The sequence below is a fragment of the Melopsittacus undulatus genome, chromosome 4 (genome assembly GCF_012275295.1).
Source record: "Melopsittacus undulatus isolate bMelUnd1 chromosome 4, bMelUnd1.mat.Z, whole genome shotgun sequence".
Classification (NCBI taxonomy): Eukaryota; Metazoa; Chordata; class Aves; order Psittaciformes; family Psittaculidae; genus Melopsittacus; species Melopsittacus undulatus.
Window position 1 is genome coordinate 98,504,744 of NC_047530.1, and position 209,020 is coordinate 98,713,763.

The window sequence follows — 209,020 nt, forward strand, 5'->3', positions numbered from 1 at the left end:
GCACAGTGAATGTCAGCAGCCCCCAGCCCTGTGATGCTCATGCACTGGGCCTGGGGTGGGAGGGGGTTCCAGGTGCTCCTGGGTGTCCCCAAGCAATGGGAGCCCCACTTTTGCCTGGAGCTGGTGCTGCCTGCATCTCCCCTTGATGACTCACACACAGGACAGGGTCAGACAGCCCTGCAGCCCTGCAAGTTGCTTGTGTCCTGCCTGCAAGGGGCTGCATGCATGCAGGTGTACATGTGTGCATGCAAGCACATACATACATGTGTATGTAAGCATATCCAGGCATAAATGTATCCTTGTGCTTTTTTGTGCATAGACATGTGTGTGCAGGCACATGTGTGCATATGCCCACGTGTGCTGGCAGCAATGGGTGCACATGTGTACTGAGGGAGAGGAAGCCACGTGAGAGCCAAAATTGAAGGAATCTCTGAGCTGTTTCTCTCTTTTTCCCTGCAAGGAGCAACCAGTGGTCCCAGTGGCAGGGGCCCAGTGTCCTGGGATGGGGCTGGGGAACTCTCTCTGCCCCATGGCAGACTCAGCTCCCAGCCCACATCATGTTCATTCTCCCTGTTCCTAGTGGGGAAACTGAGGCAGGGTCCAGCCATGGTCACAACCTGGGCATCCAAAGTGCCCACTGCTCACATCCCCCCTTACCTGGCTGGGGTGGGCCCTTCTGCCCCTGGTTGTGTTGGAGGAGTGGTCCCCATGGCTCTGTGTTGACTCTGGACAGGCTCCCACCCCACATCCCTGGGAGGGGTGAAGGGGCTGTTGGTGCTGGCAGCCTCACAGAGGTGCTTTGGCTTCCCAGCTCAGCCTAATGCTCACAGCAAGCTGTGGGGTCACCATACCTCTCATGCACCCTCCTACCTCCCTTTGCCCTCCATGGCCAGCCCAAGAAACACCGGGAGCAACACTGCTTTGGGAACAGCTTTATTTGGACAAGCCTGCACCCATGGGCAGGTAGGGCATGGCTCATTCTGCCCCATCCCAGCCCACCACTGCTGGGGTCCAGGGCTGGTTCCCATCACGAGGCCACTCGCCATGCATCCCGCAGCCTGGCCTTCACCCGAAACTTCTGCACCTGCAGCACGACACCGAACTTGCCCTCCAGCGAGGGCAGGGGCTGGTCCTGGGGGCACTCGAGTGTGAAGCGCTGCAGCACCCAGGCCAGGAAGAGGAACAGCTCCATCTTGGCCAGGACTTTGCCCAGGCAGACACGGATCCCAGCCCCAAAGGGCAGGTAGCTGGGCGAGGGCGAGTGGATGTGCTGGCCCTGCTCATCCAGGAAGCGACCTGCGATGGAAGGGGCACCATTGGCATCAACAAGGATCAATCCCTGAGACCTGCCTTAGTTCATTACCTGTGTGTCCCTCCCCTGAGCTGCAACAGCAGAGACAGTGCAAGTGCCCCAGCCAGGGGGGAACAGCATCCAACATCCCACCACCAAGTCACCCCAGGCTCAGCCTCTCCTGCTGTACCCTCCCCACCATCCCCTGCCCCCTGGGAGCACTGAACCCACCAGGGTTGAACTCCTCAGGCTTGTCCCACTCCTTCTCATCATGGTGCACGGACCAGAGGTTGATGACGACCCTGGCGCCCTTGGGGATGGAGTATTCCCCGATGCTGCAAGGCAAACACAGAGGGAGATAGTTGCTCCCTCCCACAGTCTCTGCCTGCATCCTGACAGTACCATGGGGCTCTGACCTGGTGTCGGCAAGGGATACGTGTGGGATGAGGAGGGGGGACACGGGCCGGATGCGCAGCACTTCACTGATGGTGGCCTCCAGGTAGGGCAGCAGCGGACGGTCGCTGAGGAGGGGATGACGCACCAGCCCGATCTTCTGGTCCATCTCCTCCTGGATCTTCCTCTGGACCTGGGATGGGAGGAGGGGCTGGGATGGGAGCCCAGGGATGTGGGGGCCCTGTGTGTATGGGCTTCCCATGGCAGTTGTTCTGGAAAGTCGTGCAGGGCAGAAGTAAAATGCCCACAGCCTGATCCTGCTTATTGGCAAAGCCTGACATTTCTCTTGGCACCTGCCTTCCCCAAAGCCCTCCATGATGTCCCTGGTGGCCCTGACACAGAATTCAGACCCTACCTCGGGGTAGTGGAGCAGGTAGAGCACAGCCCATTTGAGCACAGTTGTGGTGGTCTCCACACCAGCCCCAAAGATGTCCCCCACCGTCATGAGGAGGTGGTCGTCAGTCAGCTCCAGTCCTGGTGCCAGGGCGCTGCTGCTCTCGGCACTGAGCCTCACTTGCAGGAGGGCATCCATGAGGTCCTTCACGGCATCCCCGCAGAAGGCTTCCTGCCAGGGGCATGTGTGAGCTGGGCTGTGCTGGGCACAGACCCCTGCAGCTCCAGCACCCCACAGCTCCTGAGCATCGCCCGTGTCCTGGCCCTGTTGGCACCTTGTGTTCGGTGAACTTCTGCTGGAGCAGCTGGTCCCGAACCTTAAGGCATCTCTTCAGCAGGGCCAGGTCCTTGTTGGGGAAGATCTGCAGGGAGAAAAGCCCCATTACAGTGAGGGGCTCCAGTTCAGCCCAGCCTCTGCAGTCCATCTATGCCCACCAGGGTACTGGCTCTTGTGGGACACCAGGGCAGGGACCCTCCTAAACCCTGGGGTGCTCAGGTAGCCTCTTCCTGCACAACACCTCCCAACTCTTTCCTCTGATCTAAGGTGAGAGGAACTGGCAGTCCCTGTGTCCTTGCTTACCTGGAGCCAGGGGAAGATGTCCACCAAGCTCTCCTTGGCCACGGTGTCCACAATACCCTGGCTGTACTCCAGCATGGCCTCGAACTCGGGGTCCCCGCGCCGGTACGAGGAGTTGAAGCAGAGGGAGCAGACCACATTGGTGACTGCCCGTGTGAGCTCAGGGCCCATGTCCAGGGCCATGTCCTGTGCAGCGCTCAGCGTCTCGCACAGGGATGCAGCTTCCCGACAGACTGGGGTGGAGAGGAGGAGCAGGTAAAGGGGGGGTGGAGCTGAGGGGGTACAGGGGGCATCTGGGGGATGGAAGGAGGGGTCCCCCACTCAGTCAGGGTGTGCAGCCTGCAGAGAGCCCTGCCAGGGCTGACCCTCAAGGGGCTGGGATGCCCAGAAGGGGTGACACTGGGTGTGGGAGGAGCAGAGGGGATGGAGACACACAGCAAAGTCTGTGTGCAGCTGGATGCACCTCCCGGCTGGAGTGGGGAGCCTGGTGGGCTGGGAGCTGGCTCCATGCCTCAGTTTCCCCAGCTGAGTGACAAGAGATGAAGCTCGGGGGAAAACATATGGGGAGAGGTGTTGGCAAAGTAGCAGGGATGGAAGGAGAGGGACCGAGCTCCTGGCAGGCAAACTAAGTGCATGCTGGGGGGGTTTGGGCTGAGCCAATGAGTCCCCATTGGTTCCCAGGGGATCAGGGCACATGGAAAGGGAAAGCCGAGCTCAGATCAAAGTATGGGAGGAGGTGGAGCTGGGGGGGAGCTGGGGGGGAGCACTTACTGATCCTCTCGAGGGTGAGCGAGCCCTCCCCAAACATGGAGAGCGCAGCATGCACCAGCTTGCGCTGGAACTTCCAGAGGGGCCCATAGCTGGCAAAGGCGATGTCCTTGCCCCCCCGGGACAGCAGGTCCGTGGTCACCTGTGGGACACGCAGTCCCAGGGTCACCCTGCTGCAGGGCAGCCCTGAGAGGGGTGATGCTGCGGGGTTGGATGAGCATCTCATCCCAGGGATGGTCCAGGGGGGTGGTGGTTAGTGCTGGTGGGCAAAGCCAGGGCCATGAGCTTTGCTTTCCCACCCCAAAGACTGATGGAGAGGTCTGGGGACCAGGGCTAGGGACAGGGGTGCCCAGGAAACGTGGAGGGTGCAGGGGGCCTCGTGGTACCTGAACCCATGCCCCAAAATGCAGCCAGCCCAGGGGATAAACGGCCCCCCTTGGGATGGAGGATGCGCAGGGCTCGCCCTGGGGCACAGGGCAGAGAGGGCTGCCCCTGCCCCTGCTGCAGGCAGAATGGGAAAAGGAGAAGGACCCTGCCGGGTGCAGCCCCTTTCTTGTGCGCATCCCCCTCCTCACCCCTGCCGCAGCAGGAGGGGCTCCCCCAGACCCCGCTGCCCACTCACGGTGCGGGGCCGTCCAGCGAAAGCCTTCCCTTTCTTCAGCAGCACCTCCCTGGCGTGCCGGTAGCTGTTCACCACCACCACGTAGTGGGAGCCCATCCACAGCGCATAGAGGCTGCCGTAGCGGCCCTGCAGGCGCCAGAGCCGCAGGTGGAGCTGCGGGTGCCCGGCCAGCTGCAGCAGGCTGCCCACCAGCGGCAGGGCAGGCAGGCTCCGCGGCCGCCCCGGCCCCGCCGTGCCCCTCCGGTGTGCCAGCCCCCAGGAGCACAGCAGGGCCAGAGCCAGGGCCAGCAGCAGGGCACCCAGCAGCAGCATGGTGTGGGGCCGGCTGTGGGGCTGCAGCGGCGCGGGGGGCTTTATACAGGCTGCGGGGCCGTCGCCTTGACCCCAAGGCGGGCTCGGCTCCTTATCAGGGGGACGGGAAGGGGGGAACGGGCGCTGGGCCTGGAGCCAGCTCTGCAGCTGGGTACCTGACGGGGGCGAGGGCGGCGGGGCCATGGCCGTACCGGGTGGGGGAGCTGCATCCAGCGGGCTGTGGGCCAGGGGACAGGCAGGGATGGGTCTGTTCTCAGGCTCCATCACGGTGGGTGAGGGGTGCAGGGGCAGCCCTGGGTGCCATGAGCACAGCTGGGGAGCGGTGGGACACGGGGGTCTGTCCCAGCCTGGGCACCCTTCAACATGCCTGGGAGGGGGGAACAGCACAGGGCTGGGGGCACTGGGGAGTGCTGGGCAGCAATGGGCAGTGCTGAGATGCCCCAGACAGCTCTGATCAGTACTGGCCAAGCACTGGAAGTCCTGAGGAGCCGTGGGCGGTGCCGAGCAAACACTGGTCAGTGCTGAGAAGATCGGGTCAGCTCTGGTGAGTGCTGGGCAGCAATGGGTCAGCCCTGTTCAGTGCTGGGAAACCCTGGGCAGCTCTACTCAGTACTGGGCAGCAATAGGCAGTACCAGGCAAGTCCTGGTCCGTGTTAAGAAGGCATGATCAACACTGCTCAGTGCTGAGAAGCCCTGGACAGCCCTGGGAAGCAATGGGCAGTACTGGGCGAGACCTTGTCACTGCTATGAAGCCCTGATCAGCACTGGTCAGTGCTGGACAGCTCTGGTCAGTGCTGAGAAGCCCTGGTCAGTACTGGGCAGCAATGGGCAGTACCAGACAAGCCCTGGTCACTGCTAACAAGCCCTGGTCAGTGCTGAGCAGCCTCCGGGTGTCCGTGCCCGAGGTGATGACCGGGTCTGAGGTGTCTTGAGTTGGGCGGTGGCGGTACCCGAGGGGCCCGGCCCCAGCCCGAAGCTGTCCCTGCGCCCCACCTGCCACGGACCCTGCGCCTTCCCCACTCTTCAGTCCCTCGGCACTCGCCGTAGCGGCTCCGGCGGTGCGGGGCGGTGCGCCGCAGGGTAAGATGGCGGCGGCGGGCGCGGCGGACGCTCAGGCGCGCTTTGGTCACTCGGTGAAGGGGCTGCTGACCGAGAAGGTGACGAGCTGCGGCACCGACGTGATCGCCCTCACCAAGCAGGTGCTGAAGGGCTCCCGCAGCGCCGAGGTGAGCGCCGGGCAACACCGGATTTAGGACTCCAGAGCGCGGCCGAGGAGTGCGGGCCGGCCAGGCCGCGCGGGGCACGCTGGGAGCTGTAGTCCTGGAGGGGCCGCCCGCCAGCGCTGTGGCCGTAGGGCTCTCGGGTGCCCTGAGGTGCGCTGGGGGGTGGGAGGCGGGGCCTGCGCCTGCCCCATGGCATCTGCGCAGGGATAGGCTGGAGCGGGGCTCTCGTCAAGGCTGTCTGCTCTGAGGGGTGGGCACCGCACCCCCAAGCCTTGCACCGGTTCAGGCGGACCCCCAGGCTGTCAGCCGTGCGCACAGGTTTCGGATACAGAGCTGCGTCCTCTCAGTCTGGTGGTTTTGTCTCCTAGCTCCTGGGTCAAGCTGCTAAGAACATGGTGACGCAAGAAGATGCCATCCTGCACTCGGAAGATGTAAGCTGTGTTTTACTGCTAGAACAAGTGTTTTTAGCGGATGGGAGGAGAGGAGGATTATACGAACAGATATGCAGACATGTTATCTCCGATAACGTGGTATTTTTCTACCCTGAAGCTATAGAATCATAGAATGGTTTGGGTTGGAAGGAAGCTTTAAGGGTCATCTAGCCCAAGGTCCCTGACATACTCACTAGATTGGGTTGCTCAGAGCCCTGTCCAGCCTGGCTTTGAATGTTGCCAGGAATGGGGCATTTACTACATCTCATGAGTTCAGGCAGCAGGGCTGGTGGCCAGAATAGTTTAATGCTTCAAACCCATGTGTGCTGCTGGTCTTTGAGCATCCTGCAGCCCAAGTCAGCCCTTAAGCTGTGCCATCTCTACCAGAAAGCTCGAGGGACCGTAGCTTGAAACAAAGCACGTACTGTCAGTGCCTGTCTCCCTGGGAAAGAAGAGGGGAGCATGCCACTGCTGACAGATACTGGTGGAGATGTTTCAGTGTCAGCGCAGTGCTACAGTGGTGGCCAGGCTGGAGGAGCTCCCCAGAGCATAGGGACAGCCTGCCTTGTGATTCTGCTGAACTGCTCCTAGCCGACATTCATTCTTTGTCTTGTTCTCCACAGAGTTTAAGGAAAATGGCCATAATAACGACTCATCTGCAGTACCAGTAAGTAGAGGACACTGTGTTCTCTCTGGGGAGCTAAGTGATTCCCTCGATTCCTTTCCATTCTACTTAGACTTTGCATGAAGCCCACACAGACAAACCCCTCTTGCCTGGCTCCTCATAGCTGAGCAGACTCTGAAGCTGGGATCTTCCAGGCCTCTTCAGCTCCACTGCTACAGCTCAGACTGTTTTAGGGTGGGATGGCCGGGATTTTTGCCTCCTGTTTGCCATGCACAGTGTCTCCTGTGAGAGTGTGTGACATATCTCAGGCTAAGGGGGAAAAGCTAGTGCTGTTTCTGTCCTCTAGGACTTAGAAACACACTGGGGTTTTGGCCTCCTGAGCCTGTAATCAAGTCCCTTCAACATAACATGAACCCTGTTGCTAAGATTTTGTTTTTCTAATGCTCTTTTTGTCTCCTTTTCTCTTCTAGGCAAGAAGCAATTCAGAAGAAGTGAGTCCTCAGCTGAAGAAACAGTAGCAGGACCTGGGGGACACATGTGGGGGTTGATGGAAAGGGAAAAAGGATGGAGGAAGGGTGGTGGGAAACAGAAAAAAGGTTTATGCAGCTGCCTTTGAAGCAGATGCTGGCCCAGTGGGATAGTGTCTCAGGATTGTGAAGAGATGTGAATTTGAGTGAAGGGATGATTTATACCAGAACTTCCACTTGTTTCATCGACATGGTAGAGCCTTGCGAGGTTGGTTGTGATAGGAGAGGAGGGTGGTGTAGAGCAGAGCTGCTTATGCGTGCGCAAAATGAGGTTTGCCTTGTGGGGATACAGAGGTGGTTGGGGAGCCCAGGGTTCTCTTTGCTGTAGCATCAGTGCTGGAGCCTTTCTGGTCAGCACAGCCTGGGGAGCAGATTTCATTGTGAACCTCTTCTTGCTTCACCTCCAGCGTGGAGCAGTCGTCAAACCTGCAGGACCAGCTGAGCCACTTGCTGAAATGAAGTGTAGAGAAGGCATGAGGACATCTTGACTGGCACTGAGGACAGTGAAGCGTCCTTTCCCTTCCAGACCCGGGGGTTCAAGCCTGTGTTTGGATGATGCTGGATGTCAGCTGGGAGATGTGCAGAATCTCTTTCTAGGCATGTGGGTCTCTCTTGTGTGTCTCCATCCCTGTCTCTGCTCCAGAACACTCACCTGCTAGCCAGAGCAAACTGAAACAAACTCACCTGAAACTTTGCTCCCCCCAGCAATTCTTGTGTCTGCTTACATCCCACGTAGCGTGAGGTGCTCAGCCCACACCAGCACCCCTGGCAAGAAATGCATAAAACTGAGTGTGGGTTTTAAATACAGGTGCCAGCAGTGTGACACTGATCTGAATTTAGACACAGAAGTGGCACAGAGTGTGTTTTATTTAGGGCATGTTAATCAGTGGGAGCTGTAAGTGGGTGGGAGAGGTGCTTCAGTGTTAACTGAGGTGCCGGTCCCAGGACAGCAATTCTGAAGGTGGGAATGTGGGCACACACCTCTGTCACTGGTCAGCTGGACATGGTTTGGCCAGCATCCTGCTCAGAGGTTATCTTACTTTCCACCTTGCCAGAGTTCAGAACATCATCCCCTTGCCAGCCCATCTGCACTGCTTTCAGCCTTCAACTGCATTCCTCTTCCTGGGCTGCGGCTCCAGCTTTTGATGAAGCAGCCTTGGCTGTGGTGCATGTATCTGCTTGGGAAGGTATCCAAAGTCCTAGCCTGGAAGTGGGCAGGAGAGCATGAGGGGCTGGTGTGCTCAGTTCTGCACTGCTCTGTGCTGGAGGAGTAACAGCCAGGCTCCTGTTCATATCCTGGGTAGCAACATCAGGCCCAGGCTATAAATACTGTGTGTTGGTTTTGGTAGGTCACTTATCTGGAGCACTTGGAGTGCACGGGAAGCACTTGTTTGCCCGAGTGTGCTTTTCATCAGCTGATAGGAGAAGGCAGGCTGAGAGCAGGCATCAGCCTGACACGTTCCTGTTGGAGTGATGCTGGGCTTTGGCTCCTGAGAGCCACCTCCTGGGCTGTATTTCACCATCCCCTCCAGTGGCACTGACTGACCTGGTGGCACTAGTGCTCCTGCGTTTGCAGGTGGTGCTACTGTTACCCGGGGTCTGTATAGTGTGTGTACGTGTGTGTGTGTGTTTGTGCCTTGGGAGGGGTCCTGATCCCTAGCTTTGGGAATGAGGGGTTTCCCTGAGCTGTGACTCGCTGAGAATAAAAGCTCCCTGAATACCACCAAGCCTCACCAGTCTGTGCTGGATGCCACCGCAGCTAGTCTCTGTGCAGAGGCAAGACAGTGGGTCTCTGCTCTCCAATGTCCCTCATTGTGCTTCAGTTCTGGGGGGTTCTTTGCAGTGTGTCCTTGCTGCAGGTGGCTCACCTCCAAGCTTCCATCCTCTGGAGAGGCCAGAGCAGCCCTGCAGTATTAAGCTCGTGTCCCCCTGCACTTGGGGTGAGCACGGGCAGAGCTGCACCCACGTGGGTGCAGAGATGGGGGGGGCAGCAGGAAGGGGTTTTGGGGGTGCGGGTGCAGGCATGGCCCATGGGCGATGGCAGCGGGACCCGCTCCTCCCTCGGGGCCGTATCCCCGGGCTCTGGTCGGGCGGAAGCCGCGGCCGGGGCGGTGCAAGGGTCGGGGCGGAGCGTGGCAAGCGGAGCTGCCGCAGGGAGTAAGGGCGGCCCGGAGCACCCCTGCAGCTGGGGGCTCTCGGCAGAGCCGGGCGGGGTGGTGTTGGGGGAGGTGGTTAGGGGCTCGTGTCTCCAGGGCAGCTGAGATGAGGGTTGGGGGAGAGAGGAGGCCCAGGAGCATCCCGCTGGGATGAAAGTTTGGGGGGGTGTCTCCCTGAGTGCTGCTTTCAGGGGGGCAAGAAGTGCTCCTGTATGTGGGGGAAGAGGGAGGTTTGGGGCCTCTGGGGGGGCCTGGCGTGGTGCCCATCGCAGTGGCGTCAGGCACCAGCCCCATGTTCCCACTGCAGTGGCAGCAACCTGTGGAGAGCAGATCCACCGGGAGGTGCAGGTGAGGGGTACGGGTGGGAGGTGGAAAGGGGATGGGGTGGCCGGGCTGGGGGAGCACAGAGGGTGGAGAGGGGAGACAGGTTGACTGGGCAAGGGCAGCTAAGCACAGTCTGTGCTGTCGTGCCTGTTGCAGTCCAAGGGCAAAGGTGGTTTCGGGCCCCATATAACAGTATTAGATGTGGCCAGCTCCTTTGCTCTAATTTCCATAGGGATGGGTGCTGAGTAACCCCATGTTTCCCTGCCCTCGTTCCCTGTCCCCCTCTTGGCTGGGGAAATGGGGGCTGCAGCCTGCAGAGTTATTGCAAATGGGAATTAAATCTCCCACTGCACAAAGATGCTGTGCATGCAAGCAAGGGGAGATGGGCAGGATGGGAGCAAAGGGGTGCTTGATGTTAGCCTAATTTTCAGCTGAGTACAAATGGGAGCACCACTGTCAGAGGACATTGGGTGCATGTACAGGCCGAGCACAGGCATGGCCCGTGTGTTTTGGTGCATGGGGAGCTCCCAGGACACAGCTTGCTGTAGTTTGGTGTCCTCTGTCCCTCCCATCTCAGGATTACTATGGCAAAGAGCTGCAGAAGACAGAGGACCTGAAAACCAACGCATGCATCACCTCGAGCAAGCCCCTTCCCAAGGTGGTAAGAGATGCTTTGGAGCGTGTCCACGAGGAGGTGGTGGCCAAGTAAATCCTGGGGTTCCCCCTCTGCTGTTGTGTCCCTGTGGGTTGCAGCCCCTCAACCACCATGGCCAGGGGACACCTCTGCCTGGCTCAGCTCAGCATCCCCTCAGGTACTATGGCTGCGGTCTGGTGGTGCCCGAGTGCCTGGCATCCTGTCGGATCCTGGACCTGGGCAGCGGCAGCGGCAGGGACTGCTACCTGCTGAGTCAGCTGGTTGGGGAGCAGGGCCATGTCACCGGCATAGACATGACCGAGGGCCAGGTACGTCACGGAGCCAGGGCTTCTCCTTGTTTCCCCCCCCAGCATCTTCCCACCGTCATCCCCTTCCTCCTCCCAGGTTGAGGTGGCGAAGAAGCACATTGCCTACCATATGGAGAAGTTTGGCTACCAAAAGCCAAATGTGGAGTTCCTCCAGGGCTACATGGAGAAGCTGGGTGATGCCGGGCTGGCTGACAACAGCTATGATATTGTCATGTAGGTACCACACAGGCATGCAGCCAACTGCCACCCCTGGTGCTGCTGCTGCCTGGGGCTATGGGCTGGGGTCCACGACTGCATCACACTGGGTCACCTGCTTCAGGAGCAGGTGTTAGGAAAGGGAAAATTCCAACTGTGCCTGGGAGAGAGCCTGGGAATATACAAACTGCCCATTTCATGGTTGAATTGGCATCTCCAAATGCTGCATGAAGCCATGGGACATGCAGCAGGCAGTGGATGCACAGCGGCTGGTGGTGCTGAGTGCATGAGAGGGTGCAAATGAGCTCTGGTTTCCTCCCCAGCTCCAACTGTGTGATCAACCTCGCCCCTGACAAGAGGGCTGTGCTGCAGGAGGCCTACCGTGTGCTGAAGGTAATTATGGGGCCGGTGCCCATAGTGGGAGCGAAGCAGGGTTGGGGTGTACCTCCTGTTGGGATGCCACTGGGATGCAGCAAGTGGGCTGCAGCGTGGGGGAGATGTGGCATGGGGCAGGGGAGGGCACCTCTGCATAGGGATCTGAGCAAGGTAGCATTGAGGGGTGCCCAGTTCTCCCTGCCCCTTTTGTCCTGTTGCTTCCTGGGACCTCCCTTCACTCCTTGCTGCCTTCCAGCCTGGAGGAGAGATGTACTTCAGTGATGTCTATGCCAGCCAGCGCCTGAGTGAGACTGTCCGGAAGCACAGGGTGCTGTGGGGTGCGTAGGGCTCTGGGATGGGGGTGCCTGGGATGGGGAGACCAGACCTTTGCCTCCATCACCTTTGTCTGTGGTCTCGTGCTAGGAGAGTGCCTGGCAGGAGCCCTGTACTGGAAAGACCTGTACAGCATTGCTGAGGAGGTGGGGTTCAGCCCCCCGTGCCTGGTCACTGCCAGCCCCATTGCCATTGGTGACAAGGAGCTGGAGAGCATTGTTGGTGAGGGCCTGAGCAGAGAGCCTCAGCTCTGGGCAGCCATGGGGGCTGTGCTGGGACCTGGGGCTGGTTCCCAACTCCCCAACCTCTCCTTTGCAGGTGACTGCCGCTTTGTCTCTGCGACTTTCCGCCTGTTCAAGGTGCCGGGTAGCAGCCGGGCTGGGCCGGGCCAGGTCACCTACAATGGTGGGATTGTGGGGCACGAGCGAGAGCTGGTGTTTGATGCCAACTTCACCTTCAAGGTGCATGTGGGGGCATGCTTGGGCTGCCAGGATGGCAGTCCTGGTCTGTGGGGATGGGGTAAAGCAGTGCTGCTCAGTAGTGTCCTCTGTGATTTTGGAGGTAGAGGGAGTAGTAGATGGGAACAGAGGGCTGTATAAATCATGGAAAGTGCAAACAGAGAGCTAGACCCATGCATTCCATTGTGGTGAAGGTAGGAGCAGGACATTCAGGGTGGCTTCACAGGAGAGTTCGAAGCCTGCTGCTTGGTGGTATGGACGTCCTCAAAGTTTTGGGGTCAGGCTGTGCTCCTGCTTTTGCTCCGCACCCTCATCTGGGTGACAGGGGTCCCCTGCACCACATGACCCAGACCCCAGCCCTGTAACCATCCCTCTGCCCCTAGGAAGGAGAGCTGGTGGACGTGGATGCTGAGATGGCTGCGATCTTGAGGAGCTCCAGGTTTGCAGAGAGGTTCCTGATCCAACCTGGTGCTGCACCACAGGGCTGCAGTTGCAAGGGGGTCAAGGTTGGTAGCAGGCAGCTCCACAGCTGGGTTCAGGGATGAGGATATGGATGTCCGTGCCATCAGAGTTGCCCTGGGTTATCAGAGGGGTTATGACATGACACCAAGAGACATGAGTCCATCTGTGCCCATGGGATGCCTGGATTTGGGCAACTGCACCCTGCACAGGTTGGAGCCCTCCAAAGGGGGGATCTGCTTTAACCAGCTGAGATGACAGCCCCAGGCCCCCCAGCATGTCTGTGAGGGCTGCTGTGGCTGACAGCTGGAGCTGCCTGAGATCTCCCAAGGGGAGACATCCTTCTCCCTGGGGGATGGCTGGAGACAGCCTGTCCAGGGAGGTGATGGCCAATCCCTGTGGCTTGTTCCTGCCCATTGCCCTCACAGCTGCTGTTGTGAGCTTGTCCCTGGCTGCCAGCCCTGACCCCACAGCACAAAGCATCTCTATCAGCTGGAAGCCTCTCCTCTCTTTGATGGTCCCTCCAGCCCGTAGATGGGCCAGAAGAGGCAAGGGAGATAACACCCTGCAGCTGCATGTCCCTGAAACACAACCTTGTACTTGGGGAGGGGGAGATGTTCTCGGTCCCTGTCCAGGCAGGAGGCATTTCTCAGATGAAAGCAGAGCCGAGGTCCCAGAGAAGCTCTTGGCTTCCTCCTCGTGGCAGGGAGGAGCAGCTGAGTGACCTGGGGACTGCCCCTGTGTTAGCTATAGAAGGTCTGCTTGGGCTGCACTGCTGGCAGGGAGTGAGTTGGGGGGAATGCAGCTTTCCTGGGTGCCTTCTGCTTCCCTCTGGCCTGATCCTGCCCTGCGTGTTCTGTGCCCTTTAGAAGAAGATCTGTGATCCCTTCCAGCTGCTGGAGCAGCTGTCAACCCCGCATCCTGCCTGCTGTCCTGGTGGCTCCTGTGGTCCTTCCTGCTGAGTGCCGAGTGATGCTCCTGCACCGGAGGGTGCCAATAGGGCAGGAGGATGCAGTCCCAGTGGCATGAGGCTTACACTGGAGAGCAAATAAATGGCCAAGCTTGAAAGCTGTGTGCTTGTGGCTGGGATCACAGGGCCTGAGGGGTGCTGGGCTTCCCTGCTGGGGTTGGTGGGGCAGGTTGTGCCTGTTTGTGGTGAGGGTGGGAAGCCATCCTATATGTCCCCTTGCTATGGGCCTGGCAGTGACTGCATGGCTTGGACATGCAGGCAGGGATGTCCCTGTATGAATGGGATTGTTGGTCCCTGCATGTAGGATGGCAGGGCTGGTGTGGGTTTGGCAGCAGGTGTGTGCTGATGTTAAGCCCATGGAGAAGAGCAGAGACAATTGCAGAAGGAAGCTGGGCAGAGCAGGGTGCCAGAAGAGGCCCTGGAGCCATGTAGGGCTTGGCCCTGCAGCATGCACCCCTCTGCATGAGCATGGCTCCAATTTGTGGTATGGGAGAGCCTGCAACTGGGACGCAAACACTTCTGAGAAGCACAAGGCACAGCAAGAAGCAGCCCAGTTGCTTTTTTCCTTCTTTTGAACTCCCTGTGCTAACCCACCACACATGGGGATCTGCAGGCACCCATCTGCTAGGCAGAGCTTGTGCCAGCTCCCAGCAGTGGGGTGAGAAGCTCAGTAAATGGGTACAAATGAGCATCTCCCCAGGGCAGTGGGTGAGAAGGGTTGGTCACCTCCTGGGGGTTTGGCCAGCCTCGTTTCTCCATGGAAAGCTCACTGTGGCACACAGGGTGCTAAGGGATATCCCTGTTACTTGCATGCAGGATGGGGGATGCCCCAAGCACAGCTCCTTGTGCTTTGTCTTGCAGCCCCATAGCCCATTCCAGGAGAAGGGAATTTCTCTACCTTTCCCTGTGCAGCACTGCTGAGATTTCTATTTCCCTCTGGACTCCATCTAGCAGGAAAGGCCCGAGTCCTCTGCAGCCATCACACCTGCAGAGTTTTGCAGGGAAACGCAGGGATTCTGGAAAAGCAGAAACCTGGTTGACTGCATCCTGCATTAGGCAAGTAGTGAGGGCTTCGGTGGTGGGAGATGAATCCCATGTGCCCTGGCCCACAGGCTGTTTGGGGAAGGTGGGGAGCTGCTGAACAACAGCCCTTGGGTGAGTAGCTGAGTTTAGAAATGTGGAACTGCGTCCACCCCTCCTCATGCACTGGTTTTCCAGGAGGGACTGAATTTCCTCTCTCTGCATTTTGCTGTGACATGGAGGAGGATAAGAAGCAAACAAAAGATACCTGGGTTTAAAAAGAAAGATGGGCAAGTGCCAGTGATGCTCTGCAGCAGCAGTAGCGGTGGCTGAGGAGAGTCTCTATGGCAAGGAGGATTTCCAGAGCATCTGGCATGAAAAGTGAGTAAAACCCACAGGGTCGCACAGTGATGGGAAATCCAAACCCAGGCCTGACAGCCCAGACCACCTCACCTGCCCTCTGCCATCAGCAAGGTGAGGGAGCAATTAACTTACCATGTAGAGATTTAAACATATAAACAACACCTGTAAGTACAGCTTCCTGGAAAGCTGCCTTGCCAGCCTGTCCTTTTGGTGTGGACAAGACTACGAGTCTGACCTGCTGGGGGCACAAGAATTCATAAGTTGTTGTGTTCAGAGCTATATGATGAATAAAGAAAATAATCCTTGGTGTTATCTGCAGTCAAGAGGGCACGAATTAGCTGGCTTCAGGTGGGGCACCCTGGCAGACCAGCCTCCAGTGGCGGATGTGACCTGGCAGGTAGAAGAGCTCTGGAACTGCATGTACTGATGTGACCTTGGGAAGGACCTGCTGAAAACGCCGCCAAGATGCTGTTTAATCCCCCCCCGTGTAGCCCTCTTCCACGATTGCTTCAAAGACTTTCCCAAAGTCCCTGCAGACCCCATCCCGGGAGGCTGGCAGCAATTAGTTCCTGCTATCAGAGAGCCTCCCTGGTGCAAACGGAAGAGCAGATGGGGCAGGCGGCCCTACCTGTAAGCCCTGTCATTAAAAAGGCATGAGTCCCTGCCACGGCCTTTCAGCTTCCCTGGGGACAGAGGCCCCCACAGTGAGGTCCCCCTCTTCTGTGCATACAGAAAAAGGCCACAGCTAAATGCCACCCCATTTACATAATGCTGGGTTGTTTTCCAAATCCTTGGCATTTCTGTGAGGAAGCAGCAGAAAGGACTTGACTTTGAGCTTTCAGTAGGGGTCCTCACCAGGCTGTGGATGTGGGGGTGTCTTGTCTGCCTGGCTTTGCTTGTGCATGCAAAGCCTTAGGGTTTTGCCCCCCACCCCAAGCTGTGAGGAGGTCCTGCAGCCCCATCTGTGAGGAACCCCAGAACAATCTGTCCAACACTCCGCTCTTGGTGTTTTGGTGGTTGCAGAGCTGAGCCAACTCCCCTTCTCCCAGTGTGAAACTCCAAAGCATTCTGCCGGCAGGGAGGGTGCAGTGAGGACAGGAGCCCTAAGTGGTGGTGCTCTGATTCACCCCGAGGTGAAAGGGAAGTGGCTTTGAAGTCCCTCCTCACTGTGGTTAGCACGGAGTTGCTGTGGCTCAGCAGCATCCGTCACCTCCCTGAGGGAGCAGATCTGCAGGACTCCCTTGTGATGAGCTGAATGAGGTGTGGCACCATGGAAGATCTGTGGCTACGGCCCCATGAGCACTATGCTCTTCTCCCTGTGTTGGGTTGGCCTGTGAAATCTTCTACTTTTCTATTTTCCAAGAGCTTAAATGGAGGGGGGGGGTGTTGGTTTACTTCCTCTAAAAGACCTCTCTGAACCCAAAATATGGACTCAAACACCGCAAACCATACTGGATGCTCCCACAGCTGCTCTTCTAAACTGCTAAACTGCATCCTGCGCTCTATGTGTGTTGCTCATCACTAGTGGAAAGAGGAGTGATAAGCCTGGTCCTTGGGGTGCTTATTGCCCCAGTGGGGTTTGGGGCATGGAGCTAAGGCCTCAAAAGCAGCCTGGCTCTCAGGATGGTGGGTTGTAAGCACACACTAAATTACAGATCTTTTCCCAAATCAGCTCTGTGCATGCAGTTATAAGGCCAAGTGGAGCAAGGTACAGCTCCTTGGGAAGTGTTGAACGGCCCCAGCGGGAGCTCCAAAGCCCCTGCCTCAATCATGCCTGGCCTGGGCGAGGGTTTGTTGAATTCGGGGAAGCTGGAGGTGCTGCGGGCGGCTGAGGGGAGCCGGGGATGGGAGCGGGGATGTGCGGCCCGGCCGGGTTAGCGGTTAACTGAAATTAAGCAGTTAATGCTTAATTCCGCTCGCAGGAACGACACAGCCGAGGAAACGCCGCGGCACCGGGCGGAGGGTACCCGGGAACGGCGAGAGACGGCTGAATCGCTGCCCTTTACCGCACCGACCGCGGCTGGGAGCAGAGCGGGACCGGACACCGGACGGTGCCGGGAGAGGCGCTGCCCCGGTCGGCAGCACACCCCGTGCCGAGGACACGTCCCCGAGCACGGGGCGGTCCCGAAGAGCATCTCCGGCCCGCAGGAGGCAGCAGGGCAACGGCATGCTCCGGCCGGGCCGAGCGGGGCCGCCAGAGGGCGCTGCATGACCACCGACCGGCGCGGCGGGGCACGCGGCGCGGCGCAGCTGGGCCGCGGCTGGGGGCGAGCGACGCGGCTGTTCCGGGGTCGCGGCAGCTGCAGCGGGGCCGGGCAGGGTGCAGGAGGACGGGCTCCGTCCCGTTCCGTCTCACCTCCTCCGTGCGAGCCCGAGAGCCCCGTCCTGCGGCGGCGGAGCTCGCTCACCGCCCCGCCGAGCGCCGCACGCGCCGTGCCGGGCCCGCCGGCCGCACCGCTCCCCCATTGGTCGCGCCCCTTTGAGGCTCCGCCCCTCCGGCCCCAGAGCTCCGTCGCCATTGGCGGAGGCAGCTCGGCAGGCCCCGCCCCCTCCCGGCTGGCGTACACACCGGAGTCACGCGCCCCTCGGGCTGGACGGGAGGTGGTGAGCGGCGGGGCGGGGCCGGGCCGCCATTGGCGGGGGGGGGCGGGCGTTGATTGGCGGAGCGCGGCCGCGGCCCCGCCCCCGCTGAGGCGGGCGGGGAGGGGCGGGGAGCGCAGCGGGTTGAGGCGGCGCTCGGAGCGGCCCGGCCCGGCAGTTGCCGCCTGTCAGGTCCCGCGGGCAGCCGTGCCCGCCGCCTCGCCCGCCGCCGCTCCTCGCCTGCCGCCGCCACCGCCGCCGCCGCCGGGAAGCCGGGGCACGCCGCAGGCGCCGCGCGGCGATGCGGGGCCGCGGTGGCGCCGAGCCCTGACCAAAGATGGCCGCGCTGCCCGGTGGGAACATGGCGGGGGGCGGCCGGGGGGCGCGGGTGCCGCCGCTGCTGCTGCTGCTGCTGCTGCTGCTCGGTGGCTGCCTGGACCGGCGGCCCCCGGCTGCCGCCGCCGCCGCGCCGCCTGCTGCCGTCGTCCCGCCCTCGGCGGCGGAGGAGACGGTCATCATCGGCCTGCGGTTGGAGGACACGGACGACGTCTCCTTCATGGAGGGGGGCGCGCTGCGGGTGAGCGAGCGGACGCGGGTGAAGCTGCGGGTCTACGGGCAGAACATCAACAACGAGACCTGGTCGCGCATCGCCTTCACGGAGCACGAGCGGCGGCGGGGCGGGCGGGCGGTGGCGGGGCCGGCGGGGCGCGGCGGCGGAGGGGGTGGTGGCGGGGTGGGGGGCGGTGGCGGCGGCGCCCCGCAGCGCTGCGGCATCCGCACCTCGGACATCATCATCCTGCCGCACATCGTGCTCAACCGCCGCACCTCGGGCATCATCGAGATCGAGATCAAGCCCCTGCGCAAGACGGAGAAGAGCAAGTCCTACTACCTGTGCACCTCCGTCTCGGCCCCCGCCGCCGCCGCCCTGGGGCCCGGCTCCCCCGGAGGGCTGGCGGGTGCTGAGGGGCCGGCCGGGCCCCCCCCATGGGGTGAGACCACCTGGATCTACCATGATGGTGAGGATACCAAGATGATCGTGGGTGAGGAGAAGAAGTTCCTGCTGCCCTTCTGGCTGCAAGTCATCTTCATCTCACTCCTCCTCTGCCTCTCGGGCATGTTCAGCGGCCTCAACCTGGGTCTCATGGCTCTGGACCCCATGGAGCTGCGCATCGTGCAGAACTGTGGCACAGACAAAGAGAAGAACTATGCCAAGCGCATCGAGCCTGTGCGGCGCCAGGGCAACTATCTGCTCTGCTCCCTCCTGCTGGGCAATGTACTGGTCAACACCACACTTACCATCCTCCTGGATGACATTGCTGGCTCTGGGCTGGTGGCCGTGGTGGTCTCCACTATCGGTATCGTCATCTTCGGCGAGATCGTGCCGCAGGCCATTTGCTCTCGGCACGGCCTGGCCGTGGGCGCCAACACCATCTTCCTCACTAAGTTTTTCATGATGATGACCTTCCCGGCCTCCTACCCTGTTAGCAAGCTGCTGGACTGTGTCCTGGGCCAGGAGATCGGCACGGTCTATAACCGTGAGAAGTTGTTGGAGATGCTGCGGGTCACCGACCCTTATAATGATCTAGTCAAGGAGGAGCTCAACATTATACAAGGAGCCCTGGAGCTGCGCACAAAGACTGTGGAGGATGTGATGACTCCCCTCCGAGACTGCTTCATGATTGCTGCCGAGGCTGTGCTCGACTTCAACACCATGTCTGAGATCATGGAGAGCGGCTATACCCGCATCCCTGTTTTCGAGGGTGACCGCTCCAACATCGTGGACCTGCTCTTTGTGAAGGACCTGGCTTTTGTGGACCCCGATGACTGCACTCCACTCAAGACCATCACCCGCTTCTACAACCATCCGCTGCACTTTGTTTTCAATGACACCAAGCTTGATGCTATGCTGGAGGAGTTCAAAAAAGGTGGGCTCGTACCTGTGGCGAGGATGGCGGGGGGGGGGAGGGAAAGTGCTGCCTGGTAGTGGTCGGTGATATCTTCCTGAGGTGAGGGCATGCTGCAGTGAGAGGCCTCCTGGGTTCATGCTCATGGAGGGGATTGGGAAGGTGCATTCAGGACAGAGAGTGACCAATATTTAGGCATCTGCCTGTCCCCTGGGCCAGAAAGCTGATACATGGCTGGTATGTGCCCCTGGCCAATTTTCCTCCCTGCACTGGGATGTGTGTGTGGGCACAGTGCCAAGCAAAGGTTGTTTTCTTTCTTGCTTTTTCCACTCATCTGTCCATTATAGCGAGAGCTGCTGACGGGAATCTGCGCCCGTTCCTTGGCTGTGTCTTCTCCCTGCTTTTTCAGCTGGGCTGACAGTGAGGAGCGGGTGGGCTGCCCGGGTGTCTTTTCAGGCTCTGTGCACGCACACGTGCTGAGATAAACACGGCGCTTCAGCTCCATTCATAGGCTCAGCCTCCCGATCTCAGCTCTGTGCTCGTGTTCCAGTCATTTTGATTGATGCTTTGATCTTGTAACTCATAAATAGTTTCAGGGTCTTAAAATACATTTGAAAGCACCTGTTGGTGCTGTACTTAAGGCCTTTTTCCCTCTGCACTCAGGATCATCAGGCTCAGCAAAGATGTGACCCTTTCTGCCTCTCTGGTGTACAATGTGTATTAGTTCCATGAGAAGGGGACTGAGACTTTCTGGTCCCCTCTTACTTGTAGGAGGTGTTGACCTGACAAATGCATCTTAATTCCTGTTAGAAGCCTTTGCTTAGAGAAAGGAAAAACCTTTTTTTTTTTTTTTTTCCTTTTAAAATGTATTCCTCTCTGTGCACCAAGTAACATCTCTATATGGCCTGTGCAGGATAGTGCTTTCAAATAAAATTAAGGAAAATTTCCAACACATCGGATGTGTAGACTCCTGTCCTGGAAAGCTGAAGGCCATTGGAGTGCCATGGAACTGTTTGTACCTGGGGAGATCTGATCAGTGTACCCCTGAGCAGCTCAGTCCTTGGGAGATGAGATCTTTACAGCTGCACCGACTCCACAGTTAGATTGACAGGAATATCTGAATTCACCTTTTGTCAACTGCAAAAGTTACCTTGAAAAAAATTGGTGGATGGTCTTCCTAGGTAATAAATTTAAATTGCCACTTAAATTTCAGGAGCTGGGTTTTTCCACATGCTGAGCTTTGACAGCATGGCATTTGGTCTTTTTTTTTTTCCTGCTTAACTCAGCTTTGGGTATTTGGAGGGTTACCCCACTGGTTTTCTCATCTTTATTTCATTTTCACAGGTAGATGGTGAACATTATTCTACTTTTATTGAGTGGTTTTCTCCATCTCTTTCTGTCTTGATGTAGTGATGGGGTTATATTACTTGGGTTCAGAGCTGTTGAAGGAGAAATGAAGGAGAGCCTCCCTTGGCTGTGATTTCTGCGCTGTGGGATCTGCAGCTTGGATCTGGGAAAATCAGTGATGTCATTTAACTGTTGGCTGGTTATGATGGGATTTTGCCGCATGTGTGGGCATAGGGTGGTTCTTCTCAACCCCCTGTCCTGTTACTTGGACTCAAGGAAGCATAATGTGATTCTTAATCTGTAGCAAGATTTATGTTTTTTTCCTAGTTTTCTTTGTAACAGATTCTCTGATGAATATCACGTTGGTTGCTTTATTACCCCTGTCAGGAAAGAGATGCAATGCATTCCTCTGTGTTAGTCCTTTTAGTTAATAGCTGGGAGAATTACATGCACATTTTAATCCTGCAAGTGTGGCTAAGCCAAATATGCCTCCTTTACAGTTGCTGAAACTTGTGCTTAAAATAGGCTTCTTAAAACTTCTCCTGGGTGGCTACAAAGGTGCAGGCCAGAGATTGCTTTCCCTGGTAGCTAGAGGACTTCCCTTATCTGCCCTAGGAGACATCCCAGTAGCTCCTAATATGTGTATTCCCTCCTGACATCATTGTGTCCTGGAGTAGGCTCTGTAGTTGTGAATAAATTCAGTCTAGTTTGATCATACTTAAATGTGTACTCCAGAATAGTTATGCTGGTTGGTCTGTATGGGCAAGCCCTGTGTTAGGACCAGCTCTGTCCAAACTGGTTTCTCTTTAAAAAGTGCAGATACGGTGGAAATAAATGGCTTCCTTTGTCCTTTGAAATGAATGTAAATAACTGATAGCTTGCTTGATCTGGCATAGCGCAGTGTCTTTTGCAAGAGTGCTTCAAACTTTATTCTTCAGAGCAACCTTGCCAAATTCCCGTGAGAATGTACAAATTAAGGGTGAGAATCAAATTGCATGTTACTCTCTGGTAGTGTTGAAAATAAATAAGCCTACAGTTTTAATCATTCCCTTCCCATCACATTGACCTTTCCCGAAGCAGGCTTGCTTCAAAACTCACGTGTATGTCTGTTTTCCTTCCACCCAGGTCCTTGCTAGCACAGTTTGGTGCAAGAGGTAGCTTGTGTGATAGTGCTGTCAGTTGAATGCTTTAACTGGTTTTAAGGAGAGAAGTCTGTATTTTAAAGCAGTTTGGTAGTTAACTGGGTAGGTGGGGTTTGAAGCTCACTGTTTGGGCAGGAGCAAAACATTCTTAACCTAAGCATGGAACTGAAGGCTTATAAGGAGGGGATTAAAAGCCAAGCACGGCAGGATATATGTCCATCCATGGCTGCGGAAGATGAAATGAGTAGTTCTGTACTTGTTCTGGTGCTTAGGCTGAGCAGCTGGAGGATTTGGTGGTGGGCCCGTTATTAATGTTCTTCACCCACAATTGCAAAATTGGTATCTGTTTCACTTCTGTGCTGCCAGGCAAGAAACTTAATTTTAAGAGAGAGCTGTAACACGTTCTCAGTCGCTATTGCTCTAATCTCTTAAAGTGCGACTGAACGTGATTTCTGAAGCAGTCTGCAGAAAAGCTTCCCCTCTAAAAACCATTGTTTACTTAAAAATAAGTAGCTTTTAAAAGAGGGGCAATTTTCTGTTCTCATTGACAGACGTTATACCTATCTCTATGTGCACTGTCAAATCCATTTGTCTACAAGTTGAGCAGGCTGAGTGTTTAACTTGAGTTCAATCATTCAAATTTAATGCAAGGAAGCATAAGGTACCCTTTATACTGGCTTAAGGAATGACCTGCCCGACTTTGCTTAGTGCAGAGGGATACTTCATTTGAAATAAGTCTACTACCAGCAGATCTGATGTTGGCCACTGCTGTAAAAGGAAGCAAGGTGTTGTTACCTGTTCCAGGATTGATTTGTGTCCTGCCTTGTAAGCTGCAGCAGGGAGTGAATGAGAGACAAAGTAATTTTTGGAAAGAAGCTAGTGAACTGTCTCCACTGATCTGCTTTCTCTTGTTGACAAGTGTGTGGGCTTGCTTCTCCCCCCACTTCCCTTTATGACAGTTTTCCTAAGTCTCTTCTCAAATGCTCTCTGGCACTTGCTCTCAGTTGTTTTCATAGGTAGATCTCCGCATGTGTGATCCTAAATCCAAAGCGTTCTATTTCTAGCTCCCTGCCTGCCAAAGCAACAAGGATACAGCTTGAAAAGCCTTATGTTGTAATACTAATATTTCAAGACTGGCCCACTTTCTACCAGCCATTGTACTGCTGCTTTCCTGGTGGCCTGGACCTCCGCTTTGGAAGAGCCCTCCTTGCCTGGAGACTTTGAGTCATACGTTTGATCTTACTTACATCTGTATCCACTGTTATGTTATACAGAAGATTAGAGTTAATAACCTATTATGAAGAAGTCACAGTAACTGTGTGCAGCATTTCTGAGCTCTGCTTGCCTGAATCACATGGCAGTGTTGGGAAAATTCCTAGATTCCTTATTAAAATCATCTCCAACTGGACCCTAAAAGGTTTTTCTTTCCTAAAAAACAATGTCAGATGTAATTTGATGGTTGTCTCTTCAGGTTCTGTTGGGCTTGGATTGTCTGTTTTTAATAGTGTGTGTGTTTGGTGGTTACATTGAGTGTGGACATAAGACCTGGAGAAAAACTTTGTCTGTTTCTTTTCTAGCTCATCTTCCCCCTCCAAAGAAAACCAAGCCCCAGCAACTTAAAACATAAACCCCTTACTTTTGAGGGAGCCAAGAAGAATACCTAGACCTATTTACTCCTTGTCTGAGCACAAAGATCCTCTTTTTGGATGCAGGTAGGGCAGCAAGTGGTTGGTAGCCCAGGAATCCAGATTTCTGTATGATAGTTGTTGGTCTGAGTTTTTTTTTCTGATATTAAGTCATGTACCTTTCTGGTACAGCTGTAACCCAGGTGTGTAGGTGGCTTCTTACCTGGTCTCTTTCAGGTTTTATGGAATACCATCCAGAGTCCAGACTCCCCATAAATAACTCTTATTTAATGGGTCTGTATGCTCACTTTCTAGTTTATCTGACAGGCTGTCTGTCTCCTGAGCCATTTTTCTGTGTATGCCTGTGGCTGCAGCATTACAAGAAACTGGAAGAAACTCCATAAATCCCCCTGGGATTATGAAAGGCATGTAAAACTCCTTGGAAAACAATATAATTTTCAAGGCTACTTGGCTAATAAAAGGCATCTCTGATCCTTTTGGGGAAATTCATATAAAGGGAAAGGTGTTGAGAAGGACCAGTGTAGAGTCTTTTTGTGTGAAAGAGAGTAGGGGAGTGGTAGGTAGGAGGGAATTTGCCACCAAGATACAGAAGACTTCTCATGATATGCCTGCAGATTTGTTCCCTGAACACAAATTGCATGTGGGGGTGGGGGTTGCCTCGTGACACTGTTTCTTGGCTGTCTGACAGCGTAGCACCCGCAGGTACTGCACTGCCAAGAGCTTTGCTGGCCTTGCAGAGCTGCTGGGGGATGAGCACTTCTTCCATTGAAGAGGAGCGGATGTGGGTTACTGCAGGCAGCCCTTCTGCTGGTATGCTGAGGGGGAGGCGTCAAGGGGAATTCATTGGAGAACAGCTCCAGTTCTTCCTGGGCTCCCTACTGGGAAGGGTTTTTAGGGACCAGGAGAAGCAGAGATGCTGCTGGAGAGCTGCAGTGCTTCTTCATCCTGGCCTAGGTGAGAGGCCCAGCTGGAGGCTCTGGTCTGCTGTTGACAGTGGAAAGAAACGTGGGTCAGGTAGCTGGCAAGGAGAGGGGTAAGTGGATTAAATGGCTTGAGCAGTAGAGGTTTGAATCTGATGCTCATGTTGTGTATGATTCTTTGATTGCTTTTTAAGCAATTGTTAGCAACTGTTGTCGTTCAACTAACACAAGAAGTTACCTTTTCCTCCCCTCAACTGTTTGCTAAGTTAGCAAATGCTTTCCTGCACTGAGGCTGATAGGAGTGAATTCCACCACAGGTGAACCATGTTCCTATCTGCTTTCTCTGTGTCTGTAAAGGTTATCTGTAACAGGCAGAGATGTAAACTTCAGGTCAGTCTGTGCAACCAGCAGCATTTCATGGCCAGTTTTGGAGTAGAATGAAGAGAAGAGGAAGAATGTCAACTTTTGAGCAAAGGTAGTAGTGCAGGAAGATGATTCGGTAGTTTAACCACTGCAGTATTCTTCCAGGGCTATTTTCGTTTCAGGATTTCTGTGCCAACATGAGATTCTGAGCAGCAGAATGCTTCCTTGGTGGACTTCAGTTGACTCTAAGGGGTAAGAGCAATGGCGGTGAATCCTGTGCAGTAGTATTTCTGTCAATGGGTATGGGTGCTTAGAGGAAGTATTTGAGTAAATTTATTTAGTTCCCTACAGAAGCTAGGTGGTTTCATCAGGCTGCAATTGAAACATTTCTGGAACTAAAGATACTGTCTTTGTTAAATAGCCTAGATGTTTATTTCTGTTGGTGAGTGTGTCTAATCAACACTGGACCTTTGTTGGTTCTTGCACAGCAAAAATGGGGTATCTCCTGTCAGTAGTTTTGCAGTGCTAGTGGCAGAAAGAGATGGATCTAAAGGTTGCATTTCTGATTATGATTTCTGTATGAAGCCATTCAAAGGTAGGTTTTGTTTTGGCAGGCTGTGATATCGCTCTAGCTGGTAACTGAGGACATGAGAGAGTTAGCCACCTCACACTTCATGTGTGTTATGAGCCCCGGTTCTCTTGTTTCTTTATTGAAGGAATCATTATAGAGAGTGGGAGTATTAGGGGGCTTTACTAGGTCACTTAGCTTGGAGCATCAGTGCCATTAAACTGTGGACAAGACCTCCTCATCTTCCTGGGGTTGACAAGTGTCTAATTTTGTCTTGCTCTCTTGAAGGGCAGATGTTCTAGTGCACAGGAATTAAGACGTTGAGAATTTGAACTCTCACTGCTTCACCTCTTCTAAACACTTTGCAATGCATGCTTATTATGAAGTAATAAGTGAGTTTTACAGCTGCTTGGTCACCATCAAGTAGGACTAGAATGAAAGTAGTGGCCTAAGCAGTATGCTGAATGAGTCTTGTATCATCCTTCTGTGCTTTTTTTTCCTATTAATACTTAACAAGAGCTAACTGTAGCTTATGTGCCTCCACAGGGCTGTGTTGCAATTGCTGGTCTAGGTAGACCAATTGCACTTCTTAGTGTTGAGTCCCTCCCAATTTCACTAATGGAGCTTGTAAAACAAGCCCTCAGCACAGAGTACTCTAGGGCTCTGAACCATACCCTGGTAAGCATGACCTGGCACTCTTGTTGATTTGACAAGGCCCTGAAATACAGCCTACCAGCTACAAACAGGAGTGTAAATACTTGGTGGTAATGAGCTACAGCCAACAGCACATGGTTAACAGTCCCAGATCAGGTGGTTGATCCAGCTTGGCTCCTGCCAAGGTCACAGAGTCATTTCAGGACTGTCTAGTTGAAGGGGTTTTGTTTCACTTTTCAACAATACATAGTAATAGAAAAAGAGATGATAAATTTGTCATTAACCTTTTGGTGGAGTCCACCTTTTCCCTTGGCCTAGAAATCAGCTGGTGGCAGAAGCAGCTTTGCTGGGCGTAAACTGGGGCTAAGTGTGATGGTGTACCAAGCATTTGTGAGAAGCGTATGAAAAGCAAAGCTGGTTAAGGAACTATAAAGGGAAGAGATGACCTATTCATGTCAGTGCAGGTCTTCTTACAGACAGGTAGGTGTAAAGAAGAGAAAGGGATGGCCAGGAATAGGTAAGCTGAGAAGTGCCTTGGTCTAAATGGCTCTTTGTATAACACTGAATAACAAAGTTCTCTTTCTTAAAAATACATTGTTATGAGTTGAGGCACGGAAACTGAAGTCTTTTAAAAGGTATAAAAGGTATCCCATGGCTTCTTTAAAAAAAACCCTAAAACAAAAAACACAGAAAACTGACACTAATGTTGTGACTCCAGGACATGGAACTGTTCTGCATCTTTCACAAAGTGCACCTGGGAGAACTAGGTTCCCATTTGTGATCCATGAAGTTGCAGATAGATGGCAGAAAGATCCATCATGTTTGGAGTGAAACTGAACGTTCTTTTGACTTGTCACTGGCATCGCGTGGACTGGATGGATGTGCTTGACACAGTGGTTGGCTCAGGTTAATTTGCCATTCCTGGTCCCCAGTAACAAAGAGGCTTTGCTTCTTTTCTAACTTATCTGCACCCTTTCCTTTTTTGTCCTATTTTACTCAAAAATGCTCTCTCTGTAGTAGCTTTCCACTCTGGAGACTCATCATTAGGGGCCCTTGGAAACCTTTGAGCCATTGTTCTCATCTTTTGTATAAAAACTGCCTGGGAGCCTTCCAGAATTTTGGTAGATAGGCAGTTTTCACTGAGGAGAAGAATGACTTTCAGGATTTGCTGCACTTACTTGCTGTCTATGGGACATCATATGGGCTATGTGTCCTTGACTGTGGTGGTCTAGTCCACAACTTGTAAATGCAGGAGATGTTTCTTTGTCTGGGTTGGCTGGCATGTTGGAAATTAAGATTCCTACATGGGTGTTTGTGGTTATTTTTGTGACATAAGTCAGGCTTGCTCTTTTCTGGTGATGAGACCTGCTTGAAAAGACTAGTGAAAGAATTCTAGAAAAGCAACTTGTCATGTAAGCAACTTGCCCTAGATGGAACAGGAACATGAATGCTATGACAGCTTGTGTGAATGGGATTTGGTTTTTGTATTGAAGCATTTTGCTTGTAAATTGGTATAATAATTTAAGTACTTGAATGTGAAGTAACAGCCCTTCTCATTTAAGAATTCAGTTTGGAAGGGCAGAGTAAGTGTGATGCCTGTCAATCTGGGAACTGAAACCTGATGATTATTGAGGATTCAAGAGTTAAAAGTTAACATGATTGTGCTGCAGTTACTAATTAACCATGCAACAGCTTTGCTCCAGCCAAAGGAGCTGGGGCCAGAAGATGAGCACATACATTTAGTACAAAAGATCTATATAGGTTTGTTTTCTGTAATGCTTTCCGTTGGGATTACACCATTCTTTTGCTGGCAGCCCTAAAAGAATCCGCTTTTCAAATGAGAGTGGTGTTGTAACCTTGTTTCTGCAGGGTGTACTGCGCTATCAAAACCGAGTGCCTCCTTGCTTAAGGTTCTCTCCTGCAGCATGAATGAAAGCTGGTGGTATAATCCCTTGGAGTTATATGAAGGAGCCATCCGTGACTGTTGATCTTTGTGGAGGTGAAGAAGGCTTTATTTTCCATACTTGTCCATGGGTAATGAGGGCAACAAAACGCTGACTCTGCCTTAGTTGGATACTCTGCTGCCAGCAAGGAGTTTTAAGAAGGATCTTGCTATTTCTGGTTTCTTTCCAGTACTCCACCTCTGGTATTCCGAAGATTGTCCTGCCTGCCCTTTGCACTGCGGGGTTCAAAGTGCAGCCTTGGCCAAAGTGAGCCTGCAGGACCCCTTTCCATGCAACGGTTATGTGAGGACAAGGATGAGCAACTGTTCGCTTTTATTGCCTGTGAATTGCTTGTCAGCAATTTCTAGACTCCTACAAAAAGGGAAGAGAATCTGCTGGTGTGAACTTGTTCTTGATAAAAATTTACAATCTGGCATCAAAAATAGGTGTGGCAGTGGGGTTTAGGCAAGCTGCAGGCTTAGTTCTTCCTATCAAACCTGGGACATCTTTCCTTTGGAAGCCAGTGCAGCTCTTATTGTTAGAATTCCCATACACAGCAAGTGCAGACAGGGGATCTCAGTTGATGATACAGGGCATCTAGTAAGAGGTTTCAGTTGAATTTTAGGCTGGTTATTGTAGGCCTAAATTATGAATTAGAGTTATTTAGCAGCTCTAACTTTTGCTCCAAGGGACATCACTACGTTTTTGCTTAGGTGCATGAATTAGTGTGGCATGTTTTGCTGTGTGAATTTGTGTGGGTTTTTTTCCCCTGCTGTGTAACTGAGGTATGTGTACAGATAGAGCTTTTTGACCTTCAGCTTTTATTTTAGTGTCTTGATGTAGTATGTGTGGAGGAGGAAGGAAGCATCTCTCAAGGTACCATTTATACGATGAAAACTTGCTGCCTGTGTCTTGCTTTTTCTTCAGCACAGGAGAAGAGTAAGGGATGCTTCACTGGAGGCTGGGGCAGTGGTCCTGCAAGTAGCTCACTGTATGGACTATGGTATAGCTATATGGACTGGAAGTATGGGATTTATGCTGTTTCTCAGATGTGATCTGGTCTTTGCATGCTGGTTCCCTGCCTCCATGGGGAATAACTTTTATCTTCCTGTTGATACTCTAGTTTGAGTGGTTACGCTTGAAAACACTGATAACTGCAGCTAAATTCAAGAACTTCACACTGCTCCCAGGGAGTATTTTATTTTATTCTTAGTGTTGAAGAATTGCTTGTGCTGTGTGAATGGGATTTTTCCCAGAGAAATCAAAATCCCTCTCAAAATCATTGTCTATTTCTCTGTTAGTGAAAATCCTGTACAGTGTACTTTAGATTCAACATCAATTACTAAAAGTTTGAGTGCAAGAGGAATGAGAGACTTTCTTGTATCACATGCAGAGGAAAGCCTGCTTCTGTTCCTTCTGTACCAGCATATTTGTGTCTTCCTGTGACCCTTACAGAGATCACAATACATTTAAAGCTCTATTTCCTTTCCATATGATGGAGCTTGCCTCTGTCACAATCAGGACTGACAGTTTTGTAGGTCTTTCTGTTCAGTTGACAAGGCCCAGAGGGTATTACGAGCACTAATGTGGAGTTGCTTTGCCAGTAGTTTACTGGTTTAATCCAGCTTGTGTTGCATGGTCTGAAGACTCCCAAGGAGAACCTGGAGAGGGAGAAGTTGCACAGCTCACCCTGTAGGCAGTCTCAGTGGGGGGTGAAGCTTCCCAACGTGGGAATCCCCTGAGGTTAGAGCTTGAGGAAGGCAGCTGGGGCAGTGAACACGCTTAATTACCTGCATAATAGATGCAGTCTCCAAGAACTACAGCAGTCTGTTGCTGGATGCCAGTTGAGGGTTGAACCTGTGAATGCAGTTGTAGTGTGCACAGCCAATGTGCAAGCAAATACAGGAGCTTTGTTTTTTCCTGCTTTCTCCAATGCCCTTAGGGTTAAGGGTGGGGGTGAAGGTTTCCCTCTACTGTGTGATGCACCACAGACGGGAATCCCAGTCTCTCCTCCTCCTCTTTGCAGGGCACACCTGCTGTGCATAGGATGACTGGTCTACCAGGAGAGCTCTGATGTCAATGGCTCTATTCTGTTAATGGTCTTATTTTGCTTTCCAGAGCAGATGTTTTGAATTTTTCAGGTTTTGCTGTAATCTTTGAACAAGCTTTCTTTTTATGAGAGACAGACTGGGAAAGGGTGTGGGGTGAAGACACATGCACTTGAGTGTCAAGGACATTTTCATTTCTGATTTCTGGTCAGCAAACTGGGTTTAAACTTGTTCTTTGCCTGGTATTTGAGCATGGTCCAATGGTAAGAGGCTTTAATACATTTCTTCTTTGCAAATCATCAACCTCACATCTTCCAGTAAAGGAAAGAATTTGGGAGCATAGCTTCCAAGAGTAATAGCCTTCTCCACCCCATGCAATGCACAGGCTCTAACCAAAAAGTTCCAAGGAAAATATTCAGGAAGGGGGAAGTTGTCTAGCTATATTCCTGATGGTTTTGCATTTAAACTATTGGGTTTTGTGAAGGGATCTTTTTCAGATAGGCATGCGTCCATCCTGGAACTAGTAGCTAAGCTCTAATATCTTAATTCCAGCTTAAAGTAGAGAAGTTAAAAAAAAAGATTCTTATTTCCCAAGTTTAATATTGATAATGCTCTGTAGTTTGCTGTTTCTCCCTGCTATCCAGTTCCTCTTTAGCTGAAAACACACTTGGAAGGTATTGGGGACTGCATCTTGGTACCTTGTGTTCTACTTGCATCTACCTCCTGCTCAGCAGAAAGAGCTGAGTGCCTTGAGAAGTGCTTTGAAAGGCTTATGGGAGGATGCTGACTAAAGAGCTACCATAAGGAAGCTAGTAGGCTTGGGGACTTGGGTGACTTTTATGTTGAGTGTGGGTCTACATCTATTTCCTCTGAAAAGCACTAAAACAGCAGTGTCCTGACGGTTTTTAGAGGGAGCTTCTTCTCTTAGGAGAGAGCAAAGTGCTTTAAGCTCAAGAGGCAAATTTTAACAAATGATGTTATCTTAACCATCCTCTCCAGTAGTGCCTATAGTAGTTGTGACAAGGAATGAGTGTGTGCTGTGCTTAAACGTGTCCTCCCACAGCTAGAGGCAACATGCAGATCCTGAGAGCAAAAGCTCTTCCTGTGGTAATGCTTGTGAGCAGTTATCCTAACAAAGGGAATTACCATCTCTCAGTATTTTCTATGGCTTTAAGGATGATCAGGACATATTCCTTTGTGTTCGTTTCCTCCAAAATGGGAAATTGATCCAAGGAGTTAAGGGCATAACTGCTTCAAGTGAATTGAGAATTGGGCAAGGATAATGTGGAGGGTTTGATCTTTTGAATTCACTAGTGCTGTCCACAGCTGCATGTTGACTGTGATGCCTTCTCCTTGTGCTTCAGTTACTTTGCTCTAAAATGAGGACTATTTTTTGGATCCCTTTCATTGTATTGACTGAATGGTTTCAGCTTTTCTCCTGTAATTTAAGTTATATAACAAATTTGGTTTAATCTTCATGTAATAGCTCCTTGCCTGAGGATTGAAAATTTCCTTCCAGTGACTCAGATTTTGTTTCTCTTGCTGTGAGGTTCTTGGCTATCAATGTCTTTATTTAGTGTTTCACTCCATTCTGCAGATCAATATGTAGTTCTTCTTCTGGCACAGTTTGTTGGCAGAAAGGGAGGAAAATCAGGAAGAGATGAGCAGAAAAGTAGGGAGAGATGAGGCCATCTACTAGGCTGTGTGGAGACATAATTAAGGTGAATGCCCCAATGGTTAATGCTTCGTTCTCTGTAGCTTTATGGGTACTGAAATTGCTGCTGTAAAGTTAATTGTTGGGTGCTTTCTAACCTCTTACTGACACAGGGGATTTTAACCTGTTACTTTTTCCTAACTGTTAGAGGTGCCATTCATCCTTTTATCCTGTGCTGCTTGCCTTTTGTTTTCAGGCAGTTTGAAAGTAATGCCCAGTTTAGGATTGGTTATGATTTACATACTTTTCTGGTTTGCTGGGTTGAAAACCTAGTAGGCAGGTCTTCAAGTACATGTCTGTTACTGCTTAAATGCCCTATCTTGACGGGGAGTATGCAAGTAGCTGTCCTTTTTTCTTGTCAGTGGCAAGGTGGTAACCAAAGTATGATTAAAAACCTGGGCTCCCTCTTGAGCCAGGAAGTCTCAAGCTCTATTACTGGTATGGCTGGAAAATCGTTCTTGCACCATGGACAGATTAGTTATACCAGAGTCTAACACAAGAGCATTCCTCATTGCCATCTGTTCCAAGGAGTCTGGAGCAAGCTGGGTAAGAGGAATGCAGTGATATAAATCCAAGTCTGTTTTCACTGCTGGTGAATTTTGGAATTGGTAGCTTAGCTGGGCTTTACTCTGTTATTCTATGTGTGATGGTGTGATAAGGGGGAATAGCAGCCCACCAACCTGCGATTTGTCACCAGCCCTGCTCTTGGATGATCCAGGCTGCCTCCCTGGTATGTCATAGAATCATAGAATAGTTAGGGTTGGAAAGGACCCCAAGATCATCCAATTCCAACCCACTGCCACAGGCAGGGATACCTCACACTAAACCATATCGCCCAAGGCTCTGTCCAACCTGGCCTTGAACACCACCAGGGATGGAGCATTCACAGCTTCCCTGGGCAACCCGTTCCAGTGCCTCACTACCCTCACAGTAAAAAACTTCCTCCTTATATCCAATCTAAACTTCCCCTGTTTAAGTTTGAGCCCGTTACCTCTTGTCCTGCTCTGTCCTGCTTTTTATGAGTATACTGGCAGAGACTGGGTTCTGCCACTGCTCTGATGGCTTTGTTGGGCCCTTGTGCATGTCAGGGACTAGGCTGAACTTGGCTCCATGGCATGGAATTGAAAGAACCTGTGTCCTATTGATACAATTATCACTGTGTCTCTTCATGCTTGTGTTTATGACTGATGTCTGATTGAAGTGTCTGTTACTGAAGGAGCTCAGTGTTGGACTGTCAATCAAGGACACCATTGTGTTATGATAGCTGAAGAGTTTTGCTGCAGTTGTGTTCATATTGATCTGTCTAGCTCCATCCTCGTTCTTTATTGTTTTCTTTGCTATAGGAGGTAGGAATACGATGGAGGAGCTGAGAATTTTGCTGCTTGTCCATGCACAAAATGGATGTGACAGGAACAGTGCAGACACAGTCAATTTTCTTATCCTTCTCCTGGGGTTAGGCTTGTGCAGGGAAGTGGTGGACAGAGATTAGTTCATCCTTCTTCCCTTAGCTGACTAAAAGAAGAGGTGAGTGAACGTTGTCCTCCAGTGAAGTGTGAATTCAGAAATCCCATTGGAAAAGTTATTACCAGAAGTGACAGAAATAGACTTCTAGTACCAGAGAGAATTAATTTTCTTTATTTTTTTATAATTTTTTGTTGGAGCAGGGAGACGAGGGAAGGATGGTAGGACTAGGTAGGATGCAAGGAAGAGATGGGAGTGTCAACAACCTTTGAGTTGTTAACCTTTTGAAGTGGCATGGGGTAGATGTCTCATTACCCTTAGCCTAATGCATGCACATTTTTATCTGTGACATACCAAGCAAATTGCTTCTGCCTCAGAGATGGTGAAGGGCTGTTAAACCTGTTTGGCTTCAAGGCAGTCATTCTGCAGATTCTCTTCATGTGCACGTGTGGGGGTCAGGAGGCCTGCGGAAGCCACCTTCTTCCCATTGTCTGATGTCCACCCTGCAGGACCAGTGCTTAAGGCAAAAGCTCTTGTGTTGGCCAAGGGGAAACTGTTTACAAAAAAGGTGATAGATCATCCCTCCAGGGTCAGGTAAGGAGTTGAAATGCTTGTGGGGAAGTCTGCAGCCACAATTGAACAAGCCAGTGGCTTCTTATAGTAGGCACAGTACTTGAGTAGTGTTTGAAGATCTTGCTAGAGAAACTGAATGTTAAACTAGGTTTGCGGTTTGATTTAGAAACTTGATACTAAACTCTTGAAGCCAATGGTCACATGCTTCTTATTTCCCCTGTCAGAATAAGGTGGTTTTAATGAAACTGGCTGACTATATTAGTGTCCATCAAGGTGCTGACTTCAGCATGAAGAAACAGTTTCTATCTGCATCATGTAAACTTAGATGCATCTTGGCAGTGATCATGGTTCTTGGTATATAGCAGGTTTGTAGCAAGTGACAGTAAAAGTGAAGAAAGATATGAGCATTTCTGATTGCTTCTGGGTTTTTTCTCTTTCTTTCTTCCAGCTTCTTCAAACTCCTACAAGACAAGCATGGGTATGGGGGTGGTGTAGGAGAATCCAGAAGCTCTGGAAAGATAGGGAAAGTGAGGGAACTGCAGTTGTTCAGTGCATGGTAGAGGGTCACAGAATAAAATACGGAAAATTAAAAGTATCCTAGAAAAACAGGGAAAAAAACCAAACCAACCAGAGTAAAACCTACTGATGAGAAAAATCTCTGAAGTATCTGACCTCCCTCTGTTGCTCCTGTCACAGTTAATATGCTCCTGACTTGCTGTTTGTGTTTGCCTGTGGTTTTGGAGTGTCTTGGTGATCCATTTAGTGGTAGTAAAACAGGTGCCGCATAGACACGGGCAAATGAGCTTTCTTCTTACTGTTCCACCAAAGGATATGAGTCATTGCTGAAGTGATGGTTCATTTAGCAGAGCAGTTAAACTAAAAGTATGGATATCATCAGCATTTCCAGTGATAACTCTTTCCTTTAGACATTTTTTGTGTTATGGGCACAGCAAAGAAGCTTTTGGCTGTGGACGTTGGTCTATTAGGAGTTGACCTGTAGTCGTAAGTTTAATTTATGTGAGCCTCATAATGGAGGTAACTGCTTGGTAGTGGAAGTTGAGCTAAATTTGACTCTATAGAAGATTATTGACTTAATCCTTTAATCTGTCAGCTCATTCTTCATTCCTGTTTTCTGTTTGGATGTTGTAGTTTTGGGATGTTTTTGGAAAGGGTACTGGGAAAACTTGCAAGCATTTTTCAAACAAAAGATGGTTTGTCTTCATGGCTGGGAGGGTTCATTTGGACACTTGCTCTGATTTTTTTGTTGTTGTTTGGAAAACTGAAGTTCTTAGAAGTTAGATGGCCTTGGCTTGCTTTGTTCTTTCTTCTGTCTCAGACATCTGTATCAGCTCTCTCACGGAGCTCTTTATCTTACTTGGCTTTTCTGTGGATGCCTGGAGGCCTTGGCTCACATTCTCAAGAGTGTCCACTGGTTCAAGAAGCCATTGCTGCTATCAAATTACCTTGACAGCTGTTGTCCCATTTCATATTTGCCATCCCCTCCCCCTGGCTCCCTTGTGATTTTTGGCAGAAGCTGTGGCTATTGAGCAATAAAACTTGGATCTGAGAATCCTGTTGCTGGTGGGAAAATGAGATGAGAGCAGCTTGCAACTTGAGTTCTGGCTGATGCATAATCAGTAGCATCTTTATCTGAAACAAAACCTACCACTAGCTACTCTGTTTGTGGATTGAGCGGGTGGTTCATTTACTGTTCATCTGGAGTTGTGTGATAGTTGTCAGTGTCCTAAAATAGCACACTCTATACCAAGATGTGTATGACCAGAGAAGTTCTTGGAGTCCTTTTCAAATGCCTCTATGTAAGGACTGCAAACACCCAGGATGCTCGTGTTAATGAAACTAATCCATAAGGGCACAGTTGACTTTGTCTTCATGTTTTTTGTTGATGATCCTGTCTCTGTGTAACCTGGAATAGAGCTCCTGTAGTACTATTTACTGGAAATTAAAGGTGACCCTATAAGAAGCAATTGGTCTTGCTTGGATTTGAATTAACAAAATGTAGAGATAGCATTTGGGGACTCTTCTTCGTGTGTTTGGGGATTTCACTGTCATTCTTCTATGTGCAACCATAAAACACTTGTGACAACTGACAGAAATATTGATGATCTTGGGACCAGTAACCATACAAGAGCTGCCATCTATATGAACCTCTCCTTTTAAGAAGTTTTGTGTTTCCTTTGTCAGTTGTTTGAGAAGTTGGCTGGTGCATGGCATTCCTTAATCTCTACTGATTGTTCCTCTTGTCCCTGTTCGAACATGTCAGCAACTATATTTTGTGTAACATACTGAAAAAATTAGGAAGGAAGGAAGGAGCAGATCTTAATTGGAGAGATGATTGACAGAAAACAATTAATGTATCCAGAGCAGTCAGTTCAGAGGAATGCATAGAGGAAAAGCATATAAAAAATTCTTTTGCTTGCAGTGTGTATGATTTACTAGCTGATAACATCAGTGTGAAATGCAAAGCTTGTAAAAGTCTGGATCAGACCAGCCTTAATGCATGTCTTACAACTCCTAAATGACTGTGCCAAAGCGGGAAGACCAGGCTCCCACTGAAACATGTGCTGCAACTGTTACATGTGTGTCTACGGAGAGGGGTATTTTAAGCAGTTGGTGGATGATTCTGGTGTGTGTGGACTTCAGTGGCTGTAAAATTGAGGGCTGGTGCCTTGGGGCTCCATCCTGTCAGGAGCCAGTGGATTGTGGGGTACTATTTGGTCTCAGCATCTCAGGTGCTGTGAAGTCCTCAGTGTTGTGCTGAAGAGCTGAGGATGTAGTGCAATGAGCTGTGAATTCAGAGGCAGAAAACTCAAAGCATAGGGTCAAGGATGATGTCCTCTGACTTTGGAAAATCATAACTACATCAACATTACCCCCTGAAAAGCGAATAGAAGTAAAATAGAGAATGGATTACACCTAGGTGAAAAATGCACGAAGCATCCCTCCCTCAGCTGTAATGCTTGAGCTGCAGGCTGGGATGTATGGGGTTTCTGTTGACAAGTGGGGAAATAACTTTTTAGTGACCTTTCTTCCTCCCTCCCCGCCCCCAAAGGAGAGCAGAAACCACTCATAAAGCCTCAATTTAGTGTACAACTTGATTGAAGTTTTGGGGTTTGTTTAAGGAAAAAAGCAATGATTTATCCTCCGTGCTCTGCATCCCTTGCTCTCTTGGCATTTAACACAGGTTTAAACAAGGTGCTCCTTGGTCCGGTCTCTCCATGGAGATCGCAGAAAGCGCTGGAAGGCTTGAGCTTCCTGTGATCCCTGGCATGTCTTCCGTTACGCAGCTACGGTTATTGTAGCAGTAGGGGACTTGTTAGTTTTCCAACTGCAGTTCCCAGCGAACTGTCCGCTCTGCAGTGTAGACTCCTGCATGTTCGGTGTTAAAATAGTTCTATAGCTTTCAGGCATCTTGCATTTCAAATATAGGTGGAGAAACAAGTGCTGGCCTTTAAGGCAGGGGTTTCAAAGCTTTGTGATATCAAAGGCCATGTTGACAACTTGGCAAGCGCTTGTGGGCTCAAGTGTGTTAGATCTTTAGGATAGGAGCTGGCTTGCTGCGGGCGTTGGAAAAGATGTTTTGCATTGTTTAAGTGTATTGTCAGGTGTGTTACTTCCTTCTCTGCAATGGGGCTGTTGAAATGTCTCCTCCTTCTGCGCTAGGCTTGGCTCACTTTCCTGTCAGCCAGAGAAGGGTTAATTTGCAGTTACAGTCTGCTCCAGTTTGTGTCTTGCTGTCCGGTCTCTTCTGCTTAAACCCGCTCCCGTGGGGCATCCCATCTGCTCACACTGTGGAGGATTAAAGGGAGCTTTTGGGGAACACATTAAGCTCTGCGGCAGGTTACAGGGTGGGAGGAAGGATTTCAGCTGGGAGCTCTTCGTAGCCTTCTCCCGGGTGTGGGGAGCAGGTAGGGTTCTGCAAACTCAGGAAAGCAGCCGGTTCTGGCAGGGCAGAGCTTGTCTATCCTGGTCAAGGTCTCAGAGGTCTTACCAGGTTACTTGCTTGTTGACTGTTTGAAATACCAGCATGTGTCGCTTCCGCTCTGCTCTTGCACTTTCCAGCCTTGCTGAACTGCTGCTCTGCTTTCTCACATTGAGTGCACTGACTTCATTGGTTTGCTGTGGTGTTTGAGCATCTTTGGATGACAGACAAACATCTTACTAGTTCTTAATGAACTATGCTCACATCTATATGGAGGTTTATTTTCATTCCCTATGTAAGGCAAGTGAAGTGCAGAGGACAGTGCTAGAACACAGTGCAGAAGGATAAATGCAGTACACAGAGTTGTACCAAAACTCTTCTTAACATGAGCCCTGTTGCAATCAGTGCAGCTATGACAGTGTGGAGTGCAACCAGGCTAATTGTTTAGATCCTCATCCAGCTCATATTGGCTTGTGGATCCTTGTGGCTTGCACTGAGCTCTGGCAGCGTGGCTGGCTTGCTTGCCGAAAGGAGTAAAGCTGGCACGGATGTTTCAGCTTGTAAATGCAGTCACAGGTTTTGGTCTGAGATGGAAGGGTACTTTAAGAGCTACATTGTTTTGCATGAAAGACTAAACAAATCTGTAGCAGTGTGGAGGAGAAGCCAGTTTTCCTAACTCCTGGTCATGTGCTTTCACCACAAAGACCCTGTTTCTTCTTTTACTTAACTGAAGAATTCCATTAGATCAAAAGCTAGTTAAGGAAAATAGAGCCCCATGTGGTCTTGTGTGGTTACTTAGGCAAGTGCTATTTTTAGGAATCCCAATTGAGTAAGCCCTGGCTCTTGCTGCTGTTAAAATCCATGGAAGCAAAATTAAAACTTCTGCCTTCATCTCAACTGCATGTAGGCTACTTGGCTCCAGTCATTTGGGTTTGTTGTTTTTTTTTCCCCTCATTTGTGCCTCCCCCAGCCCATTCCCTGCCCTGTGGGGATTTTGCCTTTCCAAGGCAGTTAATCAGTTTCTTGGGCTTGGGAGATTTGGAATAAGACAGGTAGGAAGTAATGAGTTGTTCACGTTTTGCACCTCTGAGGATTGTTATCGGAGTGGTTAATGAGCTCTTGCCCTCCAGTCCTAGGGTTCTGCCTAACTGCTCAACGACTTCTGTGGCCCAGTTCCATTGATCTGTAGAAGATGCTCCTGCCTGCTTCTCCCCCTCCCCAGAGCAGGGACCCCAGGTTTGCAAAATGTGGTTTGTTCGTAGCTCTTTGTCCTTGGTGCTGTTGAAGAAAGCTTGATCACAAAGCTTTGTATACAGACCTGCTTGACCTGCCTTGTTATCAGCAGTTGGAAGGGTAGAGGGGGATGAAATGATGGAAGTAAGACAGTTTGGTCTTAAAATACAGGAATCCGGTTCTTTTTCTGGAAACAGTTGCCTGACGGTGACCGGATTCCTCTCCACAACTTCATGCCCCAGCTTGCAGTATGTAGAAGTTGTGTTGGTTATTTTTGTGAGGATTTTTTTGAGCAGAAAAGCAGCAGTTGGGTAAAGTGGAGGGCACAGCAGGAGAAAAGGCTAATGCCTGAGAAAGCTTTGGGAGGGTGGCTTCAGGGAAGGCTTGCTGAACCTTTCTGGGCTGGCTGCAAAGGCTGAGAGCTGCAGGCAGACCTTGTTCAATTCTTACCGTTTGTGCAAATTTCCATATTTTTTAATTAAAAAATACTACTGTAAGGAAATCACTACTGTAAGTCACACAATTCTAGGAGAACAGATTTGTAAAGGTCTGGAGATGTAGCCGAAGGACTTGGTTCAGAAATGAGGGAGAACAGTTAGCTCATTTTCTTCAGGTTGCATGATCTCTGCTTGAAGAATCCTTATCTAAAAACAGCAGCAGCAACAACAAAAAACCCCTCCTGCTTCTGAAATCTTGGGTCAGGGCTAACATTTGCTGCGTTACGGGGCTGTGTGGAGAAGGCATAGCAATATGCCATGAAATATTTGTGGTCCTTTTAAATGCAGAGCAAGTAGCTAGTGACATTTTAAGTTTGGTTGCAATTAGCTGCTTACTAGTGTTTCATGTCAGGCTGAAGTGGTAGATTATTAGTCAGGGATGATATTTATCTGTGCTAGTGTAAATGCAGTTGGATGGACAAGGTTTTCATCATGCTTTAGTCTTCTCCGTCTAGAGATGTGGCTCAGGTTTGGCCAGCAAAAGAGATCTTACTGATACCAATTGCATGTCCCCATAGACTTTTGTGAGCCCTAGGTAAGCTAGGAGTGACATGTAGATAAGCCACAGGTGACTTGAACTGAATCAGTGCCTAAAACAACATTAGGAAAATATTAGACTCAGGATATTTGTGGATCAGTATATCCTTGATTGTGCTTGGAGCATGGCACGCATGGTGGTTACAGCACTGCATCTTTGATAGTATGGGTGGGATAGTGTTAATAGACAAGGCTCAGGGATATTTAACAGATATTTAAGGACCTGTTGGCTACATGGTTCCTCTTCTATATATGTGTGTAGTCAGCTCTTCTCTCCCTTCCCATAGCTGCTATAGCTGTGACAATCAATCACTTGTGTAGAGCAAGGTCTGCAGATCAGAATGTGAAACCCTCACCTATAGAGGAGTTGTTTGTGTAGCTACTGGGGATTGCAGTTGAACCCCCTGCTCTGTGCTGGTACCCTGCAGTCTGTCCCAGGATGTTGACTTCCCACAGTTTTACTTTGTGTCCTGTAATGCTTATTGCACACTTGGGATTTTGTTTGGAGCCCTTATGTCTATAAACTGTTCTACCTGAACTCAGCATTCTGCTGAGTGTTTGTCCACAGACCTCCAAAAAGGAGGGACAGTAAGTTCCTCAGTGCTAGAATCATTCTGTCTGAATGCTGTGGAGGGTTCTGGCTTCCCATCATAGAATGGAAGCCCAAGTAAATAATCCCAAATTCTTTGAATGTGGAATAGATAACACTTAGCTGCCCTTACATAGACTGAGGATCAGAGACAGCATCAGAAGTGAACTGCTGTAAAGACCAACTGTACAAAGCTGACTGGGAGCAAGGAATTTTCATCATAAAGTATTGATCACTATCCTTGCTGAGAAGGAAACGGAGGTAATGTCTTGTTACTGCAGAGTCTCCCTGCTGCAGCTTAGCTGAAGAACAGGCCACTGCCAAGCCACAGGGTAGAATTAGGAGGTAACGTCCAACGGTGACAACCACTGAGCTGACTGGTGAGATGTGACATTGAGTAAACTGTACAACTGTAACACTTCTCGCTTGTGTCCTTGTAACTGGAGAAGAAAACATGCATTGTGATGTTTGCAGCCTGTCAAACTAGTTCTATAAATGTGCCACCCTCCACTTTCTGGGTGGCACTGCAATGAGTGACTTTGCTAGCTAGCCTACAAGTCAGCTTTTCCCATTGTTTTGGGGTTGGTTTGTGTTTCCCACCCACCCCAAAAATGTTTCCCTAATGGTATTTTCCAGTGATATTTTAAAACAAATTATTCTTTGAATATCCCCTAACTGTGTTTTGTGTGTTAGCCTTGGATGTGGTTTGCACCTTAAAGTCCTATCGGGGTATGGGATGATCTAGGTATTAGCTGTAGGGTGTCTTTACTTCTAAGAAAGTTCCTATTTTTAAGGTAGATGTTATTCAAGAGACAAATGAAAAGGTTATTTTCAGAGCAGTTAAATCTCAGTGGTGTTTTAAATTGTCTTCTGGCAGAAGGTTTTTTGAAGGAGTTGTGTAAGTATCACCCTGTTGTGTTTCAGAGTGTTCAGAACAGGATGCAGAAAGTGTGAATTCAGGTGCCCAAGAGCAGTGGTGTTCATTCAGTGTCATATTTGATTTCAACCAAAGTAAGTGGTGAGGGTTAGTCCCTAAAGAGTTGCCTTTACTTAGGTAATAGCATGGCGGTTCTTACTTTGCTGTGGTCCCATTTTTTCCCTTTGCGTGAAGGGAGTGACTGTGATGCTTTTGAGAGTTACAGAGGCTGTGAGGAAGTGTGCAGAAGGGCACTGCAAGCAGCTGACAAAGAACAGTTCAGTAGCAGGGTTTTGACTCTTGCATAGATACATATTGAGTAAAGCACCTGCAGCTCTTATTCCTCACTAGAGGAAATAGTGAATATTAAGCAGGAAAGACCGTGTTGGGAATTCTAACATTAAAAAGAGATCACCTTGTTTTGCTTCCTCTATTAGCTGAGCTGTGCGGAGGTAGAAGCTGACTCACACCAACTTGTGTTACAGGCTGCTTTGGGTAGAGCAGTCGGAAAACTGTGTCACTTCAGCCCAAGAGAGCTGTAGGAACACAAGTGTGGTAATATATTAAAATTACATCAAAGTCTCTGGGAGATTTTAATGAGATCAGCCCCATATTTATTTTCATGGTTAAGAGCAGAAATAACTGAATAATGTCATGGAAATATTCTGGAATGAGGAGATGTAACAGCCAAGACCATCTCTAAGCTGGTCAAAGGCTCTGTTAACTCTAGGCAGGCTGCTTCAGTTTTGGGTATTGAAAGCTTGCCAATAAAGGGTTTGGGCAGAGCAGAGACCTCGTGAAGGTCCCAAAATGTGAAAATTGTCTCAGCATGGCAGAATGCTCCTTGCCTTTGCTCTCTGCATCAGCAGCAGGGCCAAGTCAGCACTGCTTTAGGCTACACTCTTCCTTTTTACACTTATAACTCCCTATTAGTCTAGACAGTCAATTTAAATGGGCTGGAGCTGCTTCTGAGGGTGGTTGGGCCCCAGCTCACCTCAGCAGGACCCCATTGCTCCCCAGGGCAATTCTCAGCTCAGGTTTTCCATTGCAGGTAGCAGAGTCCTGCAGTGGGGTAAGACTGCCAGTTGTTTAAAGGCTTAACATTTTTAAGGGTGCCCTATATTGCAGGGCATTTGGTGCTTTCTTCATAGCCCCAGAGGGTATCAAGGACCAGCACCAGCTTGCCATCCTCTCCTGTCTTCCTTCCTCCCCCTGAGCTCTTTCCAGCTGTCTGCAAAGCTCTGAGCCTCATCATACACGTGTCTGTGGTATGTTCAGGGTGCTACAGGAGGTCTGTCGCTGAGCTGATGGTGTGGAGTTGTATGTGCCAGTGTCAGCAAACACTTCCCAACAGTTGGGTTTGAGAAGGTTTCTGTGAATTCTCTTGCATTTCTGTGCTCTCATGGGGGCATGTTCTCATTGGTTGATGAGAAAATGAGCATGAGCCGGCTGCAGTGTGCGCTTGCAGCCCAGAAAGCCAACCGTATCCTGGGCTGCATCAAAGGGAATGTGACCAGCACGTCGAAGGAGGTGATCCTGCCCCTCTACTCTGCTCTCATGAGACCTCACTTGGAGTATTGTGTGCAGTTCTGGTGTCCTCAACATAAAAAGGACATGGAACTGTTAGAACAAGTCCAGAGGAGGCCACGAGGATGATCAGAGGACTGGAGCACCTCCCATATGAAGACAGGCTGAGAAAGTTGGGGCTGTTCAGCCTGGAGAAGAGAAGGCTGCGTGGAGACCTCATAGCAGCCTTCCAGTATCTGAAGAGGGCCTACAGGGTTGCTGTGGAGGAACTCTTCTTTAGGGACTGTGTAGTGATAAGACAAGGGTTAATGGGTTAAAACTTAAAGAGGGGAAGTTTAAATTGGATATAAGGAAGAAATTCTTTACTGTTAGGGTGGTGAGGCACTGGAATGGGTTGCACAGGGAGGTTGTGAATGCTCTATCTCTGGTGGTTTTCAAGGTCAGGTTGGACAGAGCCTTGGGTGATATGGTTTAGTGTGAGGTGTCCCTGCCCATGGCAGGGGGTTGGAACTGAATGATCTTAAGGTCCTTTCCAACCCTAACTATTCTATGATTCTATGTATCCCATTGCTAGCGCTGCATGCGCTGAGCAAGCAAGAGCCTAAATATTTCCCCAGGCTTTGCTGAAGGAAAGAGATATTTTTAAGTGGCATGCATTTGTTTTGTTTGCTTTGCCTAAAACAAAGGGAAACATTACTCTGCTGGTCAGAGGTTTGTTGGAAGCAGGGCTGCTTCTTGTACGTGTGTGTGGCAGTGATGGATGAATGTATCTGATCCGGCAATCGGCATGATGCAACTGCTGGGTTATTTTGCGGCTTGTGCAAATTATCTTTGTACAGCATTTCAGCAGCAATGAAGGCTTTAGACGCTGGAGCTTGGGTTCTGCTCCTGTAGTTTGGTGAAATCCCATTGGGCAGGGTGGTGGATACATCCAGAAGGAGCAGGAAAGCTGAATAAGCAATGAATGCATTTGACAGTATGTTTGCACCTCCCAAATTAGCACTGGAACAGTGGTGCCTTGCAAAGTTGGAGATGTTAGGCTGGAGCAGCATAGTCTGTTCCCATTTGGAAGCAAGGTCAGTGATATGAGAAATAGACACCTTGTTCCAAGTGGGAGCCACTTCTCTTTTCCAGGTGACCAAGCCAGGAAATCTTCAGTAAGATTATTTCTTAAGAAGAATTTTTAAGCTCCTGTTTAGAGGGGGAAAACCCCATAAGTTCATTACTTTCTCTAGCATCTTACTACTGGCAGTAGAACTGTGGTCCTGGTCTTCCAGTTATCCTGCCACCAAATTTCATTGCAGGGTTTGACTTCCCTAGGAGAAATCCCTATTCTGTGAAAGATGAGGGCATAGTCCAGTGTGGTCAGTGTGTTCTGAGAGTTGGGCTCTGGGAGGGGTGAGATGGGGATGCCTCACAGTGGAACCTCAATTGTTTGCATTATCTATAAGTCATATGAGAGAGAACTTGTAACTTAAGGTTTCATCAACCTTAAGGTCTCAGTGGACTTAATCATGTGTGTCTGATGCAGGTCCTTTGTGCATATTGCATGTTAGGAAGGCATGAGACAATTCCTTGATCTTTTCCTCATGCAAAAAGTGATACCTGATCTTGCCCCTGTTATGTTTTACAATGGGTAACTTACTCTAAATTACACTCTGCTGGGTCTTACTGAGCTGCATCACTGTATTGCCTAGTGGAGGGCCTGTGATACCTGTCTGCTGCCTGTGGTGAAGCACCAAGGTTGATGTAGAAAGAATAAACAGCAGAAAGAGAATGAGTAAAAATGGGGAGGGAGGAAGCCCTCTAAATGCTACTTGGATCCAAATGCTCAGAATCTTTAGGTACCTGATTCCCATGGATTTTTAAGGAAGCAGTGCATCCTAAAGTGAGTTTGCAATCAAGATATTTTTTGTGGTGTGGTGTTGTGTTAGCCCAGATCCCTGTCTTGTATATAGACACAGAAGAAAATTCCCTCTGAGGACTGAATTATCCTTACTTTGTCCTCCTCAAATGCAAACACTGTTAGACATCATAGTGTGAACCTGAAATGTTATGTTTATCTTATATCAGAGAGGGGATGCTTTTTGATTCCCAAAATGTCTTAATTGCCTTCCATATTGTCCTTCATGGCTTAAATTGAGCACTTAAGCCCATGACTACCAAAGACCGAGTCTATGGGCTCTTTAAAGCAGAGTATGAAGGTTTTCTTCATGCTGAAAATGCAGTGTTACACTTTGATACAGGATAATGATATGTGACTGCCTGAGATGAGCAGTTGCTTCATTGTGCATGACAGAGCAAATCAGTTTTCCTCCCATTGCTTTCCCTCTTTGGAGAGAACATGCCAAAATAGTCAGTACCCTGCACTATGAAGGTTCAGGGTTAGACAAATTGTGCACTGAGGTTAGTGGGGGTTTTCTTTCCTTTTTCCTTTCTTTTCTTCCCTCCACCAGTGGCTTAAATAATTTTGCCTTTGTAAGTCCTAACATAGGATTTCAGATGTCTTAAAAATGTTGTGAGTTTACTGCTTCGCTTAAAGAGTTCCAGCAGGTTTACTCCTGCCATCCTGGATACTTCCTTGAATTTGGCAAACAAGAAATGTGGCTGTCTTAAAAGGTTTAAGGTGTTTGTGGAGATGGTTTGGCTCTGCTGTGTGTGTTCAGTTCATAGAGAATCTCTTCTGGAGAACACAAACCTTTCTTTTGTTTTCTAGCATTAACAGCACAGGATTATACTGTTAGATGAATCATTAAAGCTGTTGTGCTTAACTGGCAAGCATACCATCCCTCAAGAAGAGGGAAGTGAGAAACAAATCATTTTAATCTGTCAGATTTTGTGTAGAATTTTTAATCTGTCAAATTCTTTGTAGAAAGAGTAATGCAACTTAGCAAGCGTTGCTGTGACGTGTAAACAGGAGTAATACCAGTATGGGAGCAATCAGTGCACATTTAAGAATCCAGCAAATGTACTGAGTTTTAGGAGTGTGTAACACTGTAGAGACCAGCGTTTTGACAAATGATGCTTTTTGGATGTCTCTGGTAGTCCGACACACCAGTAAAGGTCCTAGGTTTTCAGGAAGTGCTAAGTGCTTAGTACTTGGAAGGCTAAAGAGTAATAGCTTTAAACTGGAGATTTAGATTAGATATTGGGAAGAGTTCTTTACTGTAAGGGTGGTGAGACATTGGAGCAGGTTGCCCAGAGAATTTGTGGATCTCCGATCTCCAGCAGTGTTCAAGGCCAGGTTGGACAGGGCTTTGAGCAACCTGGTGTAGTGAAAGAGGTTGGAATTGGATGATCTTGAAGGTCCTTTCCAACCCAAACCATACTATGATTCTATGACTGGCTCCCTGTGAGGGGTCAGTTTGAGCATTCAGGATAGCATCTGAAAAATATGAGCCACAGTCAAAGAAAGGACTGTTGAAATCTGAGAAACTGACTTGGCCAGTGGTAGAGCTACTGCCTGGGTAACTCTGGGTAGTTGGTTGTTTTTGTAGGGGAGGTTTTGGTTATTTCCCCCCTCCCTCCCCCCCCCAAAATAGTCCTGCTACTACTGCTTAAAAAGGATAAAATAGGAAATCCTCTTCGCAAACAAACTTTTGCTTTACCTGTGGTGGACAATGGTTTGACTGCAGCAAAAAGTAAAAGAAATGTCCTGAAGTTCTCAGGGAAAGAAACCCAAACCATGATCAAGAATATTATTGCATAAACCTTTGGGTTATGAGAAGGTAGGAGCTAAAACCAGTTTGGGTAACTGTCATATAGCTACTCATAAAAGCTCCTAATGAGCACTAGCTTCTGTAGGTGGCCAGAATGCCACTGTTTATGCCTGCAGGTGTCTGATTTGTAATAAAGAAATTACAACAAAACGTGTCACAGATGTTAGTACCTTAAAGTAACACATATAAGCCATTGTCTTGGATTCCTCTCAAAGATGTTTTACACAACACAGAGGGTGATTTATGAAACTGAAAATGGTGTATAGGGGAGGATGGACAAAAGGTTCTTTCTTATTGTGTCAATCACTCCTGGTCTTGATGTATGTTTATAACCAGGTCTCCAGGTGAAGGCAGACCCACTACTGAGCAGCAGGCATAAAACAGACTTGTGGTGAAGCTACATTTAAGTCATGCTGACTCTTTGAACCTGGTTGGTTCTCGGATGAAGCTGAATTTCAGAGAAGGCTGGAAAGTTCTGTGGAGGCTTCAGAAATTCTGGAACGAGACAAAATTAATCATCCAGGAATCAGAATTAATTTTATCTTAGAATCCATCTCTTGAGGACTGCATTGTTGCTGTTTAGATGGTAGACTTGCTAAATATGTTAGGTGGAAGATTTCAGCTGATAGTCACACAGCTTTCTTCCTAGACTGAGGTAAGAAGACAGGCCTTGCCTGTGGTTTTGGTGGATCAGGTTTCATACAGACTTTTCAGATGAAAATGAAAACATGCCTAAACATGAGATGGAAAGATGTTAAAGAATTTGACAACTATTTAGTTACCTCCTTGTGGTCTAAAGAGCAACAGCCAGTGGTGTAGCGAAGGACATGCTCCACTACTGCCAGTGGCTCGGCAAGTGACTTGGCTCAATATAAAGGCTCTTTAAAAGAGCTTCCACTTTCCCAGATTATTGCTATGTCTGTTTTGAAACATCCACAACCAGTATAACTGCTGAAATGGGCTGTGGACTCATTAGTCCATGACCAGAAGACAGTATGTGTGGTGTGTGCTGTCTGTTAGGCTGATGATGTTCTTGCCCACTTTAGTGGTGCTTGATCCTACTAATCCAGTTGGAAGGCTGCTGGTGGAAGGAGATCTAGTATAACTCCCAAGCTTATCAAAGTAATTTTTTACTATTGCCTTCATGAGAGGGGGACCAGCACAGCATGAAGATAAAAGCTGCTCTCCATCTGTTTTATGTGTAGTTATTAATTAGAAACTGATGAAAGAAACAGACTTTGGTTCAACACTGATTCAGGATGCCTGAATTATGAAGAAGACTTAATATAGAAACACTACTACTGTATAGCCAAGTAGAGCACACAGCTGAAACTAAGATAGCTGGGTTTGTTCACATGGTGATGGGGGATTTATACAAATTATTTAGATGCCATGAGCCTTTCTGGTGCTTAAGGAAGGAATTGAGCATGTGTCTTTCTGTAGTGGTATGCTTTTTCTAAGTAGAGTAGTCAGTCTTTGTGCTGAAGGTCTACTTTGTGTCTCCACAGACCAGTCATGGTGGAGATAACTCCATCACATGCTCTCTAATTACAGTGGTGTGTTCAATATTTTCCATCCCTTCATAGCCACGTAGGAGGGGAAAGTAGACAGTCTGTCTGGATGATAAAGGAAACTCAGGCTTGCTAGGCAGACATGGCGTGATGTTCCTCTGTGGCACATGTCCTTTCAGCCCTGACTTCTCTCTCACTATGTGTCTTCTATCCTTGTACTCTGGATTGAGTTGATGAAAACAATTTACAGTGGAATAAGGCAAAAGCATGGGATTACATTCTGTGTCCCCACCGATGCCACTGAATTTGTGGCCTGTATTGCCTTCCTGCAGCCTCTCTGGTTTACAGAGGCATTTTTCTGTTTCTTTGGGTAGTTAGCAAAGTGAGGTCTCAGGCCTCCTGAGTTGAACCAGTCAGGAAACATGCATTTTACTATTGTGTGTCAGAATTTTTCTGGAGAAGGTAGATTGGGAGAGATCTGGGGATATCCTGTGAGGATACAGACACAATCTAGTTTGATAAACCATTATCTAAACCAGACAGAACTTGTTATTCTGGGGAACCTGTCTGTTTTTACAGCCTAGAGAATGAATGCAGCTACTGAAAATGTGGGTTTTGAAGATAAATAACTAGACTTGATACTTGCATGGGTTATGTATTGTTTCTATTTCAGTGCCTGCACAGAGATACTCTCAACCTGGTATTTCTTCCAATTCTGATACCTAGGGTACTTCATAGCAATTCTTCATGTCTATAAAGAATATAAAAGTAAAGCCAGGAATTACCTGGTTTCTTTGAACTGAAGATAGTTCCTCAAGAACAAAACTATTACTCTCAGCAGTCATGAGCTTGCTGCTGCTTCTTGACCAGAGTAGAAGTAAATATTTATCTATGTTGCTGTAGCATGCCATGTGTACAGCACTCAGCAGCTCTCAATACACCTTTGTATGGTGCCTGCTCTGGCAGGATTGTGTGACCTCCACCTCCAGGTGATGCATGGATTGTCAGATGGGAAAAGTGTTTTAATGTGTCCAGATCTCTTTTGGGAGAGCTCGATGTCCACTTGTGCAGAAGCTCTGTGCATCTCCTAGTATTGCCAAAGGAGCATTTGTGTTTGTGGCTTGCTGTGACTTACCAGACCACAGCTTTGAGAAAGTCAATGAAAATACATAAGAAAAGCTTATGCATGCTGGGCTGTTCTTTTCTACCTGGTTTTAATGTCTGGGAATGCTCTATGGATTGTAATGCCAAATTGAACATGGCATTTAACCTAGGAAATCTAATCTATTGCCTCTCACAGTTCTGCCAAACCCTTTCAAAAGTTCAATGAGATCAGTCTGGTTGGGTAATTCATACTAGAAGAGTTTGAGTCAGATAGGGGTTCCTCAACATGTCTGAAAGTATCTCTGCTTATGTTTCCTCCAGTATTTGAAAGCACCATTAAGAGGCTCTTGGAATTAGACTCTCACCTCTCACTTCTCTGCCTCTTTCTAAGACTAGGTAAGAAGAGAACACAGAAACTGTTATACTGTCTCCACCTTTGTTGTTTAGCTGTGTTGATACCTTTAAAAGCATGCATTTTGTACTTTCATTTACTTTTAATGGCCATTCAGGCTGTCCTTTCTAAGGGCTGCCAGTGTCCGGTGGGGTACCTGGTGCTCACAGTCTGCTCTCTGCTGCTCTTCTTAGTGCAGAGGCATAGCCTGCAGGGACCACGGCCTGCAGAAGCACTTGCTGATTCAGGCAGGAACCAAATGAATTTGTTGTCCTTTTGGATACTTTCATAAAGGTGCTTTGCTGGGTAAGCAAAACATTCTTCTGAATAGGCACATACCCAGTAAGCACCCAAATTATGGTGCTTACTGGATGTGTAAGCACTAGTGCGAAGCACACTGTGCTGTGGCAAACAATCCTGGAGGTCAAGGGTGTCCTTCAGGTGGCCACATTTACAACTCTGAGCCTGCAGTTACTGACTGCAGTGAATTCAGGTGGTTACCATAATATGGCAGGAAAATTAAGTGTAAAACCCAGACAAGACTCTTCTTGGGCCAGTATAGAAGAGCAGTGTGATTTGAAGTGAAATAAGCTGCCTTTTCCTGTCCTTTTAGTCTGTGCTGTTACTTTATCTGAGTGGTATCAGTTGTGCAAGAGGACTGAGAAGGAACTAAGTTTTTCTAGGGTTGCTGGGCCAAGTTGCAGCACTGTGAAGAGGGTGTCCTCTTATTTCGTGTTGGTGGCTAGCACAAGTTTAGCTCACCTGAGCTGTCATGAGGTGTCACCTCATGTATCTTTTTGGCTTTTGGGTTGAGAACCCCATTGGAACTGGGGCTTGTTACAGTGGAGGAAGAGTAGTGGGAAGCTTCATTTAATGCTATTGGTGTCACCTAGAGGGCAGGGTCCATTGCTTGGCAAGAAGCTTGTGTTTGACCTTTCACAAAGCTATGGTCTTCATCCTGGTGGCCATTAATTCCATTCCTTTTAAGGCAGTGGTGAGATTATCTTGGTGTGTGAACCTGCCTTGACTCCTGCCAGATAGCACTGACCTGGGTGTAGTCTACAGTCTGTTCATCTGCATGTAACTATCATCGTCTGGCAGTCTGTGGAGATCCGGTGTCTGTTCTTGTATCGTTTGTTCTTGTCAGTTGTCTCTGTAGTTGTCGGGTTGTGTTGACACACCTTTCCTCTTTGCTATGGATAGATCTAAGCAGCTCTGGCTTTGCACAGCTTCATTCTTCTCCTTGGTGATTCCCACAGGCTAGTGTTGAGTAACTTTTCTGCTCTGAGACTGCCTGACGCCTTTGCCATGGTACTGTTGTACCATTGAGAGGTGCATGAACTAGACTTCTCATTAAACTGCTCCCTCTCCTCTATTTTGAACAGGTGTGCTCTGGAATTCATTCCTCTTAAACTCTGTTGAAAGTTCCTTCTGTGTTAGATGTGTTGTATTCCTTGGTTTACTTGGCTAGCTGGCCATCTAGGGATGCTTAGCTGAAATTACCCCTTGGAGTGTGCTTCTCCTGTCCTGTGTTGGAACGAATCTTATTTGGAAACAGATCAAGCAAGATGTGCATGTAGAGAAGATGGAAGTTGGTTTAAAGTCTGTTGTCAGGGATAACTATTTCAGCTTTTCTTCCAAGCCACTGGCATTCAGCTGTCCCTTTCCCAGCAGCAGTCCCTGCACAGCTCTGATGTGGTCCCTTGTTCCAGCTTGTGGATCAGAATGGTGGGAGGTCAGGCTTTTGGTTGGTGGAGGTGGCAAAAACGGGCACCAAGACAGCCTATTGTGTTTAAATTCATGCTGTCCATTGAAATGGTTGTGGTACTGCAGTGCCTGTTGCTGCAAGGGACATCTGCCTTTGGTTTTTTACTATTTGCAAGGGTATCTCTTGGTATTTGGAATTTTTCCAGAGCTTCAGATTATTGTGTTCTGTGTAATTATGTGATAATGGTACCGGTTAACACTGCTTCCTTAGAAACTGACCTCGGCAGGGTCTAAGTGAGGATGAAAGTACATTTTGCATGTTTGCATCCTGTACCAGTGCAAGTAGTTTCTGATACGACTTGAACAATGGAGTGCTGAAGTGAAGGCTTAGAGTACAGATTGCCTCTTTCTCAGCAATTGGTGCATGTGGGAAGTGTTGAGAAATTACTTTGAACTTGAGTGAAAAGCTGCTGATGTGGAAAAAGGCACTTGCTCCTCAGTAATAGAAAATACTTGGAATTCTGTTCCTTTGGGGCTGGTGATTGCTAGAAATTGTTTGGTGGCTATAAAATGGTGTAATGTTGTAAAAGTTAAGAAGAAGCACACCTATCAAATTGCCACCACACTAGAAAATGAGCATCTTGGCAATCTGCTTTGCGAGTGCTGACCCTACTGACTCAGCTGTCCTTATTTTGCAAGTTCAAAGCTGATAACACAGATGCTGACTCTTGAGTTCCACAGAGATGACTCAGATATGATTTCTATAAATCATCAGATAAAATTGATAATAGTGCCTATAAATACACATGAGTATATTACATTTAAGAGGAATTCAGAGTTTGAATCCAGTTGCTTATCTTGAATCTTTGCCACTGTCCTAGGTAAGCTTAGTTAGAAATGTTAATAAATATTGTAGGTTTAAATTCACCTTTAATCCCGAGTACCCGATGGAATACTGGGGGGTGGCAGAAGAAAGCAAGCTGCAGAAGTTTGGGCTTACTTGGAGGAGATTTGCTTATTAGGGAGGTGGAAAATTACTAAGAATCACAGAATGGTTGAGGCTGGAAGAGACCTCTGGAGGCCATCTAGCCCAACTTCCCTGCTCAAGCAGGGCTGCCTAAAGCACACTACTCAGCCTTGAGTCCAGATGGCCCTTCCCTTGAATATCTGAAGGGAAGGAGACCCCGCAGCCTCTCTGGGCAGCCTATTCTAATTCTCACTCACCTTCACAGTAAAGATGTTTTTCCTCATGTTCAGGTGGAACCTCCTGTGTTTATGCCCACTGCCTCTTGTCCTGTCCCCTGGCACCACTGAGAAGGGTCTTCTTACAGACACCTGCACACCTTGGTCACATTCCCCCTGAGCCTTCTATGCTCTAGGCTGAACAGGCCCAGCTGAGCTTCTCCAGGGCTGAGGAGAAAGGGAGGGTTACCTGACCTGCTGGCAATGCTCTTCCCAAAACAGTCCATTGTCCTTCTTGGCCACAAGGGCACATTGCTGGCTCATGGACAACTTGTTGTCCACCAGGACCCCCAGGTCCTTCTCCACAGAACTGCTTTGCAGTGGGTCGGCCCCCAGCCTGTACCTAGTACATGGGGTTATTCCTCCCTAGGTGCAGGACTCTGCACTTGCCTTTGTTGAATTTCACGAGGTTCCTCTCTGCCCATCTGTCCAGCCAATGTAGATCCTTCTGAATGACAGCACAGCACTCTGGGGTATGGCCACTCCTTCCAGTTTTGCACTGTCAGAAAACATCAGCTTCTGTGCTGTAAACTCCGTGCATTGATTCTAGTGGTGAAGGCAGGCACTGAATTCAGGGCGGGGTAGGAGGCCACCATCATATGCTCAAGGGTTTTTTTGTGAAATGGCATGTGTAAATAGTTCATCCATGGAAATCTGGGGCTTAATCTGTCCCCCAGACTTGCACATCCAGTCAGATCTCCCACAGGAACAAAGAAGGTGCTCTTGCTTTGCAGATTTCTTTATTGTCTTCAATTAGAGGTGTCTGAAGTATCTTTCCGCTGTAGGTTTCATAGCCAGTCAACTCCCTTTTCATCCTAAAAATAATGTAAAGAAAGAACTCACTTTTTCTCTTTTTTCTGGAAATAAAGTATAAATGAATAGGGCATGTAAATTCAGTCTTTTGGTTTGGTTTTTTCTTGGTGGTGGTGTTCAAATCAGGCCTCTGCCAAGCAGTGTCCAAACTTTTTTCTTGCCCAAACCGCTGAGCTCCATAGGCAGCCTTTAAGTAGCTCATCAACCACTAACTGTTCCTTATTATAAAAAATGCTGACTGGTGAAGCTAAGCTGAGGGGAAAAAATAAACTCAAACTGGAATTGAATGTACTTAAGAATAATGAGGGGGTTTTGTTGATTTGCCTTATCTGCATTGTGTTATACGAGAATAGTACCAAATCCATAGCAATGCCACCAATTTGTCAGACTATTGATCGTCTACTTCACGTGATTTCCTGCAAGCAGAGCAAGAAGTGACTGCAAGGTCACTAAAAGGCAAAGCAGTCTTACGTGATGACTTCTGTGTAGTATCTATGATGTTCAGGGATAGGTTCATGTCATAATTACACTAGAATTCAGAATGGAAAAGGTCTAGCAGTCAACTCTGCAAGTTAAGGATGCATCTCCTTAACTTACAGCTTGACTATTGATAAGGGATAAGCAGGGAAAACTGACCCTCTTTAACTATTTATTCCTTTATCCTATAAGTTTTCTTTGTGGCTTCACTCTGGCACCTCGTACAGTGAAACACTGCCTGCAAGCTGTAGGGTGGGAAGGTGGGGGAGGGTAAAACCTTGTGTGCTTTAGTCAGTGGCATGTTCTTCAAGCGATGTAGTAGCTTGTCTCCAGTAGCCCTTCCAAATTGCTCTGATGCTTCAATGGAAAGATCAGTTCTGAAGAGGGGAAAAGTTCTGAAGAACATATTAAGACTTGCATCTATTCACAGTACTTTGGAATAAGGGAAGCTTCTCTCTGCTTTCAGTTTTCTGTTCATTCAAACCACTGGAGGGAGTTATGTCAGCCATGTGCATGTGCTCCCGTTTAGGAGTGGGCTGGGGTAATAATGATCATGGTCATGTTCTGTTGGTTCAACTTGCAGATTTGATATCCCATATCAAGTATCTAAGCATATTTCATGCCTTTCTGGGCACAAGTACAGCAAATCTCACCTTTTTCAACAGTGCTGAAAATCTGTTATGACAGAAGCCTATTTCATAGCAAGGTAGCTCTATTTCTAGCAGTTAGGAGACTGGCTCTTTTGGCCTCTCTTGCATAGGAGGCCGGCATGGTCTGAAGTTTTCTCTGAAGTGAAGGCAAAATCAATACCCATCTTATTTTAAGATTGTGCACAATAAAAGGGAGGTGATGAATCTCCCTGGTCCAGTTTCACTTTTGATGTAGGTTCTAAATGCAATTGGTGTGGGAGCTGTACCAAAATGCTCTGTTGTTGCCTTCTGCTGTGGACATCCTCATTGGCTGAAAAGTGATTGTTAATTTTACACTTGTGAAATTCCTGTGCTCTTGAGAAATAAAAACAGCACTGGATAATGAGCAGCAAACTTGTGTTGAGCCTTCTTCAGATAGGAACGCAGCAATGCCATGTCTTGGGCAAGAGGCTCCACCTGCTCTTTTCCATTTCCACAAATTCCTCCTCTGGTAGAGAACTAGATCTGCTCACAGTTGTAGCCTGTTGTACTAGGGGGCCTTTTGGTCACGACTGACTTTGCTGCAGTTAAAATTTCTGTCATGATTGTCTATATTTATGCCATTTTGACAACCCAGCTCGTAAAACACTCTTACATGTGCATGTGCTGAAATGCTTAGAGCAGCTCATTATTGATTAGAAGAAAAAAAAGTCCGAAGGTTTTAGTGGACAAAATTAACTTCCTAAATGTCAGAAATGCTTAATCTTCCAAAGGGAGGGATTTATCAAAGTGACTCAATCTATGCTGTGCCTAAGGGCCTGTTTTTAAACAGAAATAACTTCATGAATGTTCACTGCTCACATCTGGTCTGTTGTCCGTGTTTGTGTCCAAGCACAGCCGCTTGTTCTTGTGAATAGTTTGAGTTTTGCAAAGAGTTATGGTTGATGTTACTTCCTGTCTCCTTTTCTTCATCCACCAAACTCTCAGGAGGGGCACTGAAGTACAAATCTGACCCCTTAGAAGCCCTGTTGCTTTCCAGCTTGGCCATGGTCATGCAGAAGGCAGCAGGGAAATAAAGATGTCCTTGGAGATTTGATGCTAATAGACCATTGTCCTAACCTTGTAATTCCACATTTTGGAACAAATATCTCTAGTCAGCCTCATTGCTGATTGACACAATTGCTGTTGGTATGATCTAGCAGTAATAATGTTCTCATGGGTTGGAAAATCTTGGCTAACCGAAGTGCTCATTGGTACTTGGTTAAGCAGAGAGCTGCAGCAGGGATGTGTGCTCAGTGCAGTGTGTCCTGACACTGTCAGCTGTTTGTGGTTGATAACAAACTTTGGTATCCCTGTACATGAGTGTGTGCTCCCATTTACTTCCCTTGGTACCAAAATTGCTTAAAAGGGGAGTCCAAGTGGGAGATGATCTTGATGCTGTTGTATTTTCTCTATGCAAATTGACTGCACAATAACATAAAGGCAGCAGACATTAATCTCTGCAAACACCGCATTGAAACTCTTACTCATGATCTTTTTAACCTGAATTATGTTTAAATTTCAGTTATGTGTGCTGAGCTTCCAACGGGGCATGCCACAGAGCTGATTGGCTTAATAGCCCCAGTCACACAGCCTGAAAGGAACAGAATTCCTTAGTGTACAGGCAGCAGCTAAACTTGTGCCACATACTTGGGAAGTAAAGTTTCTAACTGTCACATCTCTTAAGGAGAAGTAATTAAACAAAGTTCTAGCTGGTTGCTGATGTAAGAGCCTTATTGATAGTTCTTTTTTAAACCTAAAAGGCTATTCAAGCAAGGTTTTATTGCAGGCAACTTACTGTACTGTCTGCTTGCACTGTGAGCAACTTGAAGTGAGTGCAGGAAATGAGTAAAGGTATTCTGGAGGTCTTTGCTACACTTGTGGTGCTACTAGGAAGGACTTTCTGTCCCTGGAAAATGGACTTTAACAGCCCTTAAAAATAAATAATTCTGTAGCTCTCAAACCAGCTTGTCAGTTCTTTCTCAAAAAAGCAGTATTTAGCTCAAGCATGTACTCTGCAGAGCACATCTTGATGTGTCCTGCCTGATGCATCATGGAGAGAGAAGCATTTCTGATGTGCCTTCTGTGCTCAGTGGCAGCGCTTGCTCAGCTCAATGCTGCTGTGAGCAAGTGCAGGTGATGCTCACAGCAGGTGATGCTACACTGAAGCTCCCCAAGGTCCTGGGGAGGAACCTGGTTTGTTCCGTGTTTTGTTTTGTTTTGTTTTATTTCCCTGCTTAGGCTGTCTTTTTGTCTTCCTTCTCATGTGTTATGTTGTGGGGCAAAGTATTTTTGTGGGCAAAGGAAAGGGGAAGAGGCAGAACTGTAGCTCATTTATCAAAAGGTACCCTGAGTGTTTAAGCTTTGCCCACCATTGCACTATTTGCTGTGCCTGGATACATTCCCAGAGCTTAAATGAGACTGTAGAGCTTTTATTAGTAATTAGCTTGTTGTGTCTTTAGGGCTTCCAGACACAACTAGTTGTTTTCACTGGGGGTATTAATTATGAATCACAAACCTGTAAACAGCTATAGCCAAGAATGTGCACGTTTGCAGATATGACTGTTTTGCTGTACAGCCCCGGGTTAGCTCTGCACTGCCCTCATTGTTGTTACAGAGAAGTGTATGGAAAACATGTTTTTAACCTCCTAGATGCTATTGAGTTCCTGTATAGCAATCTGTGAAACTGTGGGAAAAATGGCCCTTTCATTTGCTTTCTAAACAATCTGGTTTAAATATGATGGTTTGAACAGGTGAAGCAAGGCTTTTGAGAGCTCACTGTTCAAGAGGCCCTGCTTTTAAGATCGTTTTATAAATACACTTAAAAATTACTTGACTTGAATGTTCTGGGGGGAGGAAAGAGGGTGTTTATTCAGGACAGTCTGACCAGCTCAGCGTCACTGAGGCTGGTTTTATTTCTATTGTTGTTTTCCTGAGTTTTCTGCAAAGAGCAGTACCTGGCTAAGGAATCAAATTAAATACTCTTCCTATCACAGTTGATAGCAAGTCTTCCTTTTAATTCAGTGGAGCTGAGTTTTTCCTCTTTAATGTAGCACAAGCTTGCTCGCTGCTCAAATAAACAGGATACTTACATAGCAGGGGTCGTAGAAGGCTCCTAACAGGCGCTTGTGCCATTTGAGGTTGATAAGATAGAGAAGCTAGCAGGGGCTTGGGTTAGGGAGCTAGTAGAGATGATGGGATATCTGGATTTCTGATCTGGTCTCTGACCATGTGGCATTGAATAGCTCTTGACCACTGTATTCATCAATGAAAAGAAGTAAAAAAAACCTGAAAGAACCCAAACTAGGATATCTGCTTTTATAATTCTTTGGTCATTGGTTGTGAGAAAGCAAGAGCAATTTTAATGCATTTGTTAAGTTGTTGGTGTCTGACAAAAATAGCTGCTGTTTGGGGAAGAATAGGTAGTACCCTTTGCTAGCTGTCCTTTCATCATGCAAGATGTTGTATCTTCCTCTCTTAGACCCTGCAGGCCATGAGAAATTCTGTTTGTGCCAGATGTGGGTTTTGAGGGACACAGGAAGACTCTTGGGAGGTGCTAGGTTTGCTTTTTCTCCCAACACCTTCCCCCTTTCCCTCCACTTTTGATTTTAACTAAGAACTCTTCTAGTACATGTCCACCCACAAAAAAAACTCCAAACCAAACCCCAACAAATCAACCCTGACAGACTAATTTTGCAGAGGTAATAAAAACTGAATCACAAGTTGGCTTTTGAGAAGTAATTTTCTTAGGAAAATTCTTGAGGCACTTACATTATTGCTCATTTCCTTTCTTCAAAAGTGTTTTGTAGTGAGATGGAGGAGGAAACACAGAAGGTATGTGCTAGATAATTTGTTTTTTATTGCAAGGTCTTTCATCTGCTTTAGATTTATGTAAAAGGGTAGGGGATGGTGTTTTTATGCAGTTTTTCCTCCTCCCCTTCCAAGTTAAGAAACAGATGGTCTGACCTGTGTAAGGCTGGAAGTGTTGGAATTGGCATCAGTGTCTTGAGGATTATTCTTAGAGAAAACAAAACCCAGGAAGCATGGTGTCTTTGCTCAGTGTGAAACCTGGTCTGTTCAAAAATAGCAGGCTCACAATATGTGACTGAGACGCTGCCCCTGACCTAAATAAGGAAAGCGATAACCTGATATTGGGAACGTGGCTTTACTTCTAGCGTTTCCTCCTGCCTCCAGGCACTACTCCTACTTCCTTTCCCTTCCCCCTGTCAGCATGCACTTCACAGGAGAGTTGTAGCTTCATGTATGTCATAATCTAAACTCATCTAAGTCCTGACTATTACTTGAATGGCAGCTTGCAAGGTGATTGCTTGAAATGGGGCTGGTTTGATAGTTACACATCTAGCAGGAAGGAAACTGATGAAGAGCTGTTGATGGTGAAAGGTGTCTGCCACATCTAATCTAGGTATAGATGTCCGACCCTCATTTTAAATTGAGCCTAGATTTGTTTCCTTTTAAAGTTAATGTTTCCTGAAAATACAGTTAAGTTTATTGCTATTCTTGATCACAGGCAGCTAAATTAATAGTTCTTAACAATGTGGTGGAGCCAAAACCCAGCAGAGAATAAGGTTTTTATTGTTTTCTCTAATGTGTGTATTGATTTCAGAGAGCAATATTGTTGATGAGAAAGAAATAGTCAAACCTGGAATGTGTTTAACACCTATTAGGTTTTACTGGTGTTGTCTTTTCAGTTAATGAGATTCTGGTTTGGATCTCAGAAGCAGATTAAGCCTTCTCAGTACAATGTAGCTAAGGAGTATTTCTGTTGTAAAAGTTGTGCATAGTTACTGTGGTTAAGAGAAAGAAGTCCCTTGAAAAGAGTGTACTTGAAAGAAGAAGATGTAAGCCCTGCTGAGCAAATCCTGGGGGTATATCTTTGGAGTGGTCCTTGTTTGCATTTGTCATAGTGCTTCTTGGTGCTTCTTTACGGATGTTATTGTTTTCACTGAACGAAATTATTGCAAGTCTTGCATTTAGTTTTTTTGCTAATCAGTTTTAACCTTGTTTTACCATTGCAGTCTGCATGGAGATGTTTGACTTGTGTTGCCAGTGCAACATACATTTTGAACCTGCATTTGTTCCCGCTACTTACAGTACACTACAAAAAGGGACAGGATATATTTTGTGGGCTGGATTGTTCTGTTAATAGGTAGCCATAACTTTGGCCTATGGGCTGAGCTGTTAGGGGCTGGAGGAGCATCCTTAGGAAGGCTGCTGCATGCTCAATATTTCCTCTTGTTCCCTGGTCATCTGCTGTGGCCTTGAGGAGAGAAGAGGCTCTCAGTTGGGGGATCTTTGATCTCATCTGTTAGAGCAGTTTCTACTCAGCTCTACTTAAGCTGAAGCTGTAGGCATAACTCTGCCCTGTTATTACAGTTTAGAAGTGGTGTTATGTGCTTGTTACATAAGGCTGTGATGGCAGAGCAGGTGGAGAAGAGGGCTGGTTTGCTCTTCATTGCTGTCTTTCTAGATGAGAACATACAGGTATTAAATGATAATCCACAACTTGGAGCAGCCATAGTTGCCTCCCATACTCTCTGATGCATCTTTAACCTACCTTAATCCCCATGCTCCATTCTGACTAAAGTTTGTGGTGTCATTTCTTACGACCTTCTCTGTGCATGCCATCTGTGGACAATTAACTTGCCTGCAACCGTTTCATCTGTTGGCATTTCCTTAAACAAGAAAGTCTATGGCAAAGTATTCATTTTGTTGCTGCCCCCTTTAAAACAGGAGTATCTGGCACATCTCTAACTGAAGCCAAACAGTTGTTGAACAGGATGAAAACTGTTTGATCTTGCTTATGTTATAATATTTGCTACCCTGAGCTGTGACGCTACGAGCAACATTGGCTTTTGTTTCCCCATGGCAGGCCTACACAGGTAGCTAGTGTAGTGGATAAATAACATGCTAATTGCAACAGAGCTTGACCCTTCAGCAGAAGTGGAGCTGGCTGCCGTGTGTGTGCTGCAAAGTAAGAGTTTCCATATAGGCAGTTACCACAGAGGAGTTAATGAGCTGTGAACGCACACCTCCCTTGCTTGTAGTTCACTGCTTGTGTCACCCCAGCTCTGTTGGTGCAGCATGCATCTTAACTTTCTCAACTCTTGGATCTTTGGGGTCACATCTGTGCAGTATTCCACTTAAGTGACTGCCTGTATGATCATACTTGTCTGCAAGAAACACAAATGTTTGGTGTGACTTAAAGCCAGTCCTAATAATTTTTGGTTTATATATGAGAAGTCCTTCTTAACCCCCCTTTGTCAAACAAGGAAACCCTCTTACCTGAATGTCAGTTGTAGGTTTAATTTTGTTTTGATCACCTTAGGATAATAAGTTTTACTGAAACCAAAAATAACTTCCCTGAAGACATTTAATGCAGATGTTTATCTGCTGCTCCAGTTCAGTCCTGGTGGCAAAAACTGAAATTCTTGCTCCTACCAGTTCATCTGATTCTGGTTCCTAGTTGTAGAGAGACATCCACAACCATAATATATTAACTTTGAAAGGAGTACAATTTAATGCAATATGTTTTCATCAAGAAACACCTAGGATTGCTGGGGTGTGTGTGATGTTCATCCACAGTGATGTCTGGTTGCATGTGTGGAGGCTTTCAAGTTATTGTCATATCTGTGTGGTATTTTGAAAGCTGACTTGTCCAGCTTTACAGACTGCTCCTCTGTTTTGCTGGGGATTTGTATCTTCAAGGGCATGGGATTTGTGCATAGGTTTTTGTGGTTTTTGCAAGTGGGTTTGTAATAAGAAGATGCTTATGGGACTAGAGAATTACTTTCCTAATGGAGCTAGTATTTTCCAATGAATATTCTTCATGGAGTATTCTTTAATCTCATGAGGCACAGCTAGCAGGTCTGGCTTGGCAAAATTAATTATGCCAACAGAGTTTTGAAGTTACTAATGCTTCCCCCCCGCCTTAAATAACCCCATTACACTATCTGTAGTCTGATCCTCCATTTGGTCCCACAGCAGTATAAATCTGAACAGGCAAGTAGCTGAGCCATTGAAGAAGAGCGGGATCCAGAGTCATTTAGAATCAGGAAAGGCACTAAGTATTGAAACCGAGAATGCTTAGGTGGAGTTGAAGGGTTTAGAAGCAGGTCCTCTGTGAAAGGCTCACAAGGAGATAGAGCCTTTTGGGTCTTGTGTCCTGAATTAAACATATGACAATAACTTTCAGGGGATGATGAAAATGAGATGAAATTGGGAGTTTTTTTAATTTTACAGTTAATGTGAGCTTTTCATTGAGTCTTTTGGAGGTGAGTCAGGGAGGAACTGTAAATTTTTTCAGCAGGGCAGGCTCAGCTATTTCTTCTGTTTTGATGGAGAAACGGTTCTTGTGCAAAACTTCTACTGTGGTAGTTCACAGAGCTTCCCTGTTGGAAAAGAGTTAAGAGTGTCCCCTTCTAATCAGCTGAAACACTTTAACCCTCCTGCTAGACTGTCTGCAGATACACCTTCAAGCAAGGTAAGTGTTGAATTTCGGCTAGAAGTAGGTGATTGGGAAAATTAAGAAGATAAAGCAAGTCTGATAGATTGCCCTAATATCATGCAATTATAGGATGCTTTGGGTTGGAAGGCACCTTAAAGATTATCTAGTTCCAGCCCCCTGCCATCAGCAGGGACATCTTCCACTAAACCCAGTTGCTCCAGGCCTGTCCAACCTGGCCTTGAACACTTCCAGGAATGGGGTATCCTCAATTTCTCTGGGCAACCAGTGCCTGTGCCTCATCACCCTTGCAGTAAATAACTTTTTCCTAATATCTAAATCTCCCCCTGCCAGTTTAAAACCATTCCCCCTTGTCCTACTGCTACATGTCCTTATAAAAAGTCCTCACCAGCTTTCTTGTGGTCTCCTTTAGGTGCTGGAAGGCTGCTCTAAGGTCTCCCCTGAGCCTTCTCTTCTCCAGGATGAGCAAGCCCAACTCAGCCTGTCTTAACAGGAGAGGTGCTCCAGCTGTCTTTGTGGCCCTTCTCTAACATACAGAAACAGAGTCCCTTCCAGGCCTTCCACTCCAGACCTTCAGTTTGACTCTCACTTATTGTTTAAATCATGGAATGGTCTTACAGAATTACTAATTAATTTCTCCTGCTGAATTTACACCACTGTGACCAAAAGTGCTTTAATGGGAGCTGCTGCTGACTCACCTCTGCAACAGAGGAAAAGTCCCCCCCGCAAATATTCAGTTTCTTTTTGGAGGGCATCACAACAACTGCTCAGATTTCAGTGGGAAGCTACAGTGCTACAATAGCTTCTACTTAACTTCCATAGGAGCTACTTTCTAATGCTAATTTCACGCTTGATAACTACAGTCCCTTGTTGCCTAGACAACAAGTTACTGCACGAATGTTCATTATTGCACTACTGGTTAATGAGTCTCCAGTGTTCTGAAAATATTACAGCCAGAATTAAGTGGGTTTATTCACTTTAGTCTGAAGTTACCCCCAACCTAAGAGACCAGTTTGCAGAATGTTTCCAGTTAGAAGTGGTACCCAAGTGCAATAGTGACGGACTAACCAGAACACACAGAAGCATTTGATATAGCACTGCCATGGTAAAATGCACACATCTGTTTTGATTGTTCTTTTAAAGGTCTCCTGTTTTATGAGGATTTTGTTATCAACAGCAGAACATTTAAAAGTTTACAATCAAGATATCTAGAAATACCCTTCTTGTCAACATTCATGATCTTCTGTAGCATTGTCTTACTTGGCCAAGCAACCATTAGAGGCTCTGAGCAATTTCAGAGTCAAATTTTTGTGTGCTTTGCATCCTGTTGTTCCCAAATTTATTGTAAAACAAATGAGGGGGCACATTTGATTTGATGTCTTGAGGCAACAGTAACATTTTCCCATATGAACATGTCAGGGGACCTCTTGCCAGTGGCTGGTTTTGCACCAAGTTCTCAGTTTCCTTTTTTTTTTTGGTAGAAGGTCTCATTTGTAAAGATTTGTTCAACTTGATTCAGTTCGCATGTAATTAAGGCAAGAATTCCTTGGTGCTCAGTTGGTTGAGAGGGGGCTCTGCTTGTTGACCTTTTCTTTGGTGACTCAGCATGGAGAACTCAACACTTCCCTGCCGGGCAGAGACCATTGTTAACTTCTATTCCATTATTATTTTTCATTTAAAAGCTAATTTACTCTTTTTGCCTTCAATCCCTGTCATTCGCATTATTCCAGCTGTTAAGTAATATGAAAGTTTGTCTTTGGCAGGCTGCACATGTCATCTTGCCTTGGGAAATCAAAAGGGAATATTACATAACAGCTGACAGTAAATTTGGCTCTGGAATGTCATTAAACTAATGAACATTGAGTTTTCTTTCCTGGTCACAATATTCTTGAGTTTGAAACTAAGAACTCTTTTTATGTGAAACCTAGAGTGCATGTAGGTAAATAACAGAACTTCAGGAGCTTTCTGATCCTACACTGTTAACAGAATACACGCCTTGGTTTAAAAACTGGAGATGCAATCCAGACATCCAGAAGTCATTGAGCCTAAGTGAATTTAGAATAATTTCATTCTTTAATTTTGACTGTCTGTAAAGTTACTATTACAGTTCCCTATATTTGACTTGGGTTGGTATTCGCCTTCTGAAGGAATCCCAGGCTGCCTGTTGGAATGCAAATAAGCATTGGCTGTGTTCATTTGTAAAAAGTTTTTACAAAACACCAAAAAGGATTTGATTTTTTTTTGATTTTGCATTTGATTTTTTTTTAAAAACCCAATAAAATGGTTATTGTTGCAGTCTAAAGAATTCTAGGACATAGAATACCTAAGAAGAAAAAAGGCCAATTGCCTGTATAACTGCTTATTTATAACATACTTCTAAAAACTCAAAAAGGCCTTAGAATGAAATTCAGCTCCTGGTGTATGTGTTTTAACTGAAACATAAAGCTTTGGGCTAGAATTGCTAAATTTGCCTTTTTATCATTGCAACTCCTTAAGGGCTTCTGTAAGGTGATGGAAGGGGAAGTGATCACTTTAATTTAGAAACATGGTTTTGTGTGAAGAAGCAGTTTACCACCTCTCAGAACTCCCTCTTCCTTTGATACTCCCTCTTCCTTTGATATTTACTTTAAGAATAGATTTGGTGGCACAGAGTGCTGCTGGCTTTGTGCTACGGCTACAATAGCATAGCTATGTTACATGTTTGCTGTGAGGGAAGCTATGTTGTAAGTGCTGTAATACCAATACAAGTCAGTACACATGCTTGTACACTAAAAATAACTTTACGGTACTATAGTAATTCTATACATGTATGTAAATCTGCGATGAGCAGGGGTTTGGGCTTTCATTGTATGGAGTTTCTTAACTTTGTTTTGTTGTTTGTCAAAAAATCTCTAGAGAGGCCTTTATTGGACTAATGAGAAAACAGCTTTCCAGATCAGAGGAGGATATAGTAGTTTGTATGGGTGTGGTCTGCTCTTCAGGATGCTGTTTATTATAATACGTAATATACTTAATATTATAAAACTTAATTACTCCTTAATAGAAGAAACTTATTCAATTCATAAGCCATGTTGTAATTTTTGTTGCAGTCTATTACAAAAAACAGAATACTAAACACATTTAGGGACACTTTCCTTTTTTTGTATATATTGAATCAAAATTGTGATTCTGGTGCTTAAAATGAATAAACCACATGCATGATGTGAATAATGATGCTGCTACACAGGTAGCCCATTAAACTATCAGTTTGAGCTAGTGTTTAGCGTAGGTGATTTGGATCTTCATGTCTGTGCATTTTAACAACCCTCATATGAACAGAGTAGCTTTTGAAGTACGGCCCTTACTTCTTAGCTTAAGACTTTAGGCTTTTCTTCCACAGTGGGGAAGTGTATTTTGCAAAACTAATCAGGATCCCAGGGCGGGTGAGATGCTTGAAACTCTGTTATGTACTTACGTGTGTATTGGTTAACGTAGGCCAGATAGCAAGGGCAGATGTTGTAAAATGTAGATGTGAAAGCAGAGAGTAAAAATGTGAAATCAAGGACAGGTGGATTTGTTAATAATAAATGGCCATATTCATGGACTGGTTAGCTTAATAAGCCTGATGCAGAAGTGGAGCCTATATGAGTCACAGCCATCCTAAGAAGCAGTGTATTGCTTTTTCAATTATAGGGTAATTTTCTTAAGAGCATACTATTTTTTCTCTAAAAGCTGTGGCAAGCTCTTCAGGGTTCCTGAGGCAGTACCTCCTTGTTGATCTAAAGGCACCTTCACATTTGAATTGAGTCTCTTTCAACTGAACTTGCCCTTTTCCTGTTTTTCCATCAAGAAACTGCTGCTTTGTGCAGGATCAAGGCAAGTGACTAATGTTCTCTCAAAATATATTCAGACTATGCTTAAAATTAAGAGCAAAATAAGCTCCTTTTGGATAACTTGGTGCTTGCAATCTTGTGCTAGTGCTGCAAGTGGTACAGGCAGAGAGGCTCAACCTGGGAACTGGAATTACAAGTGAAAAATATATGGTTCTGTTTACTCAATATTTAAACCAGTAGACAGTTTTGATTTACTAATTCTGCTTGCTTTGTATGCATAACCTGCCCTGCTCATTATTCAGAGGCAAAAAGTGTATTAACACTCATATAAAATACTTCAGTCTGGACATAGTGTTCAATGTGCTAGCCAGTTGTACAAAATGTTTTGTTAAATGATCAGCCCACTGCCTTGGGGCAAGCTATTTAAAGTGTACTAGAGCAAGATGGTACCCTGTGATGAGGGTACATTGCCTAAGGGCTGGCACAAAGAAGGCTAGGACAAGACCTTCAGTTGCAGAGCCTTCTGAAGGAGCAGATAGTACCCACTTCACAATGTCACCTTTTCCCAGGAAAGTCCCTAAATTGCAGATACGATCTGGGGGATATCAGTTAAGAGGTAAAACAAACCAATTCCTCAGTCTTACCTCTTGACCATTGCTTGGAAGTGTGTGCTGGGCTAGGTGGACCTCTTTTGGTTTGAGCTTGCATGGCTCTTCTGCTAGGAAGCTCTTAGTGGAGTGTCAGGACTCGGGTCATGGTTCCATGATCAAAATTGTAAGGCAAGGTGAGACAATCCTTCCAGAGCTCCACCTTGTCCCTGTAGGATCCCACATTGTTCATTCTCACCCTCCACAAGTAAACAGAGAGTAGCTATGCACTTCTTTCTGGGTTAGCTTTCTGCATATCAGGTGTCCTGAGTCAGGAGAGGGGCTAGAAAATAACCAGAAGGGGCAACTTAAAGACAGAGATGTCAGTGACTTAGTGCCAACAGTGTCTGATAAGCATGGGAAGGGCCAGTGCTGTGCTGCTACTTTGCACAGTAGCCCACAGCCTTTCTGCTGAGGTGTACATTAGCCTTTCTGATAGACTTACTAGAATGATGTTGTAAGTAGTTTGTATCAAGTCTGAAGCACTACCAGTCTCCCCGCAAGACAGCATTATGTTAGCCTTTTTAAAAACCCTGTTCCAGCCAGATGTCTTGAACATCTGCTGCCACCTATACAATTCTTGGTGTGTCTTACTGGTGGGCGTTTTGGCACGGTGAGTTAACGTGTGCTGTCACACATGCTTCACAAGAGGAAGCTACCACAACTTCTAACCCTGAAGTTCAGCTGCATACTGTCTCTCAGGGAAGCTGTTACTGCACTTTACACTAGATTTTGGATGACACGGGAGCACCCTAACATGACATGGCTCATGCTGGTATAGTTATTGATGCCAGTTTCTTAACTGTAATCTTCAGCAATTGATATATCTTCCTTCTCCTCTCTCATTCATTTATACACCATCAAAAATAAAAGCTGCTTTCAGCCATTTTCAACTTGCTAATTAAGTTTCAGCTGGCAGAAAACCTGTTTTTTCGGGCAGAGGTGGCTTTGCTGTAGTTGCTGCAGTTGGAATGGTCATACCCTGCATAAGGAGCTCTTGATTTGCATCTGAACAGGCTGAGAGCACAGAGTTCAGTCTTGCTGATGAGATAAGCCCCTCTGCTGGTGTTAAACTGTTCCTGTTGGTTGTTTGTAGTGAACTGCTGACAGCTCTAAGTGTGTAACTTCACCAGGAGAGCTGTATTCTGTTGCAGTCAGAACAGTTTTTCTCAAAACCAGTTGATATAAAGATGGAAAGACTTCCACACATATTTGTCTTCTGTCAGCAAGCAAGATCATATTATATGCTGTTGCTATTTAATAAGCAGTGAATCCTCAACTTATTCAAAGGTGTTTTCCTATCTTAACTAGCACTGTTCTGTCTCCAAAGCTTTACACACCTGTTTCTAGGAAAGATGATGTATTTCCAGTACCTGCCTGATTTAAGAACATGCTCATCATTTTCATGTGGGCCTGCAGACTGTTTCTTGAGCCTGGTTAGGTATCACTAACTCTGCATTCTGCTGGGGGTGACAGATGAGATTGGATCCAGTCAAAGACCCATCTTAATGTTTGTCCTGCTGTGATGTTTCTGTATCCTGGCATGTGGTACAGCCATCCTGAATCAAACCAGGAGCCCAGCCCAAGTCCCATATCTAATAGTGGCAGAGAACAGAAGTCTTGGAGAACAAAAGATCAGGGTGTGTGTATAGTAGTATATCCCCACTGCACCTTCTCTACCTCCAGGCACCGGTGGCTGCAGACTTTCCTGAAGCAGAAGCAGCATTCTTATATTTAGCAAACTTCAGCTGACTTACTTTCCTTAAATCCATCCAGTTTATTCTTTTAACTCATTTATTTTTATCATCCACAGTTTCCTGTGCCAAGCCGTTCTCATTCATAGCTTCAGTGCTACTAACCTCCTTTATTGTTTTGACCTAGCTATCATACTTTATTTTAAAAACACCAAAGAAATTGGACTGCTTTTAGAGAAGCGTTTGGGAAGGCAGGATTTGGAGGTAATCTAAAGTGACAGAGGTATCTTGGTTTAAGATAGTTCCAACCTGCACCTTGTATAGTGCCTGCTTCTTTACACATTTGAACTGGACAGCTACTCTTGTTAATCTGTGAATGTGAGGAGAAAAATGTTATTTTAGATCTAATTTTAAGCTGTGCTTTAAACAAATACCCAAAATTAAGTAGTTTTAGTATCTTAGGTAAACAGTACTCATTGTTGTATTGATTCAGTCTGCCTATAGTTAGACCACCAGCCTGGCGTTGTCTGGCTGAGTTCCTCACTTCCTTAATTTCCTAAATTGATGCTACTTTTCTGAAAAGAAGATAAGAATTATCTCAATTTTTACACATTTTCTTCCTTTTTTTCATGCCTTTTAATATCAGTGTTAGTTAATGGTGTGCATTAATTTATAACTACTTTTCCCTGCTTAGTCGTGTCTTTTCATTGTTTTCCTGGAGCACTACATTACTTGTCTTAAAACATGTAGACCATGGACATAAGACCCCAGTTGAAGGGAGTATGACACGACGTATGACAACATTTAGCTAAGTATTCTTTGACAGAAGATGGGTTGTTTTTATGCCAGCATTTACAGAGGGAGCTGAGCTGACTTTCCTTTGGCTAATCTTAAAAACCCAAAATACAGGAGAGCCCAGCACAGAGATTTTCATTATTGCCTTGGGCCTGAATCTAGCACATCCAATCTACTTGTGTTAATCTGCTGCTGTATTTATGCTAATAAGATGCAGGGTTTTTCAGATCTGTCATGGGTTATCTCTGTGCTGTAGCCCATTTTCTGCTCTTTGCATGTGCCTGGTGGATACTTCCAGTCTGCACATGGGATCTGGGAGTGGGAGTACGGTGTTGTCTTTGTGTCTCTATGTGGTTTTCTGATGAACTTCAAAGTGAGGGTGAAGTTGTGACAAGTTAAAAAGATTATGAAAGTTTCTCCAGAGGACCCTCCTCTACTTTGTCTTGAAGAATTGGGAATAAACCTTGTGGGTGTTATCAGGTGTGTTTGGCTCTTGGTGTCAGGCAAAGCATCCTGTGTTTTTGAGGGTGATGGCTGGTAGCCTTGAAATCAAAGCAAGCTCTTGCTGATTGTTTCTGCTGTGTATTTTACCCAAGGTACATTATAGTCAGGGCAACCCAAATGATGTCTCCTCTTACTATCTGGAAATATAGTTCTGGTGAAAGTTGACACTGGCTGTTTTATCTAGGTTTGGTGAAGAAACACTACCCCATTCCTGTCCCTTCTGGATTTCTGCATACATTTTTTAACTCATACTAGGCTCTTTGTGTTTTTATTGCTCACCTTTTCTAGCATTGCCCCTGAATGACATGCATGATCCTGGGGTACTTTGACCTCTGTTGAGCAACCTTTGCTTTCTCTGTGGATTTTGAATGTGTTCTTTGTAGTAATTCCACTGTTGGTATGTTATTTCATCCTCTGGAAGCTACTGCAACATTAACTATGTAATTTCTTTGTGTTGGAGGAACATGGGCACTGGGAGCAGAATGAAGAGGTCTCAAATGCTTGCAAGGGAAAGGTGATGCTTGGCCTCTGCACAAGCCAGGTTATGTTTCAGTGGGAAAACTTGCCTTACACCAGATAAATTTTGCTATCTCTTGAGCCTTTCCTGAGGGAGCATCAGACCGTTATTTGAAGTTGCATGTTGTTCTTGGGCAATTGAGAACTCCCCTGAACCAATGTGTGCGTTTGTGCTGCTGCTGGGTTCACTACCTGGTATCTGAGAGCCATACTGGAGGGACTGATGAAGTCAAGAGCCCAAGCCACCTTTGTGTGTTCATTACAGCAACATATGTTGGTTACCCTAGAATAAAATCTCATGCTGTAAAGGTACAGCACGTGGGGTAATGTCATGCCCTGGCTCCCCAAGGTACAATCTCAGTGTTCAAGGGAAAGGGCAGTTATATTTGACACCATAACAGTGAGGAAGCTTTTTGGAATAAATGGTTTCAATATTAGGGATGGTGGAGGACAAAGAGATTGATGAGAGGAGAGAGCAGACAAGCAAAGATGAGGACACAGTGAGGACACTGCATTCAATGCAAGCAGGAGCAAAACTGCGAAGCTCTCTGAATTGCTACTGCCCTCTGCCTCGCTCTGCTCAGCTGCCCTCTGGCACTGCTTAGCTCCTCAAGCTCCTCACTGTGTTCTCTCGTGGCTGGGAGGAGGAAAGGTGCCAGGGCAGCCTGATGTCTTGTATGGAGCCAGTAGGTTGTTTCACTTGTCCCAGTCAAATCTTGATGATAGCTGGAGTAAGATGCATACCAAGCTTCCTTCCCTCTCCTACACATCAGTGCAGGGTGCCTGTGCATATGGCCTGTGTGGGCTGAATGTGCAGTGCAAATGATACCTTTCAGTGTCAGCAAGCATCTCTGCTCCCCTCATTTGAATGCAGGGTCATGTATATATAACCAGGCTACCCTCTGAACTTGAGGTGTCATGTAAGTTGACCTCACTGTGCATCATATCTTGCATGCATGATGTTTTGATGAGAATACCAAGCTTGAAAGATGTTTAGAGCACACTGGCTTTAGTGACCAGCTTCGCAAAAAAAATAGAGATTGGACTATGACCAAACTCCTCATTCTGGTCATTCCATTTCCAGGAGAAGTAGGTTAGAAGTAGGTTGGGATGAATGCATGCCTTGTCTGGTTCCTCCCCTCCTCTGCAGAGAGGAACTCTGAGGGGGAGGACATGGGACTGCTGCAGCTTGTTAACTTTATGGGGGAAAGATCTGACCTCAATGCTAGCTCATCATGGGGAAAGAAAAATACCTATACCAAATTTAGTGGCCCTCTGGAAGGAGCTCAGATTTGCTTTGCTGTCTAGAACTGTGCTGGTGTTGTATGTTTGCATCGCTTCTGCCAAATAAACTCAGGTTAAGTAATGAACTCTGGAGCAGAAGCCTGCCTGGAGGAGCTGCAGCAGCACTTCTTGAATTTTACTGTTAATAACAGATTGCTTTTTGTAGCCTTTCCCTTCCAGGGATCTTGTTCCTATCTCTGTCCTGCCTTCCTTCTCCTACACCTTTCATTTTTCCTTGTATTTTCCATTCTCTAACCCTTCCTTTAATATACTCCTACTTGGTGTTTCCCTGTTGGCCATCACCTTGCTTCCATCTTTTTAATTTACTCCTTTCTGCATCTTGCCTGTAGCTCTGTGCCTTTGTGCTGTGCAGTACTGATAACACTGTGACAGGCAGAAGAACACGTGCTCTGGAGCTGTGACTGTGGTGGTGAAAAGCTGAGACCTCATATATTTTAGCAATCAATGAATTTGAAATGTCCACAACTGACACAAAGCTACAGGTTGGGCAGAGAAGAGATTCAGAGCAGCCCTGCAGAGAAGGACTTGGGGGTGTTGGTCAGTCAGAAAATGAACATGAGCCAGCAGTGTGCACTCACAGCCCAGAAAGCCAACCATATCCTGGGCTGCATCAAAAGGAGCGTGACCAGCAGGCCGAAGGAGGTGATCCTGCCCCTCTACTCTGCTCTCATGAGATCTCACCTGGAGCATTGTGTGCAGTTCTGGTGTCCTCAACACAAAAAGGACATGGAACTGTTGGAACAAGTGCAGAGGTTTGTGGCTGCCTCGCCTGGACCCCCAAGCCCCTGAATGCAAATGTTCCCAATCTGCTGAAACCCTTCTGGTGGGGAGCAGAAGAGGAGACAGCTTCTTTCCATGGTGAATTGGGTACCCGTGGCTTGGGAGTGCTTGCTGTCGTGTCCCAGAGGGTGCAAACCTGAGTCTGGCTTTCCTGCCTGCTGCCTGTTCAGGGGAAGGCTGGTCTGTGAGTTGCATTAGATTCACTTTATTGAAAAGAAGGGTTTGGCTTTTTCCTTTTTTTTTTTTTTCTTTTAAAATGCTGTCTGTTAATTTCCAGTTAATTGTTTTCTGTAGTGTTGTGTGTTAGCTGAGGAAGGCTGGAACGGACTCCCGAGTCCTCTAAGAATACTGGCTTAGAATTAGTCACCTGGTTTCTGTGCTACAGTTCCAAAATTGCAAATTAGGATTTATCCTCGCTGTCAAGTGACCTCTGTTCATTGAGTGACATTTGGTTTTGTCATGTGAAAAAGGAATCAGTGTGCAGTCTGAATGAGATACAGGAGATAAACAGCACAGAGAGTGACATAAATCAGGTCTTGAACTAGCTGAAAAGAAATGTTAGATGTTGCAGAGATGCAGTTTGAAAAGTCTTCTGAATCAGTAAGGAAATAAAATCCCACTCACCATTGACTTAGTGTTTCCGACCTGATTAGAGTGTGCTCTGAGTGTGATCAGCAGTCAGCTCTGCTGATCAGAGTGTGAAAACACTGGGGATCTGAAGGACCTCCTGAAGTCATAGAATCGTGGAATAGTTGGAGTTGAAAGGGACCTTCAGAGATCATCTAATCCAAATCCCCTTGAAGATGTTTATTATACTTAGATACAGCTTAAGAAGAATGACAAGGAAATCATTTCACAATGGTAGTACCTGATATGGGATATAGTGATCCAGGCTGGCTGCTCTGTGATCCTCTTAAGTTCAGGCGTATTGGGTGCCCAGTCTGGACCACTTGTCCTGGATGGGAGACATTGCTTTCTCTGGAGTGACAAATTCCTGGTGCTGAGATTTTGCTTGTAGGGAAAGATGGGTTGGAAGGATATGTCAGGGTTTGTGTGTCTGACTGGCATTCTACCTTCACAATATGCATTTGAATGTGAGATTAAAAGTGTCTTGAAAAGGCATGGAGAGCTGTCAATGGCAACTCTGTGGGGTGTGGAGAGCTTTGTGCTTAGGGCTTGATCTGGTGAATATCCAAAGGAAACTGCCATCATGAACCTCCCTGGAATAAATAATTGATGTGAACAGCACCTTATACTTTAAGGTTAGCACTTTCCATCTCTCTGTGGTGTTGAGTAGCTGTCCTGTGACAGTCTCTGTAACTGTACAACATGATAATGTGTCATATTTTGAATTTCTACCTCATTAGGCTTGCTGCGTGCAAAAGTGTGATTTTTTTTTTTAGTGGTCCGTGCCCTTCCCTGGATGCGGTGGGCTCTGTGCTTGTGCTCAGGACCAGATTTGGCTGGCCTCTGGAGTAGCAGCACATCTATGTGTTTACTCCCCTGTTATGGGAATAGGAGCATGTGCTGCAGGAGGATGTGCTGATGCAGATATTTCAACTTCAGTTCTGCAGTTCTCATGCTCTATCAGCCTTGTCCCTAATTATATGCTGAAAACCATAATGTGAAAAGGCTGTCTAATCCAGCCATTTTGTCCTAGTCTGTGCCTTATAGACTGAAGTTAAGGCACTGGTTCATGGGAAATACCCAGAAAGTGGGAGGCAGTCTCTGCAGTTGGGTTCTGACCCTGTCTTACATGTGACCCTGTTTTATATGGCTGTGAGGAAGATGCTTATACTTAATGTCTCTGGTTCTTTCTCTGAACTTTCAGTAAGTGCAATATTGGAGGCATCTTTAACACTTCAAATATACACTTGACTTAAGGGAAGAAGCCTGCATGCTAACTGAATTTTCTGGTAGTGTCTCAACAGTAATTTCATTAGAGGCTCTGTTCTCTCAGTCTTCAGAGCACAGCGCAGCCCTAAACTGCCTCCTTCAGCCACAGGGACTCATGCAGAGGCAACGGCTCTGGCAGTTCCTGAAACTTCAAACTCTGTTGATGTCTTTAGAAAGGCCCTTAGGTCAGTGGTCACCTACTCAACCCACCAGCCAAATGAAAGTTATTGCGTTGAAAAAGATTTTTGTTGTTGAAACATCAACAAGCAGGCCAAGAGGGTTTCTTGGAAATGTTTCATACCTGTTCTGTTAGTACCCTATCTTCTTAGCCTTCCCAGGACTCTGCAATTCCAGCCAAAAAAAAAGGAAAAAAAAGGGAACTTGGGCAATGCAGAATGCTGGTATATGCAGCTGTCCCTCTGGAGATCTTTTGGATCATGTTAGAGAGGTAGGATATTATTTTAATCAGCTTTATTTCTCTGTGAATAGTCAGACATTTTATTTTCTGCCAGTTTGGTTAAATAACAACTATTCTGAGGTTTCCTGCATGACTCTTCTGCTCCAGGTTGTCCAAGAAGCTCTGATATATTGAAAATACAATGAGTATTTATAATTGGAGAATTTAAGAAAATCCAGTACATTAAATGACCATGAAAATGAGTCTATACTCTGATAACTAGTGGCTTATTAGAGAGGGAATAGAGAGCAGGCGATTGCCTACAGGAAATATGTGCTTGGATGGCATCACAAAAGATGCTAAACCTTTCCTGTCCAGGAAAGGGGTGGTCACAGGGGTGTAATAAATGTTGGCATAAATAGTTCAGTGAATTAACGAAGGGATTTTGGTAAGGGCTAGAGGAACAGCCTGAGGGTGTTCTTGGTAGCTATTTTAGCTCACCACTTTTTGCTGGTTCAGTGATCATGTAACCATTCACTCTTCTTCCCTATCTCACAAACAAGTTCTTACATTGTAAAATATTTTTACATCCCTACATAGATGCCTTCCTACTGGCTCTTCAGGTTTTTGTATCTGCCTTATCCACCTACTACCATGCTGTAATATAGAGTTATTTTGGATAGCTTGCTACTCTAGATGGTACATTTTCACCTCTTTCTTCAGCAACTGCAGCAAATTTTTCTGGATGCTTCCCTGTTTCTCTGCTTTTTATCTTCATCTTTCAAGGAATCTTTAAACGTGTAGGCCAAAAAAATCACACAAGAATAAATACCCATGACCTGTTCCTGACAACTTTTGTAATTGTCTTGTTTGGACAGCTTCCCTTCTCAATAACAGCCTGTTCTGCTTATTTTTGAGAGGTCAGAAGCAAAAAATCCCTGTTCTTCAGGACAGTCACCTGATAGGATGGGGTTGTTCACTCTTCATCAGCCCACCTGGGCCACTGAACTGTGACATGCTCAGCAGGCAGGAATCAGTGGTGTTCATTTACTGGTGATAAAGATTGCTTTTCTTTACTGAGCATCTCATACTGCTTCTGACTGTTGCATCTTTCAGGAGGATGAAGCCCATTCTGATCTGAAGGGCTAATGCATTTGAGCTGTGAGTAGTAAATTCTGGGGATTAATGGATGGGTTTAATCCCACTACTCAGACCAATCACCTCTAATCTTATTATAGTTCTCAGCTGATTAAAATCAGTGGTGATTCCAGTGGGGATATAGGATTCTCTAACCCATATGCAGGTCTTGTAACCTGCCCTTAGATCCTGTGAGATCCTGAGCGATTCACTCTGTTGCTCTGTATCTTGCACAGTTGAATTTTTCAAGAACTTAGTGTGTATTGCTAATAATAGTATGTAATTGACTGAAGCAGTGCTTGAATGTAAGCTTCCTACTTTCCTACAGTAAAATCCTTGTTAACTTGATTATGTTTCCATGGTCTGTCTTGTATGTTTAAAGTCTTTAAAAAAGGAAAGAGGAAGCAAGTGCATTTATCATGGGGGAGAAGCTCACTGGCCTGCCTGAAATCAATACATCTACAAGATTAATAAGTTAAAATAGCAAAAGAAGCACTGCCCATGCTTGCTCTTCTCTTACTAATGACCCTGAGATATAATTGATCTGATTTGTGCCACATATGCCAGGAAAGAGTCCCAGTGGTAAATACTGCAGTGGAGGGCGACAGCTTGTTAGTGCTGATTGTGACAATGTTCATTCATTAGCCAAGTACAAATATTCATTCCGCAAGCTATAAGCTTGCAAGCACCTGCGTAGACGTAAGGCGTAACTATTTTCTGGTGCTTCTCCCACAGGCTTGCAAGTGCTGTTCAGTAAAGGTCTGTGCTGACATAAATTGGTATTGGTACATTGGACAGACAGAAAAACATGGGCTCGAATTGGAGGATACTTGCCCAGGATGATGATGTGAAGTGGGAAAGGAGCTAGGGTCCACTGACTCCTGCCCTTCATTCCAGTTGCTGGACCATCTCTTCATTTTTCGTGATTGCACATATGAACCCAGCTTTGAGTCACTTTAATCCTGTAGAGCTCATTTCTTTGGGAATTTTAACTATGACTGATATCCACCCCCCACTTCATTTCCAAAAAAGCTCATGGAATTACACATTCCAGTCTTTGTAGCCAGACCTGTGTTTCCTACAAGCTGCCTGGCTTCTTATGCTGCCCAGCCTTCCAGGAGAGGGGAAGGACTCTTCCCTGAGTCATAGCTTCTCTGGGGTTGTGGAAAAGTTCAGTTCTCTGGTTTGCAGTGACCATCCTTCTTGATGCAAGGAAAAATAAATTATTTTTTCAACAAAAATACCCTGGAAATCTCCTAGGGCAGTGCCATGTCTCAGCATTGGGAACTGCCCCATTGCCATCATAGTTGTGGAATGCTCTGCCATCTTTTGGCCCCACCAAGAGTCTTCATTTCACTCTTAAGAGGACAGGCTAAGAGAACAGGTATTAAACACACTTTCAAGATGGGCCAAGCTAAAACCAAACCTTTTCTGTCCTTCCTTACCCAAAGGGATGCAGCCTTCTCTCGGGGGTCAGACAAGTAAACATCTGCCCCATTCCCTGAAACCTCTGCTAAAGAGAGACTGAGGGTGTTGGTTTCCATGCTCTCACTCTTAAGTTGAATATTTTCATAGTGTTGTAAATCACTACCACCTTCCTCACATCACCTTTGCCCATTAATGTCTGTCCTCTGTTGGAAGTGGGCTGTGGATATCTGTATGTGAGGCTGTGAGTAGCCGGGCGTAATATCCCCTCTGCAGCAGAACTGAGTGAGACATGTTTGGGGGTTTGTTCTATTTCGTTGTTTTGTTGGGTTTTTTTTAACCTCCTCTTAATCCAGATGGGTGCTGAATAATATCAGTGGCTGTGTGTGCCCAGCAGTTGTATCGACGTGTATGTGTGTGTTGCACACACACGGTACGTGATCTTGTACATACACTAAATACATGAAGGATTAAAGGTTTCTTTATTAAGTTAAAAATTAATTCATAGAATCATAGAATCACAGAATAGTTAGGGTTTGAAAGGACCTTAAGATCATCCAGTTCCAGCCCCCCTGCTGTGGACAGGGACACCTCACACTAAACCATGTCACCCAGGGCTCTGTCCAGTCTGGCCTTCAACACTGCCAGGGATGGAGCATTCACAACTTCCCTGGGCAACCCATTGCAGTGCCTCACCACCCTTACAGTAAAGAATTTCTTCCTTATATCCAATTTAAACTTCCCCTCTGTAAGATTTAACCCATTACCCCTTGTCCTATCACTACGCAGTCCCTAATGAAGAGTTCCTCCACAGCATCCCTGTAGGCCCCTTCAGATGCTGGAAGGCTGCTGTGAGGTCTCCACACAGCCTTGTCTTCTCCAGGCTGAACAGCCCCAACTTTCTCAGCCTGTCTTCATATGGGAGGTGCTCCAGTCTCCTGATCACCCTCGTGGCCTCCTCTGGACTTGTTCCAACAGTTCCATGTCCTTTTTATGTTGAGGACACCAGAACTGCACACAATACTCCAAGTGAGGTCTCCTGAGAGCAGAGTAGAGGGGCAGGATCACCTCCTTCGACCTGCTGGTCACGCTCCTTTTGATGCAGCCCAGGGTATGACTGGTTTTCTGACTCTCTTCTCTGGTCAACCTGCAGCTGTGCCTGAGATTGCTCAGACCCAGGTGTAGGATCTTGCACTTGTCATGGTTAAACTTCATGAGGTTGGCATCAGCCGACCTCACAAGTGTGTCAAGATCCCTCTGGATGGCATTCCTTCCCTCCAACGTATCAATCGAACCACACAGCTTGGTGTCATCAGCAAACTTGCTGAGGGTGCACTCAATCCCACTGTCCGTGTCACCAGCAGAGACGTTGAACAAGACCGGTCCCAACACCAATCCCTGAGGGACACCACTCGTTACTGGTCTCCGTTTGGGCTTTGAGCCATTGACCAGAACTCTTTGTGTGCAGCTATCCAGCCAGTTCTTTATCCACCAAATCAGTGGAAGAGATACTGTCTTCTATCTTGTATAGCCTAAATCACTCAGGCCTTGAGGGTTTTCTTCTGGCTGATAAAGAAGAATCAGACTTCCAGTGAGATAACTAACTCGTGCATTGCCCTGTGCAATGATAGCAATGTGGAGAAGCTTCTGGTGAAATATGTTTTAGGGCACTGCAATCAAAATCATGATAGGCAGGTGTAAAAACTGACTTCTCATACCCCTGACACGTGTTCGAAAGTGGATTTCTCAATTCCAAGGAGATACCTGCTGCAAGCCTTAGAGGAGGATTCTGGACAACTCTGCTATTCCCTTGTACCTATAATAAAAGATTATATTAATAAAAGGATTTGGTACTAGAACTGAACTTTTTGCCAACTGCTAATTGCTGGGCACTTTGGATCAATGAGCTGTGCCGCACCGGTGTTTCACCATTGTTTTTCCCAGAGGCTGATGTAAAATTAACCAGGGGAGTAAGAATGAGGGCAGCATGCTTGGGAGTGAAGGGGGAATTATGCAAAAACCTGGCAGGTTTTCTAGAGAAGAGGGATCAAACTAAGGAGCTTTACCAACATGCAGCAGTGTCAGGGTTACTGACCTCTGCCAAGATATATGCCAAGTGTGTGGCTGGCTGCCTGCCTGCGGTATTGTTCTGATAGATTTTTCTAAGCATTTTTTCATTAAAGAATTTTTGTATTGTGTTCTTCAGAGCAGGCTGCGTAAATATCTAGTATTAAAAGAACCAAACAAATCTCAAATCTTTCCTGTTGTACTGAAGTAGGATTTTTGATTGTGATCCAGCATATTCAAATAGTGGTAGTTGTCTCAATGAGACTACACTCATGAAATAGTCTAAATATCCTGCTGAAGTTTTAAAGTCATTGAATTTGGAGAGGTCACCGGCTGGGTGCTCAGAAATGGAGTTTAAGTAGTACAGCAACTTTTAATGGCTGTAACATCATATGTGGGTACATAAATAAATACAGAGAGGCTATTTCAGTTCTGGATTTTAATGACCAAATCAAGTTGGGAATTGAAAAAGCAGGGTAAAAAATGTAAAATAAGTCCATCCATGAATAAAAGAGCAGGAGGGAGATGATGGCATCTGCTAGTTCCAAGATCTGATTATCATATACTTCAGACAAGTTCTCTTCCTTCCCTGCAGACAAAACCTCCTCTTTGATGGAACAATTTTCAAATGCAAATCATGTCCAGGTGAACTTAAGTATTCAAAAGCTATTTATCCGACATAGATAAAACATGAGTTATTAAAACAACCTTAACTTCTGTCATCTTTTGCATGTAAATTCAAGTCTACTTTCTTTCTAGTTTGATATAAATTGTATATACGTCTTTAAAAAAAAAACCTGATGCTGTTTCATAACACAAGAAGAAACCTGGAGGAGTAAGTGTTGTTATCTTGTTTCTCAAAGATACGGTTTGTGTTATCACTGAATTGGTATACTCAGATAGCAGTGTTGGGACAGGAACTGGCCCAGGAGTCAGGTCAGGGACAGGGTGAGCCTGGCTGTCCCTACTACTACACGTGAGACCACAGCCAGAGGGTCTGACAGTAGTTTCAAAGATCAAGGAGGGAGCGTTTATGCTACCCAAGCTGGATGCAAATACTATGCATCTATGGTGGAGAACCCAGTTTATTACTGAAAAAGTTATATCTGTGTCTCTTTAGCTTGAAGAAAATAGAGTTTCAATTCTTGGTGGTTTTGCAGGAATTTTATTTCCCTGTCTGAAGTCTAACCTGGTTATAATCTATAGGCTGATGCTCTCTGAACTGCTGAAGCCAAAAACTCCTGCTTTATAGTCTCTGAATGCAGCTCTGAAATCCCAGCTCTCAGGTGGTAGAAAGCATTAGTCTCAAATTGTAGCAGTTCACAGGGTGTCTGCTAAAATCCTGATCTTCTTGAACTCTGGAGCAGAAGAACAAGATGCTTTGAATAGCGTGTCCTGATTTTAAAGTCTGATGTTTTTTTGTCATGACCTGAAGCACTTCAAATGATCCTGAAGAGCACTAGTACTTTTCTAAGTGTTTGTCCTACATCTCTGAGTAGACCTCTCTAGACAACCTCTTGGCTGGTGGAAGAGCTCCTGGGAGAGGGTACATATGGAAACTGCTGTTTCAAATTGTGTTGTGCCTGCTTGCTGTGTGTTTTGGGTTTCAGCGAACTAGAGGAATGTTGGACAGTGATTGTAGAGCCTGTGATCATTACATGTGGGACTTGGAGGAATATTTTTGTTCTGTTGATGCACATTTACATCTTGCAGGGAGAGGGTTCTAGCTTATCTGCCTGTAGACATCCAGGTTTGACACTGGGTATATGATACTTAGAAGACCTCAAACCAAAAAGCCATGCTAATACCCTCAGGGATCCCTTTTATCTGTTCAATATAAAAGGGAAATATTGCTTGCAAATTTGGGGTGTTTGGGGTTAGAATAATGTGTCGTAAGTGAAGCCCATGCTATCATGATTATTTCATAGGAGTTGATGTATAAATCAAACCGTGTTTCTCCTCACTGGGCATTAAACAAATAATGCTGCTCAGAAGAAGGCTGGTGAGGACTGTAGCTTTGCTCTCATAGGTGTTTCTGACTTGCCTGCAAGAAACCTGTGAGCTCTTTTTATCTGCTGCTCTCCATTGAAAATCATTTTGTCCGCAAAAATAAATGAATTGCCCAGATCCAAAAGCACAAGTGCTCTTTTTTCCACTTCTTTCCTGGTGAGACCCAAAGGAACATGTTTTCAGGCTCAAGTCCTTTTCTTATTCCTTTTCTGCTGTCAGACCCATAATGTTCTGCTGTGTAATGGAGTAGGAATGTGTAGGGGTCAGTCACTTTGTCCCAGCTGAGGACCAGGGGACTTCCAGCTCTGGGAACATAGCCTCCTTAGCCTCTGTAGCATAGTCTTTTTAATCATCCCATTAAACTCTGCGAGAACAAGTAAATGATGGGATTTTGACACGTAAGACTGATTTAACAGAACTGACAAACAAATACCCATTCCTGTGGTCAGTTATGTATATTTAACTGGGCAAAGGATATTCTGTTAGCAGGAAAAAAAAAGGGTTTTGGAATTGTAATATTGTTTCAAAGTTCTTTTGCAATGTCAGGATTTCCTCCTCGTTCTGACATAAATGAAATTGTTTTACTGAGCCCATGCTGGGATATTTTGTACTGAAATGGCTACATCACAAACATTGTCTAGGTTTGTGGGGAGTGCTGATGTTGTTTCTAACACATACCTGTACAGTGAATCAATATAGCTTTTGTGCCGGAATGGTCCTATGCTTGTATTTTATTTTCAGTGAAACAAAGGCTGGCAAATGAAAGACCTGGGAACACCTTCCATGACTGAAGACGGCACATAAAGCTGATAAGGAGTGCTTACTACTGAAAGCCTGCCCTGTAGCACTGGGTTAATTTCTCACTGATATCCCTGTTAAGGTGTTTTGTAAATGCTGCAGAACTAATAATTCTGATATGATTCAGTGGTGAAAATGGTTTTTCCATTTCACAGAAAAACCTGCATTCCTAAACCCCAGCCATTTGGTTTAGATCTTCTGTTTGTCTGGATTAAATAGGAAGGGAAGTGGAAAGCAACTGCTTGTATAAGTTCCCAAAAAATATTAAATATTCACCAGAGGTATGAGAGTGACAGATTCCGTCAGTGGAATAAAGACACTAGCAGATAAAATCAGATTAAAGTTAATTTAAAACAGGATCCTGTAATTAGGAAATTCCTGCAAAGTTGCATGAACTTGCCATTGTAACATCTTCAGGCTACAAGCGTGGTTTGACAGCCCTGCTGGGACAGAACTTGAATGTTGTTAAACTTCACTAAAACATTTCTGACAGCTCAACAAATTACATCTGTAAAAGGCAGCATGTCAAGATAAATGTTCTGGACCATCCATGCCTGTTCTTGTTCTGCTTGGCACTGTTTTGTTGACAACCTGCATATGGGCCCTGTTTGAAACTTCTTCCCCTCAAGGGATGGAAGGAGGTGGAAGGCAGTGCTTTTGTATCACAATGTGCTCTTTTGGATACAAGGACACAAACTATTCAGTGAGAAAAGCCACCTGTCAGTTGGGAAAGACTGTCAGACTGTTGTCCACTTTCTTCCTCTAGATGGAGGTGGAAGGATATTGAAGGAAAAGAGGAAAGTCAGGAGATGCAAACATCCTTCAGCAAGTCTTATTTTCATAAACCTACTGCAGCTGGAATTAGAATGTACTCACCCATAAACCCTTTTAGCAGACATAGTGCCACTAATTTATTCCTCCAATATTATTATGATTCTATGATTCTATGATTAAGAGTTCTTGCAAAGAAATAAAAAGCCCAGAGTTAGTAATGATAAATTCTTCACTGAAAAGAAATGAAACCTCAGTGATGTAAAATTATCCTTCAGAGCTGATGTGGACCCCCCACTGTTAAAATGAAGGTCTTAATGTAGCTTTAGTGGAGCAGAAAGCATTCTGAAAGAGTGATTTTGAGTAAGAAGATCAATGCCAAATGCATTATTGAACTTTTTGAGCTGCTTGAATCTTCCAAGGCATTATGGAAGGGAAAAGTGTAACACAAGGTTACTTAAAAATACTTCAGAAAGTGCTGCCTTCCTGATGTATATTCATTGTGTTCCTCAGCCTCCCTTTAAATGCTTTGTACTTGACATTCTAAGGTATGCAAGGGCTTGCGTGGGTTTCTTTTAATGGGATGCAGGGAAGGTGTGCTGAAAGTTACAATATGATTTATAATAGGTTCAAGAAAGTACATTTTGAATGTCCATACAAGGATACATCCTGTAATGGTGCCGTCAGCTTTTGGCACAGGCGATCAAGGCTTGAGCCTGATGCGTGCAGTCAACATGCAGATAACTGCAGTGAGAATGGGCTGGAGAAAAAGCAATTTCAACCCTACCAAGCTTCCTTTGTCTAAGGCTCTTTTGGGAAATAAAGATGCTGGTTTCACTCTGCTTCCCCTACTGTTGAGATAATCGACTGTGACCCAAGTCTCATGCTTGGACTCCATATTTTCTACCAGCATCTGTTGTTGAGACACCTCTCTCAATAACAAGAGTGACACGAGAAGCCTGCCCCAGTAATCTCTATTTCTGTCTGCTTGGTTGTGCCAGTATCACTGTCTGTAGGGCTGCACCATGAATTGAATCAGGGAAGGGAATTCAATTAAAAATATCTCCCCTGTAATGGTTATTTTTGAGTGTGATTGTTTGTAGTAAGCAGCAGCAGGATAAAAGGGATTCCTTATATGACTGTGTAACTAGGTAAAGAATCAGAGGCAAAGACGGAATGATCGATTTTCTCAGTGAAGAGGCGTTATTAGTGGAGTTTCCTGTTTGCCTGAGCTGAGAGTATTGCTCTAATCAACAGCAATAAAAACTGAGATCTGACAGAGGTACAGAAGGACTTTGTGATAGTGAGTGATAAAACTGACAGGTTAAGTTAACTGAGGAAAGATCTAGAGTAACCTGGAGATGGGCCCTGAGCTAGCTTTCTCCATGCAGGAATGTGGTGTGGGGATAATAGCACACTCCAGTGTGTGCCATTCCCATTTCATCCAGCCACAGCAAAGCAGTCAGAAAACACATAAATATGGGATATAAGCACTGTGATGCATCAGAGCTGAGAGAGCTGAACTCTGAAGTTACTAGAAAGGTAGGTACAGTCTCTTGTGAGAGGGAATTAAGGTTGCAACACAGTACGTACTTAGAGAAATCTTGGAAGCAGCCCAGCTTCAAAGGAGAGTTTAGGCTTAAACCTCGGGTGGTGCTGCTGTTCAGCAGATCCCAGTAACAACTGCAGCTGGGAGGAGAGGGACACATGCTTAGATTGCAGTCTGTGTATAGACACTAAGAAGCACTAGAGTTTATACAAGAAACAAGCTTTCTGCAGTTTTGCTCTCAGTTGTTAATTACGTGGAGGTCATCTACTCAGTGCTATGAGAATGTGCTTTCCATTAAAGAAACACTATTTTTTGGACATAAACTGAAATAATCTAGATGTAGGATTTGACAGCTCCCAAGAAGTAACTTTCAGGGTCTGGTGAGGAATCTAGAGTGCTACCCTGCTCCATCACTTTGGGGATGTGTTATTCATCTGACTCTCAGCTGTAGCTGGTGATCCTTCCTCCTCCATTGCATTACCAGTGTGACTGTGGGGATGGAGCGATGATCTCATCTGAAGGAATTTAAAAGCTTGCCTTGTTCAGTCCAGCTAAACAAAGGGTGAGAATTGATATATTTGTTTTCTGTAATGATTAAGAAGGTTAAACCTTAGAAAAGAGAAGAGTCACGTAAGGTGAAGGATAATGCTGGCAAGAACAAACTGGTATGAAGTGGCTTTGGATGTATTTCTGCTGGAAGTGGTGTGTATGTGTGGGGTTCCTTCAGCATTACAGCAGGCAGGCCTGAAGTGGCATGCCAGTCAGCCAGAGGAACAAGATCATAAGATGGTGCTTATGAAGGGCATTCTAAAACAGTTTGTGCAAATGACATACAATAACCTTTCCAGTCCTGCTGCTGTGTGGGAAGGTAAGATAGAAGTTGTAAGTAATCAATCTTTAGAGCAATATTATTACCTTAGAAAATGGGGAGTAGGAAATTTATTCTTTTCACTTAAGGGGTGAGCTGTATATACAATTAAACCTCCCAGGCAAACACAGCCTCATTAGGGCTATGCTTGGCTGCTTACTTATTTGTGGCATTTGTGATTAAATGCTTAGGAAGACAAGGCTCATTTCATATTCCCTGATGGGCATTTGGCTCAGGCATTATGATTTTGATTGAAAAGCAGCTGTTGACCAACACTGAATATATCTCTATTGGAAAAGGGAAGAGCTGATCACAGTAGATAAGGGTAGACTGAAGGAAGAGGGTAATGTCCTATCGCTTCTAATAAGGAGGAGCTGGGAAACAATCTCACTTCTCCTTTATTACCTGCTTATAAGTTATGGGATGCTATGATGAAGTGCTCATCACATAAATCTGTGCAGCTGAGAGGCAATGAAATTAAGAAGCAGCTGGTGAAGCGCACCATAGATTGAATTTGCTGCTAATAATTATGAGCCTGTTTGAGCCACTTGCTTTTCCCCTTCACGCGTGCCTTGGGAAGTGCTGAGCCAATGAATTATTCTTCTTACCAAGAGCAAAGGGTAACTTCTACTACTGTATTTTCTATTCAGTGTGTTTTTATTGGATGTAAAACAGTCACAGAGAAAGTAATAGAAATACCACACATGACTGAGTAAAAAGAATCTGCAGATTTTATTGTGTTCAGCAATTACTGACATTGCAGCCTTGATTGTAAATCTTTGGACACATGCTGGCTTCTTGTGAGGTTTCTCAGTTGCCTCTCTTAGGAATTGCTAGACAAGGTCATACCAGAGGTCTGTCCAACCCAGAGTCCCATCTTCAACAGTGTTAGGGACCAAATGCCTCTGGGAAAATTGGAGCAAGGATCTGTATGTATGAGGACCCATCTTTCCACTAGATCCCATTCTGGTTGGTAGAGAAGGTTGGATGTACAAAGCCTTGTGCTGTCTCACTGACGCTGCTATCCTTACTTGGAAAGCCTTCTGGATGAGAAAGCAGGAAGTTTGCTGGTCACTTAGCTCCTCTTTGGTGGCTCAGCATGAATCCAAGTTGTTCTCAGTTTGTTTTTTTCCTGAAGGGGTATTTTGGATAGTGGTACAGTGCCATCTGTAGGGAGTAGTTAAAGGAGCACAGAAAGGCATAAACTGAAGTGACTTTGTAGGTATATGGATGGTTAAGAGAATGTGCCGTTGCTTCCCACTCACCCATTGTATTAACTTGGATTTTAGTAGGGATAAACCACAGCTGTATCATCAAGTAGCTCTCATTAGGCTCAGTGCTGCTCATTGGCCCCATGATACTCTGTACATGAAAGTCCAACAGCCAACCAGAACTAAACCAGAAAGTGCTCAGGAACTTAAAAGGTGATGAATGAGGCTGAAAGTTCTAAGTGCTTGTAGTTTCACTAGCATTAGTTGTGTAGATGATTTAAGTGAAATGCTGGTGTAGCAAAGAAACTTCTGTGCCTGAGTTTTGGTGTGAACTTAACAAAAACATTTAAGTCCTCTGGGAAACCCCATATATGTTTGCTAGGCACAGACTGGCAAACAGGTTATGTACTTGGTGTCCTAAAGGGGCCATGCAGCACTGACTGTGGCATCATTCCTATAGTGGAGCCTGAACCAGCCTGCATGTTTCTTTGATTCATCTTTGCAAGTTCATGCAGAGTGGGCATCCAAAGGCTGTTTGTAAGTATTTGAGGTACATAATAACTCAGGGAAGCAAGTTTCCACTTGATGCTGCTGGGACAAATATAGAAAATGCTAAATAAAGAAGAATGTAAGCTGAGATCATCTGCAGCACAGGAAACAAAAATTGCTTTGCAACCATGGGTGACATATAGAGTTTCTCTTTCAAGAATATCAGCCATCTAAAGAACTTCTCTTCCTCTTTCCCCTCAAATATATAGGTATGTAGAAGGGTTAAGACACTACTTCCCAGACCAACATGTCTGATGTTTTCACTTGCGCAGATGCCACCTTTCTGTCTTTTCCACCTTTATAGTCTTTGCCTGTGAGGTTCTGAAAACACATGGCAAATATTACCCATATCCCACAGATTTGTTGCTAGCAAGAAGTATACAGCTTTTCAGGCAAAGCCTCCAGACTCTTGGCTGGGGCACATGAATTGCTGATGTAGAGACATGCTAGCTTGAAGCCTAATGCTATTTAAAGAGTTCTGTTGGTCCCAGTGTGCTAAGTGTGCATTAAATGCCCTCATTACTTTGAGAGGTAGGGCTCTTAACAAGGCCTGGGAAATTACCGTTGTGTTTGTAGTCTTTGTCTTCCAGGGAATTTGTCATCTTAATTTGTGTACAGTGAGTAACTGTAAAGAAGACTGCGAAGTAGCCTCTGTGACCTACAGTTAGAACCAAGGCATCAGGTTGTGTGGCTACTGATTAAATGCATTACTCTGAGTAGTGAAATGGTCTTTCTCATGCTGAGAATGGTATCTTAAGTATCTGGACAGGTGCTGCCTGGACTCTAGGTTTCCTGGCTTCCTAATGTTTGATGTGTTGAAGAAGGCAGTCCTTCCCCTTTGCTTGACTCCTGCCCTCTGGCCCTTTGACCTGCACTGAGCTGGCATGCTTTGTCTTCATTAAATGATGTGTTCTTGTGCCTGACATGCAGGAGGATTGGAGGTGGCTTCAGACAAGTTCCTTTCAGAGCTATTAAGGACTTTCCTGTGGGCCTTGTGAGGTAATGGAGCATTTGGTTTTGCAGACCTCTGCAGGACCAGCTGAAGGTGACAGCTTTAAGACCCCTTCCTCTTCCCTTTCAGCTCTTTTAAGGTCTCTGATAGCTGATACTTCCAAGGGGACAGCTTTGCACATTGTGTAGCAGTGTTGGTCCTTGAGCAAAGTCGTGTTCTGAAGAACTGAGTTTATGTGGATGCTGGAAAACTCTTGTGGAAGGAGAAGCAGACACACTTAGGGGAAATCCTCTGCTCCCTAAGTTAGGTGACTAAACATTACGTGGGTGCTCGTTGGGTGGGAATAGAGAGTTTTCTGTTGACAGAAGTCTGCTTATGCTTTGATTCAGTTTCTTCAGGAGAAAGAGGAAGACTTTCAGTTTGCAGGAAAATAAAAAGGTTTTTTTCTAGCTGTTCTTTTGACACTTGACATTACCCAAAAATATGTCTCTGGCAAGGGTGCCTGTAATACTTTTAACTCAAAACTGTGCCTTAGTGAGGTCTTGGTATTGAGTACTGAGTGGTAAGCAAACCTTGCTGTGGTGTTTTGTTTTCCATCTTAGTTAAAAAGGGGTTAGAAATACTAGCTTAAAACATCAGTGATTTTGTGTTTTAATGATACATCTGACAAAGTTGAGTCCAAACCCACAATTAGATATTTGAGCATACAGACTCTGTTTTTGAAAGCCAGCTTTTAAGTTAACCCGGGATCTGCATGGGAAAGGGCTTTTTCTTCTCCATTACCGAGTCAGACCTAGCAATTTGCCTGTTGGTGGGAAGTTTTATAAATTAGTGCTTTTTGAAAGACCAGGTCAGGAGGAAAGGGGTCAGCCTAAGTTTATGATGGAAACTCAGTGACATCTTGGCTCTGGAGTGATTGCCATTCCTGCATAGTAAGACTATGAGAATATAGACTCTCTGGTGGGTCAAGGAGTGTGCTCTCCTGCGCCTTGTGGCATAGCATCCTTCACCTGAGTATTGGCACAGGGCAGGCTAGAAAGCAAAAACGCATGTGTGGATGCCATGTGTGGGATGGAGTCCTTTGTCTGGAAGGTCACTGACTTCTTCTCAGAGCTTGTGTGACTGCTAGGAGCCAAACAGCCCCGAGGTCTGAAGCCTCGCTGCCTAAGGAGATGGGGAAAACAGGTAGCACACCTTGACGCAAGCGGTGCAAGACTAAATGGCTGTGAATGGAACAACTTACGGGCAACATTTTCCATTTGCGGCTCCATGTTGAGGTAATTAGCCCAAATGAGCTCAAACTGCTGGAAAACTGCAAGAGCAATGGAAAATAAAAAGGTCACTGTGCATTGCAGGGGTTAAACAGCTGGGCTTAAAAACCTGCAGCACTCTCTGAATTAAAGGGAAAACTGCAGTTGTTCGAGAGGTCTAGTACCTCTCAAAAGGACTTCCAAGATGTTTGCAACTTTTGCTTGTCTCTATTAATTTCTTCAATCAGGGTTGTTTATACTTCTCTTTAAGTTTGCCTTTAGCTTTGTGGTTGATGCAAACTCATCAGGGAAGAGTTCATTCTACCCCATAATTATGCATGTTAGGGCCTGGTTTCAATATCCACGCCAGAAGTAACAAAGAGCACAGTGCCCCCTCTTCAGCACCCCCTTCCCACCAGCCTTGTGGCAAATAAGTTCATTTAATATATAAAAAAAAAAGCCCCAAAGACAAAGCAGTTTGTGTCCTCATGACAAGTTGAGATTTCCCATCCCATTTCCTGCCTGGTGCTTGCTTCTTTAAAATACAAACATTGTGAGGTTTGGCCTTGAAAAATTGGTTTGGCTCAGTTAGATCTGTGATTTAGCACTGAACAGGGGAGCTGGCGTAGGTGGGTATGTCCTGAGGGTGTTTTTATTTGCCATGAACTCTGTGGAGTTTTCCCATGGAGGAGGCTAAGCTCACAGGTATCAATTGATGCTGTTACTTTCTGAGGCTAAGAAGAGGATTAGAGTAAAGAGGCTTTCAGTAACTGAGCATAATTGCGCTAGAGCCGTTCATAGTAGAAATAGAAAACTGCTGATGAGAAGTTATGAGGGGATTGGAAGGGATATTGGATTTGAGAAGCAAACTTACATGCACACCTACTCTTGCTTAAAATCTCAGTTATTCTCTAATTCTCCTAAAGGGAATGTGTGAGCATTTGTGTTGGGTGATCTGTTGTGCTGTTGTTTTCACATAGGCTGGAGGCACTCTTTTGTTGTCTCAATGTGCCTGGGGATAGATTATTTCTGGAGGAGATAGCTGAAATTGCTCCTGTTTTTGTTCATTTGGTCTTCCTCTCCTTGTGTTTGATTTCAGTCTCTTCTTCCTTTCCCTTAATCCCATGTGACTGTTTTTATCACTTTAGATGTGTTCTTTACTAGGAGCAGCTCTCCAGTTTTTCCCCTGGCTGTTGACAGCAGTAAAAGTGAAGAATTGACCTGCAAGCCCTCTCCTGTCTTCTTTCTTTGTCTCCTCTCACCCCTTTTCTGTGGGTACTATTGCTGGGAGGTAGAGTTTGCACCTCCTCTGTGCCTTTTTTCCCCATGTAATAGGCTTGTGACCGGCAGTTCTGATAATTTCCAGTGAGAGATTATAAGGTGAGGAAATTCATATGCAACTCAAATTCCCCAAAACAGGGAGGAAAAAAAGTCAGGAGCTGTATGTACAATACTGTTAGAGACAAGTGAGCCAGGGTATTTCCCGTCAGCTCTTGAATGTTCTTAGATGCCCGAATGCAGATGCTCCTTGAAAATTTAGCCGAAAACCCAAGCCCAAACCAATGGTAGTGGATTGAATTGGAGGGTTCTGTCTCGATTGCTTGGGTTTTCCCTCCAAAGGTCTTGCTGTAAATCACTGTTTCTAACAGCTGCAGGTACCCATAAGCTAGAGAGGTCCTAAACATGATCTAATTGTTAGACAACAAGGACCGGCATCTTACTGCATACCACAGAGCAAATGGTAACTTGTCTAGTACCTATCTCGTGCTCCCAGAGACTACAATAATACAGGATATTATTGGTAATGGTTAACAGTAAGCTTACCATATGGCTTTCTTTGGAGGAATATTAATACAAAAATAGCATCCAATTCCGGTGTGTTTAAAGAGAAGTCATCAGTTTGAAATATGGTTGTAAGTATTTGTATGCGTACTTCTACCCTTGGGTCCTCCTCATTTTTATGATTTAACTACCAAATTCCATTTTTTGTTAATTCCTCCCCTCCCCATGAGGTATTTTTCCATACCTATTCTAGTGGTGAGTCAAACAGTGATCTTTTTCCCCAGATGATGCAGAATTTAAAATTTATTTTGTTTTGTTTTTTTCAACACTTGAGAAATGTCATTTGTTGGAGTGGGAAAAAATATATTGCCATCTACTAACGAATGAGATGATGAATTGAGTGAGCAAAGATTCTTTTAGGGAAATAGTTGAATCTTATGACTTAGGTCTGATAACACAGCTCATCTCTTCACACTTGAGAAGCTGCAGCAGGTCCAGTGACTACTGTTACCACACATTTGCATTGGTAAGCACCTGTTTCATCATTCCATGTAAACAGAGCTACCATGGCTGACCAACACATCTTGTGAGACAAATGTCTCCTGCCTTTGAGTTGATGCCTGTGCTGGTACAATTTGGGCTGATGAATGAATCCTCTCCCTGGGCACATGCCACACCAGGCTGCTATCTCTGTGCTGCTGTGAATGACATCTCCGTTCAAGAACAGCGGTGTGGCTACAGTGCAGTGTGTGATATCCCTGCATTCAAAACCTTTTCCAGATAGAAAGCTGCAAAGGCAAATGCTGGAAACTTGAAAAACAAAAGGCATCTTTCTGCATAGTTTGAGATAAATGCTGATGAAACTGTCCTGCCCAGGTGGGGGTTTCTGTAATTTTTTGTTTTGTCTGGTTTTAGTACATGTGCCAGACTTTGGCTACTTTAATGTGGATAAGAGAGGATCTATTCCTCTTCCTCAGTAATCTCAATTAGTTGGTTGATTTACTACCCTACTAACATTAGACAGGATTTGTATTTCATAGAGCAAAAGCTGAACAGAGGGACTGATAAGCTTGGAGGGTCCCAGCGCTGACCAGCTCACAATAATAAAGTTGTAATGCCTACTTTCTCTTTGCCTTAACACCCTAGCACAGGCTTTTGCTTTGTATATGAGCAGTGTCTAGGAGTGTGTTGAAGCAGGATCCAAAGCAGAAGTCTCAGACTTGTATTTCATTTTAGGCTATTGAGTTCTCTTTTGTGTTGTCCTCATCAGGGTCAGCAGGCCTAGCTCTTAGGCTTAGGATGATGTTTGCCAAAGCCACCAAACAGAATTCCTGCTTCCTGCAGATCCGGCTGTCTGAAGAGATAGTCCCTTATCATAGAATCGTGGAATGGTTTGGACTGGAAAGGACCGTTAAAGGTCATGTAGTCCATGTATCTAAAGATCATGGTGAGCACTGAATCTCAGTAGCCAGTTTCTTGCCTGCTGAGCAATGATCTCATATGTGGAATCAGGACAGTTCACGGGAGAGCCCCACGTGCTGTGGCTTGGGCAGCTTTCAGCCTGGTACTCCATGTGCTGGAGCCTTCTCCCATCAGGAGCCACAGGTCACATTCCTCCCCAGCTCTTACTCTAAAGCAGGGAGCTTTGGTTGCCAAATAAGTCTTTTCAGGCAGGAAGGAATGTTTTGTGGAGGGGATTTACCTGTTAGTGGATTAGGCTATCCCAGAGTCAGCAGCCCTGCCAGCTCCACAAGAACCTGCCCACTGCTGCCTATTCTGAAAGCTGTTCTCTTTTCCAGCTCTTGGATGAGGCTCTGCCTGACCTTGCTGATAGTTGGCAACTTGCTTGTTTCCCCCAGGTCTTGAGCAGGTAAGCCCAGGAAGGATGTTGGGCAGAGCTGCTGCTTCCAGGGGTATCATTACATCTTTTGGATGAGAGATATGATCATAGCTTCAACAAGACTTTACAGCACATTGTTGATTCTTAAGTTGTCCCAGGACCCCTGAATGACCAACCAATAATTAGCTGTAACCTCTTGTGGTTTCAGAATTGGGATCCAAGTGCTGAGGTTTGCCTCTCTGTCTCAAACCCCTGACCACAGTTCATATGTTTAAGCAGGCATGGAAGACTGTGGTCTTCTGGAATTTATTAGCTTCCCCTGCTGCCATTCTCCCCAGCTCATTCCCCATCTATCAGAGACATTGCTGTGTTAGTGCGACTGGCTTGTCCTGTTCATCACTGCAGTGCTACCTGAGGCCAATAGCCTTAGATACCTGTGCTGCCTTCATGTTGATGCTGAAGCATCTCAGTACAGAAGTGGACTTCATTGACTTAGAAACAACTTCCAAGCCCAGACTGTCTTGGTGTTTTCTCCCTTCACCATGGCTCACCTTCCCCTTCTGTTAATGTTTTTGTTTTCTTGGGACCATGCAGTGGTGTGGTTGACCTCCCATGGGTCAGGGTAGAGCTACAGCCGTTCCTGCAGCTCCTTGCTCAGCTGTCCGGCTGCCACACCATGCTTGTTTTCCCATGGCAGCAGGACCACCTGCTGATGTCCAGCTCGGCAGAAACCCCGGGGGCTTTAGCTCTCCTTGCAAAGTGCTAACTCGATTATTGGGCTTGGGATTAAAGTGAAGGCTCTGGGAGCAGAGCACAGAGCACGCCGTTAGTCCACTGAGACGTCTGCTTAGCAGCAGGGGTGTGTTTCCTTTGGGTTTCATATTTAGGTTAGAAATGCTTTCTTTTGGGGGCCAAATTGTCATTCTCAGACACTGTAGTCAGTCATCTATCAGCCCCATGAAGACTGCATGTCTAAAGGAAGTGACAGAAATAGATACGTTTGTTTCCAAAGCAAAACCCTTTGGTCCAGAGAAAAGATACCTGCCTCTTGGGAAAGAGGAGAAGGCTCCCGTCCCTCCTATTTGTCTGAGCTCAAGGTCTCTTGTCCTTTGTCTTTGACTTGTTTCCCATCGCTTATCGTTTACTAGATAAACATTCCAGCATGTGTGCAATGCTAGACCACAAAAAAAAGATGAAGAAGAGATGGATGCACTGCCGCTTCTCTATTTATAGGAAGAGACGGACCAAAAATGATATGGGAAAATTCAAATCTTTAAATACTGTGGGAGAGATGGATGGAAAAAGGGCTGCTTTCATTGTTCACAGGGTACAGGAGACTTTCTCACGAACAGCTTGGTATAACCCCCTGGACACTTGCTCATATGATGGGGATTTCTGTGTACAAACTCCCTTCTTGTTTCTGGAGTATCTTACTTGCTTCAGCAAATAATTGCTACAGCAGTTGTGCCTTCTTGTTGTAGCGTGCTCTTGCCTTCCTTCTTAGTACATTCTGAGCTTATATCCTTTGGTGTAACTCACAAACTGATATTAGCACTTCTGATACTTGTATTCATAATATTCTTTCTATCCGTAGGTTTGCACATTTGCATTCCAGTCACTACTTCATAATCCCTTAAACATTTTAAAATATTCCCTATCTCCTTTCAGAAGAGTAGGCTGCCCTAAGATGCCTTTTTTTTTCCCCTGTCAAATCAGTGAAATCTCTTTCTCAAGCTACCCTCTTGCTGTCTGTGTTTTTCAATGCCACTTTTATCCTATTTCCAGAAACATCTTCTCTGAGACCTCCTTCACTAATCATATTCCACTAGCTCCAGTGTTTGAAAAACACATCTTCCCCCATCTTTGACAAAGAAATTGCTGTAATATTTGCTTGCAGATCAGTGGTTGCTCTTGATTAAAGATTTTGACTTAGTGCTCTCTGCTCTTACTTCAGAGGTTGGCTCAGGTCCGTCACAAGGGGAGAAGGAGCTGTTCTATTTTGATTTTCGAAAGGGCTTTCGTAGCAAGGTGCAAAAGTGGGAAGCATGAGGGTAGAGTGTGTTGCTGCCTCGAATGCAGTGATGAATTTAAGGCATGCAACTGAGGGTGGGAGCTGAGGTCTTAGGCAAGATGCAGAGTGGGCAAGAGCTTCCTATTTGTTCCTGTACCCTTCTAAATATCTTGTCCCTGCACATGTAGAGCGGTGTTGACCTCAGCTGCTCTTTCTGCCATGAACTCTCACACTGCTCCTGTTGCCCATAAAATGTTTCCTAGCATTATCTGCAAAGTGTTCTCCTCAGATCACCTCTGTTGTGACACCTGCAGGAAATGGCCATTTCGCAATGGCCAGACTGCCAGGCCAACTTGCTGGTATTTGTATTTAGTGAAACAGTATGTCTGATGGAACACATCAGTGCTTGAGACAGTTAGACTGTCCCTGCCTTCATCTTCCTGGTCCTTCCACCTCCTCCTCCCTTGCCCCCAGTGACCCTGGGATACTCTGGCCTCTCTCATCCCCACAATACTGTGGCTCCCACTATGGATTACCATACAGGAACAGGCAAATTACTAGGTAGTCTAATGAGCTGGGGCAGAAATGGTGGTTTGAGAACCAATTCAAGTGATACCACAGTGGAAATAACATGAATCTCGTTTGCAGTTCCCAGAGTTCTTCCCTTTCTTTCTCTTCTCCCTTCCCTATGTTTTATTTCTGTTGATAAGTCTCTAAATGCTGCCTTTAAAAAAACCACAGTTGCCAACCACTAATTTCAGCTTTCCTTAGAAATATACCCGTGTGGGATCCAGTGCTCAGAGTCCCTCCCAGGCTTGCATCTGCTCTTGCTTTCTGCCCAGAGGAGCCCTGGGTACTCTGTTTGGTGATGCACCCTCTGTCCTCTCCCTGGCCTGCGGCTCCTCTGCTTTTGAGTTCTGTCATTTGACCACTTTACGTGGTGGTGAGTCTTCATGTAAGCTCTTGGTAATGCCACTAGGAAGGATACTTCTTTTTGCAGGGACTAGCAATTTGATTTCAGGCTTTCAAGTCTCGGTTATTGTATAGGGTACAGAAGATTGCTTAGTATTTGGATGAAAAACTTCCAGAAAATAATGTGGTCTAGCGATTTATTTTATTTTTAGCTTGCTTCCAAGGACTACTTCTGACATCTCCAGAAAAGGTATCTTAAAAACAGTAAGCCTTTTGTCTGTAGAGAGCTCAGCTGTACAGAGTTCTGCATTCCCGCTGAGCATTTTTAGCAGCTCACGAATTGAAAAAGGTTGAAACTATTGTTGCAGTCAATTTGGCAAATAATTTCCTTTGAGTTGTTATGCTGCATAAATATTTCACTGTCCTGCCAAGAACTGTTGTTCTGCCAGACATGTCATCATTTCAATGAATAATAGATCTGAGCTCCTGATCACTTGTGGTCATAAAAGAACTTGGTGTTCCTGTGAAGCTGGGTAGATTTGGAGTTCTTGGTCCTAGGATCCAGAGCTAGCCTTGTTATGTTGTCACACTGCAGTTATCACACCATGATCTAGTCTTGTTCTTGTCAGAGGGTGATACCTTTCCTTTGTACCAGGTGGCTGAACCCACTATATCGATGCTGATTTTCAGCCAAGAAGGTGATGATGTTGTGAAGTGGGTCAGAGATCTGAGAGAGCTGTAAAGTTTTTGCAAGAAAACTTTGAAATGTTACTTATAAAATTTCAGTTGAGTTTATTCATCATTCTGGGCTGCATCAAAAGGAGTGTGACCAGCTGGGTGAAGGAGGTGATCCTGCTCCTCTACTCTGCTCTCGTCAGACCTCACTTGGAGTACTGTGTGCAGTTCTGGTGCCCTCAACATAAAAAGGACATGGAACTGTTAGAACAAGTCCAGAGGAGGCCACAAGGATGATCAGGGGACTGGAGCACCTCCTGTATGAAGACAGGCTGAGAAAGTTGGGGCTGTTCAGCCTGGAGAAGAGAAGGCTGCGTGGAGACTTCATAGCAGTATCTGAAGGGGGCCTACAGGGATGATGGTGTGGGACTCTTCATTAGGGACTGTGTAGTGACAGGACAAGGGGTAACGGGTTGAAACTTAAACAGGGGAAGTTTAGATTGGATATAAGGAAGAAATTCTTTATTGTTAGGGTGGTGAGGTGCTGGAATGGGTTGCCCAGGGAGGTTGTGAATGCTCCATCCCTGGGGGTGTTCAAGGCCAGGTTGGATGAAGCCTTGGGTGATATGATTTAGTGTAAGCTGTCCCTGCCCATGGCAGGGGTTTGGAACTAGATCATTTTAAGGTCCTTTCCAACCTTAACTGTTCTATGATTCTATTTGCTTTTCTGGGTATTTGATGCAGCAGGAATCACAGGGCAGAAGAGAAAACATTGCTTAGCCTCAGCAGCTTTTCAGTAAGAAGAGAATCCAGTTGCCATGGGAGTCAACAGGTGAGATGCCGCCAGCCTTTAAAGATTCAAAAGAGGCAAATTCTGGTCCTGTCAGTAATTAATCTTCATTTCTGGAAAGCTAACTGCCAATCCTGCTATCTCCAGCTGTCGGTGAGGCTCTCTACTAAGCTCTATGGACAGTGCCTGCTTCAGCCTTTCCCCATTCAGACCCCCCTCTTAGCTGCTTTGATTCCACCACATGCAAAGTTGTAACCCTGAGATGCGAGGCTGGGTTACATCACTTGAATAATTTTATTATACTTTAGAAAAAACCTTTAGCTCTTTATTGACCAGGTCATCCAGTGTTCCTGGATGTGAAACTGCCACAAAAGAACCTGGCCTTTATTGTTGGAGACTCCCATTTTCATAAAAAATAGGATTCTGTACCCATCAAGGAAGGCATTCAAGCAGGGTTTTGGGCTGGATGTTGAAATATGCTCCTGTAACAGCTTTAAGTGCTGTACTTTAAGTGCTGTAAATGGGGACTTATGGTATAGAATAGTGCTTGAACAGATGTAATGAGGCTGGATTGAGAGTTGTTCACTTAAAAAACAAAAAGAAGGATAGAGGTATTCTTCATCCATTTTACCCCTTGGGGGCATTGAAAAAGTCTTTAAATTTACCCATTAAAAAAAAAACTACTTATTTTCTGCTTGCTTTGTTTTCCTCAGCTTAAACATTGAAATAGATTACTCAATTTTACATTTATCTGTCAGTTAGGTATAAGAAATGTGGTGTTGGGGACACCAAACCATGGAGGAGTAAGTAGAGAGTAAAACTTGAACCCCTCAGACTTGTGCAGATAAGTCTTATGAATAACTTTTATCACCTTCCTGTAACTATCAAAGTATATTTCTTTTATATGGAAGGGGCACTATAGTGTGGAGCACTCTCACAAGGGTAGCAGTTGTGGTAGGAGTTTGAAATGTTTCCTCTGAAAGAGCTTTAAATGCTCAGGACCTTAGTGAAGCCAGTGGTGGACTAGCTGTCTCTTAGTGAACATCTTGGACTCATCTCCTGGTCTGTTTATTTTGTTGTGTATTTCTTGTGTCTGAGAAGTTCTCAAGGGAATTTACCATTCAGCATTTCATACTGAGATTATCATAAATCCAAGAGCTTTTTGTTTTGCTTTGTCTGCTTTATGGCAAAGCTCGCTGGAACCTCAATTCATTTTTTTTTGTCGTGTGTGACTTCAGTTCCATGAACTAATATTAGTAATACAGTGAGGAGACATCTATATATAAACACAGAGCTTTGTATGTTTCCATATATACTCATGCTTCTATATATAAGCAAAATGCTTTCCTAGGAATATTTAAAAACATTTGTCACATTTTGTCGTGCATTTTATGGTGGGAAAGTGTAATCGGAAAAAATGCATTTAGATCTTGTGGGACACTAAGGTAAAATAGCTACTTGTGTGAACTGGACCTTTTTTTAGATGCAAGCACTACAGAAATAGCCAAGTGATAGCCCCACTGTGAACTCAAAACGCATTTCCTTTTCACCAGGGTTTGCTGGGCTGTTTGTCTAACCCTTGTAAGGACAGTGATGCAGCGTGTGCAGCCGGGCTCCCGGCTTCTGCAAGCACTGGAAAGATAGGGACCTTTACTTGTATCAGCCTGCTGTGTGCAAAGATCATATGTAGTCCATCTTCTTTAGGCCAAGTGTGTATTTGAGCTTTACTTGGAAATACGTGGTGTTTCAAGTAAATAAATTGTGTGCAGTATAAGTAGGGTTTTATATAACAATCACATTTATTCATGGCTTTCTAGCAAATCTGGTTTATTGGGGTTTTTTTCTTTACTTTGTTGTGAAGGAATGAAAACATCTTTAATGCAAGTGGAAATTAGAGTAATATTTTGAAGTTTGTTGTCTCCTGTCATTTCAGGGTCTGGCATAAGGTCTGCACTTCACTGCTGTGGGGGAAGTTGCTTGGATGTGGGTTATTTGGGGCTTTTTGTCTGGTTGGGGTTTTCTCTTGTTTTGGGTTTTACCAGTTTGTTTATTTTTTTTCTTACCTGCCCTAGTCCTCCATAGCTTTGAAAGTCATTGAGTTAGAAAAGTCAGAATACCATGTTCATACAAATGTAATGAAAATGGGGTGTGTAGGTGAGGAAATCTTTCCTGTTGCTCCCTCTGTGGCAGAGAGGAGAGCTCAGCCCTGAGCTGTTCTGTGGAGGCAGCATCACCTGGCCTGTAGCTGTGTTTGTGGAGGGACCCTTTCTGAACAGGCAGAAGATGTAAAAATGAGCCCAAGAGTGCTGAAGGCCCCAAGACAGGGTCTGGGAGAAAAGGTGCAGATGTGTTGCTATTGCAGTAGGAAATGAAGAGGGGAAAATAAGGGCATTGCACTAGGGAAAGATAGGAAATGTTAGACCCATCTGCTTAAAAAAACGCGAACCGAACCCAACAGACCTCCCATGTATATATCTATGTATGGATATATATAGATATCTGGATGTGAATCTTTAGCTTTTCCAAACTCTCTCATGCCCCAGTCCTTGTGTGTTCTCCTGTGAGCCACATACTGCAGCACACATCCGTTCTGCTATTGTTAATATGCTAGATAAATACTGTTGTTTATACTATAGATTTAAGGGCGAGTCCTCAGAGCTTAGTAGACTGGTTTTCTGGTTGAGGTTCATGTTGATGTTTTTTGTATGGGCATACCCAGAATGTTTGTCACAGAAAATAACAGTGAAGCGTGCATATATATGTTGCATGACCTGGTTGCCCATGTATTTTCTAGCAGAGGTTAGAGCTGGTTTACTTTAATGTTTATTAGGATGTAGAGGAATTCAGCCTAATCCCAGCTAGAAATAAACAAATGCAAGACAGAAGTCACGGCAATAGGACATCATTGCTTTGAGGCCATTTCCATGGTCAGAGGGTTTTAGGGATGCAAGGATGCTGGTATGGTGCACTGTGTGAGCACTCCTAGTGCTGGCACAGATTTGTGAGCAAAGCTGTATGGGTTGTTTTAGTTTTAATTCACCCCCTGCCCTCACAAGGAAAGCTGATTTGACCTTTGCCAGTGGGTTCAGCCATGGTAATTGAGGTTGTTTCCCTAGCTAGTGGAGTTGTGCTTTACTATCACTCTCATCAGAGTGTGTTTCAGGAGCTGGGTACATCGGGTCGATGGATTGTAACCGTACGTAGCAAATCATCCCTTGTAAGCTCTTACTGTCCTGAGAAACTTTAATGCAATGCTATTACATGGTGTTAGCAAAAAAGTACACGTGCCTAGGCTTAGATAAAATCATAAAGATGCTCTGACAAACACAGACTAATCTTAAAGAGGCAGTAGAGATCTGCCCCTTGCCAGAGGAGATAGGATGAAAAAATGTCCTGCTCCAATCAAAAGCCCAGCTCCTCATGAGAAGCTTTGCCACAAAGCTGGTTCTGGAGTTAAATTGTCACAGTAATAAAGAAATAGTCCCAGAAGTCAGTGATGTCAAAGCTAAGTACTTAGGTCATTTGGGAGCAAATATGCTCAGATTCACTTCAGATGGAGCTAAGATAATGATAGACTTCTGCAGAATACCAAAGAAAACAGAGGTGGCTCCATGCTATCTTCCCTGAGCTAAATGGACATATCATGAAAGGAATATCATCCTGGCAGAATTCCTGTTACATCACTAAAATACCACATCACTTTATGGTGAATATTTGAGAATAATAATATTATAGTGTAGACGTGTCATCCCTGTGATCCCCACCCAGCTGTTGAGCACCTTGATCTATGTGCTGTCTTTGAAATCACTTTGGCCTGAATTTTAGATTAAAACAATGAGCAGGCATTCCACTAATTCTTTTTATTGTTGACTTGCTTCCTCAGATGCCATGCTTAAAGTCTCTCTCTTTGCATGAGGAAAACTGTGATAAATAATGTAGAAAAATATTTTAGTAAAATCTGGGGACAGGTTCACCTGAAATAAATCAAGGAATTGCTTTAAAGAATGTAAAGTAGACTTATGAAAGGCAACTGCTGTTGGTTACTCATTACGGGCTGTGTTCTTCGTTCCGAACTGATTTTCTTCACAATCTGGGCATATCCTGTTGAGTGTTAATCTTATGGAGTAAAGGAGCAATTCATCACAGCAAAACCAGTGGTGGCAAGTTCACAGATTCAGTCTCCTGCTTTAGATGCCTCTTATAGAATCATAGAATAGTTAGGGTTTGAAAGCACCTTAAGATCATCCAGTTCCAACCCCCCTGCCATGGGCAGGGAGGCCTCACACTAAACCATATCACCCAAGGCTTCATCCAACCTGGCCTTGAACGCTGCCAGGGATGGAGCATTCACAACCTCCCTGGGCAACCTATTCCAGTACCTCATCACCCTAACAGTAAAGAATTTCTTCCTTATATCCAATCTAAACCTCTGCTGTTTAAGTTTCAACCCATTACCCCTTGTCCTATCACTACAGTCCCTAATGGATAGTCCCCTCACCAGCATCCTCTTCTCTTTGTTTTTATCTCCACTCTGTTGGTGCTCTTCACCTTATCTCCAGTGCTTGTGGCTGAAGGAGCACGGGTTTGCTGTCTTACCTGAGAGGTTTCCTTCCACCGTCAAGAGCTGTGGGCAAACTCAGCCTACCAGAGGGCTATGCAGCATGGCCTGAAGAAACAAGTGAAAACTTAAGTGTTCACAATGAAAATGAAAAAAACAAATGTTCACAAATGAAAACTCACAAAAGTTGCTTTATAAATTCACTAATTAAAAATATTCATGGTGTAATTCCACAGAGCTGGATCTTTGAAGTCTCCGTTTCTAAAATCTGACCCAGTAATACCATTTTTGAGAAAATTAATCTTGCCTTCTGTGGGTGGAAAGATGATGTTGGGTTACTCGTTCCCTTGAAAATCTTACATGTATGAGTAATTGAAAACTCAGATGAAAAAAAGCCAGTCATTCTACATTTGTTCTTCAATAATAGTAATAATTCAAATATACCCTCAGTACTGTTACTCTTTCAAACAAGGCAGTTTACTGTAATCTTTTGCTTTCCTGGAGATACTGAGTCAGCATTTGAACTAATTCTTTTGGTCTCTTTGTATTATAGGCCTTTAAAGTAACATCATCAAGATAAAATCTACTTAAATCCTTAATAAAATGAAAAATCATGTGCCCCCCCCCCCCCCCCCATTGTATTAGTAGTCTGCAAAAACACCCATGGTTTGCATTCAGATAATCTGCTGTGCCCAGTTCTGGAATCAGAGAAGCTCTTCTGTCTGTTTGCTGCTGTGTCAGACAGTTTCAGCATGTCTTTGGGTGGTTTCAGTGATCTTCTGCCCATTTACATGGCTGCTGATCTGTACATATTCTTGTTGAAGAGGCATGGGACCAGTATTCAGCTCTGCTCTGTGCCGTTAGCTAAAATTGCCCCAAAGCAAAGTGGAGATGCTGCTGGTGGCTTCAGAAGGTTGGAAATGGTCTCTCCAGTTTAGGTTCTCTGATCCATGTCTTTGAGTCTGTGGTGACACTTTGCTTGATGTAGGTGTGCCATACCTTTAAAGAGTCCCTTCCAGCCAGACAGTTCCTTCCCATTGAATTTGCTAACAGTCTAACAGTTCTGGGGCAGCTTTTGTGTATTGTTACATCTTGGTGGACCTGACCCAAACAAGAAAATCGTGGGAGAAGATTGTTTCTTGTGCCTTCAAATTGCTGCAGTATACTTCATTTTCTACTGAAGAGATTGGAAGTTGGTTTGTAATGGTGGCTGCTCCAGCACAGTGTGTGAATTGGTCCCCCCCATGTTACAGATATACACCATCAGAGCCTGAGTGCTCACACAGCCCCAGTTCTGTGCTTGTGGGAAGTCAAGGTCACTGGTACTGGTTGTGTTCACAAGCGTGTTTGTCCCGTGGCTTTGCTCCCTGTGGAAGCATATACACATTAGTGGTTCTGGGGTTGTATAAATCCTACTTGGTGAAGGATGCTGTCACCAATTGAGAAAGAAAGAACTTTTAGCTTTTTGTTAAGCTTCCCCCAGCCTCTGCTGCAATATAAATTAGAAAGCCTTGTGCTGAGCTTGAAAAATCTGACAGTGCCATCGACCAGCCAGGGTTTTGAGCTGCTGGAATTGCAAACTGCATGTGATATAAATGGCCTGAAGTAAAAACAGGTCATTAAAATAGAATGTTAATGATCTTAGTTGTTGGCAACACAAGAACTTTTTAGATTTATATCCTAAATAGTGAGCTAGAAGTAAACTAGAGGACCTGATGATGGTAGTAAAAAACTCCACAGGTAATATATGCAGCCCTAGTTCCTTTCGTGACCCACAGCCCCAAGGTGCTGCTCTTCCTTTCCAGCTCAAACGCTTTGCTCGCAGCACGGTTTAGGTCCTTATGTAAGCACACTGGCCTCAGCTAACCTCCTCCTAATGTCCAAACACATATCTGTTGTGCCTTCTAGTACTTTACCTTTGTCGGATTTAAAGTCTCATGGTGTAGATGCCAAAATCTAGAAACTCCCCAAATTAAACTCAGTTTGTTCTAGGAATAGAGGGAGGCAGGATTAGAGGGAGGATTAGATCAGTAATATTTCTGGCTGCGATGATACAGAAACAAGGGTTTTGTTTCTGTTGGTGTCATGTTTTGGTTACCTGAACATCAAAGTCATTTGAGTTCATCGCTGCTGACTACTGTCTTTGTTGCTCATAAACAGCTCTTGATGTGCCTGTTTTTATTTAGTGGATTAACTGTTGGTTAGTGGAAGCAGCCTGTTGGACAGGTAGATTGATGGAGGAGACTGATGAGGTCACAGTTTCTCTTCTGCATCCTTATGAAGGGCTCAAGAAATTGTCCCCCTTAGGACAGGGTAGAGGGAGGAACGTGGGGTGGGCGCAAATCATAGTAGCAGTGCAAAGCTACAGGAGATACTGAACAGGCCAGGACAGATGTTTGTTGTTGCTATGGAGTCCCCAGGCTGGACTGTACATCTCTCTAAGGAGATCAGCCCGGATTCAGCAGCAGGCCAGCACCCAGACCCCATTGGCACCAGAATCCAGGCCCTCTCCATCTGCTTACTGCTGCACTGAGGTTTGGGGAGGACCTGGAGCTTTGAATTTAGCAAACCCAAGGTTTGGCGCTCCCTCTGCTGGCTGCATTTTTGCTGGCTGGTTCCCTCCTATCCCTGAAGGAATGCTGAAGTCAGTGGAGACAATCTTGAACAAACAGGGAAGTAATAAAATTAGCACGGGTCCTTCTTAGGGTCCTTGGACACTAAGTAAAAATCCTCACTGACCGGGTTGTGGAGGTGCAGGTCAATAAGGAGATGCATTTCTTACACTTCTTTTCAAAAGGTCATTACTTGCCTTGGGAAGTGGAGACACAGGGGAAATCACATGAGTTTAAGTCATACTTCACTATCTTTTTGAATCTGGTGTGGAAGGCTTGAACCAGCACCAAGAATGACTTCAGTATTCCATTTGCTTGCCTCAAATTATATCTGAAATTTTTGCTCTGCAGTAGCCCAGATAGTGACAGGCCTCTCTGCAGACTCAATACTTCCTCCTGTTGTTGTTGCCCCCTCTTCTCTCAACGCTAGTTTGCTGCACTCCCTGAAGTGCTTCCTCTGTTTGTTTCTTAAACTACGAGCCTATTTCTCATCTCAAGGCACCAGCGTTCTGATACCACAACCTTGTACTCAGGTTAGAGCCTCAGATGGATGTCAAAAAACACTTTGCTTTTGGGGGTTTTCTCTCTCTATTGTTATGTTTTACATCTCTTCCTCTCCCACTTTGGATCCAGCAGATACTTCTCTAGTGTGTTAGCTTCCAGCTTTGGGAAGTAGCTTGTGTTTGTCCATTTACCAGGCTGAAATCAAATGCCCAGCACTGAGAGCAACCCAGCTAGTAGTATGCATCTTACATCCATGCGCACCATGGTTATTGTCAATCCCAGCCATATCCAGCCCAAATTCCCTACTGCATAAGGACTTCATAGCTAGAAATCACTGGCGCACTCTTCATGGCAAGGGAATCATTGCTGCTGTTCAAGGAGTTTCTAAAACTTTACCTCTCCACTCCTTAGTTTTGTTCTTGCTGCTTGCCCACATCTGGTAATAGTTCTCCCTAAATGTTCTCACTTCTCCTAATTCTTCCCAAGATTTCCACTTCAGTAGCAGAGGTCTGACTTGAAAGGACCTTTTTCTCAAGTTATTCCTGGCTTCCAGCTTATTTCTTTTGCTCGTGGACCTAAGGTGAGTTCAGTTCAGTTGCATGTAAAGCTGCATCAGGTAGCAGCTTTCTAGAGCCATGCTCTCACTCTTGGAAGCAGCAGCAAAGTAAATTAAGTTTGACAGCATGCCTCTCACCAAGGTCTGACCAGAATGGATTGGAGTGCCCACACCAAATGATAGGCTGCTGGAGATGGAAAATGTTAGCTCATTGCTTCTCTTCCATGCCATGGGGCAGCAGAGAATTATTGAATCCTTTCTAGGAGCTTCATCTAGTCACATTTTCAAAGGCACAAGTAACTGAGCTTCTGCTGTTTCCCTTGGGAAAGTATTCCTTACAAATACAATTCACTGTCAGGAAGTCATTCTGAAACTCTCCCTAATTTTGACTTTTTTTGGTGTCCTCCCACTAAAATGGGCTTTAACACAAAGAATCTATTTAAAGCACTGCTTCTTTATTTTCCTGTGAAGGCTGATGTGGTTTCTAGTTAATGTTTGTACAAGACTGTGAGCTCTCTGGTTTAAAGGCAAAGAATCACCATATTCACTGTGGTTGTGCTGATACTTTCACTTGTTTCCTTGAGGGTCTGTATGAGTTTCATGTGGCTGTATTAAATGGATGTTAGTTATTGGGTTCCCTTCCCAAAGAGGTATTAAAAATGGTGTGTTTTGCTGCTGAGAAGAGCAGGATTTAAAAAATCTAGTTTAAATCTAGATTATGTTTGTGCTGAAGGTTTGGGTTTCTTCTCATTCTGTGAATGGTCTTGTGTTGTGAACCCAAGGCAGTCTACAGCAGTTAGTGGTGGTGAGTAAGAAAGCAGCAGACTGATTTCCCTATTGAAAATAATCAAAGTGCAAAAGCAAACAACATAAATGCAAATTTCTGCTAATAGAAGAGAGATTTGATGTCCTTGAACTGTGCTGCAGAAAAGAAATCTAGGGAAACACTTGTTACTTCGGTATAATTGCTTGCAAGCCAGTGCTATTCTGGAGGGAATTGTTTTTCATGGTTAAATTATACAAGAGATTTAAAAATAGATTGTTCTGCCTAATACATTGTTGAATCTGTAAATCTCACTGACAGACCAAACAGTTTACCTTTGTAGAAATCAGTCAGAACCAAAACAATCACTTAAGAATAAACTGGGAGAGTTCTCAGAAGCACACATTGTTAGTTAGCAAATTCAAGGGCAGCTAAACACCTCCTGGGATTTTTCTCCACGTCATTGTAGGCATATTAAACAGGTTATAGCTTAGTGTTCCAGGGCACTCACCAGCAGCAAATGGACTGAGATTACTGATTTTAACAAAAATGGGCTAGCCTGATTCTAGTTTTACCACAAAATGACTTAACAGGCATCTTCTGTTTTAGAAAACAGTGCTTTGATTTAGCCTTGGTTTGGTTTTTTTTTGTTAATAAAAGGAAACTGAGGGCCTTTTGTGGTATCTGATTCTTGAATCAGGAAAATAACATTTACAAATCTTCCCAGATACTAAGCTTGTAAACTTCCTCCTGCACAAATAGAGGAATCTGTAGTTGCTTGCTCATGATATAAGCTTATATATGTTATGTATAGGTTGTTACTTACTGCTCAGAGTCCCTGAGTTATGCCTCTGCTGCTGGACCACTTACTTCCTGAGCTTTGGCTTTAAAGCTATGCCAGCAGTATTATAATTTCTGCAGTGCGGTCTGGCTAGTAGTATGATTTTGCCCACTTTTGGTCCTTGCTCTAAATGCACAAATGCCTAAGGGTCAAAGGGTGATACTTATTTTTTCCATATCTTTTTCAAGGAATGGTCAAAGTACCCGAAGAGACTCAGTATTTTGAGCATTTCTCCCAGTGCTGTTCTGCATGGTCAATCACATGGACTCGCAGGAGCTCATTTTAGATTCAATGACTCATGCGGATTTCACTAAGCATCTTCATGTTTCTTAATTAGCTTAATAATCAGGAATTGCGGTACCAAGCAAAATCCAAGCTGAGGGACAAGATACTGGGCAACGGGACGAGATTGGATTTGCTTTTAATGAAAAAACCTCCATGGTCCTTTAGTTGCCCATGAATGTCACTGGAAGATTAACATTTGTTACGCCGTCTGTCGCAAGCCATGTACATGTATAAGCTCTGTGGGCTCTTGCTGACAGTTGCCATAGATGGGAGAAGCTGAGGCAGAAAGCAAATGCTGCCTGCCTAAGGCCAGAGAGGAGCTGTGGGTCAGAGCACTGCCCACAGTTCTCTCTTGGTGCTGCTTATTACACATCACTTGGGTCATTTCTGCTTTTATCATCAGATCTGGCAGTGTTGCTGAACTGCCTGCTTGCTAAATATCATTGTATCAACACTTAAAGCGAGTGATTAAAGAAAGATAAATGTCATAGATGTAATGTACTTAGGGACCATAGCCAGAAAATCAGTGAGGTATAGAAATTATTTATATCATTTCCATCCACGCTTGTTCTCCCTGTTTTATTTGTGTTCTGCTCTCAGAGACCTAGGAATACCAACAGACAGTCCAGGTTTCCTTACCTGGATGTTTACTTTATTCAGCTTCATGTTGGGATATGTATTGTATGCCCTTAGTTGAAACCTCTCTCAGTTGAATATTTGTATTGACAAATACCAGTGGCCTGATAAAGTCTTTGAATAAAGCTGTAGCCAATTTCTGTTTAAAACACTCAGAGGAGTCATTATTTTTTTCACAGGCCACTTCTAAAGTTGAGCACATGCTGTGTTGTGCTCTTTTACGATGTATTAAGTCTTTGCACTCTTCTGGCTTTTCCTTTAGCCTTTTCTGCCTTGATTGCTTCCATACGTGGAGAGTATTTTACAGTTGTCTATGCAGCAGTCTGAGAGGGCAGCCAGTCTGGGAATGCATCTTCGTGACACCTCCGTCACCAGTGCTGATGTTTATTCCAGTGTCTCATGATTTCTGGCAAATTATTGCATCTGGATCAAAATTAACTTGCAAAGACCCAAGAGACATAATTTTTGGATCTGGTCTGTTTCATCAAGTGACTGCATGAGCGGTGGACCCATTGCAAAGGAAGGAGAAGACTTAGAGAGCAAAAGATGGCTGCTTTTTAAATGCAGCTCTATTAGAGTGGCTTAAATTCATCTGAACCCCAGCAAAGTGATGGGTTCAGGAAAGCAGGGAACAGGAAAGTCAAGAGGAAAGAAAGGTTAATGTCAGCCTGCATTTGAATAATTTATCTATTTTCAACAGATAAATTCTTTGAAACAGATATTTTTAAGAGCTGAACATCAATTCTACCCACCAAGAAGTCCAGTGACATTTAAAACTATGACAGGTTTCAATGGCCTTGATACTTCGGGTTATACATAAAAAAAAAACCCTAAAAAGGAGAAATTATGGCAGAGCCACTACATTGTTTCTAGCCTTCTTTTTCATTGTAGAAAGTGTAAAATGTCCGATACCCATCCATAACTAATTTCCTACCAGCTCACTTTGCCCAAGAGAGCAGTAGGTGGTACAGAGTTTGGTAATTTCTCTCATGTTACGTTTGTTGGTCAGATCGAGGTGCTGCAGCTGCTACAGCTGGGAGAGAGAGCATAATATATTTTAGTGATCCTAAAATCGTGGTGGAGACCAGCCTGGTGGAAAGGGCATGCAACTGGTTTTGTGCCTGAAAGTCATGCACAGTTTCCCATGGTTTTAAAGTCCCTCAGGTTCTTCTCCAGTCCCATTTCCATCCATCTTTCCCATTGCTTGTAGATCTGACCAGGATGCCCCTGGTAGAAAGACTGTCATTTTCAGAATGTAAAATTTAATAATTTAGTTCATCTCTGTCATAGGCAACACAGAAATGGAAGAGAAGGTGGCACTGTAGTGATTCTGATTATTGTTTGTTGTTTTTTAATTCATCCACTTGTACAGATCTGAGCACTCTTCCATTTACTAATGTGTGACAATTGTAATCCTCAGGAATTAGCATCTGAATGAGCAGGTGCAAATGAGCTGCTCTGGTTTGTGATAGAAAAGGTTCTTGAAGGAGTCATGTTTTCTGACTTGAAAGCACATGTACTGTCTGAGCAGCCACCGGGAATTAAATTACAATAGTTGGTTTGTCCATGTGACCTTTCTTTGTGCCACCAAGTTCTTCTTGAGCATTGTTATATTGAAAAGATATTATTGGAGTAATATATCATAGGGGAACAGCACTGATAATAGTAGTTAAATCTTTCCTGTTTTTATGAAGTCACCTTCTTTGTTTTCATACTGTTCATTGAGCAGTGAAAAGAACTGGAAGTCTTGCAAGAAATGCAGAGAAATAAAACCTGGCACAGAGGGAGATTTTGAGTACGATATGAATGTTGATCCTTTAAAATCACAAATCATCTTTCTGTTAGTTCACTGTAGAATAAGGTCTCCTCAAGATAAGACTCAGCAGTGCTGTGGAGTTGGTATTTAAAGTATGTCCATCTGCATCTAAACGAGTAGCTCCAAGACAATCAGATTATGCAGTAGTTACTTTGGTGAGAATATCGCCTAAGTGGAATGGAAACTTCATTTTGAGTCTAATATTAGACCCTGCTTTGGAAAATTCCTTTTAAATGATCACAAGCTGGGAATAGCAAAAGAATTTAACTTTCGACAGACAGCATTCACCAAGAATTTGTTTTTAACTGCTTATGTTGGGTCCCTGGGAAAGCAGATGTGAAAAACTTACCAAAGTGAATTGACTTGACCTGATGCAATGTTTATATCGGTAGTTGATAAGTTTTCCTCCCTCGTCTAATTTGTTTGGGATATTTTCATTCTTTAGGCATGAGTAAGTCCGGGTTGGAATAGTTTGAATGCTTGTTAGTCTAATAATCTGAATCTTAAATCATGCAGACATTATTGCCTATAAAGGGGTCTAAGCAAAGTTGAACTATTTTGGTTATCTTCCACAGATGGGGAGAAGAATCGTTTATCATTTCAGCCTAAGGAAGAAGAATGTGAGACAGTGTTGCTTACCTTCCAGTAATTCAGGAAGTGTATTAGTATATGCTGTATTTATACCTCAAAATGCTGCTTGTATTTGGTGAATCCTTAGAACACGTTATTTTTTATGCAGCTTTACAAAGGACTGGCTTTCAATGGTACTTAGGGAAGTTGGCTACCAAGGATATCAAAGCAGATTTATGATATTATTATTATTCCTGTAGCAGAAAAGACTTTAGGAATTACAGAACACACTGTGAATGATGCACAGCTTGGGGATCTTCAGAGCCACTGGTATATCTCATCTTAGCTCTTCTCTTGTTGATCAGACACTGTCACTTTGAATATTGTAATTTATTCCTAAATAAGCCCCCACACTCCTACGGAGTGTGGTTATATAAATTATTTTGGAGGGAGGGAGGAGAAAAAGACAAGCTCATAAATGGGGCTGACCTCTTCTTCCCAGCTCTCCCCTGTCCTTGTGCTTCTGTGGTTTGGCCATTATTGCTGTTGTTTCCAAGCTTGAGAACATCTGCAGGAACTCACTGTAAAGGAGGGCTCCAGCCTGGCCTTCCTCTGCCAGTGTGTGAGACAAGAAGTGGAGCAACTGTCAACAAGATAATATAATGAATTCAATGCCAGGGTGACAGTTTCACTGTGAAAGACATTAGAAAGAGAACATGATCTCTTTAGCTTTTCTCCTTTAGCACGTTAGGTGGATTTATGTGACCCAGGAATGCATTTCTCGGACAGAAATCAGATTATGATTTTAAGCATCTGTTAAACTTTGCCTGTTCTTTCATGAAGCCTGACACCAACCTTTTTGTCTTTTTATTTATAGCTGTGTGTCTGTAACTCTGTTATCATTTCTGATCTTTCAGGATTTTCTAAAATGTCTAAATTGCTGCTCTGTCTCCTTGCAGGCAAGTCTCACCTGGCTATAGTGCAAAGAGTAAACAATGAAGGAGAAGGGGATCCTTTTTATGAAGTCCTGGGAATTGTCACTTTAGAAGATGTGATTGAAGAGATCATCAAGTCTGAAATTCTGGATGAAACAGATCTATACAGTGAGTAGAAATATTTGCACTTTGTAGACAAGGGGGAGGACTTCATCCAGCAGCAGTTGTGTCTAATAGCTGTGTTTTGAGAGATGTTCAGTTGCTGATTTAAAATCTCAGTGGTCAAAATGACCTGCAGATCCCTCAGATGGCCAAAGTCATTCTTGGTTTTGAAGCATGGGCACTTCACCCCTTTATGCTGTATTCATTCAGAAACGTTCCAAGGGGAATGGAGTCCTTTTAGAGTGTCTCTCTGTCCCTCATTCAGAAAACCTGAGAATGGAAGGTTGTCTTCAGGGCTGAAAACCATCATGTCCTAAGTGATTATCCCTCAATACAGCTCCTTCCTTCCTTTCTGTTAACATCTGTTGAGAGAGATGCTGCTGCAGTCCAACCGTTACCTGGGACTTGAGAGACCTGGTCTCTCTTTTTTCCCAGTTTAGAGTTTGTCTGGTCATTGGCCAGTTACCTAAAGTGTCTTTGCTTCTCTTACCATCTGCACAATCTGCCCTGTGCATATGGGACTTCCTTTCTGTCATTCTTCATCTGTCTTAACTGTGCTTTGATCACATGCTGGCAGATGCTATTTTTTACTGTGTATTTGCATGTAGCACAAGGATGTCTCTAGTTCTGTTGTAATAGAAATAATTTAAAATATCTTTAAAACTGCTCAGCTGTCCTTTGCTTTCTTTTTTTTTCTCTTGAAAGGATCTGGATGTTTCTAAAGCATCTTTTACAGGGTAAGGCTAATGCAAGCATCTTCTATCCTCCATCTAAGTCAGATGCAAAGGAGCACTTTTTACTGTGGAGTAGACATACACTTCTACTTTTCCTAATATTTTCTTATTGCCTGAACTTCTTTCTGTAGCTGGTCAGCATTTTAGCAGTATTTATGTGCCCGAAGGTTCATGTAAATCACTGTTGTGTTTTACAATATGCTAAGCAGTCTAATTACTATGCGAATCACAGAAGTCTACTTAGTATCAGTTTCTTTTCATACCTTCACAAATGGGCTAATCAGTTACAGCATAATGCTTTTACTGGGTGAATTCAGACTTTCTTTTAAACTCTATAAAGATCCCATCTTTGTATCATCACCTTTGAGGTATGTCCCTGTTTCTGTGAGTGAAAAAACATTGCATATGCTTTTTCAGTGTTTTTCCCCCCTTGTTTGTTAAGAGAAATCATGTAGATTGTGTTGTTCTTCAGGACGAAGAAGAGCTTTGAACATCAGTAATATGTTAGAGGGCAAGGAAATGAGAATTTAATTCTGAAGACTTCATACATTTACAAAATAGAGCTGGTGAACATGTTTTCATTTGAAAACCTCCTTCCTGAGAAGGTTTTAGTATCGAAAATTCCTGGCTCAGAACAGGTGGGAAACTTCCCTTCCTAGGCTTCCTGAAGGATGCAGGAAGTTCTGGGGGGTGACTCCTCTAACATACCATGAAGATGAGCTTTCAAGTTTCTTTATGAAGCACTGCAATTCATTCCACTGTTTAGATTGAAGGAAACTGTAGCAGAAAGAGAGAGAGCAGAAATCCAGAGAAGCCATGAGGATCAAAGAAAATGTGGTAGCTTTTGGATTTGGGCAGATTGATGTGCTGTAACCACTTACAATTGGTGTAGTGATGGGAACATGCTTTGGGTTTACTGAAGGTACCTAATTGTCCTTGGTATGTTAAGGCAGCTAATTTTTTATGTTGCTATCAGTGTGTCAGTGCAAGTAACCCCGTGTAGTACTAAAGTTCTCTGATGCTGCTCATTGTGAGACCATGCTGGCTTACTCAGCTCATACCAAGCCAACATGAAACCTTTGGACTGGTTTGCTCTATGCTAGGTCTTTACTTAAAAGCAGACCTTGTGAAATATTTTGACAGCATCATTACGCCTTTGTTCTGCAGTTTGAAAAATGCCTTGTTTTGCTTTGATGGAAACTTGACATTTGATGAAATGGCTGACCTCGGTGTTGGAGCTGTGCCTTTCTGGTTTTTCCATGAAAATCCATTTTAACTGTGTTAGGGCAGAAGTAGCTATCTATTTACAGTTTTTGCTCAAAGCTGCTCTTACTGCTGAAACTCTGCACCTGAATTTCTTAAGGATTGAGTGCCTGTTAGACATACTTCTTCAGGAAATTGCTTTAGTCTGCTATGATTTATGGCTAGCAGAGATATTGGGAGCAAGGAGAAGATGGGAGCAAGGCAAATTATTAAATACGTCTGACCTACCAACATCTGGATAGACTGAGTACTTCTGAACAGGAGACATTGTACTGGGGATGCTGATAGGGTGGAGGGAAGAAGTTTCTGTCATGACACGGGTAGGCTCTGATTACATCTCAGCCAGTGTCATGGTGAAAAGCATGGTCAGTGCATTTAGATCATAGTATTGGAAACTTAGAGCATATTTTCATGGTTGATACACTGCAGGAATCTGTGCTGTTGTGGTCCTAGCCATGGTGGGAGAGCATTTCTCAACCTTTTTAGAGGCCCAAGAGAGAAAGTTGTATGTCTGCTTGAGAAGTACAGAGTTCACCATTCTGACCTGGGTTTCACTGGTGACCTGTCTTATTTAGCCCTTTATAATTGAAGACAAGTTTAAGTACCCTCTTAGTACAACTGGAATGCTTCTGTTTTTCACACATACGGATTCAGAGATGGTTTGCCCCACTGGGATTTTTCTACAAATGAAATGGCTTCACTAGGGGGAAATCCTACCTGACCAATTTGGTAGCCTTCTATGACAGGGCTATAGAAGTGATGGACAGGGGTGGAGCAGTTGATGTCATCTACCTGGACTTGTGCAAAGCGTTCGACACTGTCCCACATGACATCCTTGTCTCTAAATTGGAGAGACATCAATTTGATAGGTGGACCACTCGGTGCATAAAGAACTGGCTGGATGGTGGCACTCAAAGAGTTGTGGTCAACGGTTCAATGTCCAGCTGGAGACCAGTAACGAGTAGTGTCCCTCAAGGATCGGTGCTGGGACCGATCTTGTTTAACATCTTTGTTGGTGACATGGACAGTGGAATTGAGAGTGACCTCAGCAAGTTTGCTGATGACACCAAGCTGTGTGGTTTGGTTGATATGCTAGAGGGAAGGAATGCCATTCAGAGGGACCTTGACACACTTGTGAGGTGGGCTGATGCCAACCTCATGAAGTTTAACCATGCCAAGTGCAAGGTCCTACACCTGGGTGGGAGCAATCCCAGGTACAGCTACAGGTTGGGCAAAAAGGAAATTGAGGGCAGCCCTGAGGAGAAGGACCTGGGGGTGTTGGTCAATGAGAAAATGAACATGAGCAGGCTGCAGTGTGTGCTTGCAGCCCAGAAAGCCAACCGTATCCTGGGCTGCATCAAAAGGAGCATGACCAGCAGGTCAAAGGAGGTGATCCTGCCCCTCTACTCTGCTCTCGTGAGACCTCACTTGGAGTATTGTGTGCAGTTGTGGTGTCCTCAACATAGAAAGGACATGGAACTGTTGGAACAAGTCCAGAGGAGGCCACGAGGATGATCAGGGGACTGGAGCACCTCCCATATGAAGACAGGCTGAGAAAGTTGGGGCTGTTCAGCCTGGAGAAGAGAAGGCTGCGTGGAGACCTCATAGCAGCCTTCCAGTATCTGAAGGGGGCCTACAGGGATGCTGGGAGGGACACTTCATTAGGGACTGTAGTGATAGGACAAGGGGTAAGGGGTTGAAACTTAAACAGGGGAGGTTTAGAGTGGCTATAAGGAAGAAATTCTTTACTGTGAGGGTGGTGAGGTACTGGAATGGTTTGCCCAGGGAAGTTGTGAATGCTCCATCCCTGGCAGTGTTGAAGGCCAGACTGGACAGAGCCTTGGGTGATACGGTTTAGTGTGAGGTGTCCCTGTCCACAGCAGGGGGGTTGGAACTGGATGATCCTAAGGTCCTTTCCAACCCTACATATTCTATGATTCTATGAAATATGTTAAACAGAGCCTTGGGCACATGTTCTGGATGTCGTGGACTGCCTGGTTGTAAGCATCAGCTTATGCTGCATTTTTGCATACTCACTGCTGTGCTATTCAGCAGTCTGCCAGCAAATACGACCCCTGGCAAGCCCATGCTGCAGGGACATTCAGTGCCAGGCCATGGGGCAAATATGTTACAGAGCTGCACTGCTGCAGCTCCAATAGCTTTCACCTAATGATTTGTTCTGTCCTTGGCAAGTCACTTCCCTGAGGGGAACACATTTTACCCAAACATTCATATTTCCAAAGAGCTGTCAAACCAGGTACGTTAAATATATGTGCTAATAAACTCTGTATCACTTCTCCCATTTAAACTACAGAGCTAAGCAAATAAAAATTGTTTTTCCACTGTCATCCAGCAAAAGTGTAGCAACACAGAAGAGGTTGTGCAACCCTCATTTGCCTGGCAAGACCTACAGATATTGGCATGGTGTACATCAGTATCCTGCACCAGAAGAGCAGAGCTTTGTGTAGCTGGAATATGATCTTTCGATATACCAGAGTGGTTGCCACTCAACAGGAGTTAATGTTTTTACCTTGTTGGCTGTTAGGACTGAGGACTGGACTTGCTAACCTTCTGGTGTCCAGCATGAGTAGGCGGCAAAAGCTGTATCCTTACAGGAAGCTATTTTAGGCTGTTTAAGGGCTTCAGGTTTAGTCCCACTGACTTTGTGTCAGTTGCCAAAACATGTTTGATACACAAGCAACCTGATTTTCCCAGCTCGAGAGAAAAAGAACTGGCAAAACTAACTTAGTTAATTCCTAAACCTTTATTTTAAAATGAAACAAACTCACAGGCTTACAAAGACCTCTGCAGTGTGTGGGACATAGGCTGTGTGCATCGCTGGGAGGATGAGAGAGAGGGGGGTGAGGGGTATGTGATCACTGAGACTCTGGCATCCACCTCTGTCTGCCTTGGGCTGGGCATCCTGGTACTGAGTATGGGCATGGGGTCAGTAAGTCTAGTCCTCTGGGAACTGTACTTTCTTTTCTGAGGTTTGAACTCCCTGTTCTGTAGCTGTCTCCAGTCCAAGCTGGCTCCTTCAGGGAGATCCATGCAGTCATTTGTGGTGTTCTGCATCAGGAATGGAAACTCAGGAATATTACAGGAGAGATCACAACCTTTCTTGTGTTTGGACCTCTCCTATTCCTCAGCCTAGGAGCTCACAGTCAGCCTCGCTGCCTTTGGTTTAAATTGGAAGTCTAAATATTCCCAGAACCTACTTAAAATAAATGCAATATTTGTTGATATCACACCAAAAGTTATACTGAGGGTATTCCCCTTGCATCACGTTGTTGATGTTGTAGAGCCAAACAGTGTCACAGCACTGTGAGCAAAGATCGCTTCAGCAGGGCAAGGTAATTTCAGTGCCTAGGTCTCCATCTCACCTGCTGTAGAAAGGACGGACAGGAAATACCTCGTCCAGATTCAGTTACTTCTGTCACTGTCCAGCCCTTGGTTCCTGTGACTTAAATGAAGCTCAAAAGTTGTTTGGATAATGAGGAATAATTAAGACCATCCCTTACAAAAATAAGCCAAGATAGTGGCTTTAAGCCATATGGCTCTGCTCTCACTGTGTAACATTTTTCTTGGGGGAAGGTTTCTGAAGAAGCAGCCAAGGCAGCAGCAGCAGGAGTTGAATCCACCCATCATTTGAGAGCCTGGGTCTCTTACCTTCATGACTGACGCAGACAAAGATTTAAGGCATCCTCCTGTGGTGTGATGCAGGCCTTGTTTTGAGTTAACCATAAGTGCAGTGTGAAGCCTGCAGTGCTACAGCTCATCCACAAGAGAAATAAAAGAGCTGCTTTACTGCCTCTCTGAAGAGACATTCCCCTGTCCCAGGGCTAAAACTCGTACCTGTGGTGACTTTCGCCTCCCCAAAGAGATCAATGCTGGTGCTCCTTGTTGAGAAAGCATCTGAGCCACAGCATTGTAAAAAACAGCATCCTCTGTGCTTTTCAGAAAAAAAACACAGTTTCTATTCTTTCTACCTCTTACAAGAGGTAGGACCTAGTGAAAGCTTCTGGGGGGGTTTTCTCCTATTCACTTTCTATTGCTTTGGTATCCATCTTTTACTGCAAGTACAGATAAGGTCTGTCTCACACTATATTCCTAAAGCAAGGATTGTTTTTAGTCTGTAACCACTCCCTTGGGTGGTTTCTATTCCCACTTTTGGAAGAAAAGCTGTAGTCCATGATGTAGTTCAGGTCCTGGGTAAACTACTACTAGGGTAAGAGGCTTCTGGTTTTAAGGAAGAAAAAGGGCATGGGTCATCATCATTGTTTTCCATGTCCTTGGGAATAATTATCTCAAATTTTCTGGTTTGCTGTGTTTACACAATGAGCTTTAGCTATCTAGAGTGAATGTGTTACTATCAGCACAGTATTGCTTTTGATTCTGTGATAGTACTGTAGTAGGGTCTTGTCTGTGGGAAGTTGAGGATCTAAATGTATTCATATGTAAAAGGCTAGGTGACTTGGGAAAATCAAGAAATCTGTTAATTACCTCTATTGTGGTTGGGTTTCCAGCAATATACAGTGCAGCTTTCTGACAGTGATCTGCTGCTTATACCCATGCTACTTTACACACTGTCAGCAAAGAGCAAGACCCTGCCATCTGAGCAGAGAACTCTTCTCCTTGAAACTGATGTAAGCCATACCCCACCATACTTACAGCTTGCTGCTTATCTCATTTCCTAGGCATGATGGCAGATGAGCTCAGTGGGTAGATGTGGTTAGGTTAGTGGGTAGGTTGAGGTTAGAGGTTACAGAATCATAGAATAGTGAAGGTTGGAAAGGACCTTAAGATCATCTAGATCCAACCCCTCTGCCATGGGCAGGGACACCTCGCACTAAATATAGAGCAGTAGAGGTTGTCTGTACCTCTTCAACATAATCTCTTTTTTTGTCTTTCACAAATGGGGATTCCCCACCACAAACCCTGGTTTAGGACACAAACACACCAAGTGGTGTGTTTAGCTGAATAATGAACAGCAGTCAGGACCACTAGCAGGCAGATTCCCATGTTTGAACTCCTGAAGCTGCTCTGTGCTTGATTCTGGCTTCAGTGCCTGTAAAGCATCCAGCGATTCCCACCTCTGGGCTGTACACCTTGCCAGCCTTGGCTGAACAAAAGAAATTTCATACGCTAGACACTGGGAATTACTTGGACCAAAGGCGGGTGGATTTTGCCAAAGCTGTGAAGAGTCAGTCAGTGCAGACACGGTAAAGCATAAGTCATTGTGTATTTACTCTGTGTACTTGCTGGGAATTTTCCAAGGAGTGTATATGAAAAAAATACCTACCAGAGATATTCTTGTAGAACAACACCTTTTGATCATTAGTAACACTGAGCAGGACTCCTCCTCCCCACCTAGAAGCATGCATGCACCTTATGCACATATGCAAACATATGTGGAGCTGTTCTGCAATGTTTGCAAGCAGAGACTTTCTTCCCATTGAAATGATGAAGGCCGTGGGTGACCGGCTCTGCAGGACAGAGGCTCACATCCAGATGAACCCACAGCACAGCTGTCTCATTGTTAATGGCTTCTGCTGCGTGCCAGTGAGCAGGGCTTACATGTACTGCAGAGGGGTCTGTGTGCACCCTGTGCTCTGGGTGGCCATCCTGACTGACTCCATCCAGCATGGTTAATGTTGGATCCCGTTCTAACAAAAATCGCTTCCTTCCTTTTTTTTCCCATCCTCCCTTCCCTAGCTGATAACAAGACGAAAAAGAAGGTAGCTCATCGGGACAGGAAGCAGGACTTCTCTGCCTTCAAGCAGACAGACAGCGAGATGAAGGTTAAAATATCACCGCAGCTCCTCCTGGCAATGCACCGGTTCCTGGCAACAGGCAAGTGTGGGTTATCTCTTCTTGCAATTGTGCCAGAGCCTCAGAGGCAGTTTGTCAGCAAAGGCCGGTGAGGTGGGTGGGACAGAGCAGGTGGGAAGGGAGGCTGGATTGTGGGGTGACAAATAATGCCACTGTTGTGTTTTTCTTTTTAAATTCTCTCCTCTCCTGTGTTCAGTGTCGGCATGAACCCTCTGAGACATTTACCAGGGGTGGACCAGTAACTTTAAATTGGTCTGAAAGGTAAGGATGAATGCCAAGTGCCGCACTGCATGTCTAGAGTCCGTCAGATTAACGACTAGCAAGTACGCCCCATTAGGAAGAGCTCAGGGAACAAACCAAAGAGGACTCGATACCACTGCCCAGCTGACTGTAATTGCACTCTGGCGCCTTCTCCAGAAAGAGATGCTGGACTTTTTTTTGCAGGAAGGTCTAAACCTGTTCCATGAGACTTTTTGGCTCCAAGTGAAAAGCTCTCCTGACACATTTAATGCAGACTGCACAGGTGGTTGAACTGTACTTTAAAAAAGGATTTCTGGCTGGCATGTTGACCTCCGTTGATGACTTCAGGTTTCAGAGGAGAGTTGTCTGCATCCCAGAACGCCTTGATGTTTCAGCCCTTGGGTGAGCCATCTGGCAGAGAGGCCAGGGCCTTGAATGGTTTCTTGCAGCTGATACTGCCTTTCGTCGTAAAGTTGGTCCCTTCACCTCAGAGATGAGACCTGTTAAGAGGAGAGCTTTGTGGAAAACATACCTTCCTATTGCTCATGCTGTCTCTCTTTGACATATAAAGACTTCTCACATGCGGGCCTTTCAGATGGGCATTTTTCACTGCTGTGTTCAACATAAGTTCATGGGTCAAAAACAATAAAGTTGTTCCGTCTCAAGTTTGCCAGCTCCAGTTGGAAATTAATACTTCCCCTGCTCTAAGATGCAGTAACTGCCTGCCTAGATGCTCCTAGTTTGCCTTCATGCTTTTTTTTGCCTCTGTGACTTGAAGGAAACATATATGTGATTGGTTATCACATCTCAGCTGAGGGGCAGTAATTCCTTAAAAGGCTTGGACTCCTACAGCTCATGTGCACATTAGCATGTCCTTGGTGAAAGGAAGCAGCTCAACAGGAAGATGTGGATTTACCAACAAGCAAGGCATTGTTCATGTAGTGGTACAAGACTTGATGGAGTTCCCTAAACCTGCTCAACAGACATAGTCTTACAGTGCTGCTTCTCTACTTGTTTTGTGAATGAAAGTGTTGTGTAGCTTAAATCCAGGTCTGTCTGTGAAGCCACTGCTAATAAAATGAAAGTTACCATTTTGGTTTCTCTGTTCTAAATTGAGAATAGTATGTTTGGCAGAAGAAAGGTACTGTGTCATTAATGGGCCTGTTCTGAAATGAAGTGTTAGGAAGGCTTATCAATTTGCATGTGTAAGTCTCGACGTCCCTGGCTTAACTTTCATATACAAGGATGAGCTTTTCTGCTTCAAACAGCTCCTGTTGGGAACACTGAAGAACAAGTGAATAGGGAATGTATTCTGTGTGTCAGGCATGAATCCCACATGGTTTGAACTGGCCTGCACTGTCTCTCATTTTGAGTAACTCTTCCCATATGAACTGTGGCAGCCCTAGCTGTGCCTTTGATTTATTTAGAGCATTTATGTAGAGCAACTTTCTAAGCCCCAAATGGCAATTTGGTTGGTTTGTTTTGTTTTTTCAAAGTGCAATAAATGTAATAACTAATACCTTTCGAGGAAGGAAAAAACAATTCAAAGGTTCAACCTCTGCCCCAACTGTAAAGCATTTCCATTTATACAATTTTTCAGTAAGCCTATACAGCTGTGATTCTGAACTCTCAGGAGGGCAAGTCTACCTTTTTCTTTTCCCTTTCAGATGAAGACATGGTTTTTGGTTGTTTCAAAAAATACTTAAGTAATGAAAGTTAGGGTGTTTCTGGTTTTTTTTTCTTTCCCTCTTACAAATCTAACAGTCTCAAAAAACAGGAAGCCTGCAATTCCATAATGGATCTCTCTGCATCTGTGTGCCTTTTTTAGGCAAATGCTTATTAACAAGTGTTGCTAACTTCTTACCAAGCATATGAAGTTTAATGCCAAGTTGTATCTTGTGTTATAGAAGTAGAAGCATTTGGTCCATCCCAGATGTCAGAGAAGATTCTTCTCAGGCTGCTAAAACATCCCAACGTCATCCAGGAGCTGAAATATGATGAGAAGAACAAGAAAGCCCCAGAACACTACCTCTACCAGCGAAACAAGCCTGTTGACTACTTTATTCTCATTTTACAGGTCAGACATACAGTTATGTAGTTATGTGCAAAATCCTTAAGCTCCTGACATACCCCTCTCTATACCTCTTCCGCTTGTTGAAGTTTGTCTTCTTTCAAATAGAATAGAGCTATGGCTCCTGGGATGTGCTGCTGCCTCCTTTATGACCTTGCTAACCTTTAACTTCTCACTCGGCTGCTTTCATCTTCAGTTAAACCAGTTGTGAAGGGTAGACAGCACTTCCCACTTAGTCATCTGTTGAAAATCACCAGGTAACTCTAGGGAAAGCAATGCAAGGGAATCCCTTCATCCAGCTGGCATTGCTTGGAAAATAAGGATGGAAATAAATGCCATATTATAGGAGTTTGGCCAGGATGCTTTCTCTAATGCTTTTTGGCATGAGGAGTTTGACAGCTTTGTCAGGAAATGACATTTTTCTGTACAATTTTGAAGACTGTACCTTTTGATGCTTTGAGAAGTGCAGTGTTTGGTGGAGGCACTGCAACCCCTACTGAACTGATGCCACTTCCTGCCACAGCCCCTGTGGTTCCTGGGCACTCTACCATCCCACTACTTGCCCTTCCCCAAGACTGCTGTATTTGAGTGGGTTTTAGATAGAAGTGGGATGTGGTGTGGAAGGACTGTTTTCTGCTTGCTCTGTACAGGATTGCATCCAGTGCTGTTATCACTCGGGTTTTATTTCTTCACAGGAACACTTGATCAGTTAGGTAAAGCTTTACACAAAGACTTTGCTTCCATCCAGCATTGTCTGAGCAGGAGCAAGAAACAGTCCTTTAAGTGCGATTTTGCTGGAAAGGTGCTTATGTTTCTATCCTGCATAACTGAAATCAGTTTTGGTTATAAAAACACAAGCATCGTAGCTTGTAACACAGGCCTTGAAATCTTCCTTAATGTGGCCTTAAATATAAAGCTGGGGTTGGGGGGAGTGTTAAAGATTATCAGTGATAAGTAATTAAGAAAGCACTGGAATATGGAATTTTGGATTCAATGTAGTTATCTTTTAAAAGAGGTTCATTTTTTTTTGTCAAGGGTTTGGGGAGCCTCTGGTAGCTCTTTAACTGTTCTTTCTTATGAGCTGAATTGTTGCCATTTGAAATATTCCAGAGGCAAGATTATGCTCCTGAATGAGGTAATGCTGCAAAGATGCAAAAGGAGGACATGGGCAATACAGAAGAACAATCAGTTCTTTCTGAGCTTTTCCTGGAATCAATAAATATTTAGCCAACACAGCGTGCAAGCTCTATAATGCATTTGGAAAACTGAGTCTTGCATACTATAAAAATGGTTCTGCAGGGATCAAGAAGGAATAAATCCTTGGGTTTTGTTACTTAAGTGGTTTTAACTCTCTTTTGTCAAGAGACCAAGAATACCTTCAAAGTAAATGCATGCCAGAACACAATTAAAGGTATATTCTGTGCATTAAATGTATCAGTTTAATCTCTGTAGTTACTATTCTAGCTGGAATGTCACCTTTTTATAACAGCTTTTATCTAATGGGAAGTTCTTCTGTAGCAGTTTGAGATTTGGGTCTGGCATTGTGTTTTTTCAAAATTCCTGTTGGAACATTAAACAGTGGAAAACAAGAAACTGCATGTGCATGCATTTTAACAGGGCAGAACATATCTCTTAGCATGCATGGGGAATTCTTAACGGCTTTGCAGCCTCTGTGCCTATGCCAAGCCTGTCTGGTCTTCATATGGACCCTGCTGGTAAGCTTGGAGGTGCTGAGTGTGCTGGTAGAGCACACTGCTCTTGGAGCTGAAACTGAACTTGCTGTGATAGTTTTCTTTAGCTACTAACTCCAGACTGACTGTATGTAAAGTTTAAAGCCTGTCTGTGTATGTATTTTAAAGACCTAGTCTTGGCTAGTGAATAACTACCAAGTTAGTAGTTATTTACCTACAGTTTAAATTTACTTAAAGTAAGTAGGCTGAGAGCTCTGTTTATAACCAGTCTTTGCCAGGGTGATGAAGTCGCACCTTTTGGAAGGCTTATAATGAACAAATAAGCTACTTATTTGTGTTGTGAAGTGAAATTGGTTTTAAAAGGGATTATATGAAGTTGTTGCTTGTGATAGCAGGAAAGTGGATTTGTGAGCACTCTTTTCCTGCTAGGTAGATTTTGGTTTTTTTCTCATGTGGGACAGTTAGACAAGCTGACTTGGTATCAGGGCTGATGCAGGTTGAGTTCATTTTCACATTTTCCTGTACTGTAAAGCTAAAAGCATAATTATTTCTATTCAATGGTGTTAAATGAAATAAACACATAGAAATAAAACCTACCTTTTTGGGCTCATTTTGACACAATTGTGTCCAGTTGATGTTCAGTCTACTTGGTCCACATGGGACAGGCAGCCTCTGCCCTTTCCAGCCTAGCAGAAGGAAAGTACTGCAGGTAATTATGTTGTTTGACTAAAACCCCAACTTTTGTGTAGTTTAGCCTGAAAACTGCATGAGATTTTTTCTGTCTCCAGTGATGTGTTGTAACTCTCAGTGCAATGCCAATAAGGGTGGCCAATTATTTTTAGCTACTTGTATACCGAAGTAACTGGGATTTTTACAGCTGTGTTTGATATGGTGGGTTCTGTTCTAGAGTCCTTTGCAGGACTTGATGTTCAACATTTGATTGAGCCCACATAAGAACTGGGTTCACTTCCGTGGTAGTGTAGTTTTGTACAGCTTGGGAAGCAACCAAAGGTCCTTCTAGATAAGACCCTGCAGAAGAGTAGGATCTTAAGGGTGCTGGAACATGTAAAACTGATCTAAACCAAGAAAACCAAAGTAGCCCCAAGACTGCTCCTTCAGGAATAAGGACTTTGTTTTTGTGGGAATCTTTTCCTTGTGTGTTGTCTTCCATCTCCCTTTCCTATCTTTGTGTTAGTGGGACTTTTTTGTGAACATCTGTTTCCCCAGACCCCAGATGTCTGGGCTACTTATAAGCTTATATACTTAAAAACTTATATACTTATATACTGGGAGAATGTTTTTTCACTCTGCATTGAGGGAAAGCAGCCTGGCAACACTTGGACTGGGGCAATAGTACCACTCTGAAGTGATTCCACTCCTCTGCAGGGACTTCTGCTGGCCACAGGACACCAAAGACCAGGATAGCTCAGGGCAGAAGGGTCTGTCCCTGTTCAGGCACCCTTATATACTGCAGGGACCATGACACTGTTTAGGAATGTCAGGCAAAACTAGCTTTCAGGGCTCAAGTTTGCTCTTGTGCCTTGAGACCTGCAGTCCCTTTTAATTGCAGCTCTCTCTCCTTTTCCTTAACAGGGGAAGGTGGAAGTGGAGGCTGGGAAAGAGGGGATGAAGTTTGAAGCTGGTGCTTTTTCCTACTATGGGGTGATGGCCCTCACAGCATCTCCAGGTATGTCCTCTTACCTTCTGCTTCTGGAATGCTCTCCTTGCACAAGCCTGCTAGTCTTGTGAGTGCAGCAGGAGGAGGCTGCTCAGGGCACTCACCTGTGTCCCTGGGCTGAATTAAACTGTACTTCCTTGCCTGCCTGGCACAGCATCCCTGGGAAGGGCCCTGGCCGGTGGCCACACTGGCGCTGTCTCTGAAACACAGTGGTTTGCCAGCTCCTGGAGGATGCCAGTGCTGGCCTTAACGAGTGATGTGGTACTGGAGGACAGCTTTGTCGTTTTGCTCACTGTAGGATAACAGGGAATTAGCGGGAATAAATAATCAGTGGCAGAAGGACATCTAGTGGTGCACGTACAAAAGCCCGGTTAGGCTGGAGATGTTTTTCTTTACCAGTCTTATTTTTAAAGCCTTCTTGAGGAAAAGGGGGGCAGCAGTGCAAGAAAAGTGATTGTTCCTGTCAGCTTGTGTGGAAATGTATCCGAGAAACCAGCAAGGGGGATAAGCTCGTGCCTGAGGACAAAGTGTGAGCTGGTTCCCACTGAGATGTGAGACAATTCCCAGCAAACAAGTGGTAGTTGCACAAGCTACCACTTCACAGGCTCAGGTTGGGGGATTGTTTTATAATCCACCAAAAGTAGGCTACAGTGCTGTATTTCAGCATTTGGTGATGTATTTTGGTGCCAGCAGTGTAATTTCTAAGATCTCAGCCTCAACTGGGAATCTCTACAGCCCTGTTGGGGAGAGCTGGGGCACTGGTCCTGGCATTGGCCATCTGCTGACACAAAGCTGCTTGCCTAGCTACAGGAAGAGACATTTTTCATGCTGAAATCAGGTCCTCTTGTCACAGCAGGGTATATGTTCCACTTGAGAGGCTGCTTGTATTAGCTGTATACTCATGAGCACTCCCTTTGCGTATGTGTATATATGTGTATATACATTAGCAAATGTCACTGGAATGAAAATGATTTTGTAGGTTATGAGTCTAGCCTTATTAAACATTACTTCTCTTGGATGCATGAGTTCACTTTTACTAGACTAATTCTTCCTTCATTATGTCACTTTAATTTGATCGGTTGAGCTCATACCTTTTGAGGCTTGCAAGTTAGAAAGCTTGCAGAGCACTGAGCGACAGCAGAGCAGTGGTCACCTGGGTACCACTGCACTGCACCCTCAACTTTGCAGCTCAGCTTTTGCAGAAGCACATGGGCCAAGCACAGAGCTGGGCTAGACGTGGTCACTTCTCGACCAGACCTGTGCTTGGGAATCACTTGTGGCATCTGTTTTGCCAGCATTGTTCAGTTTGAATGTTTTCATGTGTGGGTTGCTGGGTTTTTTTTGTGTGTTGCTCACCATCCCCACAGCCATACCAGTTGCCCCAAGTCCCGTGAGGTCAAATGAGCTCCTCCGTGTACCCTGAAATTTGTCTTGGATTTTGTCATGTCAAACTTGAGGATATGCAGTATTTTGAAGTATTCTTGGCCAACACTGGATTTGTTTGCCTTCAACTGCTTGACTTTTACTAGTAGTAGACCTCTTATTTTACTGGCTTTTCCTCCAGGTGTTAGAGAATTTGTATTATGATGTCTTGTAGCATCCTGAAATTCCTGTTGCACAGTGTAGACAGGAAAGCTCAGTGGAACTATAAGTAATTTCTGAACAAGAGAAACTGCTCTTCTGTATGTCCTGATTAGACTTGGTGTGCCTGCTTACCTCACCTGAGATGTGAAGTCAGTAAAAGGAAAGTAAAGCCTTGAAGAGTGCCCCAAACAAGCACTTTCAACCCCATAAACAAAACAACACACATAAAACAAAAAAAAAACCCCAAACACCCAAAACCCATCAAAAGAAGCTTTTTTCTTTAACTGGAGCTGGGGGAGGATTTGCAGTAATGATGAGCAGTACAGTTCCCATCCTGAAAAAGAAGAGCTTAGGGAATCACAGCCTCACTTGACATTTTACTGAAAACTTGAAGAACTGTGAAGTGTCTTTTGGTTTTATTTCTGGTTTTGTCAGACTCCTGTAAGGAGCAGCATCCATGAAAGCTTCCTGGCTTGTTTTAACTCTTTGCCTTTCAGGCTGGAGTGGGCACCACTGCTTCTTTTGAATTGTTTCAAAAACTGAGTGTACCTTGATGGACTCTTCTGTGCTTGGATAGTCATTCAAATTAGCAACTGAAAGTTGTTCACTTCACTGTAATTCCTTAGGCTTGTTTTTGATTTATTCCTAAAATTGTTTAATTGGTTTTTTTGTTGGTTTTGCTTTTGTTTTAACCCTTTACTTTTTCACAGTTGATTTGCCCCTTTGGTTTTAGTTCCTCAGTGTGTGAACTGGCTCCTTCCCCTGTCGAGTGTGGATAGCTGCCGCCTTTCTGGTCGTGATCTCATCCTTTTTCTCTCCCTCTTCTAGTTCCCTTGTCCCTGTCTCGTACCTTTGTTGTCAGCAGAACAGAGTTGTTAGCAGCAGGTTCTCCAGGTAAATCCGCATGCTTCTATTTTCACCATTCTTGTGACTGCCCTGATGCCATAAAAAGTCAGCTGCAGTCTGTATTTTTCTGACCCCTTTACCTGTTAGGGAGAAGTCCAGCACAGAGTTATGCCTCACAGGTAGGTATCCTGGACTTTCATTTGTGGTAACTGGTAGCAATGTAACAGAGCCATCAAAATGGGAAGAACTAAAAACACGTTGAAGAAAATGTATTTGATAATGTGTGGTTTTTCTTGTTTCTCATATGTGCACTGGTGGAAAATTAGAAGGGAAGATTTTTTTTTAAAGAAGGTTTTCTCCCCCAAGCTGAGGCTTAAAGATCTCTGAAGAAAATGCATTTGGCAGAGGAGAATGTCTGCTGCTAAACTGCTATAAAAGGAAAACCTCTTTAATGAAAAAATCCTTATATCCTCATACAGATAAATTCTACGGTTTGTGTAGTCTGGCCATTTCAATTCCTCAAAAGCTGTGAGTGTTCTCTCAGTGAGGTTAATGCCATGGCCCAACACAGTGATGGATGGATTTGCAATGGAATGTGCAAGAAGGTTGTGGGACCTCCTGTGGGGTTTTCCAGTTCCCATTTTACTAAAGACCTTTCTTTGCTGAATAACCAAGTTGACTGACACAGAAATCCCTTTGGAGAACAGAGACCAAGAAGGGAACAAATTGGGCCAAAAAGAGCTCTGAGCTGTGACTGAGCGTTTGGAAATTGGGAAGGGTCACTGCATGCACAGAATAGTTGAGAGAAATGGAAACCTATCAAGAAAGTCTGTTGGAAAAGCACAATCCTAAAATAGTTTGGGCCACAGTGAACATATTTCTTCCTTTTGAAGTTTTCTTTTTCAGATGAAATGTTTTTCTCTAGACCTAAAAGCAAACAAGATAATGATACGCATATTTAAGTGCAACATCTCCTAAACATTAATGCATATCATGCGTTTCATAAACTTTCACCATCTGCTTCCTGTATGTTCCTCCTCTTCTTTTTTCCCTTTTGAAAATGTATTTCACTGTCAGTCCTTAAATTAGGCTCATGCACATTCCAAACGAACTACAGGTTGTTGCCCTGCAGGGGTTTTTTCTCCTGCCCTATTAAGGTTTCCTGCTGCTAAACTTCAGAGAAGGGGGATAAGTTTAATCTTTCTTTAATTAAAGTACCTGATGGTCTTCTTTTAAGCTCGGAGGCTTTGATTATCTTTTTTAGCTTGGTTCTGTTGTTTTGCCAGATCTTCCTTTTTTTTCCCCCTTTTCCTTGCTACAATAAGTATACAGTTCACGCATGCAAGTTGTTTTCAGTATAAATGTCAAGCATATTTTCACAGCTCTTTTTCCAACTAAAAAAAACCTCAATGAAAAATCAATAATGAAAAATAATGGGAAGAGTCTCCTTTGAAAGGCACTGATATGGTAAGCCTGGTCACTATGGCAATGTGGTATTAGTTTTGAAGGAACTCACACTTTCTGCTGGGTTCTTCTAAAAAGGATCCTGTTGTTTAACTCCAAATTCATAACACAGTTGTACTGATGGTTTGTTGTGTCTTTTGTGGTCTTTATCCCCTGTATAGGAAGGTGAGATATGGGAAAATCTGGTTAGAAAAGACCTCTTTAGATCAGGACTGACCTGCTAGGAGGCTGGCAGGGTGCTGTCCTGGAAACATGGACCTGCCTGGTATTCCTCTGTCATCTGCCCTTCCTGTATCTTTGCTTCATCCATCATTAACGTCCCTTCTCCCTTCCTGACTTTACATGGTCCAGAAGTGATGTCCTTTCCCTCAGATTTTTAGTAATCATACTTTTTTGTTCTGTCCCTTTGTTTCACCTGTCCCATTTTTTTTGTTTTTGTTTTAATATATGCTTTGTCACATTGCTCTCTGTTCCTCCTTTGTTTTTTCTTAGTAATGTACTGTAAGAACTGGATGAAAAGAAAGAGCAGATATAGTCACACCAGTATAAGGCTGTTCCAGATGGGAAACCTTTATGCTGAGCAGCAATGATGCTGTTCTTGTCACACACAGATGAATTTTGTGTATGCAAGTGGGAAAGACAGGGCAAATGCACCCAGCCTTCACAGTTCCTTGCTGTCCAGTGGGAACTGCAGCCTCAAGCTCTGTGTGAAGATAGAGCTTTGTCTCTTGGCAGCAGTTATTGCAGCCTGCTGTGGCTTTCAAGATGGCAAGTTGGTGTGGAGGAAAACCTTGCAGGGGAGTGCTTCCCCCTAAGCCTGTACTTGGTGTTGCCATAGGGACCTGCACTAATTCCATAGTGCAGAAACGGCACAAAAATTGCCTAATTGTCAGAACCTGTATTTTTCTGTTCCCTTTTCTAAAATTAAAGATGTCAGAGGACTTGCAAGTGAGAAATAAAAAACAGGGCAATTTTGCCGTGCATCTAGAAACATCTAAAGTGTTTGGTTTAGGAAAGGCTGGATGCAGGGATGTAGGACAGGCTATCTCATTTGCTCAAGGAAAGATTTTATTTATAGTGATTAGATGGCAGAGGTAAGGCTGAATTTTAGGGAGGTTTTTGGTGTGGGTTTTTTTTCTTGTTTTTTGTTAAGAAATAAGTTTATATATCGTGAAGTCTTAAAAAAAGAATTTGTAAAGCTTGCAAGGATACCATTGCCAGTTTGTTTGAAGAGGCTTTGTATGTTAAGATTATATGAAAAAGGTCCTTCAGCTGAGAATGGGGGTCATGTGAAGGTTGAGTAGCATCGTTTACATCAAATTTGGGCTGGTTGAATGAAATTTAACTGCACTATGATCAAAAAATTCACCAGTCCCAAAGACAGGTCTTAGATCAGCATATACTGTGTGTGCACCCAGGGAGAAGCCCATCAGCAGGAGGGCTTGGGATCTATCTTGGGATGTATTTCTGCCCTCCTTTCTTCTGGGTCACTGTGTGGGTGGAAGTTAGGGATGCAGAATGTCTGTGGCTTCCTGAAAGCACATTTACTTGAGCTGAACTGTGGCCAGTCACACTCACAGGGGACGGCTGTGAGGGTTTCAAGTGAAACCTTACAGTGGTTAAAGGCCCGTAATAGAAAATGTTGTCTCCAGTTTACTCGTTTCCTGGACACAGATTTTTCTCTGTAACCCGGACTGGTTTCCCTGTTTTGCTGCCTGGCATGTACCACATGGAGCTTGTTCTCCTTCACAGAGTTTTTGCCCCTTTACGCACTGGGAGGTACTTGGGGAAACATTGAATTAGCCATGTGGACTGCTCTCTGGTCCACTGAGGACGCTGTCACTTATGATTTGAAAATGTCTGCTCTAATTCCGGGAATAAAGCATATGTTGGTACCAGATGGAATAAAAGGGAGGAAGGGTTAGCTGGAACAGACTGGTATGGAGTTATGATTATAAATTAGTAAGAAAAAAATAAAGGAATCTGTTAAGCATGGTCTTACTATAGAGAACTTCTGTAAGGGAGCCTTGGGAAGTGACCTTTCTCTGGTGGTTACCACTCATCAGCTGAAGAAGCACTGTCACCAGCTGTGCACAGGGCACGTTGCAGCATAAACCCAACTAGGTTTGTTTAAGGCATATTCACTGGTGTCAGCTATCAGTTCTGGCCTCAAATTGTACCTTTTCAGAGTACCTGGGTTGTTTAACTGCATGTCTAGTTATCAGTGGATAAAGTACTTGCAGTTCTTTTGTGCTACCTCATGATGTATTATGTCCCTTTGAAACTGGTGGCTTTAAATATTTCTTACTTGATTTAAGAAATCTCTCACTCTTGCCTGTTTCTCAGCTGAAAATAAATCTCCACCTCGGCCCTGCGGCTTGAATCACTCAGACTCTTTAAACCGAAGTGATCGCATCGATGCAGTGACACCAACGTTAGGGAGCAGCAACAACCAACTGAATGCATCTTTCCTCCAAGTGTATGTTCCGGACTACTCAGTGAAAGCAATCTCAGACATTCAGTTTGTCAAGGTAGGAAAAAAGCTAGAAAGGCCCTGCTGGAAAGCTGGGCTTGGCTGGTAGGATGGAGAGCCTGGGGAAGGGAGGTCTCTTTAGATCGCCTTGTGAGTAAACAAGAGTATGAAAGCAGCTGTCTGAAAATAACTTTAAATTACTTTCTCCCAGTATCTGCTGTCCATTGATTTGTCTTCACCATTCTTCCCCTTTAGGCTCATAAGTAGATTGGTCACATAAATTTCTGGATTTCAGGTCCCTTGAGGAAAGATAATAGAAAATAACCTCTCTTTGCTTTTAGTCATGAACGACATATCTTTGTGAAGCCTTTGGAGCCATCAGAAATGGAGATCCTTCATTACCAGTGTCCTTTTCTAAGGGATGAGACATTTTCTGTTGGCTGCAGCTTTTTTTCACTTCTGATTTTGGTTTCAGTTTGGGGTTCTTGATCTTACTTTCCAACTTATCATCCTTCTGCTTGGAGAAGTCTTGGATATTTCTCTTTATCTTAACTTCACATGTTAGGCTCATGTCTCATCCTACCAGTGAGTTGCTGCATGAATACATCTCTGTCTCCCAGCATGGTGCATCCCACACTGAAATGTGTGTGAGTCCTGTGGGATAGGAAGTCTAGCTGAGCTGAGGAACAGCTAATGCTGGCAGCAATTCCAGCCCAGCTGAGAGTCCAGGGAAGCTGACGTCCCATGGCCAGAAGTTGACCTTGATGCTTTTCTTAAATGCATGTTCACAGTTTCTTTATATGCAGCTCAAATGATTTGTGAACTCAGCTTCTGTCAAAGTCAATATTAGGAATGTGGAATAGAGTAGAAATACTAGAATGTTAAATCTATTATTCTTGTAGCCAAATTTTAACAGTAGAATACAGTCTCGCACTGAGAACTCAACAGATTCAGTTGTACTGGTTGATGGGTCAAGCCTTCAAGGCTTAGATCAGTAAGTATTTATCACTGGGTGAGTGTTTCTCACTGCAGCTCTCAATGGCTAATCTGCTATACAGAGCAGCTACTCATCTTATGCTGGCTTATGGGGAGTCCTTCCAACTCTCATTGTGTTCATACTGAGGCTAATGAATGCTAAACTGTCTCATGCCTCTGCACTCACCCGCACTCCTCTTTTTGCATCACTCTGCTTTACACACAGGACAGAGTACTCAACATTAGTGTTTTCACTATGCCACATGAGCATTTATTCAGTTAATACCTTGTAAACCAGGGTTGAGACCTGCTCATGCATGTTTTGGATTTTGCTTTTGAAGTTGCGACCTGGCCCATCTGGCTCTCTCCATTTCCAGTCTCTCTTTTGCATTGCTACTGAAACATACAGTTTTCTAAAAGCCTTGTTTCACCTTTTCCACCTTCCTTCCTGCTGAGATGATCCACTGCTGTTGTAGCACACAGGGCTGCCAGTGCACGTGCATCCTGCTGCCTGTCCTGGCTGTGAAGGTTGACCTGGAGGAGTTTATGGGGCAGGTTGCTTGTGGCTGCAGGAGGAATTCTGTCCTGTACCACCATATGCAGATATATGGGGCTATAGGCTTCCTTGCCTCTGGGGCATCATGGGCAGTAACACTCTGTGCTCTAGGCCAGCTCTAGTTATGACTGCTCTGCTGAGTGCAACCGGCTCTTGCAGAGACTGATTTGGAGTCATATCCATGGAAATCCCAGTCTTTCCTAGAACTGAATGTTCTTTTGTATCAGAATAAGGCTGTAGCTCCTGCTGTGTTTGCTGGCCTAGACAAGAGCAGTAATGCTTGTACTCTCTGGCTGGGGACTCTTAGAGCCGCACCAGGAGTTCACTGAAGCTGGGAGAAAGACTTCACTGAACTCTGGTTCTGGCCCTAAAAATATGCATGATTAGGAAGAAATGGAGAGCTGATTTTAAAATTTTTCTGCATAGGAATAAATCCCTGCCTTTGAACAGCATGGTGGTTGCACAGCTCTGTGCTTCTGCCTTGTCGGAAAATGTCACCATGCTGAAGTGTGGTGAAGGTTTGAAGTGTGATCATCTGGAAAGGGAGGGCACTTTATTTTCTCAGTGTGTCCCACAGGAGACACAGAAGTGTGACTGCTTTTATTCCTTCTGTTCTTGGAGCAGATCTCAAGACAGCAGTACCAAAACGCCCTGATGGCATCCCGGATGGACAAAACACCTCAGTCCTCGGACAGTGAAAACACTAAAATCGAACTGACTCTTACGGAGCTGCATGATGGTTTGCCAGATGAGACAGCAAACCTGCTGAACGAGCAGAACTGTGTGACTCACAACAAGCCCAACCACAGTATGCACAGTGAAGGAGCCATCTAGGAGCTGACTCCCTACAACCCACCCATCCCATCTCCTCAGCAGGACCAGCCCTTGCTCCTTCCTGCCTCCTCCCCGAGTGTGAACACCGTTAGTATGTGCTTGCAACACTGTGCTGCATCCAGTGTTCTGAGACCAAAGACTTTTGTGTCCATTCTGGGAGCAGAAGAGGGAGAAACAGAAAGAAAGGAGCAAAGAGCAAGAGAGAATAAAGCCCCAACTGTACTTTGGGAATGGTGAGCCACCCTTGAGAACGATGAAAATACTTCTTGCAAAATAGAATTGTGTTTATTTTTTATCTGTATTTTTGATCCTTGTTGGGTTTTTCCTCCTCAAACACATATGGAGAAGTTTAAAAGCTCCTCCAGTTATTTTTTCAAGAGAGATCTTGTTTTTAAAAAGTATTTTACAGAGTTTTAAATTGTTTCTGTCCCTCCTGAACCTCAAATGGGCTCTGTTGTGGCTTTGTGAATTGGCACCAATGTCCTTAGGCCTCTTTTCACCCCTTTCTGGTCCTTTCTGTGGCCCTGTTGAAGTTAGCAACCGGTACTTGTATGTCATTTGTGTTTTAAGAATGAGCAAGCTTTAGGGAAACTCTGGTTTCAACCACCTGGAGGGCCAAGGGATGAGTACTATTACATTCTTCCAGTTACGTTTCAAGGAAGGAGTGGCTACTTTGGTATTTAATGGTGTCTCAAATTTCGGAGGGTTTCCTTGTACAACAGGCAAAAGTGATGTTACACTTACAGTTTTGTAACCTCCATTATGTTATGTTTAAGGTGATGCTGAGGGGGAAGGAGTTAAGGCAAAACTACAATCTCATGGAATGAAAGCCAGGCATCATTTTCCATAATGAAGTAACTGGGCAATTTTTTAATTGATGTTCCTGACAGTTGCATGGTGAAGTAATGTGTGCACCCCAAAATAAGAAGGTTTTAAGCACTCATGTGCTGGAGCGGTCTGCACCTCAGCCAGGTGTGCAGATGTGCAGTCTTTGCTAAAGAACATCAGTCCCCACCCCACTTCAATCTCAAGTATTAACACAAAAGATGCTGCTACAGTTATGCCCTAAGTACATCCTCCAGGTGACAGTAAACCTCTGCCAGTGCAAGGATGGGCTCTGCTGTAGGAGTTGGGACCATCCTCTTCTCTCCAAGAACTGACAAAACTTTCCGGACGCGAGTGTATTGCACTTCAGGGATTCGGAGAGGTTCATTTCCAGGCTGTTCCCAGCCACGTTCCTGCCTTTGAGTGGATTTTAGTGTATTTCCTTCTCTCTTGCCCATTTTAACAGCCATTTTAGGGATCACTGTGGTAGTAGAGCAGAGAGCCTCCCATCCAGCTGCCACTAGAGCAGGGCACCCTGTGTTGGGCCCAACCTGAGTGCAGAATGGGTGCAAGCAGGAGGCACCATTGTTGTGCATCACACATTCCCCACTCCTGCAGATGGAGTCTTACATCCTCAAATGAACTAAAAAAAAAGTCATCTCCCTCTGATTCTCTCCCTTTCATGCTCTCAAACAAAATGTGAACTTTGCCCTTGGTATCTGGAGTGACTAAATAAATCAGGCATTGCAGTTTCTCTGTTTGGAGACCCTTCCATGGCCCCTGGCTATGTAGCGTTTCCCTTCCTTTCTTTATATCCAGATAATCTCATCTGACCCTCAAAGAAGCCCCCAGCCCCAAATGCAACTGCAAGAGCACTCACTCTGTGCCTGCCCTGTCTCTCCTGCTTGCAGGCTGGAGAGGTTCCCATAGTCTGTCTTTGTGAATGGCGGCTGGAAAGGTGCAATATAGTGCTGCAGGATCTGCTTGCAGGAAAGGGGAGTGTGTGGGTCAGAGCCAGTTCGGTCTGTGCATGTGTCTTCTCTCTTGTTTGGCTTCAGAAAGCAGTCCTAATTTTTGCTGTCCTCCCCAGTGGGAAAGGTGCACGTCCTCATTGGAGCCACTCATGAGGATGAAGTCCCCACAAGGGGGCATAGAAATCGCACAGGATCTAGTGTGTGCACCCAGTGAGGAGGAAACAGGGCTCCAGACTTTACTATTACTTTTAGCTTATTAACATTTTTGAGTCCCATCTAAAAGCATTTCCATAGTCTCCATCCTCGCTTTGATACACACCAGCCCACCATCGCTGAGAGCACACAGCTCAGCATTGGCAAGGGCTGACCTGAGCCCTGCTTGTTCCCAGTATTGCACCTTTCCTGCAAAGCAAGCTGGTGAGATGTTCCAGCGTTTGTCCTTGGCGAGGGACCCACCTCACCAGGTTTTACCTAGCGTTGCTGAATGTAAAAGTTGGTCCGAAGTGTTTGACACGGTGGTGAGCTTGAGATGCAGTATCCGTTTTGTCAAACCTGCCGAGGGAGGGAAGGCTCAAGTCAAGGCAGCTCTCTCTGTGGGATGAGGTTGCTCGTTGGATCTGACTTCTGCTCCTTACGGCAGGTTATGGGTTTGTGTCAGTGTCTGTGTTCCTTTTTCAGAAAAACAAAAAACAATACCAAAAAAAGCAAAAAAAGAAAGCGCCAATTTTTTCCAACCAAAGCCATGTGATCCCAAAGCAAATACCTCCTGCTTCTGCCCATGCTGCACTGCTCAGAATTTGCAAGCAATTTTTTGCATGACTGTTTTTCATCATTTGTACAGATCCAGTAATGGAAAGTGAAATAATTTCCTTAAAAATAGTTGATTATAGATGTGTTTCATATGGAAAATATGTACCTGACCCAGAGGGGTTAGGAGCTGCTACTATTAATTAGCTTGAAGAACAAAGCATGGTCCTCTCCCCGGAGGGGAAAGAATCCAGTCTCCCTGTTCTCAGGGTATTTACAGTTTTACTGTTTAACAAATGCAAGGGGTTCCCAGCCCTCGCGGTGGGAACCATCACAAGCAGAGGAGCCCAGCTCAGGATTACTTCTGAGCCTCCTGATGGCGTTTGCTGGCGCCGGGAATTGGCTTTTCCAGCTGCAGTGGAGATGCTGTGGTGTCTGAGTCTGTGCCCTTGCAGGGGGTGTCTTGCCAGAGCAAGGTTCTGATTTCTCTGCCTTGCTGGCTGCCCACCTGCATGCAGGTGGGCTCAGATGCCATACTGCAGTGCCATAAGGATGTGTGGCAGGGCTGCCTGTCGTTGCCACGGCACAGGGGACAAGCTGGTGGCTTTGGGAATTGTTGGACTTGTCCTCAGACCTCGGCCAGGCTTTGACTCATAGAAAGGATACTGCATCTTCCTATGTCAACTGCTACTGCCGCCTTTGTTCCCCTCGTCTGTCTGCCTCTGGGCGCAGGCAGAGGCAGGCAGAGGCCTGCTGGCCGGGGAGGCTGGGGGGGCATCTAGCCATGGTTTCTACTGTCAATACAATTTTGCACAAGAGTTCTTTGAAGTGAGGTTTTCAACACTAATATCTTAAATGCACAACTGTGAATTATAACTTTTACACTCCTGTTGGTTGAAATTCCTTTAAATGAAATGAACCTGAATCTGTTGTAACTATGATTATCATTTTTTTTTAATTCTGTCTATTGCCAAATCTTTGTAAAGAGTGAAGGAACGTTCTTGCTTTCCAGTGAGAATCTTTCTCCGAATGAGACTGACTCTGGTGATGTGGAGATCATACGAAGCACACTAGCTCTGAGTGGAGAGGGCTCTGGGGGGCCTTAGCAAACCAACCTTGGCCTCTCTGTAGAGCCCAAGCTCAGACCCTCCAGAGTTTACAAAGTGCTGCTTGTTCTGTTCTGAGCTTATCCACTCCCTGAGATCCCTGTGCAGGTGAAGGCTGCTGCCCCGGCAGAGCTCAGGATGGGTGAGGGACAAGGGGTGCTGGCAGGGAGTAGGGGCCCCAAGGCCAGTGTGGCAGGACGAGGTGTTTCCCCCATCCAGTAGCACCAGCAGAGCAAGCCCCATGGGACAGGTCTTTCCACTGCTTTCCAATTCTGCTCCAAGCCTGTAGTCATGTTAGTTCCCCCTCATGCTTCTTTTGCCCCCACGCACACTCCTGCTCTGGAATCAGCAGTTGTGGGATGATGCTGAGATCTGCAGGGGGTAGTTGGATCTGGCTGCTCAAGGCTTGTAGTTCTTTGGCCCTGCTAGAACAGGGGTCAGCCACTCATTCACATTGTGCTCACTGGTCTGTTCCTCCTCTCTTCTCCTGGACCTACTCCTCTTATCCTCACTGCAGTTGGGTTTGGTTTGGTTTTTTGTTCTTTTCTTTAAGTGCCTTTTTGTGTGGTGGAGCTGGCAAGAGCAGGAGTCTCAGGATATGGCCCTTTGCACTCACCTCAGACCTGGAGAAAACTCAGGAGGAGCAGGGCAAGTTGCCTATAGTTGCCCATAGACATCACCCATCACTGCTTCTCAGCCTTCAGCACCCAGCTCAGATGAGGATGAGATTTTGGCACTGGTGGTGTCAGGCTCTGGCTCAAATCAGCTCAAAGAATACCAAAGAGGTAGCTTTGTGTGAGGGGCGGCTTGGGCAGCAGGGGTGCTTCCTGTGATCTCTGCAGAGCTCAGCCAAAGGGGTGTGGATGGCAAAGAGCAGCGCTGTCTCCTCACGAGCATCCCATGTAAGTATCCTACATGATGGAGAATACAGCCACGTTCTCCAGGACCCTTTGAACATGCATCCTCCTTGTGCTGAAATACACTATCTATAGAAATCATTCCCACGTGAAAGATGTACCATGTTTTATATGATGTCTAATACACATGCCTGTGGTTTTAAAACTAGTATCTGTGTACCAGTTGTCAAGTTATCCAGTGTCTGGACTCCCAGCAGAAAACTGGGGCTGGGTGGGATGGGAAAGGATGCTTCAAAGAGTACCTGTTGTGCAGCTGACTCACTCAAGGCTTCATCCCAAAGGTATCTGACCAGCATTTAGGGGTCATACTGTGTTCATACTGTGTACTGCCATGTGCGAAGCTGGCCCAAAGCAGAAAACCAGCATGTGCTGAATGGCTGGATGTGATACAGCCCTGGGCTCAGTGCCTGCCCCGCTGCCTGGCTCTGCACTGGGGCTCGAAGTAGATGCAAAGGATGGTCCTTGGATGCTGAGGGTTGGTTTGGCCCAATAGTGAAATTACAAGCTTAACTAACAGGACTGAAAGCTGGACATCTTTTCATGGCATGGAGGAGAGAGCAGCCTTCATCTAATTTGACCAGCAGAGAGAATAAGCTCTGTGTTGCAAGCTGGGCTGGGAAACCACCCTTATCCCTGCTGTATTGCTGTACGTGGTCCCTCAGTTGCAGGTCTCCTGTTGGTGTGTTGTGTGTTGATCTCTGTGGTGATACCTCACTCCCATGTGTTGGTATCCACGGCTTCCCCCAGAGCCTCCCGGTCAGTCCTGCTTGGTGTCTTGCTTTGTCCTGCAGTCTAGCTTCAAGCTGGGTTGTGTTCCACTGCAGTTAGTTTCATGGTCACGACCTTGGGGCTGTCTCCAGGTGAGGGGAGGCTGTTGCTGCAGGTCCAAGTGGTACGGTTGAGCTTTTTGGTCTGGTTGTGCATATTTGCTGCTCATTAGAAGCTGAGGAGGCCAGAGCATTCCCTAGGAGGAAGCCTGGAATACCAGGTTGTTCCAGCGCCCTTCCCTGAGCTGCAGGGATGGGGAAGTGGGTGCTGGAAAGCTGCCTCCAGCCCATAGCACGGTACAGGTGGTGGACGGAGGTGGTTCACAGATCGGTAGCATTGAATTCAAAGTGACATCTTGTTGTTCTCATTACCCTGAGGTCAGGCTCCCGAGCCGCTCTGTACCTCACAAGTATGGTACTCAAAGCTGCGAGTCTTTGTCTCCAGCTGGAAAGCATCTTTCTGCTCTCCTGAGGTTTCTCCTTCAGGCCCTGTTTTCCTGTGAGCAGGGCTGATCACTGGGGTCCTGCACAGGACAGTGCCCGGGCTGCTCGCACCCCTCCAGCACAGATTCCTGGCTAATGACGTGCTTGATGTTTAGTTCTCCCCCCAGCAGGAGAGGTTTGGCCCTTCTGGACAGAAGCTGCTGCCTGTCATGCATGCAGGCTTGAGGTTTGTCAGCTGTTGTGAGCCAAACCAGTGCCTGCAGGTGGCTCTGATGCTCCAGGCATGGATCTGATGTCTCTATATCTTCTCCTGGAAGCAGTGCAGCAGGTCAGTAACAGGGTTTGCTGGGGAGGAAAAGATGATCCCAGCATTTGGTGCTTGGCAAATCAGCATAGCATCCACTTTCAGCTGTTTGGTAAACACAGAGCTTTATAAAGGAGGTGTTCTTTAATCCTCTGGGCATCACTGTTGTACCAAATCCATCAAAATTAAAGTTAGAAACTTGTAGGTGTAAGATAAGTATCCTGGATCATAGGCCTTTGGTTGGAAGTGCCAATAGTGAACGCATGCCTTCTGGATTCACCCAAAGACCAGTGTGGAGGGCGGAGGGGTCTCTTGGTGAGCTCCTCTGTTCACAGAAGTGACAGTGGCCGGGCCCAGATCAGCTCTAGCATCTCCCTGCTTCAAAGTCTCAGGTCCCAGCAGGCTGAGCTGGGCTGGTTTGGCCCGGTGGGTTTTTACCCAGGGTACGTGCTCTGTCCTTGTGCATCATGTTGGCTTGGGTTGGGCAGCGTGGCTGCTGCTGTGGCACCGGCCATGGCTGTTCCTCTGCTCTTCTCGCTGTGGTTCAGGTGCAAGTGTTCAGGAAGGTGAGGGAAGGCTGTGCAGCAGCCAGGAACAGGTGGTGCTGTCACCACCCTGTCTTCAGGCCTCACACTAAGGGTGGGAGATGCTGCTCAAGGGACTCAGAGAGTGCAATTGGTCCCATTCAGTCTGTGCTCTCCTGAGCTCAAGGATGGTTTATGAGCAGTTCAGGGCCAGGCCCTGCTGAGGGAATCAGATCCCTTGGCACGTGCTTTGTGCAGCTGCAGAGCCAGCCTGGACACCTGGACCCTGGGGCAGGCGCCCGGATGCCAAACACTGAATCAGAGAACTCAGATACTTGAGAAGTGTTCCCAAAAGCCATGAGCAGCCGGAGCCCTTGCACCAAACCGTGCCCCTGTGGCCGGGTCCTTCCTGGTGGCTGCCGTGGTCCTCCCGCTCTCCCTCCATCCCAGTGGCTCTTCCCTGTGTCCTGTTCACCATCGTGTGTGGTCTTTGCGAGTTGTATCATATTGTACATGACTTGGGGTTGCCAGAGTTGTAGTGTTCTGACTACAGTATTTCCATGTGTGTACATAAACCTGAATAAGCACAACTGAACTCCTGAATGAAGTGTATACGTTTCATATACTGGTTGTCATACGATGAATTTTATAATTATTCCAATTTTGTTGTAGATTTCCAATCTTTCCTATTTATTTTGTACCAGATTTATTTGTATATTTTGTGATTTTGTTTAAAAGCATTTTGTTTATTTCTATTCTTTTTAGATAAATGGTGATTTTTTTTTCTGTTGAACATTCCAGTTTATGCATTTTTCCCTCCTCCATGCTCCCCTCCTCATTTCCAAGGGATGGATTTTGGCACGCGGGTGGTGGGGCTGATGCCGATGATCCCTGACCCAGATCTCTGCTATTGGCACATCATCTCTCTTCAATCTCTACTTCAGCTGTCAAGAGCCATGGAGAGGCTGGATACTGTTCCCCTTAGAGCCAGGTCTTGCTCTCTGCATTGGTGGGTCTGGGCCTGTAAGTCCTCAAGCTGGGGAGGGCTGTGCTGGTGGTTCTGCTGACCAGGAGCTGGGAAGCTGGTGGCAATGCAAGCAGCTGACTTTATGAAGCCCCCTCAAGGGTGAGGGCCTTTTTCTTCCGCTAATAAAACCCCCTTATTTACAACCTGCTCTCCACAGATCATGTTTGTCCGTCCGGAAGCGTAGATGCCATCTGTCTGTGCCTCTGTAGCGTGTGTTCCTGCCAGGCGGTGTGTGACGGGGGTCTCCAGCGAGGGACGTGGTGAGGCTGCTGGTGGAGGGAGTCTGTCTGTGCCCCTGCATCAGTGCCACTGTCTGCTCACCACTGCTGGGCCTTGGGCAGCAGAGCTGTGCAGAGCCTGCAGCAGCAGAGCTCTGTTTCTGAGCGGGAGGGTGAGCCTGTGCTCAGTCCCCTGCCCAGCATCACTTCAGTGCCATGCCAGCAGAGCAGCAGCCAGCCCTTTCCTGCAGGGCAGCCGCAGCCTGGCCATGCACCCAGTCTGTGTTTCTGCCACCCTCTGTCCTCGCAGCCGTTCCACCCAGTGCTCTCCCTGCACTGGGCTTTCTGCCCTGCTCAGCTCTTGCACTGCTAGACCCGGGGCTAGCAAGAGTTGGGCAGTGTCTGCTCAAGCCTTGGGGTGGTTTTCCTGCACCCAGTGCCTCTGTCTCTGTTCCTGTCTGCAGGGTGGACCAGTCCCCCGGCACATCTGCTCCCCAGCCTCGTGTCAGCAGCGTGGGCAGAGCAGCAGGTCCTGTGAGGACTGTGCCCAGTGTGTGCCTGTCCCTGCAGCGGGTGGAGGATGTGATGCCACAAGCAGGATGTAAGCAGAATTAATGTGCAGGCAGGCTCAGGGCTGGCTCCTATGGTGAGGAGCAGGGCAGGAAGAGAACAAGCATCCTGACAGTGAGGATGCAAGTGACCAGTCCCTGCAGGCAGGTGGGATGGGTCCAGGCTGCCCTGTGGCAGCTGGGTGGGAACAGTGCCTGGAGCAAAGGCACCTACATCTGGGGCTCTGTGTCCTTGAGGCTGTGCTGCAGCCTCCCTGTGTGGCCAGGCCAGCAGTGGGGGGGACCCCAGCACTAAAGGCCAGTTCTCAAGTACTGTGTGAGTCCTGCTCGAGGGCACTTTTAGTACCCATGGGTGTTAGGCACTGGTAAACCTTGCCCTCCCCTGCCCTGCTGCTGCATTGCTCTGCCTGCCAGGGCCTGTCTGCAGGAGGTGAGCACCCCAGGGTGAGCTGAGAGCTCTGCACCTATAAAACTGCCTTGTCAATGTACACCACAGGGGCTTCAGGCACTGAGGCTGCAGTATGTGCTGCTCAGGGACAGGCACAGGGCTTTGCATCCTCCATACTGGGTTTGTGCTGCAGCTGCAGTAGGTGCTGTCTGCTGGGAGAGGAGGAGGTGCAAGCATGAGGAGCTGGGAGCATCTCTGGTTACTTTGCCTTGCTGACAGTGCCCCCAACACAAAATGTCTCCAGGGCCGTGTCTCGGGGCAGTGTGACCCTCGTCCTGTCCCTGGTACAGTTTGTTCTGTGCAGCTGCTGTGAGTCCCCTCCATCCCTGTGGAATGGTGAGGGTGAGCACGTGGTGGGGGGAATGCAGAACCCAGGACAGGGAGAGCTCAGGGCTTGGGGTGAGGTCTGTCCCTGAGGCCTTGCTGCCACCAGCGGCAGTGAGCATCAGCGTGCGCATCCCTGGGTGCTGGGACAGGCTGCAGGGAGAGCAGCTCACGCTGGCTATTCCAGGGGCTCTGCAGGGCTGGTTGGAGACACCAGGTACTGCCAGGGCAGCACCTCCTTGTGCGCAGCACTGGCGTGGGATAGGAAATGGCTGTGGGCACGGCCCCTGTGCCAGCCGGGGCAAAAGGCTTCATCCCGGCTCTTGCTCAATGGGTTCTTACTGCAACACCAATGCCGAGCAGCAACGGGATGGGCAAAGCGGCACAAGGCCGGGCAGTGAGCAGTGCCTGTGGTCCATCAGGCTCCCTCTTCCCACCACTTTCCCACCATCAAGTGAGGGTCAAATACTTTCCATTGCTCCAGCCTTGAAGAGTCTTCTCCCCATCACAGTCAGAAATAGCCCTGGGCTGGGAAGGAGCTATTTGTGGCGACCAGTTAGTAAGGAGGAATGCTCGGAGCTCCCAGACCTCCCTTCCCTCAGCCGCACGCCCTCTCCAGCTGCTGAGCTAAAGCTTAAAAAATCCAACTGGCTATACTTGGAGAAATGAGGTTTAAACATAGCAAAGCCCAGCATGGCCTTTAGTGAAAGGGCTCGGGAGCAGCTCCTCAAACCTTCTTGCAGCCAGCATCACTGTGGGTACAAGTGAGCTGTTTTCCAGACCCCAAAATCAAGGGGTCAGGGCCCAGTGTTGGGTGTGGGGCTCTCAGCAATCCCTGATGTGCCGCTGTTGATGGCCACCACCTGCAGCCATTTAGCATTGCTTTTCTGTCTGGCCACAGCTCCTGCCCATCCTGCGGTGGTAGCTCTGATGGTGGGGTCTCATCTGCTCTGGTTCGGTTCATATGAGGGGTTCGGTCATGGGCGAGGGCTGAGCGCAGCAGTGTGCTGTCCACAGGGCTGGCCCTGTCCTGGTGGGTACAGGGTGGACAGAGCCTTTGGCTGGGCCAGTCAGTGCCATTGCTGCAGCTGCACTGGCCTTCCCAGGAGATTTTGTCCTGTTTAACCATGTTGCAGGCCCTGATGAGTGTGGGCCATGAAGGAACCAGCCCTGGAAAGGGGCAATGCTAAAGGCAGAGTGGGGGTGTTGCCCTTCCCAACATGGAAAAGCCCCATCTCACTCTAAATCCAGGCCAAAATGTTTCTCTGTCTCCTAGTGCCTTCCAGGTGAAGGTGATAACAAAAGCCTCCCGACCCCCTCATTGCTTCCCCCTGACCTGGGGATCGGACAAGCCTTTAAAGCCAGGCCCACAGCCACTGCTCAGCAGTGCTTCACACAACCAGTTCCTGCAGATCCTTCCCTCTTCCTCAGCCACCCATCCCACTGGGATCCCCACAGCCCAGTCTTGGCTAACCCTGCCACCTCCAGCACCACCCTCATCACCTCAGCAACACGCCCCAAAGCGCCAGGCGTTTCTAAAAACATCATTTATTGACTGGAACAAGTGCCCCTCCAGCAGCAGCGTTTCCTGCTCCATGGTGGTCGTGTGGCTTTTCTGGTTTTTATTGTCTCCTAAGGTACTTTAAAATGGAAAACCGAAATTTGATGAGTTTATGGAACTGAAACAAATCAAATTAACTACAAGAGGGCCCTCATTGTAATCCCTTCACAGCGAACGGCACACGGGGAGTAAGGGAGGCTGCACCATGACATGGAGGAAAAGCACAGGGTGCTGTTGTCTGGCTGTGGGCAGCCCTGCGCCTTCCACAGGGTGACTTCCAGCACAAGGACTATATCAAACCCTGCAGCCATCACCCTCCTTGGCCACTGCAGCCTGCAATGGGGCTCTGTGTGCTCCAGGCCAAAGACAAGGGCATTTGCCAGCCGCGCTGGAGCTTCCCAATTCCCATGAGGTGCTGGCCTTGTGGCATGTGCTGTTCCCTAGTTTAGGCAGACACCCTGGAATAACAGGCCCTTTCGCTCCAGGTGGTGGTTGGGTTTGCCTTTGGGATGCTTCACTTTGCTAAAGCTGAGTGGACAGAAAGGTCAGTAATAAGCAATAGGAAAACAGACTAATGTAATGCTACAGCAGTGGCTTCAAGCTCCTGGGTTAATAATTACTGCTGAAACTACAGGAGTTGAGAACACAGTGTGCGGCGGCTCAGCTGTTGGAGAGATGTGTTGGAAAACATGCATCACATGCCGATGATGAAAGAGAGTTTGGAACACTGGGAGAGGGTAACAAGCATCTACAAGCCGAAACGTGTACAGCTGCAGATATGCAGAGCTGGAATCCCACTGCCATCTGTGACAGACAGAGGAATCAAACCACTGACACACAGAAACTCACACCAAGCAGAAGGTAAACTGAGTGCTGGAAACCACAGCAACACCCTGGCTAACACGGGGAGGGGCAGTTTGTAACCCAGAAGCAGAGGGTTAAGGGCAGCAACCCAAAGGGCAGGAGGATTTGGATCATTTTGTCTCCTGCAGGGTCCAGCACATCCCTTCCTTCTCCACAGAGAATGTAACAAATGGCAAAAACCGTTCACAGGACACCGTTCAAATGAGGATCAGATGAAACACACCATGGGAAAGGGAGAAACATGCAGCATCCCTAATGTAATGGGAGCAGCATGACAGCCCAGGCGGGCAGGCCCATCTGAATGCACCACCCAGGCAGAACCCAACAGCTTTATAAACCGTCTGCAAAACTGAAAACAAGGGTCTCCTCCTAATTAGTGTTAATTTGTTAAAAGTATCTGGACACTTCCAAAATGTGCCTTTGCAAGAATCACACCCCCCCCAACCCATCACCCCAAGGGCCCCAACAAAGGAATCCACTCCTGATCACTGCTAGAGTCATGGTCTGTCTTCAGAGATGCTTTGCTTTTCCCTTCTTATTCTTCTTCCTCTTCCTCCTCTTCTTCCTCCTCTTCCTCTTCCTCATCGTCATCCTCGTCATGGCAATGTGTGATTTCCTGAGGTGCCTGCGGGAAGAGGTTGGGCGGTTTGATCTCGCTGATGGAGCGGGTCAGTTGGTGCCGCTTGTAGTCAGAATCTTTAAAATCCACGGAGGTGCGATTGCGCGTGGCCATCGGCGACTCCTTCTCATTGATGTCGACGTGCGTGTGCTCCACCGTGGACTCGTGTGGCATCTGCACATACAAGAGACAGAGAGGAGATGACAAAGGGTGTCCCAGCCCCAGGACATCTCCCTGAGACAGACAGAAGCAAGCCCCAGAAGGTGACCTTTCGGCCTGCGGTGCCTCAACCACCACCCAACCCTCCAAGGTGCCATTCCCGGTGCTTGGAGCTTGCAGAAGTGTTAATAAACACAAGCACAGGCACCTCTGGGAACCCTGCCCACCTTCCCAGGATCTGCAACTCACCAGGACATGGGCGGCTCTGAAGAGGTAGCTGAAGGGGTAGTAGAGGAGGTTGATGAAGGAGGCTGCATAGAGATCAGCGTAGCGCATCACCTGGCTGGCAAACAGGGTCTGCCGAGAGCCGCTGCGGAAGAGGCTCCCCATCATCCCATAGCACATGTCCATGTCGTGGGTCACTTTCTACAAGCAAAGGGCAGGTCAGATCCTGGGCTGGGCAGGCAGCAGCACGGAGCCACAACAACACCAAAGTGAAGCGCACCGAGGGCTGGGGGCTACATGAGATCTGCAAGGATCTGCAGGAAAACTTTCTGTGCTCGTATCCCATGGGATCAGAGCACAGCCGAGTCCCAGCTAACAGAGGGGTAGGCAACAGCAGGCTCAGGGCCAGCACCTTCCCCAGACTGGCACCCCAGGGCTGGCTGAACCAGAGGCTACAGCCCCTCCAAGCATGTGTGTGCCAGCACCCCATTCTGTGGCAGTGAGCACTGCCAGTCAGTGCTGCTGCATGCATGAGGGAGGAGACCCTATTCCAGACCAGGCTGCCTTTCAGGAGTGCCACCAGTGAGCTCAGAAGCTCCTCCTTTTGCATCCACAAAGACAAAATAGCTTTGCCAAGCCTGCTGTGCCCACCCAATGGCAGAGCAAAGCATTTCAGGGCTGAGCAGTGGGGTTGTGCTGTCAAGCCCTTTGGGATCCAAAAAGATAAAAAGGGATTTTGATGATTGGTACCTTAATGCGTCTCTGGATGGAGCTGATGTCAGGGCGTTCATTGCTGCTACTGTCCAGATGCCTAGTTACAGGCGAGAAGGTAAATACATGGTGTGAAAAGCCTTTCAGAACCAGATGCTGTGGAATGGGGGCTCAGGGGAGGGAGGCTGGTCTGGAGGGGAAGGTTGGTGTCATGGGCAGAGCCCAGGCCTGAGTCAAAGCTCCGGCAGCAGTGCTGCTAACCCAACCCCAGTTTCATCAGGGCTGCTTGATAGCTGTCACTAGGCTGGGAGAGGCAGCAGGAAAGTTGTCACTGTTAAACACTCACTTGTACAACTCGGCCAAGAAGATGTCCAGACTCTGCAGCTCTTCAAAAAGGGCTGGAAAATTCAGAAAAGAAAGGGGGAAAAGGTAAGTTAAAACTGTGGAAATGAAAAGGGCTGAAAGCAAACGCCTTGCAGGGCGGTGGAGGGGCACTGCATCAAGGAGCACAGCATCTCATGGTCACTGTGCAGGGGTTGGGCTCGATCACACTCTGTGCCACTGGCAGCGCTTTGGCCTTGGTTTCTGGGTGCTCCTTTTGTTTTTGAGGCTGAACCTTTGCAGTTCTCACCAAAACCTTCCAACCAGCAACTGTCAATAAACATGCAACTGTCATAATCCCCAGACCTACTCACACATCAAATGGCAGACCTGGGACAAAAGCAGCAGTGCTGGAGGATGGGAAACACACAGCACTTAGGCAGCAGGGGAGTCAGGGCTCCAGGGTTATGGATGAGGAACAACTCAACCCCACCCAGCTCCAGCCTCTCCCTGGCCAAGTCAGCACTTGGCTGATCACATCCAAGTGGCCTGGGAAAGAGAACAGGAAAGGCCTGGGAGCCCAGGGCCAGCCCATTGAGAGCTGCCCCAGCTCCTGCCACCAACACCCAGACCCAGAGAAAAAGGGCCAAAAGGAGAAGCTGCAAGCCAGGGTGATCTTTCCACTTGCACCCTTATGCCCTGGTGATCTTAGGGGTGCAGCACCAGGCAAGCAAGAGCAAAGCCTGGACTGGGGTTTCCCTTACCACTTTTGTCTGTCCAGACGTGCAGCTCCTGTGCCAGCTCAGGGATCACCAGGAAGGTCCTCCAGCCCTGGCGCTTCTTGGATTTGAGGATGTCTCCAAAGATATGGTCTCCAATGTACAAGATATCCTTCCCTTTGGCCCCCAGCAAGTCACAGACTGTGTCTGAAGAGCCTGGGAGAAGAATGGCATGGCTCAGAACAGGGAGCCATAAGGAAACATGTGCCTCATTTCGGAGGGCCAGGTTTAGGAACAGAGCATGTGTGTTTTCCTCCCACAAATCTCCACTGCTAAACTAGCAGTCCTGCTTGGCTGTGGCAGCACAGGGCACTGCCCACCCACCACAAAGTTCTCCCAGGAGTAGCTTTGCCCACGCACAGCCCGCTGGGAATGGCAGCAGCAGAGGGACCGTACTGCCTCCCAACCCAGTAATGGAGGGTTCATCACAGGCAGCCCTGTATATCCACCCACTGCCCTTCCCTGGCTCAGGGGACCCTCCAAGCTTGGTCACACTGGTGGCTGGAAACATTGCACTGGGCCAGCTGCAGGTCCCCCTCCACCACAAGCTCTGCAATGGCATTTCCCAGACCCTCCCTGGCAAGGAAGAACAGGGCATTTGGGGAGGAATGTGTCCATTCTTCCCTACCACTAGGCAGCAGTGATGTTGGATAGCTTCTGGGGCAGTGTGCAGAGGGCACATTATGATGTGCATTGAGAAAAACAACCTTGCCCAGTGCCTGGCACAAGTCCTCTCACAGCCAGAGTGGTTGAAGGCCACAAGAGCACATCAGAGCCACTCCACAGAACAAGAAGGGTTCTTGCCTCACCTCCTGAGTACACAATGCCGTGCTGCAGTGGGCCAGTGTAGGTACCAATCTTCAGCTTCCCAGTCACCTAAGGAAGGAGACATTTTGTTAGTACAGAACAGCTGATGGTCTGGATCTTTTCTGCCCTATTGATACTTTACTCTTTGTCTCTCTCACTCCCAGGCAGCCTAAAGATAGCTTGTTACATTCTTTTCCTATTGCCATCTGTAGTACCTTAAGGAAGGCTGGAAAGCCTTGAGCTCTGCTGTGCCCCACATGATGGGGTTGCTCAGAAAACACTAATGGGAGAAGCCAGCCCACCATCTCTGGGGCAGGTCCTGTCTAAACACTGTGCTGCCTGTTCTCACTAAGAGATGCCACACAGGACATGCATGAGCCTTTCCAACCGTAGAGGTACCCTCCATCTGCCACTCACCGTGTCCACCTGCCTCAACACAGTGCCTTCCCCAAAGAAGAGGGGTTTTCGTGCATCCACCAGGATCAGGTCAAAGTAGGACTGCCATGGCCGATGGGCACTCCCAGGCTGCAAAGGCAAAAAACAAACCCCACAGGCACAATCAACCACAGGGAGTTTAAGTGGAATCCCATTGTTCATAACCTGGTGACACTGCTGGTCCATAAAACCCCCCAGCTCCTTGCCTACTACAATGCTGGGTTGCCGGTACCATCTCCTAAAGCACTTCCCTTTGACAGCAAGCCCATCTCAACGGAGCCTAGCAGTGAGGACTGAGGCCATGGTGTGAGACTGGAGAGCTGCACTGAACAGCCATGTTCCAGCACAGCTGTTGTGTAAAGAGATGCTGTAAATGACACTGCTGCCACTGTTTCTCAAGGTGAAATCCTGCGTAGATCCAAGCACATGCAGCTTCAACTTCAGCCTTACAAGGCCATGCACATTTGCCAAGGGTGGGAAAAAGCCTGGACTCTATTTTACAGGGCATGGCTTTGAATCACAGCCCTCCCCAAAGGACGCTGCATTTATAAACCCTTTCTGCTCCACATTTCCCGTCTTTCGGAGGTGAAGACTCCAGCAACGAGTTTTTTGATCTATCAGTTGTGGTGATTTCTCACATTCTGAGCATTTCTCCCTTGGCCACCTTCTACTTGTAGAGCACAGTGTGAAAACGCATCTTTTGCACATGAGAGAGCCTCACACTGACAGACTGAAGCAGCAGTATCAATTCAGCTCATAAACTGCTCTCCAAAAGTTGCAGGGCTGAGTTTTAACCTTGGAAAACTAGGAAAGGCATGACTAGAATTTCTGTAGTTACCACAGTCAAGGCACATAAATGTTTCTGCTGCATTGTGCAAGATTTCTAAGAAACCTGGCTGCAAAATGCCACAGCTAAACTGGGTTATCACTAAAATAATGTTATCATTAGCATAGATTATCATCTGAGACCAGATGATGCCTCTTTTCTCTTCATTATATTGTATTTGCTTTGATCCCATTCAAATAGGACACAGACCAGCAAGTGTATTTTAACCAGATTAAAGCAACTAATCCCACACGGCCGATGAAGCAGGATTAAAATGCTTTCCAGCCACACAGATAATTAGGCACATCAGCTTCTATTGGAACTGCAGTCCAGAAATCCCATACCTTTGGTCCATGTGGAAAGTCAAACAAGTAAGTCATAATTTTCTGAAAGACAGAAAGAAAAGTATTCAAAGATGTGTTTTTAACCTTACATTTATGTAGTTTATAAAAGTGAACATGAATGGATGGACTTTGAAGAGACAGGAATTAACCCAGTAATTTTTACACTCAGAGAACACATTTGCCTCAGAAAGCTGCACTCTGCTTCAGGTATATTTGCCATGCTTTAAACATCATAAAATTTTTGCATTAGCAGTGTTGCAACATCCTGATAGGTACCTGGAGCTGAAGCAAACACACTTCTTGCTACAGCACAGCAGACAGCCCTCTCTGGCTCTTAGACCTCTCCAGGCCTCAAGCTGCACCAGGGGAGGTTTAGATTGGAGATTAGGGAAGTTTCTTCACCAAAAGAGTGGGCAGGCACTGGAACAGGATGCCCAGGGCAGTGGTGGGATCACCATCCCTGGAAGTGTCCACAAACTGTGTAGATTAGGCCCTCAGCACCATGGTTTAGTGGTGGACTTGTCAGTGTTGGAGTAATGGTTGGACTTGATGATCTTAAAGGTCTCTTCCAACCGAGTTGATTCTATGATTCTATGCCCATGGCTTTGGTGACCTGAGGTCACCTCATCTACTGACCTCATACTATCTCACTTGAAAAAGAAATTCTGCATTTCAAAGGATGCTGAAATCTAAAATAAGCATCACTTTCTCTTTCAGCCTTTTAATTGCTGAGGAACTGAGTGAGGCACAGAGGGACTTAAGCCAGGCCCATACTAAGTCAGCAGCAGAACCAGGACTACAGAAAGATGACTGAAGACCTAACATGCATTCACCACTAAAACATTCTGCACTTAGCTTAGAAAACACTGATCCTCCACCAGAGGATGTCCTACCAAAACTCATACAAGTGAATGGCTGACTTTTGCATTATATACCAACACAACAATTCAAGCAGCACTTACGTCTGTGTATTTATAGTCACTGTTTGTGACAAGAAACACCTTCCCAACTTCATTCATGCGGCTGAGCAGCAGTGGCAGCTTCCCCTGAAAGCCAAGGGACATACAAGTCACATACAAAAGTTACAGAGTTTCATCATGGGCAAAACACTCTGAACTATGATCCCACCAGACAAAACAAAGCCAATCAAACAAGCAAGCACCCAAACTCACATGTTTTGTACTGGCCAGAGCCAAGAAAGCTGCTGGTCCATCCAGATAACACCCCTCCAGAGCACAGCCCAGGGGAGGAAGGCAAGATGAAAAGGCTCAGCAGGGTTGTGGTGCCTTTGCCAAACACAGTGCCAAGCACCCTGTGCTGCTCTCATCGATCTGTTCCATGCCAGGCATGCTGGAGCAGCTCCTCCAGCTCCAAGTCTGTTCCCAAAATGGGCCCAGAGGCAGGTGAAATCTGAGGCGCACACGAGCCACAAGTTGGAGCACATTATAATTCCAACCTCAAATTAGGGAGAATTTATTCCTGGGGCTATTTTTATTGAATCATAAATCTCAGTCCATTGCCAGAGTAGCTGATTACCTCACATAACGCTTTCCTAAGAATTCTGCAGGCATGTAACTAGAAACAAGTTGAACTGCTTTAAAGTGATACTCCACCATGTAGCTCATCTAAACGAGAGAATAATTACACTCTAAGTGGTCCAGGGGGGCCTTGAGAGGGCAAAAGTAAGGGAACCCCTGGAGCTTGCTCAATTTGATGTGCTGTACGCACATTTTTGGGGGCTATCAAGAGACTGGACATGGGTGGCTCTTTCAAGAGCTCTTCCTTAGTCTCTTATGGTTAAAGACGTGCATCATTTTTGTTGGATGGCTAAGGAATACCTCTGTCTAAAAAGATGCTTATCATTCCTTTTTAAAAACAGGTCTGCTTGGGCAGAGAAAACAGAGGCCTGGAACACAGTTGCTTTCACCACCAATAGAACCAACATGAGCCCTGCCAGTGAATTCACCTGTGTCCCATGTAAACATTTCCTCTGGCTTTTATATTTTACGTAAAGAACATGCACGTGAATACAAAATCATGTGGATCACCGCCTCAGAATAAAGGCTGTGTCCGAACTTTCTACTTTGTCTTTGGTTATTACAATAGAAATCACGGTGTTATCTGTTTTGTGATGTAGTAAAGCAAATCAGCATGTTTATATCTTGCCTGCTTACTCACTACAGAATGTCATATAGCACAAGTAAAGTAAGTTCACACTCACATCTTTCACCACATACTTTTCCAGATTCTCGAGGGTCTTTTCCTTAAGTGATCCCTGAAATAGAAACAACAGAACTCACTGAGGTAATGGAAACTTATGATGTAAGAGACATCAAAGTAATGCCAACTTTCACACTTTAAAATGCTGTGAAAGTACAAACCAGGGCGAATCTGAACCAGTGACTCTAGAGATGAGAGGCTTTGAGTAGCAGGGACCATCACAAACTCTGTGATCCTTCGATTCCCTCACCATGGTAAATAATCCACTTCAACAGCATTTTAACCCTTTCAGAAGGGAATACAATAGAAACAAACAAAAAATAGATTTGCCATACCAAACAAGACAGTCAACGACCTGTCTCCAACACTGACCATAATGCTTTACTGAAAGGCCAACTCCAACATGTATCACATAACATTGCATAAGGAAAGAAAAATAGATTCCTGACTTCTGCATGGATAAAAGGACCACCACAAGTACAACTGTGAGCAGAGTTCTCCTGTGATGGCTCTCTATCCCACCCCAACAGACTTCTTGAATGAGGAAGAACAAGAAATCAGGTCTTCAAACAGATGTTAAAACTCACAAAATTAGATTCTGAATTTGCACATAAGTGTGAAAAGATGAACTGCCCCTCCTGTCTAAATAGAGAAGAGTTGATGTAGTTCTTTTTAACGCAGGTACTCTTCAGATAATACAAGATAGTACCAATGCAAACCACTTATAGTAAAATGCCATTTTAATCATTAAGACAAAGTACAAGTTGTGGACTTTTAGTTCTAAACCCCATTAATTACAGTGCAGAAATGGAACCTGGACACAATAAAAAGGAATAGGAAGCCAAGACAGAAATGTTCCAGTACGAGGGCAGTCAAGATCTTGACTTATATACATGTGCAATTTATTATTTGCTCACTAGGCGGCAAAGCAGAGCTCTTGCCCAAAAGTGGAATAACAAATCTTAACTCGTGGCTTATAAACCAGTCCCTCTAACTCAGTCACAACTACAGACACCCCAATGAGTTCTCACAATCACCTTGTAATGAACCCAGTCAACAGCATCTCTGACATCCTGGAACATACTCCTGAAGGACATGAAGAGGTCTCCATCTTTAAACCCTGTTTCACAGCTGTGAGCAGAAAGCAGATTGTAGTGGTCAGTCACAGCAGGTAAGAAAAAAGTCAAGGAGAGAGATAGCTCAAATGTTGTTCGGAGCCTGTATTTTCATCTTACCATAATGGATCCTTGTTTACTAATTCACTGTGGCTCAATCTTGAAAAGAGGGTACAAGAATTTAACAGGATCTGCATGTTCCACAAGAACATCTGCTTGAAATGGATAGCACATAAGTTTCTAACAATGGGCCTGTGCCTCCATAGCAGTACTACAGCTTTTCTGTGACCTGCAACTCTTATTTCTCCACCACAGCATTACAAGAAGGAAAGACTGGGGCTGTACAGTTTGCAGCATTTTACAAAAGATGAATGGTACTGAGAAAGTAAGCAGTCCTTCTTTACAACATTAAATAAGGAGGTGCCAAGAAAATCAACTGAATTGAATAATCACTGCTGAGAGGAAGGAACTGCTTCTGTGTTGTATAGAGTTAACATAAGAAACTTTCTCTGCAAGATACTGTGGAGGTATCTCTGAGACACCCATGAGTCTGCATCAGAAGAAATCAAGGAGGATGAAACAAAGCTGTATGTATTATGACAGCAATCATCATGTCTGTGATGAGGAACTTCACCTGATGGATTGTCAGCATAAACAGTTCCTCTGCTCCCAGGTAAAATACCATTAAAATCCCTTTGCCTTCCACTCACATAATATGCAAAGATGACCCATCACATGAGTCAGCAGCACACCAACATTCACATTTGCCAGTTCAAACCTCAGCTTGTTTTTATGCTTATACCTATTTGAAAACAAGGTAAATACTCATGTTGCACAAACACCCTTTTACAGCACAATGTGCCTGAGCATTTCACCTTAAAGTCCTCAATTATGACATGAGGGACTTGTGGTAACAGACTGAGGAAATTGAGCCTTTCAGTTACCAGTTCAAACATGGCTCCAGTGGTCACAGGTTCAAAATGAGCTGTCTGGTGCTTGTAATCATCCTGTAATACATGTGTGGTCTTATAAGTTGGCCCAAATACCAGTGTTAGTCAGCATGGTGATACTGATACATGCTGTGAAAGAAACCCTCATAACCAGTCTCTGCTGTACACACAGATCATCTTGTCACCACTAAATTCTCTTCAGGTCAAAAGAATAAGAGGACTGAACTTTTCCCCACCGAAACCACTTGAGGGGCCTCCACTGAAATTAAGAACAGCTCCATCTGTGCTGAATTGTTCTTTATAATAACAATCTTACTGTACCATCAGCACCTCAAACCAGAGGGAATACGTACCTAGTGTACCGATCACAGTTGGTAAAGAAATCCACTAGGCAAGCCAATAGGTAGGTCTCTGCAAAGAAACAAAGCATGATTTTAAGAGAAGGATAACATCATACAGTCAGCTACTTTTAGGCCCTGTTGCCCAAAAAAAGAAAGTTAATGTAATAGAAATAAACAGGTAAGTAGAGTATGTCATTAGCAAAACTTTATTGGTTTCAAAAGCACAGAAACAGACCCACATTGGCTCACATTAGACTCACCTGGTAGGTTGAATAACGTGTTCAGAATGTAAAATCTATCTGTGTCATCCCTCTGGATAAATTTATTTGGATATTGATCCCGTGTTTCAGGCCTGAGAATAGAAAAGGTGGAGAAGAATGAAACCACAAGAAACAATGAGGATAAAATGTGCTGACCTGCAAAACAGCGGGGTCCCTTAACTAGAGGCTGTTGTGCTTTAATGGACACACAGCTTTCCCACATGCATTAACGGTGCAAGAGCAAAGCTGCATCCACTGTGCTGGCTCAGGCAGAGCAAGGCACAAAGCCCTCGTTGCTGAGTCAGCAAACTGAGCAGCGCCCACACAGGGAAACTGAGTGGTCGAGAGTCCACAACTCGACCTTAAGCCCCATGCTGCTGGCTATGAGGATGCCTTCAATCATCCCCACTTTCACTGTTTGCTTATCTTAAACTTTCCCCCACTTTCCATGTGTTGCTTTACTCCCTGGAGCTGGTTTCAGGAGGGGAGTGCAGGGCTGTGCTGCAGGAGGCTTGCCTGTGGCCCTCTGCAATTCATCAGCAGGGTGGCAATGACTAAAGTCATTTAATTATTCTGGCTTCCTTCAGTTCTGGAGCTTCTGAAGATCACTGTGACTCAAAGAGAAACCTGAGTGCAATGACAAAACCTTTTCTAAAGTTTAGCTTTGTGATGCAACAACTTAGAGGCCTTCAATGACAAGGTTTGTCACCTCGGGGCTGGCCTGTGCTTGCCTTCCATTCATCCACTCTCACAACAGGGATATGAAAGGATTTGGTGGGTCACAACAGGCATGTAGCACTGAGCTTCCCTCTGCTCCCTGAAGCACCTTTTCTAGGGCAAGAGAACACAAGCATCCAGGGAAGGCTGCAGGAAATGGCAGACAATGCTTCACTTCTGACAGCCTCAAAGGTCACAAACACAAAGGGGTAGAGTAACCTTGTTCCTTCCCCAGGCAAGCTCGGACCCTTGAAGTTTCTCAGCAATGGCTGTAGAGATGACAGTCTCATAGGGCACAGGTCACTTCTGCTCCCAGCAGTCCACATACAATGGCTCTGTCTTAACTGACCAGCTGATGATGTTAAACTGTGCCAGGATAGGTGAGCAGTCCTGGATTATCCCATCAATCCCTCCCCACAGCACACTTCCTTCTATTCCCAGCACACCAGAGATGTGCCTGTGCTGGTATGGACATTTCCTCTACAAACACCTTGGGCTGTTGCTGTGTCTGGGAACCTCAATGCATCCCCAGTCAATCCTGGAGCTGTAGGAACACCAGTACAGCATCTGCTTTTAGCAGAGTCCCTGTGACTCCTACAATGGGCACCCTGAGGATCAGTGACACAAAAGAGCATATATTAAGTCAAAAGAACAGCCAAGAGTCAGCACTCACCCTCTGAGGAAATTAAAGCCATGTGCACACACTAGGAGGTTCCCATAGGCATCAACTTTCAACAGGTTTCCATAGTGGGTATCAAACACAAGGCCTCTGTTAAGAAAGTGATTTAAGGTATGAAGAAGCGAACATATTAAGCATTGACCACTTCAATAGCACTCTGAGTAAAACAGAGGTATTGTTACTATGCAGATGTGGTCCCTACTGTGCCTTTCACCTGGCTGCAGGTGAGCAACAGGAGCCCTGTGCTGTCAGGTGAAAGGTGCAGCTGATCTGCTCTCCACAGACTTGAAAACAGAACCATTTAACCCGGCAGAGGCTTAGCTATGCACATACCAGGGAGGACACCGGCCTCTTCCACAGGGTCACGAATCTGACACCTGTGTTTGTGGCTCCCTGACAGTCCTGCTGGGCTGCAAGGGAGAGCAAGGTGTGATAAAGGAATTTCTCTCCTCTTTTTCAGACACCATGACACACGGATATGTAACTATTGCACAAAATGCTTTGGACATTCCTGGTTCCAACTCCAGCAAAACACTGTCTCACTTATCTAGCAGTTTGCATCTGGAGAATGAAGTCTTCCCACAGAGACATCTCTTCTGTTCCCACCCTGGGATGAAGGCAGTGGATTTAATGGTGTCTTCATCACAGGTTTATGAAGGGCTACTGTCTTGTCATGGGTATGGGTGCACCCAGCAACAGTCTTGGTGTAAAACATGCCGAGAGGATGGAAGGAAGGAGGCTGCCAGACTGAAAACTGGAACAGCAAGCCAACAGACCCTATGGTTCATCTCTTCTAAAGAACCTCCAAAGGAGTCCAAAATAGAAAAATCCAGCAAAGGCACAAGTGGAAACGACTTAAAGGCACAGAGTAAGATCAAAAGGCTTGCTTAAAACAAGCAATGTCCTTTTTACCGCTGCTACCAAAAGATAAAATATAAGAATTTAGTAACTTGGCACCATTCACTTAGCTTCAGGTGTTTGACTGATCTAGACAGTGAACTGGATTGATTACACTTTTATTATTGTTTACTGTCAGCTTAGTTTTCAGGATGTCTCATGCACCAGGACACTATTAATTAAAATCATTAAAAAAAATGTTCTGAAGCATTTTATCAGCCTCATGATAGACAGTAATGGTTCCTTCACCCCTTGATTTTGATTTAACTTCCAGTCCAATTGTGTCTCTGCTGTCTTTCCTTCGAAAAGTTATTTCTGGACCATGTTTTCAGCAGGCCTCTTTTCTTGCACTCTCCTTTGCTGGCATGGATTCATGTGTTCAAAAGCCTTCCACAAACCAGAGCAGTTTGCTCCCTTCCCCATGATCTGTGGTCAACCACAGGCTTCACAGGCACAACTCTGAAAACCTGGCCTCACGTGTTGCCTATGAACTTTACAGAACAAATATTCAGGCCTTGAGCAGGCTGGGTCAGTATCTGTTAGTCATTTACCTGGTAGGGAATGCAGGATCATACACAAAATTGAGCAGCTCATGAGGGTATCCAATGGAAACTAATCTTTCTACGGTCAGGTCAAATCCAAGAGATTCGTATTCAGGGGATTTATACACTGTACCAAGATGAGATTTCAGTTAGAAAATTTGAAAACAGCTAGGGGGTTAAACAAGAAGGCAATTAGAAGTAATGTACCCGTTTCCCCTCCTCCCTCCTCCACATCACACGTTCCCTGTTCCCTTCTTCACTCCTGCCCTTTGCTGCTTTGGGTCCCCCAGCCTGGAGCCACGATGAAATTAGCTCAAGCTCCAGGACTGCAGCTGAGCAGAGCCACAGTTCAGGTTTCAGCAGCAGAGTGCACCAGATGAAATATCCATCAGTCGATCACAGCTCTCTGCATCAGGAAGAATGTATTTCAAACTGCAGCTCCTCTCCCTGCAGTCCTGTTAGGCAGATGCATGAACACTCCCTGTTCCACCTGCTTGGTTTTGGTTTGATGTGTTTTTGCAAAGCTGATGAAGAAACCAATAAATCTGGGGAAAACATGTATTCATAGCTAGAAAGCCTGAAATTCATCACTGCTGTGATACTGTTACTGCTCTGGATACAATCCCAGAGCTTAGTATTGTCTTCAGATTTCATCTCAGAGGAATTTATGTTTGCTGCAAACTAAATTAGCTTGAAGGTAGAGCTGTCAAGTTAACTTACGATTTGTTTGTTAATAATACCATATGGTACTGTGAAAATCTGTTTGTTGTTACCTGTATGCATCAAAATGCTACTCTTCTAAGCAAGCTCACTGTTCTTACATTTCAGAGAAGCTGCTCATCAGTGACACACACCTTAGCTCAATGCAAAAGAAATTGACTTGTTCAACTAAGTCATTACTACCATCAGGCCTGTCTTCTTCCTGCAAATGACATTCCCATGCACTGGAAATGTTACTGCTTAATCGGATCATTAAATTAACATCTGAAAGGAAATTACTGTGTTTCTACAACAAACAGAGATCACTGTGTTTCTCTGATGGCACCTTTACATTTGCTGCATGTCTCTGTCTTACACTGATCTTCAGATGTAACAATGTCAAATACAACCCTTGACTGCCATGAGGGTTACCAAGGGTTCAATGGGCCCAACTGTCTCAAACACTTGAATATTTCATATTTAGCTAAGTGAAAACCAAAAATGTGCAAGTTACACAGCCAAGCTAGTTAGAAGGCAGACTGCTTTTCCTGAGACAGATCTAGCACATCTCTGGACCTCACAACGTATATTAACACACACTGTCTGTACTGCCCAGGTAGTCACCACAATATTTATACTCTTGAATACTCAATCTGAGAGGAGAAAACAAATATATAAAATACTACAAAAATACTAAAAAGAAAAGGACTATAGAAGAAACGAGACTATCAAGACTCAGATGACAGGAACTGTGACAGGGGCCTCATGTATCTCAATCTAAAAAGCACCAAAACACTAAGAGTTAATTTTCCCCATTAAAAACGTAATAAGCAAAACTGCAGTGTTCTTAAACCGATAACTGAAATCAATAGTTACCAATTTTAATTCAAGCATTATTATACCAATGGTAAACATCAAAACATTATATTCAATGCACATAGTCTTTTCTATCCTTTACGAAAAGAAGGGTTGATTGAGCTATAGATAGGAATAAGCAACCAGAAACTACAGCTAATGAAGAAAGCGGTGACTGACAAGGCAATTCTAGGCAGTGAGCTAGAGTTGGAGGGAGCAAAAGGCAGTTAGGTGATGAAAAACACTGTGAGAGAGACAGCAGAGCATCATCTGGAAAAAGGAATTCCTCTGATGCAGGATAGTAAAGGCACTTCCCAAGGAAAACAGTAATAAATACACCTGCACATACTCGGAAGGTGAAAGTGCTGCAAAGCTCCCTACTATGCCTCCAGTCCCTCTCTCTGTCCATGAAGTTACTGTACTCTCGTTAGCTTCCTGAGAATGTGACCAAGTTACCAACTCATCCATAAAACGTCACTCCCAAACAAATCATTTGCCCAAGGAAATCCTGCTCTTTCTGAACTGAACAACCACAATGATGCTGCCCAGACACAAGGAGCACACTGGCCTCTCCTCTGGACAAGCAGAAGTGGTTCATCAACAGCTCCAACAGAACATCTCCAGGGAAACAGTAGGGCTGTCTGGTAAGCAACCTATATAACTTGTTAACACTCCAGCAGAGGAAGGCTCTGGAGGGACATGAGGCCAGCTGCTCACAGAATGCCCCCACTCAATTCCTTCCTTTCTTTATTCCCCTCTCTGCCTTAGATTTACCACTACAGACCTCCTTTTAACTCTCTATGAGTTTCAGGAAACAAGCTGAAGCACCATATCAATCTCAGCCATCATCATCCCAAGTCTCTGTTAAGACAGTACTGCAACAGGATTAATCTGAATGTTTTGGGGGTGAGGGCCAGACATCTCTTCCCCTTACTTCTCAAGACCTAGATTTTGCTTCCTTGATGTCTCTTTCAATGAAATTAGACCTCTATATCACTCATGCCTCAGGTCCCCTCTCTACTTTTCTACCACTCCACAGTATCTGGAAAATGAGAACCTTCTTGATTCACAAACTAAACAGCGACACAGGAAACTGGCTTCCTGGAAACTGGAAAGGGACAACAACCATTCTCCAGGTACCATCATACTTACTGTTCAAGATAAACTTTTCCTTTAGACACACAGTTGGGAACATACTGAGAGCTCACCGAGCCCACCTTGACAGCACTCTACACATGCTGCATCCATCGGTATGAGCCACAACTCACTGATATTTCTCATAAGCTGTGCAAATGCCTATTTCAGTAACATGAGCTTCTAGGCAAACAAACAATCTACCTCCTACAGATCAAGTATGAACAGGCTAACACTGCTGCAACTACAGCAGCACATTCAGGGAAGATGTCCCAGTTATATGTATTACTAGATGAAAAAATATATTTCAATATTGTACTCAGAGCTAGTTGCTCTCTCTCATATCTTGCTTACTTTAGGCATCCATGAGGAAAGAGAGTAGAGAGGACAAATCAGTATTATTTCTGCAGCTGCATGATGAAAAAACAGTTTTAAGCTCTCCTGGAACAGCTCCCTCCATCAGAGCTGGCTGCTGAGACCACAGCTGGAGGTAATACGTGTGCCATGGCGATGCCATGAATTCAGGTATTTGCCATGCAGTGTCTCCCATGCTCAGCTCTTTCACACAGCTGAGAAGGACCCAGTCTTCAAGCATCCCCAGCTCCGTGACAGGTGAAAAGACAGTGCTATGAACCCATTTTCAAAGCATCCTTACCCAAAGACAGTAAAACCAAAGCACATGCTACAACTTACTCTGATTTCTTTTCCCCTTCTTACTATTTGATGCCATGTCTCTGCCACTACACCAAGTCCCCAGCTCCAGAGGACCACCTTATTTTAATAGTTTGTGTCTCAACACAGGCAAATGCTTCAGTGGCACGGGGCAATCGGCACCCAGCGCTCATGGATTATGCAACCGGCGTGGAAAGAAAACAACCAAAGGTTAAAAAACCAGAGAAGCTACTTGACAGTATTTCAGCCTCCCCTTAATACCATCACTTGGCTTAATATTATACTATTGAAAGGTAAAAAGCAGTACCCCAGGAGTGAATGTTGCAAGCCTTCAGGTCTGTGATGAGTGCAGGCGTCCCTTACACAGTACATTCTAGGAGGGAAGCCGATCTGGAATGAGCAGGGGTTGTGCAGTAAGGTATGCAATTCTCATGCATTTGTGTGGTTGTTTTTACCTTTGCTGCCAAGACACAGTAACAATTTTATAGCCTTCCTGAAAAGGAAAAAAAAAAAAAGGAAAAAAAAAGAAAAAAAAAAGTCTCTACAGAGGCTCCAGCTTATGCAAAATGCTGCTGCCAGGATTTTAACTCACATGAGGCAGATGCAGATTCAGAGTGTCACTCCAGTCTTGACGGAGTTACACTGGGCTCCCCTGTTAAAGAAAAAAATCAGACTGATTTTAAAACTGCAACAGCTCTGTGCCATGTGGGACTGTATCCCCTGGAGCTCTGTCCTCTGGTAAGCTCAGAAGCCGGCCTGGCAGCTATTCCAAATACACTTACGACTGATTTATATAGAAGGAACAGTTGGTAATCGTGCATCCTGCAGGCAAAATTCTGTCCTCATATCCACAAAGCAGTCTTAGGTCATCAGCTCAGTGATAATTAGGAGGAAGAGGCTACAAGCATGCTGCCCAAGTGACACAAACCCTTTGAGTTTCTCTCAGATGCAGAGCAACTGGTTCAAGAAAGGGTCTCGTGCTCTTTTTGGGGCTTTGCCATTATTGTCCATTCCTCAGTCGGTGACAGATTACCCCTTTCAGGGCACTCACTTTCTTTCACACCACAAAATGCCTGCACATGTCAGTGCAGGAGACTGGGGAGACTGAGTCACGAGCTACTCTGGGAACCTGAGAAGAGAATTTTGCCCTACATCTGAAGGTGCTGCCAGCGAGAGGCTCGCACACCAGGTCAGTCTGACGTAGCACATCTAAATTCAATTGTGTACTTTAACACATTTATGCTCTGATGTGCAAAGCATTGCAGGATAAACTGGTACCAAACCTGCACAGAATGCTGCACTGTACTGCAGTGCACTGGTTTGCAAGCACACACAGTAAGAAGACCAGACCTATGCTGTAACTTACAGGTATGCACAACATAATTGGGAATAACTTTTGATATTCAATTTGCTCTAAATACAAAGCTGAATGCGTTGGAATGATGTTGCAAAAAGGATCCACAGAAGTATGCAGACCTCCTGGAAGGCTTCGCTGAAAAGAAATGTTTAAAGCCTGTTTTGTTTCAAAATGAATAGCTGGGGAAGGCTGTAGTGCATGTGATGGCTCTGTTTAAGCTGGAGAAAAACCCCTCAAGCGCTGCTCGTTCTTGTTCTTTCCTTGCTCCTCCTACACACACACACAGATTTCAGATGCAGGAAGGGCAGCTTCTCATTGAAGATGTAACATGGTTTGTCCCAGGGATCGTTGACACTTAAGGAGCAGAAGCAGGAGCCAATGTTAAATAAACACCTCTTCCTGCGCCGCTTCAGCCATGTCACTTTTGTGAGATGTATTTGCTGCCTCAAACTGCATACCTGCAAGCAAGTCCATTTCCAACCACTATGAATTTGGTGCTGGTAAAAGCCCTGAATTGAGAACAATGACAACATGCTGAGGCAGCTTTGAGGAAGCAGCTCCCCATCACCAGCACCCCACTTTAGGAAGGGAAAGATGAGTTCAGGAGTTTGCTGCAATAACAGAAGCCCGCAGAGTGAGCAGCTCCTATGGGGAGATAGGCAAGGAGAGGACTACTAAATGATAACATGAAGTGTCATTCATCCCTAACTCTGTTTTTATCCCGTAAGTCACTCAGCCTCTTTGGCCAATGTCTTCTCCTCTGACATCCAAGCCTCTCCTGGAGGATTTTCATACCTTCTATCAGCCAACTCCTTGCCTGCCTTCCCTCCCAGCTGGAAGCCAAAAGCAGCCCAGGAAAAATGCTCACAGTGCCCCCATAAGCATCCTTGCATTGGCATGGGACTTCACAGGAGCAGCTGCTCTCTGCAGCTGGTGCATTGCATGCTCTGATCCTTTGGCTACACACCAGCTCGGCTCCTTCCCCCACATCTTTGGCCCTGGCCACTCAGCCTCTTGGGAATTACAACACCTTGGTCTACCCACAGTGTTTTGGTTGGTAGATGAAACTAACCGGCTTTTGACTTTCAGGTGTTCAGATAAGATCAGCATTTCTCAAACGAGAGGTGATGACCTCCTCCAAAGGTTGCAAAAGCTTTAACAAACATGCAATCTTCAGAAATTTTACCCGCTATCTGGGTTCTCCAGAGGTCACACAGATAAGCCAAAAGGTGGACAGATAATGCAAGCAGTTTAGCCTTGTCTCTGTAGCACAGGAAATGCAGCCCAGTTACTTTGTGTTAAATCTTGAAGAAATGAAAGTAAAATAACTAGAAACAGATTGTTTCAGTTTCTACTTATTCCCCAGTGAGTAAGACATGCAAATCAGGCAGTTAGGAATACACACGGCCAGGTGAGTGGCTAGTATCCAGATTATTGTACATCTCAGGCACAACATGTATACTTAAGCTTGTGCAAATACATTTCTGAAATTACAGAAACATGACTTAAAGAGATGGATCAAAGTGCTGCTCTGAATTGCACCACACATAAATAATGCAGGTATGTATCAGAAATACATTTATATCAATATTGTGCTGATGAAAAGTGCTTAGTTAAAGCCGTGAGGGCTGAGATACCCTTTTAAAACCCCATCCCCTGTAAAATACAAGTACCTACGTAGCTTGCCTCAACAATGTCTATCAAAGGAGATCCTAGACTAGTCCCAAAATAGGACAGATCCATCCCCAGAGCTCTTCACTCTGTCAACATCTCCTCTGCACATAGCCCCAAAGCTGGGTATTTTAATGCCAGCTACTGCCAGGATATCTGTGACAGTCATCCCTCCACAACCACCACTATTTTACAGAAGCACCAAATACTCATTCCCTGGCACTTCTGATCACCCAACCTCCTACTCCCGCTGACAACCCAGAGAGAAACAGTGAGTGACCAGTCTTTGATGTGTTTCGGACACTGGACTTCATTAAAAAATAAACCAAATTGGAGCAACAGTATCAAACATACTGGTAAGTGTTGGAAAAGCATTCCACATACTGCCATAGTTTGAGGAAAGTTGGTCTCAGGGCCAGACAGAGGTCTGAGGATCTCCAGAAGTAACCAGGTAGTAAAGAATGCTATCTGACCTCTATAAACTGACCCTCCTTTAAAGGTATCCCTTATCTTCATAACCCATTACAGAGCAATGCCAGTATTCATATATAATTAGAAGAGTATCTATGCTCTAGAATACTAACGACTTCAGCTTCTGTGGTACAGGGTCAGAGAAAGTGTTGTCAGGCGCTGTCACTGAAGCATAACAAAAGGGAATGGTAACATTTCAAACCGTGCTGCTCTCTACATTAAAATAATTCATTACTTACACAGAAAGGAATCTGAAATGTCATGTTTAAGTTTCACACCTGGGTGTTGCTTCCCTTCAGTTTTGAGAGCAGAGTCACACTGCTCAGCTCTGACAGGAGCCCAGACTCACTCCCTGGCTCGCACAGCCTGGCAGGGTGCTGCCATTTTGCACTGGAAACACGGCAGAGCATTTTCTTTTCCATGAGAACTGGAAACCCTGCAGGGGTACCTATACTGTGGGAGCCTCTGTGCTAACACGCTGAGCTGGCTTGGCAATCCCGGGAGCGCAAACCTCCACTCCCCTTTGCCTTGCATTTCTTTCCAAAGACCCATCAAGTGTTACCTCAACTGCCACAGCCACTGCAGGCATTTGACTTCACAGCATCCTCACTGGACACTCCTGTTTAAAGCCCTGATTGCGTACAGCACTGGTTTCAGTTCATCTCTGCCCACGTAAACACGTGCCTGCTATGTGCCTGCCTGCATGCACAACAGGCAATGCAGTTGTGCACGTTTGTGCTGTGCTCATCTGGGAGTTCAGTGCTGTAAACAAACTGACGAAGTGGTAAACGTGCCTAATTGTAACCACAAGAAATCCCAAACGAAACCCAAGGGACAACTCATATGTTTTCAATTAGGAACGTGGTGAATCACTGACTTACCATTTGTTTATGGACTCAGCTGAACTGTGACCATATCGTGTTTGTCTACAGTCAAAACAAGTTGAAAACCAGCCAGGAACAGACCCCTGCCCTCTTGACTCTTGGGTTTTGATTTTAACCACTAGACCATAAATAAAAATGCTCTGTATTATGCAAAGCAGAATTGTAGTATTTCAGTCTATATTTAAATTATCATAGTACCAAACAAATAAAATGGGTAGCAGCAGTATGTTTTGTTTCTTTGAATTCACTCTATTTTTCAATCTGCAATGAGAAGAAACTGCTGCCACATTGATCATAATTTATATTTACCCAAAGAAGCCTTTTCAAACACAGAAATGTTCTGTGCAGGAAGACAAAGCTGAGCTGTAAACACACCTCAATATTGAATGCACTCTTTCTATTTCACTAGAAATTATGTATTTGTAGCGATCAGCAAACAAGACCTTGACAAAACCTCCAGGTGCATCCCAGTATACTTTCGTATGCTTAATACGCTGCTCTGCTGTGCATGAACAGCCAGACCTTGTACTAAGCTTCTTGCAGCCACAGATGTTTTTGACACTAAATCTGATAACAGGAAGCATGTCAAGAGTCACTGATCATCAGAGGGTTGAATCTTCTGGTTCTAAGCTTCAGTGGCTCCCCAGCACCCTTTTCTGACAATGCCCAATACACGGCTCTGAGTCGAAACCAAGTACGCACCTATAGAGAAACACAAAGGCTCTGCAGTCCTCATCTGCAGCAGTGCCCATAAAGCATAAAGCTATGCACCCACACTGCAGTCTAAGAGTGATGGAAAATTCCTTACCTCTAATGTGCCTGCAAACATCCCCAAGTGCACAGCACAGCTCTCAGCTCTAAAACCTCTAACCTGGAACTGTATCAAGTCCTATTCTCCCACTCTGCATGCTAAAAGGATCTGTAAAGACAGTGCTTGTTGTTGCTTCAAGGCCTGACACAGTACTGTATGGCCAGCTTGGCTCCGAATCACTGGGTCTACACTTCAGGTTGTTTTTAGCACTGTGTTTCCACTTGTTTTAAAAGCAAGTGTTGTCAAGTATCATCAGCTTTAACTCTTCCCTAAGCAGGTTTATTAGTGCTCTCATTGGTAAATTCCAGATATTTTTAGCTTTCTGCTGCTGCACCTTGTTTGCCTTTGATGTGACAAAGATTTGGTCTGTTTGGATGTGCCTCAGAGGCTGGCAAAACAGAGCTTAGTGTTGGAAAGATTTCTTCTGCTGAATAAAAATGCATGGCTTGAGGTAACAACAGCAGCACTGAGGTCACATTCTGCATGTTGAGAGAAGCAATTCAGACAGACTCTGCTTTTCAAGGAAACTTCAGTTTGTCTGTTTAAATAGTTGGCATCATATTCCTCTGCACTGGAATAATATTTTAAACATGACTACACAGCCACCTGCTCCTTCATGGGAATTTTTTACTGTTTCCCTGACTCAAGAAAATCTTTTTTTTGTGGCCTTCCCAATTTACCTTTCTCAGATACAGCCCACTAGAGTCACAATCCCATACTGGAAATATCCCTGCATTTCCATGGAAACAAACTACTCTGCCAAAATATGGGCTTAGTTCTTCAATGAAGACTTCCGAACAGGGAAGAAATAGTTGCATGGGCTTCGTGTTCAAACATAATTTGCTAACATCTAGAAATAAAAAGAAAATCACTTAAAGGTACAGCAGCTATTTATACACTGTATATCAGGCAATATTCAGCTGTATCAGTGTCCAAACAGATCCAGCTTCTTATTTCTCTCCATATTCACTTCAGAGAGTGAGCCTCAAAAGCTACACATTTGTTTAACAGTGTGTACCTGGGCTTATACATAGCAGAGGTGCCCGTGCTGTCAATAAGCCACATACATAAGTTTTAAACATAAGCTTTAAACATAAGTTTTTCTGTAGCATGCTAAAATAAGGCATTCACAAAGCAATAGCACACATGTGATCTCAGACTCAAAGCCTTCTGTACTCTCAGCTTTGGTTCCTCCTACAGACTAAGCTTTTTGTGTCATCACAAGGGTATTTGCAACTTAATAGTACTTCTGTTGTGGTATTAAGATTACTAGATAAGGGGATCTATTACAGTGAAAAATACCTCCATATTTCCATCCATCTGGCAAAGACAAGAACTGTCCGTTGGCGTACAAACAGCCTTCTGACCCAGCTTGGTGTTATTCTCATGTTTTTAAGAGCAAAAAAACAGAATATAGCAGCTTTTGAAGCTTGCCTTACACTGTGAACACTTGTTCTTTCATCAGCTTCTATCTGACACTGATTCTTGAAGAATCCACAGACAGCAGACTAGCAGTTTGTCAGTCAGTGATTTACTGGGACGGAGCAAGCAACACATGCTTTCTCCACTCCTCATTCTCAACACCAACATTTGAGAACCTACTGCTCCAGACCTCGGAAGAGCAGCAACACAAAGAAGGCATGGGCAGCAGCCACCCAGCACCACACTGGTATGTGAAAAAACATCCAGCTCAAAGCATACTAGGAACAATTTAGCTTCCCCATTTGCCTTTAGCTGTGAAACACTAATGGCTAAACCAGCCTCTGAAATCTCCAAAATCTGCACCTGTTAAACTGGAAACGTGCAAATGTGAAAAAGCAGAGAGTGGATATGCAATAGTCGAGGTGTCTCTTGGTTTTTGCTAGAACAATCTGAAGGCTATTGTTGTCACATCTATCAAATCCTTTCTCTAGCCACCATACTATTTCTGTATGACACAAAGAATTATATTGTCCAGAGAACTTGGAAAGAAGCAAAACTGCTCAGTATCTCCTCAAAAGAGCCTCAAAACCTGTAGTCCTTAAATCATGATGAAACTAAAGACAAACCCTTAATCCAAGCAGGAGAGCCTCTTTAGAACATTTGTATTGGAGTCCAGCACCAATAAACTGACAAGAACAGTATTTGAACAGAAGAACAAGTAATTCTTTGTAGTACATTACAAGCTCAGCAGCTTTTAAAAGCACTCAGTTCAATCTTTCATGTATAAAACTCCCACACTTATACTCTGTTTTTCATCTATGCAATCCAGAATTTTTCTATACAAAGTACAAATCCGTTAGTTCCATTTCTCAGTTGTGGAAAGCAAGACACAAAACTGATACAACTCAGCTACAGTTAAAATATTAGATCCATTGAAGAACCAGCTCTTCATTCAGCTGCCACCTTTTCTCCCAGATTATATGCAGCAACAACCCAACCCTACCTTCTGCTTGAGTGTATCTTTTCCAGACCCAACAGGTAAAGAAAAACATTTCAAAAATAAGACGTGGGTGTGAAAAACTTCCCTCTCCTCAAAACTGCAAGGATGGCTTCGACACCAACACCTACTTGAGGAAGGGGCAAAACCTGTTTACTCATGTTACTAACTATTCTATGATTCTATGATTCTGTGTTGTGCTTTGGAGTAAGTTGGGAAAGAGTAAAGCTGTCTTTCCCATGTCTTTTCTCATGTGATGAGAATGGAAATGCTACAGCTGAAAGCATAAGCAATTTTGCAATAAAACCTTTGCAGTGCACCAAATCTTGGCATTAAGTTGGCAATGTCTCTAGTACACAAACTATATTCCAATCATATTATGGTGTATTAATCATATTTGCACTCAATAAACCCAGTATTTTTCAAGCCTTATTTCCCCTTCTTTTTTATTGGAACAGTTTTCAACAGACAATGAAAATGTTATTATTGATCTGGAGAACGTGGAAGTAGCAGTGATTTAAGTGCAGGAAATGCATTCCAAATAAAAGCATCCTGCCTATTGATATTACATCTTACCTGCCTTAGACGAGTTAAAAACTGGAGAAGGAAGGTAGTCACAGAGCAATCTTTTTAAGCACAATTGAGTTTGTAATTCTTATTAATTCCCTTGCAACCTGTCAATGGCCTGGTGAGGAATTACAGCCAGTTTGAGAACCCCACTGCTTTAGCCCTGCTTCTGTCTAGAGACATCTATCCATCACCTCATTGTGCCACCTGTCCCATTTAAGAGCTCGTAATGCCAAGGCCTCCTGCATTACTTGAATGAAGACCTACTAATTGCAAGTGTAGCTCACACTGAGAAGGAAGTAGCCAAATAAAATGCTCTCTGAAACCAATTTTTCTTTGCTGTATTTCCAACGGGCCTCACCAACTCTTAGTCTCAGGTGAGTGTTGCAGTGAAGACTCTCTGCTGAAATACCTTTATCCTTCTTCCTGAGGTTTGCAGTAAACACAAACAGATTAAGCTGTGAATCTTTTGGATTACATGCAACATGTTCTTTTATGAAAGCATGGGCAGTTTTGACACAACAAGTAAAACAGGAAGGCAGCCCAGAATTGTTACCGACTACTGGTTGTTTAGCCAGTTGCGATGAATAAGCAGAGCTGAATCATTCGGTTAATAAAATCAACTACAATTTAGCAAACAAAAATGCACTACAAAGAGAGACTCAAATCTCTTTAAGTTAAGGATTTAAACAAGAATTAAAAAATCTCAGTTCTGCCCTGGCAGCAAACACAGCCCATCAGTGGTGTTTGCAGACCTGGTAACACCTTCTCTTTCCAAAGAGCAAGGGATTCCTGGGGAATCAGCACGGGGCTTGCTCCGTGGCTGGCAGGCAGCAAGGCCAGCAGCAGAGAACAAAGGGCTGCTGGGGTGACGGCTGCATAACATCACAGAAATGTGTCTTAACCCCCACTAACAGCAACGGCTGAAATAGCTGAAGACTTGTTTGCGTCAAGCTCTCCAAGATTTTAAGCAGAACTACTTAACTATGTACACAAACCGCAGTCAAACCCTGCTGTTCCTTCTGCTCCTTTGACTCTCCTCCCTGTAACACCTAAATTAGAAGAAACATTCTTTTTTTATGTACTAAATGTGATTCACTAACACAATCAATAGTTTTCACACAAAGGGGACAGTCAGCTTCATACACAACACTGATTTCTGAGCCTCTTGTATTAGTGTATCCAGCATACACACCCAGAGAGATATGGGAACTTCCATACATGTAGATCTTACTCACCCCATGAGGATGCAACAGCAATGCTTGATGAGAAAACAAGGCATCTAAAACCTGAGTTATTTCAATTTCCTTTCATTTTATTTTGAGCTCCCAGCAGTCAAATTAATTCTAGCTGTAATCACAGTGGCTACAAATTCAGCAATTTAACGTCCATAATTTCTCAGAAGAAAAGGCTAAAACCTCCAAGTTCTTTTCTTTGTTTGCCCATCCCACCCATTAACAGTATTTCTCAACCCTATGCAAGCAAAGAGATAAACATAATGAGAGAACATGAAAGTTATTAATAAAAATTGAAAGTTCAACCTAGTTTTCACTTGAAAGCAAGCAAAATTGCTGTGGCAATGCTGTATCAGAGAGCCTTGAATTTTTTCAATTCTGAGTTAAGTGGTCTTTTAATTTAATAAGGCTAAGAAATGCTACTCTATAAAACAATGCATGAAATCATATTTTATGTGCAATGTAGCATGATGATACTAAAACTGCTGTCAGTTGGCAAGCTGACATTCTCAGTCATGCTAGTAGTAGAACACACGATCACTGCAGCATGCATGCAGTAGCTGTTACAATACTTCAAAGTGGTAAAGCTACACCCCTAACAAAATTAGATGATTCTAGACAGAAACCAGCGTTATCATTGTAAGTAGATTAGTGTCCTTAAAGTGCAAGAACAAAACTGTCTCAGGCTTCTAAAGTTCAAAATAAGTTACGTGATTCTGACTTCTCTGGTACTGGGCAATCTTCTAAGCAAGATTTTTGGTGCTACCAGCGGCCACTGACTTGAGAATAAGAAGAGTGACAATGTGTTTTACAGACACCACAGCCTCCTCTTCACAAGACACGTAATACAAAATAATCGTTCTTCTTCTGAGATGCTGAAGTGTGCATGACTGTCAACTGCAGGACGAATGTCAGTTCATTTCTGACAGTTCATTTCAGATACTGAAGTTCATGACAGAGAGTGGGAAAAAGAGGAGTCATTTAAGTTTTTGGCAGGGTCAATGGCTCTGACTGCCTCAATCACTGAATATGTAGACTGTGCTTGGGATATTTTTAAACAACTTTACAGAAAAGTGACTTAGCAATATATAAAAGTGCAGAATAATATATACAAGTGGAGAAAACTAGATGAGGAGCTGATGACAGTGGAGATGCTTCTGTTCCTCTTCTTTGGTCTATTTACATGTCTTGAACAGCCTCCAAAAGACTTCTGCTCAGCACGCACCATCTGGTATGCAGATGCCATTTCCAGATGTTAAATTACAGATAAACTAGCTTTTAACATTGTTTTTTCTTTTTTTTTTTAATCTAGACAGTATTATCTTGATGTAAAAGAGTGTGTAAAGGACAACATGCCCAGACAGTAAACATGACAGGGTCTATTGAAAGCACTACAACATACTGATGTAATACTTCATTTGCCCCACTCTTCATTGTCATTTCCAATTAAGAAGTATTACCATAATCACATTCTAACACTCCACTCCTTAAAGCTCCTGCAATTAATAGGTTTTTTTTTCTTGTATGCAACAGTTATATATCGCAAATAACGGTCAGATAACAAATGCTCACATGGAAAAGAAAGGATGACTCTGAGACATAAGGCAACAAAGAGGGACTTTTGCACGTTAATTTCTCAGTCAAATAAAAAAAAGGAATAGCACTTACCAGGCATAATGCTTTTCATGTGCAAAAGGCTTTCAAACCTAATTACACTCTTACACCTCCTCATAAAATGATCTGCAACTATTATTTCTGCTGTACCACGGAAAAAGTCACAGGACAGCACCCAGAGTGGTCCAGATTCCCAGTTTTCTGCTTGGATCACAACCCATTTCTTTTTTCATCATACCCTGACACTCAACTTCTCTGATTGCATTAACTTTGCCTGCTTCACTGCAGCACTGTGAGCTTCCAGCCTAGAAGCCCCAACTTCCCATGTCCCTGGGTACTATTGCTTGCAACATTTACATTTTTTCCTCTCAACAAACCAAGCATTATTTTGGGGGTAACAACACATTTGCTCTCTGTTTACAGGAACAAGCAACTCTTGAGTGAAATGAACAGTCAGAGAAGTGAGGATAGTGCTGAAGCTCTCCTTCTGTCAGAACGAAAGTTAGCAACACACTTCATGCTCCATGCCAGCCCCACTGGGATCACCTGAGTCATTGGGAAATGCTGCCAGTTTCAAAAGGCACAGTTGTTTTTCCTTTATGGATGTGAAACCCACAACTTTTTTTAAAGCATTTGTTCTTGAACAAGTCTTTGCACTCCCTAAAGGCACTGTCACTAGGTGAAACAAACATGGAAAGCATGCACCTGCAGTCAGGTCCTGCACAGATGCACAACTTCGGGACTTTAAAAGTGACAGGAACTTGAAACATGTATAAATAAGGCACTGAATAACCAAACCTTTTATATAACTACTGCCTCATAGATAACTGCTTAAAAGAACAAAAGCAAGTGATCTAAACGGCAGTTACCTGCCACAGCCTCCAAAACTGTTCCTTGCAGCATTGCGTTGAACCATGAGCATACTGAAACCTTCTTGCCCTTTGCATAGCCACCAATCCTGAGTCCTGTGACTCTCACACTGTTCCTAGCCACATCACTAATCTCTCATTCCTTCTCAGTAGAAAGAGCAACTAAATGACCATAGTTGACATACTGCATTAACCTGTTATTAGGTGTCTCTGACACTCTACTTCCCATTTTCTAAGTTTATATTCACAACAGTTCTAAATTGAAATATCAAGGGTGGTATAAACTTTTTATCCATAACCTTGGAAGTGGTAATGAGAAAGAAGGCAGGATTGTAGGCAACACCTTCAGTTACAGCCTGTGTGATCCTACAGCTTAGGAAAGCGTAAGCTGGCTTTTTATCTCTTCCTTCCTTAAAACACATAACACCATGTAAGTCTGACTATGCAGAAAAGAGTAACTTTACCCCCCTCTTCCTCAAATGCCTCAGAGAACTTCCCTGTCAAGTATTTGAAAGATGGAGAAGTCATGCAAAAAATTTTATGAAACTAAAAGGTCTTATGCAACCTCCTAAAGCCTATCTGCCATAAAGAATGGGTAAAGCTTTCTGACATAGCTTGTTCAGCTAACACAAGACACTCCCCCTGCCTTGCCTCTTCTGAAAATGAGTCACTGATGTGCCCAACTGAGGAGTGGGAAAGAGGAAAACCTACTCAAATATGACCCTCCCAGGACACCTGAGAGCTAAAATTGTAGCCAACCATATGCACCAAGGATAAAATAAATCACCTTGTTATTCAACGCCAAGCTTGCACTGGGGACAGTATCAAAATATAGTGGAATTTAAGGAAGCACTTAGACTTATTAGCTTTGGTTTCCCTGGCACTCATAATCACTTGAAATTGTAGTACAGCAACATGGCTTGTGACCAAATACAGCTTGCAGATAACAAATTTAAGGGAAATACCTAAAATTAAAGTGCAATGAATAGTGAACAATATATATGCTAATAGAAGCACCTGCTAACTGGAGGAGCCCAACCAGTAACAGGTTTTTGCTCAACAACAGGCAATATTCGAAACTATATCAATGACAAAAATAATTAAGAAGATACTCACCAGCAAGTGTATAATCCATATCAAAACCAAAGCACTTTATCTTTTCCATGGCTAAACTTCTGTTTACAAAGACCCTGTAAAGAGAAATGAAATTAAGCTACAGGCATGAGCATTTTGAAAATAACCATGTTTTAAATCAAACACATTGTGTCAGCTGTCGGGTTATCTGCTCTCTTAGGTCAAAATCAGAAAATATACCTGAAAATGGAGGCATGTTTCATTTTTTGCCATGAGTTCTCCTGAGGCAAAGTCATGACTTTGCAGGGTTATTCTAATTATCGGTATGCTGCCTGAAGACGTACACGCATGCATGCACACACACGGCTTTGCATGTGACCTGCAAAAATCCCTAAGAATAGAAGCGCAAAATCTCCTGAAGCAAAATTCAGCAATCAAGTGAGAGGAAACTGGAAGCAGGAGACAGGAGTACAATATGCTTGATTAAAAGAAATTATTAAAAGAGGTAACAAGGAAAAGAAATGAACATTTCTGTGAATAAACTCACAGCATTTGAGCTCTCTTTGGAACTGTATTTGGAAATTCAAAGCAAACCTGAGCAGTTCAGTTTCCACATTTACACCAATAGCATTAAAAACATTTTTTAAAAGCTCTAAAAACCAGCAACAGATAAATTTTTATCCACAAGAATGTTATTTCCATTGTGAAAATTTTTCTTTTCATTTATAACTCCCCTGCAGCTCCTCAAAACCCTGCTATTTTTAAAATTCCACTTTTACTATTAATGCTTACTGCAGTAAGAATATGCTGAATACATACAGGACCTTTTTGATGACAACACTTTAATACACCATATTCAATTTAGCTCAAGTAAATAACATGGTGAAGAAATAGGTTAGAAAATATCTTCTTGTTTTCTATTCCAGCTACTACAGTAACTAAGCTGTTTATGATTCCCCAGAACTTTAAATCCTATAGCAGATCTGTAATTCAACAGGACTTCTCTCCACTGTCTGTTTTATCTGAACTTTAAGAACAAGACTCAGCTGTGGGATGGAAGCCGAGCTTCTTAACACCGACCTCTGACAGAAATCCCACATACCGCTCCAGCTGGGATGCCGAGACAAAATTCTCCTGTGTGAGAAAAGCTGCAGAGCCTTCACCTGTACGATTTCAATATGTGAAAACTCTCCAAGTATTTACTGAGTACATTGCCCTCAGCAGAGCAATTATCCTCTTCAAAACTGACATCGGCAGCACTGCCGCGTAGGAGTGGCAGTGCAGGGACTTACAGCAATGGAGACGGCAAGTGCAAAGCCAAGCACTCGTACGTTCCAAAAAGCTAGAAGAAAGCACACAGGGAGATCCTCCTTGGCACACACATTCTGGGCAGGTGGCCGGTACAACGTACCCATTTAACTGCCCATGTCAATCCGCCACAGCTCAAATTTTAACAGCAAACTGCTAACATCAAACTATCGTGCTTCTATGCAAGTCGTCTTACCTCATCTCTCACCGATGTGCTCCTTGTTTAGTTCGCAGCAGTCTGATTCATCTACTTGTCTGAATCATATTACAGAATTCCTTTAAAGCTTCCCTAGTACCGATGTAATTTTGCTTGGATCTGATTTGACTTCAGAAGATCAGTATGTCTGAACCAAGCCTTAAAGCACTGTATATCTTCTTGGACAGTGTTCTAGAAAACACATCTGTGGCTAATTTAACCAGTCACTGGATATCGTTGTTGTTCCACACAAATCCACTTGGAATACAGTTTCTCTGGCAATAGTATACGTTCCCCCTAACCTTGCACACTCTCTCTGGGAGTCACAGTTTCCTGGCAAAGTGCCTGCCTTTGACAATGCGGCTTGTCACTAAGGGGCCTCAGAGGTTATAGATGACGCTCCTTTCTGATAGATTTATGTATTACCTAATCAAGACAAAGTGATGGGGAAAAAAATGGAAACTGGTGAAGAAACGCCTTTTGGAAATACAAGCTGGGATCGTAACTCACTAAAATTTACTCCTGAAATGTCTGGCTTTTGAGTAGGTGGAGCAAATTATCCAAATCTGCAGTTTGAATCCGTGTTTGTCTTAACATCAAGATAACTGTGATTTACAATCGGCCAATGCAAAATGCTATTTCGAACTAAACACAGTCTCGCAGTTTGTATAATGAAGATGATTACATTCTGCTGCTGCTGATGCCAGGAAGCATTATTTATTAGCCAATTCAAGCACACAATTTCTGATCTCATGTTTGTGCAGTTTGTTTCTGAAAGTGGAGAGCTTCAAGAAGGAACAACATATCTCCAGGAAACACTGGCAACATTTTCTGTCCAACCTGCAGAGCCCAGTTTTGTTCTTGCCTTTAACCTTAACCCCTGGAGCACAGTTCTCCATCCTGAAGAGGACAGGAATAGAAAGGGGAATTTTAAGAAGCTCAGAAAAGCCTTTCAGAATTGGAACATTTGGGAACAGTTTCCCATGTGAGGACAAAAAAACAAACACTAAGACAAAGCTGGATGAGCTTATAAAAAGGGTAATACGACAACGCCTGTGAAAGGCAAAAACAAGGGAGCTGTGACCCAGGAGATCTCTTCTAGTCCAGCCTGCCTATGTTTAGATGATGACGACACCAAAATGACCAAAAAACCGTGGAAAGATCTCTAAGCCCCTGACATTTTTTTCATTGCTTGCTTTTGGAGTATTTACAAACTGAACCCTGGGACTAAAAAAAACCCCAAAAGCACGTGTTGATACTGAAGATCTGGAAAATTTTACTAAAGGCAATGAAACGAACAACATCTATTAGCATTTTTTTGTTCCAAAATAAGTCTTATGACTTAAACAAGAAAATTACTATACCAGTCCCCTCTTGGCAACAGCTGGTGAAGATCTCTCTTTCTCCATCAAGTTGTAAATATTGTCTATGACCTAGAAACCATATGTGGCAGGGTCTAATCATGCCCCAGCAGTGCACAGGACCTGGCAGACTTCAAGGCTTCCTACTGACTGCTGTGATGTGGTAATTAATTCACCAACCAATGCTGGAATGAAGCAAAGCAAATACTTTAAAAAGCTAAAGAAGGCTATTACACAACATGTTCAGGACAGGAAATGAGAACACTTTAATCGATTTAAACTTGGATATGCCTTGACAGATTAAATAGCAGACTAAGCTGTGGCAAAAAAAAAGGGATCAATTTCACTTCTCTTGTGAAGGCCCAGATATTGGGCTTTTTTGCAGGCACTCAGAGCCTCAAGTTTAAATCCTGATAAAGGAAGATGTCTCCTATGGACAGTGCCCCCCTGAACACAAGCGGCTAAGGAGATACTTACAAATATTTACTCCCAGAAGCTGATCAACTTAATACAGGAGTTTTACTTAAAGTAGTAAATATCTGCAGTATCCTAGAAACTAAAGACAAAAGTTGAGATTAAAGCACCATGACAGTTTCTGGGAAGATCCGGGTGCTTCTCAGAAGCTGCAGACTTAGCCCATTTCAAAGCTGTGCTTAGATCCTAATCAAATGTACTCTCAGCCTGATTTGTAGCCGGTCAAATGTGTCTGTTGGCTACCAAAGTGTAATGTCTTCACAGAAGACATGGTATAAGTAAATAACAGGAGTTATTTTTAATGACTATAAAGCAAAGCCAACACTAAGACCTTAAGGATGCTAACGACCTGAGAGAAATGATCCTCTGGTCTCTAAAGGAAAGGATGAGATGACAAGTATTTAACAGCTCATCTAGATGAATAAAAATCAAAGAAGCTTCCAGATTACATGCAGTAGAGATAAAGTCAGAATAAGAGGAAAACTAAAATCACCTAACAGTTTTAGTACGTAAGTTTTGATCCAGAATAATTTTTCCACTTGACAGTCACAAGTAATCATACTTTCTGTTCCCCTGAGTTTGGTGGGATTTTTTCCAGAACATATTTGTTTAAAGTAGGAGCAGTGGAGTTAAAAATTAAGCTGATTTAAAAATCTAGCAGTTCTGGGCAGTAAGACAAATTAAACAGCAGGAATAGCATGACAACACCCTCCCCATTCCTTGTGCTGAGAGGCAGAGGTAGGTGCCTAAACCCAACTCCCCAGCTCCACACCCGCCCGCAACCAGAGCATCTTCTTAAATAGGACATTGGCCTTCTGTTGCCTTCAGAGAATCTCTTTCCTTCTGGATGAAAAAGATTCATATTTCTGCTTTGAGGAATAGCCCTGTGAATCGACAAAATCTTTCACTCCCTGTACAGTGTGGGTAAAGCAGTTGGTGCTTGTGGGGAAGCTGGTTGCGGGTCCATATCCAGCCCCATGGGCTCCCTGAGCCAGTACAGGGCACAGCTGAGAGTGGAGAGGCAGCAGCCCGGACTTGGAATGGCTTAGCAGACCCACACCTTTAGAAAAATGGACTTGAGCTGTTTAAGAAAAACCATGAAGAACATTTCCTCTCTAATGAGCTCTTCCTCAAAGATTAAACTCTGCAAATTGGCCTAGCAGAAGGCTCTCGATGACAGTATTTATTTTCTTTTAGAGCTCTATGAATTGTGCTGGATAGGAGAAAAATGTGTTGTATTGCAAGGAAGAAGGAACTGCTGAGCATGCAGAAAGAGTCACAGAGCCCTGATATCCTCAACACTGCAATTCACAGTCCTTTATATTTTTACAAGAGAACCAATCTCAGTTTTGTTACTGTTCTTGTCAATCAGTTCCAAGGCAGGAATCTAAATCCCAGCTCTTCTCAAGTAACACAGGAGAGAAGCGAATGCAGACAGAGAGAGAAATGTTTTTATTTTATTTGTACACAATATCAAAAGTATTCTGTGCCGCGAATTAAATTTGCATGTATAATATTCTTGTACTATGACCAACAAAATAAAACAAAATGCACAGAATGATACAACTAAGGAGGCACTTGGCTCACAATTCCTCATAGGGTGAAAATGAACAATGTGAGGCAAGGTTTCTGGAACAGTGCACTTTAATAATGATTTTCCAAATGTGTGTGGAAATGCCTTCAGCAAGAAGCATTCTTTGTCAGGAGAGTATATTTTACTAGAAATTAAATAAATACACATAAACTTGCAACAGCTCTGAGCGGAATAGCAAATACAATGGGAACTGCTAAGCATGACCTACATGTGTGTTTAAAGAAGACTGTGGTGGACAGTTGGGCTTGAGCCAGCCACGAAACAGGAACTAATTAGCCAGAAGGCTCAGATTCCTGCTTCCTCAAAGTTCACGCTCTTTGGTTAATCTTCACTTTGTGGACAACTTCTATGTTTAATAAGCTAGAAGAGTTAAAAAGAAATATGAGGAACTAAGTGGAGCCTCCCATGTTCAAGTTCCTCACAGGCACTTAAAAAAGGCTAATAATGAAATAAAAATCCCACTAATCTTATGACAACTGGATGTTCGCAGTATTACTAGCTAGTCCCCAGATGTTGTGTTGTTGGGGGAGATGTCTCACTACATGACATTATAGTTCTGGTTACAGGTGACTTCTACCAACAGCAGCAAACTCAGATGAATCCCTCACTGACCGACCTTATCTGGCACACATCCTGTGAGCTACCTTAAGAAGATACTAATGTATATCAGGATGCCTTGTCTTTGGGCGCTGGATACTCTCGGACCTGTCTTAGAGGGGATAAGGAATAAAACTACTTTAAACTACTAAACTCAATGTAATCATTCTTTAGATAAGACTTGTCTCTTTAGGCAGGTAATAACCATTCCTTATATTATTATTTATCGTAACATTTTAGGATCTTTTTTTTTTACAATATTAAGATTTTCAGAGTTCCATTTTATTCCTTCTTCAACCACAGAGGAATATTCTAATAGGTCAGTATGTTTGCAGTCATATTTAGAGATACTGTTTGGGATCAGGATGATTTTAAGCAGATGAAACAGTATCAGATAGGGGACACAGAAGAAGGGTATCAAAATAACCTGGCCACTTCTAGTAACATTTCCAAATAGTGCCCTACAGTTTCACAAGACTAACCATCCTCGCAAAACTGTAGTGACATAAACCTGGAAAATCAGGTTAGAACTGGAACTTTAAAGTCTGATGAGGCTGTATCCAGACACATGATTATGAGCACTTCCCTCTGAAATTCAGCAGGAATCAGATGGAAGGAGATAGCTTTGGCCATTTCTGTTTCCATTGTTTGGGTTTTCTTCCCAGGCAACAGCAAAGTGCCAAGAAGCTCACTATGGATTCCATCCCAAAATAACACCCGTCTGCCCTGTGAAACTATTAAAGCTAGGGATCATGGGACATTTTCTATGTAATTTCTTTATTATTAATTTGGCAAGTGTTCTGCTTTCTCATAAGCTCGCCCATTCTGCCGCCTTAGCACTCCCTCTCCCTCCTCTCTTCAATGTCTGAAGCACTAAAGCAAAATAAATAGAGAGCCACACGCTGCTCTCCACTACATGCATGTCACCACATGAGTCCAAGGAGGTTGCATCAAGACATCTGAGAACAGACAATAGCCAGCAGTGCCTACAGAGGTACCTCGTGTACAATTACATGAAAATATCACACATCTCTGATGAAAACAGCATTTTCAGACTGGTAAAGATTTTTTTCTCATTTGCCACTTCAGTGAATTGAATTTTAAAGAGACTTTATGTACAGCTACCCAAATGGATAAGCAGTTTCAAACCTCTTAGCCTAGTATATAACATTACCACCTCTAGCAACTGCTGATGATCCAGTACCAAAACTAAATTAGCAGTGAATAACCCAGTTTCAAAACTTGAACAAACTAAAAAACATCTTTAACCCTCAAAATTCAAGAGAACCAATTATTAATCATTTTGCTTTGGCATTATTAAACTATATACCTTTTTTTTTTTTTACTCAGGATCTCAGTGTGTATTGACAGCTTAAATCGTTTAACTCAGATTACCATCATAAAATGCTTTGAAAGGAAACTGAAGCACAAAACTGTGAACCAACTTATTCAATACTCTATGCCTAGTCAGCAGGAGAATTAGGCTTAGGAATCACAACGCCACATCCCCTGCGCTAGCCAGTAAACAACAGAGCAGGAAAAGAAAACTAAAACAACAGAAACCCCACGTTCAGGATGAGAAGTCTCAAATTACTCTGATGCAAAATGGTAAAAGCATCCCAAAGTCTATGTTTAACAAAAAGGCCATTTCAGCTTTACTCCCCTGTTTAACCGAAACCAGAATTAATAAATATAAATGCAAATACCTGTTTTCTGGATCTTGATAACTGTCAGTAACAAGAGTGGATGGAACACCAACTTTTTCCATTATTTGCTTTAACTAGATGTGGTTGCTATTTAAACCCTAAAGAGCTATGTGAGATAATCCAGAGAGTGCCTATAAGTGCTCACTCCAAGTTAAAAAATAGACACTAGGGCAATTTGGTGGCTCAGAGTCAACCTAGTTCTTGCCTAATTACAATCACGTTAAATGACAGTACTCCTCCAGAACAAATGATCTAGTGATTATCCTCTACCCGGAAAAGTCAACAAGCAGTGCATGAGGGAGGTGGCCTCACAACCACACACACTAAAGAAAAGCCACCTAACAACTACACATCCATTTTATTTCCGAATTCAAATGTAGGTTGCCAATAGCACAGTATTGCAGTATCCTCTTACCAGTGACCTCTGCTAGAGAATGAATAACATCTAGCTTGTATATTAATTCATCTCTAGACCTCACCTCCAACAGGCGCCAACAATATTGTATAACAAGGTTCATGGCTGATAGTAACACTATCTAACTGAAAGTCTTAGTTAAAGTCATCAGAAATACCCTGAAGATAAATCCCCACCACTTTTCCTCCCCTACAGATTTTTCTGGTTCTTGATGCTGCTTTTATAGCCTCTGTGTAGCAGACTATACATGTTCACATTCACAAGTTTTGCTTACTTCATCAGTAACCTCAATACTTTAATTTCTTAAGCAGCTACACAAACTGATCCAAACACCAAGCAAAACTTTTGGGGAGGAAAACAGCTATGAGAGGAAAACAGCTATAAATATTTGATTTTGAACATTCTTGCCTATGGCATTCAGACACAATTATGATATAGTCATCATACTCTGAGTCAGTATGCATTATACCAGTTAAACCAGTCTCAGCTGGGATATCTGCCAACAACGTGATATGTTGAACATCCATCCATCAAGTATGATACAATAAGAAGTGCTACACCTGAAAAAACACATTCCTAGTATGAACTACCACAGTAAAATATGACTATTAGAGTGGCATCTTCAGAGCTTATTTTTTAATAAAGTTTTTTTGAACATTTCACACCCACAAGAACATTATTCTTGGTTTTTAAGGTAAATATTTTGTTTATACTTGAAACTTTTTACCTTATTTTATGCTGTTTCAGAGCTTACAATTCAAGCATATCAAATCTGGCACAGTTCATGAGAATTCGAAAGTTAAAACCATTGGTATAGGTATCTCCACCGACACTTAGGTAAGCATGAAGTAAACAAACAATGAAACAAGCTTTTAAAACTCCACACTTCAGAAAACTACACATTACTAGTAGCATTTAGAAAATCCTAATGAATGACTTCGAGCCCAACTGAGCTTCCAACATTGCTATCAAAAGCCAGCACCATTTTACATTTATGCTCATCTGTAAATGCTTCAGTCTTCCAGGACTGGGTCCATAAAATCACTGGGACCATCTTTAAGGTAAAAACATAAACCCCCCCAAAAAAACAGTTTTAAATTCAGTGTTCTTTTTCATTGTTTTTGCTTCTAAGTCACTTTACATTCATGTTCTCAAGGGTTTTCCCTTTAGCTGCTAGAGTAAGAATAAAGAGACAGAAAAAAAGGAGACTGGAAGATAAAGAAAAAGGAAGAGAAATAAAAAGGAAGAGAAAAAAAAGAATCTTCACAATGAATGCCTTGTCTTTCATATTTCTCTTTTCATAAAATTTCCCGTGCTTTAGCAATATCCAAGAGTCAAAGCATACTTGGACCTTTCTGAAACAAACTTATCCTAGAACCGATGGCTGTTTCCACATCTAAACAAATATAAAAATACTAAAATATATATATTATAAAACAGCAAGGAGGAAACACCTCAGTCCTTCTCTATCCTTAAATCTTAAAGTCCTTCCTTGAATCTGCACTTACCTTTTGAGTAACATCACATCTGTTAACACTGAGATCACAAAAAAATACCAGAAATAGAAATCTGACAACACTGCCTCTGGAATGAGGTTGTTTCAGATTCTTACAATACTAGATTATCAAAATAACTCCCATGAAACTGGTACACCAAAGCCATTAATAGCACAGATTTATACTACAGTGTTGGCACTGGGTTCTCTTATTCTCTCCCATTCCTCCCTCTCTCTCACTCTCTCCCTCTCTCTCTTTTTAAAAGAGGATAGTAGTTAAAAAAAATATGTCTCCCTTTAATGTACTTCCAGTGTTGTTCTTTCCATGAAATTGTGAAGTGCTAGCAACATTTCTGCCCAGTATGATTTGAGTAAGAGATTTCTAGATTCTAAGAAAGGACACTTAAACTGTACCACAGATTAATTTTGGACTACCTGTCCCAGCTCCTACTGGGAAACCCTCCTTTATATGAGTGAACTCTCATCTTCCATAGGGAAATTCTTTCTGAAAGTAAAGACTTCTTACATGAGTAAGGTAAATATGATGAGGACCTGAATGTGTGTGCTCTTAAGGATAAGTACTGCTTCCTTTGGATCTTGTACAACACTCAGCAGACTGTCAGCACCTAACCATAACAAATGTTGAGGAAATACTCCAGGAAAAAAAAAAAAAGCCTTACTCTGACTTTATTTCCATCAGTCTACATCAGGAGAAACACAACTAAAATCATATGTAAAATTATGACACAAATGTAAACCTGTCAACGACTTCAACAAGGTGAAGACTTTGCCAGGGAATGGTAAAAAATCCCTTGCTTTTCACATGATATATATAGTTACATTCATTAGACATTTCTGTGTCTGACAAAACACCTGACACAGAGAGGCTCAAATAATGCCATCACATAAGACATGTGTCCAAACATACTCACTGGAAATTGGAAAGCTTTAGAAATTCATCACAGCATCCAATACCGATCCTCAGATACTGCACCTTGCACACCCTGGCCTATCAGATGATGCTAATGCAGTTTTCTCATATTTCATTTGGAGAATCAAGAGATACCTAACATTTCAAATACTTCCTCATAAATACCACCATATATGAATCACAAATGCAATATGGCATTTAAGCATGAGGTTGGGAAGCTTGACTTCTTTTTCTGTTTCTATATCAGACATATGTCTCCCCAACTCCCGCAGAATATACTCTGATAATCACACTGCATGACTTCCCAAATTAAACAAGCTAAACTTTGAAGATACACCTCCCACAAACAGAATACTGACAATTACTCGATGCTGTTGTTTTTAGCTCCGTAACAGTCCAGACATCTAATAAGGATACAGACTGTATCCATCTTTTATGCTCTATACCTGGAATCTTGGGAGCTGTGGGCTAAATTCTTGGCTCAACCAAACCTCCAATGGGATCTTGTGAAAACAATTTAGTGTCTATACTTTGATTCCCAAACACAAGAGTGACATTTCTTTTATCCTGTACTCTGTCTTGTTTATTTAGACTATAATTGGTTTACAGCAAAGATGGTTTTAAGCACATCTACCACAGAAAGGAGGCTGAGATCCTGCCTAATGATTCTACATGCTCCTGTGATGCACATAATTTAGCATACTAGATATAATTCTCAAACACTTGAATTCTGATCTAATTTTATTTCCTCTTTATTCATATTTGTGCACTCCAGTGCCTAAGGCTATGCTCTCCCAGTGTGGACTCCAATAATTACTGTAACACTTCAAATGCTGAGTATTTCTTGACCTGAAACCTTCTATCCTAAAATCTAACTTGGATTAAAGAAAGCATACCCTCACGTGATCTAGTACATGTATCTCACTCCAAGTTTGTAAGTTCCTGAAGGCTAATACTGTGCTGTATTCCAAGTTCCCTTCTACTAACCCTTCTGCAAGGAAGGTGAGAATGACCTTTCTGTTTTACCAACAAGTAAAACTCAAGAAATGTGTTTTTTGTGCTTAGGCTGTTTTCCTCTGTCTCAGCACTTTACTTTTGGGTTTACATGAATGACTCACCGGTGATAGGCTTCCCGTCGGTACTTTTTCAGGGCATGCCCATCCATGTTTGCAGGGAGATCGGCTGCATTTTGGAGTCTGTCGCTCCATGAGGTTGTCATCTTCAAATGCTTATTTATTTCTGAAAGAGACAGAAAATAACAGCTTGCTTAAGTTCAAGGTTTGTTTCACCAGCAAGTTGTCTGTTTCCTGGTATGCAGAGATGCAATGCCACTCAGGAAGTCTTGCAAAGCACCCGGTGGAATGATCTGAGTTTGCAGGTCAAGTAAGATGCTTTTCTACAAGAAGTTTGATGAGACAGGGTGTTAAAGCAGAGAGCTGGGAAGGCTTTTGCATATGGCTGAAACTACAAAGACATTCCTATCCATTGTGGGGAAAATATATTTAGAAACAGACCTTGTTTCATTTTTGACCCTAGAGTTACCCATATGCACTAGCTACAGGGGATGGAAAACCCACTCTTTATACATGAGAAAAATTAGGCAGGACAAACCCCAAAAGCCCCAGTGGGACTGACCTTGCCACTTTTACCACACAGTAAAATTAGAGCCTTGTCCCTGACCATTTGATGTCTAAGAAAGACGAAACTTCAAACTGATGCTAAATTAACAGAAACATTTGGAAAGAAAGTAGAAAGATGATCCTTGGTCCTCTGCAGGTCAGCCACACTCAAATAGAGCAAGAACACACTGCAAACCTGTAACACCAGCAATGCAATCACCAAAAGATTCATTTCACCAACAGACCTTCACAAACATCTGCACCCTTTCACAAGTCCTCCTTGTCAAAACCAAACCACCAGACAGGCCTTCTCATCAGGAAGGCCCTGCAGTGAGGAAATAGGGGTACCTTTCTCAATTGTGTTTTTAATACACTGGGGCAATTCTCTTATCCCCCATTTCCACCCAGATGCATATCCTGCTGTGTCACCAGGCAGGATGATGAAGCAGCCATACAGTGAGTCAGTTCAGCTCGCAAGTCCAAATCCTCCCCCATCAAAACTAACAGATGAAAAGCAAACAAAAACCTGGGTAATTCTCCACTGGTCAGCAGGCTGAACCCAGCTCAACCTGCAACAATGGTATCATTAGAGCCAGTGTGAAGAACGGGGTGGGAGACGCATCCCACAGTTAAACCAAATTAGGTATAACATGAAACCACATTCTTGTGTAACTCACACAGCTGCTGGACCACAGGGTCTGGCTTGTGTGCTCTTCCTTAAAAGAAACAAAACCACTCAGAAGCTACATGGGTAATGATACAGAAACCATTTCTAGACACCTTTAAAATATGACTGCCCTCATTTTATGGAAGGGAAACTAGATGATTTCATCAAAGTAGAGTGTAGAGCAAGTGTCTAGACCAGCATCAGAAGCCACAGCACTTTCAGCAGCCACACATGTGCTCACTCTCCTAGAGGAAATCTGTGTATTTTTTTTTAGTTTTAAATTTTATTAAAGAGCAACAGTTGCAATTATCACAGCATTTGTTAGTCTATTTACCTACTAGTTGCTGGTCATAAAAATCAAACAGACGGCAAACAGCTTGCCTGCAAATCCTCCCTCCTCCAGCATTCTCTGCTTGTCTCCCAGTTACTATAACCAAGGTTTACAAACGCATCTTTTGCCACATCCTAAAGGTCACCAAATTTAGGCCCTGGCAGGCAGCCCAAGGGACTGCATGCCAGAGCTGAGAGCTCTCCCCCTCCAAATTCCCTGCAACACACCCAGGAGAGGAGGTCAACACAGCGTGAGGGCGACAGGCCATTACAGCCAGCTGCAACTTCCACAACAGGGCATGCAGGGAAAAGCGGCTTCTAAAATAGCCCAGGACACCACCATCAAGGGCTTATAAGTAATTACCAACTATTTAAGCCACGGCCAAAGGCAGATGGAAGGCAGCACAGGGCACAGAACTAAACAGCTCCTAGGCATCAACCTGTTTCACTTCAAACACACAGCACTGCCTACAGAAATGCTCTTTATGGCAGCAAGGGCTGCAGCAGTTTTTGGGAGAGGAGCAGTGCCTGTGCTGAAGTGACAAATTCCAGGTCAGCAGCCAAGAGACATGTAGCACAGTGAAGGATCTGGTATGACCCCAAGACTGTTAACCACAGGAAGGGCTTGTGTCCCCATAGGCTGGAAAAGCATCTACCCCTTGGATATCTCAAGATGGTCCAGATCATCACCACCTTGGTCTTACCTGGAGCTATTTTAAAGCCACCAACCTAGAGCTACAGATTCAGATCCAAAAGACATACACATTTAAGGCCTCTAAAAGGCATGTTAAATAGTTCTGAAAAAAACTGTTGCATGGCTGGTCTTATGACTCTTAAGACAGCTCTGGGCCTTCCAGGTCTTCCAGCTGAAACAAATCCAAATCCAAGCTTCCTGCCATTTAGGAGGCCTACACTATTCTGCTTACCCAGCCAGACACATAGCAAGACTGAAAGATTTACACCCGCAGCCAAAGCCAGACTCCATTCTGCCAGCCTCTTCTTCCCACTTCTGCTTCCCATCACCATCACAGCACATCAGAGATGCTGACACAGGTACTAGGATGAGACTGTTCCCAGCAGCCATCCATGCCAGACATCTGATAGTTCACCAGTAGTATCCTACAAAATACCCTAAGATCCAGATGGCAGAAGAATTTTAGCAAGCTACCTTTTATAGCATCCTTTCTGAAATGAGGAACTGGTGCAGCTGCTGGAGCTCCTATAGGGTGAAACCCTCCCCTACAGTAGCAGAAACAAGACAGCATCATTTCATGTGTGCTGGGATTCAAAAAGCTGAGATATGAAGAAACCAGAAAAATCTGAGTTTCCATAATAAGCAAAAAAGGCCTGAATTATTTTAATGATCCAGCAGTATTTTGCTGTAGCTGTGATGAAGAGAGTTCATAGGCAGGACAAGGTTTGTAGACAGAGGCAGTATCTTTTATTAGACCAACTGGTATGGCTGGAAAAAAATAGACAAGACCTTGGACACACAAGCATGTCTACCGGTTGCTCTAATAAAAGATAGTGCCTCTGCCCTTATTTATTTATTAAAATCTTTCTTTTAGTGTTCACACAGCATAAACCAAAAAAATCTTATGCTGATGTTTTCTATTACATGAGCTCAAAGGTTTAGCCTTACAGCTTAGCAGGCTCCACTGGCACTGTGACAATAGCTTACTGATCTGAAATAAAACTGTAACAACTGACAAAAGATATTGGGATGGATGTTTTCCACCCAAAAGTCTTACTCACACAAAACATCCCACAGACTTCAATGAAATCGTTCGCATGCCTCAAAGGTGTGAAGATGAGCCTACCTGCGTGGGTAAGAGACCTGGGACTTGATTCCTGAATATAAATGCCTTCTTCTAAGTAGAGAGAGCAAAATAAGAAGGGCTAAATAACTCCATACACTTGTAAGCCACTGAGATAAACATCTAAGAGAGAGGGCAGCCAGCCAGGCAAGATTCTCGACTCTGAGCAGTGAAATCCGATGCATCTTTCTTTAGTTACAAATCTATTTTTGAAATCGATAATCTGTAAATAGCTTCACATAAAAATAGAAATCTTTACATAGATAAAACATGCCAAAACACCCCCCATAATTTACTGCAAACATGCTCCTTGCTAGTACAGTCTTAATTAAGCATTTGATAGCATTTATGGTACAGAGTTCATTTTGACAAAGTATTTAAAATCTCAGCTTCAAAGCTTTGATACAGAGCTACTATGAAACACATATGCTCTGGTACAAAAGAACATGAGATACCTAGCATATATTTTGACATAATTTGCTTCTTTTGTCAGCTTTTGGCTGATTTCAAGTATTATCCATAGCGTATTTTTTTCCAGGTACTCATACATACAAAATAACATGTCCAGAAGTATTCCCCTTCAAGTTTTAGTATTATTTTCCTTACCTTTTTTGTCCAATAATTAGAAAATTTCGCATTTGACGTGTTCAGCTTAAATGCACTGACTGCATTCTTTCTGAGTTTAATATTTTGATGATGCAATGTCAAATCAGAGGCACACACACCAAAATGTAGAGACGAGCAAAACAGCAGTGACAATCCCACTTTTTTCCAGGATATTCTCTGAGAGCTTCTATAGCAGAAAACAAAAGCATCAGTAACCAATCCCAAGGTTGTAGTGTACTCACGCTGATTTGCCATGCACTACATCTGCTTCTTCTCACACATTCTGCTTCAAGAATCATTAATAACATGTCAGTACGACCCACACATGTACGTGCACAGTGGAAAGTGAATAGAGAGAAAAATCATCACACCTAACATTAGCTACTTAAAAGCTTTGCGTCTAGTCAGAGGCTGTGGGTGTACAGACAAATCTTGTGGTGCCTTTGCCAAGCCTACAGTAGTTCCTGGCTCCCCATTGCAGTGCTGCTCCATCTCAAGGAGCTTTGTGGGGTCTCATCAAGGGAAGAGTCAACCATGCTCCTGATAACTCAGAACTACAGGTCCCAGATGTACAGAAAAGTCAGGATGATCACAGAATTCAGGAGTACCATAAAAACACAATGTAAAACAGCACAAACTGCTCCATGACCTCCTACCAGGACAGTGTGAAAAAAAACAAGAAGTCTTGTGATAAATGAGCTTGCTGAAGTTGGTGGAGGTCCCACTTTTGGAGGGGTAAGGGTAATTAAAAGGAGATTTTCTAAAAAGAAATCTTCTCGAGAGGTGATTTCTTCTAAGAAGAAATCTTCAGAGCACTGAACAGAGATGAAGAATAAGGCAGAAGGGGCAGAATTCTTCAAGAAATGGCTCTAGTTTGCTTTTATTTTTTTAAAGGACGATAGTCTGTTAATCCTTTGATGATAACAAAGTGTATCCCATTCTATTTGCTACCATTGAGAATTCTAAACAATACAGAAATGAACACGTTTAACGAGCCAGTCTGATTATGTCTCCCCAGGAACCCTAAAACAATTAGCTGCATGAATTTTAGGCTACATCAGCTTTACCTGACGGCAAACCTAGAAAATGTACTACCAATGACAACACTGGATTCAGTTAATGAAGAATTAGTAGACAGTCTTGGTCAAGGCATCAGTTACAATGGGTATCTAGACCATGCCTACGAATTCTTTAAGACTGAAAACTACCTGTACTTAAGCATGACCAAAGCCCTGAAAGCATTGGGCTTCTGACTTGCTCCAAGCCACAGGGATTGCACAGATGCCAAATGACACTCCGATTTTATTCCGGATTGTAGCTTCACACACTAGCTCTCTTAGTTCGTATAGTTCCTTCCAAGTTCACATAGTTCCTTCCCTCTCCCCCACAACCCTGGGATGACAATTCAAACCACTCTGTGTTTTATTGCTAATGCTTCTGCTTAATAGCCAATGCCAAATTGTTTCCAAAAGGTGTTTTCAATTACTGATGCTTTTGGAAAATTAACATGTCCATGACTTGAGATGTCTGGCAACACTGGAAAGCCACAGTTTCCAAATATAAGTAGTGAAGCTTGTAAATTGCCTAAACCAGGAAATTGCCTTCTTTTATTTCTTGTTGTGCCTAAAGTTAAGTTCTTCACTTGAAGAACTTCCAATTCTGGGTGGCTGCCTCTCTGACAGCAAGGCTTCAGGCTCATGATGGGAGGAAGGACAAAATATACTCTTCCTATTAGAATATTTAATTACTTCCAAGAGACACTTCAAAGCTCATGATAATTAATACCTGAGGTTGGCTTTAAGCAACATAATTCTGTATGCCCATTACAGGGAATTAAAGAGGTAGAGATCTGCTGTTAAGAACCTGTTAAGGTTAACCACAGGCACAAGTATTGAGCTTACAGTAACAAGCCTGTATCCTTGCAACTATACCATGAACCACTAATTACAATGGATTGATAACACTCTCCTTGCCCCACAGATTGTACTAACTCTCCCACCTCCAAGCTTGCAACACCAGCTTTGAGCCCTCCCACAGGAAGGGTGTAGCTGCTTCTCTTGGGCACCACCACGGTGCTGACATCAGTGAAGCTGCTTTTTCCAAGAGCATGCTTTTAGTGAAATTGGTAGAGCATTCCCAGCCATACTTTATTGATTATGGTCTGACTGATAGATGATGGCAACTCACAGGTTATTTCTTGATGGGTAAGGTATAACAAGGGAAAATGCTACTCATGTGGCTTATTACAGGACTTTATTTTAATTTTACCTTTGTCATAAAGCTAGATGCAAAAGTAATGGCTATATATTAAATATATATTTTACATGGATTTTTTTTATCAGACTATTTCTACTGACAACCATATCCACAGAGTGGCTGCATCGTGCCTAGAGCTGCAGTAACAATCCAGGACCCATTACACGCACTAAAAAACACAGATAAATGTGGAGTTTCTTTGGGTGACCATCCATTTCTATCCAAGGAGTTCTATTCATTGAGGAAGTCCAAGGAGCACTAGTTATTTAAAATATTTTAAGCATTATTTAATTATCGTCAATTTCATGGATGGTTAGAAAGGAATCTGGAAAACTATGAAATCCACAGTGCAACTCTGTCGGGAGCAAACCTCAGATTTGACCCTGAGTATCATGAGACCATCCACTCTCCTCATTTATCTGTAACCCAGCTTACTGCCTTGAAATGGGAACCACAAATTCTCCAGTGAGCTAATTAGCATATTTTCCAGCTTGCATATAGCTCATGCTTCTCTATTTCCTGCAGAATTAACATTTTAGTTGCTTCCAACATACTGCTTCTTACACAAGCAGCTTGTTAGAGGTGTTCTCCACTTCTCCAAGTCTAATGTGTCCTGTATCGTCTTGCTGGTAGGAAAAAAGAAGGACCATACTTAAGGAATGCGAGCCTTTATCCAGAAGGGCAAGAGTGATGCTACAGAGAAGAATCAGCGAATACGAGCTCTCAAAGAAACGCTGTGACAGCAGGTCAAATTTAATCCTACAACTATAATGTACAAGACTACCAAGCAGGACTCCATGTGCTCATCTGTCACTGCTGCAAACGCTGCTGGAAAACTGTCTTCAGGCAGCTGTCCCCATTCAAGAACAACACTGATTATATCAAGGAAAGAATAAAGCTGTGAGAGAGCAAGGCTGGAGTGGAAGATTGCCAGTTTACAGAGAGGGGCTCTGCAGGTGATTTGAAAATAGTCTAGAAGTACTTATGAGAGCAATGTGACTGTGGAGGGCTCTCAGTATAGCAAAGACAGAACAAGAGCCCATGCCTGGAAATTAAATAAACCCACAGAAAAGAAATATTAATAGAGGGCAGTTAATTATGAAACAACAAATTTCTGAAATAGTTTTTCCAGCACCAAAGGGCTCTAAATGCAGGGTGCAAGGGAAGATGTTTAAATCAGTCTTTTTCAGAGTCAAGAATTAATGCAGAAAAGTCAGTTTGAGCTACACAGCAGGTCAGTGAAACTGAGTATCATGCGTCAGGTGACTCTTCCTCACCTTGTAAGTCGAAGTATAGGTGAATAAGAGGCTGAGGAACAAGCAATAATTGGGAAGAAAACTCCAGAGAGAAGTTTCACCTGTAGAGAAGGTGAATGGACAAACACCAGCATGAACTGTGCACCCTAAAAACCCTGGGAAACTCGCTTCCTTGGGAAAAGATCTTCAGCAGCCTGCAGCAATCTCTGCTGCTAAGGAGGCTCCTAAACTGCTGCCCAACTGAGCGACTGCCAATAGCAAGCATGGACCTGGCTAAGATGTTCTCACGGCTTTTTGGTTCCAGCTGTTAAATTCCAGTAAGAAACACATAAGATAATTCAAATGTCTCACTCACACTGCTTTTCCTGTAAGCAATTAATCTGGTTGCATAGAGTCCTGAAAGATTAAAAACTAGAGATGAATTTGATCCTTTTCGTGTAATACAGTCCTCCCTAAAGAAAACATCCAAGAGTTCTCTTGTTCTTTTGCTGAAAACTGGCAGGCAGGCTTTGATGCAAATATTCACAATGAGAACTCAATGTTTGACTGATATCTGCAAATACTAATATCATTGCTACAAAGATGAAGCATGACAGCATGCTAGCCAAGCTGTGGGTTAACATAAATGGCACGAAAGACAGAAATGTCAGCATGGAAGTGAACACTCTGAATTCTACAAATCAGAAAGGAAATTCAAGATAAGCTTTTCTATTCCAAGTCTATTATTTTACATCAGAACAACCTGAAGCATTTTTAGCAACAAATTAACTTGCCGGCAAAAATAGACAAATATAACCCCTGGTACTCAGTATTCCCTTCTCAAAGGAAACTGACAGTTTCTTCCACCCCCCTTCAGCTTGTCACCCCTAAGTAATACTTGGTGTTCAAACCAGTGCAAGGATCTATAACCAACACAACATAACTGAGCACTTCTCTGTGAGTTACAGTTCCCAAAGAGAGAACAAGATGAGACGTGCCATCCCCGGAGAGAGAACTGTAAAGCCATCCTTCCACATACCAATTGCAAACCAAGAGATGACTGCCACTCTAACCTACTATTAAGGATTATACAACAGTAGCTCTTTTGGCAGCTGATCACGGTCTTTCAAAACAATGACGCTTTTCATTAGATTCCACTGTGTTTCAGGAAGTCTCAACAGAATTAACGGGCCTTCCCAGAAGCACGGAAGCAACTGACAAAGTGAGATGCACAACTCCAATCAGTAGCGCAGTCATTCTGAAGGCATGCAACTGGGTCAGCTTGGATAACACAAACAGCCAGAACTCCTCTTTATCTCTGAACACTGAAGGTGAGGAAGGACATATTTATTGGCTTTCCTTACTAACTGCTTACTGGTAAAAAAAAAAAAACCTTGTCTCTGAAGATCACATCCTTGCTTCATTAATATTTTATGGAAAACGCAAAGATACTGAAAGCTTATTCTGTTTATTTTTTCTAATCTTTGAAAGTAAAAGGAAGAATAAGGATAACTTTTTAGGGACACTTAAACTCTCTTCCATGCTGGCGGGACCTTCCTTATATGCTTATGGACTACATAAACAGATGTGACAGTAGACTCAGCATCTGAACCATTTCCACAGACTGGAAACGCGAGTTTATATGTCCTCCAGCCTTCACTCAGCCCAGACATTGATTGCCAGCTGGCTAGTTAGAGTGAGCCCCAGGGACACAGCACTCGCCAAGGGACATGCTGCTGAGGGAAGAAGCTGGCATACTTGAACTGGGGAACACTGGCTCCTCCTTCATAAAAAAAGTTGCTGAAAATAAACACTGAGATCAGCAGCTGAAGATGATCCAGTAATTCTGAGAGCTGCTCCGCCAAAACCAGTGAGAACTTTTCTCTGCTAAGAGTTTCCTTCTCCAGCATCATTCTCTTCTCCTACCTTCAAGGAAAAAACTTACCAAACGCTCATATACTAGCATGGTTCCCTTTCCTTTTGAGATATTACCTACCAATAAGAGGCAGATTATTGACAAATAAACCCATCTTTCTAAAAGAAGATGGATGAGCTGAGGACTGTGGAACTAAGCCAGACACAGAAGAGAAAGCTTTAATAGCTAGCAAGGGCAGAGACTTCATACACAAAACTTAGCCAGTTTTCAACTTGCTGTTTGTCCACAAAATACAAACAACATGAAAGAACGACATCCTCAGCTATAGAAAGCACCATGAAGATAAAGAGGTTCTTGATTCTCAATTATCCTAACATAAAGGACTCCAGATGTATACTAGCCTACTACAGATTTCTCCAGCTGCCTACTTCTGCCCTTAATAAGTGACCCATCTCTCTTCCAAGATTCCTTCCCTGAGACTACCCAGCCTTTCAAGTGAGGAAGGCAAGAGACTTCTGCAACCAGGCTCAGCTCATCAAAATCACCCTGGGCTGGCTCTAACAGTCCTGAAATGCTCACCAAGGCCAGAAGTACAATTCCCTCCTCTATGTTCCTCCTAGTTCAGTAACCACATGCACCCCTCACTTGAGCCACACTGAAATCCTCCTCCCCAAACCAGAGGTTGGACATGTACTTATCACTCAGCATGGAGGTAGGAAAGTGTATACCCCAAACCTTTCCTGTGCTCTGTTCTTAGCCAGCAGTCCCACACAGCAGCTCCTTGCCAATGAGAAGCAAACTACACAGAACTACCAACGGAGCAAGCACAAAGATAAGAAAACAGGGAATGTGAAGTCTGTAGGTGTTTTGAAGTGCTCTTACAGTGTGAAGTTCCCCTCCACATAAAAGAGCACAATTCATTCCCTTTCTGACCTGTTTTTTTAATCAGAGGCAAACATAGTAATTATAGTCTGCCTGATTACAAATGAAATTACAATTCTGTCCTTAGGGCACAACAGTGTTCCCACCTAGATGTTATCAGCCCCCAAACCTCATTTAATCTTGACAGATGTGTAGTACCGAGGCACCACTACAGGAAACTGTACAAGTAAATTACTTTTACAAATACTTTCTCTGCAGAATTCCCATGTTCCTCCAAGACACTGCTACTTCATACAGCATTTCTTACGCAACCTACATAACCTAATTCATCAGTAAAATAACTGAATCTATGATGACTTTGAGCTTTTGCTAAGTTTCTGGCTTCTCTTTGATAACCTAACTGTCTCAGCTTTATCAAGTGATACCAAAGGCCTACATTATACAGTTTTTCAACTGTATCAACTTCTTTTCTTCGGAAACTTCTTACTACCCTATCCAAGAAAAACACAAACCACTAGGTTCATCTGTGGAAAACACAGTCATTCTATGGTCCCTTCAGTTCACTGTTTTTTATATGTTAAATCATTCCTGCTGACATAGGAGACTGTTCCCTCGAAGTAGCTGAGAAGGACACACACAGTGCTCTCTCTGTACTTGCAGCAGCACAAGTGGTACTCAGAAGAAACACGGATGAAGTGACAGACCAACTCCATCAGCTGTGACCTGGAAGAAACCTGTCAGCCTGAAGGGTAAGAGAACACTGATGAAAACTAAGAAGGCATCATCAGCAGGTCGCTGTTATCCCAAAACCAGAGGTGAGAATTCCCACCACTTGAATCTTCCCTCTGGCCAGCACTGCTCTCTTCAGGGAACCTAAAGTACCTTGTTGGGTGTAGACTTGAAGACATACTCAATAGTGCAGTCAAGCTCCTGCTGCAGATTTAATAAACAGCTTGGATCCCCTGGGTTCTAAAAAACCTTTACAATTGTTTGTCCCAAGCAGAGTAGTACAACAGTCCTGACTGCCTGAGAAGAACTTCTTTTCAGCATGTTACCTGACCTACTGCAGCCACAAAAAAAAAAAGCCTGACCACATACCCAGCCAGCACAAAGCCTCCTGTGCAGACAGAAATGGCTCCTTCTAATGCTTTCAAAACAGCAACTGAAAAAATCCCAGCCTGGCTCCGAGCATCACAACATGGGCAGAGAGTTCTCTACATGTCCTGACCTTTCCAATATTTGTTCTTGACCCCAGCAGCACACATCGATTTATGAGGACTGAAAGTGGTTTTGATTAGTGTCTTTGTTAACATCTACTCTGTGAAGAAAAAATGAGTGGTGGATGAGTAAAACATTGTTAGCTTTTCACCATTCGTTCCCTCCTGATTGCTCAAGTTTAGCAAGCAGAGTTTTTTGTTCTTGGCTCATAAAACTGTTAGTGCAATATTGCAAGAGAAGTTAAAAAACATGTCAGCTAAGAGGTTAAGAACCTACCTAATCTATTATCACATGAAAAAAAAAATAGATTACAAATGCATTTTAAACAAAAACATAGAAAGGCTGGAGCATTATTTTTCTGGATCAGAAGTGAAAATGTCCCCAGATTACTGAAGCCTACAGATGGCTATTTCCTGCCCTTGCCTGTGGCTGGGTGGTTGGCACTAGATGATCTTTAAGGTCCCTTCCAACCCAAACCATTCTATGACTCTATGATCTCAGATCACAGCAAGTAAAGCTCTTTCCAATTAGTATAAAGTTTGCTCATAAAGTACCACATCTGTTCATGATTCCAGCAATGACAATTTTTAATATACTCTCTATAAAATCATCCCATTTCAACACCACTATAAGAAGGATACTAGTAAACACCAGAGCATGTGGAAGACACATTCTGCTCCGGATGTCTGCAGTCACCAAGTGGTTAATGGTACAGGAAAGCTAATGCCTTCTAGCAGTTGAATTTGTGTTATTAACTAAAAAGGACTTAACAGAAGACCATCTGGAATGCCAGTCACTACTTAGCAGTGACAGTTTTGGGTAGAGCAAGTATTATGAAGAATACAGAAGGGAGGGCTTGTATCTACTTTCCTGAACCACTTACATCGTCAGGTAGCAAATGCTCATTTTTAACCAATTTTCCCTAGAAAGCTCTATCCAGCCCTGTCAGCTGCAGCCCTGCTTTACATTACAGATTAAAAAGGTCTGCTGACCACTTCCCCCTTCAGAGAGAACCTATCCATGTGTTTATACTTCCCTTTATGCAATGTTTCATTTTCTTTTAACAAAGGAAAGCCATGTGGAAATGCAGCATCCTAAAGCATCAGAAGACTCAAAACAGCCACTACCTTGCTGACCTGCCTTAAACATCACTGGTCCAACTGATGCTTGTGACATGAAGCGGAAAATTAAATCTGACTCCTGCCTCAGTTTCCAGACAGCAGAACTAACAGATGATTTACCAGTCTGGCTCGCTTACGTTAAAATCCTCTTTCCAGCTTCACTCAGCCACTTGTATTCAATGATGGGAAAGCTACAGGAAGTAACTGGAAGAGCTGTTTCCAGGGTCAGCCTCAAGCTAACTGGTGCTCAGAGCACCCACAGCGTATATTCAATTGATTAGTGTTTTCTTTAGTGAATGAATCTATCCCAACCTAAAAGCACACAGAGAGAGTAACATATAGAAGTGGAACTGAACAAGCAATGAAAAGGAAATAGCTATGCAGCTATTATGGGTATCTGTTCTTAAACAGTCTCAGTGAATACTGCATAGGGTGGCAGAAAGGACACGATTTAACCTGAACACTTGGGACCAGATCTTGCAGCACTTTGCTGTGACTTCAAAGGCCACATATGTCTTTGCATAGTCTTGAAATGGAATTGCTCTGTAATATCCAGAAAGGTGCCTTGAAAAGATCAGAAAGAAACATTTTAAAGACTTTTGCCAACATGTTCAGCTCTTCCACTGGGGAAAAAAAACCCAAGGTATCTCAGATGGAGATGGAGAAAGCAAAGGAAATCAACATCCAAAAATATTGTTTATTTTTAATTGCAACTGGTTTTATTTCTTAACTTCCAAAATTACCTAAGCAGCTTGCCATTTACTAGTACTTACTCTCAGATGTTATTATTGGTAATTGCTGTGTTATGACTACAAAGCAGTGGCATAAATCTCACTCAGCACCTCTTTGGGTTTCTGAGGGCAGAACATTCACATGCTCTTCTCTGACCCCATGCTCCTAATTATTAGCCATGCATGCCTATGTGCAACTCAACACCAACTGAAACAACCCAAACACCAGCTGAACTCAGCTGGCCTACAGATTTTCGTATGCACTATGCTAAACCATCAGTCTGCAGTCTTTCAAATTTACCTTCCTTTCTAGGTTATCTTAGAGGCCGACTAGAAAGTTTCTCTTGTATATACACCACAGCCAGATACACTACACATTAGATGCAAATGCCAGGAGGAGAGCAGTTCAAGGAGTAAGGTATGAGTTGATTCCCATCCACAGCTACTATCCTCCAAAGGAGATAAGGAATACTGATTCCAGCAACAAACACAGCCTGAACAGCTAAGCGCTTCCTCCTGAACCCAATGTACACAGCTGGAATACAGCTGTTGCTACCACAGCAGTGCAGGCAGCAGCTGCAGCCAGGCGAAAGGCAGCAGCTCTCAAAAGAAAGGGGCAACCCACCCAGAAGATACTACAACACAGACTTGCCCACCACAATCACCAAAGCTGGACCACCCCAGCTGGAAAATATTTTGGGGAAGTGTACCTTCCTGAGGGTTCAGTGAGAATTTGCTTCCTGAAAATCCAGCAAGAATGTATCTTAAGTGTTTTATGTATTACACCAGTGTTCATAGGGAGAACTACAAGGCCTGGGTCAAAGCCAGCTAATCCAAAGGCCTGTTCTTAAGTAAACAGTGGAAAACCACTCTACTGAAGAGCCTCCAGCAGAAACCCCTATAGGAAATCTCTGTTTTACCCCTTCCTCTGAATCAATTGTGCTAAAGCAAAGTTAAATTATAATCTTGTAGTAAGTGTATATGCAAAATAATAAGTCATTGTTTGAAAATATCTGGAATGCAGCTGGGAGCTGTGAATACTCTTTAACTAAATTAAGTTTGGACCACATAATGACTTCAAGAAGCCTTTGTTTTTAAATAAATCACTTGTGGTGAAAAGAGCCGGAATGGTAGTTTTGGAGACCACAACTGTCTTCTTATTTACAGGATGGGTACAGCACAAGCAGTACTAGGGTACATTGTTCCCACACATCTGTTTCTACTAACTTACTTCATTTTGGAGCCTCTAAATCTCAAAATTACATCCTTGGGCCTTCCTTTCTTCTTCCATCCACCTACAGAAACTCTGTGCACTGTAATTTCAAAAGATAAACCAAAAGGTTGCTCTCATCCCAGCAGCATTTCTATAGGTATCTCATTGCTGTGACTCCTGCTCTCCACATTTAATGAGCTCACGTCTTTGCAGAATTTGAAGCAGTTTCAGCTGGAATGACACACAGGGTAAGAACAAACTTGTTTTCTTGCTTATATGTTCAGAGAAGGTAGCACACAGATAATCACAGTGGGGTTTCCAACCTCTCCAGTTTAGTCAGAACTCCAGCTCTAAAGAAACTACCATAAAAGGGTTGGCTGTACTGGCAAATCCTACAGCAGGTATTCATGGCCAGATGATAACCTAAGGTTACCAGCAAGCAACAAGTTCAGCCTCTACCATCCTGTACCAGACTTGAAAAAGTGATAAGACTAAGAGGTCTGGCACAAAGCCATTCACTATGCCTAGGTTTGGAGACCCAAATGTCCAGAAAGTAAAAGCAAATCTGCTTTTGACCTTATAGTAAGGTGCACGCATGGTCACACATTCAGGTAGTAGTTAAAATTCAACACAGACTACTATGGGATTCTTAAACTGAATTACCTAAGCTCCCTTCTTGATCTTATGCTGGCATATAATATATTTTTCCTAGTACAGCTTCATAGAGGTAGGTCTCCCCACTCCTTTTTAGCCCTCCAAATGCATGAGACTTCATGACTATACTTCTGCAGGCAGGCTTGGATTATCAGTTCCTTACAGTGGCAACCTTAAATACCTATGCAGTTTTTTTTCCCAGATGTTTTTTAAGGTCTATTTGCCATACATTAATTTCTATTTATTGTACATGGTGGATTTGCACTGTGGTTGTGTTAAGAAAGCAGACTCATGTTACATATGCTCTCTATGTGGAGTACACAGTCCAAGGTTTTAGGAATCATTCCAATTAAGAAGTCATAATGATTAAGAAGCAAAATACACTCATTGCCATGAGTATCATAACCATGACGCATAACAGTAATTTCTTAGTAGCACAAAACAGACATTTTACAATAGGAAATATTTATATGAATGTGCACTTTGAAGGTACTCAAAGAATAAGATATGCTTCAGCACAGAATAGCCAACTTTTGAAGAATTACAGAATTGTTAGGGTTAGAAGAGACCTCCGGAGACCATCTAGTCCAACCCATATAGTAGACATTTCAAATGTAATTTCATATTATATTTGTGCCACTGACAGTAATAAATCAAATTTACACAGTAGATACAGTACAGAGAGTAAGTGAAGAATTCCCATGCGCTGACTTGGTAACATACCTCATCCCAAACACACCCTGAAGAGCGATACCACGATTCTACTCCTGGGCACATTCTGTTTAGTTTTTTATCCTATTATTCACCCTGACAAAAAGCCACACCTGTTTTATATCAGGACACCAGCATTTGTAAGCCACCCTGAGGCAGACACATGGCCTAGAGCAGGCACAGTGAACTCATCCCCAGGCTGTCCTCTGCTGACATATGGTGCTGTCCTCAGTTTCCCTTGGAGTACAGCTGTAGTGCCTTACTCTCTCCGTGTGTTTGCGCTGGAGGGCATATGAGTATTTCTTATCCTGAGGCGATTAGTTACTGAGGTGTTCTTTCAAAGGAGTGAAGACAAGGCACAGCCCTGCCAAACAGCAAGACAGTTCCTATGACAACTTTCCACTGCAGCCTGGCTGGAGACCATTAATTCACCTTCCCCAGACCAAGCAGCTGGTGGTAACGTTACTTTGGGCCATCACAGACCTCTGCAGGGTTTTCACTAGTGGCCAAGTAACAGCAGGTTGTGTACTATTGAACCACACGGAACCCACAGCACCCCCTCATTTCAAATTCCTACAAAAGAATGGGTTCACTGAGTGCAACTGCATGTGCCCACTTCTGTCTCTTGCCCAGGGTTTTCAGAGCAGAGCTGCAGTCAGCTCTTCTTCCTGTACCTCCTCCCCAGTTGCTGCTTACAATTTCTGTAGGATTCAAAGGTTGCAGATCACCTCAGTTCATCCGGGAGCACTGCAAACCTGCTCTGCAGCCATTCCCAGATAACAGCTTATGCTGCGAGCTAACTACCCATCTATCAGTTTTTAACCGAAGCATTATTTCATTAAGCTGAACTGCAAATAACAGGTATGATTTGAGCAAATAAACCTATCTGCCTTTTCAATAAGCATCAGTTAAATATCTCATTTTCACAGCTTGATTCCCTTTTGCTTCCGATAAAAAATAATATACTAGTATATTTGTAAAGGAAATAAAACACTCCTTTCAATGTTTCCCAACAGTACAACATCACAGTGTTTGCCAGTAAACCCCACACTAAGGCTTCTGTTTTTCTCAAAAACAAACATTGCTCTGGAAGTTATAAAAAAAGCCTAAGATAAATATTTCTAGTGGGTTTAGGGAGTGTCTGTTAACTTTCAATTCAAGCTACATTAGGAATTGAACATGCCAAGGAGTAGCAATTCTATTATTATTATTATTATTATTATTATTATTATTATCATCATCATCATCATGCAAGCTGGAAATTTGCCTGGGAAAATTTCAGCCTGCATCTGATTTTTGCTGGCATAGCCCCTAAACCCAGCATCTAAGACTAATGCTACCAATGCAAACATACTAACAGGCTGTTAATTTAAAACCTCAGCTGAAAATATTTCTCCCATTCTTACAATTTTTCTCCCCATTTATCTCTGCAATTGTGCTTCATTCAATGGAGCATTTTAAACATAACTCAGCAGTGCATTTCGCCATACAATCTGTTTGAATGACGCTGTACAGAGTAAAGGTTGCATTGTGCTATATAATGAAAGTACGTCTATGCTTGAACAAACTCCAACCGCTGTTAATCAAACCAGAGAGTTCCTGAATGATCTTTGGGACTCCAGACTAATGGCAATAGGTTATTTTAAACAGCAGCTCTACTCTAAAATATGTTTAGGTTGACAGCGGCTGACAAGGTCTGTGACAGACTGCCAGAGCCGATCGGTTCACAAGTGAAACACCACGGTTTTTCCTCACTGCTAGAACTACACATTCAGCATGTGAACCAAAGACCAAAATGTAGCTCTGAGTCTTGATTTTCAGTAAAACCACACCGCACCTGAAAAGGAGTTGAAAATCTTCTTATTTTCCATTTATTCACCACTGACAAAGAGGTATATGGATCAATACAATCCATCTCGGTCAGTGACAAGACGTAATGCTAAACTGACACACAGGACAATTCGGATAGGTGAGAGAGAGACGTTTCTAAGTGACTACTAAGAAAGCATTTCACAATCTTTGAGGCTCAAACAGTAAATCTTCCAAAGCTAAAACCAAAATGAAACATTTTAAAACATGAGTGATTACGCTTTGGGTGGAACGCTCTCTAGACCACGTCAAAGAGGATCCTCAGTATCCAGCTTGGCAGCCTTTAGAAACACAAGCGAGGGAACAAACTTGAGGGTTTCATAATCGCAGTGGTTCCAGGAATTTTAAAAACTGCCTGTGCTACAAGGCACAGTGCTGCCCTATTAAATCATCTCGTCTATCAGACACCAGTGTAGGTTCGTTTCCGCTATACGTTTTGCAACATTATTTCTGGCACAAAAGGAGGGGACTGAAAAGAAGCATGAGCAAAGTGTGAGCAAAGCAGTTCCGCGTTGGGTTCTTCTTATTTTATTTATTTACTTGGTGCCTCGCTCCTGGTTCACGTTATCAGCTCAAGCCTCATACAGCCGCACTGCCAAGAGCAACTCAACCCAGAGCAGTGACAATGAACCCTCACCCCGATGCAAGGCTGCCCGGGAAGCGTTGCGGCTGCCTGTCTGTCCTCAGACAAGAGGATCGCCGATCCCCACCAGCCCGGCCGGGGCGGCGGCTGCCCCCGGCCCCCCTCCGCTCCACGTGAGACCGGAGGCAGGAACGGACACCCCGCTAACGAACACCGGCCCGGGGGCTCCTTCTCCTCAGGGCGGCAGGCGGGGAGGCAGCTCCGGGGCGCAGCCCGGCGGCCACGGGGCGGGAGCTGCCTCTGAGGAGACTGCCTCAGCGGTAAAGAGGAAATGCCGCCGGCGGGAGCACCCCGGCTCCGCTCGCCGCCCCTCCCTCAGCCCCGGCCAAGCCGACGGACGGACGGACAGACGGACGGACGGACCCCGCTCCTCCTGAGGGGAGCGGTGGTGGGGAACAAGGGACACGGACACACACACGCGAGCTCCCACCACCACCGCAACGGTCCCCGCCACGCGCCCGCCGCCGCGCGCACGCGCACCCGCACGCGCGCACTGCCCCCGCGCGCCCGGGCCGCTCTCACCTCCTGCCGCGCTCGGAAGAACTACCCCGCACAACTGCCGCAGCGCCCGGCCCGCCGCACTGCGCAGGCGCCGCCGCGGCCAGCCCCGCCCGCCAGGCAGGGACCGGGGAGAGTGTGCGAGCCCGGCTCTCAGCCGCAGGGTTGGAGGGAGCGTGGTTACCGCGGGCCAACCCTCCCTGCAGCCCTGCTACGGAGCCTGGCACGGTTCTGAGCAACGGCTGTGGGGCTGAGCCCACACAGCCCTGCACCTCCCGCTCCTGCACCACCACAGCCCTACACCCCCAGCCTGCCTGAGCACCCACGGCGTGCTACAAAGGATGAAGGAGTCAGAGCTTTGGCTAAAATACCACAATTAATTAATGATTTGGGGGGGTGAGGGGTATCCATCCACTGTGAGGAGGGTGGTAATTGCAAAGGATTTAGGGGATAGTTGGGATCCTGCCAGCCCATCCCAAGCAAAGGTCCACTGCCACCAGTGAGCACAGGCCTATGTCAATCACAGCTGCGGACATGGCCATCCAAGCTGGAAAGGCTCTGGGGATGGTTGTGTGGAGCAAAAGCTATCCATTGGTTCAGTGTCGGTTGCACCACACTGGGCAAGCACCAGCCCAAAAAGTCCCAGGCAAAAAAAACCCAACTCCCTGGCAAAACAAGCCAGCCTTTTACTGTCTGGTTCTGCTCACTCTGGAGGCCCGGAAAAGGGGTCCTGGCCACCTCAGAGCTGTCCCCACCAGTTGACAGCAGTGATGGCAGCCGTTCGCTTGCCCCAGCTCATCCTGGGCCCACACTGCTCTGCTAAACCCCCAGCACCCAGGGGTCCTGTCTCCCTCCCCATGCCTCAGTGGTGGCTGGAAGATGGGAATGCCTCCCCTCCTCCCCTCCTGCTCCCTTTTCTAGCCCCACCATCATGGTGCTTCCTTTATCTCCCCAAGGACACTTCCTTCAGCTTTCACTGTCTCCCTTTGCTCTACTCCAGGAGATAAGGCACTGCCACTGCCCTCCATGCACTGGGACACGCTGCAGGGCAAGGTTTTGCTGACTTAGGGATAGTTTGCCCATCGTGGCTCTTGCTCCATTGCCTCACCGAAGGACAGCACCCAACAGCACCAGCATTGAATACATGCAGTTAGTTCTGGGTAAAACAAATCCTGTTTTGGGCACCAGGAGCAATTTTTTACCCACCCAGGAATCTCAGCCTACACTTCCCAATGCCATTGAGACATCTCATAGCACCTGGACCAGGCATTTAAGCAAGAGGTTTCACTTGGACATGTGTCCACCTGTATTTGGAAGCTCATAATAGGAACTCATTTGCATGTATCCTCATGGTGAGGACCATCCTGGAGCATGTCTGTCTGTGTGTATGTCTGCATATCTTTCGCACTGACACACTGAAGCCATCATGACTAAAAGTATTAAACAGACAAAAATCCTTCAGCATAGGAAAGAGACTAAGGCAGCTAAGGCAAAGTCTGCAAAATCCTGCACGGGGCGGGCAGGAACCATGTCTCAGCTCTTCCACTGTGTCCCCAAAGCCAGGGGCATGGCATGAATTCAGCTGGCAGTGACTCCGAAGTGCAAAGAAAGATGACGGTTTTTCATATGGCACGTTATCAAACAGTGGATTACAGAGCATGGTGGCATCCAGGATGTGAACTCACACTGATTAGATAAGGGCCAGCAAATACAGGGATGTGGCTGTTGCCTGGGGAGCTCTGGAGCTGCAGGCAGCCTAACCAGGGAAGTTACACCAGGGAAGTGTAAATCTGCCACTGTCAGAAACAAACACCTGAGTTAGAGGTACCCAGTGCAGACAATTTCCTATTTTTGATAGCGCTTTTGTGCGTGTACAATTCAACAAACACAACCTTCTTTCTTCTAGATGTACATATACATCCAAATACACATATACACCTAAATACACATATACACATTCTCTTCTCGATTTTGCTGCCCTGCCCACAGAGCTGTCCCTCCCACAGGGGATCAGACCTGCCTGTGTCACAGGAGCTCTGGGAGCAGCCTTCCAGGAGACACTTGTGTCTGCTTTGTCCTGCCACCAGGAAGCATCTCCTTCTCACGCAGCTGCTGCAGTGAAGCTGGGTGGTGAAACACCTTTGCAGAGCATTAATTCAATGGACTGTGCTGGAAACCAGCTGGAAGGTATGTGTCCCATTGCTGTGTATGCACAGCTCAGAGGACAGCTCTTTCCTCTGAAGTAAAAGCCTGGGCAGATTGCAGCCTGGGAGATAAATTGTTTGATGAGCCCCCTCAGCAGGTGGCTGCTTTAAGGACTCCTCATGCTGTCTCAAATCAAGACCCGATTTTTGAAGCAACGGGGAGGTATGGAATGGTCCTGAGGAATTTAATCCTGGGTTTCAGTAGTGTACAATTCTTAGCTATGGGACTTTTTCTCATTGTTTTTCTGTCTGTTTTCTAGCCTTATAAAGTTCCTCCTCATACCGTGTGTGTGGCCACCAACAGAGATCCGTGTTACTCAGGCATTAAGGTTTTCTGAGGCTGGACACAGCCCAGGCACTGCCCTGGTTTTAATCTGTGCCCACTTCCAGCTTGTCATCTCATTTCAGGGCTCACATGTTGGCGTCCAGCTTCTCCAGCCTCTGGCAATAGGAGAGGAGAGGACATGCCATGCTTCAGCTCTCCCTCTCACTGGGAGGGCTTTACATCTCCCAGGTTTGTTGGCCAAGTCAGCCCCCGAGAGCAGGGTCAGAGGCTCAGGGGGCTCACAAAAGAGGCACATTTGGGTGCCAGCCACCTGGATTGGGGTCCTGCTGCAGCTCCCTGCAACATGGGAGCACCCCCAGAACTGGCAGCTCATGCTGAGTGGATCCTAAGGTCTCAGCCACCATTTGCTTCTCTGAAAGAAGCAACCTTACAGTGAGCTGGAGCTGCACCCTTGTTCTGCAGGACAGCAGTGCTTATCATAATTTATTAGCTCCAATCCCTTTGACTCATTCAGCTACAGTAGTCACACTAGCAACTGGCTCAGGTGCCACCTGCTGAATGCAGTCTCCTGTCTGTGTAGAAAGACCCCAGAGCACCCTAACCCACTGGAAGGCAAAGGGATTCAGTCCCAGGGTCTTTACCCATGGGCATCAGCAGCCCCTGCAGAGACACTTGCATTTCTTCTGGTGGAGAAGACTGTAACACTCCTGACTTTGCTGTTAGACTAAAGAGGTATGGCAGTGCTAAAACAGCACAAGTGAGGAGGCCAGGATAAGCTGCACTCCACTTTTCCAAGACAGAAGAAAACTACAGAAGCCTCTACCATCAGTAGTAAGCAACAGAGCAAATCTTCAGAACAATGCTACACACATACTTAAGCAGAAATGAAAACTTCTCAGTTATCTGATCAGTTATTCCCAGCAGCAGAAACCTGACTTAGGATATTGTAATGCAAAGCAGCAGATGTGGAGGAAGTGGTAAAACAAACTTGTGGGTGAAAGACCTAAAAAACCCCACCCAGATGAAGTAGGGGATTTCTGTAGCAGCAGTGTGAGCCAGACAGCCTGGGACAGGCATCACGCTCTAGGGACAGGGCACTGGCAGCTCCCAGCCCTGCCCTGCCACCAAAACCTAAGCTACTCAGACAATCCACGTTTTGTGGCCTCACTGTCCCTGACCTAAAATGGGCTTCAGGAAAACCGAGTCCTTCCAGGAAAACTGCCTGTGAGCAGATTTGAGTCCTGGAGAAGTGAGGCACAAGGCAGATCTGTCACCCAAGGTTGTGCAGAGTTCCTATCTCTTTCCTTTGTCTCCACTGGCTGATGCTCATTCCTCCTATGCCCTATGGGATGGATGGATGGGCTAAGGTGAGCTATATACATGTGTGTGCTGATTCTGTAGCCAATCCCTGACTGCAGGCTTAGGAGCAGCCTGCTCCCATAGCTGGGCAGTGCTTTGCCTTGGGCTGGGCTCGCCTCCCTCCCAAGTGAAAGGGGTGTTTTCCCCATGGTGCTTCTGCCCCAGGCAATGCCCTCATAGACTTTGCTTTAGGAACATGGGACTCTAGCCACTGTTAGAATTAACTTCTGATCCAAAAGAGATGGGAATCCCGGAATCATCCCTCCGCATTTGGTTGGTCCCTTTGAAACAACAACAGATCTTTTGGAAGTCATAGTTCTAACCAGTGCCAGCCCCAGCTTTCTTGTTCTTGTTCTCCACTCTCATCTCCTTCATGCTGTCCCTGAATCACTTGTAAGGAGACTGGGACAAGTAGAAGAACTGGGCATCAGCACAGAGCTCAATGGCACAGACACGTACAGCAGGAGACAGGATCCAGTTGCACATCCCACCACATTCCTCACACCTGGCTTGCAGTTATTTTAAGCTGCTTTTTCTACCTCACAGCTACATTTTGTGCTACTGCTCCCAGAGATCAGACACATCCCACAGGTCTCTTGGCAGGTCCTGCATGGGGATGCTGTGCTCCTAGGCATGGCACTTAGCTGTGGTGGTGTGGGGTGGTGATGTACCCCTTCCCATTAGCTCTGCAGCCCAGCAAACCCCTGCCAGTGGGAAGGCTCAGGCTCTTTCAGTTCTCAGCAAACAACCTGAAGACAAAATCCTGCCTTGCT

At 45.0% G+C, this 209,020-nt stretch overlaps 5 protein-coding genes across 6 annotated transcripts; 3 read left to right on the forward strand and 2 right to left on the reverse strand.

Moving 5' to 3' along the window:
- Positions 1 to 1,027: 1,027 nt before the first annotated feature.
- CYP17A1 (cytochrome P450 family 17 subfamily A member 1) lies at positions 1,028 to 4,416 on the reverse strand. The gene is made up of 8 exons (XM_034062590.1): positions 4,105 to 4,416; positions 3,486 to 3,624; positions 2,718 to 2,947; positions 2,413 to 2,499; positions 2,100 to 2,309; positions 1,708 to 1,877; positions 1,523 to 1,626; positions 1,028 to 1,296 (listed from the first exon to the last, which is right to left on the reverse strand). The coding sequence occupies exons 1-8, from the start codon at positions 4,414 to 4,416 to the stop codon at positions 1,028 to 1,030; spliced, it is 1,521 nt and encodes a 506-aa protein (XP_033918481.1).
- Positions 4,417 to 5,497: 1,081 nt separating this feature from the next.
- On the forward strand, positions 5,498 to 8,929 carry BORCS7 (BLOC-1 related complex subunit 7). The gene is made up of 5 exons (XM_005154550.4): positions 5,498 to 5,642; positions 6,008 to 6,070; positions 6,694 to 6,737; positions 7,166 to 7,186; positions 7,630 to 8,929. The coding sequence occupies exons 1-5, from the start codon at positions 5,502 to 5,504 to the stop codon at positions 7,679 to 7,681; spliced, it is 321 nt and encodes a 106-aa protein (XP_005154607.1). The 5' UTR covers positions 5,498 to 5,501; the 3' UTR covers positions 7,682 to 8,929.
- Positions 8,930 to 9,245: 316 nt separating this feature from the next.
- On the forward strand, positions 9,246 to 13,522 carry AS3MT (arsenite methyltransferase). The gene is made up of 11 exons (XM_034061347.1): positions 9,246 to 9,379; positions 9,603 to 9,726; positions 10,280 to 10,407; positions 10,515 to 10,665; positions 10,742 to 10,878; positions 11,184 to 11,253; positions 11,492 to 11,573; positions 11,659 to 11,790; positions 11,887 to 12,029; positions 12,410 to 12,532; positions 13,355 to 13,522. Exons 1-11 carry the CDS (start codon positions 9,246 to 9,248, stop codon positions 13,445 to 13,447), a joined length of 1,317 nt encoding a protein of 438 aa, XP_033917238.1. The 3' UTR covers positions 13,448 to 13,522.
- Positions 13,523 to 17,755: 4,233 nt separating this feature from the next.
- Positions 17,756 to 141,255, forward strand: CNNM2 (cyclin and CBS domain divalent metal cation transport mediator 2). The gene is made up of 8 exons (XM_005154549.3): positions 17,756 to 19,343; positions 111,099 to 111,242; positions 118,949 to 119,086; positions 121,213 to 121,382; positions 124,661 to 124,754; positions 127,158 to 127,223; positions 130,986 to 131,170; positions 133,268 to 141,255. The coding sequence occupies exons 1-8, from the start codon at positions 17,756 to 17,758 to the stop codon at positions 133,475 to 133,477; spliced, it is 2,595 nt and encodes an 864-aa protein (XP_005154606.2). The 3' UTR covers positions 133,478 to 141,255.
- Positions 141,256 to 144,209: 2,954 nt separating this feature from the next.
- NT5C2 (5'-nucleotidase, cytosolic II) lies at positions 144,210 to 204,490 on the reverse strand. 2 transcript variants are annotated; one of them, XM_034062228.1, is made up of 18 exons: positions 204,423 to 204,490; positions 185,571 to 185,691; positions 174,418 to 174,491; positions 158,053 to 158,170; positions 156,599 to 156,694; positions 155,209 to 155,300; positions 154,961 to 155,018; positions 153,580 to 153,673; positions 152,544 to 152,597; positions 151,285 to 151,368; positions 150,323 to 150,364; positions 149,135 to 149,242; positions 148,720 to 148,786; positions 147,896 to 148,066; positions 147,157 to 147,208; positions 146,850 to 146,910; positions 146,124 to 146,300; positions 144,210 to 145,889 (listed from the first exon to the last, which is right to left on the reverse strand). In XM_034062228.1, exons 2-18 carry the CDS (start codon positions 185,669 to 185,671, stop codon positions 145,632 to 145,634), a joined length of 1,707 nt encoding a protein of 568 aa, XP_033918119.1. In that variant the 5' UTR covers positions 185,672 to 185,691; positions 204,423 to 204,490; the 3' UTR covers positions 144,210 to 145,631. The 2 variants fall into 2 exon arrangements, with proteins under 2 accessions (XP_033918119.1, XP_030909705.1); XM_031053845.2 differs by lacking the exons at positions 185,571 to 185,691; positions 204,423 to 204,490 and adding an exon at positions 175,880 to 175,927.
- Positions 204,491 to 209,020: the final 4,530 nt, after the last annotated feature.

Excerpts from the sequence above, each read along its gene's own strand:
- CYP17A1 (XM_034062590.1), bottom strand. The coding sequence starts at position 4,416 with ATGCTGCTGCTGGGTGCCCTGCTGCTGGCCCTGGCTCTGGCCCTGCTG. Across the intron at positions 2,310-2,412 it reads AGAAGTTCACCGAACACAAG|GAAGCCTTCTGCGGGGATGC; the intron begins GTGCCAACAGGG and ends TGCCCCTGGCAG. Across the intron at positions 1,297-1,522 it reads GCCTGAGGAGTTCAACCCTG|GTCGCTTCCTGGATGAGCAG; the intron begins GTGGGTTCAGTG and ends CTTCCATCGCAG.
- BORCS7 (XM_005154550.4), top strand. The coding sequence starts at position 5,502 with ATGGCGGCGGCGGGCGCGGCGGACGCTCAGGCGCGCTTTGGTCACTCG. Across the intron at positions 5,643-6,007 it reads AGGGCTCCCGCAGCGCCGAG|CTCCTGGGTCAAGCTGCTAA; the intron begins GTGAGCGCCGGG and ends TTTGTCTCCTAG. Across the intron at positions 7,187-7,629 it reads CAAGAAGCAATTCAGAAGAA|CGTGGAGCAGTCGTCAAACC; the intron begins GTGAGTCCTCAG and ends CTTCACCTCCAG.
- AS3MT (XM_034061347.1), top strand. The coding sequence starts at position 9,246 with ATGGCCCATGGGCGATGGCAGCGGGACCCGCTCCTCCCTCGGGGCCGT. Across the intron at positions 10,408-10,514 it reads CACGAGGAGGTGGTGGCCAA|GTACTATGGCTGCGGTCTGG; the intron begins GTAAATCCTGGG and ends GCATCCCCTCAG. Across the intron at positions 10,879-11,183 it reads AACAGCTATGATATTGTCAT|CTCCAACTGTGTGATCAACC; the intron begins GTAGGTACCACA and ends TTTCCTCCCCAG.
- CNNM2 (XM_005154549.3), top strand. The coding sequence starts at position 17,756 with ATGGCCGCGCTGCCCGGTGGGAACATGGCGGGGGGCGGCCGGGGGGCG. Across the intron at positions 19,344-111,098 it reads GCTGGAGGAGTTCAAAAAAG|GCAAGTCTCACCTGGCTATA; the intron begins GTGGGCTCGTAC and ends GTCTCCTTGCAG. Across the intron at positions 121,383-124,660 it reads ACTTTATTCTCATTTTACAG|GGGAAGGTGGAAGTGGAGGC; the intron begins GTCAGACATACA and ends TTTCCTTAACAG.
- NT5C2 (XM_034062228.1), bottom strand. The coding sequence starts at position 185,671 with ATGACAACCTCATGGAGCGACAGACTCCAAAATGCAGCCGATCTCCCT. Across the intron at positions 153,674-154,960 it reads AACTGTGATCGGTACACTAG|CTGTGAAACAGGGTTTAAAG; the intron begins GTACGTATTCCC and ends TTCTGCTCACAG. Across the intron at positions 148,067-148,719 it reads CGGCATTGTGTACTCAGGAG|GCTCTTCAGACACAGTCTGT; the intron begins GTGAGGCAAGAA and ends TTCTTCTCCCAG.